At 45.4% G+C, this 238,708-nt stretch overlaps 5 protein-coding genes across 14 annotated transcripts; 3 read left to right on the forward strand and 2 right to left on the reverse strand.

The window, feature by feature from the left end:
- Positions 1–5,676: 5,676 nt before the first annotated feature.
- On the forward strand, positions 5,677–79,078 carry LOC119814092 (transient receptor potential cation channel subfamily C member 4 associated protein). Of its 2 annotated transcripts, none has more exons than XM_038329393.2 (19): positions 5,677–5,914; positions 26,007–26,135; positions 28,166–28,282; positions 32,510–32,567; positions 34,618–34,673; positions 38,464–38,592; positions 44,572–44,779; positions 54,668–54,853; positions 58,389–58,555; positions 61,721–61,852; positions 63,079–63,137; positions 65,019–65,120; positions 66,130–66,213; positions 67,192–67,282; positions 68,379–68,519; positions 68,810–68,918; positions 77,092–77,204; positions 77,841–78,047; positions 78,220–79,078. In XM_038329393.2, the coding sequence occupies exons 1-19, from the start codon at positions 5,747–5,749 to the stop codon at positions 78,355–78,357; spliced, it is 2,394 nt and encodes a 797-aa protein (XP_038185321.1). In that variant the 5' UTR covers positions 5,677–5,746; the 3' UTR covers positions 78,358–79,078. The 2 variants fall into 2 exon arrangements, with proteins under 2 accessions (XP_038185321.1, XP_038185322.1); XM_038329394.2 differs by having other exon boundaries at positions 58,413–58,555.
- A 77-nt stretch (positions 79,079–79,155) lies between these two features.
- On the reverse strand, positions 79,156–103,130 carry Myh7b (myosin heavy chain 7B). Its single transcript, XM_042055123.1, has 40 exons — positions 103,040–103,130; positions 101,527–101,633; positions 101,209–101,352; positions 100,636–100,792; positions 100,381–100,408; positions 99,297–99,393; positions 97,081–97,104; positions 96,870–96,962; positions 96,711–96,774; positions 95,956–96,054; positions 94,519–94,622; positions 94,189–94,327; positions 93,878–93,996; positions 93,652–93,801; positions 93,331–93,501; positions 91,683–91,862; positions 91,458–91,590; positions 91,297–91,373; positions 90,799–90,886; positions 90,538–90,655; positions 88,068–88,191; positions 87,846–87,982; positions 86,668–86,923; positions 85,540–85,782; positions 84,679–84,855; positions 84,437–84,582; positions 84,120–84,210; positions 83,649–84,038; positions 82,934–83,060; positions 82,722–82,840; positions 82,435–82,631; positions 81,947–82,296; positions 81,688–81,812; positions 81,459–81,574; positions 80,726–81,122; positions 80,519–80,644; positions 80,258–80,428; positions 80,072–80,176; positions 79,894–79,989; positions 79,156–79,485 (listed from the first exon to the last, which is right to left on the reverse strand). Exons 1-40 carry the CDS (start codon positions 103,128–103,130, stop codon positions 79,156–79,158), a joined length of 6,006 nt encoding a protein of 2,001 aa, XP_041911057.1.
- A 14,684-nt stretch (positions 103,131–117,814) lies between these two features.
- On the forward strand, positions 117,815–152,425 carry Gss (glutathione synthetase). 3 transcript variants are annotated; one of them, XM_038332054.2, is made up of 13 exons: positions 117,815–117,916; positions 126,180–126,314; positions 134,343–134,488; positions 137,245–137,320; positions 137,597–137,736; positions 138,415–138,531; positions 143,357–143,437; positions 143,533–143,610; positions 145,120–145,186; positions 148,058–148,252; positions 148,673–148,754; positions 150,656–150,845; positions 151,914–152,425. In XM_038332054.2, the coding sequence occupies exons 2-13, from the start codon at positions 126,186–126,188 to the stop codon at positions 152,035–152,037; spliced, it is 1,425 nt and encodes a 474-aa protein (XP_038187982.1). In that variant the 5' UTR covers positions 117,815–117,916; positions 126,180–126,185; the 3' UTR covers positions 152,038–152,425. The 3 variants fall into 3 exon arrangements, with proteins under 3 accessions (XP_038187982.1, XP_038187983.1, XP_038187984.1); XM_038332055.2 differs by having other exon boundaries at positions 117,902–117,920; XM_038332056.2 differs by lacking the exon at positions 117,815–117,916 and adding an exon at positions 134,039–134,235.
- A 370-nt stretch (positions 152,426–152,795) lies between these two features.
- On the reverse strand, positions 152,796–194,024 carry Acss2 (acyl-CoA synthetase short chain family member 2). Its single transcript, XM_038332053.1, has 18 exons — positions 193,794–194,024; positions 189,074–189,269; positions 166,576–166,667; positions 166,275–166,378; positions 165,982–166,054; positions 165,642–165,717; positions 165,379–165,493; positions 160,224–160,361; positions 159,612–159,782; positions 159,203–159,336; positions 158,881–159,013; positions 158,743–158,799; positions 158,485–158,565; positions 157,283–157,391; positions 154,886–154,954; positions 154,366–154,542; positions 153,752–153,826; positions 152,796–153,620 (listed from the first exon to the last, which is right to left on the reverse strand). Exons 1-18 carry the CDS (start codon positions 193,969–193,971, stop codon positions 153,493–153,495), a joined length of 2,106 nt encoding a protein of 701 aa, XP_038187981.1. The 5' UTR covers positions 193,972–194,024; the 3' UTR covers positions 152,796–153,492.
- A 513-nt stretch (positions 194,025–194,537) lies between these two features.
- Positions 194,538–223,332, forward strand: Ggt7 (gamma-glutamyltransferase 7). Of its 7 annotated transcripts, none has more exons than XM_038331631.1 (16): positions 194,538–194,839; positions 196,438–197,550; positions 205,014–205,249; positions 205,489–205,640; positions 206,816–206,933; positions 208,555–208,622; positions 208,831–208,904; positions 209,194–209,390; positions 210,844–210,931; positions 212,584–212,711; positions 212,886–212,974; positions 216,071–216,220; positions 216,341–216,458; positions 217,162–217,299; positions 218,453–218,552; positions 222,309–223,331. In XM_038331631.1, the coding sequence occupies exons 2-16, from the start codon at positions 197,382–197,384 to the stop codon at positions 222,470–222,472; spliced, it is 1,989 nt and encodes a 662-aa protein (XP_038187559.1). In that variant the 5' UTR covers positions 194,538–194,839; positions 196,438–197,381; the 3' UTR covers positions 222,473–223,331. The 7 variants fall into 7 exon arrangements, with proteins under 7 accessions (XP_038187559.1, XP_038187561.1, XP_038187562.1 ...); XM_038331633.1 differs by having other exon boundaries at positions 196,545–197,550; XM_038331634.1 differs by having other exon boundaries at positions 196,562–197,550.
- The last annotated feature ends 15,376 nt before the right edge of the window (positions 223,333–238,708 follow it).

Genomic DNA, 238,708 nt, shown 5'->3' on the forward strand with positions numbered 1-238,708 from the left:
CTTAGCCTTTTAAATCTTGGAATTATAGATGTGTATCCACATTAATTTCTTTTTTTTAAGATTTATTTATTTATTATGTATACAACATTCTGCCTCGATGTATGCCTGCACGCCAGAGGAGGGCGCCAGATCTCAGTACAGATGGTTGTGAGCCACCATGTGGTTGCTGGGAATTGAACTCAGGACCTCCGGAAGAACAGCCAGTGCTCAACCTCTGAGCCATCTCTCCAGCCCCATTAATTTCTTTTTTTTTCCTTTTTTTTTTTGTTTTTGTTTTTGTTTTTGTTTTTCAAGACAGGGTTTCTCTGTAGCTTTGGAGCCTGTCCTAGAACTAGCTCTTGTAGACCAGGCTGGTCTCAAACTCACAGAGATCTGTCTGCCTCTGCCTCCCGAGTGCTGGGATTAAAGGCGTGTGCCACCACCACCCAGACAAAATTAACTTCCTCTATAAATATCAATGTGCCCAGAAGAATATATGAAGATACATATTATGTATGTTATATATCTCTGTATAGGTAGGAGGATATATGTATCCTACAATACATATGCTACAACATCATAATATTAATAATGGGAGAGTATAAGCAAACATGGGTGCTCATAATATTATTTTTCAACCTTTCTATAGATTTGAATTTTTTTCCAAAAAAGCTGAGGGAAGGAAGTGAAAGGGCTTGAGAACAAAGTGCTTGACCAATGGTAAGCGGCTGGTTAAAGGGTGGGTCTCAGATGAGTGTTAGCCTATGAGAGCCGGGACCTTTGCTAACTTAGCACAGCATCCCTAGTGCCTGGGATAATGACAGTGCCTGGCCCAAAGGGTAAATGTTTAAAACAGCAAATCACTGGGCCAGTGGATGGCTCTGCTGGCAAAGGCGCTTGTCACCAATCGTGGGCCTGAGTTCAGTACCCAGAGCCCAGCCCAGAGGTGAAAGAAGAGGACAGGACCCCTCCACCAATTGTCCTCTGATCTACACACACACACACACACAGAGTAAAATAAACAAACAAATAAATAAATAAAGCATCCAAATCATTGAGTATATTAGAAACAAAATAGAAAATAGTGTCCAAAATGACATCCCAAGACGACGAATGATTACATGCTCAGTTCTTACTATGGCCTAAATATAATAATGTAATTTTCTTTGATTATGTCTTCTCCATGATTAAAAAAAAAGCACGATTAAAAAATTATCCTAGAAAAATCTGTAGGCCTAATTGAGATGATCTTGGTAGTTAATTCTGGGAATAAGAGCCCTTATGTGGTTACACTACTGGGATTACTCCGAAAAATTAGTCAACTGAGAGTTTCCGTTTTGCTTTATATTTTATTTTATTTTATTTTATTTTATTTTATTTTAATCTATTCAGTGTTGACCCAAATCAACATCAGCAGGCCCCTTGGTAGAAGGATGCTGCTCCCTCTGGTGGTGAGAAACAGCTAGTCTCTATTGGAGAGGCCGACAGGAAAGAGACAAAGTGCACTCTGCTGTCACACAGATTTCTGGACCTTTCTCCTTAATTCCTAGTCATACGTAGTCCTTAAGGACTGAATTCGAGGTGAAGGTTCTCAAAAAAAGATTTAGCTTTATTATTTTTAAATGAATTTGTGGTGGTGGCGCACGCCTCTAATCCCAGCACTCAGAAGGCAGAAGCAGGAGGATCTTTGTGAGTTCGAGGCCAGCCTGGGCCTTGAACAAAGAGAAACCCTGCTTCAAAAAAACAAAACAAAACAAAAAGACAGATAAATAAATTTGTGTGTTCAAGGGGCATACTCATGTGAGTGCAGGTGCCTGCGGAGTCCAGAAGAGGGCGTCAAGTCCCCCCCGGAGCTGGAGCAAGCCTCCCAGTGTAGGAGCTGGGAACGGAACACAGATTCTCTGTGAGAACAGTTTGCACTTTAGTAGCTGAGCCTCCTTCTCCAGCACCATTCGCTCTGCTTTTTATGTGTGGTTTTTGTATTGTGCAAACTTCGCCGAGCTTGTTCATTGATTCTGTTTGTGTGTGGAAAGCTTCAGCTTCTTACATATGGGATGATGTCATCAGGAAATAGAGATGATTTTGCTTCTTCCTTTCCAACTTGGCTGCTTTTATTTTTTTTTTTTTTAAAAAAAACTAATTGCTCTGGTTATGTCTTCTAGAATTATACTAGCTAGAGTGTTATTTGGTGTCATGCTAGAGGAGTATTACTGAGTCAAAAGAAATCTACTTTTAACTCACTTTGTATTGATAAAAAATGGGTTTCTGGACAGGTCCAGCAGACCTCACCGTCAGCAATCCACTCTGGGGAAAACGAGGAGACTTATGTGCTTTTCTACATTTATTTGCCGTCTTTCCCCTATGAATCACCTATTCCTGGTCATCTATTACTTTCAAAAAACACTTATCCCCCCCCCTCCCTTTTTGTGTCTGCGTGTGCATACACATGTGCACATGCATAGGCAAGGATGTCATGGCACTGGGGTGGAGATCAGAGGTTAGCTTTCAGGAATGGGTTCTCTGCTTCCACCATTTGGGTTCTGGGGATTGAACTCAGGTCTTCAGAGTTGGTAGGAAGTGCCTTTGCCCCTGGGTCATCTCACCAGCTGCCCCAAGCCCTCTTTCTACTGTGCTGTTTGATTTTGCAGGAGTAGCTTTATCTGACGAGTGATCTATTGATTGTATAAAAAAACAGCTTTATTGCCAAGGGTTCCAGGCACTGTTATGGGTACTGGAGATGGGTGTGGCAAAGTACTAAACAGATCACAATACCTCTAACTGGAGAGGCACGTGGAGAGATGAATTATGTCAAGACGGAGGCAGGTAACAAGAGCAGAAGCCTTTGATGAGAAGGAAGGGGATGATGAGAAAGTCAGTGGATCAGACACCACCTGGGGTGGAGAACTCGAGGCAAACAGGATAAGAAGTTTTTCATAAATTCTAAGTTAACTCCCAGAATGCCATGTGCCTTCTACAATTGTTCATGCTATCTTGTATAGGAGGTTATCCTGTTGTTGAGGTCTTCCAGCCATGGTTCTGGATTTTATACTTAAGACTTTTCTTCCCCCAAATCATAAGAGGGTTATTTTATTATCTCACATTTGTTGCTACCATTAAATGCTTTTAACTTTGTTATTTGTTTGTTTGTTGAGCTTCTCTGTGTAGCCCTGACTGTCTTGGAACTTGTTGTGTAGACCAGGCTGGCCTTGAACGCAGAGATCTGCCTGCCTCTGCCTCCCAAGGCTGTACCACCACTGCCCGGTAGAGATAGATGAGTTTTGAGGTAGAGATGATAACTGAGTGATATCTTGGGTACTCAAAGGCGGCCTTCTACTCTCTTCCAGACAGGCGAGACTGCCAGGGAAGTAAGATGTGGTGTTGTCTGTTATTAATCATCTAAATCTTCTTGTCCATCTTATTTTAAGATTATATTTATCTAATTAGTTATCTGAGAATGCACATATACCATGATATGCCTTTAACCTTTAGCAGCTTTGTGGAGGTATAATCTGTATTTCAAACCTACCCGTTTAAAATCCCGTCCAGTGGCCCGCGGGTGAGAATTTATGCAGTGTGCTCCTGCCACTGCCCCCAGCTTTAGAAACACACTTGGCTGCTGTTGTTCAGCTTCCATGGTCTAAGATGGATTTTAGGTTCTAGTGTAAAGTTAAAGACCTGATTTTTTTTCTTCATTGGCTTGAAGAAAATCTTCACCACAGGATAAACTTTCTGTTCCTGGTCATAAACACACAGGGTTTTATTTGACCCATACAGATTTCAGGATGGGATAATTTCACTGAAAAAAAAGTTTTTGTTTATTTTAATAAAGTTTTTTCTTTTTTAAAAAAATGGTCTCTTTTACTTTTTTGAGATTATTATGTAATTACATCACTTTTCTTCCCTTTCCTCCTCCCAAACCCTCCCATATACTCCTCCTTGCTCTCTTCCAATACAGATTTTTCTTAATTTTAAAAATTGTATTTAAGCCGGGCGGTGGTGGCGCATGCCTTTAATCCCAGCACTCGGGAGGCAGAGGCAGGCGGATCTCTGTGAGTTCGAGGCCAGCCTGGTCTACAAGAGCTAGTTCCAGGACAGGCTCCAAAGCTACAGAGAAACCCTGTCTCGAAAAACCAAAAAAGAAAAAAAAAAAGAAAAAAAATTGTATTTAATTTGTGTGTGTGTGTGTGTTTGTGTGTGAGAGAGAGAAGTGTATTTAATTTGTGTGTGTTTGTGAGAGAGAGAGAAGGAGAGAGAGAGAGAGAGAGAGAGAGAGAGAGAGAGAGAGAGAGATTAGAGGGCAATTTGGAGGAGTCATTTCTGTCCTTCCACCAATATGGGTCCAAGGGACCCAGCTTAGGTCATCAGTCTTGACAGCCAGTGCCTCTACCCACTGACTCATCTCTTGAGCCCTATTTTGTTTGTTTAAAATCAGTCTAGCGGGGATCTGCTGCAGGTGAGTGGAAATCATACCTTCTAAGTAGACATGAAGATGCTAACCACACTACAGTTTGCCTTGGCAGCGCCCGTGTCTGTGGTTTTAGTGTAATCATTTATAATTATTTATTATTATTTATAATTATTTATAATCATTATAATGTCATTTCACTCTTTAGGGGATTTTGGTTTGGGCAACAAATTACAGCCACCTTAATTCCGAGTAGCAAACTTCATGACCTCCTAATTCATTGTATTCAGCTCTCCTTATTGGTGTTGCAAGATCGCCTCCTAGGAGAGAAAATGGGGAAAGAATTGTCACCACCATGCTACAGAGGTTCGTCCGGAGTATGTGAGTTCAGAAGTACAGGCTCCAAGGCTACAGAGAAACCCTGTCTTGAAAAACAAAACAAAAACAAAAACAAAACAAAAAACAAAACAGAAGAGAAGAGGACTCCCTGGAGCGGGAAACCAGTGCTGTGCTCTCTTTGGCAGAGGATACAGCTTAATAACCACCCCTCCTTGCATTATTTCATTGAACTTCACCACAACCTAGCCAGTTACACTTAACTTGTGTGTGGGTTTGCTGTGGTCCCTGTAACCCGAATCACCTCACAGGGTCCTCCACTGTTCTGCTTAACACCTCAGTCTCTGCCTCCTAGACCTATTCAGCAGGAATACGGCTGGCTCCCTTAGAAACTGTTTATGGACATCTGTAAAATTATTAATCCCGACACAATTTTGTAATTTATGAAATATTTCCCACCATTTTCTTTGAAGAAGCAATAGTTCATTGATGGTTCTTTATGTATTACTTACATAAAATACATTTATTAATTATAATACAAATATTAATTGACTGAAGCGACTCCTGGGGACTGCATATTGAATGGACTAATTGAGGTGCGGGAGTAGAGTGTGGTGACTTGGCTGAAATCAGGATGTAGACAGAAGGGGACAGGAATCAAAGTCAAGTGTCATTTCTGACCTAGAGCCTAGGGCCGTTCACTGGCCACTCAGCTGCATCATTCCTAAATAGACAAGAAATTTGAGAGCATGCGCACTCAGCGACTGGTTTTCCATTTGAAGCAAAATGCTGGAGGCAGGATGTGGTAAAACAGGTGGTCCAGGAAACTCAGCATCTCTGTCATTTGCCCAGCCTCGGGAGAAAAGACTACATTTCCCATAGGCCCTCGGGTCCCGCACAGCCCCTGCCACGCGGCCTGCATCTCCGCGACGGTCCACTGGGGGCGATGTGGAGAGTCCTCCGTCGCCCCGTAGAAATCTACGCGGCTCCGGGGCCGCTTGCTTCCTGTTTGTCGGACGAGGAGACATGGCGGCAGCGCCGGCAGCGGCTGGAGCTGGGGCCAGCCGAGGGAGACAGTCGGCAGCTACAGCGGCGGCGTGGGGCGGCTGGGGCGGCCGGCCGCGGCCCAGTAACATCCTGTTGCAGCTGCGGCAGGGCCAGCTCACCGGTCGGGGCCTGATCCGGGCGGTGCAGGTACGAGGCCGGCCCGGAGGGGCGGGGCGGGGCGGGCCGGGCTGGAGCTGGCCGGGGGCCGGGAAAGAGGCCTTCCCAGGCCGCTGCGGTACCGGCCAGATCCCCCTTGGCTGGCCGCGGGGCTGTGCTGTGTGCCGCCCGGACGCTGTCAGCCGCGGTGGGACGATGGGCAGCTGCCGCCTGGGAGGCCTACGGGTCTGGGCCGAGTGGGGTCGGGCTGCCTGGGGTATTGATGGCGCGTATGAGCCGTGGGCCGAGTTTCTAGATCCTCATTTCCCTGCGCCACGTCTGCACGTCGGGGGGACCTTGGCGAGTTGGCTTCATCTTCTACTGGCCTCGCGTTTGCTCCTTGTGAGCAGGACGGGGTCCTTCTCACTGCAGCCCCCCGAACGGTTCGCAAGCCTATCATAAGTGTCATCTTCTCAAAGAGGCCTTAACGTTCCTCCTCCTCTTCTAAAGTAGGCCCCCGTTGTTATTCTGTCAAATCCTCCAGTTTGTTTTCGTTTGCATTATTTTCTTAGCCTCTAATTGCATATTTCTTTGTTGTCTGCCCTTTTCATGCCTGTCTCCCACATTAGGCTGAGCTCCAACGTGTGCAGAGACTGTTTTGCCAGTGTAGGGCGAAACGTTTTGGAGGAAGAACTTTAGTTAAGCCCGAGTCCAATGCCCTACTCTCTTTCTTGCTTGGGCAAGTTACCTCTCTGTGACTTAGTTTCCTCATTTAAATAATATTTAAGGTTATTGTTAAATTCAAAGGAGATAGTGTCAGTGCATTTCAGGTGCATGTAAGGGCCGAAGGGTACTCAGTTAATGTTAGAGTAAATGCCTGGCTTAATCATCACACCTATTGGTGTCCCGTACATGCGTGGTGCTTGTGTGTGTGTGTATGTGTGTGCATGTGCATGTGTGTATGCTTGTGGGTGGTAGGGAACTACCTTAGAATAAAGCAGAATGGATGGCTTGTCTCCTTGTTTCCTCATTTTCCCAGGTGGTCCCAGAACTTACATCGAAGACATTAGCTCATCCAGGCCCACGCCTTTATCCGAGCTCTTAGGAGGCAGAGGCAGATGGATCTCCTTGAGTTCCAGGGCAGCCTGGTCTGCAAAGTGAGTTCCAGGGCAGCTAAGGCTGTAACACAGAGAAACCCTGTTTCGTAAAATAAAATGAGAGAGACACACACATACACAGAGACATTAGATTAATTTAACGATAGATTTTACATATAGTTTTGAGGAATATACAAGAAACCAGTAAGTGTTGATTTGGAGAGGGGTGGACGAGGAAATAGGTGCAAGATTTTTCTCAGTGTACCATTATCTATTTAAGGTTCATTTTGAGCCCTTGGAATACTCCTCAAAGGACTAAACAGGCGGGGGTTGCAGATGAAGGAGCAGTTTTGGGTAGCCATATATTTTTACAGAAACTGTAGATGGGCATCTTTTCCTCATCGTGTTTCTGCATCTGCCTTAAGAAGATCTGAGACATACTTGCTCTGTCCTTTAAGCCAGGATTTGCCACTGAGCTCAGTATGTAGGGACAGGCAGAAAGGGAACTAACTTTTAATGATCACATACTTTGGAGCAGTCAGTGTGCAAGGTGTTCACTGAGTTGAGACAGGCTCTCACTACATAGATCTGGCAGGCCTAGAACTTATGGTATAGACTAGACTGGACTTGAACTTGAGGCAGTCCTGCTGCATCTGTGTTCTTAGTGCTGGGATTACACCACCCCCGGCAGTTTATTGTCAGCCCTGTGTTAAACTCATCTCTTACCCCAGATGAGGAAATTGAAGTTCAGAAAGGTTAGGCAATGCGATTCTAAACACCCCACCAGATGATCTGTGTCCGAAAGACAGTGAGCTGTGGGAATTCTGTAGCACGCTGGATGAAGCAGTTTAGGGAAACATTTGTTTCCAGTGCTGAAATGCTAGGAAACTGCATTAGAAGGCTACTGGAATATTCTTGGAGCCTGTTTTGACCGGTCACTGTGGTCCCCACTATCACTTTGTCGATGCCCAAAGTTTGTTTCGATCACATTACTTTCTTAGCCTGTAATCGCTTATTTCTTTGATAGTTTTATACAGGTGTGGGAGCTATTTCAGAGGTTGACTTAGGAATTCCTGTCTCCCAAAGAGTGATAATGAAGTGGAGACCTTTACATCGCATAGTTTCCTTTCTTAGCAGACTTCTTCAGTTCTTTTCCTTGCTATGTTCTCCCTATCCCCTCTCCTGCTATTCAGAATAAATTATTTGCTCACCCATATTTCCTTAGCACAGTACACATACTGGTTATGGCATATGGCACAGTAGGAAAGTGCCAGGTTTTTAAAAAACTTTTTTGAGGGGGCGGTGGGATGGGAAAGAAGACAGATTTATTAAGTATACTGTAAGGGGCAGCAGGCTGGGCAGTAACAAGAGCACCACCTGCCTAAAAAACCTTTTAAATAAAAAAAAAAAACCAGCAGCTGCTCATCACAACTGTTTGAAGCTGTGCAGTTCAGTAGTTTTACTATTCTCATACGATGTGCACCCAGTCTAGAACTTCTCAGTTTGCAGACTTGAAACTGTATGGACTGAGCAGCTCCTCATGCCCGCCCCAGCCTCTGTAACTTCCTTCTACCTTTCTCTTTGCTGTGAGTTTGACCCGTGCCCTGGTTTATCTGAGTAATACCATATGGCAGAATTTCCTTGGAAAAGTCTGGATTTGAAGTAAAATGGGTCTGAATTGAATCCTGCTTCCAATCTTTTTTAACCAGTGCCCCTAGGCTAAGTTATTCTCTTCAAATCTGTTTCATCCTTTCTAAAACGGTAGTCATGACATCTGTCCCATAAGGTTGTTATGAGAATCAGGTGAAACAACAGGTCCAGAAAGTTTAATCAGTGTGTCATACTGGTTATTTGATAAATAGTTGCTCTTGGCTAGCAGTAATTAGACTGCACTTTTTAAGAGAGTGTCTGATTTTCTTTGGATCTGCAGAGCTTGAAATCATGCCAAGCATTTGATAGGAAGGACTCAGGAAACTGTTTGAAGTATTGTATCTCTAGTCTGTATCTGTCAGTAGTCACTCTCCAGTAACCCCATGGCTTTAAAGAGTACCAGAGTCAGGTAACATGTGATTTGAAACCTGGCTCAGGTACATACTTGCTTTATGTTTTTGGGAAAGTTACTTAATATCTTTTTCTTTCTTTTTTGTTTTTTTGTTTTTCAAGACAGAGTCTCACTAAGTAGCCTTGGCTATTCTGGAACACACTCTGTAGTCTGTAGACCAGGCTGGTCTCCAGCTCATAGAGATCTGTCTGCCTCTGCCTCCCTAGTGCTGGGATTAAAGAATGTGCCACCACTACCTGGCAATATCTGTTTCTCTACCTGTAAAACAGAGATCATTCCAGGACCTAACCTCTTAAGATTATGGTGAAGAAAATGAGTTTTTAACATTGAAAATAGTAACAAGTATAATGAGTGCGCAGATAGGTTACCCCCCCTTTTTTTTAAACAAATATTCTATATTTGGACAGCTCTTAAGTCTATATTTCTATTCCTGGCTCTCTTTTTTAAGCTCCACTTGGGTAGGTACTTCCAACCACCTTTGCTGACTCTCCATGTAGAAAACTAATGGGCAACTCAAATTTAAGTGTAGAAAATCAGAATCTTGGTTCCTCTTCCATCAAACCCCATCCTCCCTCAGTCTCTCCACCTCCCTAAGTGGGACTCAAGAGCATCCTGGGAGAGGACTGTAGGTCACAGGATTTAGTTTTCATTTGCCTTTTTTCTTCCCGACATTTTGTCTGTTCTCTGTCAAGGTAATAAATATGTCAAGATAGTATGCAGTTTATTGATGCTTTCATATTCATCTGCACATTTGATACTCAAAGAAAACTTGGTCTTAAAATCCTCTGCTTGAAGCTCCCCAGCTGCTTCCCATTGCAGTAGAAGCAAATCTGAGGGTACAAGACCCAGTAGAGTTGAGGGGAAAGAGACACTAGGGAAACTGGGCACTAGAACGGTGAACTGTGCAGGTTGTGGTGCTCCATCCTCAGATATTCTGTAGTTTGGCAATTTGGTAGTCTGGGTACGGGATCCCTTCCGTTGGCGATTTGGTAGTCTGGGTACGGGATCCCTTCCATTGGCAATTTGGTAGTCTGGGTGTGGGATCCCTTCTGTTGGCTATTTGGTGGTCTGGGTAAGGGATCCCTTCTGTTTCCCAAATGCTGTTATTTCATCCTTGTGATTGCTCTAGATTTCACCTGTTTTTATTTTCTCCTTTATTTTTTAGATCTTCCCTCCCTCCTACCCTCTCTCCATTTCTCTGTGTTACTAGGAATCAAACTTGGGGCCTGGTACATTGCCAGGAAAACACTCTCCCATACCCTTCTGCTCAGTTAACCTCCCCCCCCCCATACTGTTTGTTTTAGTATTTTTCTAATTAGGGTTGAAACGTAGGAATTTAAGCAAGAAAAACTTCTCTTTTCTGGTAAGGGCAATTTGATTCAAAGAAAACCATAGAAACCAGGTGTGGTGGTATTACAAGCTAACTCCAGCACTTGGGAAGCAGAGGCAGAACTGTTACATACTCAAAGGCCAGTTTGGTCTATGTTGTGAGTTCTAGGCCAGTCAGGACTATGTAGAGAGATCTTGACTCAGAAGCTAGACCTCTTCCTCTACAGGTGTAGGAGGGAGAGGGAGAGAAAGAGGAAGAAAGAAAGAACCTCCTGGGTAAGTTAAGTCTCAGAAACATTTAAATACTATTAATCTCAGTAGCATTTGTACCCACAAACCCTAAGGTGCACCCCTAATTGTGTTGAAACCATGCAAACACTATTGCAAAGTATACGAGTATTCAGTGGTTAATACTCGTTATCAGACTACACTAGCGAGATAATTAATCTTCATTAATAATCCTTTGAAATGTCTGTTTGCCTACATGTAGCTATTTTGAGATATTAACTCTTATGCTTAAGATTAAACAAAGAAGATATATATTTGTTTTCATAGAAATCAGCTTTTAATTATTTTAAAAGGAAGGCAGTTAAAGACAATCAATGAAAATTATGAATGCCTGGAAATGTCACATTGACTAAACAGGCTGACATCTTAGGGAACATGATGTGAGAGATTATCGTTCCTGTAAACTGTCAAACCACAAGTGCTTGAAAAGAAAACCCCTGTGACACCTGCCAGTAACTCAGCTGTAAGATGACTGGATAGTGACACTTTCATCGCAGGACTCAGCTACTTGCAAGGAAAACAAAGTGGAAATGATTTTTTAAAATTATATTTTGAGACAGGATCTCTCTCTGTAGCCCAAGCTGGCCTGGATCTTACTGTGTTGTCTCAGATGGCCTCTAACTCATGACAAGCCTCCTGCCTCAGTCTCCAAAGGCCTAGTATTAATTATAGGTGCAAACTACCGTGCCTGGCTTTCCATCCTATTTTAAGTCAGTGTCTTGTAAGCCAATGTATAAGTAGTAAAGTTCTTCAGAGTGTTTGGACTGTGGCTGGCTCTCTGGGTATCATGAGGCTTATCAGAGACAACAGCAATGCCCTGCCCTCTCTTCCTCTGACTTTCTTCTCCCAAGGGGACCTATTGTTCATGATGTAGCTGTTACTTTCACAAGAGGACATAAGAAGCCAGAGAGCCAGTATTTCTAACTTACTTGTTTATAAAGCTGTTTTTTGACTTTTTCAATTTGTTAATATCTATTTTCTTCCTCATGTAAAAAGTTAGAATCTGTATGTCACTTGTCTCTACCATTCTCCCTGGGTCACAGTTTTGGTTGTTGGTAGAATGTAGTTACACTCTGCTGCTGGTGTAATTCCTGTTTGTAGCAGAGCTGTGCATGTCTAACAGTTACTGGCTTCATGTATTTCTCCTTCGTATTAAGACCAGTCCTTTTCATGTTGTTTTTATTGATACATAAATGCATACGTAGTAAAATTCACGTTTCTCTTCTTCGTGCTGGAGATTGAACTCAGGCCTCACATGTGCCGAGCATGTGTTAAAGCACTGGGACGTCTTTAGTGGCTCGTTCTGTGGGGTCTGCCGGATGTGTGTAGTCATGTGATGATGAGCACTGCAGTTTGAGCCTAGGAAATCTCCTGGTAGACAGCAGTTCCTTCCCGTGATCATGTGTCTCTCCTGTCTTTTTCCCTGTGGAGTCACACTGCGCATGCTGCTCATGGCTCTCGCCACTGTGGCTGACGCCGGATGGGAGCAGCTGAAGAGAGGGTAGTTTTATTTTTTCTCAGGCTTCAGAAGTGTAGCCCACCATGGAGGGGATGGCATGGCAGTAGGGGTCCTTGGTGCAGACAGGATGCAGCATGGCTCTGGCTGGAACCGTCCAGAGCTGCCCTCAGTGTCCACTTGTGCTCTGTCGGTCACAGTCCCAAAGGCTCCACAATTTTCCAAAAGAGTACAACTGCCCAGGGACCAAATGCTCAAAAATGAGCCTGTGAGTTACACTTTAAATCCAGCGACGACACCTCCTAAAGACGTGTGTACCACGTGAGCCTTCTGAGTCTCTCCTAGCACGGAACTCCATCCTTTTGTGTTTGCTTTCTTGATTTGAATAATTCGACCCCGAACTCTAAAACTTTTTTGTTTTTTTGGTTTTTTTTGTTTGTTTGTTTGTTTTTGACTCTTTAATTTTCCAATCTCCTCTTCCTCACTGGAATTTGGATTGGTGTCTTTGCACCTGGATTCTTAGAACTTACCCATGTCAAATTCAGGACGATTAACTCTTGTTTCTTACTAACTTCCCTGTGTTTTAGACCTTGTTTTCCTAATCTGTATCGTCTTTTCTGGGAACACATTCTGTAGACTCCCAGGAAAATACACAAAAGGTAATTTTTTCATGTTTACATATTTGAAAATACCTTTTACTGTGATACTCGTGTATCGGGTCTAATTCTGAGTTGCAAGTTATTTTCTCCTAAGTTTTAAATAATAACGTTCTATTGTCTTTGAGCAAGTACATTCTTTTAAGCTACATTTTGTTTTTAGACTTGTCCTTGAAGATGGTGAAACATAGTCCATCCATCTTTGTTTTGCCCCGTTACTCTATCTGTGGACCACAATTAAGTCATTTTAGTTTTGAGAAATATTTGGGATCCTTCCAGTTTTGGGGTTGTTATGAATAAATAATGCTGATATGAACACTTGTTAATGTCTTTGGTATGCATTTGTACAACCTGGAGGATATATGCTGAGAATTGCTGGGGCGTAAGAAATGCACAGACTTGGCATTGGTATCCATCACTAGTTTCTCAAGTGCTCGCACTAATTTCCCTTCTCATCAGCAGTGTCTATCAGTTTCTGTAGTGGTGTTTTGATTGCAGTCTAGCAAATAAAGCTTGCCTCACAATCAGTGCAGAACTAAGCTACTAATTAGCCATAGAGGCCAGGCAATGGTAGCACACACCTTTAATCCCAGCATTTGGGAGGCTGAGATGGAATCAGAGGCAGATGGATATCTGTGAGCTCAAGGCCACCCTGGGCTACACTAGACTGATCCAGTCTAAAAGAGAAACAGAGCCTGGCAGTGATGGCTCACACCTTTAATCCCAGCACCAGAGAGGTGGAGATAGGAAGTGATATGGCTAAACAGAAAAAGGAATATAAGGTGGGAGGAGACAAGAGTTGAGATGCAATCTGAGGATGCAGTCTTAGCATGCAGTCTGAGGATTCATAGAGACAGGATGAAGCACAATTAATAAAAACTCAGAGACTGATACTGGTGTTCAACCTGAAGACCCAAAAAGCAAAGCAGCCAACCACTGGCTCTTAACTTGACCTCAATCCAAAAATGGTGATCCTGCCTCCAGGAATCTCAGAATGAGACTGTGTTTGAGAGCTGTTTCCTCCCATTTTATAATCCTCTCTAGGGCTGGCATTTTAAAGGCATGCACCACTGGGATTAAAGGCATGCACCACCCAGTTTCTATGCCAAACTAGTGTGGCTACTGGGATTAAATGTATGTATTACCACTACCTGGTCTATAAGGCTGACCAATGGGGCTGTTTTACTCTCTGATCTTCAGGCAAGCTTTATTTATTAAAATACAAATGAAATGCCACGACAAGAGGATCGCCTCTTTGGTCTGAGTATCAGTAGAGGTGGAAGGTCTCTAGTGGCTGCTGCACTACTCTGATCTCTCAGCTTTCACCCCCTGATATCTGACTCTGGTTTTTATTATTAAGAACAATTAGAATTCAAGCTACAAGTTCCATGCTCTTGTGACCCTATAATGTTGTGTCAGTCTTTTTAACTTTAGGGTCTTTACCCCCCTTGGATGTTTAATAATATAATTGCTGTGGGTTTATGGTGTGTTGATGAAATTAAACTCCCTTTCAGAAGTTTATTGGCAATTTGGACACCTCCTTTTGTGAACTGCCTGTTCATATATTTTGTACATTTTTGTTATTTTCTTGTAGAAATTATTTTATATGTATGGGTGTTTTGCCTGTATGTATATCTCTATGCATCATGTGCATGCCTGGTGCCTGAGAACACCAGAAGAGGGCATCAGATCCCTTGGAACTGGTTTTACAGATGGTTGTGAGTCCATGTGGTTGGCAGCAATTGAACCTGGGTCCTCTGGAAGGTCACCAATGGCTCTTAACCACTGAGCCATCTCTCCAAGCCCCGTTTTCATTTTTTTAACTTAGAAGTCTTTGATATACACTTAAAAAAAGTCTCACTAACTAGCTGTACATAAATCAGGCTAGCCTCAAGCTTACAGAGATCCACCTGCCTCTGTCTCCCGAGTGCTGGAATTAAAGGTGTGTGCTACCATTATCCAGCTGGACATATGCAACTTTTGTAGTGATGTTTTGAAGATACTTTCTCCCGTTCTGTGTCTCCTTTTTAATATATAAAGATTTTTTGATGAGCCAGGCATAGAGGAAACAGAGGCAAAAAGATCTTTTGAGTTCAAGGCAGCCAGTGCTACATATTAAGACCCTATCTCAAAAAAAAAAAAAAATCTCCTGGTGAACATAAGTGCTTAGTTTTATTATAGTTCATTCTATCACTTAAGTAGTTTTTTCTGTTTAAGAATCTGCCTGTTTTTGTGGGGCGGTGGTGGCGCACGCCTTTAATCCCAGCAATCAGGAGGCAGAGGCAGGTGGATCTCTGAGTTTGGGGCCAGCCTGGATTACAGAGTGAGTTCCAGGACAGCCAGGGCTGTTACATAGAGAAACTCTGTCTGGAAAAATAAAAACAAACAAACAAACAAAAAAGAATCTGCCTGTTCTCAAGGGCTTGAAAACTGAGTGTCTTCTTAAGTGGTATGGATTTGCTTTGGCATTTAGCTGTGCATCCCACTGAGACTGGCACATTTATGTTCCTAAGGTACTTATCTCTGGACATGTTCTTCATTTATTTGTGAAACAAATGTTGCCATGTAGCCTGTGCTAGCCTTGAGCCTTTGGAGTGCTGGGATTAGCAGCACGTGTCTTCAATCTGGCTGGCTGGAAGTGCTCTTTGCTTTGAGTTTCTCGCTGGTAACCACCTTTCTTCTGGTGTGTGCTTTTAACATCGTGTATTATTTCCCAGTCTGTTACATTCAGCCTTTCTTTGAAATTTCTCTGGTAGGCAGCATAATAAATTTGGTTTTAAATGGAATACCTTTACTATAATAATTGACATTTGGGAATTTAATCTGATACTTGCTTTTCAAATGTCATATCGGTTCTGTGTTCCCTTTTGGGCTCCTTAATATTTATTTGTATGCATGTCTGTGTGGTGTTTGTTAGGATTGTTGCCTAGCATGTATGTGTAAGTCAGAGGACAGCCTTGGGTGTCAATCCTCAGGTGCCGTCTCCCATTTTTATTTGGGGTGCAGAAGCTCATTGGCTTGACCTTCACCACAGGGCCGGCCATGGCCTGTGCGCTTCTGGGGTCTGTTTTGCTTCTCTCACCTCTGCCATTGCTGTAGTCACAGGTACACTTCGCCATGCCTGGCTTTTTATGTGAGTCCTGGGGTCTAAACTAAGATTCTCACACTTGAGAGACAAGAGCTTTACAGACAGAGCCATCTCCCCAGTCCTTGATGTTTCTTTTAAAATACAATTTTATCGAGACTTAAAGAACTACATTTATCCATGCTTATAATCCCAGTACTTGAGAGGTGGAAGTAAGGGATTAGGAATTTGAGGCTGGCCTGGGCTCTGTTAGATACTGTCTCAAAAAAAAAAAAATTTTTTTTTTTTTTTTTGCCAACTTCCATTTCAGTGATTTTTTTTTAAAAAGGCAAATTATAGGGCTGGAGAATGAGTCAGTGGTTCAGAGCACCTGGTGTTCAGGAGATGGGTTCAGTTCCCAGCACCTGCATGGCAGTTTACAGTCACCTGTACCTAACTTCAGTTCCGGGGATCCAAAGTCCTCTGCAGATCTCTGCAGGCACATATGTGATGCACATACATGCAGGAAAACACCACTACACATAAAAATAACATAAAGAAATATATTAAAAAATTCATCTTTAAATATGCAACTATTACCAAAATAGTTTTAGGGTGTCCCTGTCACTTTAAAAGTTCACCTATGCTCATTGTTTATTTAGCTTACATACGGCTTTGTTGAAGTGTTGATTGACTTACTGCACACACATCCATTTAAGTGTGCAAGTCAGTAGCTGTTTATTCAAAGCTACAGTTGCCACAACCAATTTTACAGCATTTCCTCAGAAAGAAAAACAAAACAAGACTAGATCGAAGCAAAAGGTAGCATACATTCCTTTAATCCTAGTACTTGGTAGGGAAAAGCAGGAAGATCAGAGTTCTAGACCACCATCAGCTGTGCAGTGAGTTTGTGGTAAGGATGGGTTACATGGGGTTCAGTCTCAGACCAAAGCCCAAACTAACCCTGTACCTATAGCAGCTGCTTCCCAATTGCTATCTCTGGCCCTTGACAGCAACTAATCTTATTTTCTATCTCTCTGGACTGACTAAGTCTGAATATTTTTTTATATTAAATGGAATAAAATAATATGTGGTCTTTTGTGTCTGGTTTCTTTCATTTAGAATAATAAATCTCAAGATTTATCTATGTTATATGTGTCATTTCTGGCCAAATAATAGTCCTTTGTACAAAATGTCCTAAATTTTGTCTGTTTACCATTTGATGGATACTTGAGGTTCTACTTTTGCTTACTGAAATTACTGTTTGTTGTGAGCCTTTGTGTGCAAGGCTTTTGTGGAAATTTGACTAGGAAGTGGATTGCTGGGTCGTATAATTCTGGGGAGAGCGAGAGAGTTATGTGTGATATGTGATGCTGGGGATCTATCCCAGGGCATTGTACACAGCTAGGCAAGTTGCACTGCTAAGGTACATCCACAGGTATTGGGGTTTTGAAACAGAGTCTTGCTAAGTAACTCCTGTAGGCCTTAAATCTGTGTGACCCTTCAGTCTTTACCTTTCAAGTACTGGAATTAGAGTCACACTCCACTCTTCCTGACTGTGTTGGACTTTTCAGTACTTGCCAAACTGTGACTGTGCCATTTTTTCATTTCTGCCTGGAGTAAAAGAGAGTTCCATTTCTCCAGACTTGCACAAATACATCTTATTTTCTGTCTTCGTGATCATATGGTCCTGGTTAGTGTGACGTAGCTCATGGGATGTGATTGCTTGTTTGCTGATAACTACAGTTTCTGACCATTTTTTATGCATCTGTGTGTCACCTTTGGAAAAATGTCTGTTTAGAGACTTTGTCCGTTTTTATTTGTTAATGTTCTGTAGTAGACGGTTTTGCCAGCATATCCTTTTCGTTTTATATATGTCTTGGTTGTACCATTCAAAGAATGGCCCATTTAATCTAATAAAATTTTGATCAAAGAGTTGCTTGCAGTATTCCTTTATTGTTGATGTCCACGGGATCATTAATAATGACCCTACTTATATTTCTGTCATTAGTAATTTGTATCCTTTTTCTTGATTAATTATCCTGGTTAGAGTTTATTGATTCTGTTTTTTCTTATAGACCCAATTTTTAATTAAAAATTTTCTCTCTACTGATTTCCTGTTTTTTAATTTAATCTTTTTCTTCTTTTCTTTTTTTAATTTTGGTGTGTGTGTGGAGGGTCCTTTTGAGACCAGGTCATTCAAGCTAGTGTTGACCTCATGTTTATCCTTTACCTCTGACTCACAAATGCACATCTGAACTGCTACAGTTAGTGTGCTGGCTGGTTGTGTATGTCAGCTTGACACAAGCTAGAGTCATCAGAGAAAGGAGCCTCAGCTGGGGAAATGCCTCCATGAGATCCAGATGTAAGGCATTTTCTTTTAGTGTTCAGTGGGGGAAGGCCCAGCCCATGGTGGATGGTGCTGTCTGTCCCTGGGCTGCTGGTCCCGGGTTCAACAAGAAGGGTGGGCTGAACAGGCCGTGGAAAGTGAGTCAGTGAGCAGCACCCCTCATGGCCTCTGCATCAGCTCCTGCCTCTGGGACCCTGCCCTGTTTGAGTTCTTGTCCTGACTTCCTTCGTGATGACAGCAATGTGGAATTGTAAGTTGAATAAACCCTTTCCTCCCCAACTTGCTTTTTGGTTATGGTGTTTCCTCACAGCCATGGAAACCCTAAGACAGTCAGCTTGAATTCAGTTTTTATCTTATTTTATTTCTTATTTTCTTCTGCTTGCTTTAGACTTTCTCTGACCTGTTAAGGTAGAAGCTTAGATTATGGGCCAGTACTATTTCTTCTTTGCTAATACATGCTTTTAGTGCACCAAATTCTTTCCTGAGTCCTGATTTTTGCCATTTCCTATAAATTTTGATAAATCATCTATTCATTTAGTTCAAAATATATTTACATTTCTTTTGAAGCTTATTTGACTTAAGTTATTTAAAATAGATTGCTTCATCTCCAAATACCTTAAACGTCCCAACTGTTCTGTTCATTAGTTGTGGACACACTACATGGAGGTTGAGAACACACGTTGTATAGTGGCTACTTTTGAAACTTGCCAAGGTGTGCTGTGTGGCCAGGGATGTGGTCTATCTGGTTACTGTTCCATGTGACTTTGAGAATAACGTGCGATCTTCTGTTGGTGGATGAAGTCCTCCGCAGAGGGCAGATTGCGTTGACGGGTGGTGGCACTCATGCCAACCTTGCCCTACTGCTTTTCCTGCCTGATTGAGATTCATAAAGTTCAGAAATTCATCAGTTTCTCTTGGTAATTCTTTGAGGCTTTGTTTCCTATATTTTGATTTGATGTTGTTTGGTGAGTGCTTTGGAGAACTGGCCCCTTAGCATTCTGTCACAGCCCTTTTTATTCCTAGCAGTTCCCTCTTTTCAGAACGCTTGAGTGTCCGAAAGTCATATAACTCTGTAAGCTTTCTTGTAGTGTTAACATGATTTATCTTTCTCTATGCCTTCTACTTTATATTTTTAAATCTATCTTATGTGTATGAGTGTTTTGCTTGTACATATATGTATGTGCACCACATACTTGCATGGTACCCTTTTTTTTTTTTTGAGACAGGGTTTTATATAGCTCTGGCTAACACCTGAGGCTTATAGGTGGAGACCGCTTGTTCGTTTCCCAGCCTCCCAGACCTGAATAATCATGCAGAAACTATGTTAATTACAACACTGCTTGGCCTATTAGCTCAGGCTTCTTATTAACTAACTCTTACATCTTAAATTAACCCATTTCTATTAATCTGTGTATCACTATGAGTCTGTGGCCTACTGGTAAGGTTCCAGGGTGTCTGTCTCCTTCAGCAGCTACATGGTGTCTCCCTGACTCCACCTACTCTCTCTTTATCTCTTCCAGCCTGGCCACATTCTGCTAAGCCATTGGCCCAGACAGCTTCTTTATTAACCAATGGTAATAAAACATATTCACAGCAGGGCGGTGGTGGCGCACGCCTTTAATCCCAGCACTCGGGAGGCAGAGGCAGGCAGGTCTCTGTGAGTTCGAGGCCAGCCTGGTCTACAAGAACTAGTTCCAGGACAGGCTCTAAAAAAAAAAAAAAAAAAAAAAAAAAAAAAAAAGCTACAGAGAAACCCTGTCTCGAAAAACCAAAAAAAAAAAAAAAAAAAAAAAAAAACCAAACATATTCACAGTATACAGAGGGGAATCCCACATCAAAGCTGGTCTTGAACTTCTCCTGAACTTTCTGCCTCCGCCTCCCATATAGTGGGTTTACAAATGTGTGCCGCCACATGGGACTCTTTCCTTATGCTTTTGACTGATACATAACACCACATTTAAAGTAGTTATTTTAAAGATGTATTTTTATTATTTTAATTATGAGTTTTTTTAAAGATACATTTTTATTTGATTATGAGTGTAAGTCTGTGTTGGGTGTGTGCATATGAAGCAGGTACCTGAGGAGGCAAGAGCCATTGGATCCCTCTGGAACTTGAGTTACTGGTGGTTGTAAACTGCCTGATGTTGGTGCTGGGAATTGAACTTGGGTCCTTTGTAAGAGTGGTGCAGCATGTAGCCCTGAGCCGTCTCCGTTCATTAAAGTGGGTTTCTCATAGACAACAAGATATAGTTTGCTCTTTTTTTCTTTTTCTTCACTGGCATATATAATTACTATATTTTATTCATAGGCTTTTAATTGATACTGTTTAATTAGTTCCTAAGACTAGTGTGCAGTCATTGATGTGCCTGACCCTGTGTGGGCTTGTACAGTGGTTAGTGACATAGGCGGACAGACTCTGCTGCACTTGATTGTGTTTTACTTCTCTGCTTTTGCTCTTTCTGTGGATTGAGTGAGCATTTATGTGACAGCACTGACTCCTCCCTTAGTGTGTTGAGTGTACCTCTGTGTGTGTGTGTGCGCGTGTGTGTGCGTGTGCGTGTGTGTGTATGGTTTATATATGTGTTTGTAGATGTGTTCTCATGTGGAGACCAAAAGTTCCAGGACAGGCTCCATAGCGATCAGTATCAATTGAAACTTGAAAAACCAAAAAAGAAAAGAAAAAACAACTTTTTCAGCTGGGCGTATGGCTTATGTTTGTAATCCTAGCATTCCAGAGGCTGAGGCAAAGGATTGCTGTTAGTTTGAGGCTAACCTGGGCTTCAAAAGGGGTGTGTGTGGTGTTATAGCGGACTGTTTGTTTGTTTGTTTTTGGATTTTCAAGACAGGGTTTCTCTATGTAGCTCTGGCTGGAACTCACTGTGTAGACCAGGCTGGTCTTGAACTCATAAAGATCCACCTGCCTCTCTCTCCCGAGCCTTGGGGTTAAAGATGTGTGTCACCACTGCCCAGCAATAGTGATTTATTTTTATTGGTTGTCCTAGAGTTCGGAGCATTTATTCCGGTCAGGCAGTCTTTGTGAGTGGAACAAGTATTCCAGTTCCCTCTCACACCCTGATAAGATGCAGCTGTTCAGTTCCCTTCTCCAGATGCTATGGTCACCTAGTAATTGTTGCTCTTATTTGTGTTAGGGATTCATTTAGATTGGAAAAGTTAATTTATGTTCATTTGTTTCATCCTCAGCCCTCTTTGTGACTAGTGTATAAATGACACATTAGAAGAGACAGTAGCCACACAGATGCTTAGTTAAACCCAGAGTTTCTCACCAGTACCAGCCTCCTTGTCTCTAAAAAGCCACCTCTCAGATTTCTGGTTGGATAGTCAAATTCTGTCTGAGAAGATTCATATTTTTTTCTTTACTTTTGAAGGATAACCTCACTGAATCCAGTATTGCAAGTAGGTGTGATTTTTTTTTTTTTTTAAAACCTCCTTTTCAATGCTTTAAATATTCTATTCTGTTTTGGCTGTGTGACTTCAGACAGTATGCCTAATGTCACAGTTTTTCTCTCTGTGTGTGTGTGTGTATGTGTGCGTGTGCGCGCTTACACATGCATGCACGTTCCTGTGTTTATGTTCAGGTGCAGTGCACACTCGTGTGTGTTAGTAGATGGGAGGAGAATCTTGGGTATTGTTTCTCAGGCACTGTCTTCTTGTGTTTGGACACAGGGTCTCTCACCGACTGGAACTCCCTGAGTAGGCTTGCCTGGACAATCAGTCAGCCCAGGGAATCCTTGTTTCCAACTCCCCAGCCCTGGGATTACAAGTGTGCCTACCACACTGGCTTTTCTTTTTCTTTTCTTTCTTTTTTTTTTTTTTTTTTTTGCATAAGTTCTGGAAATTGAGCTCATATCTTCATACTTGCAAGCCCTCTCCACCCTTTGACTCATTTTATCAATTTCTTAAAAAATATTATAAAAGAGTCCTTATTTTTTTGCTTAGTGATAATCACTTGTACTAGTAATATTTGTTAAGGAAACTGTTCAATGGTTTTGACAGTCTAGTCAAAAAAACCAATTAACCTCGGGATATGGTGGTACATGTCTTTAAATCCCAGCACTCAGGAGGTGGCGGCGAGCAGATCCCTGTGAATTTGAGGCCCTACTGTTTTACATAGTGAATTCCAGGCCAGTCAGGACTACACAGACTCTCTAAAAAAAAAACTAACAAAAACAAACCACCCCCCAAAACAAACGGAACAAAAATTGTTTCACCATTAGGGAATCTCCTTGTTATTCCTCTGGTCTAGGGTGTCTTTATGCTCACCCAGTCTGTGGTGTCTTGGTTAATGCAGACTTGTGATGGAGTTACAAATTAGGAATTCAGAAATTAGGATTTTTCCAATTTAAGGCTAATTTGACTGTTTGGGTCCCTGGCATTCCCGTGTGAGATTTAGTAGTAAATTATCAACTTCTACAATGAAGACAGCTGGGCTTTGATAGGAATTATGTTTAGTTAACAATGTAAGGCTATTGTTGTTGTTTTAGTAATAATAAAAAGTGTGGAATCCCATTCCCAAACAGAAGATATCGTCCCTGTTTTTGTTTGTTTGTTGTTTTTTTTGGGGGGGAGTGCAGGTTCTAACTGTATAATTCAGTCTGGCCTTGAACTTGAGATTCTCCTGCCTTAGTGTCTAGAGTGTCCTTTAATATCTTAACAGTGTTAAGTTTCTTTGTATAAGCCTTGCTCTGCTTTTGTTAATTTTATTCTTCACATCTTATTTTTGATGCTGCTGTAAATGTAACTGATAATAGGATCATGTTGTCTGTGAATAGAATATTCCATCTTTCCAAGTCAGTGCTCTTTGCTTTTCTTGCCTAATTGTTCATAGTCATGTTTATAATGCATTGTCAGATGTAAGTGTTAAGAGCAGACTTCTTTGGGCCTTGTTTCTTCTTAATCTTAGTAAGCAAACATTAGTCTTTACAAGTAAGCATGACGTTAGTTTTAGACTCTTTATAAATACCTTTAGCTGGTTGAGAAAGTTCCATTCTGCTTCTATCTAGTGTGTGCAGTGTTAATCAGGAAACGTGTTTGGATTGCCATTTTTCATCTGTCTTTTGACATATCTCGAGTGTGTCCTGTAGTCTGTTGGTTTCTGTATTAGTTGCTATGTTGAACTATTTTCCTCCCAAGATAAATCCTGTTTGCTTTTGCTATATGTGTTGCTAGGTTTTTGCATCTATATTGGTAAGAGAGAGTGACCTCTAGTTTTCTTGTGGTGTATTTGTCTAGATCTGTTACCAGAATTCTGACCTCTTGTATTTTGTGGGAATCTGAGTATTTGTGTTATTCTCCTTTAAATGTTTGATAATATGTGAAGCCATTGTTCTGGATCTAGACTTTTCTCTGGAGGTCTTGGTTGTTGCTGTGTGAATCATCACTAATTCAGCTTCTCTGCTTGGTGTTATAGGTCTGCTTGGTCCTGTTTCACAGCCTGTGTTCTCCCAGTCATTTCCTAGAAACAGTCCTTCGTTGGCATACGGTCTGTGTTCTGCTGTAACCTCTTTGGCTCTGGTCACTTTGGTAGTAATATTCTCTCATTCATGCCATTAAAAGCTGCCGTTAAAAGGTGTCCATTAATTGATCTTTTCAGAAATTCCTGTAACGTGCAGTTTTGTTGATGTTTGTGTAGTTTCCTGCTTTTAATATCTTTTGTATCTGCTGCCCTGTTTGTTGTTTTGTTGTTGTTGTGCTTGATTATTTCCTGTAGTTTCTCATGATAGGTTAGCGGCCTGTTTCTAATATGGTTTCAAGCTCTCTAATGGATAGTGCTCAAATAGTATGCTGTAGGAATGGCTTCTGCAGAGTCTCACAGCTTAAGTAAGGTGCTTGCTTTGCTTCTGAAGGAAAAGACAACAATTTTTAACCATTCCTTTTTTGTTTTGTTTTGTTTTAGCTTGTATTGATTTTTAGCTTGAGCACTATAAAATTGATGATATACAGACTTTTTCTTGTAAGAAGTAGTATTTTTCTGTGTTTTACCCTAAGACAAAGCATTCTTTTGAGCACTTTCTGTTACCCCTCATGCTATAATCTAAGACACAAATGTAGGAAGAATTATGAGACTTGTCCATCATCACAGGGCATTCGTGTTAAGAAAAACTCAAACCTTGAAGGTCTGTTTGCTCCAAACACACCATAGCGAGATCTTTTGATTTGATTGAACCACAAAAAATTTCCTAACTGGACCTTGAAATGGGAAGGTGTTAGTGAAAATCTTCATGATCTGCTCATGCTCTGTCATGTGCTGCTGCCCTTGCTGATAGCGTCCCACTTTTGGTGTTCGAGACAGGGTTTCTCCACTAAGCCCTGGCTGTCCTGGAACTCACTCTGTACACTAGGCTGGCCTTGAATATTGAGACCCGCCTGCCTCTGCCTCCCGAGTGCTGGGACTAAAGGCGTGGGCTAGCACCGCCCAAAGTCTTCAGGCATTTTTTGCCCGGTCCCTACTCTGTGCCAGTTGAATGAAAGTGAGAGGCAGAGAGCGAGTGAATGTTCCACAGTTGGGTGTCTGCTCTGAAGTAGTGATCTAGAGAGGAAGCATCAAATGAACTGGGAACTAGGTCTAATGGGTTAAAATATGTAATAGGTGAAACCCCTAAGTAGGGGCCAGTGCCGTAGGGAGGAGAGAAAGGAAGGCCAACCAAGGAAGCGCTTTAGTTGTTGCCTGCATTAAAAAAAAAAAAGAATTTTATTAATTTATTTGTGTGTCTATGTGAATGTAGGCCACACGCACGTGGGTGCCAGCAGAGATGGGAGTTATTTGTGGCTATGAGCTGTCCAGCATGTGTACTGGGAGCCAAACTTGGGTCTTACTTAAAAATAAGAAATGCTCTTAACCACTGAGCATCTCTCCAGCCCTTGCCTTGATTTCTTTTTGTATTTATTTGTTTGTTTGTTTATTGCTTTACTTTGAGGCAGGATCTCTACAGTCCAGGCTGACCTAAAACTCACTATGTAGCCCAGGATTTTTAAAGGTCCTTTAAAAATCTTGGCCACTCACAGCTGTTTGTAACTCTAGTTCTAGGAGGTCTGATACATTCTTCTGGCCTGCATATCCACCAGGCACAAAAGTTGTGTACAGACATACATACAGGCACAACATCCATACACATAAAATAAATAATAACTTAAAATTTTAATAAAAGTTTCTTTATATTTTTAATTATTTTTAAAATATGTATGTGCACCCCTGTACTGTGGTGTACATGTGGGGGTTAGGAGACAGCATATGGTATTAATAAGTCCCTTCCTCCACCTTTATGTGGATTCCAGGAATCAGTTATCAGCTAGTATAGCAAGCAGCCTTACCCATTGGGTCATCTTGTTGGCCCTCATTGTCTTGCATTTGAAGGAAAACAAACATTTCAGACAGAAAGACTGGAGAGAGTCTGTGGGCAGAGGGAGAGCATGCACAGAGAACACAGCTGGATTGGAGTCTTGAGTGTACCCTGGGGAAAATCTTGAATCTGGAGAGTAGGGGGTGGATTCAGAGGGTGCTGTGTTAGGGGCAGAGAGTAGGGGTGGATTCAGAGGGTGCTGTGTTAGGGGCAGAGAGTAGGGGTGGATTCAGAGGGTGCTGTGTTAGGGGCAGAGAGTAGGGGTGGATTCAGAGGGTGCTGTGTTAGGGGCAGAGGACGTAGACTTCAGCTTGTAAATTGTTGCAAGCTCCTGAAGATTTCTTCAATGCCACCTTTAAATTGTCTCCCTGGCTATTTGGGAGTCAGCTCCTCTCTCTTGTCAAAACTTATTCCTTGCCAATAAAATGTTTTTTTTTTTAAATTTATGTATTAATTAATTAGTTTATTTGTTTATATTCACAGTTCACTGAAACGTTTTTGACCGAGAGAGACAAATTGTCCAAATGGAGTGGAATTCCTCAGTTGCTTCTTAAGCTATATGCCACCAGCCACCTTCACAGTGACTTCATCGAGTGCCAAAACATCCTCAAGGTAACTCATAGAGACCCTAGAAAAGCTGTGCTCAGGTCTCCAGATGCCTAACTGTTGGCCTTTTAAAAATGACCAATTTTTGTGTGAGCTATAGAATACTGGAGAAGTTCAGAAACATTGAAAGAAGCAAACAGTCATTAATTATCCCATCTTCAGAGCCAGTCAAGGTGTGTGTCGTCCTGGGAAGCTGTTGAAGCAGTGCTTCCTTAGTTTGAGAGGCCAGCACTGTGCCCTCACCCTCACCTCCTGTGGTGCTGGGGCCTTCCTTGCTCATGGTAGGTTGGAATGGTACTCTTAGTCACTACTCTATCTGTACCCCTTGATGACATTCTCTTGGAATGGAATTCCCTTATTACCAAAGGCTCTTGGAAGGGGCTTTATGGCGGCTGTTGATAATTATCACTAATGTAAGATTAAAGTTAGATCGAGAATACAATGACATTGTACTCCATCTTGAATACTGTCTCAGTGCTGGACCACACTCATAGTTTCTGACTTGGGGACTGGATCCAGACACAAATTTAAACAAGTAGCTGGAGCTATAGTTATAACCTATGTAAGCCTGTGCCATATTAAAGCTAAATACTATAGTGCTCTTCAGAGATACAGTGTTGATGACTGTATCCACAGGTAAATTCTAAACATGCTTATTAAGTAAATCTAGTTTTTCCCTTTATGAAGAGATATTACTTATTCTTCATCTTTTCACAGTCTGGTTGATAGGAGTAATTATAGCGCCTCTACGTGTCTTAAAAAAAATGCTTTTCAACCACCTGGCAGTGGTGGCACACATTTTTAATCCCAGAACTCAAGAAGCAGACACAGACAGATCTCAGTGAGTTTGAGGCCAGCCTCACTACAGAGTGAGTTTCAGGACAGACTCCAAAGCTACACAAAGAAACCTTGTCTCAGGAAAAAAAAAAAAAAAAAAAAAAAAAAAAAAAGCTTTCCCAAAACCTGGGTGTGTTGCCTGCACACACAATCCTAGCATTTGGGAGGCCAAAAGCAGGTAGATCACTGTAAGTACAAGGTCATCCTTTACTACATGGTTCCAGGACAGTCAGGGCTGCACTGTGAGACCCTGTCTCTCAAAACAAAACAACTCGTTACATTTAATTCTTGCCAAATCTCTGAGTTAGAGAATTGAGGTAAAATTGAAGACTTGGGAAATTAATACCCAGCTAACTATGTGTGTGATCTTGAGTTTATTCATTCTGTAAATACATACTTGAAACCACTCTGTAAAGCAGTATTCTGTGAGATTCTTTCTGGCTGTTACCTGTGTTTTATGAACAAAGGATCCTGGGCCCCTCCTAAAGATTGAGAACCACTACCTGTCCTACCAAGCTGAACACCTCCTGTGCTTTGAGACTTGGAGGAGGAAGCAAGAGGAATCTGTTCGAGCTTGCCCTTCAAGAAACAAGGATTTAGCCTAGGAAAGGAAGCCCGGGATTGTAAATAGTTGCACAGTAAAGTGTTAAAGGTCACAAGTGACTTAGAGACTCCTTTGGGTGGCCATGGAAGACATTGGAATGCCTTGGACTTCTTCATGAGATCACAGTCAAGCAGAGATTTGGATATGGCTGCAGAACAGTTGTTCCTCTTCTCATTCCTGTGTAATCACTGTAGGGCCTAAAGATGTGCGGAAAGCCCAAAATGGCCTCACTGGTGCCTGGCAAGTTGCTGAAAGTCAGCTAAGAATGCACAGTCTGGCCTTCCCCGGGGGGCTGTGAGCTTTTCACAGCATGACAGAGAGGTTCTACGGTAGCAAATGCCTACTCTACCTGGCCTTTGTACAGTTTATAGCTAAGTGTACAGTGTCACTTCTCTGTTCATTGAAAGCAGTTACGCCATCCAGATTCCATGGGAAAAGGACTCCAAGGCTCCCTAATAGTTTATTGAGGGTTAGCTTTGTGCTCAAGGGAAACTAGTTTGTCACCAAAATGCATATTTTTTAGTGTCTGGTCTGTGTTAAATTCTAAAACAGAATCTGTATTTTTTTTAATTTTTATTTTATTTTTTTGTACTAGGAGATTTCCCCTCTTCTCTCCGTGGAGGCTATGGCATTTGTAACTGAAGATAGGAAACTTACTCAAGAGGCTACATATCCAAATACATACATTTTTGACTTATTTGGAGGTGTTGATGTAAGTAGCTGTTTAATACTATTAATTCTTTAATCGTTTGAGAATTTAAAATGGGAGGCAAGAATTTCAGATTTTATAAGAAATATTTCAAATCTTTTAATTTTAAAAGCAAATTTATTTCATGTGTGTGTGCACACACGTGCGTGCATGCAGATGTGTTTCTGTTCTTCCACCATGGGTCCTGTGCATTGAACTCCGTCATCAGACTTGGCAGCTTGTGTCTTACCCTGCTGAGCCCTCTCTCTGGTCTGGATTTTATCTTTGAGATCAATGGCGTTTCTTTTTTTTGTTTTGTTTTGTTTTGTTTTTCGAGACAGGGTTTCCCTGTAGTTTCTAGAGCCTGTCCTGGAGCTAGCTCTTGTAGACCAGGCTGGCCTCGAACTCAGAGATCCGCCTGCCTCTGCCTCCCGAATGCTGGGATTAAAGGCATGCGCCACCACCGCCCGGCTCAATGGCGTTTCTTATGTGACTCACTATGGTGTTTGATTTGGAAGAGTTATTTGAAGTGCTACTATAACTACCTTTTTTAAAAGGAAAAGCTGTGTCTCCCGATGCTTCTTCCTCAGGAGTTCTGAGCACTACTGTCTTATGTGTCCCAGAGATGCTCAGTGTGTGTGCGTGTGCATGTGCAAATGCTCCCATCTCCAGTGTAGCTTCTTTTCTCCCACGTGCACTGGCAGGGCATATATCCAGTATAATCTCTTCTACTCTGCTTTTTCCATGTAACTTCTTACTAAGTGAGCACAGCTTCATTTCTGTACACCTAAATCTACCATATTTTAAATATCCAGTTAGTATTTTTTGTGTAAATTCTACTGTGGTTTATTTGCTCAGGCCCCAGTTGAACATTTAATTTTTCCACACCTTTTTTAATTACAAACAAGATTGCAAAAGGTTCTTTATAGACTTTTGGAGCCAAACTGTATATCTTTTATTTATTAATCTGCATTTATATCAACTGTTATTAGTTTAAATCCCAGGATCAAAGTATAAGGAGTATCTTTTTACCCATACCATCACAAACATTCTGTATATATGTATATATTTTTAAGACTTATATCTTCTGTTTTTGAAATTATAATGTAATTATATCATTTCTCCCTTCTATGTATTTTTAAAGATTTATTTATTTTTATTTGTATATATTATGTGGTAATGTGTGTGCCTGCTTGAGTTTCTGTGCACTGTGTGTGTAGTTGCCTGTGGAGGACAGAAGAGGGTTGAAGATCCCCAGAACTAGAGTTGTAGATGGTTATAAGCTGCCACATGGGTGCTGAGATCCAGCCTGGGTCCTCTCAAGAGCATCAAGTGTTCTTAATTGCTTAGCCACCTGTCTACCTCTTTAAATATTCGCTTCTGTGGACTTTGTTATAAAAGTCAAGTCTTAGCCTGGCAGTAGTGGTGGCACAGGTCTTTAATCCCAGCACTCAGGAGGCAGAGGCAGAGGGATCTCTGTGAGTTCAAGGCCAGCCTGGTCTACAAGAACTAGTTCCAGGGCAGGCCCCAAAGCTACAGAGAAACCCTGTCTCGAAAAAACAAAACAAAACAAAATCTAGTCTTGATAAAGAAGAGCACTCTGGTAATTACCACAAAATAAGTCCCTCTTTGTCCTGATGCTCAAATAAAGAGAAGCACCTAGGAACTCTTTCCCCTGTGTGTTTCAAGTCTTTACTATGCAGATATAACAAAAGAAAAGGGGAAAAATATTTTTTGCAGTTCTTTAAAAAAAAAACAGGTTTATTGAGATATGGTTCACGTGCCATACAGTTAACTCATTTGAAATAGACAGTTCATGGTTTTTGCACTTCTCAGCTAAGCTGTAAGTCTGAACAGTTCATCTTATGCAGAGTCACCACCACAGTCGGTTTTAGAATATTTTCATCACACCCCAAACAAACTGTGTATTAGCTGTTACTCCCCTGCGCCATCCTTCTCCCCCTGGCAACCATTGATCTCCCTTTTGACTCTAGTTGCTGTTCTGGGTATTTCCTGTAAGTGGAATTATGTAGCACGGGGTCTTTTGAGATTGACTTCTTTGATGTAGCTCAGTGCTTTTATGCTTCATCCGTGTTGAAGCATGTATAAATACTTTTTGTATAGCCAAGTGATATTCCACTGTATGTATGGATAGCACATTTTGTGTATCTCTGCCTTTTGATAGGTGATTGACTTTAATAAAGAATATGGTCTATGAACTTGTTCAGACTCTTGAACAAGTTTCTGTGTAGGCATGTGCTTTCCTTTCTCCTGGTGTATCCCTAGGAGTGCAGTTGCTGGGTCACATGGGAACTTGATGTGATTGTTTGAGGGAACCGACTGTTTTCCACGGAAGCTGCACGTTTCGTACTCCTGTCAGCTATGTGTGTGTAGACACTGATTTCTCTGTTGCGTTGCCAATGCTTTTATCCGCTGTCATTCCTGTTACCCCTGTTCCAGTGACAGTGCAGTGCTTCACTGTGACTTGGTTTGAACTTTCCTGCTGGCCAGTGATGTTGACAGTCTTTCATGTGTTTGTCATTTGCTTCTCTTTAAGGGACTGTCGTCTCCAATCCCATTTTCAAATTGCGTTTTCTCTTTTTTTATCATTAAGATGTAAGTTATTTATGTATTTTTCTTTCATATTTTCTCCATAGCTTTAAAAACTTTTAGTTCAGTGGTGCTGGCACCTGCCTTTAGTGCCAGTACTCACCTGCAGTCGGAAAGCAGAGGCAGGTGGAGCTGCTGCTTCTTCCTATCTCTGAGACAGTATCTCATTAAGTTGCTTAGACTGGTATTGTACTAACTTTGTAACCTAAGTAGGCCTTGAGATTTCATCCTTCTGCCTCCCAAATAGGTATGGTATGGTTATATACCTATGCTACCAGACCTGGCTACAATGGAATTTATTGCAAATGCAAAGATTGAAGTGTTACAACTTTATCATGCCTGGCCTTCACATTCTCATCCTTTCTCCCAAGTGATAGAACCACACCCTTGCATATGCTAGGCTAGAGCTAGCATTCCTGCTCCAGTCCACCATTGTTGTTCTGCATTCCCTCTTAATCAGTTTTGTGATCTTGTAACCTTTACTTAGACCTCTACTTCTGAACTGCTTGTTAAGAAGTGTATATAGGGGTTCATATATATATATGTGTATATTCATATATATATTCATATACATATACATATATATATACACACAGAGCAGAAAGCTGCCTTCAGAGCACCTTTTGTTGTTTGCCTAAGTCCCGAGCCTTCCCGCTACCAGTACAGTTAGCTGTTAATGCAGTTGTGCAGAAAGCCAAGTCCCATGAGTCTCCAGAAGTGAGTCTGGATGCTGGGGATTTTATTTTGTCAGCTACTGTCTCATGCAAAAGCTCCTCCTCTTATTTCTGGATGTCAGAGTCACTCAGCGCATGCAGTCCCCAGGATGGGTTTAGTTTCTTAAGATTTGTTGCTGGTTTCAGATGAGCAGAGGCTTTCTTAAGATCCCTTAGCTGCTTTTTAGTCTTAAAGGCTGCCTGTTGACGTTAAAACAATGAGAAGAAACAGAAACTTTAAAAATGCTGATGGATCATTTTTCTCCCACTTGGCTTGAGGTGTCTTGAATATGCTGTCCAATATTGGCATGTAGCTAGAAAGGGCTAGGAGAACATTTGGTTCTGTTCCAAAATTATTCCTAACTTGATTTAAGCAACAAAATAAAACAAAATACCCATTTATGGTGAATTTCTTTAAATACGTGGACTTAGCTGTTTTGTTAGCACAGAGATTATTTTAAAATATTTTAATATATTTAAGTAGAAAGCGGGCTGGAGGTGAATACTTGTAGTCCCGGTACTTGGAAGGCTGAGGTTGAAGGATCATGAGTTGGAGGTTAGCCTGGGCTGATCAGCTAGACTGTGTCTCAAAACAACAAAAATCCTGAAATAGGAAGCAATTTATTCAAATTGTTATAAAAATAAGAGCTGTTCCTTGAGGGCTGGAGAGACGACTCAGGTAAAGTGTTATGGTCTGGCAGAGAACTCAGATTCTGTGCCCAGCACCCAGAGGGCAAATCACAATTTCTGTACCTCCAGTTCCAGAGGATCCAGTGCCCTTTTCTGGCCTGAGGGTTCCTTCCTGCCTCCTACAACAAGAGGGTTTGGCAACTCCTTGGGCCACAGATGTTCATTGGAAAAATTGTTTCATAAGTTGTGCTTTGAATTAATTTTGAAGATTTTTTTATTTTTTATTTTTTGTTTTCAGCTTCTTATAGAAATTCTTATGAGGCCTACAATCTCTATCCGGGGACAGAAACTAAAAAGTAAGTATGCTTGTTAGGCTCCTGTCCTCGTCCCAATGTGCCAGTGTGGTGGCTACTGTCAGGAGTTGTTCTCTTTTTTTGAGACATGAGAACCTAACTTCCAGTCAGCTCTAGAACTTGCTCTGTCCCTCCCAGGATAAGCAGTGCACTGCATTAGTTATATATTTGTTAGAAATAGATAAATGAAAAAGAAAAAGAAGTTCAGTCATTGCCAGGGTCATATATGGTAAAAGTCAGTGTTTGCATAATTCATAATTTTCTAAGTTGGGTGATAGGTTTAGCTGTTGTATTATTCTCACAACTTGCATGTGTGACAGGTGCTCTTTTTTAGGGTTCAGTATTTAGTTTTCAAAAATTCTACCTTAAAGGTGCACTTCACTGCTTTTAAAAGTCTGAGATCACTTCAGTTAACATCCGTGTGTGTGTGTGTGTCTCTAATATACATACACATTTTAAATTTGCACCCACATTAGTGGGATGTAGTACTGTGTGCGGCCCATTTGTGTATGCAGTGGTAATTAGAGAATTCATATCCTTTTTTGGTGGGGCAAGGGTGAGGCAGGCTACCTGAGGATGACCTTAAATTCCTGACCCTTCTGCCTCCACTGTCCCAAGTACTAGTGTTGCAGGCTTGTGTCACCATGTCCTGGTCTCATACTCATTTTGAGCATCTCAACTTTGTACTCTAATAGTAAGTAGAATCTTCTAATGCAGTGGTTCTCAACTGTCCTAATGCTGCAACCCTTTAATACAGTTCCTCATGTGGTGACTCCCAACCTTTGCTGGTGTTATGAATTGAATAGTAATGTAAATATCTGATATGCAGTATCTCTGATATGCAACCCCTGTGAAACGGTCACTTGACACCCCCCCTCGGGGTTGTGACCCACAGGTTGAGGTCCCCTGATTTAATGGCCTGTTGGTCACTCGGTTTCTCCCGCTCCCCATAGATTTGTGGGTCCCACGAGGAGTGGGGCTTCCCTTCCGCTTTTGCTTGCAACTCCATCTAAGCCGAGTAGTCAGCAAACTCTTGATGAGTGCATGAATCTACTCCCTTTGGAAATGAAAAGTTGGGAACTACTGAAATAATTCTGATTCATTCTACTTTAAATTCATTGAATAACTAAGCAAGGCAAAATGTATCAAATTTGTTGAGAGGTAGCAATGAGGGAAACCACATACGTACATAGCCAAGAGTAGATGAGTGACCAATCTGTCTGGCCAGGCTAGTCTGACTGACAGGGCCACTCTTTGGGATCTTGAGGGAGATTTGGATGTTAGAGTTTATGGCAATGAGGAAATGAATGAAAACTGGTTTTAAAAATCAGGGCAACACTAGATTAAGCACTCTACCGTGGCTCATACTGAGCTTTATCAACTCTGGGGCTCATAAAATGAAGTTCCTTTTTGTGTTACTGTCTTGTTCTGCTCATTAATATATGGTGAGTTCTTTATTTATTGGAACTGACAGTATATCAGACATTAGAGGCCACTTTCCTAATAGAGATAACTGTAACAACCAGGAAATCTAAACCCAGTTGGCAAGTCTGAGGTAGAAGTGATGCCCCTTGTTTTCTGCTGGCAGACTTTTCAATGGGAAGAATTTGGTCAGGAATCTTAACACTCTGAATTCCAGTTGTTCTGATTTTGTTTTTTTGTTTGTTTGTTTCTTTTGTTGTTTTTCAAGACAGGGTTTCTCTGTGTAACTTTGGAGCCTCTCCTGGAATTTGCTCGGTGGGCCAGACAGGCCTTGAACTCACAGAGATCTGCCTGCCTCTGCCTCCCCAGTGCTGGGATTAAAGGTGTGCGCCACCACTGCCTGGTGGTTTTGATTTTGAAAATAGACCTCAAGTCTTTTTCTGGTGCACTGTGGTGTGGTGAGGCGCTCGTGTGTTCACTCCAAGCAGCCTAGTCTAAGCGCCTGTGCGGTGCTTTGCCTCCCCAGTGCTGGGAGTGCAGGCACCCAGCACACACCCAGCTAGAACATTTTTTATGTTCCAGAAGAGTGCTTATGTTACAGAGAAGAATAACGCTCCTCCTTCCCTTTCAGTAAGTGATGAGATGTCGAAGGACTGCTTGAGCATCCTGTACAACACCTGTGTCTGTGTGAGTATTTCCTCTGTATCGTGCCCACGGATCTCCTCCTGTCTTTACTGGTGAGGCGGGAATGCTTGAGTGGGGTGGCAGACAAGAGAATGCCTTAGATATTTAAGGGAATTGCCCTGATTTTCTGTGTGCATAAGAATCGGGACCAGCAGGTAGAAATAATGGAGAGGCCGAATTTTGTAGCACTTACTTAGAGCTAAAGCTACCTTGACAGGCCCCGAACTCCATAGCCAGCACCCCTCACCTCAGGTGTCCAAGCAGAAACTGACCACTGCTTGTTGAAGGCCGACAAGTGTTGGCAGTGTCCATACCTTTAAAATAAGTTTAAGTCTAGTTTTCCTGATCCTTCATTTTCCTACTGGAAAACAAGAGTCAGAGGTCCTGCCCATATATTTATTGACAACGGCAGTCTGTGGGATCAGCCGCTGTGTCTGGAAGAATGGGGAATAAAGGAAGTCATGGAGAAAGAAAGGAACTGAACACTAACTGTTGGAAGTTGATTTTTGTACCCTGAGACTGATCTACAGAGTGTGAGATCATAGGTGTGAATGCACTTTGTAAGCAGTGTGTAAATGTTGGTTTTTAAAGGCGAAGCGCTGACTTTAGGAACTTAGGGTAAACTTACTTGTCGCGGTACACAGCAGAACACACTAAGTGTCACAGTGCACAGCAGAACACACTAGATGCTGTTGTGGAAATGAGACCTCTGTTGTGGTGGTGAAAGGAACATTTAACTCTGTTTTTTGTCTTACTCTAAAGAAAGTTTTGGGGAATATTGCTAAGAGCACAGACTGAGAAGTAGATACGAAAGAAAGGTAAAAGGAGGGTGGGCACATACTACACAAAACCGAGCTGACAGAGAGTTCAGGTCATAGTTGTGTGTGCACTGTAGGGTTCCGGCTTCTTAGTCTAAGACCAGCACAGGTAGTGCACACCAGTATCTGACGGTTAACTGCTGTCGGTTATTGTGTATTTCCTTAGAGCCATTTTTTAATAAGAAAATAATTATGTTGGTACTATATTTTAACACATCTAGTAAGAATATTATCATTCCGGTCAGTTTTTAAAATATTTTACTTTTTTGTACCAAGCTTTCAGGATCCAGTATGGTTCACACCTAGAGTGTGTCTGCTTTTCAGGTGCTCAGTAGCCATTTTGTTACAGCTGCTAGCACAGAACAGCACAGGCAGGGCTGTAATACAAAAGACTGGTTGCCAAGAACGTGCAACTGTTTTGCAGCTAAAGTTAATATTTTTACAAAAAAAAAAAAACCAACAAAAGACAGAATGGAAGAGAGTGACACCGTAATTGTCAAGTTTTCTACAAGAATGTTTTAAATTGTGACCTAATATTAATCAGAGACATTCTAGTAAGACAGTTCAGTTTTAAAAACTTCAGGCTACAGAGATGGCTCATCTGGTAAAGTGCTTCCCACACGAGCATAAGGACCCCAGTTTGATGCCATGGAACAGAGGAGGTGTGGTAGTGGATGCCTGTAATCACAGTGCTGAGAGGGCAGGGGCGGTGGGTGTCCAGGTCTCACTGGCCAGCCTAGAGAACTTTCCGAGTTCTAGGCCAGCGAGAGACTTAGTTTATTTTTATCAGCCTCTTTATTTTGAAGATTAAATTCAATTGACACATTTATTTCACTAATTATGAAGTTCTCTTAGCTTGGGGTACCCACTCACCAGTTTCAATTCCAAACTCTCTTGAGTTACTTGCCAGCTAGTCCTAGTCCTTTATTGCCCCTTGTTTTTACTCTAGCCTTTAAATATCGTCCATGAGCTAGGTCCGCTCTAGATAGCAGAGGTGTGAAGATAGAACACCTCTGTTCCAACAGTCAGTGGATGGAGGTCATGTTTGGTGAAGGATGTGGGCAGGTATAGACCACATGCTTTGAGGCTTCAGAGGAAGAGGAGTGCATGCATTTAGAGTGGTTCAGGAAAATTCCACAGAGAAGGGATCTTCTGTTTTTTTTTTTTTTTTTTTTTTTTTTTGTTTTTGTTTTTTGTTTTTCGAGACAGGGTTTCCCTGTAGTTTCTAGAGCCTGTCCTGGAACTAGCTCTTGTAGACCAGGCTGGCCTCGAACTCAGAGATCCGCCTGCCTCTGCCTCTCGAGTGCTGGGATTAAAGGCGTGCGCCACCACCGCCCGGCCCAGAAGGGATCTTCTGGATGAGTTGGTAGGCTTGCTTTCCTCCTCCCATCCTTGACAATAATTTATGAATAACAAAGCATATATGTTATTTAATATACTTATATATTTATATATGTTTTATATGTATACACACAGAGTTATGTGAGTGTGTGTGTGTGTGTGTGTGTGTGTGTGTGTGTATAGAAGTTAGAGAAGAGTTCATTGGGAATAATTCTCTCCTTCCACTAGTGGGTTCAAGGATCAAATTCAGATTGAGTTTGGTCCCAGGTACCTTTACCCATCAAGATATTTTGCTGGCCCCAAAGCATATTCTTGACTAAAGAAAATGTCAACGGTAGATAAGATACAGTGTTAATCACATGTGATCCATTAAGCAAATTAAACAACTACCAGAAATTTGCTACAAATAATTTGAGATTTCTGTATGCTGCTTTGTGTAGAAGCCACATTTCCTTTTATTTGTTTGTTTATTTATTTATTTATTTATTTATTTTATTTCGAGACAGTTTCTCTGTAACTTTGGAACTAACTCTTGTAGACCAGCCTCGAACTCACAGAGATCCGCCTGCTTCTGCCTCCCAGTGCTGGGATTAAAGGCGTGCGCCGCCACCACCACCTGGCTAGAAACCACATTTCATGGCAAATTTTTTTATTCTACAAAAGGCAAAAAGAATAGCTACATTATTTTCTTAATGGTTTCCCCATAATGTAGGCCAAGCATACTTGAGTTATATGTTCTCTACTAGCAGACACTCATCTTGTTCCCGTGTTCTAAGTGGCTGTGACAGATAGGACCTTTGTGGTTAGAAGGGAAGAACAAAGAGGTAGAATTAGGAACCCCTGTATGCTTCAGTGTTAACAGCCCACTGTCACTCAGCCTGACCTGACCTGGGTAAGCCTCTGGGAGATTGTCCCTGACAGATACTGTGCGCCTGTTTGAAGGACCCTTGAGTGTCAGTCAGAAGAGTGAGTTAACTTGTAGCAAAGGAAACTAAGCCTGTTGCTCCGAGATCACTTTGGCGCCAGATGTGGCTGAGTGTTCCCTGCGCTCTCGCTGGCGTCCTCCCAGACGCTGGAGCTCACGGTGCACAGGCCAAGAAAGGGAGATCCAGAGTGAGAAGTGATTGGCTCAGGGTCACCTGGATAGAAGTAGAGTTTAGTTTTGACCCTCAAAAGTCATATTTTAGACCACGAGTTCGTTCAGATTGAGCCTGGCCTGCAGAAGCTTGCACAGCGCTGTTCTGAAGCATCACCGCTCGCGCATCCTAACTGCAGCTTGATTATGCTCCAGGTGGCATTGCTCACATTAGTCCATGGGCTTTAGTCCACATGGTGCTGGTTGGCTAAGTGGAGCCACTAGGGGCTTAGACTTTATGAGCTAGCTGAAGCTGTTCATTGCCTTCTGCTTTTTTTCTTTCCCCTGTTCTTAGCTCCAAAGCGGGCTCTCCCTGTCGTGTGGTCTGAGGGCCAAGAGTTTTTACACATATTCCCTACTGTATACACGACTTCCTATATTTCTTGGCTCATGCTAGTTTTTCAGGATGGGATTGCTTCTGCGTCTGCAGTAGTGCTTTGCTCTTCGTATTGTGTGTTGTGGGTCACAAGCTTGCCTTTTCTCCCTTTTCATGTGACAGACGGAAGGAGTAACAAAGCGTTTGGCAGAGAAGAATGATTTCGTGATCTTTCTGTTTACACTGATGACAAGTAAGAAGACATTCTTACAAACAGCAACACTCATTGAAGATATTTTGGGTGTTAAAAAGGTGAGCTGTGCGGAGGTTAAGAGCATTGCCTGCTCTTCCAAAGGTCCTGAGTTCAATTCCCGGCAACCACATGGTGGCTCACAACCATCTGTAATGGGGTCTGCTGCCCTCTTCTGGCCTGCGGGCATGCACACAGACAGAATATTGTATACATAATAAATAAATAAATAAATAAATAAATAAATAAATAAATAGGGAAAAAAAAAAGGGTGAGCTGTGTTCTCCCGCTATGGGACAGAGTCTCAGGTACTGGATTGTAGAGCCTGGCTAATGACTAGTCAAGGCTCCTTTAAAAGAAGCTCTTTCCCACCCCAGTGTTAAAGTATTTGTTCTTAGATAGGTTCAGATATAAAAATAGGTTGTATTCCTTATGCCTATGGGTCTTTATGGTTGTGAAACAAATACGTATATAAAGTGAAGTCAAACAGAGTATGAAACACAACACTTCACATTGATTTGGTGAATTTTAGTGCTCCTTGCTAAGATAAAATTGCTTCTCACTAACTGTAGTTGCACAAGTGCTTTTTTTGTTATATGCACTGGGACTGCTCACAGAGCAGCTTTCTGCGGTTGAATGCTGGGAAATGCTTTTCATTAGTTTTGTCCCCTCTAGTGGTAATATTTGGCCTTTGCTTTTTAAATCTACCTTTGTATTTTCCTGTCAGCCTCAGTTAAAGTTGGCTAACTGCCTTGAACATGAGATAACAGTATAAGCTCTGAAACCCTGCCATTCTGTTTCCTTCCTTCCTTCCTTCCTTCCTTCCTTCCTTCCTTCCTTCCTTCTTTCCATTCTTGCTGTTTATTTGTTGTTGTTGTTGTTGTTGTTGTTTTGATACAGGGTTTCTCTGTGTAGCCCTGGCTGTCCTGGAACTCGCTCTGTACACTAGGGCGGTCTCAAACTCACAGAGATCTGCCCGCTTCTGCTTCCTAAGTGTTGGGATTAAAGGTGTGTGCCACCACCGCCCAGCTGGGGTTTTGTTGTTGTTGTTGTTTGTTTGCTTTTATTAAAGTGGTACTAGGAGTTGTGCTTAGGGTCTTCGTGCACATTCTAGGCGAGTGTTCTACTGCTGAACTCTTATCTCTGGGTGAGAGTGAGACTTTGCCTCAGAAAACAGCGACTAAAAGATGAGAGCATTAAAGTCTTCTCATTGGGAACTCGTAGACTTCCACAGCTGCTCCTGTGTGCACTCTGCTGCAGTTTTGGCTAACTCGTTAGGATCTGGAGTTTCCTTCTGTCCTCTTCGCTCTTCACTGCTGCTGCCTGGCAGATTTCTTCTCATTGCTGTAGAGTCTCCGTAAGGTTGCTGTTGCCGAAAAGAGGGTACCCCACACACTGTTCCCCCAGCTTTCACCTCTGTTTTCTGCAGGGCTTGCCTGTTATTGCCCAGGCAGAAACATCACAAGTGACCCATTGTCTGTGGGAACACATTCTCAGTGTGTACAGGCCCCAGACAGTCCCTTTGTGTTCTTCGATAAAATGCTTTTGTTATGTCCCAAGAATTGTGTACTCAGTGCAGTGTGTGAGAATGGCTGTCAGTGCAGGAACTCCATGCCCCCTGGCAGTCTCAGAGTAGGAGACAGTGACTGCTCCTTCCCAACTTGGTCCACCTAGTACATCATGCCTTCTTGTGCCTGTCTGTGTTATCAAATTTGTGATCGGTTCTACTATACTTTGTAGGTGCCTTGGTGTAATGTACAAAACTAATGTGGAAACTTGAGCCACTGACTGGGAAAAGGTACCTGCATTCATACAACAAACAAAGGATTAGCCGGGCAGTGGTGGTGCACACCTTTAATCCCAGCGCTCGTGAGGCAGAGGCAGGCGAATCTCTGTGAGTTCAAGGCCAGCCTGATCTACAAAATGAGTTCCAGAACAGCCCAGGGATACACAGAGAAACCTGCTTTGAAAAATAAACAAACAAAAAACCCAAAGGATTAATATTCAGAATTCATCAAAAATTCCTACAAATCAGCACAAAAAACCACAAATGGTTTAGTTAATTAATGAGCAAAGTTATAAACAGACATTTCACAAAGGAGAAACAGATGAGCCATAAGTAAATGTTTGGCTTCATTGATAAGTGGGAAATGCAGCTCTATACTGTGTGAGGTGAGAGAGCAGATCCTGATGAATATAGGGGTGGAACTCTTTCAGCAGAATGAACTTACCTATTTTTTTATTTTGTTCTTGAATGTGTATTTGACATGCTGTGTGCACAGCACTCAGAAGCACTGCCCCAAGGGCTAAGCCTCAATGTTTTACTGTGGATGGGCTATATGTGACTTGTGTCTAAAACATACTTGTGGGAAAATGAGTCTTAAAAATGAAAACATGCAGCCAGGGAGATGGCCTCACAGTATAGGCACCTGCCACCACACCTGGCAGCCTGAGTTCAGTCCTGGAAACACATAGTGGAAGGAGAGAACCAGTGCCTGCGGCTTGTCCTCTGCCCTCCTTTTGTGCTCTGGCACACACCCATCAGACACGCAGCACACCATGTGCACTGTTGTAGGATATTGTACACTGTGTGAAGGTGGATTGCTGTGATTGGTGTATAAAACGTTGAACGGCCAATAGCTAGGCAGAAGTATAAGCGGGACTTCCAGGCACAGAGAGAAGTAGGAAGAGGAATCTAGTCATGTGGGGAGAGGTGAGGAGACACAGAGGAAGAAGATCAGCCATACCTGACAGATACAGATTAATATAAATGAGTTGATTTAAGTTATAAGAGCTAGGTAAAACAAGCCTAAACTAAGGGTCAAGCGTTCAAAGAAAAATCTGACTACAGCACACCATATAGATATATCTATGCATACATGCACACTCACCCATACATATATACACATATACCACATACACACATATACAAATACACATGTACACACACCCATTCACACATGCACACTCACCTACATACACACACATGTACACACACAATTAAATAAAATACAATTAGAAAAGTATTTTAAAGGAAACAAAAATGCTAGGTGCTAGGGAATGGCTTGGTGGATAAAAAACTTAGAGTAAAAGTGTGAGGACTGGAGTTTGAATCCCCAACACCCATATAAAAACCAAGTGGTCGGGTGGCCCATGTATAACCCTACTTCCTAGAAAGCACAGACAAGGGATCCTGGGCAAAGCTGGCTAGCTAAACAAGGCAAATAGGCAAGCTCCATATTTCAGTAAACAAGACAAATCTAGTAAGATGCCTAACATCAGCCTCTGGCCAGCATGTATATCATCCATACATGTACACACATGTGAATATGTATGTACATACATGCAAAAAAGAAATGAGAACACTAGAATAAACCCTGAAGGTCTGTCAGCTAGATGGAACAGATCCAAGTGTGTCGTGGAAGGCTATTGTTTGAAGATGTTCTCCCCCCGCATGCATTTTTATTGTGTTGCAATGGAAAGCACATGTCTTACTGGTGGATCAGAATTCTTTAGTAGCTACTGCCCTAGAAAAACTTTTCTGTGGGCATCAAGCAACAAAACTTGCCCCTGTTTCAGAGTAGAAAACTAAAACAAGCCTGTGGCCCATGTCTCGTCACACACTGAATACAGTAAAGCATTAGACATGACTGGTGCTGTGGGTCAGAGCACAGCTGAAGAGGGGAGTGACTGAGAGATAAAGCCAGCTACAGCGCACTGGAGGCTACCTGTCATTTTCATAAAATTCAAACATAAAACCTTTTAATGACAAAGTAATTCATAGCAGTGGTGACCTCACAGAGGCAGAGATATGATAGGGAAGCTCAAACAGTGAAAAAGCCCAGTATGTTTTATAACAAGTATCCCATGTTAAACTTAAAAAATTAGTGAAGCTGAGTGTAATGTAACCTTTATTCTAGGGAGGCTGAGGCAGGGGGATTACTAGAAGTCTAAGTCCAGCCTAGGCTATAGCATGAGTTTTAAACTAGCGTAAGTGGATAGTGGGATACCCCATCTTAAAACCAACAGCAATAAAAAATGGGTGTGGGGTGGTGGGACCTAGGTTGGACTCACACCTGAGTTGGCCAGGGCTAGAAGGATGGTGGAGCTGAGAGTCACCCACTGAGTTAGATGGGCTGGGGATCGGAGGAGCGGAGAGAGTGTCTCATGGTAACAGTAGTACCAGCATTCATGTGTACTGACTGGGACGGTGACAGGCCCCTGTTCCCAAGTGCTTCCTTCTTAACAAGCCGCTGTCCTTCATCACCACATCCAGGAATCATTTGCCTTTTAGGTGCAGTTTCCTGAGCTCCTCGCCACCCAGGGCCATGCGTTAGGACTCTAAGGAAAAGTCAGGGTCTAGTGTTAGATTGCTTGGGAAGTAGATGCGAGAGAAATAATTAAAAGTTTCCGTGCAGTGATAGAAAACTAGCCAGTCTAGTAGAAGTAGATGGGTGGGGTGAGGGAACAGGTGCCATGTGTAGACAGGCTCACACAGCACAGCCCGAGTGACTGCCCTCATGGCAGATAGCAACATGGAGTTTGAGAGAACCACAGAGACAGACTGGGTGGGATGAAACTCTGACTTTTTATACTTTTCTCCCACAAGTTACCAAGGAGTCCCAGATGAACCACCCTCTAGCAGGATGCTCCTAGTTCCTAAGGACTCTTCAGGGTTTCACCACCTTCCAGTAGCGCTTCCCTAAAAGCCTAGTTCTCCAGGTATGACCTGTGGTGAGACTCAAATCATACAGCTAAAAAAGAAGGGAAATTCCTTTACACATCTGTTAAAAGTTGCAGTGAACATTAATTTTAAAACTTTGGAAGTGTATCTGATAATCTGAAGAAGGTAAGTTCTATACTGTGCACATGTCCACAAGGACCACTGCAGCAGACAGTTGTAGTCAGGAGTTAGCGTTCCCCTAGGTATGCAGAGAGGGGAGCACAACACCATGTCGTAAAGCAGTGGAAAAGAACTGAACTAGAGCCGCTTGTTGGAAGCTCCGTATAAGTTTCAGTGTGGAATCACAAGCAAGGTCTGGTATATTCACGTCACGTGCCCAGCAGTGTTGTGGAGATTAATGGAAATATTTATAAGGACTGAAAACTACCTGGGAACAGTAAACTTTACAAGCTCAAAATAATGGTTACCTCTGGAAAGTGAAAGGGGATTGTAACTGTAGGACTGTGCAGATGCCTTTAGCTATGTTTGAAAAGTTTTATTTCTTTTTAAAAAATTAATACAAGCACCAGTGGTGGTGCACGCCTTTAATCCCAGCACTTGGGAGGCAGAGGCAGGTGGATTTCTGTGTATTCAAGGCCAGCCTGGTCTACAGAGCTAGCCAGGGCTACACAGGGCTACACAGAGAAGCCCTGTCCCCCCCCCCCCAAAAAAAAAAAAAAAAAAACAAAACCAAGAACAAAAAACTAATCTAGGAAATCTAGGAATAGGGATTCCTAACTCAACTATCTAACTCAACTATCGGATGCTTGCCTAGCGTGTACAAAGCCCTGGGTTTGATCCCAGCAGCACAATCAGCTGTGCATAGGGGTGCACACCTGTAATTCCAGCACTCAAGGGGTGGAAACAGGAGAATGACAAATTCAAGTTCATCCTCAGCTGCACAGTTTAAGGCTAGTCTGGGCTATATAGAACCTATCTCAAAAAAAAAAATTCTATAGGGAGAATAGTGATTTGTGATTTATAAAACTTGAGTGGTAGGTTTTTTAGAGGGAACAGAACGTGCTGCAAGAACAAAGGTAGCCATTGGAAACAGTTGTACTTGCAGGGTAAATGTAACCTCCACACCGAGATAGATGAGTCCTGTTCTGTTAACTACCTGGGAACGTAAACACAAGTTCAAAATAATGGCAAGAGGAGAGATTGCAGAAGTTAACTGAGGTTGCACAGCTGAGGTCTGCAGAGCTGGGATTTGAACCCAAGTGGGCTCACAGCCCTGCCCTGAGGAAGAATGCAAGGAGGATACATACAGCTTCGTGAGGAATTGAGCATGGGGGTTGTTTATTTGTGTCTTCTATAGGAAATGATTCGGCTAGATGAAGTTCCTAATCTGAGTTCCTTAGTATCCAATTTCGATCAGCAGCAGCTTGCTAACTTCTGCCGGATTCTGGCTGTCACCATTTCAGAGATGGACACGGGAAATGACGACAAACACACACTTCTTGCCAAAAATGCTCAGCAGAAGAAGAGCTTGAGCTTGGGGCCTTCTGCAGCTGAAATCAACCAAGGTAAAGCATTCTCAACAGTTCTTGATTGTATTTGAGACCCTTCTTAAATCACCTGGCTCTTAATACCTACCTATATGTAATCAGTGTATTAGGGCTTCTGGGGCCCATTTGAAGGATGTACATTTTATATGTGTGATTTTTGTTTTTTTGTTTGTTTGTTTTATATTTCAGGACAAAGTTCAGTAGCTTTAATCAGGTTTCTTAATGGATCTAGAAGTTAAAAACACCTAGAAGTTAAAAAAAAACCACTGTTTAATTAGAATTACAAATGTTTTAACCCCTGTTATAGACATGGTATATACCATGTTTTTCATGACAGCTGGGTAACAGAAGAGCAGGACAGCCCACATAGTCATCTGTGAGAGGCCACTTACATCACGGACTGTTTGTATCATGAAGAATGACACTTTAAAAGAGTGACGATACATGTATAGACTGGTATAGGGAACTCTACAAAATACATTCATTATGAAAAGGGAAGCAGTGGCAGACAGTGCCTGCTTAGCACAGGTGCTGGGTTCAGACCCTAGCAGTTGAGGTAGGTGGGGAGTAAGAGGATAAAAGGGTGGGTACTTTAATGTAAGATGGGGATGGGGACTAAGATGCATGGTTGTTTGTTTACTGCAGTATGCATAAAGAAATTGAAGGATCCAAAGAATTGTCAAGTGCTTACCTGCTAGGAAGTGATTGGCAGCAACCACTTCTTACTGTATGCTTCTTAGGCTGTTTGATTTAGAGCACTGTATTCCAGAGATAACAAGTACCAGAGGACGAAAAGGGAAAGAAATAAACTCTTTAGTTTGTGGAAATGGAAAATAAGAGTCACCATTCTATTCTGCCTGGCTGTTTTCAATTAACTTTACTCTGCAAGTTATTCCATTCCTGTACATATAAAATCAGACAGTTCCACTTACAGGTGGTTAATATGCCATGTATATGCGTGCCATAATTTATTATTCTGATATCCTGTTGATACAAATTTGATTTATTTCAGGTCTTTGTTTCTACAGATAACTCCCTTAAATAATAGGATACAGTGGGCTAAGTATCTGAATTTTATATTTTGGAGGATTAACCCTGCAAGATAATTGCTAGTCTTGTCAGTTGCTGCCCCTGCACCTTCCCCAGTGCAGGCCATTTTTGGATTGCTTGACATTTGGCCTAGCTGATAAGTTAGAAAAATGAAAAATAAAAAAGGGGGGAGAGGTGTTTGTTTTTTGTCCTCACTGCAATTATTCTACATTAAGATAAAGATCATTGTTTTAGTCAGGATTCCTTAGAGAAACAATGTATAGAAATATATGTATTTCAAATTAGCTCATGTTGAAATAGCAACAGCAGCTGTCTCGTAGCTAGAGGCCAAGAGCCCAATTGCTCAGGCCTTAAACCTAATGCCTCAGCAATCAGAGTAGTACCACAGTGTCAGCCTCACACTGAAGAAGCTGAGTTTGAGAGACTTGGGCCTCTCAGTCCCAGTCTGGTGCCAAAACCTGATGGGTTCTTGGAGTGCCGCTGGCCCTCTGTCAGTGAAAGAAGCCTGGTTCTGATGTCTGTGAAGGAATTGTGGGTGGCAGCAACATGATAAATTAATTAGCTGTTGAGAGGGAAGGAGTGATCTTCCTTCCACCATGCTCTTAAATCCAGACTGCTACTAGAAAATGTCACCCACACTTGGGGTTGCTCTTCCCAAAGCACTTAAGACCATCAGGACAATTGCTCAGAGGAGAGTCCCTCGGGTGATTCTAATGTGTGACAAGTTGACATTAAAACCAGATATCACATTCATAGGACAAAATTAACCACTTTTGAGTGAACAATTCACTGACATTTAATATACTTACAAGTTGCACAGCTTTGCCTTTGATGACATTTTCACCTCTCCAGGATGAAAGGCTGTGCACAATAAGCAATTCTTCCCTGTTCCCCTTCCTGTAGACTCCTGCCAGCCTCTAACCTGTTTCCTGTCACTGTGGCTATATCTTGGATATAAATCCCAACAGGATCATTTACTGTGTGACCTTTGGTACATGGTTTCTTTTCACTTGGCATGTTTTCTGAGGTCACTGACATTGTGGCATGTCATTACTTCATTCCTTCATATGACTGGGTAATGTTCATAATATGTATATACCACAACATGTCCACGTGTCAGGGACATCTGGGTTGTTTTTCTCTTTAGACTTGTCAGTGTCGGTTGTCGCTGCTGCTGTGAGCACACGTGTATTTGAGCACTCACTGTCAGTTCTTTGGGTATGTGCCTAGGGTTGGAATTGCTGGGCCAACTGTATGCAAGTTTCTGTTTAAAATTTTGAGGAACCTCACTCTTGATGGTGTGTGCGTGCGTGCGTGCGTGCATGCGTGTTGTGTTGTGGTATTGAAGATTGAGCCCAGGGCTTCATGGTAGGCAAGCACTCTGCCACTAAGCTTCACCTCCAGAACTCAATTGGCTTTTAATTGGTTTTTCATTCTTTTCAGTTTTTGTATTTGTTTCTTGTTTCTACATCCCAACCACAGTTTCTCCTCCCTCCCCATCTACTCCTCCCCCATTTCTCTTCAGAAAAGGACAGACTTCCCATGGATATCAGCCAGCCATGACACATCAAGTTGCAGTGAGCCTAGGCACCTCCTCTCCTATTGAGGCTGGATGAGACACCCAGTAGGAGGAAAGGGTCCCAACAGCAGGCAGCAGAATCAGAGACAGCTCCTGTTCTCATTGTTAGGAGTCCCTACAAGACAACCAAGCTACACAACTGTCACATATGTTCAGAGGGTCACTCCATGCAGGCTCCCTGGTTGACTCTTCAGTGTCTGTGAGCCCAGGTTAGTAGATTCTGTGGTTTTCTTGTGCTGTCCCTGACTCCTCTGCCTCCTGCAATCCTCCTCCCCCTCTTTCTCAGGATTCCTGAGCTCTATCTGATGTTTGGCTGTGGGTCTCTGCAGCCGTTTCCGTCAGTTGCTGGGTGCAGCCTCTCTGATGATCACTGAGCTGGGCACCAGTCTGTGAGTCAGCAGAATATCATTAGGAATCATTTCATTGACTGTTTTTGTTTTCTTCCCCTAGTTGTGTTTGATTCTATCCTAGGTCTCTGGCTATCTTGCCTCTGGGTTCTGGCCCTCCAGCAAGTGTCAGGGGTGAGCTCCCTCCCGTGGTACGTGTCTTAAGCTGAAGCAGTTATTGGTTGGCCATTCCCACAATTTCTGTGCCACCCCAGCACATCTTGTAGACAGGACAAATTGTAGGTCGAAGATTTTGTGACTGGGTTGGTTGTGTCCCAGTCCCTCTACTGGAAGTCTTGCCTGGTTACAGGAGTTGGCCAATTCAAGCTCCATATTCCCCATTGACAGGAGTCTAAGCTAGGGCCACCCTTACAGATCCCTGAGGGTTTCCATTGCAGTAGGTTTATTGCTCTTCCCAGAGATGCCCCGCAATCCAGTTGTCTCTCGCAGTACTCTCTCCCTCCATCTCCCCGCACCTGATCCGTCTGTTCCCATCCCTTCCCCACTTCCCCACCAGCAGTGTCTATTCTATTTCCCTTCACCCCGACATTCCAGCATCCCCCCACCCCCACTTGAGCCCTTCTTGTTTGTTTGTTAGTTTCTCTGGGTCTGTGGATCGTAGCATGATTATCCTTTACTTAGCGACTAATATCCACTTATGAGTGAGTCCATTCCATGTTTGTTTTTCTGGATCTGGGGTACCTCACTCAGGATGATCTTTTCTAGTTCCATCAATCTGACAGCAAATTTCATGATGTCATTATTTTTAACAGCTGAGTAATACTCCAGTGTACAAATGTACCACACTTCCTTTATCCATTTGGCTCAGCCGTTAAAGGCTAGGCTCACGACCAAAAGCAATTCTAATTTTTAAATTAAATCAAACCCTGTTTCACGGAGTATAAAAAACTCAAATTATTTATCAAACTATAATGGGTACTTAATTTGTGATGTTGTTAAAATAAGCTGCTTCATTACTATTGTATTAATAGTAATAATCATAAAGTAATTTATTTTTAAAGAAGTTTCCTTAAGGGACTGGAGAGATGGCTCAGTGGTTAAGAGCACTGGCTTCGTTTATAGAGGGTTTAGTTCCCAGGACCCATATGGCAGCTCACAATCACGTGAAATTGCATTTCAAGGATATCCAATGCCCTCTCTTATCATGTGTGAGCTCCAGGCATGCATGGGGTACACATACACACACACATACAAATATCATCTAAAAAAGAAGCCATTTTCTTTCATGTATTCTTTTGAATTTTACTTTTAAATTTTCAATTATGGAAAACTTCACACTTGGGAATGTAGAGAAAACATACCTATAATTCATGTTTACTTACCACCCAGCTTCAATTATTTTCAACCAATGGCTTATACTGTTTTGCCTCTGTTCCATTAACTCCCTACTTCACAGGTTTTGGTTTTTTTTTTTTTTTATTTGTTCTTTGTTTTTGTTTTTTGAGGGAAAAGGTTGGAGTATTAATGATGGGATTGAATTCAGAGCCTCATGCATACTTAACATATGCTGTTAACTGAGTTACATCCCTAATACTTTTGAGTTCTTTTGAGACAAATCCCATATGTTTCATTCAGTGTTCTACAAGATGACTTTTTATTTTGAGATAGTCTCCCAAGAAACCTCCCAAGACTGGTTTCACACTCCTGTGCTCATTTGATCTTTTCCACCTTGTCCTCCTGAGTAGCAAAAACACAAGCTTTGCTAGGTGGTAGTGGTGCATGCCTTTAATGCCATCACTTGGGAGCCAGAGACAGGAAGATCTCTGTGAGTTCGAGGCCAGCCTGCTCTACAGAGTAAGTTCTAGAACAGCCAGAGCTACACAGAGTAACCCTGTCTCTAGATAAATAAATAAATAGTACAGGCAATGTGCCACTGCACCTGGCATATAGTGTGTGTGTGTGTGTGTGTGTGTGTGTGTGTGTGTGTTTTCTTGGTCAAGGTCTCATGTAACCTGTGTTGGCATTGAACCTTTCATGTATCTTAGATAGCTGATCCTCCAGCCATCACATCCTTAGTGCTGGGGTCACAGGCATATGCTACCATGTCCAGTTTACGCAGTTCTGGGAATATCAAACCCAGGGCTTCTTTCCTGGTAGGCAAGTACTTAACCAACTGGGCTGCATCCCCAACCACTAGATGGTGACTTGTTAAAAACATTACCTATTACAGTTACACACAAAAAATTAACAGTGATATCTTGATATAATGAAATACCTAGTTGTTAATATTTGATTCTGTGCTACATGGCTTAGAAAAACCCACAGATTAAGAAAGGTACATTGTAGTTCCCTTCCTTTGGTTCAGTTCGATTCAGCTGTTCTTATGGCAACTGCTGCTCTTGGTATCTCTTGTCATCCCAGGGAAATCTGATGCTAGCTGTGTAAGCAAATATGCTCTTGTTGTCTCATTTAAAGATGGAAAGGTAGAGCCAGGTTAAACCCAGTCGTTAGAGTTGATCATGGTCTCTTGTACTCATCAGAGCCTGTCTTACTTGTTACTGAGTGAAGTGTGGTCCAGGGGAAATAGGGCTGAGTAATTGCTCCAACTTTTCTTCCCCTTGAAGAGAACACTCATCCTTTTTCTTCCTGCTAGGAAGCATTTCTTACAGAAACCTTAGAAACTGAAGGTAAGTGGGTTTTCCTTTGTTCTGAGGCAGGTTTTTGTTATGTATCCCAGGCTGTCCCTGTACGTAGGATTCTCCTGCACCACCACACTCAGTATTTGTTTCATTCATCTTATATTAACATAAATTAATGTAATAAGGTGATTTTATTTATTTATTTATTTTTTTGGGGGGGGGGTTTGAAACAGAAGCTGTCTATGTAGCCCTGTTTCTATGTAGAAACTCACTATATAGACCAGGCTATCTTCCAACTTACAGGCAGATGCATCTGCTTCTGCCTCCCAAGTGCTCAGATTCAAAATATGTATCACCATGCCCATCATGACATTTTCATATACGTGTATAATGTGCTTTTATCATAGCCTTTCCTCATACTCTCTTGTTCCCCTCCCACTCCATCCCATTCCCTTACTGTTTTCACGCGTGTGTGTGTTTGTCATTACATTTTATTGGAGTGTTGTGTTGTTGTTATTTTACAGGATCCTAGAAGAGGGTTCATTTGCAAGAACATTGGTCTCTTACCAGTGGTTATACCACTAAGAAAATCCTTTCCTCTCCCCCAGCAACAATTAATTTCCTATAGATACTCAAATAGCTAATGGGCCCCTCCATTTTAGGTATTGTTATCTGCTTATAAGTCCTAGGGATAATGAGGCCTTATATGCTCTTTCCCAGCCCATGACATGCTGCTGGTCAGCAGTGGTGTGCAGGTCTTGTTATGGTAGCAGAATTGCTGTGAGATCGAGAACGCAGCAGCAGTGTTGTGCACCCAAGATGGCAACCTTTTCCCTCCCCTCCTTGCTCTATCACTTTTTTGTTGTTGTTTGTTTTTGGTTTTGTTTTGTTTTTGGTTTTTCGAGACAGGGGTTCTCTGTGGCTTTGGAGCCTGTCCTGGAACTAGCTCTGTAGACCAGGCTGGCCTCGAACTCACAGAGATCCGCCTGCCTCTGCCTCCTGAGTGCTGGGATTAAAGGCGTGCGCCACCACCGCCCGGCCTCTCTATCACTCTTACATTCTTTCCAGTTTCTGGCATGGCATTCAGGCATCTTTTGCTCTCAGCACTTTGACTGGTTATGAATCTGTGCAGTTCATACTGCCAGCTGTAAAAGGGAGCCTCCGACCAAAGCTGAGAGCACCTGTTTAATAGGCACATTGTGTCCATTTAGTAAAAACAGCTGCAGTAGCTTCCCCCTGTGGTCTGTGACCTATATGGCCACTGGTTTCTGATCAGGCTTACAGCCTCAAACATAGAGTCCCTCCCATGGAGCAGTTTCCATTTCCATTCCAACCAAGCAGTTAGTTACCCCACTATTGACTTGCCACTTGTACACCCATGGGCACTTTTGCTGGTTGGTCAGTAGTGTAGCATACAGGAGCCACAGCTGAATAAGATGGCTGTTCTCCCCTAGCAGCTTGAGTAACACCTTTTGGCACTTCAGAAAACAGGGGGTCTTCCTTGATCAAACCTGATCTCTGTCAACCTTGAATGAATCAACAGTCTTTCATTTTCTGTGGAAACAAAAGCATAACCTCTTTGTAGGATTAGGAAGCCACATTTGGCTCCTTTTTTTTTTTTTTTGTATGTTTGAAGCCTTTTTTAAAGCTTTTTCAGGTTTTATACAGAAATAGATGCCCTCAACGTTGGACACCATCTGTAGCGAATCTTTCTCTGTCTCACCTGTCAGCTCCCAGATAACTACATGAAGACTTCTTATTATAAAAGCTCAGCTGATAGCTTAGGCTTGTTTCTTACCAGCTCTTACAACTTAAATTAACATATTTCTATTAATTTACATGCTACCACATGACTCATAGCTTATTACCTTATCTCTTATACATCCAGCTTCCTCTGCCTCTGACTTGGGACTCTGCCTTCTTTCCAGCATTCTCTCTGCCCCAAAATCCTATGTGGCTATTGACCATTTAGCTTTTTATTAAACCAATCATAGTGGTGTATCTTCACACAGTGTAAAGGAATATTCCACAATAGTTTCAAATCCAGTTCTTTTCTTTTTCATTTTTTTAGAAGATCTTTTCCCATTCTGTAGGCTGTCGTTTTGTCTTGTAGACTGTGTCCTTTGCTTTACAGAAGCTTTTCAGTTTCAGGAGGTCCCATTTGTTAATTGTTTCTCTCAGTGTCTGTGCTGCTGGGGTTATATTTAGGAAGTGGTTCCCTGTGCCAATGTGTTCAAGTGTACTTCCCACTTTCTCTTCTATAAGGTTCAGTGTGGCTGGCTTTATGTTGAGGTCTTTGATCCATTTGGACTTGAGTTTTGTGCATGGTGATAGATATGGATCTATATTCATTCTTCTACATGTTGATATCCAGTTATGCCAGCACCACTTGTTAAACATGCTTTCTTTTTTCCATTTGATATTTGTCAAAAATCAGGTGTTCGAAGATGTGTGGATTGATATCCGGGTCTTCTGTTCGGTTCCATTGGTCCTCTTGTCTGTTCTTTTGCCAATGCCAGGCTGTTTTCAGTACTGTAGTTCTGTAGTAGAGTTTGAAGTCAGGGATTGTGATGCCTCCAGAAGTTCTTTTATTGTACAGGATTGTTTTGGCTATCCTGGGTTTTTTGCTTTTTCATATGAAGTTGAGTACCATTCTTTCAAGGTCTTTGAAGAATTTTGCTGTGATTTTGATGGGTATTGCATTGAACACAACCAGTTATTTTTAAAGATTTTATTTTGTTTTTTAAAATGTGTATTGTGTTGTGTATGCCATGCATGTGTAGGTTTCCCTAGAAACCAGAACAGGGTATCAGATTCCCTGAAACTGGCGTTAGAGGCCTCTCATTGCTGGTGCTGGGAAATGAACTTGGGTTCTCTGGAAGGCCAGCAAACATTCTTAACCATCCTCACCACCACACCCAGTCTTTGAAGTGTTGTTTCTATCCTGTCTTGTTCAGAAGCAGCCCCTGTGAAACTCAGAGTGTATGCTTCCATTCTTCTTTCCTGGTGCTAAGGATTAAACACAGGGCCTACTGCAGCCTGGATGTGCTCACCACCCAGCTACACCCCAGCCCGGCTTCTGTTCTTTAAATTTGGGGGGGGGGATGAGCTTAAATCAATATTGTTTAATAATTTGTATTTTCTCCTTAACAAGTTTTTTTTGGAGAATTATATAAAAATATGTGTCATCGGGCTGGAGAGATGGCTCAGTGGTTAAGAGCATTGCCTGCTCTTCCAAAGGTCCTGTGTTTAATTCCCGGCAACCACATGGTGGCTCACAACCATCTGTAATGAGGTCTGGTGCCCTCTTCTGACCTGCAGACATAATACAGACAGAATATTGTATACATAATAAATATTTTAAAAAAATGTGTCATCTTTTTAAGAGTCTGTTGTGTTCTCTATGGAGCTAGCATATATGATCAGTTTGTTGATGATAGACATTTAGTGATCTCCATATTTGTACCATTACAAAAAAGAATATCATTGAATATATACAGATTTGTGTGTGTGTGTGTGTGTGTGTGTGTGTGTGTGCATGTATGCATATGCCAGACACCATCTTCGGCTATTCTTCCTCAGGGCTGTTCACCTTGAATTTTGAGGCAAGATTCTTCACTGGGGACCTTGTCCTGTTAGTTTTTTGTAAACTTCGTGCAGCTAGGGTCAAATGGGAAGAGGAACCTCAGTTGAGAAAACACCTCCATCAGATTCCCCGTAGTCTGCAGGGAGGAATGGGGGAAGAATTGGCTTGCTGGTTAGGCTAGACTGGCTCTGAGGGCCAACTTCTTAGATGGTACAAGGGGTGGATTAAAGGTGTGCGCCAACATGCCTGGCTACTTATGGTTTATTATTTTATGTATATGGGTGTTTTGCTTGCGTGTATGTCTGTGAACCATATGGGTACCTGGTGCTCAAAGAGGCCATCATATCCCCTGGAACTGGTAGAGATAGTTGAGAGCTACTATGTGGTGTTGGGAATTGAACCCAGACCCTTTGGAAGAGCAGTCTCTTTAAGCCTCTGAGCTATCTCTCCAGCCCCTGGGTATTTTAAGAGGATAGCTCTAGCTGCTATCACAGTAGAGTCTTTCCTGACTGGATGGGGTAGCACATATCTATAATCCTAGCTCTTGGGAGGTAGAAGCCAGAGGATTGGGAATTCAAGGCCAGCCTGGGCCCCGGAGACTCTGTCCCAACAGAAGGAAACAGCAATGAAAGGAGCAAGTGGTCCCTGTCATGGTTCAGGGCTGCAGAGCTGTTCTGTAAGTTCCTTCCCTTTCTCTCCTTGCAGCTGCTCTCCTCAGCATCCCTGGCTTCGTGGAACGGCTTTGCAAACTGGCAACTCGAAAAGTGTCAGAGTCCACGGGCACAGCCAGCTTCCTTCAGGAGCTGGAGGAGTGGTACACGTGGCTAGACAACGCGCTGGTGCTGGACGCCCTGATGAGAGTGGCCAGTGAGGAGTCTGAACACAATCAAGGTACTTTCTATGGGGCCCCTGAGTGGTAAGGTTTTTTCTGGGCCCCTTGGAGAAGTTGTTGGTCTCCTTTTTGTGGAGACTCAAGAGTTGCTTACAGTATTTTCCTTAAGGTGGTCCTACACCAGGACTGTATTAAAACATAATAAATTCCACTTCACTTCATGAAAAGAAGAAATAAAAAAATCTGAATTTGTATAATGAATAAATAGATTGAATTAGGAAAGCAAAAGCAGCTCAGGTTAAGAACCCTATATCACATGCTTCACTGGTGAATTCTACCAACATTTAAGCTTTTCCATAAAGCAAATACTTCTCAACTTATTCTTTTAAAAGAGTCTTACCATTATACCTAAATCAAAGAGATCACAAGAAAAGAAAGTTACAGTTAATATTTTATGTATATAGATATAAAGATCCCCCTGCCAAAGAAACTTCTACATCATCCAATTTAGCAGCCTCCTTTGGAGTGTATGTGGCCTGTTGCCCATATAGGTTTTCCTAAGGGATGCTGAAGACAATTTTCATGTCTCTGATCTCATTGTTAGTCTTTAGGCAGGTATGCAGGGTGCCTTTGGGAAGCATATGAAGTGCATAGCACACAGAAGGGAAGGTCTTCCTGACGAGTTTTCACGTGGTTTCAACAGATGTGCCATCTGAACACAGCGAGGAGATTAGTCATAGATAAAGTAGACTTCGTAAAAATTTTTAAAACATCACTAAGGCCGGGCGGTGGTGGCGCACGCCTTTAATCCCAGCACTCGGGAGGCAGAGGCAGGCGGATCTCTGTGAGTTCGAGGCCAGCGTGGTCTACAAGAGCTCGTTCCAGGACAGGCTCCAAAAGCCACAGAGAAACTCTGTCTCGAAAAACCAAAAAAAAAAAAAAAAAAAACAAAAAAACAAAAAAAAAACCCAAAATAAAACATCACTAAGAAGCAGAAAAGGCAAACCCACAGAACAAAACAGTTTTGCAAACCACATATGTAATAAGGGACTTGAATATAGAATGTATAGAGAAGTCAAAGGATGTGATTTATCTAGCACATGTGCGACCCTGTGTTCAGTGCCGAGTACTGATCAAAAGAGTTAATTAATTAAATGATAAAAAGAACGTGGGGGCTGATAGCCCAGCATTTAAAAACACCGCTGCTGCTGCTGCTGCTGCTTCTTGATACAGGGTTTCTCTGTAGCTGTCCTGGAACTTGCTGTGTAGACCAGGCTGGCCTCAAACTCACAGAGATCCGCCTGCCTCTGCCTCCTGAGTGCTGGGATTAAAGGTGTGCGCCACCATCACCTGGCTGTTTATTGCTCTTTTAGAGGACTTGAGTTTGATTCCCAGGGATCCAGAGCCCTCTCCTGGCCTCACACAGACATGAACGTGCACATGAATTTAAAAACAAAGCATATAAAGAACACCCATAGAGGAGGAATAAAACCACAACTCATTCCAAAATACAGACAGGGATCTAAATAGACATTTCTCCAAGCAGGAAAAAATGGCTGAACACACATGAAAAGCTGCCCAACAACTTTAATCATTAAAAAATACAAATAAAACTCTAAGGTAACAATTCATACTCATGTTCTTCCTCACTCCCCACCCCACCCCACCCCACCTTCTCTCTGTGTGCACTTACATGAACTGCCCTCTCCACATGGATACTCATTACTTCCGGCACTGCTGTCCCAGTCTGGACCTCCTCCTCCCACAGCCGTGTCCTCCTTCAGAGCTCTCCAGAGCCAGGTTAAATAAGAATGTTCAAGGCTCTGCCGGGCGGTGATGCCTCAGGCCTTTAATCTCAGCACTCCAGGCAGAGGCAGGTGGATCACTGTGAGTTCAAGGCCAGCCTGGTCTACAGAGCCAGGATAGCCAGGACTGTTATACAGAGAAACCCTGTCTTGGAAAACCAAAAAAAAAAAAAAAAAAAAAAGGCTCAAGGCAAGAGTCTGTGTGCTGCCACCCAGTCTCCTCAGACCAGTGTTCTGGCCATTGGTGAGGGTATCGCAGTGGGGATGGAGTGGATCATGCTTTTCTCCTGTGTAGAGAAAAGTATACTAAATGGATTCCATTTCCTCACTTAGAATTGCTTTTAGTGATAATTTTTTCTTTAGCTTTGCCTGCTGACACTTTGGTTTCCAGGCAGTGCACACAGACCCAAAAAGAGAGCACAAGTGCCTAACTTACAGTTAGATGGCAATGAGGAGTCCCCGTCTGCTCAGTATGACAGCATCTCGCGGAAAGCAGTGGCAGGTGGATGTCTGCGTTCAAGGCTGTCTTGAGCCACATAGCAAGTTCCAGGCCTACAGAGTGAGACCTTCCCTCAAATTAATTAATTAATTTAATTTAATTAAAATAAAAACAAAAGCTGGGCATTGGTGCACACGCCTTTAATCCCAGCACTTGGGAGCCAGAGGCAGGCGGATCTCTGAGTTAGCAGATAACCTGATCTTGATCTAGAGAGTGAGTTTCAGGATAGCCAGGGCTGTACAGAGAAACCCTATATCAAAAAACCAAATAAATAAATAAAAATAAAAACAGAAAGTTCCAGTGGGTTATTGCCCTGTGATTATAGAAAACAAGTATATACTATATTACCCTATATCCCAAAAAACTTAAAGAATTTTGGATGTTTGAGAAGATAATATTTAACTTATTAAATCATTTGTTAAGCAATGTATATGTATGTGTCTATCTTATCAAAGCTTCATATAATATGTCCTATTAATAGGCACAGTTCGTGTTAGTTAACCTTTTTAATTTCTAAATTAAGCAACAGGCAAGCATTAGCAGAGCGGAACTGGTTTTTTAATTTATTTACCATCCTTGCGTGTTGTTTACTAGTGCAGGTGTTGTTCTAAGCACCTTCTGTATGTTAGTTCTTTCCATCCTTATAACAGCAGCAGGGAGTTGCTACTGACGTCACTGCTGTCTCACGAAAGAGGATGACTAGGAAGCACCAAGAAGTCATCCAGCTTCCCCAACACCACACAGCCAGGCCTGGGGTTAGACCGCAGCCTGGCTCTGCATCTGTGCTCTGTGCTCCTGTGCCATGCCGCTACCTGTCATCTTGCATCATCATCCATTGTCAGAGCTTTTCCTAAGAATCCAGGGCTGGACTGTTGTTACATGGGTAATGAAGTGAATGAGAGCGATTACCTAAAGGAAATCTTGTCAGAGAGTCCCTCATGCTGTTAGCGATGTAGACAGCACTTAGCCACTGCAGACCTGGAGAATGTTCTCCACAGTTTGCTGCCAGGCATCTGACTGTCTGATTGCTGACAAGAACAGGGAGAGGCTGCCTTGGTGGCTGTGTGGGAATGCTGCACCTGATGTTGGAGAGTACAGAACTGCGAGGCCTTCCCTAGGTTTCTAAGCTTCTCTTGTGGGTATAAGAAGGTTTCCTAGCTTTTAAAATGTCTAATGAGGATTGAGTCTGGTCTGATGGCTCCTTAATCCCAGTTTCTTCACAACACACGTGTGAGTAGAGCAAGTTTCCTCAGGAGCCGTGCCTCACCCATCTTACGGGGGCTGTGCCAGCCTCCTCTGTGTTCCCCCCTCTAGGCACCTCGGAGGAGAATGTGTTGCCACATACCTCAGCCAGGACCCAGCTGCCCCAGTCCATGAAGATTATGCATGAGATCATGTACAAACTGGAAGTGCTCTATGTCCTCTGTGTGCTGCTGATGGGACGTCAGCGAAACCAGGTGGGTGCTCCCTAGCCTCAGAGCGGGGGGGGGGGGGGGGGGGGGGGGGGCGGGGGTAAGAGCAGACGCTGCATAGCCTGTGGGTATCCAGGTGCACCTCCACTGGCCTTCTTGGCACAGCACACTCTAGCTCAGCAAAGGCTGTGGGTTATTTGCCTCCTTGTAAGGAAACCAGACTGATTCTAGAGCCTGGAGCATCTGCTCTGGGCTTCAGGCAACAGTTCTAGATAGCAACTGTGCAGGCCAAGAGAAGACCTTTATTTTAGTAATGTAAGATTAAAGACGTATGTTGTATGCCAGGCGTGGTGGTGCACACCTTTAATCCCAGTGCTTGGGAGGCAGAGACAAGTCTAATCTACATAGTGAGTTCCAGTACAGGAACTACACAGAGAAACCTTATGTTGAGGAAAAAAAACTGACTCTGTGAAGAGCACACCAATTGGTTATCTAATACCAAATGGTCAGCCCTGAAAATGTCCATAGAAGTAATAATACATAGACTCGGCAGGTTGTATTTATGTATTCAGAAATTGTGTGTGTGTGTGTGTGTGTGTGTATACACATATATTTCTATAACAACGATTAAAGAAAAAGAGGCCATGAATTGAAAGAGTGAAAAGGAAGGTATACATGGAAGGGTTTGGAGGGAGAAAAGGGAAATAGAAATGATGTAATTATAGTCTCAAAAAATTAAAACATTATCTTTTTTAAGAAAAGGTCTGTCATGTAGGTGCAGTAGAGCAACTGAGCACCAAGCCTTTCACTGTTATAAGCCTTGTAAAAAAAAGTGTGTGTGTGTGTGTGTGTGTGTGTGTGTATATACACATATATTTCTATAACAACGATTAAAGAAAAAGAGGCCATGAATTGAAAGAGTGAAAAGGAAGGTATACATGGAAGGGTTTGGAGGGAGAAAAGGGAAATAGAAATGATGTAATTATAGTCTCAAAAAATTAAAACATTATCTTTTTTAAGAAAAGGTCTGTCATGTAGGTGCAGTAGAGCAACTGAGCACCAAGCCTTTCACTGTTATAAGCCTTGTAAAAAAAAGTGTGTGTGTGTGTGTGTGTGTGTATCACATATGTGCTGGTTCCCATGGAGGCCAGAAGAGGACACCAGATTCCCTGGAGCTGGAGTTGTGAGCCACCTGACATGGATGCTGGGAACCAAAGTCAGGGGCCCTGATGACTGACGAAGAAGGGCTAGATAAAAGTTAGGCCGAAACTCCACAGAGAAACCATTCAACCTGTGCTCTCTAGTCCTGTGCATGGTGCTTGTCTTCTTTTTAATGGCCACCGGTCTCTTTCCCAACCACATCCTCTTTATCCACAACTTTCAATTCCTTCTTTTTCTGGCTAACCCACTTTGCTTTATAAGTTCTTCTATGCTTTTTGTTCCCAGTTTTCACTGTAAAATTAGCTAAAAGCAGCCAGGAGTAACCATGCCACAGCCCAAATGCTATGCTGTCTTAAAATTTCCTCCTCCTAATTAGCCTGTCACCTTTAAACTCGGCATCCCATAAAACTTTATGATATGGGAAAAATATAAAAATTATTTACCAGGATGTATTGGGAATGACCTCTATATTCTGTGTCCATTGAAACCTCATGAATAGACTTTTTTTGTTGTCGGTTTGGTTTTTTGGGTTGTTTTGATTTTCAAGACAGTGTTTCTCTGTGTGACCCTGGCTGTCCTGACTCACTTTGTAGACCAGGCTGGCCTTGAACTCACAGAGATCCACCTGTCTCAAATACTGGGCTTAAAGGCATATGCTACCACACCAAGCTTCCCAAGCTTCGTGAGCAGTCTGTCTCTATGGTCTGCTTCTCTATGGTACTCTGATCTTTTGAGCTCCAGTTAGAATCTCTTATTAAGCAGAGCATGTTTTCTTTAATCAGGGTTTTATGTCACTATGGAAAGCAGTCTGGACGAGAAAGATTTATTTTGACTCATTGTTTTAGAGGTATCTTGTGGCAAGAAGAGTGGTCCACAACAGAACAGTCCCTGTTGTGACAGCCAGAAAGCAGAGAAAAAGACAGGGAGGGGCCAGGGACAAGGTGCTCTGAAGGATCTGTCCCTAGCGATCTGCTTGCTCCACTAGATCCTTCCTCTTGATCTTTGACCCTCCTGAAATAGCACCTGCTGTGAACTGACAGTCACAGGTGCCGGAGTCAGCTAAGACTCTGACTCTTTTGCCTGTCTGGAAAATCAGGATTGTTTGAGATACGAATGTCTCTCCATATGATGAGGTTGGTTTTTTCTTGTGATTTAAGAACATTTTCTTGGGACTGGAGAAATGGTTCTGTGTTTAAGAGTGGCTACTCTTCCAGAAGACTCAGGTTTGAATCCCAGCACCTACATGGCAGTTCACAACTGTATATAAATTCAGTTCCAGGGTAGCTGACACTCTTTTTTGGCTTTAATTGGCACTAGCACACATATGATGCATAGATGTATATGCAGACAAAACATCCATACACATACAATAACAAAAACAAGTTAAAGACCATCATGTCTCTTTTTTTATGTGTCTGGGTGTTTTGCCTAACTGGCTGTCTATACACTGTGTGTGTAGTGTAGTGCCCTCAAATGCCAGAAGAGGGTAGTAGAGCCTCAGTGACTAGAGTTACGGAAGGTTTTGAACAGCTGTGTAGATGTCCAAAGCCAGGTCCCCTGGAGGAGTAGCCAGTACTTTTAACCACTGAGCCATGTCTCCAATTAAAATTAACAATTTTCTAGCTGGGCATAGTGGTATATGCCTTTAATCCCAGCATTCGGGAGACAGAGGCAGGTGGATTGCTGAGTTTACAAAGCAAATTTCAGGACAACCAGGGCTACACAGAGAAACCCTGTCTTAAAAAACAAAACAAAAAAAATTTAAGCCAAGTAGGATGGCACACTCCATGGTGAGTTGTATCCCCAGAGGATCTGATGCCCTTCCTGCTTCTGAAGGCACCAGCACACGTGTGCACACACTCACTTGTACACCACACACAAACATTTTTAAGGGGCGTTTTTCTGTGCAGTCAGGGTAAGAAGCTGCATGGATGCTGTCTTTAAGTGGCAGCACTCAGTTCTTCTTCATCCTGAGGTGGCTGTCTGTACTGATCTTGGCACACATCCGTCTCCCCGTGGCCTCACTATTTCCCTTCCCTCCTCACACAGGTCCACAGGATGATTGCTGAGTTCAAGTTGATCCCAGGACTCAATAATTTGTTTGACAAACTGATTTGGAGGAAGCATTCAGCCTCTGCCCTTGTCCTCCATGGTCACAACCAGAACTGTGACTGTAGCCCGGTAAGCAGGAGACCTGGGAGCAGCAGGATGTTCACTAGGAGTTAGCTGTTTAAGTGCTGCTGCTGACCCTGAGTGTCTCATTCTTGAAGATGAGAGCAGAGAGGAAGTTTTTGTTTCTCAGGGGACCCAGATACAACGTTAAACTGAGAATCAGGCATCCTTTGCCACTCAGTTTTTCAGGAGATCCTGACTGAGTCACAGTCTCTGAGCTGCTGTGTTCTCGGGTGATAAAGGTCCTGTGCCTGTTGGCCTCAGAGCAGCACCCCCCAGCCCCTTGGCAGGAAAGTGTTCCAAGACCTGAAGTCTGTGAAGCCAGCAGAGCCTGGCGCCCTGGGTTCCTGCACTGCATTTCCTCAATGCCTGCCTCCCACTTTGTTGTTCTCTTTGGCCTTGTCAGATGCTTTTCTTCTGTCCATCTGAGTGAATAATTTAAAAAGACTATAGTTTGCATGTCTAGATAACATGTCTGACTTACTCAGAAATCTCTTGGTCTTTGCTGTGTAAACATACTACATCTTCTGTTTTTCCTTTTGCAATTTATCTCTTTAATGGTTTGTCAGTTATTTTCCTTTGGTCCCTTGGAGATGCTCCTGTGATGCCATTAGCTTGTGTTTGGAGTTTCACACCCTTAGGGGAGCATGTCTCCCATTTTGGGATGTTTGGGAGGACCTGTGCAGCCTCTACCCTGGACGCTCCTGAGCTACTGCAGTAGGAGGAGCCTGTTCTGTATTTATGTTTAATTTCCTGGCCCTGCTCCTCGATTAGGATTGCTTATTTCTCCTGGGAAGCTCCCACCAGCCAAGCCTAAGTGGGCCAGGCTTCTTGCCCAGCTCTCTGGTTCACAGGTTGGCTCTATCTGGTTATTGCAGGACATTGAAGCCATAGCCTTATTGGCCTCTGTCTCATCCACTTATCTCCCTCAGCTCCCAAGCATCTCTGCCCAGGTTCTCTGGGCCTGGTCTTTCTGATTCTTACAGGTTTTCATTTTAGCTTTTAAGTTAGCCTCACATGTAAAGGGACTTGAGTGATTTTTTTTGAATCTGCTATGCTAGAATATTGTTGGCATAAAAGGTCTGCATTCGTTTACCTTGGCACTGGTCGGGTATGAATGTCTGACTTTTCAGCTAAAGAAAAACCCCTGCTGTTCAAGACAGGGATGTCACCAGAGTCCGCGCTTGTTTTATATAGAAGTATTCTGACTAATATAGCTTTAATGTGTGTTATAGGACATTACGTTGAAGATCCAGTTTTTGAGGCTTCTCCAGAGTTTCAGTGACCACCATGAGTAAGTATCTGTGCCCTGGAGGTAGACTCTCCAGACAGTTCCCCTCCTCTTCTGACTTCTGACTCAAAGGCCTGGCAGGAGCCACCCAGTGTCCTGGTGTGGCTGTCCTTTCCTTCATCTAGAACTGGGTTTTTCCTGCATCTTCACAGCCCCTCCCCCCACCCCCCCGAAAGGACAGAAGTGGCTGCCTCTCATTGTCCTTGGAGCAACACATTTCTTCAGTAACTGGCCCCTGAGCTTCAGAGAGCCCTGACTGAAAACACAGGGACTCCCACTTCCACAGTGAAATGTGTTCACCCCTCCTCCAGCACACACACTTTTTGAGATGTTCTAATCTTTGGTTTTTAATGTTTAAGCTTTTAGTGGAGAATGTACAAGAAAATAATTGTCCATTATAAAGAAAACAGTGCAGGGAGGGAGGAAAAGCTGGTGATGTAGGCCTTAGCTTTACAGTAAGGACTTCGGTGACCCAACAACTATGTGTGCACAAAGAAGTGGGCATACTGGTACATGGCTTCTGATAGTTATGTATTTATTTGTTTATTTGTTCATTCATTCATTTATTTTTTTGGTGTCCCAAAGAAAGCCAGAAATTAAAGCATCCATGAACACCTTAGAGGATGAGTTAACGGTGGGGAATTTGTCCTTTTGGTTTTCTCACAGTGCTGGGAGTTAACCTGGCTTTTAAATGTTGGTTTAAAGTTTTGGAACATTGAACAAGCTAATAGAACATGCCCAAGGGCAGTGTGGCCTGGAGCCTCTATCTCTTTTGTGATTCTCTCTTGTGAGAGCATCTGTGGCTGAAGGCACAGATTTTTATTACAGAATTGCACTCATTTTCTTTTTATCATTGGGTGTTTTTTGGGGGGGATGGTGTGTGTGGGTGTGGGTGTCTGTCTATCTGTCTGTCTGTTCCTAGCTTTTATCAAACTCAAATGAGCATTTCTGTATGCCTGGCTCAGAGGATGCAGTGAGGAATGAAAATACTTTGGCCTGTGCTGTCATGAAGGGGACATCTGGGAAGGAAGTATAACATTAGAGAAGGTCACCAGTGAGAGGGCATGGCGACAGATGGGCACCGTGTGGGAGAAGAAGAGCTCAGCTCTGTGAAAGGACAGTGGGCAGGTTTCCTGCCCGGTGACGCTTTACTGCAGAAGCAGTTTGTGAGCAGAGGCCTGAGTGGGGCAAAGAGGCAGCCTGAGAGAGTGTTCTAGCCAGAAGGCCCACATGTGGAGAAGCCCCTGCAGGAAGGACATGGCATGGTCATGAAAACCAGAGTGGCCAGATGGTGTGGGTGTGAGCTGCGCAGTGTGTAATGTGTCTGCAGAGGGGCCTGGCTGCCCAAGGCCTCTGAGTCGTGTTCACTCCCAGGTTTTACACACCTGAAGTGGTGGGGTTTAGGGGAAGCATTTTCAATAGTGACAGGGTCCAAGCCCTGTTTTGAAAACCACCCAAGGAACCGTGTGAGAGTTCCCTTCCTGTGGAAAGCAGCTGAGGATGCTGGCTCTGTGCTGCATAGATCCATAATGACAAGCCTGGATGAAGAGGACAGCTCTGTCACAGCTGTCAGACCTTGCTTAGGTGACTCTGACCACTGAGAACGCTGCAGCAGGGCTAGGCTCCCAGAGTAAGATGGCAGATGGGACTGGACATGCTGAGCTGCCGGTGGCTTTGAGAAGTCATATAGAAATGTCCAGTGCACACGATGGAGACCTGGAGATGCCGAGGGAAGGGCCTTGGTAGTGAGTGGCAAGCAGGTGTGGAAGGCTGCTGGAGTCTCAGCTTCTCTTCCCCACGGCAGGGGCAGAGTTTACTGCCCCACTGCAGGGCCGCTCAGCAGCCCCAGCCCTGCCCTTTACCCTTTGAACCCATTTGTTTCAGGAACAAGTACCTGCTGCTCAACAATCAGGAGCTAAATGAACTCAGTGCCATCTCTCTGAAAGCCAACATCCCTGAGGTGGAAGCTGTCCTCAACACTGACAGGTGATCCTGGTGGGGGACAGCTGTAGCTACAGGGCTCGCAGGAGGGCACACACAGGTGTGCATACTTGCCCTTTCTCACGCGTAGCTACCGTGCCCCACTGGCTTCATGTGCTAGATACTCACATCTCCTGCATTCCTAACTGAACATCACAGCAGCTCTCAGAAGGAAGTGCCATCATCATCTTCCTCTCTGTATGGAGAGGACAGAGGTCTTGAGTGGCCTCCTGCCAAAGGTAGCTGCAGTCTCTCCCTCCACCTTGTCCCATGCAAATGGCCCCTTTGCTGTCATCCTTCTCATCCCCTGCCCAGTGGCAGCTGTACCAGGATAAGCAGATTCTTTACCCCCTGCCAAGAATCAAGTCCTGTGTGCTGGCTATGTCTGCCTCATCTTTGGGACCAGCACAGTGACATGCCAGGCTCACAGGAGTTTATGGACCTTATCCAGCAACCAGAGCCATTAACTCCCCAACATCCTGATAAGATGAACACAGCGCTGCTCTGGTGTCTGCAGGGGATGGAAGTGGAACTGCTGTGTGAAGAGAGTTTAAGGGCCCAGACACCTGCCACCATGACAGGCCTAGTCGTTTTCTTATCTTCTGCCTTTGCCTCATAGACAAGAAACTGGGGCCTCAGCTGGAAATGACCCTGGGGCAGAAGAGTGAACTCTGGGCCCTGCCCAATTGGTACAGACTTTGTTCCATCTGGCATACTCTGATGTGGCCTGGATTAAACCCACTTGTGATATAAGTGGCCCTTCCTCTGGCTGTTCTCAGCCGTGTCTGGCCCCGGATGTGCCTCTGCCTCTTGCCAGCCAGTCTGAGGAGAGAAAACTGGCCTATGCAATAGAAATGCACCTGGCTGTTGAATTGACAGCTGCAGTCTCTGATGTCCTGGCACAGGGTGGAGCAAGAGAGCATCCCTGCCTCGCCTGTTCTGTCACCCATCTGCTCCAGCACAGGAAGCTAGCTCATTCAGATCTGTCACCGGTGCCCTGTCCCTTTGATTTTAGGAGTTTGGTGTGTGATGGCAAGAGGGGCTTACTAACTCGGCTGCTGCAGGTCATGAAGAAGGAGCCAGCAGAGTCTTCATTCAGGTGAGTCTGTGGACAGGCGCGCTTCTTAGGGTGTCTAGGAGCCAGAGTTTCCCAGTTGGCTAGTCTCTCATCCACTCCTTAAGAGCCATCACCAATGGGGGAAGTTGGCCTCACTGCTACTGGCTTCATGTGACTCAGTGGGTAAGTATGTGTACCCCTGTCACATACTAACAGGGTATGCCAGGAGGTGACTGAGCATTCATCCAGCTGGCACTAAAGAGGTAGGGCAAAAATGGGATCCAGGCCCTGCCTGTCTGACATTATCTGGGATTATAAGAAATAAGCGTGAAAAGAAAGAAACCTGCTTCAGTGCGGCATGGGAAGAAACAGATCCAGCAGCTGCCCCAGAAGCCATCTGCTAGGTGGCCAGGCACCAAGGAAGAGGCTGCAGAGTTCCTAGCCACCTGGGAAAGTTATGAAGACCACAGACAGGAGGGATCCCAGCAGGCCTGGGTGCAAGGCTCTGTCCCTACAGGGTCTCTGTCACCTCAGCCTTTCCTATTCAGACCTTCCCTTGTGGATCCCAGCCGAGCCCTCTGGGCTACTCGGTGTCTGTTTTCTCTTTAGACCAGCTCAGTGACTTGTCCACACATGCCCTACTGCTGGCCACACACCTCCCTGTCTCCAAAGTTCATGCCCTTCCAGTCTTCTGAGAGTGAGCCTAAAGTGTTTTCACATGGAACTAAACTAGTGACCACTCTTTGAGCCTTCATGCCACTACCTATGCCATGCAAACCCTCTCTGGTACAGCCGCATGAAAGACGGGTCCCTGCTGAGCTGTGAGCGCCCTGATAGGAGGATAGCAACTCTTTGTTCACTGCTCTGTCCTAAAGATCCAAGGATGAGGCCCAAGACTAGAAAATGTTCAATAAATGTCAGATATTTGGCTGCAGACAACTCTAGCCCTGGGGGATTGAACCTTGACCAGGAGAGGGCAGCCATCGCCACCCAGGTCAGGGGTCAACATTTGGGTCACAGGTTTTGGCAAGCCCGGGCTGTGGAAAGTTTCCTCCGAGGGACCACCTCCTATGCAGACCAGATGTTCCTGCTGAAGCGAGGCCTTCTGGAGGTATGGCTGAGGAACTGGGGTGTCAGGTGGCCGTCCTCCCTAGCCCCTTTCTCTGAGTTCTCATCCTGAGCCTTAAGTAGTTTGCTCAGGGACAGAGTCTGGTTTTCCCAAGTGCACGTTGCTCTAGTGTTTGCCCTGGGTTGCCAGCTCTGGGCTCCCTATAAGTACTGATAGGTGACTGAGGGACTCGGGTCAGCATGCAGGAATATAGACTATAGAGTTGCCCAAGAAGGCTTTGGACCCTGAGGATAATTTGGTATTGACTACAAGTTAATATTCCCATATTTATCAGTGACCTGCAAAAAAAAAAAAAAAAAAAAAGCAGATTCATAGGGAGCAAATGGCTGAGTTACACTTGGTTTTGTTATTGTTGTTTATTTTTTTTAATTACTATGAATAAGAAACTGGCCCATAAATTGTAAAGGAAAATAATTGCCAAATCAATGTAAGTTCAAGAAAGTGAGTTGAGCTTGATGGAAACCCCAGCTCTTCAGAAGCAGAAGCAGGGGTTCTGCAAGTTCAGGACAAACCTTGTCTCAAATAAACAAAGCACCAATGAAAGAAAGGAAGGAAGAAAGGGAAATATGGGGAAAATAAAAAACAACCAGAAAACAAAAGTGGAAAATGTGAAAACAGGAGTTAAATTGGCTTCTTGTTCTCAATAAATATTTATTGATTCTTATGTTTTAAACAGTCTCATTGATAAACCTAAAGACAGCCCTTAGGGTCAAAATGTGTATACTGCACTTAAATTCTGCCCTTCGTTTACTTAAGTGGCCCTAGTGCTCGTACAGCAATCCTTGCTAGATCTGGAGACAGACACTTTGTCCATGAAAGTGGCTGCAGAGCAGGTCAGAAGCTTCATCTGCGAGCCCTGCAAAGTGAATACTCCTTGCCCACCCAGTGCCCCTCTGCTGAGGTTATTCACCTGGCTCTTTCTTTCCTTGGAGCCACCAAGTAGCCTCAGCAAAGAACCTAGAGAGTAGCAGGTTTCATCCACCTGGATGCTGGCTTGAAGCAAGCCAGCCAGGCCTGAGTGACAAACAGGCAGGAGCAGCCCCATGCACACCCTCACCCTGTCCCCTGCTCACCCCAGCACATCTTATACTGCATTGTGGACAGTGAGTGCAAGTCGAGGGATGTACTCCAGAGCTACTTTGACCTCCTGGGAGAGCTGATGAAGTTCAACGTCGATGCATTCAAGCGATTCAATAAATACATCAACACTGATGCAAAGGTAAGGCTCGCCCGGGGGCTCCATGGTGTTTGCTGCCGCATTGCTTATGCAGCATTGCTTCTCTGGGATCCAATGGGCAGTGAGCAGATGTTCACTACACCCACGCTGTCGTGTTGTGGAGCCGGACCCTAACAATGTTAGGTTGAAAACTTTGGCGGGCTTCAGCATCCTAGCAGCCCCCCAGGGACAGCAGGCCCCTTAGTGTATCTTACATTCAGAGTAATGGAGCTGGGGCAGATCAGTGGCCCCTGGCCAGCAGCCCCAGCCAGTGAGTGCCATCTCTGCTTCAGTTCCAGGTGTTCCTGAAGCAGATCAACAGCTCGCTGGTGGACTCCAACATGCTGGTGCGCTGTGTCACTCTGTCGCTGGACCGATTTGAAAACCAGGTGGACATGAAAGGTGAGGCAGGGGGTGCAGTATGCCTGCCAGACACCTGGCCTCCAGCCAGGAATTGCTGAATTACTTGCCCAGATATCTGTGTGCCTGGGGTCAAGTGGTGGTCTTGGCTCAGCCGTGTTGGCTTCTCCATGATCCTGCATTCTTTAATGAACAAGTACAACATGTTAGTAAAGGAAAAAGCCACCTTTCTCTGGACCGACTCTCAGCAGTGTGCTGAGTCCCTTCATTCTGTTTCCAGAGCAGGACTTAGTGTGCGGCTGTGGTGGGTGGGGTGTCGGACCTCACCTAGAATTGTGTGTAACTAGACATATGTGTACATACGTGCTTTTTTTCCTATGAGGTCTGTGGCACCAGTTTCTTAGGACACGTTTTAAAAAGGACAGTCCCTCATCATTATCATTGGTGGTAAAAAGCATCCTGGTCAGGGTTAATTAGACCATTACCTCCCACGTTTCTTCTAAACAGAAGGGTCCTTCTTATGATATGGTCACACGGACTTTAGTGTAATCAGGCATGGATAACCTTCCAGTAGTATGGTAGGGAGGGTCATTTGCCTCTGGCGCTCTTAGCATCTGGACTGAGGCAGTGAACATAGATGTGTGAGAGCTGTAGCAACTGTTAGCCACGTGTAGAAGTTCTGGAAAGTGGTTCAAGGTTGACTGTTTCTTCTCTCTCTCTCTCTCCTCTCTCTCTCTCTCTCTCCTCTTCATCCCTCTCCTTCTCTCTCTCTCTCTCTCTCTCTCTCTCTCTCTCTGTGTGTAGTGTGGTGTGTGATTTATGCTGTGGAGGTTATGTGCACATGCATGTAACAGACATGTGAGACCAGGGGTTGACATCAGTTCTCTTTTTCCTCCTTTAATTGTTGAGGCAGAGTTCTCCACTGAAGCTGGAGCTCATAGATCCAGCTAGGCTGGCTGGCCAGTGAGCCTCGGGGATCTGCCCTTGTCTGTGTCCCCCAGCTCTGGGGTTTTAATACATATGCTGCCACACTGGGTTTTCACATGGGTTCCAGGAATCCAAGCTCTGAACCTCACACTGTGTAGCAATACTTTACCCAGAGGACCATCTCCTAGGCTTGCTGTGTTTCTCTCTTTTTTTTTTTTTTTTTTTTTTTTGGTTTTTCGAGACAGAGTTTCTCTGCAGCTTTTTTAGAGCCTGTCCTGGAGCTAGCTCTTGTAGACCAGGCTGGCCTCGAACTCAGAGAGATCCGCCTGCCTCTGCCTCCCGAGTGCTGGGATTAAAGGCGTGCGCCACCACCGCCCGGCCTTGCTGTGTTTCTTTATGGTCATTTTCATCCAGTCTTTCTGAAAGAAGCATACCTAGGAACTGGAGCTGGAGACAAACTGGGAGGGAGCTGCAGGAGGGCCACTTCCTGAGCATGGTTCTGAAGCACCAGTGGGATCTTTGAGATTTGGTTTAGCCTGATAACCAAATGGTTGGAGATTGATCCTGTTGTTGCAGGCTTTTGTCGTTGATTTATTTTTAATTATGTGTATGTAGCAAGCTTTCTTGTCAGACTGTATTTGGACCACCATCCCTCAAATGATCCTGAGACTTATTATTAATTATGAAAGCTTGGCCTTAGCTTAACTGTTTCCCAACTAGCTCTTATAACTTAATTAATTCATTTTTTTATCTACATTCTGCCACATGACTCTGTGACCTCTTAATAGGGCACTTCCGGCTTTCTCCAAATCTGCTAGTGAAATTGTGTGCCTAGATTCCTGCTCCCAGTTTCTCTCTCTTTGCCTGGAAGTCCCGCCTATTCTCTCCTGCCTAGGTATTAGCCATTTACCTCTTTATTACCTCTTTATTAGACCAATCAGAAGGAGCCTTAGGCAAAAACACATCTCTACAGTGTAAATAAATATTCTGCAACATTTTTCCCTTTTTGTCTAAATAAAAAGGAAAGGTTTTAACTCTAACATAGTAAAACTGTATACAGTAAGAACAGTTATCAGATGAGAATCACATTCACAATGTCCAATCCATCTGCATTTGGCAAATTCAGAGAAAGTACTGTGTTACTGTATTACCTATCCTATCTTAGGGAGTCCAAAGTTTTATACCTAAACCATTTTCTGTCATAACATGTATTGAATGAAAAATTAATGAAATTTATGCCCTGGCAATGCTGAAGCATATATGGCAGTTCTGTTGAACTTGTCCTTATTAGGTTTCATGGTCTAAATTGATGAGGATGACTGACCAGGTCTCTTCCTGAAGAGACAAGTTCCTCTTTCTATCATAACTTATATTACCATCCTAAAAATATTTTTTTAGACCTTAAAACATCTTCTTAGATAAACAACTTAAGCATCTCTGTCTCTCAACCTTATGCACTTTACATTTCTTTTGTGAGTGTATTTTTCTGAATTTGCTAACAAGGACAATTTAACTATAACTATTGAGGCTTCAGCCCCATCAAAGACCTGAGAAGTATATATTACCATCTGAGAACGTGCAGAAATGGTGTAGGGAGGTCCTTCTGTTTATGTGTTTGCTTTCATTGGTTAATCAATAAAGAAACTGCTTGTCCTGATAGGGAAGAACTTAGGTAGGCAGAGAAGACAGAATGATTCTGGGAGGAAGGAAGCAGTGAGAGCTGCCATGGAGATGCCAAGTCAGACATGCTGAATCTTTCCTGGTAAACCACAACCTCGTGGTGCTATACAGATTATTAGAAATAGGTTAAATCAAGATGTGAGAGTTAGCCAGTAAGAGGCTAGAGATAATGGGCCAGGCAGTAATTTAAATGAATACAATTTCTGTTTGATTATTTCAGGTGTAAACTAGCTGGGTGGCTGGAACAAAGGGCCCCACTCCCTTTCAATACAGAACAAGCAACTTCCAAAACTGTAGAAACAGTAGAGACATCTGGCTGCCCAGACAGTCACTCAAGGTTTCTCTGCAAAGTTAGGAAATGCATCTTCAGCGTATAGGCCTAGAATATCTGACCGGCTTCTCTGTGAAGCAGGATTTTTGAAGGACTGTCCTACCCTGTCTTCAAAGTTTGGCAGTCACCTTTTATGTCCTGCTTGTCAAGTTTGAACAGCATACTGTTAGCAGTTGAGGCAAGGGCAGGCAGTTTCTTGCCCAGTGACTACTTATGCACAATAAAAGCAAACTCCACATGGAGGTTCTTCGATGCCAATCATCCTTTTTCGAAGTAAATTAGTGTTGCCAAGAGCAGATGTGTCTTACTCTCATGAGAATCCTTAGGTTATTAAAACATCTTAAATGCTGTATTTTGTAGGTCTCTGAAGTGTTTGAATATCATCTATCTAAAATATATCTCTGTTTAACCTTGAAAATATACCTAACATGCCTACAAGTTTGATAATTATAGATGACTTACTACTAACCTGTGTTTATTAATTATTTTTTACAGTTACATAGGTATGATACCTTAAACAAGAGTAGAAACATATATACAGTATAACAAAAATAAACTTAAATTTGTATCAATACACAAAATCCATACCAATGTAAATATTTGAGATTAATAGTTGCTTTTTAAAGTAGATTTCTATCCTTTCCATACCCCCCCCCCCCGTTTCTTTTTCAGAATGAGATCCCTGAATCTCATCTCCTTTGCTCAGCTTTCTCCCTGACCATGACCAACAACAGCTTGTAACCACTCCCCCCACCATGATAAACATCCAAGATCATTGAATGACCAAAATCCATCCAAAGCACCTCTTGGGAATGTGGGTGTCGTATTCTCCAGACTGCTTCCTGTTGTGTGGGGGTGATGGCATCGCTAGGGGACCCTGAGAAAATTGTGACAACAGCCAAATCCTGGAAGAGCTGCTGTTTTTTTTTTGTTTCGTTCTGTGTGGTGAGGCAGTGTAGAGCTCATCTGAAGTCTTGACTGGAGCACTGTGTGAGGCTAGACCATCTCAGCTAGCAGCTTTGAAGCTGTTCTGGTTGCAGAATTTTGAGGAAACTGCAGCAGAGGCATTCTGAGAGACTAGATCACCTGGATACTTGTTTTCCTTGGTGTCTGGACTTTTTTTTTCTTCTGAAAACACAGGCTTTTAAAGGTGATGTATGTGTTGACACAGCTATGGGGTGTGCCATGTGCACAAGTCAGCTAAAGATGATTTTTCTGTGTTTGAGCAGGTAAACCATCTGTAACACTGTAAGTCTGTCTATGCCCATTTTCTTTTCTTTCTTCAGCATCTAAGCACATTTTTAAAGCATACTGTATCTGTTTAGGTGTATTCTCAGTCTGGACCTGACTTTTTGCACGTCTGCAGCCTTCTCTGACTGCTTTAGCCAAACTTTAAACTGCTAGGCTGTGACTAGGCCCTCCTGCATGGCTCCGTTTAGCACATGACCTCAGGTCAGTGAGAGCAAGCTTCATGCCTGCGGGCCCCAGCCTGGGGTCAGTCTTTCTGCCCCATCTCTGGTAGTTGCTTGTCCTGACCTTCTAGTCCCAAATAACCATCTCAGAGGCTGAATGTTAATTGTAAAATCTAGACAGATAGCTCAAGCTTGTTACTAGTTAACTCTTACATTTAAATTAACCCAAATTTCTATTTATATTTTGCCACATGGCTCATAGCTTGTTACCTCATATTTTATACATCCTGCTTGTTTAGCAGCTGGCTGCTGTCATCTCCTCTGACTCCTCCCTCCTTCTTCCCAGAGTCCTATGTCTGGCTGCTCTGCCTATACTTCCTGCTCAGCTACCAGCCTGTCAACTTTTTATTATTAATACATATTCATAGTGTAGAAAAGGATTGTTCCATAGCGTTTCCCCCATTTTTGTCTAATTTAAAAAGGTAGGTTTTAACCTTAATATAGTAAAACTAATTACAGCAAAAACCATCATTAAGTAAGAATTACAGTAATACTATCTAATCCATTTGCATTGGCAAAATTAGAGAAAATACTTAATTATCTATCTTGGTGAGTCTAAAGTTTTTTTTTTATCTAATTTACTTTCCATTATAACTAAGGAAAACTGTAACTATTGAGTCTTCAACTCCATCAAAGACCCTAGAAAGGTGAAATGTTACCTAATGACAGGGACATCAGGCTGCCTGGACAGTCACCCAAAGTTTCTCTGTAACATTGGGGCATCCAACTCTGATCTATAGACTTAGAATATCTGACAGACTTGGCTGTGAAGCAGGGATTTTGAAGACTAACCTACCTTGTCTTGGCAAAGTTTGTCATTTGTCATTCTTGTGTCCTGCGGACAGTTACTGTCAGCAACGGAGGCAAGGTCAGTTTCTTTGCCCACATAGCTAGCTAACTAGCTTTTACCATAAAGAAAGCAAACCCCATATGGAGTTTTTTTTTTCACTGCCCAACCTCTCTGAAGTAGATTGGTACTGCCAGGAAAAGATATGTCTCATTTTCATTAAAAAAAAAAAAAAATCTTGTGTTATTAAAACATCTTAAATGCCATATTCTATAGATCTTTGAAGTTTTTAAAGACCATCTATCTAAATGTATATGTTTATGACCTTGAAAACATACATGACTATAAATTTGACTATTATAGATGATTATTAATCTGTATTTCTTAATTATACATTACATTTTTAAATGAGCTGTATAAGCACAATGCACCAAGCAAGAGTAGAAATATACATACAGGATAATAGAAATAATTTTACATTTGTATCAATAAATTAAAATCTATACCAATGTAAAATATTTTGAGATTAGCAGTTGGTTTTTTTTTTAATTAGAGTAGATTCAATAATCTACCCTTTTCTCCATCATTTCTGTGTCATATCCCCTTTCTTCTTTTAGAAAGAGATGTCTGGATTTAACACCTTTGTTTAGCTTTTTTTTATACTATAACCAATAAATTCTAACCAGCCTTCCTTAAATATAACAAACATTTATTTGGGAATGTGGGCATAGTTCTCTAGACTACTTTTCTGCTGATTGAGGATGCTGGTAATCTTTGGGGGATGCTGAGAAAATTTAGGATTATGGTCAGCTCCTGACTGGAGTATTTGTGAGACTGTATCATCGCAGTCAGCAGCTTGAAAACTGTTCTGGGATGTTGAAGTCACCTGGGCCATCGGTTCCCATCAGAGATTTTTAGGGGGTTCCTCCTTAATCAAACCCGATTTTCTTAACCCAGAGTAAATGTACAGCCTCTCATTTCCTATAGAAACAAAATAATAACCTCTTCCCCAAAGTAAAATATCTTTTTATTTAAATTTTGAAGTGAAGATAATTTTAAAATATATGGGTTGGTTTGATATAGCAGCTTCCATAATCCAAGGTCTTTTAGCAGCCAAAAATTTTTAAGCACACAATAATATACATAATCCATATTCTCTGTATTTTCCATCTTTATGTGGCTTGTTATAATTTTATTAATCTACTCCTTTTTTAAGGACCTTTTCTATCCTTTTTCTTTTCTTTCACAATCCTATATGTATTTTTTAACACATTGTAAACCATTTAGAGGGGTTTTGTTTTGTCTAAATCTGTCTTTACTGAATATCTCTTTTTGGTTTTTTGAGACAGGGTTTCTCTGTGTAGTCCTGGCTGTCCTGGCACTCATTTCTTAGGCCAGGCTGGCCTTGAACTCACAGAGATCCGCCTGATTCTGCCTTCCAAGTGCTGGGATTAAAGGCGTCTGTCACCACCACCACCACTCCATATCGCTATCTTTTTCTGACCACATGAGTCTTTCAACTGCTAAGTGGTATGACTAGGACCAAAGTGGCAGCTTTGGCCACTGGCTCTGCCCCATTCCTTTGTTCCATGAGTGCCTCACTTCATGGTAGAGGTACCGGCTGGAGCCATATTTACCACCCCAACTCTGAGATATTTCTGAGTCAATGCTGCCATCAAGTAATGTGCCACCCACTATCATAAACCCCATTTAAGTGTTTGGTAACAGGGCTTCTTAAAAGAGCTACATGGTTTTTGCTGTTAGCACTGAGTCAGGAAGCCATCTCTTAAAGTAGGCAAACAGAGCCTACCCAAGAAAAAGTGGTTACCAAGAAGCCAAGTTTGATACCATTTTTGTGTGTTTAGAATCCTCTTTACAGATTTTTCAGGTTTTTATATGTAAATTCTTGCCCCATGTTGGGTGCCATATGTAAACAGATATTTTCTGTCCTGACTGACTAATCCCAAATAACTGAGATGCTGAATATGAATTATAAATGCTTGACTGATAGCTCCGGCTTGTTACTAGCTAACTCTTACATTTAAATTAACCCATTTCTATTTATGCTTTGCAAAGTGGCTCATGGCTTTTTACCTCATTTTTTATACATCCTGCTTGATCTACAGGTGGCTGACTGGCTGGCATCTCCTCTGACTCTGCCCTCTTTCTTACCTCTGTGTCTGGCTGTCCTCCCTATACTTCCTGCCCAGCTTCCAGTCTGTCATCTTTTTATTAACCAATGAAAATAGAACATATTTATAGTGTAGGAAAGGGTTATTCCACAGCAGGTGCATTCACTTAGCCTTCTGCCACCAGAGCATTCCCACCTGTCACTCATAAACCTCAGTCAAGTGCTCGGTAGCAGGGCCTCTGTAGGCCTCAACCACCAAGTCTACTTCAAAGATTTTTTTTTTCAGCTTTCTCAGGTCCTATGTGAATTTACATGCCACATGTTGGGCACCAAATGTAGCAAGCTTTCTTGTCAGACTGTCTTTCAACCGCCATCTCGCAAATAATGACCCAGAGACTTATTATTAATTACGAAAGCTTGGCCTTAGCTTAGGTTTTTTTTCCCCAACTAGCTCTTAAAACTTAGTTAACCCATATTTTTTAACTCACGTTCTGCCATGTACCTCAGTTATGTCTTCTTAGTATGGCACATCTGACTTGCTCAGAGTCTGCTGGCAAAATCACATGCCTAGACTCCTCCTCCTAGTCTCTCTGCCCAGAAGTCTCACCTATTCTCTCCTGCCTAGCTATTGGCCATATAGCTCTTTATTAAACCAATCGGAAGGCACCTTAGGCAGAAACACAGATCCGCAGCATGTGTCTGAGTGTCTTTGTCTGGGTGTGTGCGTGTGAGTGCAGGAGTAGGTGGGGGCTGGAGCTGGAGTTGTGTCTCTCCAGCCCTAACATAGTTGTTTCAGCGGTGAGAGGCCGCCAGCTATGGAGTCAGGACCAAAGTGGGTTTAACAGCGGCATGGTGACCTGCTGCTACACCTCTGCTTCCCTCCATAGTGGCTGAGGTCCTGTCCGAGTGCCGCCTGCTTGCCTACATATCCCAGGTGCCCACACAGATGTCCTTCCTTTTCCGTCTCATCAATATCATCCATGTACAGACACTAACGCAGGTAAGACGTCCAAGCCAGTGAGCAGTCAGGACGGTAGGTTGGGGATCATCTCGCTGGTTTGTGCCTCCCCTCCAGAAATGTAGTTCTTCTTAGGGTGTTGCCCAGTGCCCCAGTTTACAGGAGAACTAAGATCAGATGCCAAGTTTCCTGGGGTCACAGAGTCAGTTGGGGCACAGATGAGATTGACAGTGCCTTCTTCTGACTCCAAGTCAGTGCTCTTCCCTGTGGACCCCACCCTACCTTCTGGCTACACTGGCTGTGGAATCGGACCTGAGTTTGCCCCAGTTCCTTCACTAACTGGCAGTACCTGCTTTTCTGAGACGAGAGTCATACTAGGGTCTGAGTCATGGTTCTTCTGTCGCCACCTGCCAGACATGTTGGGAGGCCAGGCCTGGGCTCGGGATGCTTGGTGAGCAAGATGGACTGAGACTCTGCTTCTGAAACTCACATCCTAGTGCAGCGTTACAATTCTAAAGTGAAATAAGTGCACCTAGCCTGTGCACCCTGCCCTGGCAGGGCATGGAGGCTTCTGGAAGAAGTCATACCTAAACCAAGATATAGACAAGGCAGTGATGATATCACTGGTATCCTGAGGCTGCTGTCATGCACTCAGTGCAGCTGCCTTTGGCCTTGCAGGAGAATGTCAGCTGTCTCAACACCAGCCTGGTGATCCTGATGCTGGCCCGGCGGAAAGAGCGGCTGCCCCTGTACCTGCGGCTGCTACAGCGAATGGAGCACAGCAAGAAATACCCTGGCTTCCTGCTCAACAACTTCCACAACCTGCTGCGCTTTTGGCAGCAGCATTACCTGCACAAGGACAAGGACAGCACCTGCCTGGAGAATGTGAGTGCCCCAGCCCTGAGTGATGGTGGGAGGGCGGTAGCATGTGAACCCAAGACCACTCAGAGGGGCGTTCAGGTTGCCCCTCTGTGGACAGGCTGCCCAGTCCCTCCTGTACGGCACCAGACTGGCCCAAGTCCTCCGTGCACTCCCTAACCCCTCTCTCTTCACCCAGAGCTCCTGCATCAGCTTCTCGTACTGGAAGGAGACAGTGTCCATCTTGTTAAACCCAGATCGCCAGTCGCCTTCTGCCCTGGTCAGCTACATTGAGGAGCCCTACATGGACATAGACAGAGACTTCACTGAGGAGTGACCTCGAACCAGGCTTCGGGAAGCTGCTGGGCCAGGGCAAGTGTGGGTGAACATGAGTGTACATGCCACACACTCTGCCCGTCCCTGTCCCTCTCTTGCCTCCCCACTGCTCTGTCTACCCCAGGTCTTCAGGTATAGGCTCAGTGGAAGGAACATCCTAGAAGCTCTTGTCTCCTGGGTTTGAGGGCCTGGGCCATTGGGGAGCCTGTTTCCTCGCTGTCCCCAGGGTAAGGACAATGGCACCATGCCCACCCTTCCCTCACAGTCCTGGAGCCCTGGCCTGCCAGAGAAAGGGGATGTAGGAAACTATCTCTGTCTGAACTCCTCCCATCAGTCCCATGGTGGCAAGGAAGGTTCAGACCCTGTGAGCCAAGCCTCTCTGGCCTCAGGGCTCAGGCAGAAGCTCCTGAGCCCTGGACAGGGGTGGGTATCGGAGAATGCTGCCTTCCCCCAGGTCTGCCCAGCTCTCCTCCTTCCTCACCTCCCTTGTCTTCCTTTAGCTCCTCTGGTTCTTTGCTCATTGGCCACTGTGTTCATCCTGAAGGTTCCCCAGAAGTGGGGGGTCTTTTCTCTCCATCCCTTGGGGTATGGAGTGCCTGTGCCTGCCTGAGCCCAGACACAGGAGCCTGGCTGAGAGCTTATCCTTGGCTCCTCCTGTGTTGCCAGTTTATTAACAGCGAATAAAGCATTAAATGGAGACTATTAAAGAACTTTATTTTAAAGACTGATGTGGACGTGACTTTGTCCATGAGATTGTCTTCCCAGCTCCCCTGACCCCGAGAAATAAGGACAATGGTTGTTATGCAGACATGGCATTTATTTGGTGTTCCAGGGAGGGTGGAGTGGCCAAAGATGGGAAGGAACAACAGGACCACAGTGGGTATCCCTCTTCAGAGCCTGGGATGTCACTCCTTATGCTGAGAGATGAAAAAGAGATGAGCTGTCTGTGTCTGCCCAGCTTCAGTACCACCCAGCACAGAGGCCTCCTCACCTTGGGGCCAAGGGCATCCCTGGTCCTTGCCCGCAGCTTGTTAGCCTGGGTCTCTGCCATGTCTGCTCGCTCCTCAGCATCATCCAGCTCATGCTGGGCCTTGCGATACTTAGCCAGGTTGGTGCTGGCCTGTTGCTCCTAGAGGCATAGGAGGGCCTTGGTTCCCATTGGTAACAAATGGCTACCATGCTCCCAGACCAGAAAGAAGCTGGCTTCTCCTGGTCCTCCCTCCACTCTTTCTGTCACCAGCCTTCCTTTTACTGGGACCCAAAGTGGAGACTGTCCTTTTAGAAGTGCCTGTGTGTCACTCACCCATCAGGCCATCCCCAGGCCTGAACAGAGAAAGAAAACAGTTCACCTTGGTCCCTTCTAAAGCTGTCAGTGATCCATGCTCCAGCCATAGATGTCCCTGAGTTGAGCGGGCATGGCTGCCCCCCTTTAGTGCAGCCTGCTACGGATGCCTCCCTGGCTGCAAGGCCTGCAGTTGAAAGCAGCTCACCACTGGCATCTTGAGCAGACCCAGATGCCTGGCCCCAGTGTGCTCACCGCCTCCTCAAACTGGCGCTTGTAGCTCTTGACCTTGCTCTGCAGCTTGTCCACCAGGTCCTGCATGCGAGCCAGGTTCTTCCTGTCCTCCTCCGTCTGGGCAAGCAAAGTGTTCTTAGGGTTGCCCGGACTGGGCTAGCTCCAAGCACTGCCTCCTGGGATGGACCCCGTCACCCACCTGGTATGCAAGCTCCTTGACCCTGCGCTCGTGTTTGCGCACACCCTTGAGGGCCTCAGCGTGCTTCTTCTGCTCCGCATCCAGCTCCGCCTCCAGCTCCCGCACCTGTGGGGCAGTCGAGGGTAATCTGCTAGCTGAGCTGGCTCAGCCTCGCCCCCACGGGAAGGGTTGGGAGGCTGCACACACCTTGGCCTCCAGTTTCTGCACTTGCTTTTTCCCACCGCGGAGGGCGGCCTGCTCTGCCTCCTCCAGGCGAGCCTGCAGCTCCCGCACTGTCTGCTCCAGTGTCTTCTTCATCCGCTCCAGGTGGGCGCTGGTGTCCTGCTCCTTCTTCAGCTCCTCAGCCATCATGGCTGCCTGTGGGGGAGGAAGCAGCACGGTGGGGAGGGGACGAAGGCAGCCCTTTGGGCTCTGCACTCGCTCATCCCCAACCCTGCCCTGCCTCACATCAGTTATGGCCTTCTTGGCCTTCTCCTCAGCTTCCCGCCTCTCCTGCACCGCCTCTTCCACTTCCCCACTCAGCTGGGCCAAGTCCACCTCCAGCTTCTTTTTCTGGTTCAGGAGGCCTGTGTTCTGAGGAGAGCAGAGCCTCAGCTGGCCAGCAGGACTCTGCCCCCAGCCCAATCCTTGAGGATACCTTTGACCCAGCCCCACCTGTGAGTGCAGCAGGTTGAGGCGCTCAGTGGCCTCCAGCAGCTCCTGTTCAGCCAGCCTCCGGCTGCGCTCACCCTGTTCCAGGGCCGTCCGCAGCTCTTCAAGCTCAGCAGCCAGGAGTGCAGCCCTGCGCTCGAGGGCCTGACCCTGCTCACGGAGCTCAGCCGCTAGCCGCTGCTCCTCGTCACGCCCGGCTTGTTCCTCCTTGAGCTGGGCCTGCAGTAGCCTAGTGGCTGCCTGTGCCTCCATGGCCTGACGGGTGGCATGGCCCAGCTGCAGCTCCAGGTCATTGAGGTCCCCCTCCATCTTCTTCTTGAGCCGCAGTGCTTCGTTGCGGGCTCTAGTCTCTGCATCCAGGGAGGCCTGCAGGGACTCCACTGCTCGCTGCTGGTTGCGCCTGTGAGAGGATTGCCATGAAGGGCAGGCTTAGCCTACAGGAATGGCGTAGGCCGGGCACTACCTGTGGTGTCATGCCCAAGAACCCATGGAGACGGGAACCTATTTGAGGAAGAAGTGAACTGCTTCTCTCTGTTTTAAAGCCCCTTGTGACTTGCCAAAAACAGTTAAGTTCATTCACTAGAGGCTAGGGGAACATGGGCTGAACTCTGGGCCTGAGCATCCTTTAGACTTGTGGGGAACCACGTCTGGAATGGAAACATCCTAATCCTGTGGCTGGGGCAGCTGTTCCCACCAGTGTGCCACCATAGGCACAGCAGGACTGCTTTGCAGAGACCTGAGGTTAGTGCACTCCTCGTCCTTCTCCGCCAGCTTCCGGTCCACTTCTGCCTTGACCTGGGACAACTCCAGCTGGATCCTCAGAGTCTTTGTCTCTTCCAGCTCTAGCGCCCCCTAGGGATGTGGATCGGGCAGTGTTGGGAGAGGGCACTGGGCAGGTATTTGGAGACCAACAAGGCCAGGGAGTCATGGACCAGAGTCTACCCACCCCTGTGGCCAGCCCTGACCTCAGCCTCCTCCAGTGCAGCTTGCAGCTCGCTCTTCTCCCCTTCCAGTGCCTTCTTGGCTTTCTCCAGTTCCTGGATGCTCTTCCCACTAAGGCTGACCTGGTCTGTAAGGTCACTGATCTCTTCTGCAGGGTGAACCAAGCATGGAGGGAGGACTCACCCTCAGGGAGGACTCATCCTCGCATCTGCCCTGCTCCAGGTTACTTCCCTCACCCCAGCTCCACAGTGGCCCTAAAGTGCTCTGGGCCTCAGGCCCTACCCTGCAGATTCTTGTTCTCCCGCTTGAGCGTTTCCAGCGCCTCGAGCGCCTCCTCGTGGCTATGCCGCAGTCGAAAGAGCTCCGTGCCCAGACCTCGAGCCTCCCTCTGCGCAGCCTCAAGTTCCCGCTGCGTCTCCTCCTCCTGCCGCCTCCGCTCCTCCAGCGCCCGCTCCAAGTGCCGCTGCTTCTTATCGAGTGCCGCAGCGGCTGAGGTGGCCCGCTCCAGCTCCAAGGTCACATCCTCTGACTCTGTCTGCAGCCGCAGCTTGGCCTTCTCCAGGGACGAACATTTAGCATTTGCAGCCTCTACACCTTCTTCTGCCTCCTGCAGCCGCAGGGCTAACTTCTTCCTGGACCACACACACACCAGGCAGGGTGGACTAGGGAGCCTGGGGAAAGGGCCCCAGAATCCCCACCACCGCATACAGGGCGAACAGGCACAGGCCTGAATCTCTTTGTCATGGTCTAGATAGATGCCAGCTACTCACTTGGCCTCCTCCAGCTCCTCGGTCCTCTGAATGGCATCTGCCTCATACTTGCTTCTCCACTGGGCCACCTCAGCATTGGCTTTGGATAGCAGCCGCTGCAGCTCGGCCTGAGCCTCCGACTCTTCCTCGTGCTGCTCCCGGAGGAGGTCACAGTCGTGCCGCAGAGCCTGTACTGCATGGGCCAGTGCTCCCTTGGCCTGCAGGGACACCCGTGGCCTCAGCATCAACTCAAGCTAGCAGGCCCCAGGGCCCACCTGTCTTCCTGGCAGTTGCCAGCGCCAGTTTACCTTGCTCTCCTCCTCCAGCTGCCGCCGAAGTTCCTCCAGACTCTGAGCTGCTGAGGTCTTCCCGCGGCTCAGCTGGCTGATCATAGACTCCTTCTCCTCGAGCAGACGACCCAGCTCCCCTGGAGGTGGAAGGGGTCGGCAGGCCAGTCAGTCGGTTGGGGGGCACCACCTAAGCCCCTAACTGGCATAGCCCAGCTAAACCCAGGCCTCACCATTCTCCGTCTGTAACCGCCCGCGCTGGGTGCTGGCATCAGCCAGCTGTCGCTGCAGCTCCTCCACTTTGATCTTGGCCTCACTTAGCTGATCTTCATAGGTCCGGCACAGCTTTTCTGCGCTTGCCTGGAACACGGAATCAGAGGGCAAGACAAATTTGTACATCCAAGGGCAGGATCCAAGGGGCTGCCAAGCGGAGAGGGGGACCAGGGATTGGGAGCTGAGGTATAAGACCAAGGATCAAAAGGAGGTTGAGTTCCAGGTTCGGGGTCTGAGTTCCTACTGTGGGCACAAACTGGAGCCTCGGAACCCATCCCCGGGTCAGTGGGTCAGGATTTGGGTATCTGGAATCAGTTGGGAACAGGCATTAGGATTAGGTTCAGGAGGTGGGAGGGGGTCCAAGTTGGGTGCTGGGGTTCAGGACAAGTACAGTGTTAGGGCAGATGGTAAATCTGAATTCAGGAGTCATGAGCTGGGGTCATACTTCTTTTGGGTAGGAGGACTGGGGTTTGAGTGTGAATCAGAACTCCCTGGAACCAAGGAATGAAATCGAGCAGTCAGGGTTAGAGGTCAGGACTGGTGGGGAGCTGGGGGGTTAGATGCCAGGTTAGGTAAGCATCCGGAAGTCAGTGCTGTTGTGGAGTATTGGCACTAAGCGGCCCGCGGACAGATGGCTGGGTGGGCTGCGGAGTCTCAAGTGGTTTGGAGGCACACCTTGCCACGGGCCAGCGTCTCCACGCTGGCCCCCAGGTCGTCCACCTCCATGCGTAGCTCGCTCTTTTCCTTTTCCAGCTTCTGCCGGATCCGCTGCAGGCTGTCCACCTGCTCGCTCAGCTCCGCCGCACCGTCTGCCTGCTTGCGGCGCAGGGCGGCCACGGTGGCCTCGTGTCTCAGAACTGTCTCCTCCAGCTCCCGCCGCAGCCGGCCCAGCTCAGCCTCACGCTTGCGGCAGCCCTCACGCTGCCCAGCCGAGGCCCCACCAGCCTCCTCGAGCCTCTCGCTGAGCTCCTCCAGCTCTCGGGCTGCCTCTGCTCGCTGCTTTTCCACCCGGGCCCGGGCTGCTCGCTCAGCCTCCAGCTCCTCCTCCAGCTCTTCTGCCCGCGCCTGGATAGATGGTACCAACTCCATGAGCCTCTGACGCAGGCCTGGTCTACCCAGCGCATTCCCCACTGCCACCGTGCACACCTGTAGTTCCTTGATCTTCTTCTGCAGCTGGACCCCCAGGAGCTGCTCGTCTTCCACCCGCAGGTTCAGCTGACTCAGCTCCGAATCCTTCCTGCGAGTGATGGGATGAGCCAGTCCTGGCCCTAACTGTTCTCCCACTATCCACGACCATCCCTGAGGCCTCAAGGAGCCCTGTGCATCTGCCGTCCTCAGCCGTGGTTCAGAGAGGGCAGGACATCACACCTGCCCTGTATCCTCCCCACAACAACAGGGCTGAGAGAATTCAGAAGGGAAGGAGAGCCCATCAGACTCAGAAACCCTGCTAAGCCCACACCTACTTCTTCAACTTCTCTTCCAGCTGGTGCTTGTCCTGGGTGGTGTCTGTCACCGTCTCCTGTGTCAGCTTCAGGTCTCCTTCAAGTTTGCGCTTGGCACGCTCCGTGTCCATGCGTAGCTTCTTCTCTTGCTCCAGGGAGCATTCCAGCTGCGGGGCAGAGCGGGGATCAGCCCCGAGCAGGCCGGGCACAGCTCCCCCTGACAGCCCTGCCTCCCGACAGCCCCCAAGAGACCTGCAACTCACATCCTCTACTTGCTGCTCCAGCCGGATCTTGGCCTTGGCCAGTGCGCTCACTCGGTCCTCCTCGGCCTGCAGGTCACCCAGGGCCTGCTGGTGAGCCTCCTGTAATGCCTTCTTCTCTTTGGTCAGTCGGACCACGGATTCATCCAGTGCAGCCATCTCCTCTGTGAGGTTCTTCACCTGTGCCAAGGCCCGACTCATTGTGGGGACATTCCTCCCCACAGGCCAGTCTGAGCAGCCACCCCTTCCAGCTGCAGGATGCGGGCAGGCCACTACACTGAGCCTCCTCCGTTCCTGCTCAACCCAGGGTTTCCTATCTCCTCGAGCTATGTAGGAGGATTCGTGGGTAAATGCTCACAGCCGTGCACAGTGCCTAGCCCTGAGTAAGAGACTTGTGGGTGGCAGCCATTACATTATCAACAGGTATTCAGTGAGCCGTGTCCTAGTCTCACCTTTCTCTTCAGCCCCCGTGAGAACCGAACAGCCTTACATTCCCCTCCTGTTATGACAGAGTCAACACAACATGGGCAACCAGAGGCACCAGATCTCTGTGACAGAGGGCTCTGTAGTTCGGAGGAGCTGCCTCCCCAGAGAGCCTGTGGTCCAGGACAGATGACAATCGCTAGCATTTACTAAGCACCTACTGTGTGCAAGGCCCGGTTGTGTATGCTTAGCAAAGTGACTTAGCGGTTCACACCAAATCCTCAGCCACCCTAATGAGAAAGTGCTGGTACCCTGGCTTGACAGGTGTGAACACTGAGGCTCACAGGAGGGCCGTGACCCAGCAGGGGTCTAGCGGAGCCAGAAGAGGACCCCGCGGCTGCCTGACCCCAGGCCAGCCCCTAGCGCAGGCCCTCTCCACACCTTATTCTCAGTGGCTTGCTTCTCCTTCTCAGCCTTGGCCAGCGTCAGCTCCAGGTCATCAATGTCCTTCTTGAGCTCTGTGCATTCATCCTCCAGCTTGCGCCTGCGGGCGGCTAAGTCAGCATTCACTTCCTCCTCGTCTTCCAGGCGCTCATTCAGCTCCTTCACCTTCGCCTCAAGCTGCACCTTGGACTTGATCAGCAAATGGCAGCGCTCCTCTGCGTCTGCTAGGTTGTCCTGCTCCTGCGGGGTGGGGTAGGCCAGGTGGAAGAGGGGCCATCTGAGGGACACCAGGTCCATCCCTCCTGCGGGGTGGGGTAAGCCAGGTGGAAGAGGGGCCATCTGGGGGACACCAGGTCCAGCCCTGAGAGAGAAAAGCCATTCATCCTGCGAAGGCAACTCCAATGGGGCAAATGTTGGCAATTCAAATTGGTAGGTGAAGAATTGAAGCACCCACGCTCTGCTGGGCTCTGGAGACTGTTGCAGGGGCCTCTCCAGGGCCTTGGACATAGGGACAGACATGGCACTGTTGAGAATTAGCATTAGCCGCAGTGCAGGCAACCTAGGAGGCCTCTGAGCTCTCAGGCCCCACTGCCCACTTGTTTGTCCAGAGCTGCTGCCCTCTGAGGGCAGTGTGGGTGGGCGCAGGCCCCGCCCCCACCTACCCTGAGCAGCACCAAAGGCCATCCCAGGAGGAGACTGTTCTTTCCTGTTTCCACACTGCCTGTGGCATAACCTCCCACACTAGAAAGGGAGTTTTATAACCATCATGGCTGTGTCTTCCCTGGGACCATCTCCAGCCTCAGCCTGGGGCTGGTATTCAAGGGACATTCAAAACTATGCTGGGGAGTTTCCAGAGGGCAAGGATCTATTTCAGGGAGGTTGGAGATGGTGTAGCTGGGACTCTCCTGCAACTTTAGCCTTAGGACAGACATATGGACAGGTAAGGCCTACAGTTAAGAGTGGGTGGACATCAAGCCCACAGGCCTCATCTCCTGGTACTTCCAGAGTAGGAAGACAACACGGAAGGTCAAGGTCCCCAGAGCCCCCCAGGGCCACCCTGGCCACGTCTGGTTAGAGGTTTTCGCCAGAGCCCTCTGAATATTCTCTTGACCTCCTCTCACTCACGGCCTGCAGCTGCAGGGCCAGGTCATTCTTCTCCTGAGTGACGCTGACGTGCGTCTCCTCCAGTTCCTGATGCTTGGCCTCAGCAGCAGCCAGTGCCCCTCGCAGCCCCCGCAGCTCGGCCCGCAGTGCTGCCAGCTCCTCCTCTGCCTGTGCCGAGCGCAGCAGCGGCTTCATCTTGAAGAAGAGCTTCATCCAGGACCAGTTCTTGACGGCATTGAAGGCCCGGATGTTCCACTGGATGGTAAACAGGGCATCCCTAGGGAGGGACAGCTCCTGTGAGCCAGTCAGCTCTGCCCCTTCAAGGTGCCATGTCCTCTCTCTCTCTCTCTCTCTCTCTCTCTCTCTCTCTCTCTCTCTCTCTCTCTTTCTCATCTTCCCAGCAGCTCTATGACCTCCAAATGTCCAAGTGGCCTCTGCAGGTGTCTGAAGACAGCTAAACTGCCAGGCCCTGCGGTCAGGCTGCCCTACTCTCAGCTGAGTGCCACCTCCTGAGAGGACAACCTCTACTTTAGCCAAGCAAGTGATAAAGAAGATACACAGTTCAGAGTCTGGGAGGCACTGAGTGTTGGTACCCTCCAGACCACACCCCGGACACGCAGAAGGGCAGAGACTGCTCGTTCCCCAACTTTTAAAAATACGTTAGCTGGGCGGTGGTGGTGCACGCCTTTAATCCCAGCACTCAGGAGGCAGACGCAGGCAGATCTCTGTGAGTTCAAGGCCAGCCTGGTCTACAAGAGCTAGTTCCAGGATAGGCTCCAAAGCTACAGAGAAACCCTGTCTCAAAATAAATCAATAAAAATGAAAATATTTTGTGTGTGTGTGTGTGTGTGTGTGTGTGTGTGTGTGTGTGTGTGTACATGGACCACAGCACACACGGGGAGATCAAAGGACAACATGTGGAAGTCAGTTCTCTTTTCACCATGTGGGTCCTAGGGATTGAACTTAAGTTATCAGGCATGGCAGGAGGTACCTTTACCTACCAAGCCATCTCTCTGATTCTCACCCCAATTTTAAGGTATAAAAATAGGTTGGGGACCTCACCAACCAGCCATGAGGGACAACCTAGGCAGTATGGCAGGGTAGAAGAGACTTGTAGCCCTGTAAGCCTTGGGACAGCAGCCATCCCTACACCCCCATGCCTTCCCCCCATTCCTGCCCATCTCTCATCCCACGGCTACCTTCCTCCTAGCATGCGCTGGTACTCCAGGCGCATGAGGTGGCCTCGGCTGCGAGCCTGCAGCAGGGTCAACACCTTAGCCAGTCGCTGGTCCCGGAGCTCTTCCAAGATGCCTAGAAGCCCAGCCTTGAAAAACACCTGAGGGCAGGGTGCAGCCAAGTGAGACCCCTGTCCTGCATGAGCGAATGCACCCAGGTCAACCCTAACTCCGGTGTACCCTAACCTTGGTGTGACCAAACTGATACTGAGTGTGGTCGATGTCCAGGGAGCCCAGCAGCTTCTCTGTGGCCTTCCTGCTGTCCACAAAAGTGTCATCCGGGAAGGCACTGGGGTTCAGGATGCGGTACCTAGGAGATCAGGGAGAAGCTGCCATGGACACGGTGCAGGCTGTTGACAGCGAATGGGAAGCATTGCCTGAATCTCAGAGGTGCCAGGGCTCCAAAGGGACATGCTACACAAGATGGCAGGGGGAAGTGTTGCCGTACTGGGGGCTATGGCACGTTCTATGCAAACCTCAGCACTGGGGCCAGGAGTGTGGCATACCTCTGAAACCCCAGCACTTGGGAAGCAGAGGTGGGGAGATCCTTGAGGCCAGCCTGTTACTGGGCCTGACCCTGTCTCGAAAGTGGGCTTGATGGCTTAAATGCATTTTAGTAAGTTTGTAAATGGATGTGGTTTTTATAAAGGGCATGTATGGCTTTTATAATTCTTAAAGGCAAAAGCAAAACATAGAAATGACATACTATACCATATCACAAATTTAAGAAAATTTTGAGAGAATTCTATTGAAAAAGGAGCAAGGATTCCTATCATGTCCACTTACCTGGACATATACACACGTGTCCAGATGGGCAGTGGCCATACTGTGAAGGGAGATTCTCAAAGATAGGCCAGGCCCGTTCACTAGGGAACTCACTAAATAAAATGTGTGGGCCATTAGGCTGCTCCATGTTTTACAGACAAAAAAAAAAAAAAAAAAAAAAAAAAAAAACAGCCAGGCGGTGGTGGCGCACGCCTTTAATCCCAGCACTCGGGAGGCAGAGGCAGGCGGATCTCTGTGAGTTCGAGACCAGCCTGGTCTACAAGAGCTAGTTCCAGGACAGGCTCTAAAGCTGCAGAGAAACCCTGTCTCGAAAAAACAAACAAACAAAAAAACAAAACAAAACAAAACAAAAAAACCAATAGTGAGGTACTGGGCACGATGACACATGCCTGTACGCTCGGTATTCAGGAGGCTGAGACAGAGGATTGAGAGTAGTTACTTAATTGTCTGTGTATGAGGATTTTGCCTACGTGTTTGTACTCATGGGGACAGAGGAGGTGCCAGAGCCCCTGGAACTGCCACACACAGCTGGTTGTATGGTTTTAAGTCACCACGTGGGTGCTAGAAACTGAGCCCAGGTCCTCTGCAAGGGCAGCAAGTGCTCCTAACCACGGAGCAGCTCTCCCGCCCAGGGTTAGTTTTAGGTTTGTTTGAACTGGCACACATACTCATATGGCAGCCAGACAACAGCCTCAAGGCTAGCCTCGTGAATGCAGTCCTACCTCCTCTGAGACAGGCTCTCTTACCACCTGACTCATCAGTTAGAGCATCCTGGGTGGCCTGGAGTCTCAGAACTCCTGCCTCCTCAGCACTGGGATGAGTGTGACACACGGCCCAGCATTTGTATGTTGGTTCTGGGAATCCATCTCAGGTCCTTGTGCTTCAAGGCAAGAGTGGGTCATCCACAAAGTCCCAAGAGTTTGTTTTGATTTTTGTGTTTGAAATGTCTTATTCTGTAGCCTAGGCTGCCCTGAAATTCACTATGTAGCCCGGGCTGGCCTCAAACCCTTGGTGCTCCTCCTGTTCCAGCCTCCTATTGCTGGGATTATAGGTGTGAGACACCATGCCCAGGAGTATTGAGAGTTTGAGGCTAGCCTGGGCTAAACAGCCATACCCTGCTTTAGAATAACAAACGGACGATGGTACAGACTGGCGTCTTTGGAGTCTTTGGAGATAAGGAGCCATCTCCAAGACTGACAAGGATGTGAAAACCAAACTTACAGACTGTGTACGGGATTTGTACAGACATCTAATCTATGAAGGGAACCGACCCTGTACTTGTGGAAGGGGCAGCAACTGAGGACGTGCTCTTATAACTTAATAAACAGAACCTACCAAGGTCAGTGGGAAGGGAGCTGATGGCCCCGACAGGGCTCTGACGACTTGTCAGGCATTCCCCAGAGTCTAGTCCGCACAAATACATATTCAATCCCCAAATCTACATCTTCACTTGAGCTCCAGAATAAATTCAACCCCATTCCTGCTTTCTCTTCTAGGACATCTGCTGGAGGTATTTCTGACTGGGCATGCCCAAACCCTTTAGGCACCCAATCTAAACATCTTGTCGTCGTATGGCTCCGTAGATCTACTATACAGTGGCTTGGGCCTGAAACCTAGAAGTCACTGTAGGCTTAGCCTTTCTTATTCTGTATCCAAGTAATTGGCGAAGCCCCGAGCCTCCACCTTCCACATATACCACAAATCTGTTCACATCTCTCCTTAACCTCCTCCTAGGATGGAGGCTCCTCCTCAGGAAATAGAACCTCTCGTCCCTTGGGCTCTAATTTGTCCCTCCCACTTCCTCAGGCCCCACTTAATCTAAGAGCAGGAGAAAGAGGCCGTTGGCAGCTCTGAAGCAGCCAGCACCCACCGCTGTCTGAAGTCTGCATACAGCAGTCTGTTGGGGAATCCTTGACGACAGATCCGGATCCCCTCCAGGACCCCATTGCAGCGTAGCTGGTGTAGTACCAAGAAGGAATCCATGACCCCTGGATTACAGTGGGGGTGAAAGAGATTGGAAGTCTAAGGACACGCCCTCAGGCCCCTACCCAGGCTTTACTTTGAGACTGAGCAGATCCTGCAAGGTGAGGGCATTTCTGGTTCCCCGTCCCGACCAGCCCAGAAACACCACCTGGAGTCTTGTTCTCATTGGGGACGATGCAACGGACGAAGTGGGGCTGTGTGGCCCGCAGGTTGGTCATGAGCTTGTTGAGGTTCTCCTGGGAGTAGGGAGGGCAGGGAGGGCAGGGAGAAGGCATGGGAGGGGCAGAGAACCAGAATTAGATGCTGCAGTGGATAGGGACCAGGTGGGGACTGAGCAGAGGGGCCCAAATGCACCTGCACCTGTTCTTTTTCTCTTGCTCCTTATGAAACTCCATCCGCCCCCAAAGTCCACGGACCCCCTTTCCCGGGGCTCACTCCCATAGCTTCCCCTCCCCCACAGCCCTGCCCAGGCAGGATGGGGGCAGGCAGCAGCACAGACTTGCTGTGATGTTCACGTAGAGAGGAGCTAAACATCACTGCAAGTCTTAACAGCTGCCCACCCAAGACACAGGGACTCGGCAGGAAGCACAGAGGCCGATGCAAGCTGCAGAGGGTCAGGGCTGCTGGGGCCCTGTCTGGACCTCACCTTGTGAAGCTGAGACACTGTCTGAAACGATGCTGCCTTCTTACGCTTCTCTTTCACCCCAGACTTGGGGGGTTCAGCTAGTAGAGACAGGAGAACCGATCATGCCGGGGAATGTTACTCTGTGGATCCACGGGAGGACCAGATTGTCACTGAGTACTCACTGGAGCAAGAGCCTGCATAGTTTTCATAGAGGGTGGCCAAGAGCCTGTTCTGTGACTTTTGGAAGATGGGGACCACCGTTTCATTGAGGGGGTCCTTGTTTTTCTCCAGCCAGCCCACGATGCTATAAGGTACCTACAAAGAGACAAATATTGAACCAAGGTCACGGTGACCCCAAGAAGGGAGAGAGGACAGTGGTTGAGTGTTGATTTCCAGTGGGCACCTACCACGCCTGCGTAGTGGACCACCTCAAAGTGAGCCTGGTACTTGCGTTTCTTGTCCGGGCGAGGCTGCTGGAAGTTAGGTGACTTCCCGGAGTGATTGTCATAGAGCTTGGCCCTGAAGCTGGCATCTGAAGCCTTGGGGAACATGCACTCCTCCTCCAGGATGGACAGAATGCCCAGAGGCTAGGGACAGGGAGCAAGATTGAAGGGCCAGACCGTGCTGGCCTCTAGACTTTCATTCTCCAGACTAGCCCCACCTGGGAGCTGTTTCAGCGATAACCCAGCCGTCTGCAGGGACGAGCCCCACACCCAGGAGTCCAGCTTCTAGTCAAGAAGAGTTTGTGGCTTGACTTTCAGTCCCCTTCTTTGCCTATGCGTGCAGACCAGCCTGGCATCTCTGGGCTCCATGGCTCCCTTGTACACACTAGGTTTGGGGTTTTTAAGGTCAACTAACTCTGCATTTTGGTCCCCACACTCAATGGAATTAGGGATCCTGTGTTTTACTAAACCTATGCTTTTAAAAATAAGCATTTGTTTATTTGTGTGTACATGTGTGTGTCTTCCTGAGTTTATGTGCCTGTGGAGGCCTGAGGGACTTGGATCCCTTCAGGGTGGAGTTACAGGCAGTTATGAGTGGCTTCATGTAGATGTTGGGAAGTGACCAGATCCTCCACAAGAGCAGCAAGTGCTCTTAACCACTGAGCCATCTCTCCAGCCCTAAACTTTCATTTCTTAACCAAATGGGAAAATAATTTCACTTCAATACTTATTTAATAGATAACTCCCCCCCCAACACACACACACACACACACCCCACAGACACACACACAAACCAACCACATAAAGCCCACCAACCAGAGACTATCTCAGAGTCACCTGTTGCATGGCCTATTCTGGCTTCTTCACAGCATTGAAAATTCATGTTCAGAGGATAACTTTACTGCAAACTGGGATTGTGTCCGTAAAGAACATATGTGCCGAGCTGGACCACTGAACCATCTTGCCAGCTCGGCACATAAGACCCATGTCACCAAGCCCGATAGCCTGAGTTTGCTCCTCCGGACCCATGTGGTGGAAGGAGAAAAATGACTCCTGAGTTGGCCTCTGACACCCCCCCCCCCAACACACACACACACATACATGCACACCATTGCAGGCGCTTACCAGCACAAATACATGAAGCAAATAAATACATGAAATGATAGAAAAGGAACGCACATGCCCTGGGCAAAGCCTCTGGAGTGAACTAACTCAAGGTTACAGCACAGGCTGTGCAAGGCTCAAAGAGAAACACCACCCCCTCCCTGCCCCGGACACGCTTTATTTCCAATGTTGCCAATTTATTTTCTCATTCTTTGTGCACTGGGGAAGCATTTACAATGCGTTCCAATCTAGTAAACATGGGAGTCTCTGCTTAGGTCAGTTCTACACCTGGCCTGGTGAATGGCAGAGCCGCCCACGATGGTTGCATCCCGTCCTTAGGTCCCTTATGACCCTAGTCACCTATACTCAAATGTCCTCACACCAGTGAGCACAGCCACGTGACCACATTCACACTCCTGCACACGCTTCAGTCGCAACCACACGTTGATACACAGCTGTCACACACACAGGCACACGGGCGCGCACACTTGAGCCCTTCTGGCCCGACCTTCTCGATGAGGTCGATGCAAGGCTGCAGGTCCATGCCGAAGTCGATGAACGTCCACTCGATGCCTTCCTTTTTATACTCCTCCTGCTCCAGCACGAACATGTGCTGGTTGAAGAACTGCTGCAGCTTCTCGTTGGTGAAGTTGATGCACAGCTGCTCGAAGCTGTTGAACTACCAGGGGCAGTGCCACCGTCAGCGGGCTCCTTGTGGATGGGGATGGGGCGGGGCGGGAGGCCATGGGGAATCAGGGGTGGGGTTCCCCCACACCCGCCCATCGGCCTCTGCCTCACAGCAATGCCTGTGTTTGAGATCTGGTCTCACCTCAAAGATCTCAAAGCCAGCGATGTCCAGGACTCCGATGAAGAACTGTCGGGGCAATTTTGTGTCCAGGGTCTGATTGATCCGGGACACCAACCACCGGAACAGTCGGTCATAGGTGGCCTTGGCCAGGGCCCCCACAGCAAATACCACCTGTGGATGCAGGAAGGCAGAATTGGGACCCTGTCTCAGCTGTTGCTGGGTGAGCCTCAGTCTGCAGGCATCTCACCTGCTCCACACTCTGGCCCTTGGTCACGTACTCATTTCCCACACGAACCCGGGGGTGCAGAAGACTTTTGAGGAGGTCCCCACTGCTGACCCCCATCAGGTAGGCAGCCTTGTCAGCACCTGGCAGGGAATACATCTGGGATGAGGAAGAGGAAGGTGAACGATGTGGGCACTGGGGGACGGAGGGAGGGTCTAGAGTTCAGACAGGAACAGAGAACACTGAGGTCAAAGTTCATGGACCAGGATTGATGACCATGTACAGAACAAGGTGTCCAGAGAAAAGACCAGGTAAGTGGGATTAGAGGCCCTTACTCTCAGTGCCATCTGCCTCAGCCTGCTCCTCTCTCTGCTTCTGTTTGAACTTCATGTTGCCAAAGTGCAGGAGGGCGCCCACGATCTTATAGCAGGTACACTTCTCATCCACGCTGAAGCCCAGGATATCCATCGCGTGCTGAGGTGGGCGCAGGTCAGAAAAGTACAGATCCTTGAGGGTCTAGCCAAGCGCTGCCACTCCGGTCATATTCCCTAGTCTGTACCCAGTGCATATGTTCACACACACACACATGCACAAGCACGCACACATACACCATGGGAACCCAGCTTGGCACCACTTCCCACCCCTCATCCCCCCATGGAGCGTACATCAGTGGCGATAAGTTCCTCCCCGTCATCCATGTTATCCACAGTGGTGACCCCCTGGCTGCAGAAGTGGTAGTCATAGGGGTTCATAGAGAGAAGCAGCATATCTGTGGACAAGACACCTCAAAGGGTGAGGTGAGTCAGGCAGAGAGGCAGAGTTCACAGGCTGCCTTCTCTCTCCATTCCATCTTGAGGCCCCGGGGGTGGGGGACTCTGTCCCCAAGTCTAGATTTCCTCCCAGGGCTTCTCTGTGACTTTTTTTTTTTTTTTTTTTTTTTTGGTTTTTCGAGACAGGGTTTCCCTGTAGTTTCTAGAGCCTGTCCTGGAACTAGCTCTTGTAGACCAGGCTGGCCTCGAACTCAGAGATCCGTCTGCCTCTGCCTCCGGAGTGCTGGGATTAAAGGCGTGCGCCACCACTGCCCGCTTCTGTGTGACTTTTGATTTATTTTATTACTTATTTTTACTTTTTTGAGACAGATTCTATGTAGCCTAAACTGGCCACAAACTCAAAATCCTCCAATCTCAGCTTCTGAGGACAGGAATTACAGGCCTGGCACCCTGGCTGCTTTTTTTTTTTTCCCACAGGTGTGTGTGTGTGTGTGTGTGTGTGTGTGTGTGTGTGTAGTGGGGTGGATGGTGGGGTGAGACTGGGGATGGAACCCAGGACTCCGTGCCTCCTGGACAAGCGCTCTCTACCATGAGTTATACTCAGCCTCTTCAGGTTCTTATTTTATTTATTTACACATTTACTTTGTTTTGTTGAGACAAGGTCTCTCTACATACACCTGGCTGGATTAGAATTTACAATGTAGACGAGGCTGGCGTCAAACTCACAGAGATCCATCTACCTCTGCTTCCTGAATGCTGGGATTAAAGCTGTGTGCCACCAAGCTCAGCCCCTTTTCAGCTCTGAAGTGCATGTGTATGTCTGGGCGTGTGTCCTTTATGGTCCTCCCGAGGTGGACCTCAGTCCGAAAGTCTCACTCATCCTTTGACCGCTGTTCACACTCATCCCTCTAGCCCAGATCCTGAGTTGATACTGGGACAAAAGGAGGACCAGATTTTGCCTTCAAAGGGCTTGTGAAAGTGAAAGTGGCTATAGACTGGCCCTGGATTCCCTTGGTGCTGGGTGGGGGGTCCTAATCTCAGGATGGCAGGAGCAGCTACCTGCAACCTTGATAGGGCAATGGCATTAAGAGGCCTGTTCCCTACCCCAGGAACACCCATACCCCCCACCCTACCACCACCAAGAAAGGCTTTACAAAGAGGGTTCCATGGTAATAAAAAGCGGCAGGAAGAACTGGGGAGAGGCACAGACAGGCTGTGAGCCTCCAGGAAAGTGGAGGTAGCCCACACCTCTGCATAGAGGGTGAACAGCCATCCCAGGGCCTGGCCTGATGGGAGCCATCTTTGGGTTTTATTCCCCATCCTGACCCTCACCCTGAAGCTCTGGCTTCTTTCCTGAGAGGATCTGGTAGTAGACATGGTAACCACGCTCACCAGGCAGCTGGAAGATCACTCGTGACTTTTCTAGAAGATCTGCAGAAAAGGAATGTTGGCCTGCTATCTCCTTACCTCCCCAGAGCCCGTGTGGTATAGGGAGGGATGGGAGGCAGCAGCCACAAGGGGCAGGCAATGTGTGGAGGTGCCTGTGTCTGTGCACAGCCCAGCACACACTGGGAGAGCGTCTCCCCAGGATCTGTGTCACTGTGTGTGTGGAACTTGTGTCTGCCTCTCTTTGAGTTTCTGGTGTCTTCTCCCATCACTTTCAACCTTACATATTGAGGCAGAAATCTTTCAGTTGAACCCGGAGCTCAGCCATGCAGCTCTTACTATCCAGTTTGCTCTAAGACTTCCTGTCTCTGCCTCCCAATTGCTACTCAGTATTTACATGGGAGCTGGGGATCTGAACTCTGGTCCTTGCACTCACACAGCAAGTGCTTCACCCATGAGTCCTCTCCCCAGCTCCCAGAGAAGGTTTTGAGGCAGGGACAGGACATGATTGACTTCGGACCATAGACTGAGTGGCAGACAAAGCAGCAGAGACCAGCAGACCACTGTGATGGGTGGGGAGGACGCAGTGTGACCTGGTTGAGGATGGAGAGAAATGCCAGAGCAGACGGAAGACAAAAGATGTGTTCAGTTTCAGCCTCTGTCCCTCCCCCCACACCTGCCCTGCCCATTCCCGGACTCACAGCTGTCAATGTCCGCAGAGGCCAGCTTCCCAGTGGGACCAAAGTGGATGCGGATGAACTTGCCCTGCAGCAGAAGGACCATGCCCCCCTCAGCCCTGTTGGTTCCCACCACCATGGCCCTCCTGGATACTGACTCTTCTCCACCCCCAGCCAACTCACAAAGCGGGAGGAGTTGTCGTTCCTCAGAGTCTTGGCGTTGCCAAAAGCCTCCATGGCAGGGTTAGCCTCAATGATTTGATCCTCGAGGGTGCCCTGGTGGCAGCAGGAATGAGGGGCCAGGAGAGCCCATGGGATCTCGGATTGCAAGGAGAGGTGGGTATCCCCAGGACCCCCAAAATGTTGTCTGCCCCACAGCTGGCCCTGTACTTACCCCAGTCTTTGTTGCCAGAAATTGCTGGAGGGAGAAGGAAAATGTCAGAAGATGTGGAGTCTCTCCAGAAGGGGTGGGGCATCGGGACAGTGATTAGTGAGGCAGTGTTGTTAGTTGCCCACATATTTAGTAATGCCAAACGTAGCATTCTGCCCTCCCCTACTCTGGACACCTAGCTTTCCTGGGGTGATTAACTGAGAGGAGATGCTAGACAGGGAAGCATGCATGGTCATAGGGCTTGAGACGGGGGCGGCACTAGGGTCTCATGTGTACTGAGGTCAAGCCTGTCTCTTGATTCTTAGGAATCTCTTCGTTATCCACATCCACACAAGACACCTGACTCGAGTATCCTCTCCCCTCAGAGGCCTGCCAAAGCCCTCCTCCTCTGAGAGGATCTCCCTGATCTCTGAGACAGCAGAGACTTCTTCCTTCTCTGAGCCTTCCTACCCTAACCTCCCCGGAAGCCCTTCTACATATTTTCTGTACTGTGTTGCCTGTGTCTTCAGTGTTGTGTGTAGACTAAGATTCGACATGGTCCTGCCAGCTGCAAATAATTAGCTTTGTCACAGTAAGGAGCTGATCTGCTCAAGGCCACACAGCAAGTCCATTTGTCCTGGGGGAGAGAGGGGTCTCCTCAAGCATCCTGCCTCCTGTGGTGTCTGTCCTTCTATGTCCTACCCAGAGGGACACAGAGCTCAGAGTCCACACTCCTTCCTTCCCTCCTAGTTTCATTCTCCCCACCCCCACCCCACCACACTAATGCCAAGAGCCCAAGAAGAAGAGAGAAAGAAACAGATTCAAGGGATAGTAGACATGTCACTAGGGACTTCGTGGCTGCTCATTTATTTATTGATCTCCAATATGTGCTCACATTGCTGGGTAGAGGGAGTAAAGAACCCGGGCCTAGTCCCCCTCGTCCAGCTTGAACCCACTGCTTTTCTTCAGGACTCTTTCTGGCCAGTTTACCCAAATCTGAACTCAAGGGGAGAGGTTAGTACAGGTTTTAAGTTACCAAATCCATGGGTGGCTTCTGTCACCTCTCTGAGCTGCCCCTCTGGCCTGACTCCAGGATCAGAAGCCCTTCCTAGGCAAGTGCTCCCCTACCCTAATCCTTCCAGCTGTGCTCCTGTCAACTATAACCTCTGTCTTTTTTCCTATTATGGGATCACCCCACTTTTCTGCTGTATCCTATAAGACCTTTTAGGGTTTGGAAAACATGGTGGGAAAGAAAGGGAAGAAGAAAGAATTTCAAAAAGTCAACCACAAAAACAAAACAACATGGGTTGCAACCAAAAACCAAAACAAAGTCCAAAAACCAAGACAATCAGAAGAGGAAAGGGGGAAATTGGGCTGGGGGGGGACAACAAAAAAAAAAACAAAAACAAAAAAAAAAAAGAAGAAGAAAAAGAAGAAGAAAGAAAGAAAGCACAGCAAGAAGAAAAAAATTAGAAGAAAAAGAAAATTGCCCCAGAATAGAGCAAGGCTCAACAGGACCAGGAGTGTGGGTTGTGCAGAGGAAACCTGGGGTCCAGAAAGAAAAGACTCTCACTTCAGTGTAGTCATGTGGGGGTCAGCAGAAGGCACAGAGCTCTCAACACCTGGCCTGTGGGCCAGAGATAAGATAGTTTACTTAAAAACAACAAAAACCCCATGCCTCCACTGTTTTAAGAAGTTTCAAAACGTCTTAACTAAAACCACAGGCCGTGCTATTGTCAAGAGTTCCCAGAGCCGCTAGCTCTGGGAGGTTAACATCTGTGGATGAGCCTGCTCCTCTCCTTGGCAGCAGGGAACATTGTCTTTGACGCATACAGCCCAAGAAGACAGCCACTTTGAGGTAGAAGCAGCTTACATGGTAAAAGCTTCAAAATCGTGATCAGAATGGTCAAGCCACACACACACACACACACACACACACACACGCACGCACGCACGCACGCACACACACACACACACACACACACACACACGAAACACCTGGGAGTGACGGAGGGTAAAGCTGCAGCAGGCCTGGCTCAGGCCAAACATAGTGAAGGAGGTGGCCACAGGTTTTCTGGTCAAGCCTTGCTCAAGCCAGAGTCTCTCACCAAAGTAGGAGGCTCAGGCAGGGCTGGGGGCTCTGGGAGGTTGCCATTTGAAAAAGAAAGAAAAAGAAAAAAGAAAGAAAACAAAACCAGCGAGAAGCAGCGGGGATTGGTGCCCAAGTGGGCAAGTCTTACTGCCTTCTTGCCCGGCCCGTCTCCCAGGGCAGCGATGATGGCAAAGTACTGAATGACCCGCTTGGTGTTAACCGTCTTACCGGCCCCCGACTCTCCGCTTGGACAACACAAACAAGAGTCACCAATGCCCGTTGGTCTAAGTCCCCAGCTCTCAAACCTCAACCTCCTTCCTCATCACTGTTCCCAGCTCAGGAGCCCCGGAAGCAAACCCCCAGGTCCAGACACTCTGTGGCATGATGGTGCTATGCACTTTCCCTCCTGAGCACTAACTCACCTCCTGGTGCCAATCCAGGTACCCCACCTCCATCAGAAGACCCCATAGCATGAACTGTGATAACTTATGAATAAGGAAATGGACCTTATTCATAAAAGGAAGTTCTAGGGCTGCCTGTGCTCTGTGCAAGGTCACATTTAAACACACTGGCTGCTGGTAGGTTTGTGTGGCAGCCTAGAGTGTTCTGCTCTTATTGGTGAGATTCAGGGGCCTAAAGGCACACAGCAAGACATGGAAATGTGAGTGCCTGAATCCAGCTCTGTCTGATTTGAGAGTGACTGTAACAGCCAGGCTAAAGGTTTTATGTGTGTGTGTCCGTGTGTGTGTCCGTGTGTGTGTGTGTGTGTGTGTGTTTGCATGTATTGGCCTGATGGGATGTGAAGCTGATACATCAGGAACGGATCTCTTTCCCATGACGGCAAAGGAAGGATGAGGGCTGAGGGAGAGCTCAGAAGACACTGAGAAGAGCAGGGGAGAGAACCTCCGGAGAATCCAGGTGGGACATTCCAGCTCGGGGGAGAGACAGCGAGGAGCTTAGGGCTACTCCCATGTGTGAATATCTGCTTTTGATGCCCCCATAAATGGAGAGAAAAGGATATTGGCTCCAGGAGGTAAAGGCCCTGCCTTAAGAACTTTGAATCCAACCCTGAGACATAGCTTTGATTCACTACCACCACCACCATCACCACCACCATCACCACCACCACCATCACCACCACCACCATCACCACCACCATCCCCCCTCCTCCTCCTTCTCCTCCACCACCTAATGGCTAGCACTTGCCACTCCATGCCCAGAACCCCACTCACGTGATCAGCATGGACTGGTTCTCTCGGTCTACAGGAAAGAGGAGAGAGTACACGCGTCAGCCAGGGTGAGGGACTAACCAGAAGTGGACCTCCTGAGTTCTATGACACAGAGACAGTTGTCCCCACTTGAAGTCCCAGTGGGAAAGACCAAGTAGGACTTCCAGCCTCAAGAGGCAGATAACAGGGCAGTGGAGGGGAATCCTAACCAGAGGCCGCCCTGGAGCTGAGAGGGCTAGTGAGGGAGGTGGCTCTTACTGCGGAGCATGTCATTGTAGGCATTATCCGCCACAGCGTATATATGAGGTGGGGCCTCAGAGCGCCGCTTGCCCTTGTAGGCAGCCACCACAGCGGCTGTGTAGACAGGGAGCCATTTGTACGGGTTAATGGTGACACAGAAGAGGCCCGAGTATGTCTGAGGAGAGAGGTCACAGATGGAGTTTTAGGGAGAGGGAAGAGAGATGTCCAAGTTCCCATTCCCAGGCCCACCATGAGCCCTGCAATATTCAAGAAGCCTCCTGATAGGCCATGCCCAGCCGTTCCTCCTGTTCCAGTTAGAGTCCCAAGTAGGGACTGACCGCGGTCCTTTGCTGAACCTTCAATGGTATTAAGTCCACAGCCTTCTCAGGCCCCACCCACAGCCTTGACTCTGACGAGACCCTAGACATCACCAAGCCTTTGCTCTAGGCTGTCCTCTCTTTTACATAGGGTTGTTCCTCTCTCTGGCCCGCTAGCTCTAGCCCAGCTCAACAGACCCCATTCCTTCTGAGCCCTGCCGCACTAGTAGTCCCACCCCATTAGCGGTCCAGCCCGCAGCTGCCCAGGGCTCACATAGATCATCCATCGAGCATATCGCTGGCGCAGGTTGTGCAGCACCGCAGCCTCGTTGAGATGCGTCATCATGGCCATGTCCTCCAGCAAGTCGAAGCGGGGTGGGTTCATGGGTTGCACCTCCGTTTCGCGCACCGTCAGCACCTTCCAAGATGTGTGATACGTAGTGAGGGCTGAGAGATGGGCCAGCTGACCTTTCCCCTCTCTTCTACCCACGTCCTCCCATGCCCCACCCCACTCATTCACTCCACGGATCCCGCCGGACAGGTGATGCAGCCCGGCTCAGGTGGATTAATCTCAAGGGAGAGGGAGCTCAACCTTCTGGTCTTTGGTCTCCACGGTAACTTTGCCTCCAGTAGCCTCAGTCTTGATCTCGGCCTCAACATAGGCGTCCTGTTCATCGGGCACCCAGACTCGTTTCTTTCCTAGGTGCAGAAAGATCGGACTTTGAGAGGAGCTCCAAGAGTCCAGTGAGGTTCCTACAATGTGGACACAAAGCAGTGCCCCCCTCCCCTGCAATTCCCCACCGGGAGTCCTTCTGCCGGGAAATAGGGGTTACTCTCCTCTAACCCCTACAGTGAGGACTCTGCCAAACCCAGCATGCAGTTGGGAGGGTCCCTACAGATCTCAAAGGAGCTGATTGGAAAAACGGTCTACACTGCACACCTGCGTTCAGCTCCCTGTCACTGGGGAAGACTTCCTTCTCTCTGGGCCTGCTTCCTCAAATGTAAAGGGCATGAGGCCCCCTGAAGTCCCCAGGTGGAGGAGCCCTCCAGTAGCAGGCTCCTAACTCTCAGATGGCTCATACCTTCCCCATTTCACTGAAGACTTGGGGATCTCCTGTGTTCTGGGTTCTTTCCTGGCTGGTCAGCTCACCCCAGAGCTTCTGAGAGCCCAGATTTTTATGATGTTAAAAATGTGGACTCGCGCAGACAGCAAGTTCTCTTCCCTGCCCTCCTAGGTGCTAGCCACATGACTTAGAACTATTCATATAACAAGGCTCCAACCCAGGCTCCCTGGTTTCTTTGTTTCTTAATGTACTTAAAACTTTTTTAATGCCCTCAGGAAATCCTTGACTCCACGTGCTAAAATTTTAAACAACAGAAAACAATTAAGATGACAGACAATAGAAGAATGTCAAATTAGGCACGAGATGCCTCTCCTTTCTTTTGAGGCAGGTTCTCACTGCATAGCTCTGGCTGGCCTCCAATTCACCAAGATAGGCCTACTTCCACCACACCCACCTAAATGCTGTAGCTTTTGAATATGGGGCTCCAGATGTTGCATGCCCTAAGTCTGGCTCTACTTTGGTTCTTGCCTGCCCAGGTTATTGAGAAGATACACAGAAAGTCATCGGCTTTGGGCCCAGCACACAGTAAAGCCCTAGACACACTTCCTATGTTATTATTGTACTATGAGCCAATCGAGTCATAAATAGTAGTCTTTATTCCTGTCCCTAATAAACAGTGGCTTCGGCTCCATGGAAAGCACTAAAAATAAGTTCAGCACAGGTTTTGTGGGCATGGAGGCCACCTGCACACATCCGTCTCTTCTCAGAAGCCCCGGACCAGCCTGAGTCCTCATGGTGATGTCACGGGTAAAGTGACATTACCCCATTTTACAGGGGGACAAACCAAGCCTTACTTGCAGCCACACAATCATGTTCACATGGTCCCTGCAATGTATAGCTTCTGGCACCCAGAAACTGAGGGAAGGTCCCAGGTCTCTGTCAGGCCATAGGGCTCCTGTACCATCAAGCAGAATGACAGCCCTCTTCACTCCTAGTCTCTTGGGCTTCTCCATGACTGTGGCCCTCTCTGCTCTCACTTACCATCCCATGGGACAGTGTGGACTTTCATCAGTTCCTGGTAGCCCTGGCGGAGATAGCAGGCTGATTCTCCGAGTTCGCTCACATCCATCATGGTGGTGAGAGGGGGAGGGGGAGGCAGCGATTCAAGGTAGTCCTAGGCAGCAGGTCCTGGGAGACGGTAATGGCAGGAAACTCAGGGACCGGGTTCCCGCACTGGGGTATGACCCTCTAATCCACAAAGTTTGATAGTGGGTCTCCCCGTGCACCTGCAAACGCACACCTCCAAACATAAGAGCATCCTCTGCTATAGGTCCTGAGGGCCTGAGTCCACCAATGGGCTCCCTCCAGCCTTTTCTCCAGCTCCAAACCTACCCCTGATCAACCCACAGCCCTGAGCAGCCACCCCAGCTCTGATCAGCCACCCCAGCCCTGATCACCCACCCCAGCTCTGATCAGCCACCCCAGCCCTGATCACCCACCCCAGATCTGATCACCCACCCCAGCTCTGATCACCCACCCCAGCCCTGATCACCCACCCCAGCCCTGATCACCCACCCAAGCCCTGATCACCCACCCCAGCTCTGATCACCCACCTTGGCACCACAGTGAGGGCAGGGAGCTGTGCTAGCCCTTTTATTGCTGCTGTCAAGGTCAGCAAAGGAGAACTATGTCAGCAATCTCCACGTGTCACAGCAAACCCCCCCCCCCCCCCAGCCTGGCCACAGGACACAAAAGGCAAATTCTCTTTTATCTCCTCTAGCTCAGCCCCTGGGCTATTTTTACCTCCCATTGTCAGGGGATCACAAAGGCTGAGAGAAAGAGTCCACTCAGTCAGGGAAGCTGGGATTCAGAGAGTGACAGGGACAGGGACAAGGCATTAAGGCACTCAAGAGGGGAAACTGAGTCACATGGAGCTTCATGCATGCAGAAAAAAAGATCTGTACTTCCAGAAACAGAGAGTAAAGAGATCGGGGAAGGGAAGCCATAGAATGCTCACTGAAACTACCTATCTCAGTAGTTGGTTAGGAAGTGTGCTAGGAAGAATGAAGTCTGGAGAAAGCAAGTGAGCCCTAACTGCATCTCAAAGGTCAGCGGGTCAGAGACGGCACTGAAGAGATACACATCCCTCTGCAGCACCTGGATACCCTCCTCCTCCTCCTCCTCCTTCTCCTCCTCCTCCTCCTCCTTCTCTTCCTCCTCCTTCTCCTTCTCTTCTTCCTCCTCCTCCTCCGCTTCTCCCTGGGCTTGGCAGACACCTACAGCTCCTGGTACTCAGTGTTAGGTCTCACATTCAGGACAAATGGCTGAGATGAGGCACCTCAGTTAGCCGTTTGTCCTGAGTTTGAGACCTAGCACTCAGGAAGATGAGTTAGGAAGAAGCCAAGCTCAAAGCCAGTCTAGGTAATTTAGCAAGACTCCAACTCAAAATGAAAAAGAATAAGGTAGAAAGGGGGCTGGAGATGTGGTTGAGTGATAGAGTGCTTACCTAACAAGCTTAAGACATTAGGTGTGGTCCTTAGAAGAGAGGACAGAAAGAGAGAGGGAGGGGGAGGAAGGAGAAAGGAAGGAGGAAGAGAGGAAGGAAGGAAGGAAGGAAGGAAGGAAGGAAGGAAGGAAAAGAAAGAAAGAAAGAAAGAAAGAAAGAAAGAAAGAAAGAAAGAAAGAAAGAAGCCAGATCTGGGACCATACAGTAAAAAGAAAGAAGAAAATTAAACTAGTTAGGCCCGCGCCTCCATATTCTGACATTTATGAACTTACAGAAAGCCAACTTCTTGTACCCCACTCTCATGAAGAATGGGGTGCTCACAACTCAGTTCATCTAACACAACTCCAGAATAGAATATGTTGTGAAACTTCTAGACTCTTCTGCCCATCAATTATTCAGGGCTTGGTGACATTGCAGGATTTTAGAGTTATGGGCTCAAATGATCTAAGAACAGTGGACACAGAACTAGAAAGCCTGAGGGCCAGGATTCCAAACACATGCCAGGCTAAGCAGAGAATAAAAGGATTCAAGATATTTGGACACTGCACACAGACCTAGGGTGTTCCAAACAGACTTCAGGAGAAGAGACTTCAGAGCTGTGCCAAACAAAATATGCAAAATAATTTTATACACTGGTACCACATATGTTTTCAGAGCAGGCAAAACTAAGCTATGGGGTCAAAAGTGGAGGGCTGGTCTTCTGGGGGGGGCATAGGATAGACTTCTAGAATATAAGAAAAGCTCTAGACACCGACCTGGGTGATAGCTGTACAGCTGTATTACCACGTGACCCAAAGCAAACTATACATTTTTAAATGTGTGTGCATATCTATGTAATGAAATATACTCCACACACAGACACACATGCACACACACACACACAAGTATAGAGAGTAGATACAACTTCTTAATGCTTCAAGGTGCTCAGCATGCAGGGCTTTTTGCCCCAGGACAGAGTGACAGAACTAACTTAAAGAATCAGAACTTTTGATAGCTGTTGTCTATACCAAAAATAAAATGTAGGTAAAATTCTAGAGTTACATCCAAATGCTTAGAAACAAACCCAGAATACAGGCCTAAAGGTGTCCTGCTAGGTTCTCTTCCACCACCTGGGCCATATCTTCCTGCTAAGCTGAGTATTCAGATCAGAACAGCAAAGTAACAAAGAAACCCATGTCCTGAGAGATCCAAGGTAGCCTGCAACTTGCAAGGACTTGAGGTGTTGATTTCAAATACATTTATGCTGTCGGGAGTTTGTGGGACTTGGGCAGTCTCACAGGTGACTCTGCAGTGACTTGAAGACATGACTTCATGGTAGAACATTTCTTTGGAAAGTCCGGGGCCCTGGGTTAATCCCTGCCATTAGGGATGGGGAGAGTAGACCTGTGGGCAGGGCAATGATAAGGAAGCAAAGTTGTCTACATGGGTGGGTTCTTAAGCTCAGAGCCCAGGGCTGGAGAGATGGTTCAGTGGTTAAGAACACTGGCTGCTCTTCCAGAAGACCCAGGTTCAATTCCCAGCTCCCACATGACAGGTCACAACTGTCTGTAACTCCAATTCCAGGGCACCGGGCACACTCACACAGAAATACATAAAGGCAAAACACGAATGCACATAAAATTAAAAAGAAAAAAGAAAAATCTCAGAGCCAGCCTGTGACTGAAGACCCACCTTGGAAGAAACTGAACTAGCAGTAGCTGCAGAGGACTCAACGCTTTGGTGTGGGCAATGGCTGAAGTCTGGTTCAGCTTCAGGAAGCTAGACTCCAAGATTTTAGGACCCAGCTCCAAATAATCTCTGCCACCAGCATATCCCACAACGTGGGTATGGTTGAAAAAAAATATGTTTTGGGAGAAGAGTTTTACCAAAGAATAGCAGCAGGTAGAAAACAGGCAAGATAGTTCAGAATCTCGAAACACTTGAGACACACGATTTGATTACAAGAGCAATAGGAACCTTGTAGGGCAGGGATGTAAGTGGCCTAAAGTTCAAGAGTGGAGAATAGACTGGGAAGGTTGAACCTGTCAGGGAAGAGTTGAGAAGTTTGCTACAATCACCCAGGTAGAAGCACATGGCTCAGGGTGCTGAAGGCAGGAGAGAGGAGATGAGACAGGTGTCCTGAGCCCACCATCCCAGGGGGGGAAGAGAATGAAGATCTGGCCTGAGCAACTGCATGCCTGAGGCTAGGCCCCGGGGCACAAAGAGGGTAAGGCTGGACCTGGTCATTGGGTTAGGACTGGAGAACTTCAAAAGCAAGATTGGGATTTAGAGCTTTCCCCTGTATAAGTTGGGGCACCATCAAAGGCGTTTTTATTTATTTCTTCATCAAAGAGCCCTGAGCATGAGCTCTGACTGTGCAGTCAGATTTATGTGTTCACCAGATCCCTGTGGCAGCTGCTGTGGAGGATGGATTGAAGGGGCGAGCCCCACCGGTGGCAGGAAGACACATTCAGGAGGAGGCTGCCATAATGGTCCACATGCAAGGTGGTGAGGCCCCAAGAGGGGCCCACCACCCTGGCACCCTGGGGGTGGATGGCCCCTGCTTGTCCCAGGTTTGTCCTCCTCATGGGGCCCTGGGCAGCTGCAGAGGGCTCGAGTGGGCCCCAGCTCTGATGCTCCAAGCAGAAAATAGGATGAGGGCAGCCAAAGGCATCAAGGTTGTTTATCCAGAGAAGAGATGTCTCGGCATGGATTTATGTCTGAAAGGCTACTGGGGGGAGGAAGCAGAGAACCAGCTGTCCCCCCTCCCTGTGAAGGACTAAGTACAGGGACTGTGGCCTCATCTGCAACAAGAGGAGGGAGGGTAGACACATGAGGAATGGTGTTCTACCAGCAGCATCAGAGAACAAAAAGACACTTTAATGGTTGCACAAATGAGCTCATTGAAGTCAGGGAAACTGAGGCACAGAGTGGGGGTGAAGGTCTCTGTGAAGCTATCACCCAGCAGTATAGCCTCAAGTTTCTAAAGATCCTGGTGGGGGGCTCTCAGAGCATTCATAAGGATCCTTCAAATTTCCCCACAAAGAATTCTGGGATGTGGTCACCCCAGCAAAAAGATAAAGTTATAAAAGGTATAAAAAGTGCATGCGCAGGCATCCCAGAAGGCTCGTGTGGTGCCAAGGGTCTCTAGCTCCCATCACTAGCTCCGTTCAGACTTGGTCTTTCCATGTTACCTGCCCCTTTCTGCCCTTGAGACTTAGCATTTCTTCCTCCTGGCCTTTGTAGTTGTCTCTGTAAGGCTCAGCTGGGCCTGTTCCACCACCCACCCCCGGGGGCTCTCGCTGGTAGAGTGGCTCAATGAAGACAATGCCAGGGCCCTAGGCCCAGGCTGGGACAGGTGATAGCAGCTGTGGATCTATCTATAGCTCTTTTGCCCTTCAATTGTTCCCAACTTCAAACAATGGCTGGTCCCTGGATTATAGACACCCCCACCAGGCCTGCTGAAGCGGATCCCAGAGGGAATGCAGTGAGGCTCACCGGGGCTCCATGGTGACCTCATAGGCAGCTACCTCTGTCTGGACCCCATCTTCTACCTTTCATCTTTCTTTTGAGCTCTAAGACTGGAGGACTCATGGGTAGAGGAACAGGGATGTCTGAACAGAAGACTTGAACAGGATGTAAGACGTGTGTGATTCCTCTCTCTCCAGCCTTAGCTGACAGGCACTTGTGAGTTCTGGGGTACCAGTTCCATGAGGGAAGAGACCTGGTCTTCTGTATGCTCTGCTGTATCCCAGTTCATCCTGGTGCCTGGCAGATGTTCACTACATATTCTTACCTCGGCCCTTAGAGAGAGAGAAGGCGTGTAGCAGAGGGATATGACTCAAACTTAAGAGGAAGAACACCTTATTGAATCCTGTCTCTGCCAGTTGCCAGCCATGACATCTTGAGAAGTCACTTATGCTTCTAACAGTGAGCAGAATATCCACAACGTAGTCCTGAACATGGTGGTGGAGTTGGAGCATTCAAAGTGCTAAGACTAGCATTTAGTACGAGTGGACACTCAATATATTACTCTGTTTAAGATAGAGCTTTAGGGAAAGTTAAGTGAGGAGCTGGGGGTATGCTCAGTGGTAGAGCTCCTGCTTAGAATGCACAGGCCCTAGGTTCCATCCCCAGCACTGGAAAAAAGGATGTACAGAAATGAGCTGTGTATGTCAGGGAGGCCTGTATGGCCATGTGTTTATCTGGGGCTGTGTGTGTTAGGGAGGCCTGTATGGCCTTGAGTTACCTGGGGATAGACTAGTTCCTCAGGATGCTGATGAAAGCAGTCCCAGGGACAGGGGGAGAAACTGATTTATTTCCTTTTTAATGCCTTTTGAATTTTTAATCACACACACACACACACACACACACACACATATATATATATATATATATATGGTCCATTTGAAAGTGTTTGCTAAGTGAAGAAAGACCTTATAATGTGGGAGGACGGCTGGGTGAGAACCAGCCCCTGCACTGTGTGTTCAGTCTTTCTAGCCACAGGTCAGAGAACCTGGGTCTGAGGTCTGGGAGTCCAGAGTATGTCCATCTAAAACCTCCCCAAAACAAAGAGTAAGCCAGAGGCATGACTCCTGCCAAGCAGCGGGGATAGAGAGGGAGACAGAGGACCCCGTCCTTCTCCCTGGCCCCAGACTCTGATCTTTACCTCGAACTATTCTTAGAGGCCAGATAATGCCAGCAGTTGCTGCTGCTCATATCAGCTTCCAGCTTGAGAGGCCCAATCCTGGGAAGCACCCAGCCTCCGGAGGCCAATCCTGACCCCACCCTTGGTGGATCTGACCTCCCTGCCAGGTATGGGCATCCTGCTGGCTCTACCCTCCAAATGGCTCTAGTCACAAATATGCAGACATCTCAGAGGGCAATGTGTCCCTCCCCTTGCCCAGCAGCAGGAAGCGGTGAGGGCTAAGGAATGCCCAAAGGTGGAATTACCGCCATACAGCTAATCCATACAGCTTGGCCCGATACCAGGTTCCAAACCATGGTAAGGATATGAATGAAGGACTATGGGTTAGCCAGGAGTCCTAGGATGAAGGAAGAGCAGCAATAGCACTAGGGAGGGGCTGGGAAGCTAGCGCAGGGGGAGGGAGGAAAGCAGCAATGGGAGGTTTAGGGAAGAAATGGCAGAGAAGATCACTTTTCATGTGAACTAGCACAGGTCTCTTCTTAGAGCCCTGATTTCCACTGTGAAGTGGATATAACTTTATGTGCACTGAGTTGATGTGTGCATTCAATTAAATGATCTATGCAAAAGACCGAGCCGGTGTCTGCTCTACAGTACCCAGTATGCCGACAGCAGCATCAACTCCTGCAGAGAAGGCGATCCTTCCTTTTGTTTTGTTTTTTCATGACAGGGTTTCTCTGTGTAGCCCTGGCTGTCCTGGAACTCGCTCTATAGACCAGGCTGGTCTCGAACTCACAGAGATTCACCTGCCTCTGCCTCCTGAGTGCTGGGAGTCAAGGTGTGCGCCACCACTGCCCGGCTGGCCAGACTTCTCTTTGACTGTCTGCAAGGGTTACTCTGAGACAAGTTGGGCTTCCTGCAAATTTTTGCTCTGTCACTTACAAGTTGGTTGCTTTGCCTCTGGGACTCATGTCCCTTCTCTGCAAAACAAATATACACAGAGAACTCTATGGAAGTTGTTGAGAACAGTAGCCAAACACAGTGCTTAGCCTGGAGCAGGAATGGCTGTGACTGTGGCTCTGGCTGTGGATAAATTGGGGTTCTGTGGTAGGGAAATCTTGAGTCTGACACTCTGGAGATGGAATTTAAGATGGTGCCTAGGTTAGTCAACATTTTGCAAGAGTGGCCCTAAGGGGCCCAGCACACAAGATGGAAGTTCCCCGAGCTTATAGGACACAGCAGCCCAAATCCTGTGCCAGAGCTCAGGCCCTGCCTTGGGCCTTGGGATCAGGACGACTGGTCCAGACTGGGTCGGCTGCCTACTTAATTAAAGGCATCAGATGCTGACTAAGATCTCCAGTCCAGGACCTGGCTCACTCCTAAGGGTCATCAGACTGGTAAGGAAGACACACCCAAGACAGAGAGTTAATGACAAACCTGGGGCCTCCGAGGAATGGATACAGCCCCATCTGGTGGAGTGAGAACAGAGAACAGAGAAAGAGCACTTAACCATCCTCAGTAAAAGGCCAAGCAGGAAGGGGAAGGGGTGGGCAAGTCTTGGCTCTGCCCTTGCTTTGTGGTCATGGTCAGCAAGTTTGGGAGCTGAGAGCGGAAACTCTCTCAAAAGAATAACCGGGAAAGCTGGCTGATGGTGCCATAGCCCTATTCTGAGTACCTAGAGGGTGACCCTACCTCAGCCTCACGTCTCTAAAGCCCAGGGGGACTCAAGCAGAGCCCTTAGAGGTTTTATGGCTTACATTTCTTTTTCTATTTTTAAAAAAGGTTGTAGTGCTGAGGATTAAACCAGGGCCGTGTGCATGGTAGCCATACACCCCTGAACTACACTCGCTGCCAGACTGTGCTTCTTAATTAATTTGTATTTTATTTTGGTACATTTACATTCAGTTGTTAATACTGGTTGTGGTTGCTCATGCCTATAATCCTAGCACTCAGGAAACTGAGGCAAGAGGACCGCTATAAGTCTGAGGCCGTTGTGCACAACATTGTGAATTTCAGTCCAGCCTAGGCTACAGTGGGAGGCTCTATCTTAAACTACCCCCCAAAAGACAGGGAAGGTTTGCTCTGTAACAACACGGATATGAGAGATGATCAACTTACTTGAATTTTCCTGGTGACTTTTTGTCTATTTAAGGTCTCACTATTAATAGCGATTAATCTGGGAAGCCACGGTGAGTGGTCACTTCTCAACCAGTGGATTAGAAATAATAATAATAATAATAATAATAATAATAATAATAATAATAATAATAATAAATGGACAATTCTGAGTCTCGGTGTCCTCATCTGCTTCTCTGTTGCTGAAGTAAACATTGAAACTCAAACCTGCTTCTAAATGCTGGCATTAAACGTGTGCACCACTTACACCTGGCATGTACCCACGATCTTAATTTATTACACTTGTTGCCAGACAACCTCTTCCCCAGAAGATCAGGGCAGTGTAAAGCCTTGCAGGAAGCAGATCCCAGGCTGGGTGACCAGCATCCAGCAGGGGCCTGGGCATGGCGGTGGTAGTGTTTGCTTAATGGCCATGCCCACTGGATGGGGCAGCTACTCCCAAGATCCGTTCTCCAAGGGCCTCACTATACCCCACACTGTTGCCTCTGCTGGCTCTAGGTCCAGCAAGCAAACATGGTGACCCTTGTTCCTCCCTCACCCCAGCCTGAGCTTCCTCCTTCTTTGTTCTTTTGAGCCAGGCTAACAATACAGCACTGGAGTCGGGCTGTCTGTGTGTAAACCCCAATTACCCTGTCTCTGAGACAGCAGCTGTTCCCTAAGGAATAAGATAACACACCGTTATAAAGAACAAACCCAAGGCCAACTGGCTGCTCAAAATAAGCATCCAATGTTCAACAATTCCTTTTCTTACTGCTGCCACCTCCAGTTCAGGAGAATGAGCAAGTAGAGTCCACAACTCACCATCGCAGAGGTCATGAGAAGGAAAAGGTTATGCAGGTGACTGTGGGTGCCTTAGGCATCCCCTTGGTTCCGTGGTCTGTCGCCCAGACTGACCTCACAGTTGCCCTCCTTCTGCCCAACCCTGGGTGCTGTGGTTACTGGCATGCGCCTCCATGCCCCACTTGACTATCATAGCTAAGAAGCCATCACCGAATCTAAGATCCCCACGAGTTCACCGGGGTTTCCTCTTAAGAGTTTCATTGTTTTGAGCTCCGGATTAAGCCTTTGACTCACTCGTTTGGTTTAATTTTTCATTACCATACGCTAGAAGGAGATGGAGCTTTAGCTCCCTTCCACCACAGTTGCAAGGCGACAACAGCCCTCTCTGTGTAGAGTCGTCACCCTCCTTGACATTCCCGAACTCCAGTCTCCCTCTGCACAGCCAACGAGACTAGATGCAGAGCCCCGTGAAGCTCCAGCCGCAGCAGAGCAAAGGTTTCTTTCCTTCGGGGACTTCCCAGCAGTCCATCTCACTAACCATGCATGTATAGTGGAAAATAGCCATTAATCTGGTCACTTCTCAACCAGTGGATTAGAAATAATAATAATAACAATTGGATAATTCTGAGTCTTGGTGTCCTCATTTGCTTCTCTCTCTCTGTTGCTGAGGTAAACATTGACCAAAAGCAGCTTGGAAGGAAAGGGTTTATTTGGCTCATGGGTGACAGTCATTGCGGGAAGCCACGGTGGGAACTCAGACAGAGCAGGAACTTGGAGGTAGGACTAACGCAGGCCATGGCTTGCTTCTCATGTCTGGCTCAGCCTGCTTTCTTATAGCACCCCAGGATAGCACCACACAAAGTGGGCTGGTCCCTTCCTCTTCAGTTACTATTAAGAAAAACGCCCTCTAGGCTTGCCTACAACCTGATCTTTTGGTGGCAATTTCTTAATTGAGATTCGATGATCCTAGCTTATGTTAAGTCGACCTAAGACTACCCAGCATGAAGTCCACCATCAAGGTAAGCCTAGGCAGGAACAGAAACAGAAACCACAGAGGAATGCTAACAACACAAGAGTTGGAGGCCAGCCTGAGCTACGTGACTCAAAAACAAAACAAAACAAACAAAAAATTCACAATGAGGTACTTCACCCTACTTGAGAGGGCTATAATCAGACAGACAAGTACTAGAGAAGATGGAAAAGCCATAATTCATATACCCACTGCCATTTTGGAAAACAGTAGTCAATTCCTTAAATAATTTAACTTACATTAACACGACCCACACTCTCTCACTTCTAGGCGTCTCAAGTGGACTATAAGATGTAATCTTCACACACAGGTATGTATGTAGATATCAACAACATTCAGAATAGCAAAGAGTGAGAACAGGCTAGGCAGAGTAGCACATGCCTTTAATCCCAGAATTTGGATGGCAGAGGCAGGCCTGGTCTAGAGTGAATTCCAGGCTAGCCAAGGCTACATAATGAGACTCTGTCTTAAGGGGAAAAATGTTTAAGAAGGGAAAATAGCTCAAATGTGTTAAACTAATAAACAAAATGTGGTATATTCACAAATGTGAGTATTTAACCTAAAGGAATGGAGTTTGTCTTCTTCGTGTTACCTGCGTGTATGAGTGTGTACCATATATATACCTGGTGCCAATAGAGCCAGAGGGGGTTCAGGGTTCTCTGGAAGTAGAGGTAGCTGCCCTGTGAGTTCTGGGAACTGAGCAGTGGTCTTCTGCAAGAACAGCCAGCCTACATCACGATGGCCGAGGGAAAGTCACCGAAGTCACATGTGATGCGATTCCATTCATATAAAATATTCAGGATAGGAAACGTCACAAAGTTTAATCCTTTTGCCTTTAATTAGCTGTATTTGTGCGCATGCAGGAGTCACAGCACATTTGTGGGATTCAGTTCTTCCTTCCACCATGTGGGTCCTGGGGACTGAACTCAGATCTTCCCTCTTGGTGGTGAAAGCCTTATCCCGAGCCTCCTTCTCGCTAGCTCAGTTTTCTCTCCTTTCTGGGATTTTCTTTGCTCATAAATGAGGCTAAAGCTGACCAGAATCTGTGATAGTCTCTGAGGATCCTGGGGCTTGGAAGTAGCCGCCTCCCCAGTTCAGGAGGACAATGAGCGTGCGCGCCCAAGAGCCCTGGCTCTCAACCCTCCTAATGGCCCACCCCTTTAACATAGTTGCTCACGCTGTGGTGACTCCCAACCATAAAATGACTACTTCATAACTGTAATTCTGCTACTGTTCGGAATCATCTGATTTTTGATGGTCTTAGGCAACTCCTGTAAATGTGTCATTTGACCCCCAAAGGCGCCATGACCCACAGGTTGAGAACCGCTGCCCTAGAGCCAGTTTTGGTCCTAACAGCAATGGCAAGTGGGCCTACAACAGAGTCCAGCTTCTCTAGTTCTTCCCAGTAAAACAAGGACAAGAGTGTCTCCCTCCCACGAACGCTGGATTGCTGCAGGAGTGGGAACCAGATCACTCCTGTGAAGTGTCAGGGACAGGTCTAGCACTTGGCAAATCCTCAACACATGCAAGCGCCCCATGTTGATTCCACAGGCATTTCCTGAGCAGCAAGTCTGGGCCAGGCCCATCTAGAGGTTGGAAGGCAGAGGAATTCCACTCTGAGTAGCTGAAGCAGTGGCCACCAGCCAGGGGGAGAGATACATAGCCTCATAAACCGTAGTGCCAGAAGGGGTGATGTCATGGCTAAAGAGAGACTTCAGCCAAGTGCTGCCCAGACCCTGGGGCACTGGGGGCAGAGTTTCCCAATCAAAGGGCCAGACCAAAGCTCGATGTGGTATGAGGGCACATGCCTGTAATCCCAATACTTGGAAAGTAGAGGCAGGAGGATCAGGAGTTCAAGGGTATCTTCGGATCCATAACTAACAAGATACATGAGACCTTGTCTCAACTTCACTCCCATAAAGCTACCTGAGACTTGGAGAGGCCATCACAGGGCAAACAGGAATCATAAAGTTAAAGGCAGCCTTGCTTGTCTTCTAACTCATATTCAAATGTTCCCACAAACCCTTCAGCATAGACTGCTGGGGATTCAACAGTCAGTTCTGAGAAGCTTGACCTCACCCCAAAGTGTAGGAAAAGGACCAATGGCTAAGAATGCAGTACTGGGTGACTCTGGCAAACCAGGACACCTCTTCATGCCTCCACATCCCCAGCTGTAGAAATGGACTAACTCTGTGTAAGAAGGAACTAGCCAAGCTCCTAGCACTTGGGACCAGTGAGATAAAGCAGTTAGGCAAGGAAAAATGGCTCCACTTTAGAAGTCAGGCTGTAGGATTTAGACCCCAGACTGCTCTGTGTAGTCACAGTGCTCGGTTGTGGGGTCCAGATTTGGACACAGATCTTAGATACCAAGGCTCACTGAATCCTCATCTCCCTCTGCAGAACCTTCAGCAGGTTCTCTGGTGTCTACTATATGCAATAGCAAAGGCACGAGGCCAGGGAACCCCTGAGAAAACTCCCTCATCCCACATTTCTGTTTGGATGTCCATCTATGTACAGCCTTGATGGCCCATGATCCTACCGCTTCAGCCTCCCACGTTTCTGGAGTTGCGGATACACGTCACCGTGGCCAGTTTCTAAAGAAGTATTCATGATGGAGCACAGTGGGAACCTGGTAAAGCCTTTTTGAGGAGAGGCAGGGGGTCAAACCCTGAGCCTCACACCTGCTAGGCAACCACGCTACCACAATGATATACCCCAATCCTCCATCCTGGGTTTGTTTTTTTTTTTTTTTTTTTTTGGTTTTTCGAGACAGGGTTTCCCTGTAGTTTCTAGAGCCTGTCCTGGAACTAGCTCTTGTAGACCAGGCTGGTCTCGAACTCAGAGATCCGCCTGCCTCTGCCTCCCGAGTGCTGGGATTAAAGGCGTGCGCCACCACCGCCCGGCTCATCCTGGGTTTGTGATCTTAGATCTTTTAATTTCTCCACATGGTATACACGAACGTCTTTGTCCAATGAACAGGTTTGGCTTTGTTTTTGGAGACAGGGTCTCACGTAGCCTAGGGTCGTCTTGAACTTTCAGTTTGCCTGCCTCCACTTTCCGAATGGTAGGATCACGGGTGTCCACCACGTCTAGTTTATGTGGTGCTGGTTATCGAGCCCAGGCCTTCATGTATGTCAGCAAATACTATACTAACTGAGCTATAGCGTCAGCCCTAAAGAAACAAATGAATTAATGGAGATGATGTTTGCCTGTGGGAGGATTAAACGGGAACTTGAAAGAAGCCCTTGAGATATCTTAGCTTTCGCGAATGTCAAATGTCAGTGTCCACCTCCCTCTCGCCCGTCCTCATCATTCCAGGCACCATTCCAGGGTCTAGGGAAGTGGCTCTCAACCTCCCTTATGCTGAACCGTTTAATACAGTGTAATGACCCCCAGTCATACAATTATTTTCGCTGGGACTTCATAACTAATTTTGCTACTGTTATGAATCATAATGTAAATATCTGATATGCAGATGGTCTTCGGTGACCCCTGTGGAAGGGTCATTTGAATCCCAAAGGCAGCAACCCACAGGTTGAGAACTGTGAGCTCTTCTGGTTTATTTTCTTTATTTTTTTTTTTTGTTTTCTTGTTTTTTCGAGACAGGGTTTCCCTGTAGTGTCTAGAGCCTGTCCTGGAACTAGCTCTTGTAGACCAGGCTGGCCTCGAACTCAGAGATCCGCCTGCCTCTGCCTCCCGAGTGCTGGGATTAAAGGCGTGCCCGGCCCTTTTTTTTTTTTGGTTATAGGGAGCTGAAGGATTCTGGTCCCTGGCTTGGCACATTGATTCTCCCTTCTAAATCTGTCTTCAGTTTGACATCCCCTTTCTCTAGTTCCACAACGATGGCTTGCCTCAGCCTCAGCGTCTCACACCTAAAATCTGGCAGCATCTGCCCAAACGTAACATAGCAAACTGTCTCTTTTCTCCACTAAAACCCGTCACAAGGTTTCTTCCTTGGGACTCTTAACAGCCTGTCCCACACTCTAGAGCTCACCTTTTATTTACACCAAACCAATTAGGAGTCTGGTATCTTAGTCGTAATTAATTCCCTAGGGTTTGGTCAGGCACACATCATTTAAGTAATTTTTTTTTTTAAATCAGGTTCTCAGATTTTGAACAAACCTCTCACAATCTAGGATTAAGAAAGTGAAATTGCGGCCGGGTGGTGGTGGCGCACGCCTTTAATCCCAGTACTCGGGAGGCAGAGGCAGGCGGATCACTGTGAGTTCGAGACCAGCCTGGTCTACAAGACCTAGCTCCAGGACAGGCTCTAAAGCTGCAGAGAAACCCTGTCTCGAAAAACCAAAAAAAAAAAAAAAAAAAAAAAAAAAAAAAAAAAAAAGAAAGAAAGAAAGTGAAATTGCTGTGGGTTGCCAGAGGATGAGTGAGGGGTCTGTGTTGAGGGTAAGAAGATCATGAAGTTGCATATTTAAAAATAGTTCCACGGGGCTAGGGAGAGGTAGGTTAAGGGTACTTGTTGCTCTTGCAGAGGACCCAGTACGGCTCCCAGGAGAGCCAATGCCCTATTCTACACTGAGAGTCCCCAACTCTCAGGATGTCACTGGCTCTGGCTCTGGGATCTGCCCATGTCACACTCCTTCCCTGTTTCTCAAAGCCCGTCCCCCAGGATACCGATGCATCCCTAAACGCAGGTCACTTCTCACGGAGTGCCCCTTCCCGGCCGCCGTCCAGTTTATCCGCCGCGGGGCTCCTTCCCCACCCTCCTCTTTAAACCCAGCGGGGCGGTCTGCGCAGGCGCACTGGGTCGTGCCGCGGCCCCGCCCCGAGCCTGGGTAACGGCAAACGGAATTTGTGCTTGGCGAGCTGCTGGACAACAAACGAGTAGGTCGGGGCTCGGCGACGGCGGCTGGCGAGGGTCAAGTTTCCTTGGGAGGAGAGCTGTGAGGGAGGGGTCTGAGAGTGATTGGAACGCGGCAGGCGGGCGAGAGGGCAGACGCGGCTGCTGGGACGGCGGCCGGCACCGGGGAAACTTGTGTCCAATGAGGGGGTTGGGCTGGCGCGTGCCGAACCTAGATTTCTAGCTTGCCTGCTTCCAGCTCGGACGCGGTCAACGAGGCTAGAACCAGAGTTCTAGGAAAAATATTTAAAAAGCCACCACCAAACTTTGTGCAGGGACGGGGAGTGAACGGGGCCGGTCATGGTGACAAGCCTTGGCCGGCGACCCTGTCGTAGCTCGAGGCCCTGAGCCCGCACTGGCCTCGCCCGTGGGATTAAAGTCCGACCGGATTTCTATGTGGGCGTTTTAAAGTTTTGGTGATTCATTCATCCCTACTTATTTAACTTTCATTGACTACAATGATCTGGTACTAGCAGAGAATATCAAGGCAAATGCTGTATTTAAGGTAGAGGTACGAAGTCCAGGGATGACTTCCCAAACTAAATCACGAGTTGGGGGGAGTGTTCCAGAATGAACACAGCGGCTGGGGAATGTAGCTCTGCGGGAGAGCCTTTAAGCCACTGGGACACCAGCATCAGCCAAGACCTGGAAGTGGGAGAGAGGCTTGTGTATCTCAGTCCCTTAAGATGCCTTTCCTACCCCGAATCTACTTAGTGCCTAGGGAAGAGGAGGGAGTAGGCCAGTGCTCCTCTAGATCAGCAGAGGCAGACACAGAGGAATTCAGAGCGCTGCAGCTAGTCAGCAGAATCCGCAGGCTTGGAAGAGATGGGATGTAAGAGAAACGTGCATGGGAGGCTTGGGTGCCAGGGTGAGAGTCGCCAGAGGAGGCGCATCCCAGGGAGCAGCTGAATGTTCAGTTTGCAAACCTGGAAAATACTTCTGTGAACATACAAACTGAAGTGTCGTCAGCCAGACAAGTCACAGAAGGGTTAAAGCTATAGAAAGAAGAGGCCCAGCTAGCACTTTTCTAATTATTGTTATTATTACTGTAGTGTTTGTGTGCTTGGGTATACATGGATGCCCGGTGTCAACATTCTAGTTTCCTCCATTGTGCTCCGCCTTATTTTGGAGCGTGTGTGTGTGTGTGTGTGTGTGTGTGTGTGTGTGTGTGTGCGCGCCTGTCAGTGTTTGCATGTGAGGGTGTGTTTGTATGTACATGTACATGTGGAACCTGAGCATCAGGTGTCTTCCTTGATCACTCCCCGCTTATCTCTGTCTCTGCCCTTCAAGTTCTGGGATTATAGGCCACCTCCACCTGCCCAGCATTTATATGGGTGCTGGGTATTAAGTTCTCACGTTTGTGAGCCATTGCCTCAACCCTGTTACTATTATTACTGGTACAGGGTCTTGTGTAGCCAGAGCTAGCCTCAAACTCATGGTTCTCCTGCCTTTATCTCCTGAGTGCTGGAATTCCAGGTGTGTGCCACTGCGCCTATCCATAGTAATTACTTTTAATGTGTTATCTTTCTCTGTGTCCCCAGCAACTAGCCAAGGGCCTGGCATTAGCAGTGTTGTCAGCTAGGCAAAGCCCTGCAACGGACAGCTACTGGAGTTCTGAGTGTGTAGAGATGGGAGTAGTGGTGGTCCAGTGCTCTAATGTTGGAGCCATAGGCTCCTGTTCTGGCCCGGTTAATAAATTGCTATATGACCGCTAACAAGTCTCTCACTGCTTATGAAGTGGTTACGGCTGGGACAAGTTCCTATGTATAGCTCTCTGCTATGGGTTCATGAGTTGGGCTTGGTCCCCAGTGTGGTGACTTTGGGAGGTGGTAGGACCTTTAAGAGGCGAGGCCTGGTGGGATACCCTTAGATCATTAAGAAGCTGCCCTTGGAAGGCACTGAGACAGGAGTGAGCTGTTATGAGTGAGTCTGAGTTGTACTATTTGGTTCCTTCCTGCTCACATTGAAAGGCTGTCAGCCAGGGAGTCCTTGCCAAAGCCATGCCCTGCAGGTTCAAAATGGAGAGCTTAATTAGTTAATTGTTCAGCTGGGTGTGGTGGCTCCTGCCCGATGCCCTTGCTTGGGAGAGGAGAAAATTGCTGAGTTGGAGGCCAGCCTGAGTGACATAGCAAGATCCTGACCAGGAAAAAAAAAGTAACAAAACTTCTTATTTGAAATACATATATTTTGAGCCTGGCAGTGGTGGTGCGCATCTTTAATCCCTGCACTGGGAAGCAGAGGCAGGCAAATCTCTGTATGTTCAACAACATCCGGGTTTGTAGAGTTTCAGGACAGCCAAGGCTACACAGAGAAACTGCGTCAAAAAAAAAAAAAAAAAAAAAAAAGAAAGGAAGGAAAAAAAAGAGATTTTTTTTGAGACAGTGCCTTAGTCCTAGCTGGCCTGGTACTCAATATGTAGCTCCGCCAGTCTTTGAACTTTCAGAAATGGCCCTGCTTCTGCTGGGATCATAGACAATGATAAGTAATAAACCTCTTTATAAAGTTCTTCAGATTCAGGCCTTTCACTATAGGAGCAGAGAACTGACTACTAACAGCCCTGACCATGCTGAGAAACTTCACTCATTTTTTCTCATTCAACCTGCTGTGTCCTTACTCATAAGGGAAGTCGGATAACGGCTCACACCCAGGTCTGTCTGCCTGCAGTCTTGTTCTCAGTGACTGCTGCCTCCCTTACTCACCCAGCAGGGCCCTTGTTTGCGCCTCTTGAGGTCACATGCTGGTTCTGGCAAAGCTTTATGCTGAGGCCGGCAGACTCGGATGGATTGTCTAGAACCAGCTCATCCGTGAGGAGACGGTTGAAATGATGGAGGTCTGTCATTGTCTAATTCTCTTCCTGACGACCACTGACGTGGGCAGCCATGTTTGTTTCTTAGAGTTAAAGGACAGCAGGGTAGAACAGAAAGAGTGACCAGATTTTTATCCAGATCCTCTGAACCCTGAACCTGCTGAAAAATGAATGAGTAGCCCAATATGCTTTGGTGCACCTCTCCAGCTCCTGTGGCAAATGGCAGAGGACTTCTTGTCACTTTGGGCTGGGCATCTGGGTGTCAGGTATTTCCACCCTGACAATGTGACTTCTTTCTTTTTTGTTTTTATTTTTTGAGACAGGGTTTCTCTGTGTAACCGACCTGACTGTCTTGGAACTCACTCTGTAGACAGGCCGGCCTCAAACTCAGAGAGATCTACCTGCCTCTGCCTCCTGAGTGCTGGGATTGATGATAATATGATTTCTTAAAAATATTTTCTGTGGGCCAGGTGGTGGTGGCACATGTTTTTAATCATAGCCCTTGGAGGCAGAGGCAGGAGAATCTCCGTGAGTTTGAGGCCAGCCTGGTCTATAGAGGGCGAGTTCCAGGACAGGCTCCAAAGCTAAGGAGAAGTCCTGTCTTGAAAAACCAAATGCATACATGCATACATACATACATACATACATATATACATACATACATACATATTTTCTGTCCCATTTATGCTGTGGTGATAAATGTCCACATAAAGATGTAATTGTTCTATGCTAGTCAACCGCTCCTGGCTAGTATACGGGAGAAACTGACTGGAGATGGATTTTCTCTGGACCACCAGCTCACAAATAATGACTCGGAGATTTATTGTGAAAGCTTGGCTTTAGCTTAGGCTTGTTCCAAACTAGTTCAGCTGGCTGGTGACCCTGCTTTTCTCCTTCCCCAGACTGCTCTGTCCCAAGACCCACCTAACCTCTTCCTGCCTAGCTATTGGCCATTCAGCTCTTTATTACACCAATCGCAATGACACATCTTCACAGTGTAAAGGAAAATTCCACAACTATTGACCTCCCCTGCATTTCCTGAGATTCCACAGTTTCCTCCTTGCTGTATAATTTGTTTGAGATCTGTGGTCTTCAAAATAAGAAAGGAAACTAGCACCAAAAGAGATGACTCATTAGGTGAAGGTGTTTGCCCCCAAGGCTAATGACCTCAGTTTGCCCCCCCCCCCACATAATGGAAAGCAGGAATTGACTTGCAGATTGTTGTCTGACCTCTACCAAGCATTCCATGGCAGCACATACACTAATAAATAAATGTAATCAAACAATTAAAGAGGGGAAGTTAACAATTTACTACAATAGTTTCCATTTTAGGAAAGCATTTTAAAATGCAATTTCAACTCCTTCCTCCGCTGAGCCCCTTCAATCATAATCTCTGGGGTGGGGCTCAGTAATATGTATTTTTCCCCAAGCAACCCAGAATGTTGAGCCAGGCTTGGAAACCACTGGCTTATCCCTTCCTACTTGTTCACAGGTAGGGAATCTGTAGTTCTGGGAGGGGGAGTTATTTGGTCGAGTCACATATCGATGGCACTGCTGCCTCTTTCTCCATTGAGGAGTTTTTTTTTTTAGATTTATTTATTTATTATGTATACAACATTCTGCCTCGATGTATGCCCACATGCCAGAGGAGGGCGCCAGATCTCAGTACAGATGGTTGTGAGCCACCATGTGGTTGCTGGGAATTGAACTCAGGACCTCCAGAAGAGCAGCCAGTGCTCTTAACCTCTAATCCATCTCTCCAGCCCCATTGAGGAGGTTTTTTTTTTTTGTTTTGTTTTTTTTTTGTTGTTGTTGTTGTTTTTGTTTTTCAAGACAGGGTTTCTCTGCAGCTTTAAAGCCTGTCCTGGAGCTAGCTCTTATAGACCAGGCTGGTCTCAAACTCATAGAGATCCACCTGCCTGTGCCTCCCGAGTGCTGGGATTAAAGGCGTGCGCCACCACTGCCCGGCTCCATTGAGGAATTTTGTAGCGCTAATTCTAATAATAAAAACCTGGAGTCAGACATTAGGGAAAGCTGAGAGATCAGAGAAGCAGTGTAGCCAGCCACTAGAGAGACCTTTTAACTACTGAATCCTCAGACTCATCTGAGCTCCTGTCTCTTCCCATCTTATATTCCTCTCTCCACTCAGCCACATCATTCCTGTCTCCACCTCCTTAGTGCTGGGATTGAAGGCGTGTGATCCCAAGTGCTGGAATCACTTTTGTGTGAGCTGTTTCTCTTTTAGACAGATTTGATTTCACATAGCTTAGTGGGTAACCTTGAACTCAGAGAGATCCATCTGCCTCTGTAGATGGTCGCACTGGTTGATGAATTATCACCTCTTCTAATTAAGGGGTCTCTCCTGTTCAAATCCAATTTTTATAATAATTTGCTTTATGGTTTCTCCTGAATTTTTTTTTTTTTTTACCTTTCTTCTATAGCTGTTCAATCATCCAGAACAGTATGTTCTTCTTACAGTATGTTCTTTAATTAGGTTCTTTAATTGCTCTGGAAAGGAATTTTCTCCATGATGACAAGAAACAACTGAACTGAATTTTGCATAGGGGCCTTCAAGGTGCCCCTCCAGGCATTTCCAGTAGCAGAGGATTACTTTAGCTGTTCCTTGTTGATCTACATTCCCTAGTCCAATGACTGCCCTTTTCATACCTGCATAATCCAGAAAAGCAGGGCGTTCTGTTTGGATTATGATTAGAGAAAACATTGTTTCTCAGAATGCCCTGTTACAGTCCCCTTTCAGGTGACCTTATGAGATCCAATATTGGTTCTATCTCAGATTTATTTCTCCAGTGGTGCTGATCTTGTGTTTAATGGCTTAATCATCCCTTTTGCATTATGAATTAGCATTTTTGAAAGCTAGAGATTCAGTTATTTGTCTAGCTTCTGGATTTGGTGTCATTCTATTTACTGCTGAAGTCAATCTTTGTAAGAAATCAGTGGAGGTTTCTTTTGGGCTCTGTATAACTTTAGTAAATGACTCAATTTTCTTTCTTCTTCAGTTCTGTCCCAAGCATTCAAAGCTGCTATACAGTATAAAGCCAGGATGTGGCCATCATATAGAGATTGCTTTTCTATATGAGCATAATCTCCTTCTCAAAGAAGTTGATTTTGGGAGATTGCCATACCTCTACCTCCACTCTGTTGTTCAGTAGGCTTAGCCTCTTCTTTCTACTATGTCTTCCATTGTTACTGTGGACCAGGCTCTAAGACTGCTGTAACTAAGTCTCTCCAATCTTGAGGGATAATTCTATTACAGGTTGATCATGAGTTAAACATCTGCTTCACAAATGGTGAATCCTGTTGGTGGAGGCTGCTTGTTCATTCCCGTCTGCCTTGACCTGAAATAATCACACAGAAATTGTATTAATTACAATATTGTTTGGCCAATAGCTTAAGCATATTGCTAGCTAGCTCTTATATCTTAAATTAACCCATTTCTATTATTTTATATTTTACCACGAGGCTCATTGTTTACTGGTAAAGTCCCTGAGCACATCTGTCTCCTCTGGCAGCTTCATGGATTCCCACTGGCTCTGCCTTCTTTCCTCCTCTATCTACTTGGAATCCTCACCTTGCCCTATTCTGCGCTGCAATAGGCCCAAAGAAACTTCTTTATTAACCAGTGGTATTCACAACATACAGAGGAGAATCCCACATCAGAGTGCATGTCATATGAGACTACCGCTTCCTTGAATCTCTTTAAAGCTAACATTTGCACAGGAGTGCATTCAGATCTTGTATAGCCTTGGAGATATCACTTGGCAATTCCTGTAAGGTGACTGGATAGATTAAAATTGGTTGTTTGAAAAACGTAGGCTGTTCCTTTCTAACCTTGTAATGCAATGCTAAAATTGGTTCTCTTATTAATTCCTGTCTGAATCTGAATATCTCTATGATCTGTTTTAGTGAGTTTTTCTGAGGCCTGTATCTTGGTACTTATAGTAAATAACTTTTTTAGACATAAACCAAGAATTATTAAGATGATAATTAACATTATGTCTATCTCAGTTGATTATTCCTTCATTTAATTGTTCCATTTTTATGAGTTTTTGTTTGTTTGTTTTTTGAGACAGGGTTTCTCTGTGTAATAATCCAAGCTGGCCTGGAACTAGCTCTTGTAGACCAAACTGGTCTCGAACTCACAGAGATCTGCCTGCCTCTGCCTCCTGAGTGCTGGGATTAAAGGTGTGTACCGCCACTGCCTGGGTAATTGTTGCATTTTAAAATCTTACAGAGACCTAACTCTCTTCATCATAATTGTGTGTCCTATTTATTAATGTGGAAAAAAAAAAACTCTCTTTTAACTAATTCCTCCCTTTAAGAATTGCCAACTGTCTCACCGAATCTACTGCTGATGGCGGTGAAGACGTGAGGCTGACTTCTGCTGCACAGCACAGTAGAAGCCCCAGCGGATTCCAAGGCAGCTACCTAGTTGGCAGCAGCTGGAGAAGGGAGTCCAGAGAAAGCCCAACAGGAGAGAAGAAAGGAAAACCTAGCTGGCAGGGTGGCGACCCTGGCTGCGTGTAGCTCTGGCCTATGCTGGTGACTGCAAAGCCACAGGCAAACGGCTTCTTGGTGAATTCGTACCCCAAAAGTTGGGCACCAGTTATATAAAAACCCGGGAGTCAGACATGAGGGGGTGAAAGCTGAGAGATCAGAGAAGTAGTGCAGCCAGCCACTAGGGGGACCTTTTACCTCTGCCGAATCCTCAGACGGAAGGGGCGATTCTGTCTCTACCAATCCTCAGACCGCATGCTCAGACGGCATTTGCGCTTCTGTCTCCTCCCGCCTTATATTCCTCTTTCCGCCCAGCTATATCACTTCCCGTCTACCTCCCTCGTGCTGGGATTAAAGGCATGTGATCCCAAGTGCTGGGATCACCTTTCTGTGAGCTGTTTCTCTTTTAGACAGATTTAATCTCGTGTAGCCCAGGGTGGCCTTGAACTCACAGAGATCCACCTGCCTCTGTGTCCCCCAGGGCTGGGTTTAAAGGTCTGTGCCCTTACTACCTGACCTCTGTGGCTAACTAGTAATTTAGCTCTGCACTCTGATCTTCAGGCAACCTTTATTCGTTAGATTATAAGCAAAATATCACCTCAAGAGTTTTTAACGAGAAGTCCAGAGACTTAAACACCAGGCTAGACCTGCCATTGTCTAGAGCAAGTCATTTTACTTCTCTGAGCCTTTGCTTCCTCATTGTGAGAGTAACCCCGTTGTTGTATTGGGAATCCAAAGAGGATGAGCAGCCATGGAAGCTGTGTGTCAACTTGTTTTGTGCTCATGGAGGAAGTGGAAGCAGTTGGCTTCCTACCACAATTGCCCCTGCATGGGGACTGGTCAAGGCCCACAGTACTGGCTGTAGCCACATTTCAATGGCTGCTATGCCCTGGGCCTTCTGTCACCAAGCCCTCTTGTCTTCACAGGTTGGGATGGCCACCAGCTGGGGGAGCATCTTGCAGGATGAGAAGCAGCTTGAAGAATTGGCGCGGCACGCCATAGACCGGGCCTTGGCTGAGGGCGTGTTGCTGAGGTCTGCACAGAGCCCCAGCTCCTCGGATGTAAGCTTCATCATGCTGCTCTGAGCCCACCCTCCTGGGATGGGGGCAGCCCCTTTGAGTCAAAGACTATGTCTCTTTCCTTTATTTTATTCAATAACTAAAATGATTTCTCAAAGTATATAAAGTAAAAAGCAGCAGGCTGGAGCAATCAAACTTAAATCTGGGATTTGAAGTGCAATTTAGGCAGCCACTTAATTTCTGTAAGATGTACTTTCTTCCAGTAGGCGGACACAAAATGACCACATGATTGACCGTGTGAGACTGTTAGGAGGTAAAGCATTTTGTCAGGGAACCTCTTATATATCAAGTACCTCCAATCACATGTCTTTTCTGCAATTGCTTTTTTTGGTTATTGTTTTTGAAACAGAGTCTCAGCATAGAGCCCTAAAGGGCCTAAACCTCACTGTGTAGACCTGAACTCATGAAAGTCCTCCTCCTTCTCCCTACGTACATACACACACACACACACACACACACGTACACACACGTACACACACATATATACATACTATATGTATATATATTAATATATACATGTGCGTGTATATATTAACATACGTATGTGATTTAAAATATAAAATATACATATATGTATAAATCAAAATCCAAGTTGAACCATATATATTCTATGATTTTTTTTTAATGTTTGTTTAGCAATCTGTCTCAATTCTTTCTAAGAAATTAGCCTTCTGTGAGGGATAGCTTCATTTTTTGATAAAACAATCATCAGTTTATTTTTATAACCAAGGGTTATAACAAATTAAATGTTTAAAAGTAAATGCCAAAGCTGGGTGGTGGTATTGCACACCTTTAATCTCAGCACTTGGGAGGCAGACACAGGCAGATCTCTGTGAGTTCGAGGCCATCCTTATCTACAAAGCGAGTTCCAGGACAGCCAGGGCTGTTACAAAGAGAAACCTTGTCTCAAAAAACCGAAAGAAAGAAAGAAAAAAGAAAAGCCAAATTTCAAATTTCATACTCACTTAGTTGCTTATTCTATTTGCTCTTAGGAATACTGTTTCCTAAGGTCATAATTATGTCACATTTGTGTAAACATGTGGTAACACTCAATATTATTTGAATATATCTGTTTTGCAAAGAGTAAACACTCATTGGTACATTAATTTGTTAGGCAGCAATTTTTGATTTTGGCTTTTTCGAGACTTCTCTGTGTATCCCTGGCTGTCCTGGAACTCCCTCTGTAGACCAGGCTAACCTCGAACTCAAGAGATCTCGCTGCCTCTGCCTCCTGAGTGCTGGGCTTGAAGGCGTGCGCCACCACCACTGGTTCTAGCATATTTTATTTTCTAAATCAAAAATAGGCTATTAAATAAACTGATGAAGGCAATCAAAGGCAAAATTTTGTTTAAATTCAAGGGTGGCTCTAGCCTTCAGCTTTTACTCCACAAATATTTAAAAGAAATTTAGTGTATTTATTTTTTGTTTGTTTGTTTGAGAGGGTTTTTTTCTGTATATCCCAGGCTGTCTTGGAACTTGCTCTGTAGACCAGGCTGGCTTCAAACTCAAGAGATTCGCCTGCCTCTGCCTCCCGAGTGCTGAGATTAAAGGTGTGCGCCATTACCACCCAGCTTAGTGTATCATTTTTAAGAATTGCTTTGTTAGAGATACCTACTGTTGCCCACACATATCATCTGGTATTACACTTGTTACCATAAGTATGAAGGTAGACAAGTGTCTTGTAATTATTGACATGTTATGTGGTCAAAAGGAGTTAATCAAATTATCAGTTAATTTATATATTAGCCGAATGTGCTTCTTGTTAACTATACTTTCCCAGTGTTTGAAGCTCTGATGTGTTGATTTGAGTCTGTCCTCATTATCAAACTTTTCTGACACCTGCAGTTAGCCCTGCAGCCATAAACTGCTACTTGTGCAGAGCAGAACTCCACACAGTTCCTGCAGCCATAAACTGCTACTTGTGCAGAGCAGAACTCCACACAGTTCCTCTCAAGTTCCCATCACCCAGCTTTCACCAAAACCGACTTTCACTGCCTGTCCTAAGGGCTGGCTGCACACTGACACATTTTAGCGTATGCATATGAAGGGCCAATTTCATTGTGCTGTAGTGTTCCAGCACAGAGGAATTACAGTTTAACTTTCCTGTACCAATGGCTATTTAGGGAACTTTATGTCTGCAGATAGCATAACAAGGAATCAATCATGCATGCTTGAGCTGCTGTCTGTGTTTCTCCAGGACTGTCATGTAAATGGAGAATTGCTGTATCCAAGCCTAAACACTTCAACTGGGCTCAGAAAGCAGGCCTTTGAGACCAGTTTGACCACATACTGAGATAGTATCTCAAAACAACAATAGCAACCAAGCAAAAACCACTGTCCTTAAAACAAAACAAGCTGGGGCTGGAGAGATGGCTCAGCACTGGCTGCTCTTCCAGAGGACCTGGGTTCAATTCCCAGCACCCACGTGGCAGCTCACTACGGTCTATAATTGGAACTCCTAGAGTTGCAACACCTTCACATAGACACACATGCAGGCAAAGATACCAATGCACATAAAATAAAAGAAATAATTTTTAAAAAGCAAAAATATGTTTGTTTATTTTGCAACTAGATAATACATTCAGAAAACATTTTCTTGTGTCCAAATTCAAAGGTTGCAAGAGTCGGTTAACCCTCTCCATGGCCCCTGTCTACCCACCTCCCTCTCCTAAAGGCAGCCATGCTTAGTGTCTTACTTGTCCTTTCAGGGTGTTCCCGAATAACAAGTAAATAACTAGATATTTATTTTTCTCTCCAAATTTTTGTTTGTTTTGAGATGGGGTCTCACTGTCTCACTATAGAGTCTATGCCAGCCTCAAACCCTCTATTCTCCTGCCTCAGCTTCCTGAGTGGCTGTGCTTACTATTGGATACCACCGCACCCAGCCCCTTCCCTCTTTGTATGCAAAGGCATGCACTAGATCAGCCTGTTTGTGTTTTGCTTCTTTTCTTCTTTCCTTTTCTCTTCTCTTTCCTTCCCTCCCTCCCTCCCTCCCTCCCTCCCTTCCTTCTTCTCCTCCCTGTCACATTCTGGTTACTGAAGAGGTGCTAGCATTGTTTTCTTTAACCTAGTCACATTATTTTGTTGTTGTTGCTGCTGTCTCTGTGTGGCTCAGATATGGGCCTGATGGATTGTCCACACTCAGGAAGTACATGAGAATGGCCATTCCTGAGAGCTGGCTGATACTGTGGAAGGCCGGCCTCTGGTTTTGGAAATAGTATTGCTTGGTCTAGGAACTTCAGGTTTATGAATTTCAGAATCCAAGATGGAATGGTTTCTTGTTCAAGTTTTTATTTCTTCCTTTAATAAACGGGAATCATGTGAAAGTTTAATATTGAATCTTTCTGGGGTTCAATGGGGCCTACGAAAGGCACAGTCCTCAATGAGACTTCTTTCTTTGGGGAAATGGGGATAGTTTGAGACAGGCCTGGAATTTATGCAATTCTCTTGCCTCAGCCTCTAAGTCCTGAGATTTTAGATATGTACCACCTGCCCTGACTCAGTGAGATTTTGCTCTCTTTATTTAAAAATTTGTTATTGTTTGTATGTGCGTGCGTGTATGTGTGTGTGTGTGTGTGTGTGTGTGTGTGTGAATGCAGGCACCCACAAGCCATAGTATGCATGTGTGAGTGAGAGGACAGTTCTTTCCACCTTTCTGCTGCTGTACTTCATATCCCAAGCTGGCAGGCTTGGGAGCTCCCAAGCAGTTCTGTCTCTGCCTGCCGTCTCGTCTAGGAGTGCTGGAGTTACATATGTGCAGCCCTAAAACTAAATCTAGTTGTGTTGTTGTTTGTTTTATGTTTATCCTCTAAGCCATCTCCCTGCCCTCCTCAGTGAGATTCCTAATCAAGAGAAAGATGAAGTGGAAAGATAATTCAGCAGCTAAGAGCACTGACCCGGACTCAGTTCCCAGTGCCCACATGGAAGCTCACAACTGTTTGTAACTCCAGTTCCAGGGGATTGGACATGCTCACGCAGACATACATGCAGGCAAAACACCAATGCACATGAAATAAAAATAAATTGCTTAAAATAAAATAATGTTTTTTAAAAGAGAGAAAAAATACCCCCCCGTGTGTGTATGTACACATGCATTTTGTGTGTGACTCTGCTCTAATACATACCCTGCTCCATGCTAGCACAGCCTTGCATGGAAGACTAGGTGAGTCAGCCAGGGCTCAGGTGGAGAATGTGCCAGAGAATAAACTTAAGGATCGTCCCTAGAGGAGGTTCAGTGTGCAGTGCGACATTAACTGTCACCTATTGACTGCTCGCTGCTTGTCATGCATTATTCCAAACACTGGGAACTGCTGACTCATTTAACCTTCGCCACAGCAGAGATGAAGAAATCACAGCTCAGAGAAGTTAAGTAACTTGACTGAGGTCATTAGTGGGAAGACTGGCAGAGCCAGAATCTAATCCCTTAGAGTTTGGCTCCTGAGGCCATGCTCTGCGTAGTCCCGTCTCTCTTGGGATGCCTGGTAGCAGTAGTGATTCATTTTGATTAGAGGTAAAATGGGGAAGGATAGTTAAATTAGGGTAAAAAGAAAGATGGGGACCCAAAAGTAGGGAGAGGCCAAAAGTGTTCTAGGCAGGGCTTTTCAGTGGGTGAAGTTAGACGTCCAAGAGGCTTTTGATGCTGGGCAGAAGGGACTGTGACCTCCACCATGGAGATCAGCATGGCAGACCAGCCGCAAGCGGGCTGAAGATCTGGCACCTGCAGCCAGAAATCAGGGTTCAGAAATGAGTTCATTTTTGAAGTGGTAACACGCACTAGGTGCGCTGTTCAAAAGCACATTCAGTGTAAAGGAAGGCTTCCTTCTCCCGCTGCTGTTTCCCGCAGAGGCAAGCCAGCATTACATTTTTGTTAGTGTCGTCTTCCTTTTGTCTCTTTTAATTTACCAGCATTTTATTTTAAGATACTTATTTCTATTTTATGGGTCTCTGTGTGTGCCCAAGTGTATGTGTGCACATGACCTACAGAGGACAGAAGAGGCTTCCGCCCCCCCTGAAACTGTAGTCTCACATGGTTGTGAGCTGCCATGTGGGTGTTGGGAGTTGAACTGAGGTTCTCTGCAAGAGCAACTGGTTCTCTTACCACTGAGCCATCTCTTCAGTCCCACACCAGCATTAAACAGTAGGGGCTGGCTAGGGAGATGGGTGGCTTTGTGAAATACTTGCTGAGCAGGCATGAGAACCTGAGTTCAGATCCCAGAATCCACACCTGAGTCAGTAGTAGGCACCTGGAAGCCCAGGACTAGAAGACAGGCCGATCTCTGAAGCTTGCTGCCTAGCCAGTCCTGTCAAATCTGAGTTTCACGTTTAGTGAGAGACCCTGTCTTAAAAAATAAAGGTGAAGATCAGTCATGGAAGGCCCACAACTCTCAGTACACAGGTACTCACCTACACTAGCAAGTATATACACCATACACACACATGCAGATAATAACAACAACAACAACAGCAGCAACCACATTGGAAAGTTAGCCAGCTTATCTATCCAAATCAAACTGGGAGGCTGTGGTAGCACTTAGGAATCCCAGCACTTGGGGAGTGGAATCAGAAGCCTCAGAAGTTCCAGACTGGGCCACTAGATGGCTCAGTGGGTAAAGGCATTTGCCACTCAGCTTTAGGACTGACTTGAGTTTGATTCCATGACCTAGTGGTAGAAGGAAAGACTGAATTTCCAGAAATTGTCCTCTGATCTCCACATGCATACCATAGAAAACACACACACACACACACACAAACTAAATAATAATATAACTAAAGAGAGAGGAAAGCTCAAGCTCACCCCAGCCTATAGTGAGGCCAGCCTGGGGTAAGATGCAGTTGCTGCTCCTCATCATCTCACCATTCCTGCTGTTTCCCTGGAGACAAAGCAGAGTGGTCCTGTCATGTATGTGCTGTTGTTTTCTCTAGAAAGTGAGAGGCTGTGTGTCTCAGCCTTAGGCCTGTGGACAGCAGAGAACAGCTATGTACTGTTCACCCTAAGTTCAAGTACTGTGAGTTCTGGGGTCAGGACAGAGAGAAGTCTTTGCGGAAAACCTCTGGGAAATTTTCGGATTAGATGGAACTCGTCGAGAGAAACAGTCTCCTGAGTCCCGAATCTTAAAACCTGTTGTCATTGTACATGTGCTTTGGGTGTTAGGTCACCATTTACATGATCCGCATAATCCTGCTCCTGTGTTTTTGAGACTAGATCTACATGTGTGAAAGGAGATGATGTGTCTAAAAGCATAAATATCACTATAAAGATAACTGACACAGGGCTGGAGCGACTGCTCAGAGGTTAAGAGCATTGCCTGCTCTTCCAAAGGTCCTGAGTTCAGTTCCCAGCAACCACATGGTGGCTCACAACCATCTGTAATGAGGTCTGGTGCCCTCTTCTGGCCTGCAGGCATACACACAGACAAATATATGCATAATAAATAAATAATAAATATTAAAAAAAGATAACTGACACAAATATACCTTGTGCTTGGGGAGAGGACTGGGTGATTCGGGCTCAAGTGGGATTGAGACACAGTTCTCACCACGTACCCTAAGCTCTTTGTTTGTTTGTTTGTTTGTTTGAGACAGGGTCTCTCTACATATCCTTGATTGTCCTGGATCTCATTATGTAAACCAAACTGGCCTTAAATTCACAGAGATCTGCCTGCCTCTGTCTACCACCACCACCACCATCACCACACCACCACCACCACCACCACCACCACCATCACCACCATCACCACCACCACCACCACCATCACCACCACCATCACCACCACACCACCGGCCAGCCATTTGGAGCTCTTTTAAAATGTGTGTGATTGTTTGTATTATCTCATTCAAGGCGATTTTTGTTGCTTTTTGAGTCAGGGTTTCTCTGTAGCTTTGTAGACCAGGCTGGCCTCAAATTCACAGAGATCCGCCTGCCTCTGCTTCCCTAGTGCTGGGATTAAAGGCGTGCGCCACTACCGCCTGGCTTCAAGGCAATTTTTTAAAGTAAACATATTATTGAAGCTTCTACCACCATAAACCCTTTCTACCTTAAATGACAAATTAATATTAACTCAGAGGGTAAATAATTCAAGTACGAGGTTTATTTATTATCTCCCAAGTTCCAGTTCATTTATTGTTAGAAATCTCAGAAGGCATTTTTGCCTTTTAGAGTAACTGTCCCAAGTGACATTTTAATTTCATGACTATGTCAAAGTCCAAAGAACACAGAGTGTCACTCAATGCCAGCCTGTTAACCTGACTCGTCATTTCTAGCAGTAGGACAAGGGCATGGCACTAGTGGTCCCTACTCAGAGAGCCACAGTCACTTCAGCAGCCCTGCCAGTAGGCTGTCCCCTCTACCCCAGCCAGAAGGCCAGGGGCCTGGGGTGTGAGTTCCTGATGTGGGGATAGACTTGGCTTAAATATCGGTCAGGAGCATAGGAGGGGTGCGCGGTTACGGATGAGCATGTTGTTTGAGCGTGTCAGAGTGGTTTAGTAACCATCCTGGCTCAAGTCCAAACACCAGCAGCTGAATATATTTCAGGCCTATTGCACAATTTCTCTCTCAAGTCTTCTATGTACTAAGTTTGGATGGCAGTAGTACCTTCTGCACAGAGTTACGTGATGGACCCTTTGAGTATTCAGCACAATGATTTGCATGCAGGAAGTACTTAATTTTTGTGGGAGTTTTTATTTTGTTGTTTGCCTCTCATTTAAAGAAAATCCTGTAGAATCATCACAGAACCTGGAAGCTGTCATTGTACCCTTTCCTGCTTTTTTCTCATCCTTCCCTTCCCGAAGTAACTGCCGATCTGCAATTGTGTGCTCAGTAATGCATGGACCTGACTTTGCCCTGAAGTAACTGCCATTCTGCAATTGTGTGCTCAGTAATGCATGGACCTGACTTTGTCCTGAAGTAACTGCTTTTCTGTGATTGTGTGCTCAGTTATCCATAGGCCTGACTTTGCAAGAAGATACCCCATTCACAGTGCCCTCCCTCTGCCCCACTTTCTCATTGATCAGGTGGTGACCTACGCCCCGTTCACGCTCTTCCCCTCACTCGTCCCTAGTGCTCTGCTGGAGCAGGCCTATGCTGTGCAGATGGATTTCAACATGCTGGTGGATGCTGTCAGCCAAAACGCGGCCTTCCTGGAGCAAACTCTGTCTAGGTACTGAGTGCTAAGGCCTCTGAGGCCAGAGATGCTAAGAGCTTGGAATGGGAAGTTGGGGAGCCAAATTTATTGCTGTGTTCGCTAACTTGGTAGAGTGGGGAGCAGGTATCCCTCAGAGGAAATAAAAAGTAGAAAAGGAGTAAGGAGAGCGGCCTTCTAATCCCGACTCCACTGCTCTTTGTATGACAAGAAAAGGAAAGTCCTGCTTTTCCGAGCCTCAGATTTTTAATCTGAAAAATGAGGTTGGCTGAGACCTACAGTTGCTGTGATTCTGTCATCAGTAACCCCCCACCCCGATTTTGATGACAAAATCTCCATTGGGGAGGGAGGGCTAAGGTGGCTCAGTGGTTAAGAGCACTCGCTGCTGTAGCAAATGACCAGGGTTCAGGTCCCAGCACGTACATGGTGGCTCACAGTCTTCCATAAGTTTAATTTCAGGGACCCAGCACCCACTTCTGGCCTCCTTGGGCACTAGACAAAGTGTAGTTATGCACACATGGGTGAAACATATATATAAAATAAAATAAAGTCTTTAAAAGGTCTCCATTTTAGCCAGGCAGTGGTTGCGCACGCCTTTAATCCCAGCACTCGGGAGGCAGAGGCAGGCGGATCTCTGTGAGTTTGAGGCCAGCCCTGTCTACAAGGGCTAGTTCCAGGACAGCTAGGACTGTTACACAGAGAAACCCTGTCTCAAAAAACAAAAACAAAGACCAAAGGTCTCCATTTGGAATTATGGAAAACGACCTGGTTTGGGGAGAAAAGAGAGTTGAGGGAGGTTGTTGAGTTTTAACTTCTAAGTAAAGGCCCTTCTTTATCTCTCCTTTAGAAGAATGTGTTTAATGTTTTTTGTTTTTTGTGGCAAGGTTTTTTCTGTAGCTATGGAGCCTGTCCTGGAACTAGCTCTTGTAGACCAGGCTGGCCTCAAACTCACAGAGATCAGCCTGCCTCTGCCTCCCAAGTGCTGGCATTAAAGGTGTGCACCACCACTGCCCAGCATAATTAATGTTTTTTAATGACCTTTTCTTGTCACCTAAAACCTCATATCTTTGGGTAGGACGAAATGCAGACTGAGCCATACCCAAGATACAAGTAGGTAGTAACTCCTTCGTCTCTTCTTGCTAGATCTTTTTCTTCCCACTTCAGGCCCTGAGGCAAGTGAAGTTTCTTGGTTAATTTTGGAATTAAGTATAAATTGCTTATTCTAGAATTAAATGTATACATAAACATTTTATACATGTGCTATCTGTATCTAACTGTGTATTTATGATTAAGTTTTAAATGGAAAGCGAGATTGTTTTGTTAGAGACCAACTCTTTCTCAGACGTGCTCGTTGGGGACAGGCTGAATGTGAGAAGGAGCAATAATCATAAGGGAGTGTGGAAACCGTTGTCTTGGAGCCAACAATCCAGTGGGTCGTGATGTGTGAACCCTGCCGCCACCTTCTTTCTCTGGACAGGCTTGCTTTGTGCTCACTACAAGCAGCCTGGGTTAGCCCAGTTAGACTTAACATTGTAGATTATGTGGGAGACCTGCTCCAAAGCCCATCTCAGTAACTCAGTCTTCTCTGCTCCTTTCTATACACACACACACACACACACACACACACACACACACATACACACACACCACCACCACCACCACCTCCACCACCACCTCCATCACCACCACCATCATCACAGCTAGCCTCTAAGAGAGAAAAACAGCCTAGAGCCTGGGCTGGAAAGGCATCTCCTCTTCAGAGAAGAGAAAATGTGTCCTACTTCCCATGGGGGGCTAAAGCCTGAGAAAGGCCCCAGTGAAAGAAGTCATCCTCCTAAAGAGCCTTCAGGACAGCTATACTTGCCCATCCCATACTGTTCCACCGCAGACTTCTGTAACCAGGTCAGCCTACAAGCCTGGCTTGTCTGGGGACAGACTTGGCCCTGAGTCTTGAGACACAGCAATGGTATGTTAATGACTGGTAGACTCCTCCTGGCTGTGCTTCTTCCTAAGGCTCCAGAAAACCATACTGGATGAGCCCCTAGTACATGTCACCTGCCACCACAGCACACTAGGCTAAGACAATGAGCCCATTTAGATTAGCCCCACCTCCATGCGGTCTCTAGCCCAACAGGGATGCCATTGGTTGTCATATAATAAGTGGACATTGCATCTCTGATGAGCTCTGTCAAGGAGCCATCCGCAGTGCTGTGGAAGAACCTAGATAAGGGATCTGGCATGGATAGCGAGGCTTCTTCAAGGAAATGGTGTCACACGAGGATCAACCTACGCAGTAAACCAGGATATGTACCCTGGCCTGAAAATCCCACAGGCACACAGCAGACTGCCCTGGGCGCTGTCATGGAGGAGGGGAGACTTCTCTGGGAGGTGACCAGAGTACAGGGGAAGCTCCGGAGAGTTAACTTGAGGCCAGCCAGAACACTTATCAGTTATTCATGACGTGTGAATTTTTAAAAACATATCGTGTCATGTCCTCTCCCCCACAAGGCTGTTCTCTAAGCAGCTATTTTCTTTTCATGTCACAGTTGAGCAGACTAAGATGCAGAGAGCGGAGAGGATTCCCTGAGATTGCCTGGTGGAGCCTGGATTTGAACCCAGGTCATCTAGCTCTGGAGTAGATTATTAGGCACTGTTTTCTGCTGGGTTAGAATGGGTATTCAAGACCCAGAAAGTATCTAGAAGTCAGTGGGTAGGGGTGGGACTCACGGTCTGCAGGTCTTGTGTAGCCTGGAAAATGGTCTTTCCTTCCCTAGCACCATCAAAAAGGACGACTATACTGCCCGTCTCTTTGACATCTACAAGCAAGTCCTGAAAGAGGGCGTTGCCCAGGTAACCACTCCTAGCCTTCGTCTGGACCTTGTCTCTTCTATCTCTGCTGTTTTGTTTTTGTTTTCTTAACAGAATTGGCCTCAGTCTCTTCTCATAGGAATCTACCTTGGACTGGTCTCTATTGGGCCTACATATAAGAGGCCAGTCCAGGAAGACAGAATGGGCCTTCTGGGCATGGGAGTATTAGGCGGTCCTCCTTAGCTCTACAGAGTGCAATGTGGCTAGATCCCCAAGTCAGCCCTGGGCCAGTATCCTCAGCCTTCAGTTTCTCCACAGACTGTGTTCCTGGGCCTGAATCGCTCAGATTACATGTTCCAGTGCAGTGCGGATGGATCCAAAGCCCTGAAACAGATTGAAATCAACACTATCTCTGCCAGCTTTGGGGGCCTGGCCTCCCGGACTCCTGCTGTGCACCGGTGGGTTCCTAGGGCAGCTGTGGAGCACGTTGTGGGGAAGAGTTCAATGGACCTCTGGTCACTGGCTAAGCCAAGGGTCTCCTTCTAGGACTGTACCTTCCTGGGTACCATCTTCTCCTCATAACAATTTCCTGCTTGAAATCAGATCTTTTGTGTGCCAGAGAAAGAGGAGAGCTCATGGCATTTTAGCCCTGCCTCTCACTCTGCAAATTAACACTCCAGGCTCAGAGAACGATGCCTTCGAGAGGCCTGACATATCTGAGGCCTGAGAGCAGCTCTGAACCCAAAGCAGAGGGGGTCGAGAAGCTTCCATCTGAGGGGTAGGCCATAGTAATGGTTTCTTAGCCACAGGATGCTCCAGTTCACTACAAGTTTATATGGTCTGCTTCAGGATGCCATATGGCATCTGGGGGCCCAAGGTGAGGGACTCCTACTCCCTTAGAAGCTGAGTTGGGGTGGAGTGGCCAAAAGGGTCTCAGGGCTCCTCTGGGCATGTCCATCCAGGTAAGGACAGCTCAGCACATCCCAGCGAAAGCGGGTCCTCCAGGAATGGCAGTCAAGAGCCTTTAAGCACTTGACTGACTTTCAGAGTAATGCTCCTACAGGTATCTGTGAGGTCACGGGTAGAATGGTGTGCTGGTCTGCCAAATTACTGAGCAGCCATCTTTCTTCCAACAGACATGTTCTCAACGTCCTGAAAAAGACCAAAGAAGCTGCCAAGATCCTCTCCAATAATCCCAGCAAGGGACTGGCCCTGGGGATTGCCAAAGCCTGGGAGCTCTATGGCTCAGCTAAGTAAGGATGTGGAAAGGTGGCAGTAGCGTCCTTTAGCGTCAGCAGTCACGGTGGGGCAGCTTCTCCTTTGCTAGACGTCAGTAGGGGACAAAGGGTAATCCTAGGAATAGAAACCTACACATTTAAGTGCCAAAAATATTTTAGTGGAGTTCTGGGTTTCCTTCTAAAATAAGAGATGCTGACTGTAACTCACTGTTTCCTTGTGGAGTGGGGGTCATTGTGATGATGGTCAGTGATCGCTGTGAAGCAGAGGTGCCACCTAGGGTTGGAAGGCGCCTGCGCTGCTGGCTTTCCGTTCCCATCCATTATCTCTGTAATGCTGGCTTCGTCACCACCCGCGTTCACATCTCACTGCTCTCAGTGTGCTTGCCATAGGAATCCTCTGCTGCTCTCCCTCTGCCTCCCCACTTGCTGTGGTTTGGGGGAAACAGGGATCCTGGTTGTTCTAATCGTGCGTAAAAAGTGTGAGGACCTCTTTGATGAGGTCGGCTTTGATCTGGAAATTTTATGGTGTTCGTTTTAACTGCTTAGAAGTGTTTGCTTTCTTCCTATTTCTCAACCATGTTCCAGATGCGTGAGGATGCTGGGTAAGTGACTTCCAGGTAGTTGAGAAGCCGCTGCTAGCTGCTGTGCAGCGTGAGCACAGTCCCCTACGCTGAGTGTTTATACCCGGGGTCCCACTGAGACCCCAGAACGAGTGCTCTGGGGGTGCCATTCCTCTTCCCTGTTTTACAGACCAGGAAACTGAGCTTCAGAGAAGTACAGTGACTTGCTCGAAGTCAGATGGTGAGTCAGTAGTAGAACCCAGTGATAAACTCCTGGACCCCACATATGTAATGGTCCTGCTACTTGCAAGCGAGCCTGCTGCTTTCTGGGCTTGCTCAGCCTCTCTCGGTTCCCTCAAGTTCTGAGTGTTTACAAGGTAGACAAACAGTATGCTGAGTAGATCCTTGGCCAGGTTCCATTTAAGAAGGTGAAGTCAGGAGATGGTCACCTGAGAAACTGCTAGTGGCAAACACTGCAAAGGGGTCTCTGGCCAGGCCAAGAGGAATGTGGGGAGAAAGTCATGCACCCAGAGTGAGGCACTGGTGGGTAAGGGCTCTGTGGCCCTGAGCAGGTACTGGCTTTGCCCACTGTGAGTGGGTAAGCCTCGTCTGCGGAGCGAGCACGTGACCTTGGCATGTCTTTTCTGAGATTTTTTTTTCTTGAGCTGGGCATGGTGATATATATATATATATATATCTTTAATCTCAGCACTTAGAAGGCAGAGGCAGGTGAGTCTCTATGAGTTCCATCTTTATGAGCTTGGTCTACATAGCAAGTTCCAGACTAGCCAACTCTACATATCAAGATCCTCTCTCAAAAAAAAAAAAAAAAACACACCTGTAATTTTAGTACTCAGGAAGCTGAAATAGGAGAAAGACTTTTAGTTCAGGGCCAGTTATACCAGGAATATAGACTAGACTCTGCCTCAGAAGAAATGTTTTTTAAGAAATCTGAGAATTAAATTATAATTTTGTTTACCTTTTTCAAAACTTTTTTTGTCAGGCTGAGGATCAAATCTAGGGCCTTGTATGTGCCAGGATAGTGCTCTGCCTCCCAGCTATTCCCATCCCCAGACTTGCTTGCTTTTTTGAGACAGGGTCTTGTTACATAGCCTACATGGGCCTTGAACTCATGACAATCCTTCTGCTCTAGCCTCACAAGTAGGGAGTTGTATACATGTACCACCTGTCCTGATTATAAAATTATGATTTCAGTGGGGCTGGAGAGTTGGTTTAGTAGTTAAAAGCATTTATTACTCTTGCAAAGGACCTGGGTTCAATTCCCATGTGGGTTGCTCATAACATTCTGTAAAATTGTGATTTCAGTTAAACACATGCTTTCAAAGCATAGGGCCTAGGGCTGGAGAGATGCTCAGAGGCAGAGTGCTTCCTGATTTTCCAGTGGACCTGAGTCTGACTCCCAGCACATGGGGTTGCCTACACCACCTATGTCTTGAGCTCCAGGGAACCAGGTGGCCTCTTCTGGCCTCCAAGGGCACCTGCATGCACGTGGCATACAACCACACAGTTAAGCATGCATAACTAGAATTAAGTCTCTAAAAAACAACAGTAAAATACAGGGTCCAGAGTTAGAATGAGCAGAAGGGTGGTTATTGATATTAACACTTCTGTTTCATAGATGAGACAATCAAGACTCAGGGAAAGAGTTAACTGCCCTGCTCAAGGACACCACAAGTCACTGGCAGAGCCGGGACTGAGATTGTTGAGCCCTCTCTCCTAGCCAGCTATTCCAGGTCACCTTCCTCAACCGACAGCTTTCCAAGTCCACTCAGCCTGCATTTCTCAGAATTGAAGGAGGTAGAATGTGTTTTCTGAACCTGGTTCCCATTGCTTGCCAAGTGGAAAGGCTGGCTTAATTGGCCAGAGTTTGAAATTCCATTTTAACTTCCTCCTTTGCCTCTTCTTGGAGGTGAGCCTTCCTGGGCCAGGTGCCACCCTGCCCACTCACCCCAAACACCTATGAGCAGAGTGGTTCAGGGAACAAAATGGAAGAGCAAGGCCTTTGGCCCTTGGACCTCTCAAGGCAAGATGGCTTCTGAGAAACCACTTCAATGTTGTCTTGCAGATCCTAGTTTAAAGTCAGTTTTCAGTTTAAATGTCCTATCTGTCCTCTCTAATTGAGGCAGGCTGGAAGAGTATTTAGCCAAGTAGAAAGAGGTCAGGTGAACACAGTTTAGACTAAGACGTTCAGCTAAGGTTGGAAAGAGCAGAGGTGGATGAAGGGCCAATACAGAGGTCAGAATATACGCTTAGAATACTAAGTCAAAGTCTGGACTTCCCAGTGTCTGAGCAAGAAGTCACGGCACAAAACAGAGCAGCCATAGCAGAAAGGGCGTTTGTACTGTAAAATACCAGTCTCATGAATCTAGTTGTGGGGAAGGAAGAGTCTGTGTTTAACACTGAGGATATCTTAACTGGTATAAGCTTTCCCCTGAGTGTACAAGCCTCTGCTTCTTTAAGAAACTTTTAGATAAACAGAGAGGCCCATACGCCTTAGTGATCCCATGAATAATACGGTGAGACCAAACGTGGCTCTGTGGACATCACCGGAGGACTGAGCGGTCCCCAGAGGTGATGCCTTGTTTGTAGTTGCCTCTGGAGGGTTCTGCTTAGCTCTTTTGTTTTTTTCATGTAAGAACTCCACTCCTAGCCGGGCGGTGGTGGCGCACGCCTTTAATCCCAGCACTCGGGAGGCAGAGGCAGACGGATCTCTGTGAGTTCGAGACCAGCCTGGTCTACAAGAGCTAGTTCCAGGACAGGCTCTAAAAAAAAGCTGCAGAGAAACCCTGTCTCGAAAAACCAAAAAAAAAAAAAAACCACTCCACTCCTGGATCATATTCTTTACTGTCTGATGATGGAGTCGTTAGCCTCTGACCCAGCATTGTTGTTCATTTACAAAACATTCCTCAGCCGGGCAGTGGTGGCGCACGCCTTTAATCCCAGCACTTGGGAGGCAGAGGCAGGCGGATCTCTGTGAGTTCGAGACCAGCCTGGTCTACAAGAGCTAGTTCCAGGACAGGCTCCAAAGCCACAGAGAAACCCTGTCTCGAAAAAACCAAAAAAAAAAAAAAAAAAAAAAAAAATCCTCAGTGCTTCTTCTCCTAGACAGACTTTTGAATCGCTGTATTATTGTATTAGGTTTTCTGTTGCTTGTTTTAGGATAGGGTTTCACGCAGCCCACTCCAGTTTCTCTCTCTCTCTCTCTCTCTCTCTCTCTCTCTCTCTCTCTCTCTCTCTCTCTCATTTTGTTTTTTTTTTTGTTTTTTTTTTAAACAAAGTTTTGTTTCCCCCACCACCACCATGTATTCCTGCATGTCCTGGAACTCACTCTGTAGACCAGGCTGGCCTCGAACTCACCTGCCTCTGCCTCCCGAGTGCTGGGATTAAAGCCCATGTTCCATCACTGGCCCAGGCCAGTCTTAAACTCCTAATTCTCTTGCCTTCACTACCTGAGTGCTGGGATCACAAGAGTGTGCCATCATACATAGCTCAAGATGGCTTCTAGGGGAAAAAACGGGTGAGGTTAGATGGTTTTAAATCTAAATTTTAAGTTGTACAGATATTTGATATCATTACAATATTTCATCTCCCACTAGAGAACAGACAGGAGATGCCTCCTCTCCCCACCCCAGTTCCTGTTTTAAAGAAGTGTGTTGTTGCCTCAGGCAATCCTAATTTGAGGCTGCATCTGTTCTAGCAGGGAAGCTACATTCCGTCCGTCCGTCCGTCCGTCCGTCTGTCTGTCTGTCTGTCTGTCTGTCTGTCTGTCTTGTGTGTACATGCATGTGGAGGCCTGATCAATGTCTACTGTCTTCTTCAGTATCTCTCCATCTTAGTTTTGAGATAGCTCCTCACTGAACCTGGAGCTCACCAATCTGGCTGGACTGACTTGCCAGCAAGCCCCGGGGATTCCCCTGTCTCTGCTTCCCGAGTGATGGGATGACAGACAGGCTGCTTAGCTGCTTTTTTTTCCCCTGGGTTCTGGAGCTCAAACTCTGGTCCTTATGCTTGCATGGCAAGCCCTTTACTGACTGAGTCACCTCCTCAGTCCTTCCTTTCTGCTTAGACACAGGTTCTTGCTATGTAGCCCAGACTGACCTCTAAGTCACGATCCTCTTGCCTCCATCCCACCCCAAGTGCTGGGATTGCAGCCTGCATCCTCAGAGCTACCTGAACAGCTGTGCTCTTACCTTGCTCTAAGGGAGCGGCAGGAAGGACCAGCTCGGTAGCAGCCCCGCTCATGTATGCTCTCTCTCCAGTGCTGTGGTACTGCTGATTGCTCAAGAGAAAGAAAGGAACATATTTGACCAGCGTGCCGTAGAGAATGAGCTACTGGACAGGCAAGTAAAGGAAGAGACGTGCAGGTGTGGCCCCTAGTGGGGGGGCATTCTAAACACCACACCCATTACTTCTGATTCTCACCCTTCTTTCCCAGGAACATCCATGTAATCCGGCGAAGATTTGAAGATGTCGCTGAAAGGGGTTCCCTAGACCAGAACCGAAGGCTGTTCATGTGAGCATCTCCAAAGAGCCACTAGACAGCTGCTTAAGAACCTCTCACGCTTCCTCCTATCACTAACGAGCTTTTCTTTTGGGAATATGATAGCTTGTTTTCTTTTCTCCTAATTTCTGAAATACCCCATCCTTCGAGGAAACTTTAGAAATGCCTAGCCACACTCTGCTTCTAACGGGGTACGTCAGAGCTGCTGACCTTCTAGATAAGGGCATCATCCTTTAAGATGACCTTAGTCTTTCCTATAGCACCCTGAGGTTTTCAAAGTTTTCTTACTGCTCTTTGTGACTGGTCAAGACAGACCTGAGCAGTTGGGCTGGGCAGGCAGGGTCATAGGCTAATTCTCACCCATCTGATCTGTAGCCTGGATTTGTTTTCTAAGCCAGGCCCTATTTTTTCCCATAGGCCACCACACTGTAGCTTTAGTACAACATATTTGGGTGGCTCTACAGCTTACAGACTTAGACCTAGCCGGGGCTGGGCCTGCTGGCACATGCCTTTAGTTTCAGCACTCCAGAGACAGAGACAGGCAGATCTCTGAGTTCTAGGCCAGCCTGGTTTACATAGAAAGTTCTAAGTACCTAGAAAGCTACATAGTGAGAGCCTGTCTTAAAGGAATGTAGCCTGGCTTGATGACACACACACATATAATCCTAGCATTTGAGAAGTGGAGACAGGAAGATAGGGGTTCCAGGTCATTCTCAGGTACCAGGTGAACTTCCAAGTGAGCTCTGGATCATCCTGGGATATAAGAGGCCCTGTCTCAAAAAACAAAGTAACAAAAATGTTAAGAGCCTCCAAGGACTTTCACAATCCCACTTCAGATATTTCCAAATGGGCTGTTATCATAACAAAACAAAGCAGCTAGTTTACTCTTTAAATAAACTAGATAATATAAAATAGGCCAAGGGAAAGGGGAAGAACTTATCTTAATTAGAGTCAAGTTTTTGCACATCCCCACCACTGATTTAAGAAATTTTAGACTATCTGGTTTCTGCTTCTTTAAGCAGTAGAAATATGAAATTCAATTCTGCTTTGCTGGTTATGGCAATATGATTCTTTCACTCAAAATTTTGGATCCATGTGTTTTTAATTTTACCTATACTAACCTCGTTTCCATTTTGCTGTTGTTGTTTTGTTTTTCAAGATAGGTTTCTCTGTAGCTCTGGCTGTCCTGGAACTCATTTTGTAGACCAGGCTGACCTTGAACTCACAGAGATCCACCTGCCTCTGCTTCCCAAGTACTGGGATTAAAGATGTGTACCACCACTGTCTGGCCCCTGTGGCCGTCTTAAAATAACTTTAGGTCCAGAATATTCTAAAGCATTGCGTGCTGCACACCTGTTTTTAATAGAAGTACTAGCTTTCTGCTTTCACTAACCTAGCAAACCCCGCCCAGGCTCGCCTTAAGGACCGCCACGTGTACTCTGATGTATTCTGAAATGGACTGAACCACCGAACACATCAGTAATGATTTTGCTCAGAAGCTTTTTCTATCCTGTGTTACAGGGATGACCAGGAAGTTGCTGTGGTTTACTTCCGAGATGGCTACATGCCCAGTCAGTATAATCCACAGGTTGGTATTTTCTATTAGGCCAGTCTCTCCCTCCAGGGGCCTACCAGAGCTCCCCAGAAACCAGCTCGGGCGTCACCACTCAGCTTGCCTCTGCTCAGGAGACGGCTCCTGGGAATGCCTTTCTCCTTGCAGCTTTGTTCCCTTCCCCTCCACTGGATCTTCAGGCCCTGAGTCCTTCAGAATCAGTCCGTAGTGTGTTAGCCATTCACACATTTTCTGGAGATGTGTCGGCGAACAAACATCTTCCTAAGAGGAAGACCCGCAGTTCATAGCACTGCTGACTTCCATGGTGCAATGTTGAGTTTCACAGCTTTGAACAAAGATCTGGGAAGAGATGGGTACAGTAAGCTCTTACTAGCTGATGCAAGAGTTCCAGGCCAACCACCCACCTACCTACCTTTCTTTGTTCTTTTCTGTGGCTTTTTCTTTGGATGGGGAGGAGCAAGGTCTTCCTTTGTAGCCCAGCCCGACCAGTGAGTAGCGCCTCCCACCTCAGCCGTCCAGACACTGCCGGTCTGGGCGTGAGTCATCATACCCATATCTCCTGACCACTTTTATTTTCCTTATCTCTCCTTTATCTGAATCAGAAAGGCTTTTTGTTTGTTTGTTTTATCATGTTCTCATTTATGTTCATGGCAATCCTGATATTACCTCATACTGCTAACCACCACGTAGCTTCAAAAATTACTTTCTACATGTTTTCTTTAACGCTTAACTATCCTGTGAGACTTATAATTACCCCTATTACACAGATGGGGAAACTAAGGTTTGGAGCCATGCAGAGGCTTGTCTAAAATCCCACAAGAACGCCCCAGGATTCTGACTCTCAGACCATTGCTTTCTGAATATGCTGTTCTTCTCTCCCCCTGTTAGCATCTGTGCCATGGAGGAAAAAGGCTGCACAGCCCTGCTTTCCTGGGTTTAAAAAAAGACATAAGGGCTGGGGAGAAGTTCCGCAGATAGGAGCACTTACTGCTCTTGTAGAGGACCCAGGTTTGGTTCTCAAGCACTTGACAGTTTATAACCTCTGTAACTCCGGTTCCAGGAGATCCAGGGCCCTCTTCTGGCATGTGTACTTTGGCTTCTGGTGGTACTCAAACCACTAGTTAGCTGACTGGTGAAGATCAGGCGAAGCCACTCCAGTGGAGAGCATTGGGTGGGGGCTCAGCCTTGAGCCAGTTGTGGACAGGTGTCTGTAATGTGGACAAGGGATTTCCTACCCAGTGCCTGAGAATGGGGACCAGAGCTTGGAGGCAGGATCCTCTGATTGTCTCTTGTATTCTAAGCTCCTAACACAAAAAGACTATTCAACCTGTGACTAGCCAGCTGCAGGCCTTTGTTCCCTTGATCCTGCTTGCCTGAGGACCCACTCTCCAGGGAGTTTCACCTGTCAGGCTGCCTATTGTCAGGGAATTACTCAAATTTCACTTCACTGAGCAACAATAAAAGATATTGAGTACCTGGGAAGTGTCAGAAACTGCCTTTCTGTAGGGACACAAGAGAAAACAAGGCAGAAACCAAGGGTCTGGGTCTTATGGTGAATACACAGCCGGGTCAGGGAGATGAGTGCCAGAAAGAAAAACAATAGACAAATGATTTTTTTAAATTTTGGTTTTGCTATGTTTATTGAGACAGCCTCATATTCTATAGCCCAGGCTGCCCTGGAACTCATTATTGTAACTGACCTGCTTTGGGCTCAGGACCCTGCTGAAGCACCAGAGTGTTAGCATTACCAATATGTAATACTATACCCTGAGTTGTTAGCATTACAAATCAAGTATGTAATGCTATACCCAGTTTGCGGGGTGGCGGGGATCCCTAGTTGAGAGGTAATTGGCTTTGACTGAAAGAACAGGATGAAAGGCTGGAGGGTTGTGGGGAACCCCACGTTAAGTAGAAGGGTCGGGAGAAATTGACTGAACGAAGACTTGAGAATAAGAAAGATATAACTTTCCATGGAAAAAGCCAAAGGCAGAGAATTTTGGGCAAAAGAAAAGCGTACATAAAAGGCCCTGAAGAAGGAATGAAATTTGACAATTGTAAGCTTGTTTGGCTAGAACGTGGGGGTCAGTAGTTAGGGGGAGTAGCTGGAAGCAGCAGCATGAGATGAAAAACCATGGGGAACTCGGTCTCACAGGGTCTTGTAGGTCATGGTAAGGAATGTACTTTTATTTGATAAAAGGCTAAAGATTATATGGTTAACTGGATTTTTATGTGTTGGATTTTATTATGAGGAGCTAAGTATATTCAAGTGCCCCATGCCCTTCAAACCTTCCAGCCAGGTGTGGTGGCACGTGTTCATAATCCCAGCACTCAGGAAGCCGGAGCCGGATGACTGCAAGTCCCAGGTTCCACAACCAAATCTTGTTAAAAATGACAAATGTCCTAGCACTCTGAAGGCTGAAGTAGGAGGACAGGCCAGCCTGGCTACCAAATGAGACTCTGTCTCAAGAGATAGGATGGTTGAAGGAGAGAGGGAGGGATGGGGGAGAAAAACTCACCAATTTTTCTATACTCTTAGAAAATGTCTTCTGCTGAATGTGGTGGCCTGTGGCTTTAGTGCCGGTCCTCTGGAGGAAGAAGCAGGTGGATCTGTGAATCTGAGGCCAGCCTGTTCTGTGTACATAGCAAGTTTCAGACCAGACAAGGCTACACAATGAGCCCCTGTCCCTCCTCGTTAGTAATTTTCCATTTAATTATGAACTTGTATTAGTTTGCTAGATCACAAACTCCCTAAAGGCAAGAATCCTGTGGACTGAGAGGTCATATCTGCCTCCCAAGGATGTTGCAGTGATAGTCAGCCTGAAGATTAAAAGGCACGGTGTCTGGCACCTATTCAGTAAAGGCCCTTTGGTCTTATTACCTCTGCAGAACTGGGAAGCACGCCTACTGCTAGAGAGATCATGTGCTGCCAAGTGTCCGGACATTGCCACACAGCTGGCTGGGACCAAGAAGGTGCAGCAGGAACTGAGCAGGGTGGGCCTGCTGGAAATGCTGCTTCCAGGCCAGCCTGAGGCTGTGGCCCGCCTCCGCGCCACCTTTGCTGGCCTCTATTCATTGGACATGGTATGTAGTGTTTCTTCCTACCTTAAGCCATATAGCAAAGATCTGGACCCAAATGTGTTGGGAAGGGTGCAGTGCAGTTGGCATTATGGCTGGCATGACTCACATCCTTGGTGCTCTGGAGAACACTTGAGCCTTGAGACCAGAATCTGGGAGCTAAAATCCATTCCTCAGCAATGATGACAACTAAGGCGAATTAGGGAACATTGGTACCCACTTTAGGACTCTGCAGGGTCCTAAAGAGCCTGTTCTATGTTTAGTGCTGCAAGGGAGTTAAGGGTCACATCCATATTGGAGTGTCTAACCTAAAGGAATTAAGATTATTTCCCCTGCTGTCCCTCCCGCTGATGCCACCCTGCATGACCACTAGGACCTTAGTTGACTCAATCTGAATTCTAGTGACTACTTTCTGCCTGCTATCAGGGTGAAGAAGGGGACCGGGCCATTGCTGAAGCCCTTGCTGCTCCTAACCACTTTGTGCTGAAGCCCCAGAGAGAGGGCGGAGGTAGGTGGACCTCCTTTGTAGAACTGCCCAGTGAAGGGCTATAGTTATTGCCAGTGCTTATTGGCATTTGAGAGTGGATACAGTCTCAGGCTTAATGGTTACAAGAGAAAGCCACACAGATCCCAGCGTAGAGCATATCTCCCAGCACCCTGGTCCGAGCCCTGTAGAGTACAAGGGCCCCGGATGAACCACACTGGAGAATTTGGACAACCTTAGTTTGAGATGCCTATGGGCAGACTATAGAGAAACAGAATGGGTGCATTCTGAGGTCTGAGGAACTACCTGGCTGTACTCCTGTTTACTGTCATCTTGAGGGCAGGGATCATGTCTGCTATACAAACTTGATTTTCCACTTGGGCCTTAAGGGATAGGTAGGAGTTTTCTTGGTAGGAAAGGGGAAAGATCATTCTAAATGAAGACCATTTAAGCAAAAGCAGCAGGCCATGAAAACATGGCCTGGACTAGAGGTTAATGAGGAACTGGTGAGGCTAGAGTTGTTGGACTGGGCTTGGCTATTGGAGACCTGATTATAATGAGTACTGAAAATATTTGGGGAAATTTGGGGTTGGGGAGGTAGCTCAGTCAATGCAAGCACTGGACCCTTGCCCCCACTGCAAAGCCCAGCACGGTGGCAAGCATCTCTGCCTCTAGGACTTGGGGGTGTGGGGCAGAGAAAGGCAGATCCTGGAGGCTCACTGGCTAGCCAGTCTAGCTGAAGCAGTGGGCTCCAAGTTCAGTGAGAGAACCTGCTCAAAACATAAGGTAAAAAACATAAGGTAGAGAGCAGTTGAAGAAGATACTTCAATACTGTCTGTCTGTCTCTACATGTATATACACAGGTGAACACACAGTCAGACACAGATACATGTTATAAACTGTATTTTGTCATAACTGAGGTAGGAAGCCATTAAAGTTTCAAGCAGGGAAGGGACACATGGACCATCCAGGAGATGAGTAGTTTAGCAGTGATGAAAACTTGTAATGCCTAGTGCTTCAGCCTTTATAGGTTTATCGGAATGAGAGGGGCCATGGAAGGAGGCTGACACCATTGTCAAGAAGGCCCATGTAGAGGCCCAGACTAGGGTTATGACAATATAGAACATAGATGGAGACTTTTCTGAGTTAGTAACTTAGGTAACAGGGAGAGTGAACTTAAATAGGACTCAGAGTTGCCTTTCATTTTATTAGGAGTAGGAGAATTCAGGAGAAGCAAGTTTTAGCAGAAACAGATTTCCATTTGGATATTGCAGTAGAGACCTGTGATATATGCTTGTGATTTCTAGAACAAAGAGCATGAATTAAAGATTTGGGACATAACTTAAACAGTGTAGATGGAACCTTAGGAACAGAAGTACACAGAAGGCAGAACAAGGGTAGAGAATTCCTAGAGAACCTCAATAACTTTGTGTGTATGTGTGTGTGCATATTCATGTATGTGCATACATGTGGATGCCAGCGGTTGACATCCAGTGTCTTCCCTATTGCTCTCTGCCTTTTTTTTTTAATAGCCTGTCACTGAACCTGGAACTCACCAGCTAACCAGTCTAGCAGCTAGCCAGCAAGCTCTAGCGATCCCCCTGTCTCCGCCTTCCACTTCCCCAGCACTAGGAGAGAGTGTTACAGACGCACACACCCACACCTAGCCTAATGTGGGTGCTGGGGATCTGAACTCTGGTCTTTGTGCTTGAACAACAAACACGTTACAGACTGAGCCATCTCCCCAGGCCCAGAGAACCCCAATAGTTAAGAGGAGAAGGAACCAGTAATGGTGACTGAAGAGAAATATCCATAGATGGGCAAAGCAGGCAGAAGAGTGTGGTGATGGGTGTGTTCACTTGTATCAGGACTTTCTTGTTAAGGTGACGTTTCCTGGTCTGTGTGACTGGTCGTTTTAATTGCAGGTAATAACCTGTATGGGGAGGAAATGGTGCAAGCTCTGGAGCAGCTGAAGGACAGCGAGGAGAGGGCTTCTTACATCCTCATGGAGAAGATTGAACCTGAACCTTTTGGGAATTGTCTCCTGCGGCCTGGCAGCCCTGCCCGCGTGGTCCAGTGCATCTCAGAACTGGGTATTTTTGGAGTCTATGTCAGGTGAGCCAGTCAGGAGCAGCTCCTCCTACTATGTCCCTACAAGAGTGCCAGCCAAGAAAGCACAGAATGAACCTTCAATAGAGTCGTGAGTCCCGGGCTGCAGTTTCAGCTCTGCCAAGTCCTTGTCTTATTATGTGTTTCCTTGTCTGTTAAGTAAGGCCAAGGACCCAGGATGTACCCAGCCCACAGAGCTAACAAGAGAATCCTGGGAGAGACATGCTTTAAGCTGTAAAAGACATTGTGTGTGGCACGAAGAGGACTGAGAAAAGATATTGGCAAGAAGGAACAGGAGACTCCAGGAAATATGAAAGTTTGGGTCCAGCTCTAAAACCAATAGGGATTCCAGGGAAAGATGAGAGAGAGGAGGGGGTTCAGTGGCTTTGAAGTACTGAGAGGTTTCTGGATTTAGACTTGAATACTAAGAATCAAGAAGAAAGTGGGCATGGTAGTGTATACCTTTTGCCCTAGAACTTAGGAGATAGACAGGCAGATATCTATGAGTTAGAGGCTAGGGAGTTCCTGGATCTCAAAGGCTATATAGTGAGACCCTATTTCAAATAAAGAAAAGAAGAGAGAAAGGAAGAAAAGAAAAGAGAACTTTGAAACTGGTAAGGATCAAGGCCCTAATGCAACTTCCTGCAAAATTCTTTAAGGTCCGGGCAAGGTAAAGACAGCAAATGCTCCCCTGCCCTCTACCATAGCCTTGCCCTCCACAAACCTCTCTAACCACTTGATGCGTTTACCTGCTACTCTCCCTACCCTGCTCTTACTGTCACCACAGGAAGTGTCTAGCCCAGGGCATAAATGTACACCTGAACCATGCTGTATGCTCTGCTTGCTTTATTTAATCCAAATGGTCAGCTTGTATATAAGAGGTATTTCTCAATTTTAAATTAAGAGCATTTTTAGGAAGATTCAAGGCTAATAATTTCTAAGCTAGGATGCCATTCCAATCTGACTCTAATGTCGTAGCACTTCTTAAATGTAGCTCCGACCAGTCTGCCAGCCAGGTAGGATCAGAGAAGGCCTGGCTTCCTAATGCTGTGTCTCCTGACCCCATTTCTACAGACAGGGAACGACCCTTGTGATGAACAAGCACGTGGGGCACCTGCTTCGAACCAAAGCCATTGAGCATGCAGATGGAGGCGTGGCCGCAGGAGTAGCAGTCCTGGACAACCCCTACCCTGTGTGAGGGCACATCCTGGACTTCACTCGAGAGACCTTCTATCCCCTGTACTTGGCATTCCTCTCCTAATTCCTGAGGGGCTACCCCTGTCCCCACCTTAAGGAAGCTTGTGTCTTCTATAGACCTCCAGGGTCTTCAGGGAAGGGAAAATCTGGGTACTTTCTTTCAGCCTTCTGTCTGAGGACTACAAAAGCTATGATTCTGGAGGTCCCCAGATCTTAGAGAGTGTGGGGGGAAGCTGCTTGAGGTAAAGGCCATAAGCCCTGCAGGTCTTCATTACCCTCCCGTGAGCCTTTCCAGGGGTTCCAGTGCCTGGCTTGGAGTAGGACTGAGGAGCCGGGGAGAAGGGCAGAGACTTTCCCCAGCTCTGCCCTAAATAAAGCAACTATGCGGATTCAGTGAGTCATTGTCTCATGGACCATGGGGAGGAGGCAGCCCACGGGGTAGATGTGCAGGAAAGGTGACTGGGTTGTACTGGGGGGTCTCCTGTAGAAGAGACCCTGAAGTCCTAATCCTTAGTCACTTGCTAAAGCTTCCAGAGGACTGTAGGGTCAAGACAGGAAGGAGCACCCCTGATGTGACGTCATAGTTGTGAATTGGCTTCAATAACTCTTGGCTTGGGGTTTATCAGAAGTCTTGAGAGTGAAGCTTCGCCCAGCTCTGCCCAAACACAGGGTTCTGGGGCAGTCTGGAAAATAGCAGTCCTCTTCCCGTCTCTACACATATCAGAGCAGCTAATGAACACACAGATGCCTGGAAACCAGTTCTCTTCTTGAGCTCATAAACTTTATTCCTTCAACAGTGAGTCTTGAGCACAAAAGGTACAAGAAGAGAGTTTCACCAAGAGTGCCCTTTATGGGCATGGTTCTTCTGTTCGTGGGGCAGGACGGGGAAGGTTACTCCCTTGGTTATGGGAACAGAGCATTTCTTATTCTTTCAATGAAGCAGCTGATAGGAAAACACGCTGCAGAATGAACCCACCCGCACAGTCTCCAGAGCAAATGGGCAGACAGTGCTACCATCTAGCAAGGAATTCAGACTCAGAACAGAAACAACAAGGGATTTTAAAAAAATAATTATTCATAGACTCACAAACTGTCATTTCTAAAGGCTTGGGTTTGCCCAAGATAAGAACTGGTGCTTTCCAGAAAGCTGAAGGGATTAGAGCTACTTCCCTGCTTCTGTAGAGGCCCTCACTTACACTCTGAATAGCTCACTGTGGTTGAGGACAGGTGTCAAGTCTCTGCCCTGGGCTTGGAGACCTCTCTGTGGTCTGGGAGCATATCAGTCTGAAGTTGACCTGTGCCCTGTCCCTTCTACCCGCTAGTCTAGGAAACTGGCTCCCTAGTTTCAGCTGAAGTGTCAGCCAGCGTTGGCTCTTGTACTCCTGGGCAGGGGGCAGGGTGGATGGGCAGAAGGTCGGAGAGCCAAGCACAGGGAAATCCTGGACCAGAGTCATGATCACTGCGTGGTCAGGCAGCGGTGACTGAAGAGCTGATTGATGACAGATGGGTCCGCCACTGTAGACGTGTCTCCCAGGTCATGGTCATTCTGAGCAATCTTCCGGAGAACTCGCCTCATGATTTTGCCTGGTAACCCACACACCTCTTACTAATTGGTAACAATGCTGACTGATCCCCGCCCTTTTAAGGATTTTCACCCACACACTGGCCACCACTGGGCTTTAGCCCGTCCCAATCCCTGGAGGACTCTAACTTACCTGAGCGTGTTTTAGGCAGGCCAGGTGCATTCTGGATGTAGTCTGGTGTGGCAATGGGGCCAATCTTTTCCCTAACTGGAACCAATAAGGTATCAAGCATTTCTTTAGTGCCTTTAGCCAGACTTCCTGAAGCTATGGCTTTGCTTTCCCAGCTGTTTCTTCTTCAAAGTTCTGCCTAGAGTCACTCTGAAGCTTACTGTTCCCTGCTCTCTTAACACGGTGTCTCTTTACTCCTTGTTTTATTTTAATCCATGTCCATGGAACTTTGTCTCTAGAATCTGCTAAAGTCTGAGTCAGACCTCTGGCAGCATAACCTTGAGCAAGTAGTTTAACTTCTGTGCACCTGAAGTCTCTTCATCTTTAGAACTAGAGTAACAACAGGATCTATTTCATGAAGGTAACTATAGGAATTAAAAGGGATAAAGCGTTTAAAGCACTGGTCCCGGTGGAGACACAGAGAAAGCTTTCTGAAACTCGTGGCTATTACCCCAGTGTGTGGAGACTAAGTGGAAAGATACCAGCCACCCCACAGGACCCCTGGAGTCTCTAGATTGCTATAGCCTCTCCCCAGTAACTTGCAGATCCTTCAGTTCCTGCCCAAGGAAGCTCCTTACTCTGCTTCTTGAGTTCCTCGGTGAGGGTAGAGCTGAAGGTGTGGCCATCACACAGGGTGACAAAGCAGTAGAGGCATTCGCCCTTCACGGGATGAGGGTGGCCCACCACAGCTGCCTCTGCCACAGCCTCATGTTCTACAAGTGCCGATTCCACCTCTGCTGTACTCAGAAGATGTCCTTGTTAAGAGAAGGGAAATGCGTGAGAGGGATCTTAGCCCTTCCTTGCCCCAGCTCTTGCTCCATCTGCACCCATAGGTCTGACCTAATCTGGTCCAATAAGGAAGACTTTCATTCACTGTTCCCCATGGCACACCTCCGAGCATGTCTTGACCATCTTAGATCCTTGCCTGGCATATCCTAGCACGCATTATACTTTTCCTCCACAACCAGGGCCAGGACTGAATGACAAACCCTATACCACAGCCTCAAAATGGGATAGTCATTGCTTTCTCTTTGAAGTCTTTGCCAGGATTTGCAAGGGGAAAGAGCTAATGAAATGGGAGGAGATACAGGCTCTCACCAGATACATTGAGCATGTCATCAATCCTGCCAGTGATCCAGTAATAGCCATCCTGATCCCGGCGGCAGCCTGGAAGGAAATATTCACCACAGTAAATACCCTACAGCAGGATGCACGATTTATATTATAAAAACTGCCAAACTTACTACAGTAGCTTATGGTAATCTTTTAACAGGTTTTCCTACTTCCACTTTTGTTCACCTTGGCAACCAGCCTACAGGATGGCCCACTGATCTCCATCTCCTAGTATTTATAGCCTACAGCTCTCTTTCTCGTTACATAGCATTCATTAGTCTATGTGATCAGCAGAATTTGACAGAAATGATAGATGTCACTTCTGAGATTCGCTTATTGAAGACATTTTAACTTCTATCTTGGTCATATTCTCTCAGATCATTTGTGGGTTAGCCAGATGTCCTGTGAGTAATCCTATGGAGAGATTCTGCCTCAACTTACTGTTCTTCCAGAGGCCCTAGGATCCACGCACCCATATTCCCAGCACTCACATCAGGTGGCTTACATCTGCCTGAGGACTCCTGCCTAAATCATGTGAGCCAGCATGTAAACAAGCCCTCCAAGCTCAGTCAAACTTCCCGGTGACTACAGCCTCCACTAACAGCTTGATTCTAACCCATGAGACACCCTGAGAACCACCCAACCAAGACACTCCCAGATCCTGACCCTCAGGAAGCTATGAGAAATGTGTTATTTGAAGCTGTCAACTTTGGGTATAATTTGTTCCATGGCAATAAGTAATATACCCAATCTCATGTATATTTTTAGAACATTAAAAATTACTTTCCAGGTACTAATTAGCCTCCCCCCCCCATTGTGTGTGTATATGTGTGTATGTGTTGCTGAGGACTAAACCTAAGACTCCAGGTATGCTAGGCAAACATGCTACTACCAAGTTATATCTCCACCTCCCCTCCCCTTTTAAGACAGGCTCTTCTTATGCACCCCAGGCAGGCTTCAGATTCACTGTGTATCAAAGTTGGCCCTGAATTCCTAATTCTGCTTCTGCCTCCTGAGTGATGAAATTTCATTGTGCCCAGTTTAATGTGCTGGGAACAGAAACCAGAATTTTGTACATGCTTAGGCAAACACTCTGTCAACTGAGCCATATCCCAGCCCTACCACTGCGCTTTGAATAAAATCTAGGCTGCTTACCCTGTCTACATGACTCTGTATTATCTAATACCCATCTCCCAACTTAATGAAGCATTCTTCCCTAGACTTACTTCACTCAGCATCACAGGCTTCAGTTCATTCCTTGTGAAGTTCAAGGTTGTATCTACTTTTTTAAATTGATATTTATTGAGCTCTACATTTTTCTCTGCTCCCCTCCCTGCCTCTTTCCTCTCCCCTTCAGCCCTCCTACAAGGTCCCCATGCTCCCAATTTACTCAGGAGATCTTGTCTTTTTCTACTTTCTACTTCCCATGTAGATTACATCTATGTAAGTCTCCCTTAGCGTCCGCGTTGTTGTCTAAATTCTCTGGGATTGTGGTTTCTTTACACTACTCTTGTTATAGATTTCTCCATGCTTGATCCCCTTTCGACCCTCAGGCCTCTGCTCAAAGATCACTTGGAGAAGCCTTCTCTGACCACCCTTGGAGGCACTATCTCATTGTTTTCTTCATAGAACTTATCTCTACCTGTGACTAAGCTGTAACCAATAAAACTGGTTTACTGTCTGGCCCCTCCTTACTAAAATGTGAGCCCCATAAGATAAGAGAACTTGGCAGTGTTATTCACAGTAACATCCCATGTGCTCATTAGATCAGTGCCTGGTCTTAGTAGGCACCCAATGAGTACTGACGGATGGACTGGTAGACAGACAATGGACAAGCAGGCTCCAGACATAGTAATACCTATTTCTACATGCCCCATCGCTGTCAACACTAGAGTAAAAATAAGAGCCTGTTTTCCCTGGAATCTATTCTCAGATGGCACCATGCTGAGATTTTCCCTGCAACACTCATTCCTGCTCTTTTTTTAAAAAAAAATATTCTTTATTATTTATATATGTGTGTGTATCTATGTTTGAATGTGTCCACTTTTGTGTGTGTGTGTGTGTGTGTGTGTCCTCCAAGGACAGAAGAGGGCATTGGATCTCCTGGAGCTGGAGCTACAGGTAGTTGTGAGCTCCTGGCGTGGGTGCTGGGAAGCAAACTCGGGCCCTCTGCAGGACCGGCCAGTGCTCTGGACCACTGAACAAGTGCTGCGAGCCCTTGCTCCTGCTCTTCCAGCCATGCTGTAGCTCTCCTGGACACCAGGTGTGGACATCAGAGTACATTCCTTTCTCTACTCTTCACCCCTGGCCAACTCTTCCGGAAATGGAAAGTGAAGGTAATTGTTTTGGAGAGAGGGGTTGGGCAGGACAGCCAAGGCTCACCATCTCCTGTCACGTAGTAGCCAGGGAACTTCTTAAAGTAGGTGGTCTCAAAACGCGTGTGGTTCCCGTAAACCGTGCGCATGATCCCTGGCCAGGGCTGCTTGAACACCTGAGGAGTGCAGAAGGTACAGTGATCACATCCTCCAGGCTGTCTCACAGGAAGACAACACTCACATTGCTAAACCTGAAGGAAAACACCCTAACTTCCATCCCTGAGAATAGTGCAAAGTATAGGGTTTGGGGATGGATGAGCTTGGCTTGGAATCCCAATTCTATATGGCCTCAGGTAAGTAACCTTGCTTCTCTGAACTTCTCATCTGTAAATAAAAGTAAATAAATTTTAAAAGTTACTATAAGGGTTAAATTAATAGTATGTGAAAATTGCCTAGCAGTGTGTTCTGTGAATAATAAACATCTAGAAAATTGGGGTTTCTTTTGGGTGATTCCTCAGGAAAGCAGGTCCTATTAAAGTCAAAAGTGTCATATAAAATGGAGCCTGTATGAGTGAATAAGTCATTTCTAATCAATAGTATTCTGTGTCAGCAGAGTTCTAGATTGAGTAAGAAAGCTTAGATTCAAGTCCTGCCTCTGTTTCCCACTTGAATTTGGAAAAGTGACATGGGATGGGATCTGACAGGTACTGCACAGAAACCACATCACCGACATCTGTGAGCACTGACTGCTCAGCTCCAGGCCAGCCCTTTTGGGGGTTGTCTAATTCAATAAGACATAGGAGATAAAGTACCATTATTTATACATAGTCTAACCCAATTTTGCAAATGAGAAAATGACATTCAAAGGCATTAGGTAACAACTTGTCTGAGGTCACAGAAGAGGCAGATTCTGAGTCAGTCAGGCAGTCTGACTCCAGAGCCTGCATGTCTGTTCCTTATGCCCCAAGACTCCTTTCTCTAGAAATGTGAGTCTAAGGAAGAATTGGGACTAAGCCTTCCTGACTCTAAAAAAGCATCATCATGAGCTTTGGGTGATTCCTCAGGAAAAGCAGGCTTTTAGAGCCTATGTAACAAAGAGTAAGGATGCAGGCAGAGTACTTGGAAGGATTTCCCCTGGTGTCTTTCAGCAGAGGACAAACTCTGAACTGTATTTGTCCTTAGCAGCTACCAGGGACAGTAAGATTATACGCTCTAAAACAAAGTATATTAGCAGACCCTCTTCCTTTCCCAAAGATCCCAGATTCTCACCAGATAGCCTTCAGCTTCACCTTCCAGCTCTTCCCCAGACTCATTCAGGATTGCAGGTGCGACACCAAAGAACGGGAAAGACTAAAAGCAGATGAGAGGCACAGTCCAAGAAGAGGAATGAGGCAACTCTGACTCAACTTCCAAGGAGCCCAGAGCTCCAAGTTCCTCATAGCTCTCAGCCCAACACCCACTCTCTAATAGGCCCAGAGCCCCAAACCCACTCCTGCCAAGCCGAGGACCAGAGGGCACTCTACTCACAGCAGAACCAGGCTTCATGGGTGTGGCGCCAGGGAGAGGGGTCAGCATATGGCCACCCTGTGGAAGTCAGAGATCAGGGGTTTGAATCGGTTTTCCCATGTTGTCCCTAAGCTGTAGCCTCCTGAATCCCTTACTCACGGTTTCTGTTTGCCAGAAGGTGTCCACAATGGGGCAACGCTGGGAACCTACTACCCGGTGGTACCATTGCCAGGCTTCAGGGTTGATGGGTTCACCTACTGTGCCCAGCACCTGCAAGGATGCCCGGCTATGCCTTGGGCAGGAGAGCAGAAGAGAGGACAGTTCTGAGTACCACCAGAAGCCAAAGTATACGTGCATTCAGCATCTTTGCCCCCTCCCCTGTTCCAGGTCAGGAAGTTGAGACAACAGAAGGAGACTGCACAAAGGCCAGTGCTCAGCTCTGAAGGACACCTATGGGACAGCAGATTGGGAGGGGGCTCACTTGGTGACAGGTTCATCTCCAAACTTCATGAGCATCCGGATTGCTGTTGGTGCTGTGTAGAACTTGGTCACCTTGTATTTGTCCACAATGCTCCACAAGCGACTCTCATCTGGATATGTGGGGATCCCCTCAAACTGACCCCAATGAAATCTGGTTACTTTTGGCCCTTTCCAATAGTCCTTCCAATCCCCTACCATTCCCTCAGGTTCAGTGTTTGCCCTTTCTGACCAATTACGTCTTTACCCTCTGATCACACAAGCCAAGGAACTTTCTAGTATGATATACAACCCCCTGGGATTCCTCTTTCTCCAGGAAGTAGGTCCCTTTGTAAGTCTCCCTTCTTTAGACTAAGAAGCTTGGGAGGTAGTCACCCGGAAGAATTTTGTCCATGTCCCAGCTCCCATCTCACCAAAACACTGGTGGCACCATTGGCCAGTGGCCCGTAGGTGACATAGGAATGGCCAGTGATCCAGCCAATGTCTGCTGTACACCAGAACACATCCTCCGGGTGGAAGTCAAACACATACTTGAAAGTTGTAGCCACATAGAGCATGTAGCCTCCAGTTGTGTGCACCACACCCTGTGGGGAGAATGGAGCCTCAGGCTGGGGTTTTGTGTCCACCTCTACTGACCAACAAATGGAGCCCACACAGAGCTGGAAAGAGATCCTTCTTAGAGATTCTAACCCTGCTGATGCTCTTTCATATTTCATACCATTTGTTTCTCGTCCATCTCCTTTGTCACACCCTGATGTCACATAAATATACTGACCACTTACATTCTCAGAAATCTGAGTCACCATATCACTCACATTCCTAGCACCCCATCTAATGGCTTCTGTTGTCATTCCAAGCTTTCTCAGAAACTTACTCCTCACCTGTATACACACACACACATGCACACACACACACTCACACACACATGCATACACACACCCACCACTCGCGCGCACACACCACTCGCGCGCACACACAGACACAGACACACACACACACACACACAAACACACACACACACTTGCCTTAGGCTTGCCCGTGGAACCGCTGGTATACAAGATGAAGAGTGGGTCCTCCGCATCACACCACTCCGGCTCACACTCTTCCCCTGCCTCTTGCATGAGCTCATGCCACCACAAGTCAACCCCTTCATTCCAAGAGATCTGAGGAGGAAAACAGGAGTGGGCAGGGAAGAACTGTAAAAGCTCGAGATAGAGGCAGCAGACACCCCTGTCTGGCATCTGGAGGAGTAAGAGCCCTGCATATAGGTGCACAGGAAAAGAAGGGAGCCCTTCCAGGGTACAATGGAGCAGAGAGAACAGACTCACTCTGCTGTTCTTGCTCTACCTCTACTCCAGATTGCCCCTTCCCCAGCTTTCCTTTGCCATTTCCCTGGCTCCTCCAGTCTTGCAGTACTCATTAGTCTTCTTAGAAAGACTTCCCTGAACAGTGTCTGACAGACTCCGTCCCACCTGCTGTTATCACCACAGCACCTGGTTTCTTTCCCATACAGCGCACATTTCCAGTCACTCTGCTTTCTAGATTATCTCCCCAACTAGACTGGGACCTCTAGGAGGGCAGTGGCATATCTGCATTTCCCCATAGCCTTAGCACCTACTAATGTATCTGACACTCAGAAGACATTGTTGGATAAATAACTATACATACACAGCCCAAATACACACATATGTACTATGGGACTGGTGGCACATCAGTGGGGATGTAGACAACCACACAACTCAGGAAAACAAAATTAGTCACTGCCTACAGGTGAGCACTTAACTCTGTTAGTTAATAGCAAGATTTTTTCCTATGTGTTTGGATTCCATCCCATTCTGGAGGTGCTCTCTGGTATCTTTACAGATGTAGAACCCACAGCAGACCCTACTTCAAGAGACAGGTTCCATTCAGCAGGAAGTCTTATTTCAAGTTGACAAAGAAGCACCAAGGTGAATTCCTCTCAGGGAAGGGGTGTCCCAGTATGCTTGATTGCCTTTGACAATGACCTCGGGATCTGCTATCCTGCAGTTTCTCTCACCTCTCCTTTGAAACTGCTTTCTTTTCCTGGCTATCACCTCTTTGAAAACTAGTTTTTCCATTCTCCATTCTGTTGGGTGAAGTTGGATTCTGTAGATGTCTCAAAAATTACGCTGGGGTTCTATCTTCTTGCTGTATGACTATGGGAAGTCACTCACTTTTCTTTTTTCTTTTTTCTTTTTTCTTATTTATGTGAATGTGTGTATGTGAGCGTATGTTTGTGTGCCATATAAATGCAGGTGCCTGGAAGGGCTTTAGTTCCCCTGGAACTGGAGCTGCAGGTGGTTGTGAGCCTCTTGATGTGAGTGATGGATGGCCCCGGGCCCCAAGAGCAGCAAGTGCTCCTAATGCTCAGCCATTTCTCTAGCCCCTTAAGGGGTTTTAAACAAGGCAAGTTCCTTTTGCCATAAAGGTCTGACAGGGTCTTATAAATGTCAATAGAGAAAGATGTTGTCTAATAGCATCAGGCCTTTGATTGCTGCAGGTAGAGAGTGACTAACCAATGTCAAAACGGTTAGGGAGAAGTTTAATGACCACTGGGGAAAGGTTAAGATGGTGAGGAATGTTTGGGGTTTGCTTTGGCTATCTTAAAGCCCTTTCATAGTATTTTTTTTTATTTTGAGACAAGGTTTTAGGTTTGCCTCCAGCTACAATTCTCCAGTCTCAGCTTCCATATGACAAGTACATGCCATTACATCTGCTTCCATTAGATTATTCTTGAATGTGCAATGGTTCTGGTTAACTGGTAGATATAGCAATGTTAAATGAATTTCTCCCTCTAATACATAGACATCTGCTATGTATTTGTTATGTAAATATTTTTTAAAAAATCATGAAGTGTTAGATAAACTGGAAAATGACTCTAACCACCCCTGCTTTTCTGTGTCACCTGCCCTTTACTCAAGAGAATATGAGTGTTATAAAAAGGATCTAAGTTAATCCCAGCACTCGGGAGGCAGAGGCAGGCAGATCTCTGTGAGTTCGAGACCAGCCTGGTCTACAAGAGCTAGTTCCAGGACAGGCTCTAAAGCTGCAGAGAAACCCTGTCTCGAAAAAACCAAAAAAAAAAAAAAATGATCTAAGTGAGTGTGTCATTAAAAATAAGAGGCTGGATAGGGTGGCATATGCCTTTAATCTTAGCACTCAGGAAGCAGAGGCATGTTGAATTCAAGGCCAGCCTGGTCTGCATAGGGAGTTCCAGGTCAGCTGTGGCTATAAAGTGAAACCGTGTCTTAAGGGTTGCGGGGAGGAAAACAGACAAGCTGTCCCAGCAAGAAAACATAAATAAGGCACCTTAATCTTTTAGTGGAAGATCTGTATGAGTTTACATACAGTATGAGTATACATTATCACATGAATACTTTCTTCCTGTCAAATTATTACTTGAGCTGAGGGCATTCTGCTTTTGAGTGGAGCTATGTCAATATTCCTTATAGATAGTGTATAGTACGTTGAATTGACACGATAAGACAAAGTTACACTGTGGTTTGGCAATGAGAGAACTTTTACAATCTTAAAACCCTGTTTCCTTTATAGGTGTTTGTGTGTAGGGAGGGGTGGGGCAGGTGTGGTGCTCCAGCTATGCAGCTGACGTGAGATCAGGAAAGAGAGGAGCTGTTAGTGAAGCAAACATTGCTTGTGGATTTTGTGTGTACCTATGAGGCCCATGGCCTTGAAAGAGGAAAGGGCTGTGTTTTCTAAAATAAAAACTGAGGAGCTGGCCCTTGTCCTTGGGCCAGAACAGTTTCGGAGGCTACCAGGTCGTCAGGGGATATGGAGTACGTAGGTGGTGTGGCTGAGAAGAACACCCGAAAACTGGAGCAGGCCCTGCAATGGAGATGCACAGGGCAGGAGCCTGGAGCCTGCCATGGTTTCTGCAGCTTTCGCTGCGGGTCTCACACAAACACACCTGAACATTGTGAGACTAATTTCGTTTTGCTTGCTTGCTTTTGGTTTTGTTTTACTTTATTTTTTGTTTGTTTTTGTAATTGATTTTACTTTCATCTCTAAAAAACAAAAACCCAGTAGTTTGCTGCTTGAGACTGAATTATGTGTTTGTTTTTCCCAGTCTTCTTTCTGGAAATTACCAGTCTATCTGATGTTTTTAAGGGCAGTGAAAACACCTAATATATTTTGAGTAGTTACTACGTGCTGATACCATATATATAGATAAAATCCTATAAGTACAGTTACTGTCTTTACATTACATAGAGAAAAACTGAAGCAAGAAAGCTTAAATTACCCAGGCTTACATTGGAGCAGGCAGGGTAGGTAGGATTTGAACCCAGGCAGTCTGGCTTTGGAGATTCCAAACCACCAAATTTGTTATCTTTTTTCAAAAGCAGTTTCATTTAGTTTTTGTTTCCTTCCTTCCTTTTTATTTGGAGCAGGGTCTCACTATGCAGCCCTGGCTGGCCTGGAAATCACTATGTAGATCAGGCTGGTCTTGAACTCACAGGGATCCTTGACTCTGCCTCCCACTTTTATCCCATGTAGGGATAAAAGGCGTGCGTTCCTAAACCCAGTGCTGACTATATTTTATAAGGAAAACAGTTTCTCAGAAATCTGGTCTGTGTTCAAATACTCATGAGAGTCAGGCAAGGGCTTATGTTCCACCAGCACAGAAGTCAGTCATGGAGGGTTCAAAGTGACCTGTGAAGATGGTGAAGCTCACAGGAACAGTGGCCTTTATATTTTGTCTTAGGGATGGAAACCATTTTCGTTTAATCATATATCATGTCTTTATTACTGATTTTTTTAAAAAATGAAGTACAGAAAGGAGATATGACTTATTTCAAGTCACACAACTAAATATTGGTCTCTCTGGACCATAAGCCATTGCTTCTCACTAACTTGCTTTGAGTACCACCTACAGTGTGACTTTTGTTGAATTTAGTACTTAATTATGTCAGAGTTATGTACGGGTTATAAATTCCAAGTTGCATATAAATGTATTTAAGAATTTCTTCTCTGCTGTCCCATAGAAAACTTCTTTTTCCTTTTACAATATAGGTTTAACTTCCCAACTTGATGGCAAAATCTCAAGATCAGAGTTTGTACCTCCTCCATATGCTTCCTATCTTTCTTGGCTCTACCCTGCCCCCCCCCCCAACCAAATGCACAGTGTATGCTTTCTCACAGGTTACCTAGTCCCCCTCCCACAAAGGATCTATGCAGCAGGAGTGAGCTGGGATGTCTGTTGCTAACTTTGATATCCTTGTTATATGTGAGTCAACAGAGGCAGAACAGACATTTGCTTTTCTAATCCTTCCAAATAACTGGAACAAAGGGAACTTAGCTCTGTCAGTAACCTTACTGGAGCAAACAGACAAAGAGCAGATGCCAGACAGACAAGCACACAGGGAAGCAGTGATCAGAGCAGTGAAGAAGTGGATACCTGGGGTCGGACGCACTTGGATTTCTCTTTCAGCTTACCCTGTTAAGAGCCCATGGAATGGAAAGGCTGATGAGCAGGGTCCAAAAGACAGAGGTGAGAGAGGGAAGGGTCAGTGTTCCCTAAACCCCTAGATGCCTTCTTTCTCCCATCCTGCCCTCTCACTAGCCCCTCAGCCTCATTTTTCTAACCCCTATTATGTACAGAATTTCTAATATTGATTGGGCGCCCCAATCTCTCTAGTCCCACACTAGCCTCTCTGGTCCCAACACTGCTCAGAATACTTCAAATCAAAGACTCTAAGTAATCCCTTTTCCTTTTGGACCACAGAATTTACATAACTATGCCCCTCCAAACTGTAGGTTGTCAATGGAACTTTCCTACAGCTTTCAGCAGAAGTAATGGATCCAAAGCCACAAATGTAGCTCATTCAAGTCTCAGTCCAATCAAAATGGGTATATATAGTCACCCAAGTCAGCCAGCACATTTCCAACCCAAGCCCAAGCCTAAGCCCTAAGGGTCCCCTCTGCCTATCAACCTTCACAGTTTCTCATGCTAGGCTCCTTCTCTACCCAGATTCAAGGCCATACCCTTGTTGTCAGCCAGCTCTATTAGAGGAAGCTTTCCTGGAATTGTTCCCAGATCACACTATTATGATGAAGAAGCCAAGGAGAAAAAATAGGAAATCCTTGGGTAGGAAAAGAGAGGGAATTAGAGCCCAAAGGAGAGCACAGTGGTGTCAGACTCACCTGGACATCTGGACACGGCCTCTTAATTGGGGGAGACCGGGTGGGGGAGTCATTCATGCCCAGCTCTGCCCGCCCCAGATGTTTGACCACAATGCAACATCTCACTGGGAAACCCCTAGAGAAAAGAAAAGGCTGGTTCGGTTGGCTAAAAGAAGCTGGCAAGATGTACCCATACCCCTCTAGGAGTATACAGCAAAGGGAAGCTGGCAATGGAGAAAGGTCCCGGCGCCCTAAGTTGGTAACCATTAGGTCAGCACACTTACTTCTCTTGGCATTTCTCCAGGGACTCATCAGCCAGCTCCTTCAGGTTCACGAGCTTTTCCCCCCTGTAGAAGGCATCTTTGGGGAGCAATAAACATTCAAGGCCTTAGTACACACCATGCTCCCCAGTGGGCCTAATGTCCGCAGGGCCCTTCCTGAATAAGCTTCTTGATTCTGGTTCTTCCAGATGATTTGGGCTGACAAAGAGTCGGCCGAGGTAGGATGAGGAGAAGGCAGGCAAGCAGACCCTACCCTCCATCCCAAGTAGCCCCAAATCAACAAACAGAATGGAGACCAACTTGAGGTATCGGGGGACCTGGAGAAGGGGGAGGAATTAGTCACCTGTGGTGATGAGAAGGCTGCATCTGGAATCCAAGATCCTTTCACAGAGAGACTCTGCAGAGAAGCCTGCAAACTAGGGAAGGAAAATGGCCTGAGGGGAACGCGAGGGCTAGGGGTTGAGCAATAGAGGAAAGGGATGGTCATGAAAATCAGCATCTCCAAAACGGGGTTCCAGAAGATACTGAATATCTGGTTTGGACCTATACTTATGATCCCTCACCATCCAGTTCCAATTTCCTTCTCCAGAACCCTGTCCCTCACCCTTGGTTCCTGTCACCAGCCCCAGCTCCTACCACAATGGAGTGCAAAACTCCAAGGCGGGCACAGGCCAGCATAGCCACCACGAGTTCCAAGATCATAGGCATGTAGATGGCCACTCGGTCACCCTTCTGAATGCCTACAGCAAAGAAAGACACAGGACAGGACTATGGACCAGTTTTGCTATCCTTGCCCCGTCCCACTCAGACGGCCTCTCCTAGCTAACTTTTCTGGTCCTGTTACCAGATGCCCACATTTCTTGTCCTCTTTCTCTCCAGTTCCTCAGAGGGCTCAGGGTTAAGGTTCCCTAGTTCCTCTCTTGCACCCCATACTCACCCTGTTTACGGAGAACATTGCTGAACTGACACACTTGGGCCAGAAGTTCACGGTATGTGATCTTGGTGGTCTCCCCTGGCTCATTGCCCTCCCTGAGATACACCAGAAAGAATCAGTAATTAGGAACACAGCTCTGTTTTCTTATAAACAAGATAGGAGCAGTAGCAAAATTCCATCTGCTCATCTCAGTGCCTGGCACTCTTCTGCTCCATCTTTCTAAAAACTTTTAATTAGCTAATTTAAAATTTTTATGTGTATGAGTGTTTTTCCTGAATGTAGGTCTGGGTGCCACCTGCAAGTCTGCTGCACCCAAGGCCAGAAGAAGGCATTGGATCTCCGGGAACTGGAGTTACAGATTGTTATGAGCCACCATGTGGATGCCAGAAATCGAACCCAGATCCTCTAGAAAAGCAACCAATGCTCTTAACTGCTGAGCCATCTCTCCAGTTCCCTGATACCATATCTTGAACTGACTAGACAGACACTTTGGCCTCTCAAGATACTTTGTATGCATGTTTTATGAGATTGGAAAGTGTCTACCTCTGAGTCTTTTTATGTTGGCAAACTGGAGTGGTGAGCCCTTCTCTTTTATCCTAGGGTTGTATTAAAGAGAAATGACATAACAGATGTGCCTTGCAATTGTTGTTGCTATTGTTGAGACATGGTCTCATACCCAGAACTCACCATATAGACCAAGCTAGCCTAGAACTCACTGCCTGTCTCTGCCTCCCAAGTACTGGGATTAAAGATGTGTGCCATCAGATCCAGCAATATATGACTTTTATAAAGTATCAAGACTGAATTAAAGCCCAGTGTAGTGACTCACATCTGTAATATCATTATCCAGAAGACTAAGGTAGGAAGTTCTCAAGTTGAACTGCCTCAAATTCAGGGCCAACCTGGGTTTCACAGTAAGTTCCAGGTTAGTCACGGCTACAGTATGAGTCCCTGTCTAAAACAAACAACAAGAAACATAAAAAAAAATTCCAGTCATCTGCAATCCTAGCACTTGGGAGGTAAAGGCAGAAGGATCAAGCTTTCAAAGTCATCTCTGGCCACTTAGAGTGTGGGAGGTCAGTGTAGGCTACATGAGACCTTTCTCAGAAAAGGCATGAAGAAACTGCTGTGGCATCTAGGTATGGTGATGTAAGCCTGTAGTCCCAGCATTAGGTAGGCTAAAGCAAGATCACAAACTTGAGGCCAGATTGGGCTACTATAAGAAAAAAATGAGTGAGGAATATAATTTATGTTGTTATTTAGAATAGGGTCTTCACATTGCTTGTGTCCCAGTTACCTAAAGAATTTGTTTGAATCTAGATTCCTGGACTTCAGTTTGGATCTACTGAATCAGAATATAAAATCCAATAAAATAATATTGTACTTCTAAAAATTGTTTACACTTATTTATTTGTGTAAGCATACACACACACACACATACACACCATGACACATGTGGAGGTCAGAGGCTAACTTGTGAAAATGAGTTCTCTCACCATGTGAGTCATCAGATCAGGCCTGGAAGCAAGCACCTTTACTCAGTTTAGAATCCACTTTAAAACAAATCTTAAGAAATTTATGTGTATGAGTATTTTGCCTGCATGTATGTATGTAAACTATGTGAGTGCCTGGTGCCCTCAGGGGTCAGAAGAGGCCATTGGATCCCCTGGGAATGGGGTTGTAGAGGATTATGAGCTGCCATATGAGTGCTGGGAATTAAACCCAGTTTCTGTGGAAGAGCAATGAGTGCTCTTAACCACTGAGCCATGTCACCAGCCCTGAAATCTGCTTTAAACACACACATACACAGAGAGATTGTTCTTGGACAATTTGATCCAGGTACAAACACATTATGACCACACTCAGCCCTCTCCCGACTATCAGCACCTTCCTTCTCTATAAATTTCCTTCCCACTTGTATGATTCCATTTTATTTTGTTTCGTGACCCACTGAGTTTAACTAGGGTCATGTGCATAAGTGTGGATGTGAAGCTACCCACTGAAGCATAGCACTATAAATCTGCTTCTTTATTACAGCTAGTACAGAGAAATATTAGGTAATTATGACATACATTTAAAATTTGAAAATCAATATCTTTGGACTTGAGGATATGGCTCAGTGGCACAACACTTGGCTGGCACTAGGTGAGAGGCCCTCACCTAGTCAAGCATCTGGAAATGAGGGATGGAGGCTAGGGCAGTGGGGAACAAAGATAGTCACTTTAAAAAAAAGACAACAAATGAGACCGGGTATGGTGGCACATACCTCTTGACTCAGGAGATGAAGGCTCAAGACGTTAAATTCAAGAATAACCATGCGCTACCCATAAGTCCTTATGAATACAGTTTGATTATTTTGTCCTTTTTTTAAAAAACAAAAGCACAAACTCATTTTTATTTATTTACATCTATGAGGGGTACAGCATCACATAGAGTCTGTGTCCAGACTCTGATTTTATTCAGTTACCTCCAGGAATCACTCCGGTGTGTTTTGGTTTATACACATCAGAACAACTCTTGCCTAGATAGAATTCAGTTTCATCTCATGCATAAATATCTCTGTTTTAAGAGAGCCATGTGTGCTCTTTGGTTCTCGATACCTTAATTATAGATAGCAAAAACAGTCCCATAGCCTTCCAGACATGCTTGCCTTTTAGAAGTCCTGTTTCCATAAGATCTCCATTAAAGGTGGTGGACACCTTTAATCCCAACACTTGGGAGGCAGAAGCAGGTGGATCTCTGAGTTCAAAGGCCGCCCTTATTTACAAAGAAAGAGAGAGAGAGAGAGAGAGAGAGAGAGAGAGAGAGAGAGAGAGAGAGAGAGAGAGAGAGAGAGAGAGAGAGAGAGAGAGAGTTAGTTCCAGGATAGCCAGGGCTACACAGAGAAACTGTCTTAAAAAAGAAAGGAGGAGGAGGAAGAAGAAAGAAGGAAGAAGAAATCCTGTTTCCAGCAGGCTTCTACATGCACCAAGAGGACAGAAAGAGCTTTTGTCCTGCTTTTCATCACTGTTTTTTCTTTTCTTTTTAAAAATATTTATGTATTTACTTGCGTGTGGGTGGGTGCACATGCCATGGCGCAGAGCTCAGAGTTGGCTCTCTCTTTTCATCTTGTTGAAGCAGAATCTTTTGTTTCTGCTGTGTCTTGTACTCTAGGCTAGCAGGTTCAGGAGCTTCCAGGCAATTCTCCTGTCTCTGCCTCCTATCTCACTGAAGGAGCTCTGGGATTACAGATGTCCACTACCACATCTGGCATTTTATGTGGGACTAGGGATTGAACCCAGGTCTTCAGGCTAGCACTGCTAACACTTTTAGCCACTAGGCTATCTCTCTGGCTCTTTTATTTTCCCTCCTCCCCTCCCTCCCTCCCTCCCTCCTCCCCTCCCTCCATCCCTCCCTCCCTCCCTCCCTCCCTCTTCCCTTCATTTGTTTTTTGGTGCAGGGTCTGTCTAAGCAGACCATGCTGGCTTCAAGTGTCCAGTTCTCCTGTCTGTCTCTGACTCCAAAGCAATGGGATTACACTTGGCTCACATGCTCTTTTTCCAATCTTTCTTTTTTCTCAAATAAGATGATCATAGGATGGAATATTTTTATCACTTTGATTTCACTGAACATGGTTGGTTTTTTTTTTTTTTTTTTTTTTTTTTTTGGTTTTTCGAGACAGGGTTTCTCTGCAGCTTTTTTAGAGCCTGTCCTGGAACTAGCTCTTGTAGACCAGGCTGGTCTCGAACTCACAGAGATCCGCCTGCCTCTGCCTCCCAAGTGCTGGGATTAAAGGCGTGCGCCACCACCGCCCGGCATGGTTGGTTTTTATAAACCTTTATTTTTTGATAGCTGAACAAAAATTGTTAATCAGATCTCTATGCCATGTGGATTCTGGGATCAAATTGGGGTTATCAAGCTTAGCGACAGGCACTTTTACATGATAAACCATCTTACTAAAAACCCTCTAGCCACAATTTCTTAAATTACTTTTTTTTAATAAAAATAAAATAATTTCTAAAACGAATGCACTTAGTTTTAATTCCAGAGGTAACATCTTTAAAAATAAAACATTTTAGGGGCCGGAAAATATAGTCAGTTGGTAGCATGCTTTCCTAACATGCATGAAACCCTGGGTTCAGTCTCCAGCATGGTATAAAATGGGTACAGCAGCACATGCTTATGATCCTAATACTCAAGAGATAGAGGCATAAAAGTCCAAGATCATCCTTTGCTACACAGTAGGTTTCAGGCCAACCTGGGATAAGTGAGACCTTACCTATGAATACATAAATACATAAAGAAAGTAATGAATAAAAGATTTTTTAATCTTTTTGAGATGGGGTCTCACTACGTACTCTTGGCTGGCCTAGAACTCGCTATGTAGACCAGGCTGGCATTGAACTCAAAGATCCACCTGCCTCTGCCTCTCAAGTGCTGGGATTAAAGGCGAGTACATAATTTTCAACTCAATAACAACAGCAATGAAAATGTCACCCACATTCTATAGCATAATTTCTATCTCTTGACTCCCTAAGTCTGGCCTGGTTTCTTTTAGTAATTCTTTCTTTGCTTATTTAACAATTTTACATGCTATATGCATGTGTAGAACAAGACACTGATGTCCAAGACACCTGACATCACAGAGCTTATATATTAATGATAGTGTAGGTAATATATAAGCAACAATTAAACCAAGATATTTTTAAGTTATGATAAGCATTATGAATAAATTTAAAAACAGTGATTCAAAATTGAGTGACTGGGGAAAATACCTTTTAAAAATACACTATTTTAGCCAGGTATGGTGACATGTTCCTGTAATCCTAGAACTCAGAAGGCTGAGGTGGGGTAGAAAGATTACCAAAAGTTTGAAGTCAGCCTACACAGTGAGTTCCAGACCAGCCTGTGCTAAAAAGTGAGACCCTGTTTAAACAACAGCAAACACATACAAAGAAAGCACTGTGACCACATGTGAAAATTTACGTAGAAGAATGTTTTTCTTACTCCCCTCTACTACTGTGTCACTAGTTTTAATAAGTGATATAAATGATGCTGCACACAAAGATATGTATTGATGGGTGTCCTCTTAATCTCCCAGTCACCCCGCCTGCTGACAACCACTGTTACTGATATTTTGAGTAACTTCCTAGAGACAATTTGCAGACAAGGCCACTCTTAGTAACACAAAGGGTTGATGCAGGTGACCAAAATAATAACTTTGAAAGAAGTCTATGATTTTAGCATCATTCATAAGATCCTTATGATACCAATGGAGGCAGAAATTTAAAACTGAACTTAGAATGTTAGATATCTTTTAAGGGATAAGCTCCTTACAGTCTAGCCCAGCACGGGGTAGTAAGGTTTAGGAAAAGGTGCTATACTCAGGGAACACACTTGTTAGACAAAGTTGTCTATGTACGTGTATTCTTACATATTCTAATTTTCTACACAAATGATGGCATTTTAGGGAACACACTTGTTAGACAAAGTTGTCCATGTATGTGTATTCTTACACATTCTAATTTTCTACACAAATGATGGCATTTTAGTTATTGTTTCTTTTTGAGACTGGGTATAGCTATATAGTCCAGGCTCACTTCAATAACATAATCCTCCTGTCTGAGTTTCCTGAGGGCTCCTTCTATAGGCATATACCACCATACCCAAGCAGTTGTGTAGTGGTGTGTGTGTGTGTGTGTGTGTGTGTGTGTGTGTGTGTGTGTGGTGACAGGGATGTAAACCAGAGCCTCAGGCATGCCAGGCAAGTGTTCTACCACTGAGGTACAGTTTTAGCCCTTAGTTACTATATACAAGCAATAAACTGACAAATGTTACATGTATAACTCAATCAGCTTGCTTTTTAAAAATTTAAACTTATGCCTTGGTATCATTCTCTATCAAGAGTGTTTCCATTCTCTTTATCTACTATTTGTATGTTATAACTAATTTAAGAATAATTCAGTGGCCATCTTTATTCATATGTCATTTGCAAATATATCTATAGTATGAATTACTAGAAATGCAATTTTGGAGCCAAAGACATGTCCATTTTCCATATTGATAACTATTAGGAGATAACACTTTAGATAAGGGTGTTGGGGAAAGCATGGGGAAGTGCTGTCAGTGAAGACAACAATAAGAAATCGGTAACCATGGAAGTTCTTGGAAAGAATATTCTGGACAGAAGAAGCATCACATGGGAAGGTATTAACCATGGAAGTTCTTGGAAAGAATATTCTGGGCAGAAGAAGCATCACATGGGAAGGTATTGAGGCCTATTCAAAGAGCAGAAAGGGACTCAGTGTGGTTGGAATATAGCGAACAAGAAATTAGATGAGAACAAGAGCTAGGCATCAGTCAATCTGATAGGCCCTTGTAGGAGTGCTAAGTCTAAATTTTATTCTGAGTGTATTCTTTCTGGCTTCCTGAACCACAAAGTTCATGTCTACCTCCACATTTAAAATTCCACTTTATATTCTTTGCTTGTTTGTTTGGAAGGGTGCATACTATGGTATATGTGTAGAGGACAGTCAGGAGCAGCTGGTTCCACCCTTCACCACGGGGGTCCTAGGTCAGCAGGCTTGGTGGTGAACCATCTGCCTAGCCTCTTCCACACTTCCTACCATGCCACTGCTTCTGCTCTCCTTTCCCAGATGCAATACTATATAATACCCCTCCACAAGCCATCTGTGCTCCCTCCCCTTCATTGCTATCCAGAGTATTTATGAAGGAGGAAACTGAAACCTAGAGAGAACTAGCCAGCCAAGGTCACACAATAATAAGTGACAGCCAAGAATAGATCCTCAGATCTTCTGATTTCAAGTCAGGACTATTTTCTCACAGTGGAAGGAACTGGATTGGCAAGGATCGCAGGCCTTTTCTTACCGAGAAAAGTCACATAGAAATTATCAGCTTCTTTCCAGCTTCTGGCTTAATGAGTCAGTTACTATCTTCTCCTTGGCTTTAACCCTCCTAGGGCTGAGAGAAGCCAAGCATAGCAAGCTTACTAAAACGGGACAGCACAAGGAGAGAGGAAGCTGGCAAATGTCCCTGAATGCCACAAGCAGAAAAGCTGCCCACTGACAAATGTTACAGAAGCTTCAAAACATCTCCAGCTACACCTGAATGCTGATGTGTGTCCTCATGCCTGCATCCCCAATGTGTACCCCATATATACACTTATACAATATGCACCTCTGTATATACACTTGAATAAAGTCATATATACTAATATAGAAAGTCTACTCACAAAAGCTGAGGAGCTACACACACAAAGACAAATAACCATAAATATATGTACCAAGAACTCAAACATGAGTCTGCCTAAAAGTACATTTACATTCCCACCTACATTCACGGCTTGCCTTTTAGAAACTTATCATCAAATCATTCTGGTTTTTTTTAAATAAAACCTTCCATTATTTGAAATAATCTCATTTATTTTACCTGCTTGTTATTATTCATGTCCTTTACAGGAATGTAGGCCCCATTGTGGCAGAGACCTGGCCTGTCTTGTCTACTGCTGTATCTCTAGCACTGGAAACAAGTTTGGTATGTGCATGATGAGCGGGAACAGATGTGCACAGCTCACATATGCAGAGCTCTCTGGCTGTGTGCACAAGTTATACATTATTGATATAGGTGCATTACTCATTCCAGTATCTTCTTTCTCTGTCACAGATACCAGGCTGGGGACCCTGGCTGCTTAGAAGGGGGAAGGGAACAAAACTTGGCCTTTTCAAGAACCAAAGCCCACCAGGATCCTTAACTTTTAACTGAACAATTCGGTGTAACTTTGAGATTCAAAGAGACTGTTGGCTACGATTGGGATCAAAGGGTGGTTTGCAGAAGAACAAGTACAGGGACTCAGAGTTCAGTCCTCTTTCTTCCACAAGGGAATTGTGAGATCAAAAAGTAAGAGGGACGGGGCTTGAGGTGCAGCTCAGCGGCAGAGCATTTTCCAAGCACGTGCAAGGTTCAGGTTCAATTCTCAGCACAATGGGAAAAATCTGGGATGTGCAGTGATTGAGTGAAGTAAATCACATGACTAACCTGAGCATGTGCAGGTGAGTGAAGTAGATCACATGACTAACCTGAGCATGTGCAGTGAGTGAGTGAAGTAGATCACATGACTAACCTGAGCATGTGCAGGTGAGTGAAGTAGATCACATGACTGAACTGAGCATGTGCAGGTGAGTGAGTGAAGTAGATCACATGACTAAACTGAGCATGTGCAGGTGAGTGAAGTAGATCACATAACTAAAACTTGACAGAGATAGGAAATTGTTTTCCCTCCTCTTAGCTTTCTATATGAGAGTAATAATATATATAAATGATATTTAGCCTCAATTTAGGGACAACATTAGAGGAATCAACTAGAAAACACAATACATGCTTTGACTAAAGGAGGCATCCAGTACCTAAACTTAGCTCCTGTTAAATTTCATTCAGTGGGGCTCAACGATGTCATTTTTTTTAAGTCTGGAATATATTTTTGTCAAAATTTTTAAAACTGATAGCTAATTTTCAAAAGTTTAGAACACCATAAGCAAAAGAGAACTATTAATGAGAGATTTAACTGATAGATTACTGGTGGACTTTGCCATAATCCTTACTCCCTGCCTCACTTGGAGGCCACAGTTAGTGGGAGAACACAGGATACACAGCCCTTCTTCTGCAGAGAGTCTTTTTAATCTATCCTTTTATATACCCTCCAACTTTACTCTAGTCCACTATTAATTTAAAGTATATTTAGGATATACTTTAAATGGCTCAGCGGTTAAGAGCACATATTGCTTTTGCAAAGGACCTGAGTTTGATTCCCGGCACCCATATCAAGTGCCTCACAACTGCCTGGAATTTCAACTTCAGGGAGTCAACACCTCTGACCTCTTTGGGCACATGCACAACTACACATACATACACATAAATAATAAAATTTTAAATATGTATATGCATATATGTATATGTGTGTTTTCACAGTTATTTCAATTGTCCCTGTCAAAATCACCAGTAGGTAATTCAGGGGTGTTATTCTTTTTGCTTAAAACACTCATGTTGGTTCTCATGCAGTTTTTAGTCCGAGTCCACGTACTTCCAATAGTCTATTAATTCTTACATTATCTAGTCCCTTTTTGTACTCACTTCTTGTTCTGGCTTCCTCTCCTGTTCCCTCCTGCTCCATACACTTGACCGCCTTAGTGCTTGGCAAACACACTTATCCCCAGAATCCTCATCCTCCACTTGTAGCACTGTTCCTCAAGATGCCCATGTGGCTTGCTCTTTCTCTTCAAGGTACTGATGAAATGTTGGCTTGTTTTATTTATTTTTAGACTGGGTATTACTCTGTAGCCCAAGCTGGGGTGGAACCACTATGTAACCTGGGCTGGCCTCAAACACACAGCAGTCCTCCTGCCTCAGCCTCCCAAGTGCTGGGATTACAGGAAACATTGCCTTTTCAGTGAGGCTATCCTTGACTATCCCATGGAAGAACACTCCTATCCTTCAAAATGAACATCCTCCATGGAGATCATTCATAGTTTCTCTTTCCCCCATCTAACCCCCAAACTGAAAAGTCTTTCTCCTTCCAGTGCCTTTCATTTCATTTTCCTGTGATTCCCTGACACACACAACCTTGTACTGCATTTATATGGGTCTTATTTTTCCTACTGCACCCTGAGGGCAAGGGTCATGTTTTCCCTGCCTCTTCCAACTAAGGCCAGCACAATAGGGTACTCAAGGTCATAGTCAAAGCAGCAGAAGGCTGTTAAGTGATTAACAACAGAGAAGACTAGAGATCCTTTCTTAATACCAGAAGAAAGGCGTCAGATTGGAGATTTTAATTCCTTACAACTATAAGCAAAGCCTGAAATAGGGTCAAAGGACTGGGAGAAAGGTGAGTGGCAGGCCCAGGTACTTGCCCAGCATATACTAAGATCCTCCAACCTGTTATGAGAGGAGCACTAGCCAGATGTTAATCTTGGGGGAAAGAAGCTATTGAGGGAGGCCCTAGCCATTTTCAGACAATTCTACCTCTGTTGCCTTCACCTAGTTATGCCCACTTTCATTTGTTGCCTGGATGACCACAATGGCCTCCAAACAGCCTCCCATTTTACTCTTGCCCCCTTTTATCTACACCATTCAGAAGCTCAATTAAAAACATAAATCAGACCACAGAGTCTCCTACCTAAAACTCCTCAATCGATTCCATTACATAATGAAGAAAAACCAAACTCCTAAACCTTGCATCTTCCTCTACCTCATCTTGTACCATTCTCCTAGTCTGCTTCCTAAGGCCCCAAAGACACCAGCTTCTGATAAACAGAACACCCCATGTTCACTCACTATCTTCCTGGAGTTCTTTGAATTGTTCTAGCTTATGCTAGACCTCAGCTTAATGTCAGCTACCTAGTGAGATGTCCTCTACTCATCCTAACAGCACCATCCTTTCTTGTTTTTAGCATCACATTCTACCCATTTTCTTTGTGTTTTTCTCAAGCTATACTTCTGTGATTTGCTTTTAAAATTGGCTGTTTTAGGGCCGGGGAGCTGGCTCAATCAGTAAAGTGCTTATTGCACAAGCATGAGAATCTGTTCAGGGATCTCCAGCCCCCAGTAAAGCTGGGTGTAGCAGCGTGTGCCTGAAATACCCGTGCTGGAGAGTCAAAGAGATGCAGATCTCTGTGCCTTGTAGGCTAGCTAGTTTTACTGGATTGGTGAGCTCCAGCTTCAATATGTGAGCCTGTCTTAAAAAATAAGATAGCAACAGAGAAAAAGACACCTAATGTCAACTTCTTGCCTCCGTACACACCTGCACACATGTGAAACACACACACCAAAACTAATAACAAATAAATGAAAGAAAATTGGCTGTTTCCCCTAGCTCCTGAAGGCAGAGGCCAAGCTGGTCTTGTTCACTGCTAAATCCTCAGTGTCTTACACAGAACCTTTTTTTAAATAGTAGGTACTTAAAAAAATTTTTTCCTGATGAACTAATAATTTTGAAAGATTATTATGGGAGTGAAGTGGGTTAGCACTATGTAACTATAAGTGGAGTAGTTAAGTCTCTTTAGAGAGCTGGGTATACAGAAAGTCTTTCTGTCAGAGGTATCCAAAGACAGGATATGTTCCTTTGGGAACTTTCTAATTCTGGAGCTAACCCATAGAATCTGAGATTTGCAGAGATACTAAAAATCAGATTCTGTCATGAGAACCAAGAAAATCAGCCTTTCTCAACATATATTCAAATAATGCTAATAATGCAGATTCTAAGACACCGTCCCTAAATACACACAAGAATAGGATTGTTGGGGCTGGAGAGATGGCTTAGTGTTTAAGAGCACTGACTTCCAGAGGTCCTGAATTCAATTCCCAGCACCCACATGGCAGCTCAAAACTGTCTGAAGATCTAGTTCAGAGGATCTGACACCTTCACACCAATGCACATAAAAAAGTTAAATAACCATAAAAATATAAAAAAAGAATAGGATTGTTCAGTGAAACTATGTACCTATTTGTACTAGATGCTTTCCAGAGAATGTGGCATTGGTATTTTTTTGTTAGAGTTTGGCATTTGAGACAGAATCTTGCTATGCAACTCACCTGGCCTCAAACTCCCAGTAATCTTCCAATGAATACTGGGATTACAAGGTGTGTGCCACCACAACGATCTTGAACTTCTCATTTTACAAATTCCCCCATATAATTTATATCTGTGAAGATCATTAAAATTAACTTTATGGCCTTCCAAATTGTATTTTACTTTATTTTATTTGAGTAGTATTGGTAATCAAACTCAGGGCCTTGTACATGTTAGGCAAATGTTCTGAGTTAGGCAAAAGAACTAAAAGGTAAAAGAAGTTACATCTCCAAACTTTAGTCTTTGGAAACCAAGTTTCAAACTAACCCAAGCTGGCCTCAACCTCTGGGAATTACATACATAACATTACATGCCTGGCAGAATAGGAATACTTTGAGCTGGGTGTGGTGGCACACGCCTTTATTACCCAGTACTCAGGATGCAGGTGGATCTCTGAGTTTGAGGCCAGCCCGGTCTATAAAGTGAGTTCCAGTTCCAGGGCTGTTAGACAGAGAAACCCTGTCTTGAAAAAACAGAAAAAGAATACTTTGAAACTATAAAAATGAAGAAATAATGTGAAAGAGTTCTATGACCCATAAAGTATTGCACAAATGTAAGGAACTCTGATGTAAGCACAGCCTCAGGTCATTTTCTCCTTCCACTAAGGGAGTAGGAAGTGGAAACAACATCATTTGACAAATTAGCAACCTAATGTTCCCCGTGGGTACTTCTGCTCTCACTGCAGCAGAAGGGCTGAAAGAGAGGTGGAGGGAGGCAGACCTCCAAAACTGAATACAGAAATCACCAAGAAGGTTAAAGAATAATGGAGCCTTTTGACATCTATCATTTTTACTTACTCTAAGGCACAGGAATAGTAAGTAATGGCCTTGGGGTTCCCGAGAAGATTACATTATTCTAAAGTACTGCTGTCCAACATAGTAGCCGTTAGCCATATAGAACTATATGTGATATATATATATATATAATATATATATATATATAGTGAGTGAAAAACAAGGTTTTCCTTCATTTAATTTTACTTTAAATATAAAATAACATGTGGTTAGCAGTCATCACATTGGGCACTGCAGCATGACATTCTAAATAGCTATTCAAAACATTTTCTTCCTAAATAACATGGCATTTTCCAAAGGGAAATGTTTACAAGACCAGGGAGGAAAGGCATGGAAGAAAACCAATGTGTTAAAATCCTGAAAACTGTATGGTTGAAGGAACTCAAACAGAGATTTGCCTGCTTCTGCCTCCTTAGTACCACTAATGCACAGCCAAGAAATTTTAAGAGACTAAAAACCAAGTTCCTCAATTTCTGTATGTCATCTTTCCTAACATTTATCTATTAGGAAATCTGGAGAGGATTTTCTTTTCCCACTCTATTTCACAATTACCCTTTCTCCTGTGTTTTAAAAAAATGCCACTTTTCTATCCTACACATTATTATGAAGGTATTTGAACCCTATGCCTCACATATCCTAGGTATATGCTTTCAACTGATCTATAACCTCAGTGTTGAAAGAATTTTCAGGGGCACTCTATTCCTATAACAACTATTTGAGAAGCTCATAAAAATAGATTCAGGGATTTTATTTCCTGGAGATTCTGATTAAATAGGTTGGCAAGGCTAGGGAGATGGCTTAGCAGTAAAGAGCACTGTCTGCTCTTCCTGAGGACCCAGGTTCTGTTCCCAGCATTTACATGGCTGTTCACAACCATCTGTGAATCTAGTTCCAGGGTATCTGAACCCTCTTCTGCCCTCCACAGCTACTGCACAGATGAGGTTCACGTATATACAATTCGGGCTTAAAACCTACACATACAAAATAAAAATAAATAATAGGCCGGGATGGAGTCTTAGACTTCTAACAAGATTTTCAAGTGTTTATATTTGCGTGGAACAATGAAGATTCCCTGGTTCTGAATATGGAGTTACTAGACCTAGATTTACTGTTTATCCCTAATTCAATATATGAATTTACACAAACTCAGACTCTACTTTTTTCCTCTGTGAAATATAACATGGAAAAAGAGAGCTGAAAGAGGGGAAAGGCTGGTGTTACACAGGATAATCGCTAGTGTATCTTAAATTTGTTGATTCTTTTCAATTCTCTAAATTCTCTAAATCAGTTTCAAAGAAAATATGTAGACACAGGAAGGATGGAAACAAGCAGAATTTGGAGTCAAGTCAACGAATGTGCCTGAGTTTCTACAGTGGATTTGTGGGCTCATTCATGGAAGATCCAAAGTATGAAACTTACCCAGAAATTGAATACATGCTTACAGGGGGGTAGAGGGAAAACTTAGCCGATATAAAGATCAAAGAAAAGTAATACCATACCTGCTCACCTGTTAAGTGAGTCAACACAGGTGCATCTCACTCCTCACATGACCACAGTGTAAAGCCGCTTAAAAGGTCACCCTCACCTGATCCTCACAGCTGCCCTAGTAGCAGGTAGAACAGTATTACTATTCCCACTTTAAAGTTACAAGTCCAGAGGAAGAGGCCTGCCAAGGTCACACAGGGGATTAAATGTAAACCTGTAAGTAGGGCCCAGGATTTGAATTCCAGACTATTTACTCCATTTCACCAAATGAACATGGAGAAATCACTCTCCTGAAAATCTCTAAAAGCACTGTGGGAAGTCAAGAACACGCCCATCTACTTTGAACTTGAACTGTGGCCAAAAACGCATTTAACATGATCTTTTCAACTGCTTCGCAATTTCCTGAAAGACTCACAACCTCAGTCAAGCAAGGAAGACCTCATATGCCAACTGTAATAGTCGTTGGTGGCTGGTGAGAGAGCTCAATGGGCAAGGCTGCTTGCTGCCACACCTGCCGACCTGAGTTCAAGTCTTAGAACCCACATGGTGGAAAAAAAGACCTGCCTTCGACAAATAGTCTTTTGGCCTTCACACACACTTACTCACTAAACAAACTAATTAATTAGTTAATTAATGTAAAAAAAGACAGTCCTTGGCATTGTCAAGAACCATGGGAGACACGGAGAGTCGTTTGCTCCTGGAGACATGCCTCCACATCTCCACACTCTCCCTTGAAATAATTTCCTTTTTTTTATATTTCTTTGTTTCCTTTTTTCACATTGATCCTAACAATTCATTCTTTTTTTAAGAAGATCACAGCTGACAATCATCTAAGCCCCAAGAGGACAAAGACCTGATTTCTCTTCCTTATCACCTAAATATTTACTGTAGCATCTGAAACTTACCTATGAATATCAAAAAGTTTAAAACCTGGTGCTAGAGCAGTATTTATGGATAGATGTTCACTAAATCTAGATACCTTATTTAAGAGTCTCTAACTTAATATACACTGGTATGCAATAAATAGCAACCAATTTAGTGTGTAGGTTACATTTTATTGGTTCTTAAGAGTGGAAAGATAGATAGTCTTATAAAACCATGACGGTTAAGACTAAAGGAAACTAAAAAGACATAGCAGCCATATATAATATTTTAATATTGTATGTTATACGTTAATTCTATTTAGCTTAGCCCTCTTGCTATAAAAGACAGCAATTTCCACAAAGTGGCAATGAAGTCCAAGGGTTAGATGGCAAGTAATACATGAATACTGATTTCCTTGTTTTGGGAGTTGTATTAGTTATAGAGGAAAAAGTTCTTGTTTATCTTACCCTCAAATTATTTAGGGAAAGGTTATTTGTATTGTATTTGCAACTTTTCTATAAATTTTATATTTTTCTAATTGTCATAATGTTTATTCATTTTAACTCCAGCTAATCCTTGTGGCAGTTCTTTTGGTTTGGTTTGGTTTGGTTGATGGTACTGGCGACTGAACCTAGGGCCCACATAAAAGCACCCTACCACTGAGCTATAGTCCTAACCTTCTTACTTATTTTTTATTTTGAGATTACATCTCAATAAGCCACCCAGATTAGACTCAGCAAGTTCCCACACACATATCAGAATCCCTAGGAGCCCGGGAAAGGAAACAATGTAATGGGCTTCTAGCTGTGCACCTACAAAGATTCCCCAGTGGCTTCTTACAACAATCTGTGATAGAAACAGTCATTATTCCCATTCTGCAGATGGGAAAACTAAGACTTAAGGAGGTAAGAACTGTTCATGTCTCTGTTGATGAGCCTCCTCCAGTAGCCAAACATTATTGGAAACACCTTACAGAGTGACTCTTGTTTTAATTTGTTTACAGGATTGTTTCCAGGTTTGTCAGAAGGAACTACAAGACTAACAAAAACATGAAAGACCTAATAATTTCTTTTGCCTTCCATATAGCATATCCTACAGAGCTGTTTCTTGAGTATGATAACTTAAGGAATGGAGCTGATTTGAACTCATTAATGTTTAGGGACAGTGTTAGAATGTGAGGAGCAGGGAGAATCCGTGAACAATAAAAGTGATCCTAAAGTAAAACAATGCTCAAAGAAATTAGAGTTCAAAAACCCTAGATGTGGAATTTTGAAGTTGTAATTAGTATATTCATAATTCAAGTGGAAGTAAAAGCAATCAAAATAAAAACTAAGATGGCTAGATTATGCATTAGCTCTTTTTAACAGGGCCTTCTTAAGCCAGCAAGATGGCTCTGTGGATAAGAACACTTGCCACCAAGCCTGAAAACTTAGGTCTGATGTCCAGAACCACATGGTAGGAGAGAACAGACTGTTGGTGGGAATGGACTGGGAAGATAGAATTTTAGTTATTTAGAAGAAGTTAACTATTATAGGTAAAGTATGAATGGAATAGAAGCAGAGGAAGACTAGGAAAGAACCAAGAATTCTCTTGTTTAATATAACATTTTTCAAAGGCACATGCTCATTTTTAACAAGAGTTAAATTTGTCCAAATAAGACTTTGCCTGTAAGCTCTCTGTCACTATTGTTATTAGTACAGCAGGTAGGAATGTTAATGATGATTTACATGTATGTATATAATGTAACAATTAGTCACAAAATATTAGGATAGTCATTCAGGGAGAGATAGTGAGTGAAAGACTTTATAGGTAGCAGAAAGAGTGAGAGCTAGTAGGTTGAAAGGACCCTGAGAGATAGCAAGTGATTTGGTTTTTGCAGCCTATATGGTGGCTCAAGGTCATCCTTGGCTACACAGCCAGTTAGACACCAGCCTTGGCTAAATATAGTTTATGAGAAGAAAGTGTGAAGAATGGTTGAATGGTTGATGGCTATTTTGTCTTTCTTTCTTTCTTTCTTTCTTTCTTTCTTTCTTTCTTTCTTTCTTTCTTTCTTCCTTTCTTTCTTTTGTTTTGGTTTTTTGAGACAGGGTTTCTCTGTAGTTTTGGAGCCTGTCCTGGAACTAGCTCTTGTAGCTCAGGCTGGCCTGGAACTCACAGAGATCTGCCTGCCTCTGCCTCCCGAGTGCTGGAATTAAAGGCGCGCACCACCACCTGGCTCTGGCTCTGATATTTTCATTGTGTAGACTAGAATCCCATCTCTAGGTAACTCTAGAAAGGTTCCAGTCACCAAAGCCCAGCGACTTTGGTATAGTCTACCTATCAATAGCACCCAATGCAGGCATCTCTACCCTGAATAACAAACTCTCAGTTTTCTGGTTCACACTCCTGCTTCCATACCCATTACATATATTTTACTTTTGAGACAGATACTCAAATAGCTAGGCTCGCCTCAAACTTGCAGTGTAGCTGAGGCTGGCCTCAAGCTCTTGATGCACCTTCCACCTCTCAGATGTGAGGGTTTGTGCCACCTCGCCCAGCTCTAGATTAACATTCTTAAATCTAGCTGTGGCCACATCATTTTTCTTTATAAGAATATTTTTGACATATCTTGAGAGTTGTGGTCTCTCATTCCCGAACCTTATCTGCTATCAAAGAAGTTGTTGCAGTCAGCAGGCTGCTAGATCTTTAGACCCTCCCATGGTGGCAAATTCCATGGACTCTTGATTCAAAATCGATGCAGATTCTGAGCACTTTTAACCACCCTTACACTGCCACGATTCCCAAGTTACCATGGCTCACCTAGATTCCAACCTTGTAACTAACTGGTCTCACAGCTTCTACTTTTTATTCTCAATTTAAAATCGAGGTCCTAAGTACAACCCAAGTCATTGCTCACGGCTGTCTAGGGCACTCCCATTTCACCATGCACAAAAAGCCACACCCGACATTGGCTCTCATGGTTTTAAATGATCCAGCAGCCTGTGGGCCTCAGTATTTCCCCATCCCTCATCTCACCTGTCTCCAAACACGCCGAGCATCAGCACATGCTTGCTCTTCCGTCTATCTGGAACATTTCTCACCCTACTCACATTATCTGCATGGCACACTGCATCATTTCTTTCAAATCTCTGCCCAAATGATGTCACCTATGCAAGGATCTTCCCTTTCCAATCCCACTCTGCACAGTCATCCCTTTCCCAGTGACCTGCATTTTTATAGAATATTTGTCACTGCCTGGTACATTTATGTGTCTGCATGTTTGTGTATATGTTCTGAGGACTGGATTCAAGTCCTTGTAAGGGAAGCTCTAACTGAGCTATCTCCTCAACTCCCATTTGTCTTATTTTGTTTGTTTACTGTCTGTCTCTTTACACTGCATAAAAAAAGAATTTTGTGTTTTGCTCAGAACAGTGCCTGGTATACAGTAAGTCATCAAGAAGTATTTGTTGAAGAAATAAATTGTTCCTTGCATAAACCTTTTAGTCTAAAGAGATTTGATGGGTTTTGTTTTGTTTCTGATCTAAATTATTTTTATTTTTTTGCAATTTAAAAAATTAAAGTATAATTACATATTTATACTCCCTCCAACCCCCTCCCAAATCCTCTCCTTACTCCCTCTCAAATTCATAGTCTCTTTTTAAAAAAATTATAATATTTTATATATGTGAATAAATATATAAATACAACCTGCTGAGTCTGTTTAGTGTTGCTTTATGGATATAGTTTCAGAGCTTACCACTCGGTGAGACTTGCGTTTTACCATTTAAAAACATAGTAATAGTGATTAATATCTAGTAAGCTCTTTCACCACGCCAGTATATTGGAGACGAGTTTGTTATCCTATTTAATCTTATTCAGTTGACAGCTCCATAATATAAAAGCTATTTTATGTATATTTTATTTTTTGCTCTGGGTTTTTGGAACTGGGGTCTCATGCAACCCAGGCTGGCTTCAAACCCTCTATGTAGCTATGTCTGGCCTTGAACTCCTGATCTTTTTGCCTCTACCTCCTGAGTTGCTACTGTTTAATTTTTTGTTTGCTTTTTGGTGAGAGCAATTTTAAATAACTATTTGGTCTCCCCAAATAGAATGAAAACCCTATAATATTAGATTTAACAAACCTTATTTGTTTTTTTAAAATTTCAATTTGAAAATAAATTAATTTGACCAACATGGCCAGTTTCTCTTTTCATCTGTCACAGCCGAGTGTTGGACTCCCTGAATGGGGCAGTGTCTTATTAAAGGGAAGAACAGCAGATGAGGAGTAAAACTACCTGGAGATTAGTATCTGTTTTATCTTCAAATTGGTGTATAACCCTGAGGGAAATCCCTGTCCCTCTCTAGCTAATCTTAGATCTGCTAATCTATAGAGAAAGTTGACCTATGTGGACTCTAACAGTCACTACAGTTCTAAAAATAATATCATTCCATAAACACTTATTATGTGCCAAGCTGAAGTAAAAGGCCAAATTCTTCTTGTGGCAGTTTCATTTTAGCTAACTATAGTATGCTCTTAGCTGCAGCATGCTCTTAAGAGTTCTATTTTCCTTGTGGGTTACTTCAGTGCATATATATGTCCCAAGACAAGAAAGGAACTGCAAATGTGGTATGCTAATAATGCTGCATTCATTAAATGACACTATTTGAGCTGAGAAGAAAGCGATACAAAAAAGAAAGCTTGCCAGATATAATAACTCATGCCTGTAATCTCAGTATCCAGGCTGAGGCAGGAGGATTGCCATGAGACCAAACTGGCTTGCAATACATACATACATACATACATACACACACACACACACACACACACACACACACACACACACACACACACCTCACAAGCCTGGGCTCAAATACTAGTACTACCAGAAAAAAAAATCACTAAACATTTTATTTTTTAAAGCATCAATAAAAAAAAGGTGGACGCTAACAGAGAAGACTTGGGGGGAGAGAAAGAAGGTTCTAGAATATACATATATACATGTAAGAAATTTTGGGACATTCTGAGTACATGACTAAAGCAAATACTACAAGGAAAATATGGGAGGCAACTGATGACTCTAGAGAAAACAAAAAATCTGTACAGAAAATGCAAAAGCCAGGACATAGCTCCATCGGTGGAACACTTTTCCTGCTGCGTACAAAGTCCTCAGCGTAAACTGGGCATGGTAGTACAGGTCTATGATCTAGTCGATCGTCGGTAGAGGGAGGTAGAGGCAGAGGATCAGAATTTCACGGCTATCCTCGGCTACATAGTTACTGAGGCTAGCCTGAAATATGTGAAACCCTAGAGAAAAAGCCACATTAATACATTTACTATACTACTCTTATAAAGACTGTGGTTTGAATTTAATTATTCAAAAATTATGTTTAGTGAAAGGGAGAAGATAGAAGGGTGTTTGAGATTAAAATTCTCATCTATGATAAAAGGAAGCCAATCTCTCCTTTTAAAACGGCTAGAATGGGGGCTGGAGAGATGGCTCAGAGGTTAACAACACTGACTGCTCTTCCAGAGGTCCTGAGTTCAATTCCCAGCAACCACATGGTGGCTCACAGACATTTGTAATGAGATCTGGTACCCTCTTCTGGCCTGCAAGCATACATGCAGACAGAACACTGTATACATAATAAATAAATCTAAAAAACAAGAAAGAAAGAGAGAGAGAGAGAGAGAGAGAGAGAGAGAGAGAGAGAGAGAGAGAGAGGAAGGAAGGAAGGAAGGAAGGAAGAAAGAAAGAAAGAAAGAAAGAAAGAAAGAAAGAAAGAAAGAAAGAAAGAAAGACCTGCTCCTGGAAAGCTGACCTCTAAAAAAAGACTAGAATGGGGCAGGGCATGTAGCTCAGTGGTAGAGCAGTTGCTTAGCATGTGCAATGTGCAAAAGTTTAATCCCCAATACCACAAAAAGCAGCAGCAGCAGAGGAAGCGGAGGGAGAAAAGAAAGAGAAGGAAGAGAAAGCAGTGTAAGAATATTTATAAATATGGGCTTAACAAGGGAAGCAGCTATATATCTAGCATACTTGCTCTTTATCTTATTATAACAAATGCAGTCCATTCATAGTTTACTACAAGCATAAAAGAATTGAAAATTAATTGTCCAGTTGATATCACCTTATTTAACAACATCTAATACAGGGCTGAATATCCAATATTTTTTTACAATTTTTTATTATTAAGTGTGTGTGTGTGAGAGAGAGAAACAGAGACAGAGAGACACAGAGAGACAGAGAGACAGACAGACAGAGACAGAGACAGAGTCAGAGAGAGCCAGAGAGTGCAGGTGCCTGTGGCATCTACAAGAGGGCATCGGATTCTCTGGAGCCGGAATTATAGGTGTTTTAAACTGCCCAGTGTGGGTTCTGGGAAATAAACTTGGGTCTTCTACAAGGGCAGTATGCTTTCTTAACCACTCAGCCATCTCTCTCCAGTACCCAGTATCTTTAAAAATTCTTGTTGAACAAGTGATCACGTAAAAGCCAAATAATACTGTCTTACCACAAAGTTATAGAATTTTGCATTGGAAGTAACTTTATAGATTACGCAATGCAGTACTTTCCAAATTGGTGTTCCATTGAACACTGGTTCTTAGAAAGAGTATTAACATTCATTGGGGCTCCAACACAGACAAGCTTGAGGGGGTAGTTGTATGAAGGTAGATCTGGGAGGAAACAGGGAGGATGGAGTTGAATATTACTGTAAGAAAGGATCAACAAATTAACAAAACATTTAATTTAAAAATAAATCTTGCCAGGTTACCGGGTGGTGGTGGCACACATCTTTAATTCCTTCACTCAGGAGGCAGAGGCAGGCAGATCTCTGAATTCGAGGCCAGCCTGGTCTGTATTGTTACTTCCAGTTCAGCCAAAACTACACTGAGAAACTATCTTGAAAAAAACAAAAAGAAAAAGAAAGGAAGAAATCTTGCCAGGCATAGTGGCTTTTGTCATTACTATGAGCATCAAATAAGGTATTTCTTCAGCTCCTAAACATAGTATCTAACCCTTAACTCAATAAAAGGTAATAATAACAATGATAGAGCTAGTGAAAACCCTAACACTCATTTTTTTTTGTTCCAAAGCAAGAATGAAAAAAAATCAACCTAGTCCCTTTCTCTTCTATATACACTCTCCTCACCTCCAACCATAAACCAAGAACAGGAGGGCCACTTGATTTTATGATGACTCTGTTACCAGAGGTTGTGTGATCTAAAGAAACTAATTCCCTTGATGCATTATTCCTTACTGAAATATCAAATCACTGATACTTTGCTTACTCTTTTTGGGTGATGTAAGGATCAAGTAAGTTGATGGAATTTACAGTATTTCGTGACAGTCCAGCGTGGATGGCAAACAACTGTAATTCCATCCGCTAATAGGCTGAGGCAGGAGGGTTGTTACAAGTTCAAAACCAGTTTTTACTACATAGCAAATACCAGACCAACCAGAATTTCACAGTTGGACTCTGTCTCAAAAAAATCTGGAGGTAGGAGCTGGGGGTAGCAAGACAGATCAACATGTAAAGGGCATTGTCCCCAAGCCTGATGATCTGAGTTCAATCCCTAGGACCCACAGTGTGGATGAGAGAACCAGCTCCTGAAAGTTGTCCTCTGACCTTAACATGCCACCCACATTGATTAATTAATTAATTTAAAATTTTTTCAATTTAAAAATAAAGTATGCTGTGAATTATGAAACACTATATAAACATGAGATTTTTATCTGTCAAAGACTATAAATATTTTTACCAGTAAAAAGCAACTTTATCGCCAAGTTTTTTCTCATGGACATTTCGATCCAGCACATTGTAGCAGATGTTGGTAGTTGCTCCTTTCATCCACTCGGTGAATATTTTCCCTTTGGTCACATCGAAGTTGTACTGGAGGAATGGGCCAGGGCATGGGGTTTTCCAATAAAATTCCTTGGCAATGCTTCCCCAAAACTCTGCAACAAAAAGAGATGCCCACATATCACTAGGTATCTCAACCATATTTATCGTCAGATGGGTTACCAGCATATGCACAGGACCAAGTTACAATCATCCTGTCCCAGGACTCAGTATCTGTCTTATCTAATTGCCTGCTACTCTCCTGCCTACAGTTTATTCCCGAATCTCAATTCAGATTGTTCCTTCTATACCCAAAGCTGTCTATATGAGTGTAGTAGCACACATTATATTATTATGATCCAGGCACTTGGGTGGAGGCAGAATTATCAGGAGTTCAAGACTAGCCTTAACATAGGGAGTTTAAACCCAGCCTTATCTCCAGTACACATACACACACACACACACACACACACACACACACACACACACACTTGAAAGTATCATATCCGTGCAGTACGTAGCATAATGACCAGTACCCAGGAGGCAATCAATAATTAAGAAATTCTTTACCCATATAGTCTTCCACGATCATCTCTTAGTTTGTTCATTCTCACTTAGCGATTATTCATTGCTATTTGCACAAGTGCTCCTGTGTGTCAGGTGTTACTTAAAGCTATTTATATGTATTATTATTTAGTCCTTACTACATCCCTAAGAGGGATGCATTAATTTTGTTTCTTATAGATTTGAAAATCAAGGCTTGGAGACATTAAATAGTTTGCCTAAGACTTCACAGGTTCCTAAATCAAGATTTGAATTTCCTTGAGAAGACATGTTTGCTAACTTTCCAAAGACAGGCATATACTTTACTCCTGTGCCAAAAGAAAGTGACTATTTTGGTATGAGAGAAAACCAAGGGTTTATGTTTTGAGAAACTATTTCAGACCAAAAATAAAAAAAACTTATCAGCAGGAACTAATTCATAATTTGGTATATTGGAACAAGACAATAAAATCGAAAGCTAAACCACATGTTATACCACCCTTCAGTCTATTAAGGAAATACAAATGAAATCAACTCAAGGTGCTATAGTATACCTATAAAACTAGCAAAGATTTTTTTTTAAATTTAATTCTGTGCTTTCACCACATGAGATCTGTCTAGAGAATCTGATACTTTTATGCAGTGACAACCTATAAGAATTGTCTGGCAAGAGTTATGAAACTTTTTTTGAACCTTTATTTGCTAACTCAATTTTGGTAATATATTCCAAGAAGATAATCCAAAAGAAGGAAAGAAGGCATTACTAAAAAGGTTTCTATAGCAACACTACAAAGTGAAACTAGAGGAGGGTACAATGATGTGGATCTGTAATCCTAGCACTTGGAAGGGAGAGCCAGAGAATCAGGAGTTCAAGGCCAGCCTCAACAGGAAATTTAAGGCCAGCTTGGGTTACTTGAAACCCTGATTTTAAAAAACTCATAAATAATAAAACCAGGGCTGTAGAAATAGCTCGATTCACAAAGTGCTTGCCACACAAGCGTGAAAATCTGGCATAGTGGCACTCACTTGTCATGTTAGTGCTTTGAAGGCAGAGACAAGTGGGTTTCTGGGCTTGCTGTGACGCCCAAGGTTGTCCTCTAGTTTACACACATGCACACCTTAAACTCAAAAACTCAACGATTAAAAACTGGTAAAAAACTAGTAGTATAAATTGCAATATAATAAAATACTGGGCTGGGCGGTGGTGGCGCACGCCTTTAATCCCAGCACTCGGGAGGCAGAGGCAGGCAGATCTCTGAGTTCGAGGCCAGCCTGGTCTACAAGAGCTAGTTCCAGGACAGGTTCTAGAAACTACAGGGAAACCCTGTCTCGAAAAAAAAATACTGAATGGTCATTTTAAAAAATGAAAACTGACATTTAGTGATTATATGTAAAGATGGAAGATGAAACTAATTAGGACTGGACTAACTTAATTTAATCATTATGACATAAATTTATAAAGTATATATAATATATTAATTTTATAGGTAAGAAAACTGAAGTTCAGGTGGGGTTTAGTTAAGCAGATAGGCACAGAAGGGATTGGGCAAAACCAAAGACATGGAAAGGGACTTTTGTGCAGCCAGGATATCAAGAAGATCTATCTAGAATGAAGAATATAATAGAGAATGGTAGAGATAAGATTGAAGAGGTGATGACCCAGAGGCTTGGAAAGAAAAACTGGATCTTAATTAGGAGAAATAATTTTAAAAGCCAGGCATGGTAGCGTCTGCCTATAACTGCAGCACGCAGGAGGCAGAGGCTGGATCACCACAAGTTTGAGACAAGACTTGTCTATATCTACATAGTGAGTTGCATGACAGTCAGGATTATATACCAAGACCCTGTCACAAGAAAGAGAGAGAGAGAAAGAGAGAAGGAGAGAGAGAGAGAGAGAGAGAGAGAGGAGAGGGAGGGAGGGAGGGATGGAGGGGTAATGTCGCGAGAGTGAGATCGTCGAGATGCGATCTCTCTCTCTCTTCTATTCTCCTTCCGCCTTCCTTCCCCATCTTTTCTGTCTCTCTTCCTCCCTCACCTCCCGCCCCCTTCGCCAGCCGCGAAAAGAAGGAAGGAAAAAGAAAGAACGTTAGTTTTTACAATGCCATATAAAAGAACATTCCCAGGATATCAATCTAATGATGTTTAGATAAGTCTGCTGGAGCAACTGAAGGTGTTAAGACTAGGGAGGAAGGGACAAATTAGAAAACTGTCTCCTCTTTCCCGACTTAAAGCATCTATGGAAATTGGTAGTAAGGGTCAGTCTGAGAGAGATTTTAAAGTAGTATTTGACAGAATTCGGTGAAAAGCAAACTGTAGAGTCAGAGAAGAATAGCACAATATTCAGAGTATAGTTCTCTAGTCAGGATCACGTGGGTTTACACCCCAACCGTCATAAACTTGGTTTATGACCTTGTGTGAGGGAATTAGTCTCTCTAGGCTCCTATTTCTTCCTCTGTAAAATGTGGGTCATTCTCAGACCAAATCAAACTGAAACACTGCTTAGTAAACAATAAGAGTTCTATAAATTCATAAGGTATAAAACATATATCAGAGAAGACGATGATGCAAGAGGTTTATTGTTTGGGGCAGTGCCACTGACACTACCCCAACTGAAAACAGAAAATTAAGGCAAAAGAGAAAGAAAGAAAGAAAAAGATAATGGGGAAGGAAGCAGGCTCGGGAGAGAAAACTGGGAAACATCACTCACAGCAGTCTCGTTTGGTTCAGTGCAAATCTTCAGGGTGTGTGAAATACAAATGGTCTGTAGTCCTATGAAATTTGGAGCCCGAATATAAGTGAAATACAAGGTATGAGGCTAGATACATAGACTAGGAATTACTAAGGTAGTACTAGCTTACCCCAGGGAAACAGATGTAACTCGTGATGGAAGAAAATACAGAAAGAGAAGGGAAAAGACACCCAAGGACTCAAAAGTTGGACACTACTTGTAGCAACGAACAACTTCACACTTGATTTAATGCGATTTTGCATTGCTTAATACCTGCTTCCTCCATATTGTTGCTGTCAAACAAATCATTACGTATTTAATGGCGGCTGAGCATCAAGCATTCGATAATGGATCCTTTATCACCCACTTTAGTTCTCATAATCTATGAAGCTAGTATTATTATCCCTATCTTGGAGATAAGCAAACTTAAGATAGGTTTTTAAATCTGCCTAAGACTGCAAGAATAGCTTTTTATGCACTTTCCTAGGTGTGATTTATATTTATCATGCTGCCCCTCAACTGGGAAGTGGTAGTGGGGTTTTATTGTTGTCTTTTGGGGGGGGCAGGGTCTCACTATGTAGCCCTGGTTGTTCTGTAACTACCTATACACACAGGCTAGCCTTGAATTTACGAAGACTTGTCTATTCCTCCTCAGTTCTTGAGATTAAAGGTGTGTGCCACCAGGCCTGATCAGGATGTGGTTTTGCCCCCTGGCCTGACACGTTTTTAAAGTCACAGAATTATCTCTTAGAATCGGTGTTAGTACAACTTAGGTCCAAATTTATTTCTTTAAAAGAAAACACTTGACATATTTACAGCTTTTTCAATCATATTTTGGGATTGCTGCTATGTTAAATAGATATAGGACCCCAAGAAGGGAGCCAGACTTGGCACTGCCGCTGAGCAAAATGAGATGAGCGCGCTAAAAATCCGAGGGAGACAACTGTTGAATTGGAGGCAAAGGTTCTCTCTCTTCTGGGTTCTCCTTCCCCCAAGGCGCACGCACCCTTGCTCCTTGGAGTCCTTCTTTTATCTCAGGGACTCTCAAATGGAACTTTCTCCTGACGGAAACCCCTTAGTCTCCCCAAAGGGTTCTTTCCTCACCGAACCCCGCTTCTCGCAGAACCTGCATCTCCATGTGAAAACACCTATCTCACAAAACTGTCGAGTCGCCAGCGTCCCCCAACTTCTAGGAACCCTCACTTCCCAGACCCCTTCTTCTTCTCATGGAACGCCATCCCTTCGAATCCCTTTTCCATCTCTCTCAGTAAGCCTCCATCTGCTCCGTACGGGAGCTCGGTAAGTGCCCCTCGGAGCCCCGCTGCTCTGCTCACTGGAGCCCCCAAGAGTCGCCCGGGCCCAGCCTCACCCCGCGGCTCCTCCACGGAACGCCGGTGCAGCTCGCGGTAGCGCTGCAGAGAGGAGACGTGCGCCGAGCGTCTGACCTCCGGCGGCGGGGACCAACCCCGCACCCGGCCTTCGGCGCCGGTCTCCTCCCGAGCCCGGCTCCCGCTGCCGCTCTTGCGCCGCTCCTCGGGCAGCCCCATCGCGCCAAGCACTGCGCACCTTGGCCACCGTTGCGGTCGCTGCGGGTGCCGGGGCGGGGAAAAAACAGATCGACCCTAGAGGCGGGGCCTCGGGCGGGGCGGAGCCTGAGGCTGGAGGCCGCTCTTTAAGCATCCAATAGTGGGTACGGCCGTGCGTGAAGGGGCGGGGTCAACAGAAACCGCTCGGGAAAAGTCGGGGTAGGGGCGGAGCTGATTTGCCGGAAGGGGTGTGACCATAGAGTGAAAGTCGAAGGAATGGTCTGGGAATGACAGGAGAGGGGTGGAGCTTTGGAATGACCGAGGGGGGCGGGGCCAGAAGTGACAGGCGAGGAGGCGGGTCGTGGAGTGATGGGGTGTAGCCCGGCTGGAAGTGACAGGAGAGGAGGCAGGGCTGTGGAGTGACCAACTTAGGGTCTTGGAGTGACAGGTGGGGGTTGGGTTAGGGCACCGCGCAGCGAGACGGAAACGGCTGGCTAATGAGAGGCGTGGGTCATCCGTTGTGCACTCAACCGTGGTCTGATTGCACAATTCTGTCACTCCACCGAGTTGGATAACCAGGTGGAGCACAGTTCCTTCTGGGTTGTCACCCAAGTCTTTTCCAAGTCTGTCGCCGAGCAACACCCCTGTTCCGTTCTCATGAAAAAAATTCCCCCACGATCTTGAGGGCACAGTTCCGGGATATGGCCCTTCCTGCCAACTCGGCTCATTCTGATTCTCTCCCGCTTCTGAGGACATGTTGTCTTTTTTTTTTTTTTTTTTTTTTTGTCTCCATAAATCTCCACCCTGATCTAAAGCACAAGACTCTACAGAAGACAAGGAGGATCCTTCAGATCTTTGCCAAAAAGTACACGTTCTCTTTGCACAAAAGGTAAATCCAGGAAAGGAAAGGAGCCGAGCATGTTTTGCATGCATGAGGCAGAGGCAGGAGAGATCTCTGAGTTGGAGGCCAGCCTGATCTACAGAGTTCCAGGGCATCCAGGGCTACACAGAGAAACCCTGTCTAGAAAAACCACAAAAAGAAGGGAAGGGAGAGAGGGAGGGAGGGAGAGAGGGAGGAAGGAAGAGAGGGAGGGAGGGAAGGAGGGAGGGAGGGAGAGAGAGAAAAGGAGGAAGGGAGGAAGAAGGGAAAAGAAAACTGGGGAAGGAAATTTCACAAAACAAACAGAAGTTAGATCTTGAAAATGCCAAATGCAAAGTAAAATAATAAAAATATAAAAAGGAATCATTTGCATTCTTTAAGTCACCTAAGTATACTCCCATCTGCCACAAATTGAATTTACTTATCTCTGGCTTCCCTCTATCCTCTTAACCCAGTAGGACACCCTCTATCTCCTACCTACAGTTATCACCAAGAAGGGGCCCCCTCATCTAACAGTTCACAGACTTGCTGTCAAGACCAGGACCTTTAAAGACCTAACTACACCAGTGAATCTGAGGTCTGAAGCAGGCAGCTCCTGCCTTTTGATCCATACTGAAAGCTTGTGACCCACCTATCCACCTGCTACCTCAATCTTTGTCCAACTGATCATAAGTGTAACACACCCTAAATCAGAAAAATATCTCCTCATGCTCATTTATGATCGAGAGCCTACCCGATCCTGAGGGGAGAATCTTGGGGCCCACTAAGTTCATAAAGACCTTGTAGAATAGACAGATCTCAAAGAGGAAACAGATAGCTTCATCAGAGATGTCAACTCCTCTGAATAGATACATACTTAATTGAAATTGCACGAACTATGTTAGGAGGCATAGATTTTTCTGGCGGTCTCAAATCCCATGGAAGAGCTCTTCCACTACCCCTGCTTAGGACATGGATGGCATTAATGGGATTGGAAACATAGATTTCCCTCTAGGAGATACAGACTTCACTAACCTTGATGAGAGGGCTCAATCCTCACTGAAGGAACAGACAACACTCGGGTGACAGATCTCATTTAGTGGAGACAAACTCACTCATGGGAGTAGGAGATCACGGAAACAATGCTCCCTACAGATCCCACTAATAAGATAAGAACCTCTCCTTGGGGAAGATGGCATTTTGCCTATAGGCCTGAAGAGCATCATCATCTCTTATTCTCACCTCCAGGGCTCAGTTGTAACCCGCACTCTTTCCTAAGCCTTTCTCCTGCAGCTGTTCGCTATCTACTGCTGCCTTCTGCTGTCTATAAGTGGCACTGCAGCTCCTGGTGTCCGTAGTAAATACTAGAACAGCTCAAGTCACATTGAGCCTGGAGCTAGGGATTGGGAAAGAAAGGATTATTGTGTATCCACGGCGTCACCAGCCTTATCTCTCTGCCTGTGGGCTGAACAGTAGACGTTTGAACTCGTAATTTTCATTCTTGAAGCTAGGGTAGCAGTTGCAAGATGGGCTTGGCAGGCACCTTGAGTGCAGGCATGTGTTCTCATTCTTAATATTCCCTTTCTTTTTCTTCCTTCTCTTTCCTTTTTTTTCTCCTGATGCTGGAGGTCAGACCTTCACACAGGCAAGCATTCTACCAGAGAGCTACTTCCTAAGCCCCTGATCTTACACCTTTATTCTTTCCATCCACCCTTCTGCTCTGCCACACCGTCAGGACTTCTATTACCTTAGTTCCAGAACCACATCAAGAGCTCTTAAAATGCAGAAGACCATTAAGGTTCCAAAGATCGTGTCCTGGTCTACTGAATTCGTTTCCTGGAGTGGAACCCAAGGGTTTGCTTCTAAAGATCCTAAAGTTGGGGTAAGGGACCGTCTTCCATGCTGACACATCAGGGTGGTTCCAGGAGTTTGGGTTTAAAAGAGAAATGTGGGAAATGCCAGGACGCATAAAAGGATGTGAGATTGAAAGAGGGGCTCAAGAGAAGACTGCAGATGAAAAAGCAGTCGGGATGGAGTAGGGGTTGGCGCTTTGAAAGGACTCTAGGAGGTAAGGTGAAGTCAAAGTCGTAAGTCTGGGGTGAGTAGTCTGAGCTGGGTGGGAGCGCTAGTCTGAGATCAGAGGAAGAGAATCTTGGTGCCAACAGAGAGGTTTGGGTCCAAGAAAGAGAGTGGTTCAGAAAAAAAAAGATCTGGAGTCAAAGTGGAGTTTGCGACCAGAAGTCAGTCTGTGGTCCTAGTAGCATATGGGATTTGAGCGGAACTCAGACTGGAAGAAGGAAAGACCAGGGATTGCATGAGGAGCCCAGAGTAGCATCCTCTTCCCGGCCAACCTTCCACTGCCCTCCGGGCTCCCATCCTCCTGCACCAGCGCGCAGCCTGCTAGCAGTAGTCTTTAAGCAGGCGGGGGCGAGTCAGACCAGGACACTGCTGAGGGTGGGGGCGCCCCCTCCCGGCTGTCCAGGAGCTCAGACCCCGCCCTCCGCCCTCGCACACCCCCCCCCTTCCACTGCCACTTCCGGCAGGCGCTGCGCTGCTGGGGGTTAGGGCGAGGATGGCGGCAGAGAACGAGGCTAGCCAGGAGAGTGCCCTAGGCGCCTACTCACCGGTGGACTACATGAGCATCACCAGCTTCCCGCGGCTGCCCGAGGACGAGCCAGCGCCTGCGGCTCCACTGAGGGGCCGCAAGGACGAGGACGCCTTCCTGGGAGACCCGGATACCGGTGAGGCCCTCTGGCACTATCCCTGCCCCGCCTTGGTGGTGGTGGTGGTGGTGGTGGTGGGGGTCCTCGATCCTCCTTCTTCTATTCTGGGCATCCACTTTCAGTCTCCCATCTCCTTCATTCATCCTTTCATCCTGGACCTCTTCCCTTCTCCCTCAGCTCTGTTAACTGTGTGGTGGGGAAAAGGGTGTTTTTTGCCTTAGAGGCGTAGGATGCGACACGGGAGAGGATGCAAGGACCGCAGTAGGAGGGATTATGATTGCCTGCTAGGAAGAATCTATTGAGAAGGAAGGAATGCTGGAGGGGAGAGCCTAAAGAACGTCTGTGATCACCTAGTAAAGGCTTCTCTTTAGTCACAGAAGCCAGGATAGAAGAAACCAAGTCAGAGGCTGCAGCAGGAGGGATGGATGGGGTCTAGATCTTTGGGCGAACTTCACCACAGCCAGGGATTATGGGGAAGCAGAGACTCTGGAGAAGAGCTGAGACTCTATCTCTTCATGTCCAGAGATGAGTAAAGAAAATATGATTCCCTTCTGTCTGAGAATTCTGGGTATTGGGAGACAGGGGGATGGACTGCATGACCTCTCAAAGCCCTTGGGGACTACAGCGCCTTTGCTGTTTTGTGGATCACTCTACCCTTTCCAGAGTTGTGGGTCTGGCCTGGATGTTAGCCGGGTTAGTAGGAGCTTCTGGTCAGCAACAAGATTTGTTCCCCGGGAAGCAGTCTCCAAATTTTACTGTGTTCTCAACCCTCTGCAGAAACTGAAGGAGATGGGGGTGGGGGAGAGGAAGCAGGGTTTGAGAGAGAGCTGAGGGCCAAGAGCTCTCAGTATTCCTTCCCCGGTGCTATCTCTCCTATCCATGTGGCTCAGCTCTGTACTCCCCTCCGTTCTTTATCCTGCACCCCTCTGACCTCTTTCCTTCAACGTCACTTCCTGGCATTAGAGCATCCTCCTGCCTCCCTCTCTGTCTCCCTCTGGGTGCCTGCTTTTGAGCTTCATCCCTTTCTGTACTGAAAGATGCTGCTTCCCTGACCCAGCTCTTTGTAATCTGACTCTTCTGCTGTTGCTCCTGGCCCGGCAGCTGGCAGTTCTCTCCCATCTTTTGGTCATATGGTTCTGACCAGCAGGTTCCATCAACCTGACTAGATCACACTTTACCTGTGATGGGGTGTGCTGACTTTAGGTCCTCAAATGTCAGACACACACATTAAAACTAATTTTCTTGGGGGATTAGTTTTGGTGGTAGAAGGAAGAATGTGGGAAACTATGTTCTGGTGCTGGTGGAACCAGCCATCTGGTCAACCCAGGTTTTCTGTTCAGAGATTTGAGTAGTGCAGTCCTGATTCACTATATTATAGTAGGTGTGCCTACCCTGTACTGGGCCTTAGTTTTCTCTTTCAACAAAGAATGCCCATCTGTCCTAAATAACGGATTGGATCCTCTGATCTGTTGTTTCTGGATTCCTTGTTAAAGTCATTGCTTTATAAAAGCCTACAGTTATTTATGTGGGCAGTGATGTGATGTCTGCATGCCTATAAGTCCTCTAAGGGCAGGAATCCTGGCTTTTTTTTTTTATTCATTATCCTTTCTTTAGCATTCAGCAAAGTGTTGGGTACTCAATAGTTGTTGAATGAATAGATAAAAGAAACAATCCGATGATGAAATAATGACAGGAAATGGAGTTCCCAAACCTCAAGAATGCCTCAGGGGACTTCAGTATAGGCTGTGTCCTGGTGTGAATGGCAATTCAACCGAGAGGGGTTGGGAGTATAACTCGGTGGTAGAACACTTGCCTAGAAATTCAGCGGAGACCCTGGTTACCTGAGCTCCTGGAAACTTAAACTTTATCCCATGAGTGTACACCGAGGCTCCCGGGGCCTTGCCTTCGAGTGCCTTGCCATCATAACGATATAAGCATTTAGATGCCTTTGTCACTTAGGCCTGTTTCCAAGTCCCAAGAATCCTTTGGCCCAGGCTGACCAGCTTGTTGGCTAATATGACCTTCTATAGTCTCAACCTAGTAGTGCCACCTAGTGGCACTGTCTTGTCTTCTTAGCCAAAACCTGAGTTAGTGCCTGTAGCCTGGCACTCTCCAGCATCAAGTGCCAGGCATCCCAAGCAGGCCCCAGAGAAAAAAGAGCTAGACAGTGACCACTTCCAGGTTAGGAAATGCCCTTGTGCCCTTTCTTTCACATGGAAGCCACATGGGTCTTCCTCTCCTAGGCATTAGCCTCACGTGTCTTGCGGATATGCAACCTTGAACATTCTATGCCGACATCAGCACGTCCTCACCACACACTTCCTTTTTGTCCAGTGCCACTCTCAGTGGGTGACACTGGCTGAAGGGCAGTGTCCAAAGTGGAAGCCTAGAAGACACCTTCAGATCTGTCCCTCTTTTCTTCTCACTTTCAAAATGTGACCTGGTTTTCTGTGTCCTCCCTCCCTCCTAAGAGGTTCCTGAATTGCATCTGACCACTATGTCCTCAGCACCCTAGACTCAGCTACTAATCTGTTGCACCCATGTGACGCCTGAGTTCCCTGCTGTTTTTGCTGCTGCCCTCACCCCAGATACACTCACCATTCTGCATTTCTGGTCATGTCACACCCAAGTTCAGAAATCTCTTAAGAGAGTTCATGTTCAGACTAGGCTACCTAAGGGATTCCAGTCCAGCCTAGGTTGTATTATAATCTGTTAAAATAAATAGAGGAGAAATAAAATTAAATATTTTGACCATCTACGTTCAAACAGCAGCTCCTTGTGCTTCACAAATTCAGGGTTATCAAAATTAAGCCCACCTTTCTCCTAAAACGTCCTGGGTTATTGTTTGTTTAATTGGTAGGGTGTTGTTTTGTTTTGTTTTGTTTGTTGGGGTTTTGAGACTGAGTTCTTACTCTGTAGCTCAGGTTAGATTGGAACTTACTATGTAAATGAAGCTGTTCTGGAACTTACTATTGTAACCCACACTGGCCCCAAACTTGTGGCAACCCGGATGCTTCAGTCTCCTGAATTCTGGGACTGCACGTTTAAACCCCAATGCCTGTCTCTAATAAACTTCTTTCTTCTTGCCCAAATCAATCTTTCCCCAGCATGTTTTTCTTAGTGAGATTATTGTCCTACCAGATACACAGGGCACATATCATGTACTCAAGAAACCATTTTTCCTATTTTTGATATTTTCCCCTTGGTGTATAATTTTGCTGAATAGACGAGCAACTTGATATGCTGGTTGAATAATCTAAAATAGATCTAGTTGTGGTGGGGCCATATTATCTTCATCTTAAGTCATTTTATCTCATTGGAGAAAACAAATGAAAAGGCAAGTACCTGAAAATAATAACTAAAGCTAGCCGGTAAGGTTGAATTTTTGTTTATTTGTGCTTTGTTTTTTAGACAAGGCGTCATGTATCCCAGGCAAGTTTTGATCTCTGATACTTCTGCCTCTACTTCCTCGGTATGGATCGCAGATGTGTGCCACCACGGTCACCTAGTTCATTAGATTGGCTTTGGGGATTGGAGATAGCTGCCGGTGACACGTGGGACAATAAAATGGAGGCTGTCCCGGGCACACAGTCCCCATTCTCCCACTTACTTGCGTGGTGGTCTTAGACAGGTGGTCCCACTTAGCCTTGCGTTTCTTCATCTATAAAGTGAGCAAAGTGGAGGTGAGCTCGTGAAGTCAGGAAAATACTTCAATGAGGAAGGATATGCAAAAACCCTAGCGTATCATCGGCACCAATAAATATGAGTCTTGCTGGGGGGCGGGGTCGACTCGATAGGTAAAGCCTTTGCTGCCCAAGTGCAGAGCTTAGCTCAGATCTCTGGGACCCATCGAAACAGCAGAGCATGACAGGACACACTTGGAACTCCAGTGCTTCCACAGTGAAATGGGAGACAGAGGCAGGAACCCAGAGACACGGGCCAGCTAGCCTCTGTACACGGCTGCCCACAAGAGTCTGTTTCAGGCAAAATGAAAGCCCAAGGCTGTCCTATACATGCTCAAAGTCACATACAAGAACATATATGTATGTGCACACACATCAAATACACATACATCATACACACATACATATACCTCATACAATAGGTAAATAAAAATTCAAAGCCCCTTCTTGCCCTTCTTTGATAGTTCTATGGGGCTAGGAGGGTTTTCTATCCACAGAGGATATTTAACAACTGCTTAATGAATTATGGTTTACAACCAGACTAGCCTAATTGGGAAGCTCTAGACCAATGAGACATCTCGTCTCAAAAGGAGATGAACAATGTTTCTAATAACACCTGAGGTTGTCCTCTGACTTCCACACATGCTTACATACATGGGCATTCTCACACATGTGCATGCACACAGAAAGAAAAATGGTTCAGTGGGTAAAGGCACTTGTCATGCAAGCCTGGTGACTAGAATTTGATTCTCCAAACCCAGAAAGAACGAGATGTGGTGGTGTGCAGCTCTATTCCCAAGACATCTCCGGTAAGATGGGAGGCAGAGACAGGAGAATTATCTGGAAGCTTGCTGGTCTTCTAGCTTGGGGTGTGAAAAGCATCAGAAATAAGAAGAGAGGCCTTCTGAAAGGAGAGACACAAACCCAGAGAAGCTGTCCTCTGACCGTCACACCTGCTGTAGCACGCACATTCCTTTCTGCCCCTTGTCTAGTTCGTCTGTGTCTGTCTTTGTCTCCAATTCTCTGTCTCTGTCTCTGTCTCTCTCTCTCTGTCTCTGTCTCTCTCTCTCTCACACACACACACGGTAAATAAGAATGTGTCTTCTCATAAAAGTGACCACCATAAATGCATTCCAATAATTTTGTACATATCATTACTTTATGTATATGATTTCTTATTTACATAAAAGATGGGGGTGTGAGTCTTGAAGGTCCTTAAATACCAAGTCGAAGACCTTGGATTTTTATCAAGTAAACATGAAAAATATGACAGTCAAATTTTAATGTTATCACTCAAGCATTTAAACTTACAGAGAACGTGCCATGAATACAACAATAAGGGTTTAATGTCATCCTCTTATTTCCTTGTTCACAAATGTGTAGAATTTTCTGGTGTCTGGAGAGTGGGGTCAAGGGTAGTAGCACCCAGAGGAGAGGACTGTGGGATAAGAGAAGGTTTTACGTCACTGCAGGTGTGTGTGGAGGCCAGAGTAAGACCCTGGCCCTTTCTCCATCACTCTCTATCTACCCCTTGAGACAGTCTCTCACAGGACCAGCAACCAGTGGCTGGCCTTAGCAGCGAGACCATCCAGGGAGCTAGTGCTCAGGATCCTCCTGGCTTTGTCTCATAATGCTAGGCTTGCAGGTGTGCACAGCTCTGCCCAGCATTTTACGTGGGTAGAAAAGGAGATGACTTTCTTCAGACGTCACTTCCCGGACACCTGTGCCTGACCTGTCTGTTAGAGATGTGCTGCGTGCTTAGGTTGAGGAAGGTGCGGAGGCTCATGACTTGCAGTGCCTGATCCATAAGTGGTTTTCAGTTCTCCCTGGCCGCCATTCTTATTTTCCTCCGGTCTGCTTTTCGCACAGCAGCCAGAGGGATCATTTGAAAACCCAAGACAGATGGTGTCTTAGTCAGTGTTCTATTGCTGTGAAGAGACACCATGACCATGGCAACTCTTTTTTTTTTTTTTTTGGTTTTTGAGACAGGGTTTCTCTGTGTAACAGCTCTGTCTGTGTAAGGCTGTCTGGCTGCCTGGCTGTCCTGGAACTCACTTTGTAGACCAGGCTGCCCTCAGACTCCCAGAGATCCTTCTGGACCATGGCAACTATTATAAAAGAAAGCATTTAATTGATGCTTGCTTACAGTTTGAGAGGGTTAGTCCATTATCATCCTGGCAGGAAGCATGGCAGCATATAGGCAGATGTGGTGCTGGAAAAGTAACTAGAGTTCTACATCTGGATCCACAGGTCTCATGACACTGGGCCTAGCATGGGTTTTTGAAACCTCAAAACCCACCCTCAGTGACACACTTCCAACGAGGCCACACCTAATCCTTTCAAATTGGGCCATTCCCTGATGACTAAGCATTCAAACATATGAACCAATGGGGGCCGTTCTTATTCAAACCACCAGAGATTGTAAACAGAGATGGTGTCTTCATTTCCCAGCCACCCAGACCCGAATAATCACACAGAAACTATATGAATTACAACACTGCTTGGCCAACAATTTAGGTATATTTCTACCTAGCTCTTATATTTTACATTAACGCATTTCTATTAATCTGTGTATTGCCATGAGGTTGTGGCTTACTGGTAAGGTTTTGGTGTCTTTCTCCTTTTGGCAGCTACATGGTGTCTGTCTGACTCCATCTTTTTTTCTCCTCTATCTCTGCTGGATTTCCCGCCTTGCTATAGATGGCTTCACAGTCTTAATAACTCTCTAGTGGCCTCTAACAGGTTAAGTCCAAGTTCTCAGGTCCGTAGGACCAGTACACAGGACTAGCGCCACCCAGCTTTATTTCCCGCCCCCTCTTTTGCTGCCACACCAGAGCCACCAGACCTTAGTTATTTCTTTCAAATGTCAAACTCATTCCTGCATTAGGGCCTTTGAACCTGCTGCTCTCTCTTCCTAGAACATTCTACACATGAGCTCCTTGTTCTCTGTCAGTGGCAGCCTTTTCTAGTCCCTTCATTCTCTGTCCAAAATTATTTTCTCGGGAGGCCCTTCCCTGATTTCCTCGTTCCCTTTTAACATTTCATCTTAGGCTCACTCATTCATGGGATCATGTGTGGAGGCCAGAGTAGAACCTTGAATATTGATCCTCATTGCCCGTGGCCTTATTGCCTTGATACAGTCTCTCACTTATCAGAAGTTGTCCTTTTCGTGTAGATTGGCTGGGAAGCTAACTCTCAGGATCAGCCTCTGCCCCACCATGGTGTTAGGAGCGTTTTCCATGGGAGATAGGGAATTGAACTCAGGTCCTCATGCTTGCAGAGACCTTAACACTGAGCCAGCTCCCATCCCCTCATGCTTTATATAACCTCTGCCACAACTTTTGTACTTGGTTACTTTCTTTTCCTCCATTGGCCTGAGAACGTCTGTGAATGTGGCAATTATCTGTTGTAGCTATTGAATGAATGGGTGCGTGGAGCAAGGCGGGAAGCCAAGGAAGTTGGCTTGGTAGTTGCCTCCTTGTGCTGGAGGCTGTTACCCAACTAAGACAGGATAAGGTTTCCAGGGGAGGCTGAACACCCTCACACCCGGGTACCAGTCTCATGGGTATTTGCCAGAGGCAGCAATCCAACCTTTCAGCTGGCCAGTTTGAGGTCTTTTTTCACCTGAAAACTGGCTTCCCACGGGGCCCTAAGGTATGTTGGAGTAGAGGAAAACTGGGCAGTTCCGGGGTTTGTGTGATGGGCGGGACCTTGGAGGGGGGGCGTGTGGAACGCCTCTCCCTGAGGACTGCAGGGCCTGGTAGTGGGCTGCCAGACCGACACCCAGCTGCCCTACAGACCCGGACTCCTTCCTGAAGTCCGCCCGGCTACAGCGGCTGCCTTCGTCCTCCTCCGAGATGGGCAGCCAGGACGGGTCACCACTACGGGAGACACGCAAGGACCCATTCTCAGCTGCAGCGGCCGAGTGTTCCTGCCGCCAGGACGGGCTCACAGTCATTGTCACCGCCTGCCTCACTTTTGCCACGGGTGTGACCGTGGCGCTGGTCATGCAGATCTACTTCGGGGACCCCCAGGTGAGGACCGCAGATGGGCAGAAGGGAACTTGGGAGGAGGAAGTGTGATGGGAACTGAATAGCTGGGTAGTGGGAGCCTGCTAGGAAATGGGAAGGGAAGAGGTGACTTAAGAGAGGAAGGCTCCCAAAGGAAATGACTCTAAGAATCAAGAGGACATGAAGGCCGAGGTTCTCGGGTAGTAGAAAGTACTTGCGGGTGGTAGAGGGCCTTACTAGCTCACTCTTCTTTTGCCTCCTAGATCTTCCAGCAGGGTGCTGTGGTGACGGATGCCTCCCGTTGCACGGCGCTGGGCATGGAGGTGCTCAGTAAACAAGGCTCTTCCGTGGATGCAGCTGTGGCCGCAGCCTTGTGTCTGGGGATCGTGGCTCCACACAGTTCTGGCCTGGGAGGGTAAGGAGCTGGGTAAGGACCGGGTGGAGGCCTGGGTCCTTCAGGCCTACTTCTTGTGGCCTGGCTGCAGGTTTCTTTTGGCTTGAACTTGAGGCAAAGGTAGGCCTATACTCCTTGCGTTTTCTCTTTCAATACCCAATTTCACTTTTTTTTTCTCCCTGGATGGAGACAGAATCGCAGTAGCATATGGGAGAAATGGAGGCGTGTTCAGAGCAGGCATGGTTCTCCACCAGGAGAGCAGTGTTGTGATGTATAAAACGGGGCACACAGGGAGCAGTGGGGCATGGATTGAAGCTGCTCCAACTTTTAGGTTCACAAATCCCCGTGACTCTGTCCACAGAAAACACACCCCAGGCTTGGAGTTCTTAAAACCAAGGTTGGAAACTGGCCAATCAAAAGCCAGACCCAGCACCTAGAATGGTTTGAGTTTCCCATTAAAAAAAAAAAAAACAAAAAAAAACAAAAAAAAACTTTTTTAATGTTTGCTATTGTTAAAATGTCGATAGTTTTCCTAAAAGTCCAGATTGCTAACCTCTCTGGAACAATCAGGAGATCTGGTAACATGGAGCCCACATTCCCATGTGGCTACAGTTATCCGGAGCTCAGCAGAGTGCTTCCCATGATGGGTCAGGGTGCTGGCCACTTTGCTGCCATTTGTCTCCTCTGCCTTCCTTATTTTGTTACTTGGCTGCACGTATTTTACTTTGCCACCCCCATCTCAGATGTAAATATGCCACAAAAAAGGAACAAGCTGACAAAAATCATTCTCTTGGTAGGACCAACCCTCCAGGCTCTACCAACGAAATTCCCCTTTTGGCTCTGCGTGGTTTATCCTTACATAATCCAGTCCTGGGGGAAAGGAAGGGTATACCAAGCAGGCAGGTGCAGGAAGCTGGCAGGGGTCCAGCTCTGGTCTAGGGAGGGGACAGAACAACCTGTTCCCCCAGTCTCTGCATTTCTCTTAATCAGGGATTAAAGTCTCCAGTAACCTGGGTCTCCTACCCCTTTGATTTTACTTTAGCCTTGTAGGATGGCTGAGTTTCTGAATTCCTGCTGGGGAGGGGACTCCAGCATCTGACCCAATGTGGCAAACAGCCTCACCACAGAGGATTAAGTTTAATCTTTGAGAAGGGCGCCATGTTCTCATGGCTTTCCACTGTCTGTGTCTTTCCCAGTGGGGGTGTGATGCTGGTACATGATATCCGGCGGAACGAGAGCCACCTCATTGATTTCCGGGAGTCTGCACCAGGGGCCCTCAGGGAAGAGGCCCTGCAGAGGTCCTGGGATACCAAGGTGAGGACCCTGGTGAAAAGAGAGGGCCCCAGGAGAGGGTTAGGGGCCTCCCTACATTCCCTTCTGCCACCCTGAGCGTTGATTTGCTGCATATTTACTGTGTGGGTGGTAAAATGAGTTGAGCTCTCAGGCTATCTAATGACAGGCAGCGTGCCCGCCCCCACCTAAGATAATAAACAAGGACCAACCGAGAGTGATGGCACCTGTCACTAAGTTTCATCTCTAGGACCCACACAGTAGGAGAGGACCTGTTTCTACAAGTTGTCCTCTGCTCTACACACACACACACACACACACACACACACACACACCATGGTATATGCACGTTCTCATACACACAAACTAATTAGATAAATATAATCTTAAAATAAGATGGACAAGAAGATTTAGATGACTAATAACAGACAACACCACATCTTACTTCCCTGGCAGTCTTGCCTGTCTGGAAGAGAGTAGAAGGCCGCCTTTGAGTACCCAAGATATCACTCAGTTGTTGCCTCAAAACTCATCTATCTCTGCCGGGCAGTGGTGGCATATGTTTTTATTTATTTATTTATTTATTTGGTTTTTCGAGACAGGGTTTCCCTGTAGTTTCAAGAGCCTGTCCTGGAACTAGCTCTTGTAGACCAGGCTGGCCTCGAACTCAGAGATCCGCCTGCCTCTGCCTCCCGAGTGCTGGGATCAAAGGTGTGCACCACCACCGCCCGGCTGGTGTATGATTTTAATCACAGCACTTGGGAGGCAGACGCAGGCAGATCTCTGAGTTCGAGGCCAGCCTGGTCTACAGAGTGAGCTCCAGGACAACCAGGGCTACAAAGAGAAACTGTCTTCAAAAAGCAAAAACAAAAGTAACAAACAAACAAAAATCCCAAAAGAACAGCAAACAAGCAAAACCCTCATCTATCTCACTCTAAGCCTGATGAGTATAATTTTCCCAGGCTGTGTTATACTGGGAGAAAGAAAGGCTAGAGGCAAACTCACTATTTATTGAGAGCAAAGGAGGAAACAGGGTAACTTGGGAAAGCAGGTGTTTAGTGCTATGGAAAAACCCAAACACACCCCTGAGTTATCACAGCCCAAATGGTGGTGGCATGAAAATGAACTGACTAAACCGAGGTCCTTTGTTCTTCGTATAAAAAGATAAGGGTCCCATTATCCAGAGTGGACAGACTTACTCAGATTGTTTGTGTCCTGCCTCTTGAAAGGGTTTGCTTAACTTGTTAAATCCCTCAACTATGGGAGTCAAAGACCTTTCTGTATTTGCATATAAAAATCAGGGATGAGGCCGGGCGGTGGTGGCGCACACCTTTAATCCCAGCACTCGGGAGGCAGAGGCAGGCGGATCTCTGTGAGTTTGAGACCAGCCTGGTCTACAAGAGCTAGTTCCAGGACAGGCTCCAAAGCCACAGAGAAACCCTGTCTCGAAAAACCAAAAAAAAAAAAAAAATCAGGGATGAGGAGAGGTACTCCCTGGGGAAAGCTTGACCCTCTCCTGGGATCCTTGGCCTGTGTCTCTCCCCTGTGCCAGCCATTCCTGGCTTGGGGCTCTGCGGAGTTCAGCCCAGCCCCCCCCTTCCAGTGACCTGGTCTCCTCTCTCCCTCGCCTGCCCGCCTCGCCCAGCCTGGGCTCTTGGTGGGGGTCCCCGGAATGGTGAAAGGGCTACATGAAGCTCATCAGCTCTATGGCAGGTAAAGACCCTCCCCTGGGGACCAGGGGCCTCTGCCTACGTCCCTCTTTGGGTGGCCTTCTCCTGTCCTGGATTCTTCCCTTCCCAACTCCCCTTCCTAATATCCCCTTCCCTTGCCAGGATTCTCCTTCCCAGGAATCCCCCTTCCCCCAGGACCCCTCCTCCTCCCCCCAGGACCTCCTCCACCCCCTGCTCTCCGGCCCCCTCAGGCTGCCCTGGTCCCAAGTCCTGGCCTTCGCAGCAGCTGTGGCCCAAGATGGCTTCAACGTGACCCATGATCTAGGTCAGTGGGGCCTGGAGGTCGGGGGGGAGGTACAAGGTTAATGGGGGAGGCCTTTGAGATTTGGGCCCCAAGCAAAGGGGTTCTTTTTTCCAGTTTGCTCCTCAGACTTCTTCCCATCCCACCTGGAGGCAGGTCTGGGAAGAGCCTATGTGTATCCCTACCCTCCTATGACAGGCCTCTGGGGAGCCAGCGCTCTCAGGGCTTAGCCCTCATCCACCCCACCCATACACACCTCAGCCATCAAGTCCAGTCTTGGCCTCACCCACCCAGCCTCTCAACTTCCCCTCAGCCCATGCCTTGGCCGAGCAGCTGCCTCCCAACGCATCCGAACGTTTCCTGGAGACTTTCCTGCCATCGGGCCACCCACCTTTGCCTGGCTCCCTGCTGCGACGGCCTGATCTAGCCGAAGTACTGGATATACTTGCCATCTCTGGCCCTGCCGCCTTCTACAATGGCGGCAACCTCACGTTAGAGATGGTGGTCGAGGTGAGTGTAACAGTGGAAGGTGGGGTGTGCCCAGTGACCCTACGGCAGGGATGCCATCCTCCCCTTTTCTCCTCTATATAGTTTCTGGCAGTGTGCTTCATAAACACAGTTAACCTCTGGTGATAGAAACAGGACCAGTGGTTATTAAGGGCAAGAAGCATTGCCTGCTACTGACAGGATAAACAAGGGATAGAGATGTTCTGTCTTGAGAGGAAAACTCGGCTTCTCTGGGCTGGAACCAGCTGTCTAGGAGGCTGTTTCCTCCCAGGCCTGGTGGAAACTCAGCATTAGTCTCGGTTCCCCTGGGCCCAGAATCTTCCCTGCTCTGTCTGGGATTGTCCAAGACCTGATGCTAACATTGTCTTCCCTGGTAACCATCAGAACTGAGGAGATTGACATAGGAGGATACCCCCTAACTCCAAAGAGGCTTAGTCTAGGGTAATCATCGATTCTGAGAATATCGTCAAAGAAAAGTTCAAGAACAGTGTGCATAGGCCAATTGAGTGGCACTATGCCTTGGGGACATTTAACTAAACCTCTGTTGTAGCTGTGGGGATCACACAGGTGTGTCATCAGGCATGAAGTACATTCTCTGTACCAGGTACTGTGTTTTAGTAATCTGCCAGACACATGACTATATACTACCCAAGAAATTCAGTGAGCAGTTCATTAAGGGCAGATAAGTCAAAAGTTTTACAAACTAGAAAGTATAAAGGTTGATAGTGGTAATACTAATTTAAAATTGGCATGGGGCTGGAGAAATGGCTCAGTGGTTTAGAGCACTGGCTGCTCTTCTAGAGGATCTGGTTTGCTTCTCAGCATCTCACAACCATCTGTAACTCTAATTCCAAGGGGATCTGACGCCCTCTTCTGGCCTCCATAGGCACTGCATGCATGTGGTGTACAGACAACCATGCTGACAAAACACCTGTGCACATGAAATAATTTTAAACTACTTTTAAAAGATTAACAATGAATTGCTGCAAGAATAGAATGAGCACATTGATTTGTACAAGATTGGTGATTGGTTAGGAAAGTGTGCTCAGTTATGTTCTATAGGCTCAGTCCCACCAGGATTATTCAAAGCTCAGAGTTTTGTAGTAGCCTTACTATTTGGTGGATGACTGTATTAAGTCTCAAATCTAGGGCCTTAAGCGTACTAGACAAGCACTCTACCATTGGGCTATACCCCCATCCCTAGAATATCCTTAACTGGTTATAGTGAGATGTCAACTTCAGTTTTGGTAATTCTTACACACGGGTTACTTCCTCTGCCTCCTTTGTCCTTGGGCTGATGGGATCCCTAAAGGCCATGCTGGGACTGTGGAAGGGACTAAAGCCGTGGACAGCTTATCTGTCTGTGATTGAGACATGTATCATGGGCATGCATCATGGTCATGGATGAGACATGTATCGTGCTCACGGTGACAGATGGACATTTTCTCCCCTCCAGGCTCAGCATGCAGGGGGTGTCATCACTGAAGAGGACTTTAGCAACTATAGCGCCCTCATGGAGAAGCCTGTGTGTGGAGTGTACCGAGGTGACCTCTCCCCCAGCTCCTAAGGGTCCCCACTCAGGAGAAGCTTTCCAGTCCATGGCCACATCTTTTTGGCCTGGAAGCTCCTCTCCATGCCACAGGAGATATACGGAGGCAATGAACTCCCTAGGCAGCCAGAGCCAGCCACCTTCTGAAATAACCATGGGGTCAGTTACCCTAAGTGATGAGGATGTGGTGTGGGGGCATCTAGCCAATGGCTAAGACCTGGAAGTTTGGGGTTCTAAACACTACCTTTTCTTTTGTTTTGTGGGGATTTGTGATTTATTTGCTGTTTTTTATAGTGCTGGGAATTGGGACTTTAATAGAGGACAAATTCCCCATTACTGAGTTTCATTCCCAGATGCTGAGGTTTTCTTGATTTGGGTTCTGTATCACCTCAACCCTGTCCGCTAGCTCCCTTCTCATTGACATGTGCTTCCTAAGAAGAATTTGTCAGATCCAAGTTCATGGATAGGAAGAATCAACCTGTTGCAATCACAGACTTGCTCCTCACTGACAGTAAAAGACAACCGAGGCCTAGGGAGGGAAGGGAACAACCTGCCTGACTCAAGAAACCAATCATAAGCTTAGAAAGCCAAACCTGTGGCATGAATGCAGTTTATATTTGTTGACCCCAGGATGTTGGGTTCTGGGTCCCCCGGGAGTTCTTGGGTTCTCTCCACTCTAGGAAGGACAGGTTACCCCAAGCCCTGGGTGAGGCTTCCTCTGAGTTCATATTTCCAGGCGTCTGTCTTCCTGATTCCTCAACCAGAGTTGTTAGTATATGAGGTTGAGGAAAGAATATAGCTTTGGAGTCAGGAGGGCCTCAGCTGTACCTCTCGCCTCGAACTTCCCACTCTGAGCCTTGGTTCCCTCCTTCAAATGGAGACAGTAATGGCGTCCACATCTCAGGGTGCCCCTGAGGATGTGATGAGATCGTATAGGAAGCAGCCTTGAGCACAGGGGACACTGAATACTACCAGGTTTTCTGTTCTCCCTCCCTGCTGGGTTGTCTCAGTGGTCCAGGGCCTTGGGTACTATAGGTTCACCTGATCTCCTCTAATCCTGGCCCAGTTGCTTCTCATGCCTCAGTTTCTGCCCCTGTAGAATAAGGTTGATTCGACAAATCAGGTAGTTAATGTCAGTGTTCCGTGCCGCCAGTGTTGTGATTAGTCTTTTACTGTCCAGCCACTAAATTACAGAGTAGGAAGGGAAGGCTGCCACTCCCAAGAAGTTTCAGGTTGAGAGGAACCATCAGGGCCCTTGAACAGGTCCTGGCCTGTGGGAGGGATTGAAGGATTCATGGCGAACAAGGATTCTGTGGACATTTGCTCACCCATCCCTGCTTTGCCAGTGACCTGTGATGTGGCTCTGAGCACAGATTTAGTATGTTTGCCGCCAATGCGAGTACAACACAGCTCTTAAGCCTTAATTTCCTCCTCTGGCCGAGGGAGTGGAGGGCTGGTGCCTGATTCCGAGCTTGGCCCCACCTCTGACCAGCATGTGAGCTTCCGTGGGTGCCTTTGCCTCTTGGCGGTTTCCTCACCTGAGAAGGGTTATTGCTGTGTGTGGAACGGTGGGGTGTGCGTCTAAGTGTGCTATATGAAGGTGACTTGACTCCTTTCCTGCCCTCTGGTCATTTCCTATCCTTTCAGGCCACCTGGTTCTCAGTCCCCCACCCCCACACACAGGCCCTGCCCTCATCAGCGCTCTCAACATCCTAGAGGGCTTCAACCTTACCAGCCTGGTGTCCCGTGAGCAGGCGCTTCACTGGGTAGCGGAGGTAAGGCCCACTCTCCACCTTACCTGGATTTGGGACCACGAGAAGTGGGGAAATGGAGGATCTCCTTGGAGCAGGTCTAAAACAGCTTTAAGTTTTCTTAAACACGAGGACCCCCTGAGTTTGGGTGCTGGGAGGGGCCTGGCAGCCTTTCTCACATCCCTGCTATGTTTTCAGACCCTGAAGATTGCATTGGCCCTGGCTAGCAGACTGGGAGATCCTGTCTATGATTCTACCATCACCGAGAGCATGGATGACATGCTCAGGTTTGTCCCGGGACATGACCCTGGGGGTTGCAGAAATCTGGGTAGATATGGGAGAAGGGATCAGGTAAGCAGCTATGAAGTCTCGAGTCCCTTTCAGCTGAACCCTAACTCAGTGTGACACTAGGTGCCTCTGGCTGCATCGCCTTCCCTGTCTGCACAGTGAATTGGTCAACTGCTTATGAACCCTTTTTGACCCCTGCATGGATCTCACCCATATGGACACAGCTGCTCTCCACTTTGTGTAGAAAAGGAAAGTCTGAGAGCAACAAAATAGTCTCTGTGCAGATGCTGGAGTGGGTGGGGCTTCTGAGCGGCTCTGTCTTTGCCAGAAACGCAGTGGTGAGATTAGGCTCTGGAGAGGCTGCCTGTGTCAGACATGCACTTTACCATTTGTGAGCTCTCACTCGGGAGAGTGATTCAAACCCACTAAGTCTGTTTCCACAGGGACCCCGGCAATACTGTAGCCACTCTGTGAGGTTTTGATAATACCTGTACATAAGTAAAAGAATAACATGTAAAGCATTTAGCACATTTACTGGCAACATAGTAAATGTGCAATAAATGCAATTTATTTTTATTAACTGGCCATAGAGGTAAGAATGGGTTAACTGTTTGACTACTACGGTACTTGACTTACAGTCTAGCTCCAGGAAAACCAGAAGCCAAAAATATGGTTTATGTAAATTTGTACTGTTACTCAAACGTCACTCTAAGGATTCAGTTGTGAGCAACTTATAATTTAAAAGCAAAAAGAGGGGGATTCAGAGGTTTCAGAGAAAGGGATGCCCAGTTGCAAGTAGCAGAACAAGTTCAAGAGAGCTCTTGCATAGCATGGCGACTGGAGTTGGTGACGAGCTACTCTAGTTTGAATAATACAAAGAGTTCGGTGTTGTCACTACAAAAATGATAACTGTGGACTGTCACAGTTGTTAATTAGTGAGATCTGACCCTTCTTCCATGTGTAAGTACCTCCTCCTCAAAATATGCTGGTGTCTTGTGTCTATAATTCCAACATTCAGGAAGATGAGGCAGGAGGACTGCCATAACTTCAAGGTCAGCTGGAGCTACACAGTAAGTTACTGAGCTAGGTCATAGGTCAACCTGAGCTACAATGGGAGCTGCTTTGTATGAAATACATCTAATTGTATCTGTCAATTTAAAGCCATGGAGACTGGGAGATAGCTCAGTGGGTAAAATCACTTTCAGCACAAGTGTGGGGACCTGAGTTTTAAACCCCAGAACCCAGCATAGAATTACATGTCTGTAATTCTAGTAAACTGTTGAGGTGGAGCTAGAATTCCCAGAAGCCACCCTGACATAAACAGTGGGAAAAAAAAAAAAAAAACAAAGAAAGAAAGAAAAAAAAAAAAAGGCAGCAAGCCTGCCTCAAAGTGAACAGTGAGGACAGACGCCCGAGATTGTTTTCTGACCTCCACATGTGCATCGTGTCTTGTGTTCACGTGGCAGACTCGTGCCCCACACAACAGAAATACACACACACTATAACAAAGGTTAATATCGTGCTAGATATAGTGGGGGCAGGCATTTTTAACCTCAGCATTCTGGGGCAGAGGCAGACAGATCTCTGAATGTAAGGTTAACCTAGTCTACCTAGTGAGTACCAGGTCAGCCAGGGCTAGAAAGAGAGATCCTGTCTCAAGAAACGAAAGTTAATATCATTGATCAAAACAAGGCAAAAATAAGAACAATGCAAACTAAAGAGCATCAAAGCAGCAAGGACGAAGGGTGAAAATCAAGCTTTTCCCACCTGCCCAAAGTAGCTCACTGTGTGTGGTCATCAGCCTTGTAGATCAGGCTGACCTCGAACCCACAGAGATCCACCTGTCACTGCCTCCCAAGTGCTGGGATTAAAGGGCATGTGCCACCATTGCCAGCTCACTTCTGGCTTCTAACTAAACATTTTGTTTGTTTGTTTGTTTGTTTGTTTTGCTTTATTGGATTTATTTTAATTTTATGTGCATTGGTGTTTGGCCTACATGTATGTCTGTATGCAGATGTCAGATCCCCTGGAACTGGAGTTACAAACAATTGTAAACTGCCACGTGGATGCTGGGAATTGAACTTGGGTCCTCTAGAAGAGCAACCAGTGCTCTTAACCACTAAGCCATCCCTCTAACCTCCTAACTAAACAGTTTTTAAATATTTATTTTATTTATTTAATGAGGATGATGTGTGATTTGTGAATGCCTGTGGAGCCATATACTTGCCGATGTGTGTGTATAGGTCAGAGGACAACTCATGTTGTCAGGCTTGTGCAGAAAGCAGCTAGCCTTGAAGGAAGCAAACTGCACGCCATGTTGACTTAAGATTGATGATGGAGATTACTGCATTGTCCTTTCTATTTTGCAACATTTGTTTACCCACTGAGCCATCTCATGGGCCCCATCTAACTAAATTCTAAATGAACTTTAGCTCCAAACTACAAACATTAGGCCAAACCAGTCAAGCTTGTTTATTCCAAACAAGTATCTCAGAGCATCAACGGGGCCCCAGGCATTTTCATAGAAAGGGGTAGAGCCAAATAACTGTGATGCTTGATTGGAACATTAAGTAAAATAAAAAGCTGACTCTAGCTTGCTGAATAACACCTAAATAAGTTGCTTCAATTCGGTCGTTGTAGAAGGGAGCAGCGGGCTGCGTGCTTTTCATCCTGCCCTGCTCCCAGCCACCTGGCTAGCTTATGCCCCGAAATAATATCAAAAAGCTAAGGCAGTTTCTTTATTAACCAATGAGAGTCCTCCATCAGGTAGTTCTCTCCTGGGAGTTTTCTTTGTGTGAGCAGTGCGATCTACCATTGTAGACTTATTATTATGCCAGCAAAGCAGGCAGATTTAACCAAGGGAGTTTCCTACATGTGAGCAGTGTGATCTACCATTATAGGCTTATTATTATTCCAGCAAAGCAGGAAGATTTAACTGAGGGAGTTTCCTACGTGTGGGCAGTGCAATCTACCATTGTAGGCTTATTATTCCAGCAAAGCAGGCAGATCTAACTCAGTAACCACATGAACGTCACAGACAGGTGGGATGTGATCAAAGCTGTTGTGTTCTCATTCCTCTACCACCCCCTTTGCAGCAAGGTGGAGGCTGCCAACTTCCGGGGCCACATCAGTGACTCTCAGGCAGCCCCTGCCCCACTCCTGCCTGTCTATGAGCTGGATGGGGCTCCCACAGCTGCCCAGGTGCTGATCATGGGCCCTGATGACTTCATTGTGGCCATGGTCAGGTATGTCAGCTCAGGCTTAGCACCAGTGACAAGAAATCACTCCATGCAGGATGGGAGGTGGGGGCTGGGTAAAGGTGAAGGCGGCCACAGGGCTCATCAACCTCACTTCTACCCGCCCAGCTCCCTGAACCGGCCTTTTGGTAGTGGCCTCATCACTCCCTCTGGGATCCTACTCAACAGCCAGATGCTGGACTTCTCCTGGCCCAACAGGACAGCTAACCATTCTGCACCCAGCCTGGTAGGCTCTTGCTTCTCTGCTCTCCCAGGGACCTTGAGGCTAGGTAGGACATGCAGCACCATGGGGCTTTCTTCCCCCCTATTTCCTATAAGAATTTCTGTCTTAAGGAAACACGATGTTCATTTCATCCCCAACCCTGCTAAGTTTGGAACATGGAGGCTGGTGGGTCTAAGGAATTCTTGTGCCATTCTGTCATGATCTTAGTGTGACTAGGGAAAGCCTTGTGTCCTCTCTGGGCAATGAGACAGCTGACCCCAGTTAGGGCTTGAGCCCTTTCTAGCACTAGAGAGCTAAGATTATATAATGCTGGGCTAATGGCGCTCGGATCTGTGGCTGGATACTAAAGAAGGTATTATTGTCCACTTGGAGACCAGCGTTTCTACTCCCGCAAGCTTCCTATAGGGCAAAAACACAGAAATGGTCCAATGGGAAGTTACTGTCCCCATTATCATTTTTCTTGGCTGTCTTTCCCCCTTCCATCCATACCAGCCCCATAACTCAGCGGTTCCACATCCCACTCGCTCTTACCACGCTAGGAACACTTCCTCTCTCACAGACAGCTCGTTGTGGCCAGGAGGGGACCCATCTTTCAGGAGCTGAATCTGTGGACCGTGTAGAAGAGAAGTGGGACGGGGCTAAACTGGTCCCTTCCCTGTGCCGCTCCACTCTCCATCTCCCGTTTCATCTCTGCCTTTGGCTACAGGAGAACTCGGTACAGCCAGGGAAGCGGCCCCTCTCTTTCCTGCTGCCCACTGTAGTCCGACCGGCAGAGGGCCTCTGCGGGACCTACCTCGCTCTGGGGGCCAACGGAGCCGCCCGAGGCCTCAGTGGCCTGACCCAGGTGAGATTTACTCCGTTAGGAGTCTTTTGTAGTCAGGAGCCGTGCTGTGACGTGGTCTACAGGTACCCCACACGTCTCTGGGTTGTCTTCTATCACTTTCCCAGCAATCACGAGCTGTACCACATTGGACCAGTCCTGTGCTGGGCACAGGTATGCTGGGCTGCCTTCATAGTGAAAATGGGGTCCTGAAGATCTCTGTCTCCACAAGTTCCGGGGGAAATCGCAGGGCCCGTAGAATTCAGAAGTAGTATAACATCTGGGCTGCCCGAGTTCTGTAAGCCTCAAGTCCCACCATCCCCTGCTCTATATCTGAATAGACCACCAGCATGCTGTGGACTCTTATTTTGAAAGGAAGGTTGTGCTACTCTTCAGAATACCTCAAGACAGTTCCGTGAGTGCCTTGAGCACCGGACACACACAATACTCATATTTTTGACAGGTGATGAGCTAAATCTGTGGGATTCCCCTCTGTATGCTATAAATATGTTTTATTCCCATTGGTTAATAAAGAAACTGCTTTGGCCTGTGGCAGGGCAGAATATAGGTAGGTGGGAAAACTAAGCTGAATATAGGGAAAAAGAAGGCAGAGTCAGGCAGACACCTTGTAGCCGCCCAAGAAGCAAGATGTAACAAACCACAAGCCTCATGGTAAAATATAAAGTAATAGAAATGGGTTAACAGCTCTGGAACTAGACTTCCCTGTGTTCCAGCCCAAGTGCTGCTAATAATCTTCAGCTGTGTGATAATGGGGAAATCACTTAGTCCCTCCTGATCCTTAGTGACCTTGCCTGTGAAGTGGAGAACAATAACTAACATCACAGCATCCTTGCTAGATGCTAGGCACTGTGTGTGTTGACCCTTTTAACTCCTTCAACTCTGGGAGGAATGACTGTTCTGGTTTTACAGAGGAGGAAACTAAAGCTCAGGCAGGTTAAGAAGTTGACTCACGTTGATTCAGTTAGTAGCATTGGGTAGGAAGTTCAGTTCCGGAGTCTATCCAACTCCTGACCATTAAGCTAAGCTACCCATGTTGTTCCCTAAATCATCCTGTTAACCCTGCCTTCTCAGAGAGGAAAAAGGAAGCCCCTGGCTAGACTGTAGAAGACCGATGCTAGTCACGCCCCTTCCTTTAACTCTCCTCACCTGCCTACAGGTTCTCCTGAATGTCCTGACGTTGAACCGGAACCTGAGTGACAGCCTGGCCCGAGGACGCCTCCACCCGGACCTGCAGTCCAACCTCCTGCAGGTGGACAGTGAGTGCAGAGCAAATTCCTACAGGATGGACACGGGGGTTGGTGGAGAAGGGCTCTCCCAAGGCTTTGCCTGCCTTGACCAGTGCTAACTTCCTTTTTGCGAAGGTTTTAGGGAGCTCCCCTGACAAATTCCGGTAGGGCTACTGTAAGATCTGGGGTTTGGAGCCATCGTGGCCTTTCCTGTGACGTCAGGAAATCCATGTCTCAACTCTTGAGACTTCATTTTCTCCTTTATAAAAAAAACAGCTGTTGTTATGCAAGCTTTCATTCCGTGGGGTATGATGAACACCTACTATGTGCCAAGCAGCATCCCAGCTTCGGGGATACTGCGTTTACAGGCAGAAGGAAAAATAAGCAGAGAAATGTGAGCTAGCAAAAGGAAAGCTCAGGCGCTGCATCAGAGCAGGATGATGTAATTGGGATCAGGGGAGGCTTCTCTTAGGTGACATCTAAGCTGAGATCTGAAGAATGAGAAAGCCCCTACCATGCCAGAAACTGGGGCAGAGCTTTGTAGATAAAGAACAAGTGCAGAGAACTCAGAGCAGAATTGGGCTTCTTGCTTTTTAAGAGATAAAAAGAGATCAAGGTGAACGAGGATATGCTAGGATCAGAGAGGAGAGCAGGGACAAGGTCACGACCTCAGCAGTTTATGGTGAGGAGACAGAGTTGTCCCAACAACAAAAGCTTCCTTTTGAACATGGTTTAGTTTTATAAATAGGAAAACACCACACTTTTGAGTAGTTATTATTATAATCTACTCTGCTAGTTCAAAGAGGATCCAGGATTGATGGAGACAGTCTTTGCTCGGTCAGTATCATCGCTATTTTGCAGATAAAGAAGCTCATGGTAGCTATAAACTAGTTAAAAATTTACCAGCAAGTGATTTCAGGAGGTTTCATGGAGGAGGTGGCAACTGACTGGATTAGGAGTGGGGATTCAGTATGTAGTGATAAATGACTTTCTGGACAGGAGGAACAATCTGTGAAGAACCCAGAAAGAATGGCGTGGGAGAGCATAGGGCCAGCTGCTTCCAAACTTCTGAATTTGCCTAGCCCCTTTGTGACTTTACACAAACTCCATGCCACACTGCATAATCTCTACAGATGCACTTCCTTTTTTTTAATGACCTATTTTGTTTGTGCATTTGTATTTTGTCTGCATATGTTTGTATGAGAGTGTCGAATCCCCTGGAGTTGGAGTTACAGACAGTTGTGTGCTGTCATGTGGGTGCTGGGATTGAACCTGAGTCCTTTGGAAGAGCAGCCAATGCTCTTCACTGAGCTATCTCTCCAGCCATCCTCCCCGCCTCCCTCCTTTGTTTTTTTTTTAACTAAGTGTAGTTTGAACTTAAACCTAAATCACAAATAGGAAAATGACAGCATTTGCAACAAATAGATCCTGAATAGTTATTTAAAAGTCAAATATGTTTAGGTTATTGCTAGGTGGTGTTGTCTATAGAAGGCCTGGAGGATCATTCTCACTGTGAAAGAGTTCAGGAAATATTAGAGACCAGCCTGAAACTTGCTCCTTGCCATAATCAAAAGGATGAAAAGTGCTGGGCGGTGGTGGCGCACGCCTTTAATCCCAGCACTCAGGAGGCAGAGGCAGGCGGATCTCTGTGAGTTCGAGACCAGCCTGGTCTACAAGAGCTAGCTCCAGGACAGGCTCCAAAGCCACAGAGAAACCCTGTCTCTAAAACCAAAAAAAAAAAAAAAAAAAAAGGATGAGAAGTGAACCACAAAGGAATAGATTTCTGATGTAATGATTTAATACTATTCAGTAATATGGAGTTTTAGCGGCCAAGCTAGAGGGTGCATATATTTTCTTTAATATTTATTTATTTATTTTTATTTATTTATTATGTATACAATATTCTGTCTGTGTGCATGCCCGCAGGCCAGAAGAGGGCACCAGACCCCATTACAGATGGTTGTGAGCCACCATGTGGTTGCTGGGAATTGAACTCAGGACCTTTGGAAGAGCAGGCAATGCTCTTAACCTCTGAGCCATCTCTCCAGCCCGAGGGTGCATATCTTTAATCCTAGCACTTGGGAAGCAGAGGTTGGTAGATCTCTGTGAGTTTGAGGTCAACCTGGTCTACAGAGTGAGTTCCAGGACAGCCAGAGCTACATAACAGAGAGACTCTGTTGCAAAAAAAAAAAATAATAAGTAAATAAATAATAATGTTTTTTCTTAAGAACCACTTAAAATCATCCTGTCTGGGAACATAAGAAGACCAAATCTTTATAAAGGAACAAGGGAAGTGACATAAACTAGACTGTTGAGGTCTAACTTAAGAAGCACTCAGCATGCACACAGACAGTGTGCTGACCTTCTCTAAGCACTAGGAAGCAATCACTAACAAGACAACTTGCCTTTAAAAAAAACCTTAAATTAAGGAGAGGGTTGCAACCAATCCGTAGGAATAATAGTGAATACTTTGTGGGAAAAGCAGGGGGTATCGGGAGCAGTGGCGCACACCTTTAATCCCAACACTTGAGAGATAGAAGCAGGCAGCGCTCTGTGAGTTCAAGGCTAGCCTGGTCTACATGGCAACTTCCAGACCAGCAAAAGATACACAGTGAGACTCTGCTCAAACAGAACAAAAGAAAATGGCCGGATGTGACTATGGATGTAGCACCATTGGTAGAGTGCTTGCCCAGAGCACATGAGGCCCTAGGCTCTATTCCAGTACCATATAAACTGAACCTTGTGCTGCCCTGAATTCCAGCACTCCGCTAGTAGAGGCAGGAGGATCGGAAGTTCAGGGGCTTCTCCGCTAGTAGGGACATAGGGAGTCTGAGGTCAGCCAGGACTACATGAGACCCCTATTTCAAAAGGAAAAAAAAAGAAAGAAAGGAAGGGAGGAAGGGGAAGAGGGAGGGAGGGAGAGAAGAAGGAAGGAAGACCTGGCAGAGACTGATATTCTAGATAACAGGGAGATTCTCAAAGAGATGCCTTTGACAGGAATGAAGTAAAGGAACCAACTTTGTGACAGGGGAAAGCAAGGCCTTGTACTTAAGAGACAGCAAGGGTGCAGTATGGCTGGAAGCGAGTTAAACAAGGTGGAGAACAGAAGGAAGTCAGAAGACTAGAGAGGGACTGGGGTCCCAGCTGGCGGTGGGCCATAGAGGTGAACTTTGAATTTTATTTCGAGACCTATCAGAGAGTGGGAGAAAGATGCCTTTGGCCAGCATGTGAAGCTGTAAAGAAGGCAGGACTGGATGAATGACCATTAAGTAGATCGTGCAGTAGCCCACACGAGCAGTGGTGACACTTGGAGATAGAGTCCAGGCCTTTTGCCATTATTAAGAATGAGTGCTGAGGCTGGGTGGTGGTGGCGCACGCCTTTACTCCCGGCAGTCAGGAGGCAGAGGCAGGCGGGTCTCTGTGAGTTCGAGGCCAGCCTGGTCTACATAGCAAGTTCCAGGATGGCTGGAACTACATAATTGAGAGATCCTGTCTGTAAAAACCAAACAAAAAGAGTGGTTGCCCATCATTGATCCCTGTATGCAATGCTCCAAGCTCGGTACTTCCTGTGTATCATCTCCTTTAATCCTTGCAACAACTTTATGTAGTGGGTTCTCTATAATCCCCCATTTTGTGCAGGAGGACAAGGAGGCCCACTGAAGTAAAGCAGTTTATGCAAAATCACATCGTTCCTGCTGTGGAAATAGTCCAGACTGAGTCAGATCTAATCATAAGGTTCCTGAGCCAGTGCTCTAAATGCATGTTTGCCGGGGGGATGGTTTCCAGGTGAGTTCACCGAGGAAGAGATTGAGTTCCTGGAAGCCAGGGGTCACCATGTGGAGAAGGTAGATGTCTTATCCTGGGTCCACGGCAGTCGGAGAACCAACAACTTCATCATCGGTGTAAAGGACCCTCGAAGCCCAGATGCAGCCGGAGCCACCATCCTGTAGAGCATTGGGGTGGGCGGGATCTCTGCTCCCCGCCTTTGCATGTTCCCAGAGTCCCTCTTTCTCCCAGGTTTGGTCTCAGGGGGACCCCACGGATGCCTCAGATCAGGGGCCAGAGGGGATGCTTAGCAAACCCTATCCCAGAGTAACTGGAAAATTCTCCACCTGGAGGCTTTTGGTGGTAATGGTGACGTCAGTGTCCACAACCAGGCAGGCAGGACCTTGAGGAGTCAGACTGTCTGTCTGTTTCTTCTCCTCTCACAGCCATGCTGCCCTTGAGCTTAGGGATGTGCTTGCAAACCCTTCTCAAGGGTCTCACAACCCCGACACCTTCAGACTGGTCTGACCTAGGCCTTGTCTTCCAGCTCCTGTACCTGGCCCCATTTCTTAAGTGACTAGGATTTTTTAAAATAGGCCATCATAGGGAGAGGTCATCGTCCCCTTCCACCAGGTTGAGGCAGGGGCCTTGCATTTGAAGGTTCCAAGGCAGTCGGGTAAGGGGAGGGGTGGGTATCAGCTCAGGGGCTTCCATTTGCAAAAGGGAATTAAAGAAAGAATATTGCTTAACCATGACTCTGGCTTGATCTCTGTCTAACTGATGTGGTGATTGCTTTCTCATTGCTTTGATAGAACACCTGACAAGTGTGTTCTATCACAACTTAAGGCAGAAAGGATTTCATTTGGCTCTCAGTTTGAGGGAATCTCATCCCTCAGGCAGGGGCAGCATGACGACACAACAGCTCTGAGCTATGGCAGGGAAACTTGCTTACACCTGGGTAGACCAGAAAGCAGAGACAACACTGGAATGAAGGGGCCAGTAATTAAACCTCAAGCCTTATTCTCCAGAGATCCTCTTCCTCCAGCTAGATCCTACCCCGCCCCCCAGGGGCTTTATAACCTCCAAAAATATCAAGGTGTGCCCAGCTAGGGACCAAGTGCTCAAACATGTGGGGTTGGAAGTGGGAGTGAGAGAGGAAACCTTGGCTCACCCTATCTCAGAAGCCTGTGACACCAGGACAACCTGGAATCGACTTTGTAGGGGTTGTGTTTCCATAACTTGTACTGGTAATAAAAAAATAATAACAACTTTTGTTGTAGATATCTATCAAGCATTTAATGCTAAGCACTTTATGGGGGTAATCTTGCCTAATCTTTGCCACAAACCTCATAAATTAGGTACGGATACTATTATCCTTATTGGTGGGAATTGGGCAAAAAGTCGTTTAAAAGACTTGTCCATAGTTTCTTATCTATTAAACAGAAGAACATGGGTTCAGTCTCTGGATGTCTGATTCTACAACGTGTGTTCTTCACCAATTTCACAACTACTGGGTGAGCTATTCGTTATGAACAATAATATTTCACACAACAGACAAGTATCTTTCATATATGATGTCATTTGTACAAGCTGCGTCAGTTATTTTTATTGCTGATGAAACACCACGGTCAAGACAACTTAAGAAGAAATGCTTTAACTGAGCTTATGGCTCCAGAGGGCTAGCGTCCATGATGTCAGAGTGGTGGCGTGCCCACAGGTGGCTGAAGCAGCAGCTGAGATCACACATCTTGATTTGCAGGCAGAAGACAGAACACCGGGAATTGCTGGGAGATATTTTGAAATCTCAAAGCCCATTTCTAGTAACACAGCTCCTCTAACCACACCTGATGCTCCTAAACAGTTCCACCAACTGGAGACTAAGTATTCAAGCATATGAGCCCATGGAGGCTGTTCGCAGTCAAACCACCACACGTGTGTCTTATTAGTCACTATATTTCAGGCACTACAGCCCTTACATTTTTGGTTGTGAGCCTAGCCTTTAACAGCAGAGCCATCTCTCCAGTCCTAGATTTCAGTCCTAAACAAGACAAACATTAAGTAAGGTGAGAGATGCTGGGCAGTGGGAAGTGGCTTAGTGGTAGAGCACTTCCCCAACATGCACAAAGTCCTGGGTTCAAATTCCACCACCACAAAATATAAAACAACCAAGCAGGCTAATGATACAGAGAAGTTAAGGTAGAATATCAACACAGTAAGTTCTATACTATGCCTCGTATGCACATGATGGATGTAACAATTATTAAAATGTCAAGCATTTCAGAAATGTATAATATAGCTTATCCGTCCTCCTAAAGAACTCACTTTGCAAGAATAGCACTGTCAATAACTTAGCACATATTCCTCCAACTTCCTTCTTCTGCACATTTATAGATTATATTTAAAAAGTAAAAATGGAACTATATTTTCACAAATGCCACCTTCCCCCCTTCTTCTGCTGCTAGAAAGAACTCACATCAGTCCTCTTCCATGGCCTCCTAAGAGCTTGGATTATAGGTATGAGCTACTGCATCCAGCTAAGATTCTTGAATATTAGCTTGACTGAAATTGTGATGATTTAGGAAGTTTGTTTCAATACTGTCCTAGTATATGAAAACTGAGACAGAAGGATCATAACTTTAAGGCCAGCCTGGGCTACATAGCAAGTGCCCTCAAAAATACTGAAGAAAAGAAGGAAGGAAAGAAGGAAGGAGGGAGGGAGGGAGGGAGGGAGGGAGGGAGGGAAGGAAGGAAGGAAGGAAGGAAGGAAGGAAGGAAGGAAGGGAAAGCCCCCTTTATTATTCAGTATATGAAGCATGTGGAGCACTAAATTTGATTCCATTAAATTTATTATGAGTCTACACTGTCATGCATTGCCCATGGAACTGGAGACACTAATGAAAAAGACAAGGTCCCTGTTCTCTAAGATCTATTCCTAACCATTTTCATTTGATTTACACTGTACTGTCTTGTAATGGCATAAGAAACTTGGAAATTTTGCCTCATATTAAGACTATAACTGGCTAACTATTAAATAAAATAAGAAACTTGGGTCATTGAAGAATGTCACAATAGTCTCTGAGCCTCAAATAACATAAGGTTAAAAGTACTTGCCTATTAATTTTTGGTATTTCCCTTACCATTTTTTTTGAGGTAGTGTCCCAGGCTAGCCTCAAACTTACTGTGCAGTTTGGACAACCTTGAACTTCTGTCCTCCTTCCTCTGTCTCCCAATAGCTTAAATTACAGTCTTGTGCCACCACACCTTGTTTATGTGGTTCTGGGAGCTAAATTTAGGATTTCGTACATGCTAGGTAAGCACTCTACCAAGTGAGGTCAGCTATTTCAGGATCTCTTGACCCTTGCTTAATATTAGGGCGCGTTTTAAATGATCATTATTGCACTAATCAATTCTATAGGCCAGATTCTTTTTTTATTTTATTTTTTTTTGGGGGGGGGGTTTCGAGACAGGGTTTCCCTGTAGTTTCTAGAGCCTGTCCTGGAACTAGCTCTTGTAGACCAGGCTGGCTTCGAACTCAGAGATCCGCCTGCCTCTGCCTCCCGAGTGCTGGGATTAAAGGCGTGCGCCACCACCGCCCGGCTTAGGCCAGATTCTTAAAATCTTTTAATTCAGGGATAGTTCCACAAGAGGAAGAAAATAATCTGGGCCAGTTACGTCATTCAAAGATGCAAGAAGTCAATAAATAAATGGGAATGGGGCCAAGGATGTAGTTCTGTAGCAAAGCAGTTGTCCGGTATCTAAGTAGTTCTGGGCTTGAGCCCCAATACTGTCAAACAGTTACATTAAATGTGAATGGATAAAACAACCTGATCAAGGAACCTCATCAGACTGGATAGAAAAATAAGATCCAGCAGTTCAGTGTCTATAAAAAGACATACTTTGGATTCAAAAATACAATGAGGTCAAAAAATAAGGAATGAGGCCGGGCGGTGGTGGCGCACGCCTTTAATCCCAGCACTCGGGAGGCAGAGGCAGGCGGATCTCTGTGAGTTTGAGGCCAGCCTGGTCTACAAGAGCTAGTTCCAGGACAGGCTCTAAAAAAGCTGCAGAGAAACCCTGTCTCGAAAAACCAAAAAAAAAAAAAATAAGGAATGAGGAAAAATATCTCGTATAAATACAATATGAAAAATTTAGAGGCCTGGTGTGGCCATGAGTGGGCAGAGGCCGCTCGTTTGTTCCCAGCTGATTAGACCTGAAATAATCACTCAGAAACTATATCATTTGCAATACTGTTTGGCCAATAGCTTAAGCGTATTGCTAGCTCTTACATCTAGCATTAACCCATTTCCATTATTTTATATTTTACCACAAGGCTTGTGGCCTACTGGCAAGGTTCCAGCTGGCAGCTTGTGTCTTTCCCCTCTGGTGGCTACATGGTGTCTCCTGACTCTGCCTACTCTCTCTATATATCTCTTTCAGCCTGGCTTTACTTTGTTAAGTCGTTAGCTGAAAGCAGCTTCTTTATTAACCAGTAAAAGCAACACATATACAAAAGGACCTCCCACACCATTTCCCCTTTTCTGTTTAAATGAAAAGGAAGGTTTTAACTTTAACAGAGTAAAATTACATATAGCAAAACAGGTATCAAGCAAGAATTACAGTTAAAATATTTATATCTACTTTATCTTTTATCATCACTAAGGAAAACTATAATTATAACTATCTATTCTTCAACTCTGTCAAAGACCCCAAAAGGATGCAGTATTACCTAAGTTAACAGGAAGTGCATTGTAAGCAACTTCCAAAATCTAGAATTGACAGCGACATCTTGCTGCCTGGACAGTCACCCAAAGTTCTTCTGTACTGTTGGGGCATCCTTCTTCAGCCTACAGGCCCAAAGTGTCCGGCAGACTTTTCCATGAAGCAGGAAATTTCAAAGACAGTTCCGCCTATATTGGCAGTTTGTCAGTCACTTCCTTCTGTGTCCTGCAGAACGTCTGGCAGATTCTTTCATGAAACAGGAACCCTGAAGGATCATCTCATCTTTAGGCAAGTTAAGCAGCCATTTTTCTGTGGGTCCTGCATGTCCAGTTCATACAGCATACCATCAAGCAGTCCAGGCAATAGCAGTTTCTTGTCCAAATGGCTAACCAACTCCATTCATAGGAGCCTCTTCAATGCCCATCTTCCTCTTGAAGTTATTGGCGCTGCCAGGAGCAGCTGTGTCTCATTGTCATGAAAAGTCCTAAGTTCTTAAAACATTTTAAATGCCATATTCTGAAGGTCTCTGAAAGATTTGAAGAATCCCTACCCATCTGAAATATATCTCTGTACATCTAGAAAACCTAACTAACATGACTACAAGCTTGACTATTATAGATGACTATTAACCTGTATTTCTTTCTTTTTTTGAACAACTTTTTTTATTTTTAATTTTTTAATTTTTTTGTTTTAAATTTTCAGGATATTTAAAAAATGATCTTTGAATTCTAAGATCACCTACCTTCAGGGAGGTCATCTCTTGATGCCATTCAGGTTTTTGAGTCATGTAGTGACTACTCTAATTCTTCCATTTTTAATTCTTTCTTCCACTGTTTGCCCACATTAAGAATTTATAGTATAAATTTTATACAAGGTAATCCTTCCCTTAAGGAGGCATGCCTCCATTTGTCTGTGTATCAGGCCCTTTACTGCCATCTATTGGTCGATGAGTTGCCTATCAATGAACTAACAGTGCAATGTTTGCCTAGTGAATGGTGCCCACTTAGGTGCAATGTGCCCCTATAGGGCACTACTCACCCAACTAAACGTATCGGCTTTATCATTTGGCCTTTTTATGGTGAACCCTGAAAACAGTGAGATGTTGCTGCTTGAACCCCATTTGTTTTTTTTTTTTGTTTGTTTGTTTGTTTTGTTTTGTTTCTTTTCCCCACACAAGATGCAGATTTATTTCTGGCCGTCATTTCCTGTTTTTAATTAAATCCCAAATTCATTTTTTTGCATGCACCCACACTCTTATGTAACACACAGGTACACAGGTCACCCCTTCCTCAACTTCTAGCCTCCACATACATGCACACATGTACACACACATACATCATTCACAAACAAGATAAAAGAGAAAATACTCCGGGCCATGTAGGACACATGATTTATCTCCTTTTGGCTCTGGTTTCCTCACCTGTACAGGAGGGTGGATCTGCCTGATATCACGTAGCCAATAGGTAGAAGAGATAGAATCTGCCTTGGGTGCTTTGGCTTCAGTTCTGACCCTGTAACCATCCTCCTGAATAATCATCAGTAAACTCAAGGCCTGCATTGTTCCTATGTTGCCTTCCCCTGGACAAGAAGTGTTAATAATCCTGCTACCTACACAGATGCTGAAGTGGTGATGTGGGACTCCCCTCTGTATACTGTGAATATGTTTTATTACCATTGGTTAATAAAAAATCTATTTCAGTCAATGGCTTAGCATAGTAAAGCCAAGTGGGAAATCTGAACATATGTGTGTGTGTGTGTGTGTGTGTACATACACACACACACATATAGAGAGAGAGAGAAGAGAGAGAGAGAAAGAGAGAGGGAGACAGAGACAGAGACAGAGAGAGAGAGAGAGAGAGAGAGAGAGAGAGAGAGAGAGAGAGAGAGAGAGAGAGAACAGGAGGAGTCAAGGAGACACCATGTAGCTGCGGAAGGAGATAGACACCAGATCCTTACCAGGAAGCCACAACCTTGGATTAATACATAGATTAATGGAAATGGGTTAATTCAAGATGTAAGAGATAGCTAGAAACATGCCTAAGTCATTGGCCAAACAGTGTTGTAATTAATGTGGTTTCTGTGTGATTTTTTTTGGATCTGAGCAGTCGGGAAACGAACGAGCAGTCTCTGCCTACAAAGTGGCTCCCTAGCTCTTCCACTCCCTGCATTCTTAAAGAGATGGACAACAAAACAAAATAAAAATAAGATGATCAAAACCAGGCATGGTAGTTCATGCCTGTAATCCCAGTACTTACTAGGTAGCTGCAGTAGGTTCAGAAATTCAAAGTCATTCTCAGCTACATAGCAAGTTTGAGGCTAGCCTGAGCTACATGAGACTTTCAAAGTAGAAACAAAACAAAAACTAGGGGCTGGTGAGATGGCTCAGCAGGTAAAGGCGCCTGCCCCCAAACCTGATAACCTGAGTTTGTTCTCTGAACCCACATGGTGGAAGGAGAGAACCAGCTCCACAAAGTCATCCTCTGATCTACACACACACACACACACACACACACACTTTTGCACAAACATGACCCCATACATACAGACATACATACATGTAAAATAATTTTTAAATGTTTATTTTTATGTGCATTGGTGTTTTTCCTTTGTAAGGGTGTCAGGTCCCCTGGAACTATAGTCAAAGACAGTTATGAGCCACCATGTGGGTGCTGGGAATTGAACCTGGGTGCTCTGGAAGATCACTCAGTGTTTAACTGCTGAGCCACGTCTCCAGCCCTGCAAAATAAATTTTCTAAAGTGCAGTTTTAAAGTGTAATTAAGAGAAAAAATGAAATTAAGAGGCTTTGTTGTTGTTGTTTGTTTGTTTTTATGGGAAACAGTTATGGGACTCAGCAGTTAGAAATGTGCATTGTTCTTCAGAGGACCAGGATTTGTTACCCAGCACCCACATCCTGTGGCCTGTAACTACTTGTAACAGCAACTCCACGCCCTCTTTTGGCCTCTGTGGGCACTGCACTCCCCTCCCAACACAATATACATATAATTGAAATAATAACAATACAATAATAAAGAGTGAGTTGGTGCCAGGTATGGTGGTGAGCACCTTTTATCCCAGCACTTGGGTAGAGACAGGCAGAGAGTTCTGCAGGTTCCAGGCCAGCCAGGCGCTCTCTCTCTCTCTCTCTCTCTCTCTCTCTCTCTCTCTCTCTCTCTTTCTCTCTCTCTCTCTCTCACACACACACACACACACACACACACACACACACACAGAGAGAGAGAGAGAGAGAGAGAGAGAGAGAGAGAGAGAGAGAGAGAGAGAGAGAGAGAGAGAGAGGTTTCTAGATTCCCCCTTCTTCTAGTCTTGGAAACAGTAATCTACTTTCTGTCTTTGTGAATTGACTGTGCTTCCTCAATTAGAGGAACACAATATTTGTTCTTTTAAGCTTCTTTCACTTGGTATAGAGACAAGGTTCAACTACATTGTGGCATGTATCAAACTTTATTTTTTCTTTTCTTTTTTGGTGCTGGGCATTGAATTTAAGGCTTTGTTTATGCCGAGCACACATATGCCTCTTCTTTTTCAAGGCTGAGTAATGTTTCACAATATCAGCCACACTCTGCTCATCCTTCATCTGCGGAAGGACACATGAAGTGCTTCCATTTTTGGTCGTCATAACAACCGTGAGCATGAGTGTACAGAGCTCTTTTCAAGCCCACTTTTTTCCTTCTTCTGGATAAATATCTTAAATTGAATGGAAGTGCTAATAATCATGTAATAATCCCATGTTTAACTTTTTGAGGAATTGTCAGGCTGTTTTCCACAGTTACAGTCCCACTCATAATACATAAGGATTCCTATTCCTCCATGCCCATGCTAATAGTTGTTATTTTCTGCCCCCTCCCCTCCACTCTTTTGAGACAGTATTTCACATAATCCAGGCTAACTTCAAACTTCTGATTCTTCCGCCTCCACTTCCTGGGTACTTGGATTACAGGTGTTTGCTGTGCTGGGGGTCAGTCTCAGAGATTCCTTCATGAATACTAGTCAAGCACACTAGCAAGTGAGCTATATTTCAGCCAGTTTCTCATTGTGATTGTGGCTGTGCACATGAGCACTAATTTGTGCGTGTGTGTGGTGTGTATGTGGTGTGTGTGTTGTGTGTGTAGAAGCTGTTTCTTCCTTTATCACTCTCTGTCTTTTTTCTTTTAAAGATAATTTCCCACTGAACCTGGAGCCCACTCTACAAAACTATCTAGACACGAAGCCCGAGGGAATTGCCTTTCTGCCTCCCCAGCACCAGGATTACAGGTGCAGACAATTTCTCTGGGCCTTTTCCATGGGTGCTGGAAAGTAAAACTTAAGTCCTATGCTTGCATTTTCCATGAGCGATTTGCCCAGATCCTTCACTGAAATTTTGATTTACGCTTCACTAGTCCCCCCTGAAGTTAAACATCTTCATGTGCTAATTTGTCGTTTGTCTATTTTCTTTGGAGGCGTGTCTATAGTCAAATTTTATCCATTTTTTAAACTGAAAAATGGGATTCTTGTTGTTACTGTTTTTCTGGAATCTTTCCGAGTTTTCACACCTCCGAAGGTTTTTGTGGAGCTGCTGGATACATGAATGATGTCATTTCTCACTGGCGGTGGCTGCTGCCCGTCAGAACCCATCTCTGCAGGATGAAGTCATCAATCACTTTTCATTCCAGTCTTCAGACTGATTAACCAAACAGTTCATTCATTGTATCATAACCAAGAGTGGTCCGTTTGCTGCGTCACATTTTTAGGCGAACACAAAAGAGTGCATGTTACATATTCCATTTATAAGAAGTTCACAAATTGACAAAATAAGCTTATGATGCTAGAAATTAGTTAATTCTTACCTCTAATGGGACAGAGATTCACTGGGAAGGGACAAAAGGGAACTTTGCAGGTTAATTGATCTGCAACTTGATCTGAGTGGTGGTACCACAGGAACATAAATAAAAGACTTATTAGATGCACCAGGGATATAGCTTAGTGGGAGAGCATTTGTCTAGCACGTGCATGGCCTTGAGTTCAAGTTCCTGGCACCACAAAATAATTAGGTATATGTGTAAGTTTTTTTTTCATTTTATTATATATGTGTGGTAATATTTTTTTGTTATCTAACTGATAAAGCTTGCCTGAAGATCAGAGTGTGGAGTTAGCCACTAGCTACCCAGAGAGGACTGACAGTGGTGGTACAAACCTTTAATCCCAGCACTAGGGAGGTGGAGACAGGAAGGAATATGGCTAGGTGGTGAGAAAAGACAGGAGCTCAGCACATTCAGTCTGAGACTTATAGAGACAGGATTCCCTATTTGGTTTGAGGATTTCTGGCTGTTCTGCTTCTTTGATCTTTCAGCTTTCACCCCCTAATATCTGACTCTGGGTTTTTATTATTAAGACTGATTAGAACTCGTGCTATGTCTGGCTTCCAACTTTAGGGCACGAATTCATAAAAAAGCCGCTTGCCTGTGGCTTTGCAGCCAATGGCACAGAGCAGAGCTACACACAGCCGTAGTCAGCAGCCTGTCAGCTAGGTTTTCTTTTCTTTTCTCCTGGTGGATTGTGGGCTTTCCCTGGACCCCACTTCTCAGGCTGCTGCCAAACTGGATAGCTGCCTTGAAACCCACTTGGATGTCTACTGTTCTACTCAGCAGAAGTCAGCCTCACATCTTCATCATCATTGACAGCAAATTTGGTAAGAAAATTGGGAATTCTTAAAGGGAGGAGTTAGTTAAAAAAGAGAGTTTTTCCCATGTTATAAAAGAAGGGAAACACTATTACAATGGAGAGAGTTAGGTCTCTATGATTATGGAATGCATGATTTAAAATTGGAAGAATTAAATCAATGAAATGAAGGGATAATCAACTTAACTGGGATTGACATAATATTAATTATTTTGATAAGAGATATTCAGATCCAGAAAGAAGAATTTAAAGGAGAATCTATTTCAGCTTTGCATTATAAGGTTAGAGAGGAACACCTAAGGTTTTCAAACAACCAAACTTAATACATCCAGTCACCTTACAGGAACTGTCAAATGTCAGAAATTCCCAAGGCTGTTTAAGTGCTCACTGGAATCCTGTGCACATGTTATATTTAAGGAGATTCAAGGAAGCAGTAATCTCAGATGGCATGCATTCATCTTTTGTGAAGAAGATGTTAAACTCTTGGTCAACTCATAATAAAATTATCCCTCAAGACTGGAGAGACTTGGTTATAGCAGTTTTGGAGCCTGGCCCTCAATTACAATGGAGGACTTGATGGAAAGATAAGGCTAAGAACCTTGAATAACAAAGTAGGGCCAGAGGTATGGAAATCTCACGAGAACAACTTCCTGGAGATGAGATTATGCTAATGTTTAAAAGCAATCTCTGTATGATGGCCACACCCTGACTTTATGACATGCAGCAGCTTTGAATGCTTGGGACAGAATTGAAGAAGTAGGAAAGAAAACTGAGTCATTTACTAAAGTCTTACAAGGCCCAAAGGAAACCTTAACTGATTTCTTACAAAGATTTGTAAGCAAAGACTGCTCATTCATTTCCAGGCTGCCCAGACCTGAATAATCACCCAGAAACTTTATTAGTTTCAATATTATTTGACCAATGGCTTAGTTATCTCTCTAGCTAGCTCTTTCTTCTTAAATTAACCCATTTCTATTAATTTATGTATTACCACAAGGCTGTGGCCTATGTAAGGTAATGGCATTCCAGTGTCTTTCTCCTTCAGCAACTACATGGCATCTCCTTGACTCTGCCTATTCTCTCTATATATCTCTGTTCAGATTTCTTTATTTGTTTATTTGTTTCAGATTCTTTATTAACCAATGGTAATAAAACATATTCACAGCATACAGAGAGGAATCCCACATCAAAGATTGACATTAGCAGTAAATAGAATGATACTGCTTTGTGTGATCAAACAGCTATAGAAGAAAGAACAAAAAAGTTTAAGAGAAACCATAAACTGAATACATTGGCAAACTTCTATAAATGAACAAAGATCAAAATTAAAAATACAAATAAATCATGTTGTCATTGAAGGTCTTGTAGACACAGATGTGGATGTAACAATAATTGCACCAGCATCTTGGCATCCAAATTGGCCTCTTCAGGAGGTAAATGTTCAGCTTTTAGGGACTGGAACGTTATTTCAGGTAACACAGTGTAGGCAGAGATTGCATTTTCTGGCCGCCCAGGCCCAAATGATCACACAGAAACTATATTAATTACAATACTATTTAGCCAATGGCTCAGGTATATTGATAGCTAGCTCTTGCACCTTAAATTAACACATTTCTATTAACCTATGTATTGCCCACAAGACAGTGGCCTAGTGGTAATGTTCTGTGATCTTTCTCCTTTGGCAGCTACATGGTGTCTCCTTAACTCTGCCTACTCCCCTTCTCTCTATATCTCTGTTTGGATTTCCCACCTGACTTTACTCTGCTAATCCATTGGTCAAAATAGCTTTATTTGTCAACCAAAAGAAGCAACACATACACAGAAGGACATCCCACATCAAAACAGAGCACAAGATGGGTCAAATGTATATGGCCAGAAGGACAGAGAGGAAAATTTAAGCCATATATGGCTAACGTAGCAATGAATTTGTGAGAACGTGATTTGTTATAGCAATGGAATACATAAGTTAATATTCCTCCAATCTCAGAAACAAATCCTACACTAACATACGCTTCTGGGGAAAATATTAGAAGGTTTTTATAAAGAACAGTCACCAACCATTCAGGTTGTATAAGAACAGGGACAACAGCTGCTGATCTTTCAAAGGCACCAACAGCCCTACCTTTAAAATGGTTGACGGCCAAACCTATATGGGTTGCACAACAGACTCTAACAACAGAGAGACTGCAGGCCTGAGAACAGCTGATACAGAAGCAGCTAAATGTTCAGCATATTGAAGATGGTCACAAGGACTTAAATAGTGCAAGAGAATTATCAGCTGAAGCTTAGAGAGAATTGGCTTTGGTAGAAAAGAAATTACAAGATGCACATGTGGATCATTTGGATCCAAAGCTTGATTACATTTTGGTTATTTTATACTCTAAGAATTCTCCTACAGGCCGGGCGGTGGTGGCGCATGCCTTTAATCCCAGCACTCGGGAGGCAGAGGCAGGCGGATCTCTGAGTTCGAGGCCAGCCTGGTCTACAAGAGCTAGCTCCAGGACAGGCTCTAGAAACTACAGGGAAACCCTGTCTCGAAAAACAAAAAAAAAAACAAAAAAAACAAAAAAAAAAAAAAAAGAATTCTCCTACAGAAATATTAAGGCGGAGGGAAGATATTATCTTAGAATGGATCTTTTTACTACATAAACAAATTAAAAAAATAAAAACTAACGTGGAAAATTCTCTGAGTTGATTCTAAAAGGAAAATTGAGACTTTGTCAATGAGCAGGAATAGACCCAGAAGAAATTGTAGTACTTTTTACTAATGATGAAAGTGACAAATTATGGGCAGAAAAGTGAACCCTGGAAAAGATCTTGGAGTTTACTTTCTTTATGGCAAAAGTTAGCCACTGGGCAAGAAAATGCCCTTTCCTTGACTGCTGACAGTGTGCTGTTCAAATTGGACAAATAGTACAGAAAGGAAAATGACTTCAGAACCTTGCCTAGACGAGGTGGGACCTGCTTCACAGATTAGTCCGTCGGATATGCTAGGCCTTTAGGCTGAAGGTCAATGCCCCAGTGCTACAGCAGAACCTTGGGTGACTGTCCAGGAAGTCAGATGTTTCTGTCATTTCTTACATTTTTGGGGGGAAGGAGTTACTTGCTTGCACCTCCTGCTTACTCAGTTAATATTATTTCCTTCTCAGATCTCTGAGGGAATTAAAGACTAGATAGTTATAGTTTTCCTTGTTTACCAGCCTCAGAAAAGAAACTCACTAAAGAGGTCTAAAGTGTATAACGTTGAGAGCTATGAAAAGATAGTTTTGGATGGTAATGCAAATTAGGATAGAAAGTGAATTAGGTACAAGACTTTGGACTCACCAAAATAGGGTGGATAATGGAGTATTTTCTCTCAGTTTGTCAAATGCAAGTGGACTCAATATTGTTGATGTTCTTATTACATATATATATATTTTATATAGTTATTGTCATTATTATATATAGTTTTTCCTATATTAGTTATAACTTTTTTATTTTAGACAAAATAGGGGAAATGTGATATTTTGTTTGTGATCTAACAAATAAAGCTTGCCTGAAGATCAAAGTGTGAAGCTAGTCACTAGTTAGCCTTAGAGGCCAGGCAGTTAAGGCACACACACCTTTAAACCCAGCACTCAGGAGGCAGAGGCAGACAGATTTCTGTGAGTTCAAGGCCACCCTGGGTAAACAAGGTTGATCTAGTCTAAAAGAGAAACAGATCCAGGTGGTGGTGGCTCACATCTTTAACCCTGGTATTTAGGAGTCACAACACCTTTAATCCAGGGTCTCGGGCACTAGGGAGACAGGAAGGAATGTGGTTGGGTGGAGAGAGGAATACAAGGTGGGAGGAGCCAGGAGCTCAGGGCATTCAGTCTGAGAACTTGTAGAGGCAGGATGCCCCATTCAGTTTTAGCGTTTTGTAGATGTGAGAACTAGTGGCTGGGTGCTTTGCTTCTCTGATCTTCTGACTCTGGGTGCTTTCTTATTAAGACCGATTAGAAATCGTGCTACATATATAAATTACAACATTTATAACATGAAAGTGAGAGCATACATTAATCCAGCCACCACAGAAATTAGTGTGAATGTTCCTCAAACAGTTCATGAAAGGCCTACCATATGATCCAGCTACACTACTCTTCTGTAAACACACCTAAAAAGCGTGCATGTTTGTTAATATAGGACAGAGATGCCCACACATGCATGTTCACTGGGGTATTGCCCATACACGAGTATTCATTGGGGTATTATTCACAGTGGCCAAGCTGTATATAATCAGCCTCGAATCCCACTAGTGGATAAAGAAGTTGTTGCAATGGATAATTAAATATTGTAAAAAGAATGAAATCAACTGGATATATAAGTGTACTTTTAATCCCAGTGCTTGAGAGGCAGAGGCAGCCAGATCTCTGTGAGTTTTGGGGCCAGTAAGTTCTAGGCCAGCCAGGGTATATAAATGTCCTGTTTTAAAAAATAAAGATGAAAACGGGGGATGGAAACATGACACAGCAGTTCAAAGTGCTAGCTTCTCTCTCAGAAGTCCTGTGTTCAACCACTCTAGGGATTTGAAGCCCTCTTCTAGACTCTTAGGGCAACCCCCCACCCCAACACACTCACAGGCACAGGCACCCACTCCTTAGACACATTCATGAAAGTTAAAATGAATTAATAAAAATAAAATCATGTCTTTTGGTGAAACATGATTGCAACTAGAGATCATGATGGTGAGCAAAATAGCCAGGCTAGAAAAGACACACATCGCGTGTTTTCTCTTATGTGTGGAATTTAACATATTGTGTGTTCTCTCTCGCATGTGGAATTTAACACATATTGTGTGCTTTCTCTCACGTGTGGGGTTTATATGCTTTAAAAAAAAGGAAGCAAAAGTAGAAGAGGGACAGTTTGGGAAGAGGAAGGGGGCCAGGGAGAGGAAGGGGGATGGACAGGAGGGCATAACATAGAGCAAATGGGATCCAAGTATAATATACATACATGAATATGGAAATGTCATATTGAAACCTATTATGTTTTATGGTTAATATATCATAATAAGTTATTTTTAGACTTGGAGAGTGATTGTACATGCTTTTAAATCATAGCACTCAGGTGGCAGAGGCAGGTGAATCTCTGAATTCAAGGCCAGATAGGACTACATAGTGAGACCCTTGTGGCTTGCTCTTGGTTCTCCATCTTTTTAAGGTCTTGAGCCTAGAACATAGAATGGCACATAGGATCCACATAAATATTCACCGAATACCTACCCTCTACCAGACACTGTGCTATTGACAGAGAAACAGCAGCCAAGATCATGAGTCCAGCCTAGTGGCAAAGATTATAAACAATCGAGTGCACTCAGTTGATAAGTCCATGCTGCCAAGAGAACCTGTGCATGGAGAGATCATATCCGTGAGGAAGCCATGTTTGACCTGGGATGTGAAATTTCTCTGTGCGTACAGGGAACCAGAGGGCAGGAAAGAGGACCCAAAATAAGCCTGGTGATGCAATGGCCACACCAGGGAGGGGACAAATTTGCCCTTCAGCTTAAGAGCACTGATGAGATACTGAATGGGTTGCAATTTTTTTATTACATTAAAAAAATGGTTGCGTGGCATCAGAGAGACAATTCGATGGTTTAGTTCCTAGCACCCACATGGGAGCTTTTACAAACATCTGTAACTGCAGTTCCAAGGGATGTCGTGCCCTCTTCTGGAATCCACAGGCAGACTCCAGGTTTGCACATGGTACATACACATACATGCAGGCAAAACACTCACATATGTAGGTAAAATATTATTAAAAATCTAATGTGTGTCTGCATATACACGTGTGTAGGCATGCACATGCTCAGAGGCCAGAAGACAACTTGTGGGAGTCATTTCTCTCCTTCCATCATGTTGGTTTTTGAGGGAACTCAGTTTGGCAGGCTTGGTAAGCAAGTACATTTTTCCATTAATCTATCTTTCCTGCCTGTGTTTCTTAATAAAATATTATTTTAGGGACTACAGAGGTGAGTTAGGACCACTTACTACTCTCCCAGAGGACCCGG

This window comes from Arvicola amphibius, chromosome 5 (genome assembly GCF_903992535.2).
Source record: "Arvicola amphibius chromosome 5, mArvAmp1.2, whole genome shotgun sequence".
NCBI classification, from domain to species: Eukaryota; Metazoa; Chordata; class Mammalia; order Rodentia; family Cricetidae; genus Arvicola; species Arvicola amphibius.

Bases quoted from the DNA above. Each gene is read 5' to 3' on its own strand.
- LOC119814092 (XM_038329393.2), top strand. From the start codon at position 5,747: ATGGCGGCAGCGCCGGCAGCGGCTGGAGCTGGGGCCAGCCGAGGGAGA. The intron at 63,138-65,018 runs GTAAGTATCTGT...CATTTGTTTCAG, and splicing joins AGTTTCAGTGACCACCATGA to GAACAAGTACCTGCTGCTCA. The intron at 67,283-68,378 runs GTATGGCTGAGG...TGCTCACCCCAG, and splicing joins TGAAGCGAGGCCTTCTGGAG to CACATCTTATACTGCATTGT.
- Myh7b (XM_042055123.1), bottom strand. From the start codon at position 103,130: ATGATGGATGTGAGCGAACTCGGAGAATCAGCCTGCTATCTCCGCCAG. The intron at 93,802-93,877 runs GTGAGATGCCTG...CTGCATCCACAG, and splicing joins AGGGCCAGAGTGTGGAGCAG to GTGGTATTTGCTGTGGGGGC. The intron at 80,429-80,518 runs GTGAGGCAGGGC...CCTCCCCCACAG, and splicing joins CCAAGAAGGCCATAACTGAT to GCAGCCATGATGGCTGAGGA.
- Gss (XM_038332054.2), top strand. From the start codon at position 126,186: ATGGCCACCAGCTGGGGGAGCATCTTGCAGGATGAGAAGCAGCTTGAA. The intron at 145,187-148,057 runs GTTGGTATTTTC...TTACCTCTGCAG, and splicing joins CCAGTCAGTATAATCCACAG to AACTGGGAAGCACGCCTACT. The intron at 148,755-150,655 runs GTAGGTGGACCT...TTTTAATTGCAG, and splicing joins GCCCCAGAGAGAGGGCGGAG to GTAATAACCTGTATGGGGAG.
- Acss2 (XM_038332053.1), bottom strand. From the start codon at position 193,971: ATGGGGCTGCCCGAGGAGCGGCGCAAGAGCGGCAGCGGGAGCCGGGCT. The intron at 159,014-159,202 runs GTGAGCCCCCTC...CTCCTGCCCAAG, and splicing joins GGAGATGAACCTGTCACCAA to GCATAGCCGGGCATCCTTGC. The intron at 158,800-158,880 runs GTGAGTAAGGGA...TGACTTCCACAG, and splicing joins CCTTCTGGCAAACAGAAACC to GGTGGCCATATGCTGACCCC.
- Ggt7 (XM_038331631.1), top strand. From the start codon at position 197,382: ATGGCGGCAGAGAACGAGGCTAGCCAGGAGAGTGCCCTAGGCGCCTAC. The intron at 206,934-208,554 runs GTGAGGACCCTG...CGCCTCGCCCAG, and splicing joins AGAGGTCCTGGGATACCAAG to CCTGGGCTCTTGGTGGGGGT. The intron at 216,221-216,340 runs GTATGTCAGCTC...CTACCCGCCCAG, and splicing joins TTCATTGTGGCCATGGTCAG to CTCCCTGAACCGGCCTTTTG.